This window comes from Nycticebus coucang, chromosome 6 (genome assembly GCF_027406575.1).
Source record: "Nycticebus coucang isolate mNycCou1 chromosome 6, mNycCou1.pri, whole genome shotgun sequence".
NCBI classification, from domain to species: domain Eukaryota; kingdom Metazoa; phylum Chordata; class Mammalia; order Primates; family Lorisidae; genus Nycticebus; species Nycticebus coucang.
In genome coordinates, this window is record NC_069785.1 from 3089265 (window position 1) to 3377622 (window position 288358).

Genomic DNA, 288358 nt, shown 5'->3' on the forward strand with positions numbered 1-288358 from the left:
AGCTCTATGGAATATGTGGTCAGTTGTTGACCAAAATGTCATTACGTGGTACACAGCTGCATGTTCGCACACACAACACGTTTGTGTGTGTACACGTGTGCATCATCTTTAAAGTTTTTAAAGTGCGATTACACTATTTTTCCCATTTAACATTTTCTCTTGTCATTAAATTACTCCCCATCCTCATTTTGTTTCCTGTCAGTTGTAATATGAACCCATCCTAGTTTGCCTAACCAACCCTTTGTTACACTCAGACTTGTAGGTTAACCCCATTCTTTTTGTCATTATAACCATTGCTGTCATGAACAGCCTGAGGTTTCTTCTTTACATTAACATTTTTTGAAGTACATTTTTAAAGGCTTTGATTGATTTTGGTAAATTATCCTCCTGAAAGGTTGCACATATCTCTAACCAGCTGTGTATGAATTTCTTGTATTGTGATTTAAAATGTATTTGTCAGTTTGACAGGTGAAAAATGGGCATCTCGTTAATTTTAATGTCCTTGATTGCATGAGGTTAGCTGTTCTCCTTGGAGGACTGGAGGATGGGGCGGGCAGGGGGGCCTCTTGCTTCCCGCTTCCCTAGCTTCTGCCCAGTGGCTGTCGGTCAGCACTTAGGACGATGAAGCTGGCACTGCAGCCAGGCACCCAGGGCTGCTGAGGCAGCAAGTGTGGCCCTCAGATCGTACAGCCAACCTTCCTCAGTGCTCGTTTGCGGTCATCCTTAGAGGGTCTCCTACCTCAGGGAGGAGACATCAGGGGCCAGAGTGGGGCCCACTACCTCAGGGTTGATTCTCTACACCTCCAGGCTGTCACTCTCGTCCTTCCCCACATTCACACGACTGCACGATGCCCTGTGCTTGGTGGCGTCTGCCCCTTCTGTGACAGAGTGATGCCAGCACTGGGGTCTTGGCTTTTTTTTTCCGAGAGTCTCACTCTGTCACCCTGGGTAGAGTGGAGGGAATGGCATCACAGCTCACAGCAACCTCAAACTCTTGGGCTCAAGTGATCCTCCTGCCTCAGCCTCCTGAGTAGCTGGGACTACAGGTGCCCGCCACAACGCCCGGCTAGTTTTTCTATTTTTAGTAGAGATGGGGTCTCATTCTTGCTCAGGCTGGTCTCAAACTCCTGAGCTCAGGGGATCCTCCTGCCTCAGCATCCCAGAGTGCTGGGATTACAAGGTAAGCCACCACACCTGGTGCACTGGGATTTTGAATCTGAGGTTGGTGGCTCACCTGTCAGGTGACAGGCTTAGGCTGCGGACCTGCCAGGTTTGTCTTGGTTTTAGATCCACGGCCCTGGGTGGGCAGAGGCGTCCCAGTGGGAGCCATTGAAGGCCCAGGGTTTGCTCTGAATCAGGCCTATGGATGTTTGCCAAGAGGGGAGGACTCACCTGGCTGTCATGGGAGGACAAGGGGATGTCTGCCTGCCATTCACAATACAAAGATGATTTGGGGGTGCCTCATTCCGGTGAGAAGGTCCAGAGCTGGTTACAGGAATACAACATCTGCCAGTTTCAGTAGGCATGCCAGAGACGTGGGGAAGGCCCTGGGGGCAGTGTGGCCCTGCCCAGGCCAGGCTGGAGCAGCCTCTCAGTCATCCCCACCTGGTAGGTGCTCCCAGCAGAGCTGCTGAGGTGAGGGAAGCCACACTGCCCCCTGGATGTGGGCACCAGAGCGGGTTTTAGGCATCATTTCTGACACAGAGAGGCAGGAGGTGGGAGAAGCGTCCATGAACTCCTGTCCTGGCCGATGTGCTGGAACTAACAGGGTTCCAACTGCATCTTTCAGTCTGGGTTTTGACTCTGAAGTAACGTGGCCAAAGCTAACTATTACCAGTTGATGGAAAGGCCCTAGAAGGTAACTCAATGCCACGGGACAAAGATTTTCCCCCTAGAGAAGTGGGTTTGGCACCGAATATTGCAGCTAAGATTACCTGAGCCTCGGGTGGGGCTCAGCCGCCTTGCTGCAAAGGGCCTTGGGCCTTGGTGATGAGCTCACAGGGGGTCAGAGGAGAGGACTGGCAGTGGGGTGGTGGCCCTTGCAGGTGCTGCCACGGAGGGGACAACTGCCTTTTGGGAGACGTGGAGGCATCTGGTTGAACTTGGCAGCAGGCTGGTTTATGCCTTTAGTGGCACGTCTGTGAAGATCTCACTGAGTCTCTGACCCCCACGGCTTTATTGAGTTCTAACACTTTTCAGTTTGTCTCTGAGCTGCTCAGTGCCCTGGGAGGAGGAGCTTTAGACTGGCATGTAGAGGAAGGTGAGTGCGTCCAGCAGTCAGGGGAGCAGTTGAGGGGCTGGGCATGGGCTGCCCAGGTCCTGATGTGGCCACGTGGTGCTCTGTGTCAGACCACACCGAGGCCACGTGGATGCTCAGCTTGTGCCCCACCTCACAGTCACTCACCTCACGTCCCACCTTGTGGGTATCAGGCTTTGTTTGCTGTGCCAGGATCTGTGTCCAGAAAGAGCGGGAGACGCTTTTACCTGAGAGCCATTGTCTTTGCTACGTGATCTTGGGCAGGTTATTTCAACTCTCCAGGCTTCTTCTCTTGTTTATAAAGTGAGATATTACTAGTATCCACCTGAAGGAATGTGTGAAGGTTGAGTTAGTACATTAAAGAGAGAGAGAGAGAGTGCAAGAGCCATCAACAGGTATTGACTATTATGAAGACAGTGATGATGATGATTGCAGTAAAGACGGTGAACATTGACCTTCACAGATGGAGGCAGCCCTCCTATCTCCCAGCAAGGTTCCAAGGAATGCCACTGCGCACCTGTTGTCTGACTGAGGAGCCCGTCCACCTGTCATCCCAGTCAGTCAGCAGGGGATTGGATGAGAGAGGAACAATTCCACTTTAATTTACAGAGAAGCCAGCAACTCTGGAGAACAGTGAGGAAATCTCCTCAAAGAGCTGCTGTGCCCTTCTGCTTCCCTTCGTCACTTTTATCCTCACAGTAAAGCAGCATCGGCAATGTTATTACTTCATCATAGTGTATGTTTTTTTTTTTTTTTTTTTTTTAAATTTTGGAAGTTATAGTTCTTTTTTTTTTTTTTTTTATTGTTGGGGATTCATTGAGGGTACAATAAGCCAGGTTACACTGATTGCAATTGTTAGGTAAAGTCCCTCTTGCAATCATGTCTTGCCCCCATAAAGTGTGACACACACCAAGGCCCCACCCACCTCCCTCCATCCCTCTTTCTGTCCCCCCCCCATAAACTTAATTGTCATTAATTGTCCTCATATCAAGATTGAGTACATAGGATTCATGCTTCTCCATTTTTGTGATGCTTTACTAAGAATAATGTCTTCCACGTCCATCCAGGTTAATACGAAGGATGTAAAGTCTCCATTTTTTTAATGGCTGAATAGTATTCCATGGTATACATATACCACAGCTTGTTAATCCATTCCTGGGTTGGTGGGCATTTAGGCTGTTTCCACATTTTGGCGATTGTAAATTGAGCTGCAATAAACAGTCTAGTACAAGTGTCCTTATGATAAAAGGATTTTTTTCCTTCTGGGTAGATGCCCAGTAATGGGATTGCAGGATCGAATGGGAGGTCTAGGTTGAGTGCTTTGAGGTTTCTCCATACTTCCTTCCAGAAAGGTTGTACTAGTTTGCAGTCCCACCAGCAGTGTAAAAGTGTTCCCTTCTCTCCACATCCATGCCAGCATCTGCAGTTTTGAGATTTTGTGATGTGGGACATTCTCACTGGGGTTAGATGATATCTCAGGGTTGTTTTGATTTGCATTTCTCTAATATATAGAGATGATGAACATTTTTTCATGTGTTTGTTAGCCATTCGTCTGTCATCTTTAGAGAAAGTTCTATTCATGTCTCTTGCCCATTGATATAAGGGATTGTTGGCGTTTTTCATGTGGATTAATTTGAGTTCTCTATAGATCCTGATTATCAAGCTTTTGTCTGATTGAAAATATGCAAATATCCTTTCCCATTGTGTAGGTTGTCTCTTTGCTTTGGTTATTGTCTCCTTAGCTGTACAGAAGCTTTTCAGTTTAATGAAGTCCCATTTGTTTATTTTTGTTGTTGTTGCAATTGCCATGGCAGTCTTCTTCATGAAGTCTTCCCCCAGGCCAATATCTTCCAGTGTTTTTCCTATGCTTTCTTGGAGGATTTTTATTGTTTCATGCCTTAAATTTAAGTCCTTTATCCATCTTGAATCAATTTTTGTGAGTGGGGAAAGGTGTGGGTCCAGTTTCAGTCTTTTACATGTAGACATCCAGTTCTCCCAACACCATTTAGTGAATAGGGAGTCTTTCCCCCAAGGTAAGTTCTTGTTTGGTTTATCGAAGATTAGGTGGTTGTAAGATGTTAGTTTGATTTCTTGGTGTTCAATTCGATTCCAAGTGTCTATGTCTCTGTTTTTGTGCCAGTACCATGCTGTCTTGACCACTATGGCTTTGTAGTACAGACTAAAATCTGGTATGCTGATGCCCCCAGCTTTATTTTTGTTACTAAGAACTGCCTTAGCTATACAGGGTTTTTTCCGGTTCCATACAAAACACAGAATCATTTTTTCCAAATCTTGAAAGTACGATGTAGGTACTTTGATAGGAATGGCATTGAATAGGTAGATAGCTTTGGGAAGTATAGACATTTTAACAATGTTGATTCTTCCCGTCCATGAGCATGGTATGTTCTTCCATTTGTTAATATCCTCTGCTATTTCCTTTCTGAGGATTTCATAGTTTTCTTTATCATCATAGTGTATGTTAAACAGATTCCCAGGGTGCAAGGTCACATAGTGCCCCCGTCTTGCAGTGGCCGTGTCTTCAAAGCATTCCTACTGTAGGCTGATTTACAGTCCGTCACTACTTCACTGAGTGCTCTTTGTGCTCAGGGCCCCTCACTGGCACCGTGTTTTGGAGTGTCCAATTTCCTAGCATCTAACAGAGGCTTCTATGTGAATAAACAGCTCCAGATGGCAGCACCTGGGCTCCCCGGGCCCTGCCAGGGCCCATCCAGCAGCGCCCTCTGTGTCATGGTTATTTGGGACAACAGTGGCTACCATCCTTCCTTCGAGGCTGGGCCAGGGACATGGTGACAATGTGAGGTAGCAGAGCTGTCCTCCCTGCTTTGGGAAGGTGTTGATGGCAGAAGAACCAGGCCTGTGATTTTAGGAAATAAAACTTGACCTGGAGAATTTAACCTCTTCAACTACATCGAGGCAGCAGTGCAGCAGCTTCTCCCATGGGACTCCATGAACTGGAAGAGTGGCTGCCGTCCTCCAGCTGTGTGACTGGAGCCAGGCAGTTACCCTTGGAGCCCCGAGCCCCAGTTTCCTCCTCTGTGAATGGGAACGGTGCTTGGCAGGGCTGTGATCACTAGGTCAGGTGATCTCTGGGGAATGCTCAGCAAGTTCAGTTGTTGGAACAGTGCTCAGGAAAGCCTGTTGTTCTGCCTGTCACTGTGTTTACTGGAAGTGTTTTCACTGTCACAAGCTGCCTTACCGCGTACAGCTTACCGCTCGGGGAGCAAGTTGCTTTTATGGCTGGACTTGATCTGTGGTGTCCCTTCCCCACCTCGGCTGGCCCTGACCCCCGACCTCTTTGGCTTTGCTCTGCTCTGCACACTACCTGTTCCGCCCCAGCGGCTGTTCTGGGTTGGCACCACCCAGACTTTCCTTTAGGGCGGGTGCGTCAGGAGCGCGCTGGGCTGTGAATGATTACAAAGCTGCTGCCGGGGGCATTTCACTCACTGCACCCTGGTCTGAAGGGGCGGCTGTCACTGCTGGCTGGTGGCTCCAGGCATCACATCTGTAAGGCCAGAGCAAGGAAACACGATTTGCGTTTGTCTTTTTTTTTTTTTTAATTAGAAAAACCAAAGTTTTCCAGGTTGTCCCAGCTTACTTCTGTTTATATCTCATCAGCTGGAATTGGGATGGGGCTGGGCAAGGCTAGCATTTTCTAGTCTACAAAATGGAGACAGGAAACAGAACTTATAGTTTTGGGTGGTGTGTCTGTATCTGTGCAGAGAAGTCCTCCCTTGCTCCCAGCACATGTGGAAGAGTTGACCCCATCCCAGGCAGGTGGCAGGTGACCGACCTGAGTGTGGCCTCACTGTGGCCACAGTGTTGAGAAGAGGGCATGTGACCTCATCTGGAGAATTAGAGATGCTAAGACTCAGTTCTGGGAACCAGTTGACGATATTGGGAAAGAGAAAACCTTCCACTTGGGTTAAGTATGACGTGAGCTGCTGGGACCATCTACCAATCCCACAGGATGGCTCAACCCGAGGTGGTCCTGGAAGAGGATAGCTTGACCTGAGGTGATTCCAGCTCTGAAGAAGCACTACCGAGGACAGAGATGGGCTTCTCGGATGCGGCTGTACCGAGGACAGAGATGGGCTTCTCGGATGCGGCTGTACTGGGGACAGAGATGGGCACCTCGGATACGGCGGTGCCGGGGACAGAGATGGGAGCCTTGGATGCGGCCGTGCCAGGGACAGAGACAGGTGCTTTGGATGCAGCTGTGTTGAGGACAGAGATGGGTACCTTGGATGCAGCCATGCCGGGGACAGAGACAGGTGCCTTGGAGGTGGCTGTGCCTGAAGCTCTCACCAACTTTCATGGACATGAACCAGTCAGTTTTCCTTTTTCTTAAGCTGATTGGACTTGGCCATCTGTCACTTCAGGTAAGAGAATCTGGGCTAGTACGTGCCCTTAGAGTGCTGCCTGAAACATCATGGTGTCTATGAGTTTATTCATATATTTAGTTATATTATTATCATTTTTTTTTGAGACAGAGTCTCAAGCTGTCCCCATGGGTAGAGTGCCGTGTCACCACAGCAACCTCCAACTCTTGGGCTTAAGCGATTCTCTTGCCTCAGCCTCCCAAGGAGCTGGGGCTACAGGTGCCCGCCACAACGCCTGGCTACTTTTGTTGTTGTTGTAGCTGTCATTGTTGTTTTTTAGCTGGCCCTAGCCAGGTTCGAACCTGTCAGCCTCAGTGTATGTGGCTGGCACCCTACCCACTGAGCTACGGGCACCATCTACTTATATTATTTTTATAATAATAAAATATTATAATACACTGTTGCCCAGGCTAGACTGCCATGGTGTCACAGCTCACAGCAACCTCAAACTCCTGGGCTCAAGTGATCCTCTTGCTTCAGCCTCCTGAGAAACTGGGACTATAGGCGCCTGCCACATGCCCGGCTAGTTTTTCTATTTTTAGTAGAGACAGGGTCTTGCTCTTGTTCAGGCTGGTCTCAAACTCCTGAGCTTAGGCAGTCCACTTGCCTCAGCCACCACGCCTGGCCGTGTCTATGAGTTTACACGCCGGGACCTCTCACCAGGCCGGTGTCCTGTGGCAGGAGCCACTTCTTGGCTGTCTTTATTTCACAGTGCCCAGCTTTGGACACGACATACGCCAGGTTCTTAGCTCATGAGTGAGCCGGGTTTTCCCTCTGCTCCCCGATGCCTGCACATAAATCCAGGCTTTGTTCATCACCCGGCCTCAGTCTCCTCCCACGCTGCCCCCCCCCCCCAATGAAAACTGCTGCTGGCAGACATGCTCCTCTGTCACTTCGTTCCCAGCGGCCCCCTCCTCCTGTGTTTTCCTGCACGCTGGGCCCTCCACCTCTTGCCCCATCATCTTTCAGGCTCCGCCATATTCAGTAAGGAGCTCAATATCACTGCTTCCAGGGAGCCTTCTGCCATCATATCACACTGTAAGTCCTGCAGCTCTCGGTTACATGCCACACTGTCACAGCGCCCTGTGGTGGCTGGTGTGTCCCTAATCTTCCCCGCTGACTTGGTAGCTCTGCACCACTGCTAGCATTACCAGGTGTTGTTGAAGTCACAGGGCTCAGGAGACACAGGTGTCCTTTTGCACACTTACTCTGGGAAGAATTTTCTCAGAGGTTTTCCTTTCCTGACCACATTTTGTTACAACCATTTTTTCTTTGGTAAAGTTCCCCCTCCGAAAAATTTGCCGAGGTATAATTAATGCAAACTGCATATGCTTAAGGAGCACCACGGAGTGACTTTTGACATATGTGTGTACCTGTGACGCCATCCCCACAACCCGGACTGTGAGCTCACCCTCCACGCTTCACACTGGACCTATGTCCCTTTCTAGTTCCTTCCTCTTTTTCCCTCCAAAGAATCTCTGAAACTGGTCCACCTCTGTCAATGTGAGTGGGTTTTCCGGGACTATCTGTGCACAGAACCAGGCAGGATGTGCTCGCTCTTGCCCGGCCGCTTCCACTCTGTGGAATTATTTTGAGACTCATCCCTGTGTTTTTCCATCTTATTTCTGAGCAGTGCTCCACTGCACAGACGCACGACTATCTGTTCAGCTGCAGATGGAGGTTTCGGTTATGTGGGTCCAGTTTGGGGTTTTACTAATGGAACGGCTACGAGCATCCATGCACAAGTCTTTATAGGAGCATACGCTTTCATTTCCCTCGGACAAATATCTAGAAGCCCTATGACTACATAGGAGGGTCGGCATTTGGGTAACTTTTGGCATTTGGGTTTTGCATGGTTGCCCCATTTCACATTCCCACCAGTTCCAGTTGTATAAATACGTCCCCCCAGCCACATTTTCTACTCTTCACCATTCTTAAAAATCAGTGCTTTTCAAACTTCAAAACAATTTTTTTTAAAAGAAGCAAGGAAACCTTAAAACATAAAAAAGTCAATAAAAAAAGCAGAGAAGGTGACAGAGCTTTGGTTGAAGGGTTGGGGATATGTGGAGCCTGAGGCCCTGGGCCACCTCTGCCATCTCTGGGGCCCTGGGGACACCTGGAAGACCTTGGTCTGGGTGGCAAGCATGGGTCAGCCTTAGTCAGATGTCACTGTCACCTGCAGGTGTGGCAGCACACTGTCCAGGCCTAGACCGCCCACCTCACTGCAGCTGCTGCAGTGGCTGCCGGCCGTGTTGGGAGCCTCCCTGGGCCGTCTGGACTGGGGAGCCCCGAGGCAGCCCCTGCCTGGGCTGGGGTCTCGCTTGCTGGATGGAGCAGGGTCTGGGTATGTGGACGCCACTTCCACCAACCCGGCATGTCAGTCACACGTACTTGATTGCCAAGACAAATATCAGAAACTGTGCGACTCCAGATACTAAAAGCAAAGAAACAAATTGGGAACATCGTGCCCAAGGAAGATTTTAATAAAGATCGAGCAGGCTCCGTGCAGGTTCTGTCACTCTGCTTATTGTGATCTTGACAGTGACATGGGCTGGGAATGAGCAGACGCAGTGGAGGTAGCTCACGCCGGGCTTTGACGGGCCGGGTGCTGCCTGCATGGTGGCTGACAGCGGACAGGGACCCTTCACAGGGACGTGCAACCTCTCTGCCTCTACAGGCTCGGGCCCTTGTGGCTGAGGCGGGAGGCTGAGGAAAGCAGATTCCAGGCCCTGGACCTTCACTCCGCGCCCCTGGGCTGGGGGCCTGGGAGCTGTGTTCCTGCTGAGCCCTCTGTATCCTCCCCTCCTCCCGCTTTGTATTATGGGAAACATTTAAACACACACGAGAGTAGACAGAACAGTGGAGCAGACGTCCACTCCGGACGGTCACAGAACTGCAGAACTGTTATAACAACCCTGGGGATGGGGTGTGGGGTGCACAGGCAGGTGGGGGAAAAGGGGTGCACATGTCCATGTCCCACGGCCCGGCTCCCACAGCTGCCAGTGTCATCTCCCTGCCACCACGTGATTTGGGATCAGACCCCCGACACCGTGTTGTTTCATCCACAGATAAGTCAGCGGAGATGTCTAAGAGATCAGGGGAGTTTTGAAACACATAACGCAGCATCACTGCCCCACCTGGAGCCTGAGCGGTGGTTTCCTTCTGTTCAGCCAGGTGTGAGGCCAATGGCCCTGAGCACTGTCGTCCGCGGGAGCTGGCTTCCTGACGGTGCTGAATGAGGGGTGCGTCCTTAAAGGAAGCGGGCAAGAGCTTCACTGTGGACAAACACACCCCAGTAGGACTGACCACTTGCATGGCAGAAGAGCCTGGGTCTCAGGGCCGTATCTGGAATCTTGCTCTTAGACCTTCTACTTATTTAGGAAACCAACTTTGTGCTTTAACCTAAGGGGTGTCAGGAAGCCTGTCGACTTTCCTGTCAAGCTGTCCCCAAGAGAGCTACCAGGACCTGGGTTTGCGGTGCTGGGTTAGAAGGATGACACTTGCTGGGGTCATCTTGCAGGGTGTTTGTGCAGGATGTTGTGCCTGTAAACGGGCTGCATGCTGGGAGCGTGTGGTGACACAGGTCACAAGCTTCCCCCCCACCTGTGTTCACAGCCTGTCCAGGAGCCATCCAGGTGGCTGTCTAGGTCCCACCTTCTTTTTTTTTTTGTAGAGACAGAGTCTCACTGTACCGCCCTTGGTAGAGTGCCGTGGCGTCACACGGCTCACAGCAACCTCTAACTCTTGGGCTTCTCCCCGATTCTCCCGCCTCAGCCTCCCAAGCAGCTGGGACTACAGGCGCCCACCACAACGCCCGGCTATTTTTTTGTTGCAGTTTGGCTGGGGCTGGGTTTGAACCCGCCACCCTCGGCATATGAGGCCGGCTCCCTACTCACTGAGCCACAGGTGCTGCCCTAGGTCCCACCTTCTTTCTGAGACCCTTCATTCTGTACAGGGCAGAGTGGGAAGCCAGGGTCTCCCATGCTGTCTCTCCTCAGAGGCGGCTGCTGCTCCAGAGTCAAGAGCCAGGACGGTGGGGTCAGCGGGGTTGCACCCAGTGCAGTGGGGCCTGAACCTTTTTTCCTTGGTGGAGGCCAGAGTATGTGTGGATTGCTGGATGCTGGACTAAAGATGGGCTTTAGTGGCTTTAAAGGCCTGGGGTCAGAAGCCAGGGAGGCCGAGTGGTGTCCTCCTAAAGCCCAGTCTGTCCAGAAGCTGCTGCTTACTCCCCAGATGGACGTTCTACCCTGGGGCCCAGGAAGACTCCCCTTTTGCACCAAACCTGGTGCTCCAGAAGGGATTTACCAGAGGTGTCTAAAAATGGTGTCTGGCCCCTGCCTGGTGAAATCTTAGTCATGATTCTGGGGGTCTGGTGGAAGGAGGGGTGGGTCCTTGGAGCCAGGAGGTCTCGGGTTCCGCTACTTGCCAAAGGGGGATCAGTTGGTACAACCATAAAAGAGGGAAGTTTGACATCTCCTAAAATCCCACACATATGTGGGTATCTTTGACCCAACCATTGCCCCTGTGTGAAAGGACATGTGTACAGGGAGGTTTGTTGTGGTGTCTGGGTAGTAGCAGAAGATCAGCCACCTTTAACCGCCCATCCACAGTGGGCTCCACAGGAGTGAGCAGCTCTGGGCACCCTCTGCAGAATGATTGTCACTGGTGTCACTGAGTGAAAAGTCGAGAACTGTGTATAGAACTCAGTGCTTTTGCTTTTAAAAAAAGACTCCCTCAGCTGGGTATGGTGGTGGTGGGCACCTTTAGCTACAGCTATTCGGGAGGCTGAGGCAGGAGGATCATTTGAGCCCAGGAGTTTGAGGTTGCTTTGAGCTAGGGTGATGCCCTGGCATTCCAGCCTGGATGACAGAACAAGACCTGACTGGACGCAGGAGGATTGACTATGGGTCATGTTTAAGGCATTAGCATCCTGATACTGGGCTGGAAAACATCCCGGGCTGGGAGAGGCCGTGTGTGGCCCGGTAGCATCCTGGTCATCCTGGTTCTCCGCTGTGCCCGAGCAGCCTCCCCAGAGCCAGCGCTGAGGACACTGTCCACCAGAGGGCGCCAGCTGCCACATGACTTGGGTTGTACGATGGTGACGGATTTGCCAATGACAGCGTTTAAGGTGACCTTTTCCTGCCTTGCTAAGTGGTTGTTAAATACATCACTTAGCTGGTCCCTACTGGGCCCAGAGGGATTTATGGTCTAGGATGGTGCCGCAGAACTGGCATAACAACCCTGGGGATGGAGTGTGGGGTGCACAGGCCAGTGTGTGCACACGGGTGCACATGTGTGTGCGTGTGTGCAGGACCCAGGGCTGCAGGTTCCATCTGAGTTTGCCTCTGCCTGGAAGGTGACTCTGCCCCAAGCCACCAGGGGCAGGGCCCAGGGCTTACATCTGCAGAAGAGTGTACCTTCCCAGATCATTCCATCCTGCCTAGACCACTGCCTGTCACTGAGACTGGTCATCCATCATTTCTTACCTCTCTGTGACTTGATTGACAACCTCTCCCCCAGAGGACTCCCCAAGAGAGTTCCATGTCCTGGGTCCATGTTCTCAAAATGCTCTTCTCTGTGGGATGATGTCCCCCAGCTTCTGCCGGCTCAGACACCTTATTGGCTGCGTCCGAGTCAGCTGCCTCTGCCTCCCCACTCACAGTGGACACAGAGGGGCTAGGGGACATTTTCTCTTAGCAGCCTCTGAGTCACTCATGGCTCCAGAGTCTTGTACCCAGCCTGTGCTGGACATCATAGCAAGGGCTGTGGAATCCAAACGGAGTGGAGTGAGGGTCTGTTCACTGGATGCCTGGCGTCTGCCGTACTTTTCAGCTGGGGGACTGCTAGGGTAGCCCAGAGTTCTGACTTTGTAGCTCATGACTCTTGCTGTTGGCTGACAAGGTGTGGACTAGATGGCACTCAGCAATTGTGATGACAATATTAGCCACTAACCAAGTTGGGTAGATTGTCTGAGTTTGGCAGTTCAAGACCAGCTGAGCAAGACTGAGACCCCATCTCTAAAATTAGCTGGGCGTTGTGGTGGGCACCTGTAGTCCCAGCTACTTGGGAGGCTGAGACAAGAGAATTGCTTGTGCCCAAGAGTTTGAGGTTGCTGTAAGCTATGATGTCACAGCACTCTACTGAGGGCAATAAAGTGCGACTGTCTCCAACCCCCTCCCCCATAACGATATTAGCTACTAGCACCCAAGGGCACAGCCTATCGGTTAGGAGCTGTTATAAAGCTTTGCGCACAGCAAGTCTAATCCTCCTGAACACCTGCTAGGCAGGACTCCTATTTCACAGATGGGAAAACTGAGGAACAGGGTGGCTAAATAATTCAGTCTAGGACAACTGATAAGTGGCAGAGCTGGGAGCTGAGGGCTGCAGAGCCCTGGGATTTGAAGCCAGTGCATTCAGGCTGGCAGCACATTTCAAGCCACCGAGCTGGGAGAAATGCCCATTTTAAGGTGGAGGGAGCTAGATTCCAAAAGGGCCCATGCTTCTGGTTCCTGAGGTTCTTCTCCAAGCTCTGGGCAGGGAATGCTCCATTCAGTATAAAAGTAAAACCGTACCTGTGTTGGGGGCACAATTGGGGAGGAAAAGGGCCCAGTGAGCTGTTTCCCTAAATGTGCACGTGGCCTGTGGGCGCAGTGCCAGGAGAGGGGAATCGCTTGGGCTGCCCTGCTGTTGGGGTGGAGCGGGGCTGCTTTGCTGCTGGCACATCCAGTGGACACATGAGAAGCTGCTGAGGGCACTGGGCTGCTCCATCACCTGCTCCTTTTAACTTCTGCGTTTTTGAGTCAGACCCTCAAATGATCATGTTTGCTGGCATCCTGCTGGCTCCCCACTGAACTCCACCTTTGAATAGGAGACCGAGTCACAGCAGCCTCAAACGTCCCCTGAAGGGAGAGTCACTGGCATGAAAGCCTCCCCCGGCACTGGAGTCACTGGCATGAAAGCGCCTCCCCCAGCACAGCAGTGCCACTTCTGAGGCTCTGAACCTGCAGGGAGCCACAGACCAGAGAGGGGATGAAAGGACTCAGTCAGGTGGGAGCCAGCGGAGAAGAACAGGGCTGACAATGGGAGGTGGGGCCTGCACGGGGCCTGCGTGGGACAGGTCACCAGCCAGACGGGACACTCCCTCTCTGATGGTGCCTTTTCAAGCTCCTCTGGCACCGAGCCCAGATAGAGTGATCAGAGTTTATAATGGGCCCACGCCCTTCAACAGTGGGGGGTGAACATAGGCCAGAAAGGGTGCCAGGACCTTAGGTGTCTGGAGCCGTTCCTTTGCTCTCTGCTGGGAGGCAGCACGTGGTGGCAGGCAGGGCCATTTGCTGTGGGTGTGCCCCTCTGCGGGCATCTCCTGCTGGGCAGGCGGGACTGAGCTTCCCAGCGCCCCTGAGGTGAGATGTGGCCGTGTGACTTGCTTTGGCAGACTAAGCGTGAGAAGGAGTGACAAGTTTCCCTTCTGGTGGGAAGCCACATCCTTCCTTTCCTCTGCTGTGGCAAGTATCAATGCCAAGTTGGTGGCGGCTGCGGCAGCCTGGGTTCTGGAGAGGTCATCAGAGGCTCCAGATGACCGTGACAGACATATGGCCTGGTCTTTGAGGTTTGGGGGTGGGGCTTGAGCGACAGACTTTTGGGTACGGGGTTGACACATTCTGGCGGACGCATGGCACAGATTGAACAGAGGGCGTCCCAGGGAACACAGCTCACTACGTCGACTGAAGTCTCTGTGGAGGGCACAAGGAGCATCACTGCACCCAGCCCAACCCCGTCCTGCTCAGACGTGCCCCGGGGCAGGACATCTGGGGAGGTGACAGTCCAGTGCATGTCCCAGTGCTCTGACGAGTCCTTGGAAATAGCTGCCCTTTTTACCCTTGTCTGCTGAAGCTGCAGAAGCCCGTCCGGTCACCTCAGTGGAGGAGGAGCAGGGGTTACCCCCAGTGTGCACCGCCGCAGCTGTGTGTCAGATCCCACCCCCACCCCCACCGCCCCAGCCATGTCCCTGAACCACTAGATCGAGGCTCTGGGGACGGGGCCTGGGCGGCAGTGCTTGGTAGAGCTCCCCAGGTGACTCCAACGAGCAGCCAGGCTGAGAACCACAGCCTTGTAGGTGCCTCTGCTGCAATTCAGGGCCACATTTGAACAAGTCTCTTGTGATGGTCATTTTGCAGAATTCTGCTGCCTACACGTACCCGTGTCTCAGACTGCACGGATGTTAGAAAGGAAAGGCCTGGAGACTCATCACAGTCTCCTGATCCTGGGTGCTTTCTGGGGTCCCTGGAGCCTGAGGCAGCCAGCTATTGTCTCTCCTAGCAAGACTGGTGGTGGACAGACCTGGACATGAGCCTTTGCCTTGCCTCATAACAGTTCTGTGACCTTGGATGAGTTGCTTAACCTCTCTGAAGCTCAATTTCTCCACCTGCAAAGTGGAGATCTAGTGGCAATCTCACGGCTTATCACGGTGTTCTCTTGACTGGTAGATGAGATGTGTCATGTCACATAACAGATTCCACCTGCTACCCTTACCCTAGCCCATTCCTTCCCTGGCAAGTGGGATGACAACTCCCCAGCTGCGGAAGCCACATGCTGTGGGAGGCACTCTGGACTCTGCAGTCTCTCTCTTAAGGCCCACACGTGACACACTGTCCCTCATAATACAGCCACAACTTAAGACATCCGTGCAGGTCCCCGTCCCTACCTCTGTACCCCTGGGTTTGTGAACAGTTTGGATTGTCTTCTAGTCCCTGGTGAGTCTCCACCCTTCCACCCAAGCTCTCCTTCAATCCATTCTTCACATGGAGGCAGGGTGATCATTCTAACATATAAGCTCCATATTAGGTATTAAACCAAAATTTAAGATTACAACAATTAAAGCCGTGAAAGTTATTTGTGCAATGAATAGACAGACATTGATGGGAAGAAGAATAGGGAGCCGAGAAATAGACTTAAAGAGGTATGTGTAGAGGAGGTTCCTAAGTTCTGGAGGTGTACATCTAGCAGGGTAGGAAAGAAGCTTTTCAATACACAGCGTAGGCTCAGCTGAGCAGCCACCTCTGGATAGAAATGCGATTGGATCCATGCCTTATAATTCACACCAAAAATCGTTCAGATCTATATAAATGTAGAAAAGTGAGTCCATGGAAGCCCTGGAGGAAAGTCTGGTCTATCTCAGAGTAGAAAGGGCCTTTGAAAATATGACCAGAATCCAGAAGCTATAAAAGTAAAGATTAAGAAACTTGACCGCATAAATATAAAAATAAATTCCTTATGTCAAAAATCACCATATACAAAATCAAAAGACAAACTGGGGGCAAATATTTATAACTCATATCATAGACCAAAGGTTAATTCCCGTGATACACAAAGAGCTCCTACAAATTAATAAGAACAAGACCAATAACCCAAATGGCAAAATGGGCAAACATGTGGAAAAATCAGTTTGAAGGAAGACACCAAAGACCATGAAGCGTATAAAAAGATGCTCAACCACAACCTCACCTAAGTGAAATGCAAACAAAGAGAGTGCTGGTAATATTTTACACTTAATAGAGTGGAGAACATAAAAATGTTCAGTGACATACGAATTGCCCAGAGCGTAGAAAGTCACTTTGTCCTTTGCTGGAGAAGTGTGACGCCGTGGAGGAGAATGTGTCAGGAGCTGGCAAGATAACAAATGATACCGGTGGTGGTTAGTTTCAGCGTCGGCTCCGCCAGGCGGGAACACCCCGTTATTTACTCAAACACTAATCTGTGTGTGTCATTAACACCACAATCATTTGACGTTAGGGAGATTACCATGATGATGTGGGTGGGCCTCATCCAATTAGAGGTTTAGAAGCAAAAACCTGTTTCTGGGAGAAGGTCCCTTGAGACTGAAACATTGACTCCTGCCCAAGTTTCCAGCGGCTGGTCTGTTGGACAAATTTCAGACTTGCTAGCCCCCACGATGGAGTAATCCCTTAGAGTAAGTATCACTTTCCCTCCCTCCCCACTATCTCTGTCTCCAGTGAGAACCCTCACTGGTACAATCCCCTTCAATCGGGAAACCTTGCTTTCTCACTCTGGGAAAGCTCACACACCCATGAAATGACATTTGTACAATTTATGCATGGGAGTGTTGTGTGTACTAACCCTGAGTGGTCGTCCATAGGTGGCTTGTTAAAGAATTTGTGCTGATCCACAGATAGGGAGGGCGCTGTCTACCCATCAAGGGCATGAGGTAGTAACGTGGAACGGGCCCCAAAATTGATTTGGTTTTACATTTGATTTTGTTGGTATTTTTTTCCAAAATATTAATTAAGGGGGTACGAGTGTTTTTGTTACACATGTATTTTGCATGATACCTAAGTCGGGGCTTTCACTGTGCCCATCAACAGAATAAGTGTTCAGTGTACCCAAAAGGCAAGTTTTTAACCCCACACCCGCCCTCCTGCCCTTCCCCGCCCCTTGGTCTCTCATGTCCTTTACGTGGCTTTGTGCCTATATGTGCCCATCTGTTACTTATTAGTGAGAACAAGCACTTAGGGTAATGGTCTCCATTCTCTCAATATTGTGGCAAACGACATTATTGTCCTTCCTTTTGATGGCTGAGTAGTACTCCATAATATGTGGGTTTGCGTGCATATGTGAATTCTAATTTTTTAAAAAATTTGCTGAGTTTTGTTTTGAAGCCTAAGATATGATCAGTCTTGGAAAATGTCCCATGTGCTGATGAGAAAAATATATATTCAGTAGTTTGGTGGGTAGAGTGTTCTATAAAGGTCCATTTGTTCTCAAGTCCTGTTTCAGCCCACTGTTTCTTTATTCATTTTATTCCTTATTCCTTATTCACGCTTTGATGATCTGCCCAATACTGTCAGTGGAATGTTGAAATCCCCAACTATTAAGACGTTACTGTTTATTTCTTTGCTTAGATCTGGGATAATTTGCTGTCTGAAATGGGAGTTTCTTTATTAGGTACATATATGTTTAGGATTTTTATGTCTTCTCACTAGATTCCTCCCTTTTACCTATTGTTAATTTAAAGTCTGTTTTATCTCATATGGAATGCTACACTTTCTTGCTTTTGGTTTCCGTGTGCATGGAATATTTTTTCCCATCCCATTACCGTGATTGTGTGTGAACCCTTGTGTTGGAGATGCGTTTCTTTGTGACAGCAAATTTGTGTTTTTTCCATCCATTCAGCGAGTCTGTGTCTTTTAGGTGGGGCATGTTGAGTGTTAATATTGATACCTGTGGGGTGCCGTTCTTCTACTGGTGGATACTTGGTTTTGTTTTCCATCTTGTGCTATTGCTTTGTAAGAGCTGGGAGCTGTGACTTTCAGGTGCTTTTATACTTGTTGGAATCTATTGTGTGGTTGTGTGTACAACGGAGGCACTTTGAGCATTCCTCTAGGGCAGATCTAGTAATGGCAAAATTCCTTTAGTGTTTACTTGCCCAGGAAAGACATTATGTCTCCTTTATTTATAAAACTTAGTTTAGCAGGATACGAAATTCTTGGCTAGCAGTTATTCTGTTTCAGGAGACTCCATTTCTTTCTGGCTGGAAGGTTTATCTTGGGAATTCTGCTGTTAGTCTGATGAGTTTTTCTTTGTAAGTTGCTTGATGTTTTCACCTTAGCTCATAACAGCTCCTTCTTTGTGTTGATTTTGGCCCGTCTAATGACTATATTCACCTTGATGATTCCTTTTTGCAATGATTCTCCCAGATGCTTCTTGAGCTTCTTGTATCTGGATGTCTAAACTTCTAGCAAGATCAGGTAAGTTTTCCTCAATTATTTCCTCAGATAGGGGCAGTGCCTATAGCTCAGTGGGGAGGGCGCTGGCCCCATATACTGAGGGTGGTGGGTTTGAACCTGGCCCTGGCCAAATGGCAACAAAAAATAGCTGGGCGTTGTGGCGGGTGCCTGTAGTCCCAGCTACTCGGGAGTCTGAGGCAAGAGAATCGCCTAAGCCCAGAAGTTGGAGGTGGCTGTGAGCTGTGACGCCATGGCAATCTACCAAGGGCAATAAAGTGAGACTCTGTCTCCAAAAAAAAAAAATTATTTCCTCAGATAGGTTTTCCAAGCCTTGTGCCTTTTCTTCTTGCCCTTAGGGATGCGTATGATTCTTATATTTGGCTATTTCATATAATTCTACATATCTTGCACCCTTTGCTCATTCTTTATTCTTTATTTTTGACTGAGTTAATTTGAAAGAGTTGTCTTCAAGCTCTGAAATTATTTCTTCTGCTTGGTCTAGTCTATTCTTAAAACCTTCCTTTGGGTTTTGTATTTTCCTAAATGAATTTTTTCTTTTTCTTTGAGACAGAGTCTCAAGCTGTTGCCCTGGGTAGAGTGCTGTGGCGTCACAGCTCACAGCAACCTCAACTCTTGGGGTAAGCGATTCTTACCCCAAGAGTTGCCTCAGCTTCCCAAGTAGCTGGGACTACAGGCACCCACCACAATGTCTGGCTATTTTTTAGTTGTAGTTGTCCTTGTTGTTTGGCAGGTCCGGGCTGGATTCAAACCCAGCCAGCTCCAGTGTACGTGGCTGGTGCCCTAGCTGCTCAGCTACAGGTGCCGAGCCCGTAAATGAATTTTTCATTTCCAGAAGTTTGATTTAGTTTTTTCTTTAAACTATCTCTTTAATACATTTTTCATTCATTTCCTGAATGGTTTTTCTGGTTTTTTTGAGTTGGTTTTCATTTTTTTTTTTCTGGGATTTCATTGAGCTTCCTTAACAATGGATGTTTAGAATTCTTTTTTTTTTCCTTTCCTTATGATGTTTCCTTTTTTTTTTTTTTATTGTTGGGGATTCATTGAGGGTACAATAAGCCAGTTACACTGATTACAATTGTTAGGTAAAGTCCCTCTTGCAATCATGTCTTGCCCCCATAAAGTGTGACACACACTAAGGCCCCACCCCCCTCCCTCCATCCCTCTTTCTGCTCCCCCCCCCCCATAACCTTAATTGTCATTAAATGTCCTCATATCAAGATTGAGTACATAGGATTCATGCTTCTCCATTCTTGTGATGCTTTACTAAGAATAATGTCTTCCACTTCCATCCAGGTTAATACGAAGGATGTAAAGTCTCCATTTTTTTTAATGGCTGAATAGTATTCCATGGCATACATATACCACAGCTTGTTAATCCATTCCTGGGTTGGTGGGCATTTAGGCTGTTTCCACATTTTGGCGATTGTAAATTGAGCTGCAATAAACAGTCTAGTACAAGTGTCCTTATGATAAAAGGGTTTTTTTCCTTCTGGGTAGATGCCCAGTAATGGGATTGCAGGATCGAACGGGAGGTCTAGGTTGAGTGCTTTGAGGTTTCTCCATACTTCCTTCCAGAAAGGTTGTACTAGTTTGCAGTCCCACCAGCAGTGTAAAAGTGTTCCCTTCTCTCCACATCCACGCCAGCATCTGCAGTTTTGAGATTTTGTGATGTGGGCCATTCTCACTGGGGTTAGATGATATCTCAGGGTTGTTTTGATTTGCATTTCTCTAATATATAGAGATGATGAACATTTTTTCATGTGTTTGTTAGCCATTCGTCTGTCATCTTTAGAGAAAGTTCTATTCATGTCTCTTGCCCATTGATATAAGGGATTGTTGGCTTTTTTCATGTGGATTAATTTGAGTTCTCTATAGATCCTGGTTATCAAGCTTTTGTCTGATTGAAAATATGCAAATATCCTTTCCCATTGTGTGGGTTGCCTCTTTGCTTTGGTTATTGTCTCCTTAGCTGTACAGAAGCTTTTCAGTTTAATGAAGTCCCATTTGTTTATTTTTGTTGTTGTTGCAATTGCCATGACAGTCTTCTTCATGAAGTCTTCCCCCAGGCCAATATCTTCCAGTGTTTTGCCTATGCTTTCTTTGAGGATTTTTATTGTTTCATGCCTTAAATTTAAGTCCTTTATCCATCTTGAATCAATTTTTGTGAGTGGGGAAAGGTGTGGGTCCAGTTTCAGTCTTTTACATGTAGACATCCAGTTCTCCCAACACCATTTAGTGAATAGGGAGTCTTTCCCCCAAGGTAAGTTCTTGTTTGGTTTATCGAAGATTAGGTGGTTGTAAGATGTTAGTTTCATTTCTTGGTGTTCAATTCGATTCCAAGTGTCTATGTCTCTGTTTTTGTGCCAGTACCATGCTGTCTTGACCACTATGGCTTTGTAGTACAGACTAAAATCTGGTATGCTGATGCCCCCAGCTTTATTTTTGTTACTAAGAACTGCCTTAGCTATACGGGTTTTTTTCCGGTTCCATACAAAACACAGAATCATTTTTTCCAAATCTTGAAAGTACGATGTAGGTACTTTGATAGGAATGGCATTGAATAGGTAGATTGCTTTGGGAAGTATAGACATTTTAACAATGTTGATTCTTCCCATCCATGAGCATGGTATGTTCTTCCATTTGTTAATATCCTCTGCTATTTCCTTTCTGAGGAGTTCATAGTTTTCTTTATAGAGGTCCTTCACCTCCTTCGTTAGGTATATTCCTAGGTATTTCATTTTCTTTGAAACTATGGTGAAGGGAGTTGTGCTACTGACTTGTGGACATTGATTTTATATCCTGAAACATTACTGTATTTTTTGATGACTTCTAGGAGTCTTGTGGTTGAGTCTTTGGGATTCTCTAAGTATAAGATCATGTCGTCAGCAAAGAGGGAGAGTTTGACCTCCTCTGCTCCCATTTGGATTCCCTTTATTTCCTTGTCTTGCCTAATTGTATTGGCTAGAACTTCCAGCACTATGTTGAATAGTAAAGGTGACAGAGGACAACCTTGTCTGGTTCCAGTTCTAAGAGGAAAAGCTTTCAGTTTTACTCCATTCAGTAAAATATTGGCTGTGGGTTTGTCATAGAAAGCTTCAATCAGTTTTAGAAATGTGCCACCTATGCCTATACTCTTCAGTGTTCTAATTAGAAAAGGATGCTGGATTTTATCAAATGCTTTTTCTGCATCTATTGAGAGGATCATGTGATCTTTATTTTTGCCTCTGTTAATATGGTGGATAACGTTTATGGACTTGCGTATGTTAAACCAGCCTTGCATCCCTGGGATGAAGCCTACTTGATCATGATGAATGACTTTTTTGATGATAAGCTGTAATCTATTGGCTAGGATTTTGTTGAGAATTTTTGCATCTATATTCATGAGTGAGATTGGTCTGAAATTCTCCTTTTTGTTTGGGTCTTTTCCTGGTTTTGGTATCAGGGTGATGTTTGCTTCATAGAATGTGTTGGGGAAGATTCCTTCTTCCTCAGTTTTTTGGAATAATTTCTGCAGTACAGGAATAAGCTCTTCCTTGAAGGTTTGATAGAATTCTGGAGTGAAGCCATCTGGACCAAGGCATTTTTTAGTTGGAAGCTTTTTTATTGTTTCTTTGATCTCAGTGCTTGAAATTGGTCTGTTCAGGAGCTCTATTTCTTCCTGGCTAAGTCTAGGGAGAGGGTGTGATTCCAAATATTGATCCATTTCCTTCACATTGTCAAATTTCTGGGCATAGAGTTTCTGGTAGTATTCAGAGATGATCTCTTGTATCTCTGTGGGATCAGTTGTTATTTCCCCTTTATCGTTTCTGATTGAGGTTACTAGAGATTTTACTTTTCTATTCCTCGTTAGTCTGGCCAATGGTTTATCTATTTTATTTATTTTTTCAAAAAACCAACTCCTTGTTTCATTAATTTTCGGAATGATTCTTTTGTTTTCAATTTCATTGATCTCTGATTTGATTTTGGATATTTCTTTTCTTCTACTGAGTTTAGGCTTAGATTGTTCTTCTTTTTCCAATTCCATAAGATCTCTTGTGAGATTGTTGATGTGCTCTCTTTCTGTTTTTTGAATGTAGGCATCTAAAGTGATGAATTTTCCTCTCAAAACCGCTTTTGCAGTATCCCACAGGTTTTGGTAGCTTGTGTCTTCATTGTTGTTATGCTCAAGGAAGTTAATGATTTCCTGTTTTATTTCTTCCTTCACCCATCTGTTGTTCAACAGAAGATTGTTTAATTTCCGTGCCTTTGGGTGGGGTTGAGCATTTTTTTTAGAGTTGAGTTCCACCTTTAGTGCCTTATGGTCTGAAAAGATACAAGGTAAAATTTCAATTCTTTTGATTCTGTTGATATTTGTTTTGTGTCCCAGGATATGATCAATTTTGGAGAATGTTCCATGGGGTGATGAGAAGAATGTATATTGTTTATCTTTGGGGTGGAGTGTTCTATATGCTTCTATCAAGCATAGTTGTTCTAGGGTCTCATTTAAATCTCTTATATCTTTGTTTAATTTCTGTTTAGAGGATCTGTCCAGCTCTGTAAGAGGTGTGTTAAAGTCCCCTGTTATGATGGTATTATCAGATATCATATTGCTCAGACTGAGTAAGGTCTGCTTCAAGAATCTGGGAGCATTTAAATTGGGTGCATAAATATTTAGAATTGAAATGTCTTCTTGTTGTAGTTTTCCCTTGACCAATATAAAGTGACCATCTTTGTCTTTTTTGACTTTAGTTGCTTTAAATCCACATGTATCTGAAAATAAGATTGCAACTCCTCTTTTCTTCTGAATTCCATTTGCCTGAAAAATTGTCTTCCAACCCTTGACTCGGAGCTTTAATTTGTCTTTTGAAGCCAGGTGTGTTTCTTGCAGACAGCAAATGGATGGCTTGTGTTTTTTAATTCAGTCAGCCAATCTATGTCTCTTCAGTGGGGAATTCAAGCCACTAACATTTATGGAGATAATTGATAAGTGTGGTAGTATTCTATTCGTCTTATTTGGTGAGAGTCCATTGCTTAGTTTTATCTTTTGCATCAGTGTGGAGGTTAGGTTCTGTCCTTTAATTTCTGAGTTCTTACTTTGCTGCTGATCCATTGTGGTGGTCAGTGTGCAGAACAGGTTGAATTATTTCCTGTAGAGCTGGTCTTGTTGTGGCGAATTTCCTCAATGTTTGTATATCCGTAAATGATTTGATTTCTCCATCAATTTTGAAGCTTAGCTAGCAGGGTACAGAATTCTGGGCTGAAAATTGTTCTGTTTAAGTAGATTAAAGGTAGATGACCATTGTCTTCTTGCTTGGAAAGTTTCATTAGAGAAGTCTGCGGTCACTCTGATGGATTTGCCCCTGTAGGTCAACTGGCGCTTACTCCTGGCAGCTTGCAGAATCTTTTCTTTTGTCTTGACTTTGGACAGGTTCATCACAATGTGTCTTGGAGAAGCTCGGTTAGAGTTGAGGCGACCTGGGGTCCAATATCCCTCTGAAAGCAGTGTGTCAGAATCTTTGGTGATGTTTGGGAAATTTTCTTTTATAATATTCTCTAGTATGGCTTCCATTCCTCTGGGGCATTCTTCTTCCCCTTCTGGAATTCCTATAACTCGTATGTTGGAATGCTTCATAAAGTCTCATAATTCTGACAGGGAACGTTCTGCTTTCTCTCTCTTCTTTTCTGCCTCTTTTACTATCTGAGTTATCTCAAAAACTTTGTCTTCTACCTCTGAAATTCTTTCTTCTGCATGGTCTAACCTGTTGCTGATACTTTCCATTGCATCTTTAAGTTCCCTGATTGACTGTTTCATTTCCTTCAGCTCTGCTATATCCTTTTTATATTCTTCATATCGTTCATCTCTGATTTGATTCTGTTTTTGGATTTCCTTTTGGTTATTTTCCACTTTATTAGCAGTTTCCTTCATTGTTTCCATCATTTCTTTCATTGTTTTCAACATGTGTATTCTAAATTCCCTTTCTGTCATTCCTAACATTTCTGTATAAGTGGAATCCTCTGCAGTAGCTACCTCATGGTCCCTTGGCGGGGTTGTTCTGGACTGGTTCTTCATGTTGCCTGGAGTTTTCTGCTGATTCTTCCTCATGAGTGATTTCTTTTATCTGTTTCCTTGCCCTAATTTTCCTTTCACTTCCTCTTGCTCTTTAAGTTCTTGTGCCTGTGGACTAAGGGTTACAGGACCAGAAGGGTGAGAAGGTTGAAGAGCAAAAAAGGGATGAAAGAAAGGAGGACCGAGTGATAAGAAAAAAAAGAAAGATAGAGAAAGGAGAGGGGGTGGTGATAAGGAATATTGACAAAAAGAATGAGGGACAGAAAGAGGGAGACAGGGTAATATAGGTGTACAGTAGGATACTTTGACACAACCTTAAAAAACTCCACCTTCTGGGGGTGCCCAGTTGGGTGGTTCCCTTGAGGTCAGCAGCTCTTTGCTAACCTGGTCAGACACAGTACCCCACCTCCACCAAGTAGAGAGGAAAGACAAAAATGCTATAAATCAAACCAAAACAAGCAAACAGAAAACTTTATGGGTATACAATTGGGTGAAAAACCAAATGATAGCGGTAGAAACACTAGCAAAAATGAAGTTGTAGTTATTAAAGAAAGGCAGCAATGGGAAATTATAATGAAACTAGAAAAATTGAGAAAGAAAAAGGGATCTGTATGGAAAAGATTGAAATTAAAAAACAAAAGAACATCAACAACGTCAAAATAAACAACAACAACAAAAAAAAAACAAGAAAAACAACCAAACAAAAAAAAAAGAAAAAAATACACAACCAAAAACAAAGCAGTTTGTATATGTTATTGAATATTGTCTGGGCAACACGTGGTCTTCTGGGGTATGAGATGTTAGTTCTGATACGACTGGAGGCTGCTGATTTCTCAAACCCCAGCAGGTAGACACCCTAAATCTCTCTTCAGCCCACTTAAAAGGCACTTTGAACTTGTAAACTTGCTGAGCAGAAGCTTTCCCAGCTTTCTCGCAGGAATCACTGCTGAAGTGGCTATCCACTTACCCAGTGTGCCAAAACCGGTCTCACTCTGCCCCTGAGGGTTAGGGCTGCAAGGCGGCTCAGACCCCACCCTTAGGCTACCTGGTTGCTGGGTTACCAGCTCCCACCCGTTTCTAGCTCTGCGACCCTGAGGGCAGAGCTTGCCGGGGCAGATCACTGGCAATGGTTCCGTGTGACCCACCGCCAAACACTATTAGCTCCGTCTGACTCAGCGGCTCAGACTGGGGCCCTAGACAACGGCCAAAGTTCTCCGCACTCCCGCTCAGGCCTTCCCCAAGGCAGTTCAACTCAGTGCCAAGTCCAAGGACATCAAAACAGTTCACAGGTAAGGCCTTTCTGGTTTGCAGTCTCGCTGCTACTGAACTTACAGTTGTGGGCGGGTTTAGATGGATTGAACACATGCGACCACTTGCCGGTTTTCCACTGTTTTAGTCCTCCTCTTGGGGTCCAGAAGTCTCTCGCTGACTCCCTGTATCCTCTCAGGGGTGATGATAGGCAGATCCCACCAGCCAGAGATGCCTGGAGTCCTATCTCCCCCGACTCACGGTGCCCAGATGCAAGGAAGCTGTTACTCGGCTGCCATCTTGCTCCGCCTCCGATGTTTAGAATTCTTTATGTGTAATTGCAATACTTTCATTCTGGTTGGAATCCATTGCTCCAGAGCTAGTATGCTCCTTGGGGGGTGTCCTTTCACTGCGATTTTTCATACTTCCCGAGTTCTTGCACTGATTCCTTCTCCTCTGAAGCAGCTGTTACTTCTTGTTTTTTGCATTTTGTTTCATTTAGATGAGATGTATCCCCCACTCTTAAGGATGTCTGTGCCATATGTGGGGTAAGTACCTTTGGCTTTGCTTGTGGGCACTGTGAGGGTCTGGGCTCTGGATAGATGATTTGCTTGTATCTCCTTATTGTGGTGGTTTTCTCAGTTGTAGTCGTTTGTAAGCTGTAGTGGTGTGAGCTCTGGTTGTGGGCAGATTCTCTGTCTCTTGTTGATGAGGGAGGATGGAAGTCTTTGAAATTTTTTCTCTTTCCCCAGCCCTGTGGTCTTCTTAGCAGCGTGAATTATATTGGAACACGCAAGTTAATCTCTAAGCCAGCAGGTGGTGCCTGCAGGTAGGAGTCAGCCACGCTCTGTGTGATTGAGTCAGTGGTCACTTTAAAGAGCTGTGCAAGTTGTCCTCCTTGCCAGCAGGTGGTGCTTGCAAGAAAGAGCTTAGCCCCTTGGGAGAAACACTGAGATGCCCAGGTGGCCAGGGTCCTGGAGCTCCTGGAGGGCCTTGTCCTCTGCCACAGCCAGGAGCATAGGATGGGGTGTCTGGGGTGAGCCTGTCCTCAGGCTTCACAAAGGCAGGCGCGAGTGCCACCTCGAGGGTGAACTCCCAGCCCCTGGGGAAGCTTCCAGGGAGCTTGGCCCACCAAGCCAGAAAGTGGGTGTGGGAGGTGCTGGGATTCACACCTGCTGCAGGGTGGGCTTCTCTCCCCTTCCTCCCTGTCTGCGGGCCTCCTTCTGGTGTCTGGCCTTGACTGGCTGGAACTTGCTGGGCCCCCAGCAGTGGCGGCACAGGCTGGGGCCCATCCAGGTCCTGCCCTGGCAACAGGGGCCTTCCTGGGGGGCTCACACTCCTGTCTTTTTCAGTCCTACCCTGCATCTGAGATTAGTTCAGAAATCCCACCTCTGTGCCCTCAGCAACACCACCTGTCCTGTGGGCCTTTCCCCAGATCCCTCAAGTTCGGAAGCACTGGTCCCCAGTGGCCCTTGGGGTGCTCAGGTGGCTTGATGTCCCTCCCTCCCCATGGGGTATGCCTGGCACTGCTGAATCCTCTAGGTACTGGGGGAGCTGCAGGCAGGAAGCTCAAAGTCTGCACCCCTGGGTCTGCTGCAGGCCAGAGAGGAAAAGTGGGGCTCCTTGCTGCTGAAGCCTGGTCCTAGTGGACACCAACAGAGGGGAAGCCACTGCTTCTGAGAGCCCCGCTCAGTTGTCCCCTGGGGCGCCTGTGCGACCTGGCAGCAGTGGGCGGGGGATGAACAGGGCTGCTGAGGCATCTTCTGTTTTTTCAGGTGGGCACAGGGAGGTGTCACTCTGGAGTGCTCCTGCCGATTCCAGAAGGAACGTGATGCTTGTGTCCTGCAAGCTGTCCTCTGCCTTTAGACATCCAACCCATTAGCAGCCAGCCTTCAGAACGTCCTCGGTACAAGGCAGCCAGCAAACCAGGGCCTGTCCCCTTAAATCTTTGTGCTTGAGGGGCAGGGCGGATATGCACACTTTAGAAGCAGACCTGATAAAGCAGTGGACTGACAGTGATGAGGGCTCGGGTTCTGTGAGCAGAGGAGCAGGAGGAAGTTTGGAAAAGCTATATAATTTTAAATTATATAATTTTAGTTTTTTTTTGTAGTTTTTGGCCGGGTCTCCGTTAATATATATATATGTATTATTTATATATATATAATATAATTATATATATATAAATAATATAATTATATATATATAAATAATATAATTATTATATTATATTATTTGGGACTAGGCTGGTACTCCTGGCCATGGTTGGGGGAAAGGATTTGCTTGCCATACATACATTTTGTTTTTTCTTGTCCACTATTTGCTGTCTTTGTGTGTGTTCCATTATGCATGAGCAACAGAGGCATAGACCAATGTTCAAAGAGACACAGGTACGGGAAGTTGATGTTTAGCATCTTCCCAGTGAACAGATCTGGAATAAATAGTGAAGTTTGGACGTCCAAGTGGATGGGTTTGGTTTGGGGGGTTGTATGTTCATCTGATCTCACGTAACTGAGCCTGTTTAGAATTTTCTGGCATGGAAAGCTGGACACATGAACCAAGGCACATTGGAACAATCAGGGGACACCCAGTCCCAGCTGCGGTTCTCACACGAGGATTTGGCTGCAGCCCGTCGGCTACCTCAGATTCCCGCAGCCCTAGTGCGGTCATGTCATTCACCAAAGCCCCAATTATGTTTCTCCTGGATTGGACTTAAAAAACAAACCATCAAAAAAACTGAGCAAACGCCATTTAAAAACACACATGCTGAGTCAAGCATAAACACAGAGCAGTGTTTTATAAAGTATGAGCTTTATAAGGTTGCCAGAGGGTTTCTCCATTAGTTTTAAAAACTGAAGTAGAAACCACTTAAGAGTGGAGGGAGTTCACAGACATGAATTTCTGGTCTCACATCACAGACAGCCCATGTCTGTGGAAAAGACCCATGTGGCTGAGGCTGGTTGGAAGGAGCCGCTGGGCTGGGAGGGAGCCTGGGAAGATGCCGTGCACTGGGGAAGGTTGTTTGCTCCAGAAGAGCAAACACTGTTGACTGTGAGAGGAGTCACCACTGTGGAATGTGAAAGGAGTCACCCGTGTGGACTGTGAGAGTCACCACCTTGGACTACAGAGAGTCACCAGTGTGCTGTGAGAGGATCACCAGTGTGGACTGTGAGAGGAGTCACCAGTGTGGACTGTGAGAGGAGTCACCAGTGTGGACTGTGAGAGGATCACCAGTGTGGACTGTGAGAGGAGTCACCAGTGTGGACTGTGAGAGGATCACCAGTGTGGACTGTGAGAGGATCACCAGTGTGGACTGTGAGAGGATCACCAGTGTGGACTGTGAGAGGAGTCACCAGTGTGGACTGTGAGAGGATCACCAGTGTGGACTGTGAGAGGAGTCACCAGTGTGGACTGTGAGAGGATCACCAGTGTGGACTGTGAGAGGAGTCACCAGTGTGAACTGTGAGAGGAGTCACCAGTGTGGACTGTGAGAGGAGTCAGCAGTGTGAACTGTGAGAGGAGTCACCAGTGTGGACTGTGAGAGGAGTCACCAGTGTGGACTGTGAGAAGATCACCAGTGTGGACTGTGAGAGGATCACCAGTGTGAACTGTGAGAGGAGTCACCAGTGTGGACTATGAGAAGATCACCAGTGTGGACTGTGAGAGGATCACCAGTGTGAACTGTGAGAGGAGTCACCAGTGTGGACTGTGAGAGGAGTCACCAGTGTGGACTGTGAGAGGAGTCACCAGTGTGGACTCTGAGAGGAGTCAGCAGTGTGGACTGTGAGAGGATCACCAGTGTGGACTGTGAGAGGAGTCACCAGTGTGGACTGTGAGAGGATCACCAGTGTGGACTGTGAGAGGAGTCACCAGTGTGGACTGTGAGAGGATCACCAGTGTGGACTGTGAGAGGATCACCAGTGTGGACTGTGAGAGGATCACCAGTGTGGACTGTGAGAGGATCACCAGTGTGGACTGTGAGAGGAGTCACCAGTGTGGACTGTGAGAGGATCACCAGTGTGGACTGTGAGAGGAGTCACCAGTGTGGACTGTGAGAGGATCACCAGTGTGGACTGTGAGAGGAGTCACCAGTGTGAACTGTGAGAGGAGTCACCAGTGTGGACTGTGAGAGGAGTCAGCAGTGTGAACTGTGAGAGGAGTCACCAGTGTGGACTGTGAGAGGAGTCACCAGTGTGGACTGTGAGAAGATCACCAGTGTGGACTGTGAGAGGATCACCAGTGTGAACTGTGAGAGGAGTCACCAGTGTGGACTATGAGAAGATCACCAGTGTGGACTGTGAGAGGATCACCAGTGTGAACTGTGAGAGGAGTCACCAGTGTGGACTGTGAGAGGAGTCACCAGTGTGGACTGTGAGAGGAGTCACCAGTGCGGACTGTGAGAGGATCACCAGTGTGGACTGTGAGAGGAGTCAGCAGTGTGGACTGTGAGAGGAGTCACCAGTGTGGACTGTGAGAGGAGTCACCAGTGTGGACTGTGAGAGGATCACCAGTGTGAACTGTGAGAGGAGTCACCATGGTGGACTGCAGAGGAGCCAGCATGTGAATCTTTGCCAGAGTTTCCCATATCTCAGTTACCCACATTTCTATCTTCACATGGTATCCCAATCATGTCAGTACTCAGGTACTACTCTGTACCCTTCACCCACAGTGCCCCAAAGCAGAGTGGGGATGTGAAGACCACAGTTTAAGGCTGATATAAAGCAGTGGTCTAGTATCGACCCATTTCTAGGGACTTCTGGCTCAGGGTCCCACCTCACTTCACCACTCCTGTTACTTACTGCCCCTAACCCTCCTTCCCATGTTCCCTTTATCACGTATTTTTTATTTTTTACCGTGGGCCAGGCTCTTACCCACCACCCCCGATGTATCGGGCTGGCACCCTACTCCTTGAGCCACAGGTGCCGTCCCTCTCACCTATTTTGATTTTAGCTCTTAGAGATGAGTAAGGGAACAAATCATTCTCCACTCTTGGGCCAACTTCCAAGCCCCCTCAGACTTCCCTAGCAGGTGCTATGTTCAACCAGGTTTGGGAATTTGTTTTTATCAGGATGTCACTTCAACCTGAGAGCATCTCTCACACTGGGTTTTGCAGGCTGACCCCAGAGCTCAGGGAAGCAGAACAGGGCTATTTATAGCAATTGGGTAAAATAGTTTTTTGGTTGTTCTTTAGCAGGCCTGGGCCGGGTTCAAACCCACCAGCCCTGGTGCACGTGGCCCTCACCCTAACCATTGAGCTAGGGCACTGAGCTGGGAACAATAATTTTGTCTGTTGATTCTAACGAAATATCGGAGAGGTGTAAATTTTCTTTTTCTTGAGTTATATGAAAGAATTGGAAATTGGTGGTTTTCCAGTGTGGACATATGGGGTGCAAAATAGAAAATGTAGGCATGCTTGTGGGAGTCTGTGCAGTGTCTGTGACATGGTGGCTGGAGTGCAGTGAGTTAGCCTTGCCCCTGGGAAAGGGGACACAGCAAACTGGGGGCTGTCACGACTGAGCTTCTTGGGGGGAGGCAGGTTCCCCCGTGTGCCTAGAGGAGGTGGTCCTGGTTACGGATGAGACTGTTACTGATAAAAGCGCTGCCTGCTCAATCTTCCCCTAAACCTCTGAGGACCACAGGGTTTGGGCTGACTAGGAGTCAAGGCCGGTGAGGGCTATAGTGACTGTCCAAGGGAGCAAAGCAAGGCATCTTCCCAAGAGTTTGCACTCGGCCCTGGTACTGCCCCGGGCTCCTCTCTCCATTACCATGTGGGGAATGAGTGGAGCAGATACCCATGACTCAAGGGGATCAAACCCCTTTGGAATGGGGGTGTTAGGAGGGTCCTTGGCACTTTACGGTGTGGGTAACATGTAACCTTCTCCCTAGCACTGAACATTCCATTACAGAGATTGCCAGCAAAGAGCTATAGCTTTGCAGACATCATGTAAAATCCACTCCCTGGCCATGCTGCATGCACACCCTTCCCCCTCACGTCACCCTGGTGCCACGCGTTTCAGTGGGACTCGAGTTTTGACCGGTGCCCTTTTCTTCTCCCTTAGCAGTGCTGCCATCGGGCCCTGAGAAGCAGCTCATGTAGGTTACAAGAATCCAACCTTATGAGGAATTTCATTCTATGCCTTGGCCTATGAGAAATTTCTGTTTCTAGGGAACCGTGTGGCTCTTGCATGGTCTCCTGAGCAGCTGAGCCTGGTGGGGAGGGAGTCACCAGGTGGTCACTGCCATAATATCAAGTGGTGGCTTCTGCAGGGAGTTAACGATGGCAGGGACCTCTATACCTTATGTTTTCTTGTTTTACTCTTTTTTTGTGTGAAGGAGAGGGGTTACAAGTTTAATACATGAACTTAGAACATCATAGGCCAAAACCTAAAGCAAACCCAAGATGCAGAGAGGTTAATTCGTCTAAGATGACACAGCTAGAGGGTGCTGGCACCAGAATCCAGACCCAGGTGTGTCTCTGCAGCCAGAATGTGCTTATCTGACACAACGTTTAAATTTGTATTAGTATACATCATACCAGAATTGGAAATATGAAGATGCGATTCAAGCTATGTGTAGGTAAAAAGCTCCAAGGAGGCTACTGTTCGTGCTATGGTTAAGGTGTGAAGCATTTCAAAGGCAGTGAGGGTGGAAAGCCTGCAGGGTTAGAGTTTGTGTTCCCTGACTCAGAGACATGTTTCTAAATACATTTATTGGCTATTCCAGGCACAGATCAAACTGCATAAATTTCTACACCCTCCCCGCCGCCCGTTTTTGTTTAAGAGCAGCTCACAGTTGAAGATGTTTTTTGTGTAGAAGGCCGCCTGGGGACAGTGAACAGGGATTGCATGCCTGCTCTTGCTTGTGGGCTTTTAAGACCCAGTTCTTACTTTCCAATCGATCATGTTGACAAAAAGAAAAAAAGACACACACCAGTGTTACAAAACCTTGTATTAATCATTTCCCTTCACTTTCAGTATAACGTTGATATGAAATATAGCCATGATTCTTCGTTACATGGGAGGAAATGAGTAATAAATACATTGTAGCAAGTTTAAACCACAAGGGTGTTTCACTGTAACAACATCTGAAAACTGTACACTTGCAAAGAACAGCATCTTCAAACATTAGTATATCTGTATATCAGTAAAGCTTTTACATGTAACAAACATGCTCTTTCCATATATGACAAATTTAAAAAATATGCATTGCTTGGCAACATAAACTAGGCAAAAATATTTCTTTGTTCACTAACTTTATACAGGAAAACAGGACGAAACGCATGCACGCACAACACAACGGTGCCTGCACGGGGCATGCAACGAGAAAGCTTTGTCAAACTCAGCTACGTTAGGCATGGACACAGGAGGTCAGAGGGCACTAGGGAGGAATCTTCTGCTCCACATCACTAGCATCCCTGTTTTCTTCCTATTCCTCCCAGAGGAATACACATTCACCTTTAAGTAAAGATAAAGGAGTTACAAAAAAATAAAACACGCTTTGCAAACATCTCTGATGACTTGTAAAAAAAAAAAAAAGGAAAAAGAAAAAAGTCAACCTTAGTGTTATCACAGCCCCATGTGCAAATGTAGGTTCTTCCTGTGACAGGCAGCCCTGAGTGCCTTGGTCAGGCTGCCTCCCCGTGCCCAGGCTGGAGCCGCCTGCTGCGGACGTGTCCAGAGGGCCGAGGACACGGGGGCCTGCTCCGCATCCCCTCGCTGTCCTCCTGGCCGCGTGCTGGTGTGCTCAGCCCCTCCCAGCCCCCCAGCCTGGACCCGGGGAGATATATCCACAAACTCTGCACCAGCAGTAGCTACTGGAGGACAGCGACTGAAGGACAGCCGAGGACACCTCCAAAGAAAGCCCGGCTTCCCTCCATGTCTCTTCAATGAATGGGAGAGACAGGGCCGGGCTGTAGCTCAAATCCTGGGGACCAAAAAGGGAACCATCCACACCTAGGATCGGGAGGCGTGGTGCAAACAGCCGCCCTCAGCAGGCAGACCAACGTGTCTATCCTGCTGGCTGGCTCTTGTTTAAAAAGTGAAACTCAAAAGCATGTGGGAAAAACAGCAGCAGCAGTGTGTCATGTCTTGTACACAGTTTACGAGTTTCTTCCTACTGTTTCTGGTAAGAAACCACTATGAATAAAAGCACCAGTAAAACATCGTACGTGACAACAACTCTACAGGATGCCACCGTCCGTGGGACAGTGTGGAGATGGCGAGAACACACAGCTTAAATCAGAACACGGGGGGAACATGTAGTGAAATAGATTTTACTCTGGGATTTTAAATCATTTACTATTAATATAAAACAGTTGCATCTGGGGTCAGTGGGTAAATACAAAAAAAGGCACTGCCGCTACAGTACTAAATATTTGACTTCACAGCCTTGTGCATGCAACTGTTTGATTCTTTTATAAATAAAATTCTTTTGCTTTAGGATTTGTAAATTGCGCTGTATACCTGCAGGCAGCACAGGACTCAGCACAAGGGGGGAACAGGCTCCTCGAATTCATCAGAACACACAACTTAAAAAACAAATTAAAACACTAATAGCAAAACATAACTAAGTAGATAAATCTATACATAGTCAATGAAAAATAAGCTTTTCTTTCTTTTTAAAAAAAGAATTATGTTGTTGTTAATAACAGACTTTATCATGGTTACCAGCCATAGCAAGTTAATAAGTAACATATCCAAAATAATATCTCTAATAATCAGATAACCATTGTTTCTCTATTCAGTGAAGGAATAAATAGAAATTCAGATTTGCAAATACTTTAAGTTCTCTTCTTCCTTTTAAAGGATTCATGCTGATGCGACTGTGTTCACAGTCTGTTTTCTGAACGACACCAGTCTTCTGCGTTCTGCAGAGATCCAAACGCATTCCTCTTTCTCAACAAAGTGTGCGATACATGGTTTCTTCTCCTCTTTAACAACTTTCTCGGCATCCAAAAAACACATTCCCAAACCCTCTGGTCTTACCTTTGGCCTTCAACATTTGACCTAGTCCTCCTGCCTTAGCTGTGGTCATCCATCCTAACACATTCCCCAAATAACACTAAGCTCGTTTAGAAAAGGGATGTGGAAGATGAATGTTAATGGCACTTGGTTAAAAATGATCAACTAAGAAACACTGTCTCTTTCTGTGCGTGGACTTGCACCTTCAGAGGTCAGTTACCCAAGGAGAGGTCTGCACCTTTCATAAGCAATGCATGTTGACTGTGGGTCCAGGAACCTCCACTGTGGTTCGCTGCTGTCACCTTTTTAGACCGTACAGGACTTTACAACCCTGTTGCAGTGTCTGAGACTGGGGCGGGTCTACATTTTTAATCTCCAAGGTAAAAGAAAGTTGTTTGGATTTCATTAAGGCCTTTAAAATCTGTATATACTTCATTAGTTTAAAAAAAAAAAGCCCCATCAGCGAGTGCAGTGTTTTTCATGGTCTGATGTTAATTGTGACTCTGATTTCACTTAAAAAACACAACCCCAGACTTATCCATTTAATAAACCAGCCTTACACCACTCCACCCCCCAATCTCGCCGCTGGCTGGGTGTCCTCCCGACATTTACACAACCTGATTTTCCAGCGCTGAGCGCGACTGCTCTCATTTCTGCTAATACCCTCCCCCACATCAAATTCTGAAACACAGCCTTTCTTGCCCTTAAGAAATAGAGCTATTACTCTGCGGCGCACAGTTCGTTAAGCTCTCACTGTGTAATGAGTGTCTTTCTCTCCCCTCTGTGTGGATGGGTCAATCAGCCAACTACACAGGAAACCCACAACTCTGTCTCCATCGTGACACTAACCTTCCCTGAGCCTTCTTCCACTGCCCGCCCGCACCTGAGGGCCGGACACTGTGTGCTCTCTGGCACTTGCTGCTGACCTTTATACACTGTTGCTGGGCCTTCCCCTTCCGCTCTTCCTCAGCAGTGACTGAGTGGAGGAGACGCAGCCCTGGGCTCTGGGGCCTGCCAGCGACCCCACCATCTGGCTATCAGACCTCTCACGAGGGAAGAGTCCATCCTCGCCTTTCCTCCTCCAAGGGAACCTGCACTCACCGGCGTGGGTGTGGAGCAAGGCTGGGAGGGACAGGATGGAGCCCCCCCGTGCAGGGACCTGGGGCAGGGGAGAAGCAGACCCAGCATGGAAGGAGGCCGCGGGCTCTCTCGGACTCTCAGTGACCACGTGGTGGCATCACCCTTGAGCCCTCACCCAGTGCCACACTCATTCTGGCCACATCTGTGTCCTTCACCTCCACACACACGTCCCTCCCACCTCTCTGGCCCACATGACACAGGGACCCACGGCACCCCCTTCCCGAGAAGCAGAGCTTGACGGCCGTTTTAAAACACAACCCTGTTGCTATTATAAAAACAGAGGGAAAAAATGAACCCATAACAACACATCCTTTACAAAGACCATCGTCTGTAGAGAAGTTCTGCCCAAACTCTTTACACAGTCTGTACCCTTTAAAGTTGTCATGTAAACAATACACAAATCAAAGTTTATCTGGAGTTTTGTTGGAGAGAATTTCTTCCTCCTCACCCCCGTTGCCACAGGGCCCTCGTCTGCAGCTCTTCTAAGCAAGGCCCCGGGGTGATGTAGGCAGGACTGTCTCCCTGGGACGCACGTGCCCTGCGTGGTGGGCTGTGTGCCAGGCTTTCCCAGAGGCCTCCTCCCTCCCGCGTCCCTCGCGTCCCTCTCAGGCCAGGACTCTGACTTCCCCTTCGCTTCCGGGAAGCTCCCTGTATCCCCTCCACCCCTCCCAGGCCTAGAGACCCCTCCCCACCCCACACACCAAAACATCCCATGACAGAAACAAATGACAAAATGACCAATCCCAGGTCTACTGATACGTTTACAAGGATGACCTACGCTCTCACAAATCAAAACGGGAGAGGGACCAGGGGGAAAGAGGCTGCAACGTATCTTGGAGGATTCTGCGCAACCCTGAAGACGGCTGACACTGGACCCGCAGCAGTCGGTTTCACGGCCAGCGCGGTCACGCTCATCTTCGGCTTCTAGATTGTGGAGGTCCGGTCCACCCCATCTGGGGAGAAAGCAGCACACGACAGGCTGGGCTGAGCAAGACGATCCTGTTCGTGCCACACACAGCAGCACCCTGCAGGCCGGGTCTCCCAGGCGCTGGGGGCAGATAAGAGCTGCGTTCCTGCTCGCCCGCCTCTGTCCACGTACCCGGCCACTCAGCATCGGAGCCATCAGCTATTTTTGCCAAGAGCCATATCGAGGCTAAGAACCAAGATGAAAAGGCCCAATTCTTGCTTTCCCAGTATCTGTGTTCTGGACTGGATGCAGCTGCATGAACCCTAGGGCTGCTGTGAGTGGAGATTGTTATGATGGAGACGTACCCAGGCCTCAGTGGGAACAGAGGGGGTAAGGGTCAGTGGCCTCAGAAGCCGAGAGCACTTTCATAGGGTTTCAACGTGACTTTTGCAGGTGGTGCTAGCAGGAGAAGAATGTGCCAGCAAGGAAGGGGTGGGGGAATGAAGGAGGGAAAGGCTGGGAGGAACAAGGAGGGAAGGGATGGGGGGCCGGGCTGCGGGGCCGGTTGGGAGCTCCCCTGGGTATGCAGGTGGACCTGTCCCGCAGCTTCCCCAAGTGCCAGGGACAAGGTGGCTGTGACCTCATCTCGTGAAAGGTCTCAAGGGAGGGAGTGATTGCTGAGGCCACCCAGGATGTGCCACACCTACACTTTGGAGGATCAGAGAACCCAGGACACAGCGGGAGCAGGGACACACGTCAAAGATGAGAGGCTATGAGTGAGACAGATAGGTGGGAGCGGCTGTCCAACCCAGCACACTGCTCTAGCAGAGCCCCCCAGAGCAGACTGTGAGGTTTTAGATGCCAGGAACATGAGCTTGGATGAGGGCAATTGGGAAATTGTGACAGAGTAACCAGATCTGATTTTAGGATGAGTCTTCTGGCCGCTGTGTCAATAACCTGCAGGGCAAGGCTGGTGGCGGGAGGACCAATGAGAAGGCCCCTTCGGTGGCCTGTGCTGGGGCTGACACAGGGCTGTGTTTTGGGCAGAAGGGCATGGATGAGCTGTTACAGGATGCAGATGTGACTGTTCAGCGACCAGTGAGTGTGGGCCAGGGAGGGATGCAGGCCCACGTCCTAGTCTCAGCCCCATTATGGCACAGCGGTCTACTGGATGGAGCGTCTGTATGCAGGAGGCAGAACTCAGGAGTGGGGAGGGAGCAGCCCTCACTCCGTGGGAAGCTGGGGGAGCCAGGAGCTGCGAGGAGCACTGAGCCCCGGGCCTCCTCAGGGTGGCTCCAGGCTGCCAACTCTCCCAGCAGGGCCTCAGGGGAAATGCCTCTTGATTTGTAGGTTCAGAGAACCCGTGATACAGCGGGAGCAGGAACTTCACTGCACAGAGAGGAACTGCATGGTGCCCCCTCTGTGAAGGGCGTGTGGCCTTCCTGCTACTGACCACGACGATGCCAGCTCTGAGCAGTGTGACGGGAGCGTCCGGGCCATGCGTGGTGCTCACACCTACAACCCCAGCTCTCTGGGAGGCCGAGCCAGGTGGATCCCTTGAGCTCAGGAGTTCGAGGCCAGCCTGAGCAAGACCAAGATTCTGTCTCTACTAAAAATAGAAAAACTAGCCAGTGTTGTGGCAGGTGCCTATAGTCCCAGCTACCCGGGAGGCAGAGGCAAGAGGATTGCTTCAGCCCAGGAGTTTGAGGTTGCTGTGAGCTATGATGCCATAGCACACCACCCAGGGTGACAGTGTTGAGACTCTGTCCCAACAAACAAACAAAAAAAGCTTCTAAAATGCTTATTATCTGAGATACATCAACTTTTCAGGTTCCCCCCAATGGTAACATTTCGCAAAGCTACAGCACAATATCACACTGACAGATACAGACGTTGATATAGTCCACTGATCTATTTTCCCAGTTTTAGCTGTATTTGTGTGTTATGTGTAATTTGGGGGGAGATTTTAAAGAAAGGAAGCAGTGGCCCTGAGTGTGTGTGGTGTTAGGTCACCAATCCTGGAGGCCCCGGGTGTGAGCTTCTCCCCCAAACCTCCTTGGTGTCAGCTGGGCCTCTGAGCAGTGGCTGCACAGTGGTGGTGGAGGGCGGGGTGCTGCGTGCACGCCTGTGTCCTCGTGGTGCAGGCAGCAGTGCACGCACACTTGCTGGGGCTCACTGGCTGCTCGTTAATGCCAAACCTTGACAGCTACAGAGCTGGGGGAGCCGGAGACACGAACATCTTGGCTAACCCAGCCCTGAGATGCATTTTCTCTGAATCCCAACCCTGCACCTCATCCTCTGCAGGGAAATGTCCAGTAGGCAAGTCCAGAGCTGACACTGGCCGGTGTGCGGGCCATGCACCGGGCACCTTTGGGGGCACCACTCACATGCAACTGTCACAGGTTTTAAGGTTGTTATGACAAATTTTCAGTACATGTCAGCACAGCCTCCTGAGAAGGTATAACCTCTTTGCACTTTGCATAAAGCCTCTGTCGGCTATAGCAATGGGGCTGGCAAGTCCCAAGAAAGGGGTGAGGAGCGTGAGAGCAAAGGGATAGTGGGGCACGGTCTGCAGACTGTGCTCCCCTCCCTGTGGGAGTTTGCTGCAGGAAGGAGAGAGCAGCCTACCATCTTCCTGAACATGTGGGGTCACTGCACAGGAGCAAGCCCCCCAGAGCCTGACAGAAGCCTCAGACAGGACCTGCGGAGCCAGATGCAGAAGGGAAGGAAGAGATGGAAGGAAGGCCAAGAGGCAGATGGTTCAGTCGGCACCAGGAGGGCAGCAGTTATGGAAGCAGAGATAGCAGAGGCATCGTCACTGAAGGATGGGCCCCCAGGGACCAGCCACAAGCCAGGAACTGGGACAGCCACCTCCTCCATTCCTGAGTTACAAGTGGGGAACTTCTTCCACTGTGCCCTCGTCTCCTCCCTGGTCTTTTGTCTTTTGGTAAAATGACTTAATTCGCTGGCACCCTGTCTCTACCAAGGTCATCTTCCTTCCTGGCACTTGGAAGGGGTCGGCCACAAGAGAGGTGCTGTCACTGTGGGAGGGCACAATGCCACCGTGTCCAGCCAGGCCACCCTGAACTTAATCTGCATTCTCTGCTCAGGAAACTGCTCACAAGGCTTCCCACCAGAGGGGATTACTGAGAAAAAAAACACAGCAATAAAAAGGCTTAGGAGATTAACAAGATGAAAACATTAGCAACAAAACCATCAGTTCAGAGAGGTTTTCTGTAAAAATAGAACGAACTAAAAAAGAAGTCTTTTCAATGAAAATGCTCCTTGAATAAAGAGCATTTGGCATTCTTGTTATTAATGATGACAGCGCTAGTACTGAGCAGTCTGATAAGGTTTCTGAAATGCCTGTTATCTGAGATATATAGAGCCCCGGGGCAAAGGTGAGTTCTCCCTGCCTCTTGAGGAGCCCAACTTCCACCCAGCCAGCCTTGAGGCAGGCAGGCACCCAGCTCCCTGCGGTGGGCTGAGTTGGCCGCAGTGCAGGACCAGGGCCTCCCTTGCAGTGTCAGGGCTCTGGTGGGTGTCCACCTGGGGACTCACTGGTTGCCATCCTAACTCTGGCCCCATGAAGACCTTCGGTGGTATTTCTTGAAAATTAAAAAAACAAAAAGAACAACATAGGATGTTTGCATATCATAAATCCTACCCTTTGAAAGGCTATAATTCAGTGGTTTTTATTATATTCACAAAGTTCTGCAACCATCACCACCATCTAATTCCAGAACACTTCATCATCCCCCAAAGATGTGGCCCCCATCAGCAGTCACTTGGATCCCCCTGCCTGCAGGCCCCACCGATGCGCTGCCCGAGCTGCAGGCAAGCCCCTTCCTGCCACTTCCTACGGTGGAGTCCTGCCCTGTGTGGTCTCTTACTTAGTGTGTCGCTGTCAAGGCCCCTTCACCCTGGCATATCCCAGCAATATGGGCTGAACGTATTCCTGAACATATTCCTGCTTTTTGGCTACACCACATTTGGGAATTCCCACGCATCTGCTGATGGACGTGGGGATCCATTATTATTATTATTATTATTCATTATTCATCGGGGCTGCTGACCCAATCTCCTCTGTCAAGTGGAAGAGAGGATTTGGGGCCACATCCTGCCACAGGCAGCAGGGATGGTGATGATGCTGAGAAGCTTCTAGGGTCTGAATGGCCAAGGAGGGAAGCCAGAGGAGCCCGATGCATGGCCTGCACACCGGCCAGTGTCACCTACTGGGCGTTTCCCTGCAGAGGAACAGCCTGCCTGCAGAGGACCAGGTGCAGGGTGGGGATTCAGAGGAAATGCAAACAGGGCTCTCCTGTGCCCTGCAGGATGCCGGAAGGGGCTGTGCCTCCTGCCGTCTGTTTGGTCTGAAGCCCTGATGTCACAGAGGCTCTAGGAGGCTGGGCCCTCCTAGCACTGGGGGCGAGTGGCTGCCCCAGCCCCCCTCCTCTTGGTGCAGCCTTTGTCTGTCTCATGTTTGGTTTCAGAATGAGATCGTGTTTGCAGAGACAAAAAATCTAAATCCACCCCCCCCCCCGCCCCAGTCTGGGGGACAAAGCTGATGGCCACTTTCTCCCCACCACTGCCGAAGTGACCATCTGGCCCTTGATGTGAGGATGGGGCCCTCTCCAGGGCGGGGGGTAAGTGCATCTAGACTGGGGAGGACACTGGGAAGGCTCACGGAGGCCTCTCTGGGTCCCACCACTCGGAGCCTCCAGGAATGGCAGGAAGGGGTGGGCATCGACCCTCCTCTCCTCTGCCTGCCATGTCCCTGCAAACATCCAGGCCTGGGGAAAGGTGCCCATCTGGTCCCCGGAGGGAGCTGACAGACTCCTAGGGCTGCTGACTATGCAGTGGGGAGCGCTGGTGCTCGCAGGCCCCTGTCCTTGGCTTGGGCTGCACATCCAACTTGACCCATCCCTGTCACATGGCAAAACACACCTCCACCTGCTTGGGGCTCCAGGCACCATGGAAGCCGTTTGCAACAGGGAGACAGAAAAATAAGTAGGGGGTTTTGTTTCAAAATTCTATTTTTAGAGCAAGTTGGGATGTGCTTGGACCAGGCTGGGGGAGCAGTGCCGAGAAGGAAAGTGTCCAGTGCTGGGTGGGATATTCCCACTGAGAGCCCGACTCCCCCAGCCTCTGGCATGAGTCTGGGACAACTGCAGTGGTGTGACCCCAACACGCACTGTGGGCTGGAGCTCCCCGGGCCGGGGCACAGCTATGGTCTCCAGGTGCCTGATTCCCCTCCTGGAAAGGAGCTGGGCACGGGGGCTGCTCCCCGGGGTGCAGCTGGATGAGGGCCCAACAGCACCGCAAAGCCACTCCTGTCCCCCTCCCATTCTCCTGAGCTGCTGCCAGAGTGCAGAGGGCAGATGGCCAGCAGTCCCCCGGTGCACTGGTGACGAAAATGTAACGGCAGGACACTCACCTCCCAGGGCGTGCTCGGTCATACTGAGGCACAAGGACTCCAGTCTGTTGTTGATGTCGGGTTCAGTCACAGGAAGCTGGAATTCTGCAGGGGACACAGGGTTATATTGGTGACAGGGACTCTAATGACAAGGAGAAAGTGTGCCTGGTGCCACGAGGCTCTACCGCCAGCGTGAAGGTCCAGAGCACCTCCCTCACTGGCAGGGTCAGCCAGACCCCGAGGTCTGTTTGACACACAGAGTTGGCTGTGAACATGGGCAGCTGGACAAGCCCGTGACTATAGAAATAGCGGGTCAGAGTCTCTCCCTCCCTGCCCGTAGCCCTCCAACAGTTTCTTGTCAGAGGGGAGGCCAACCTCCTGCCGCAGCCCCAGTCACCTACCTGCCCGCATACAGCTCTCCCCTGCCTCGCTCCCCCCACCGCCCTCTGCCCCAGGCTTTGCCAGTCACCTCCCTGCCCGCACACAGCTCTCCCCTGCCTCGCTCCCACCCCCCTCTGACCCAGGCTTTGCCAGTCACCTCCCTGCCCGCACGCAGCTCTCCCCTGCCTCGCTCCCCGCACCGCCCTCTGCCCCAGGCTTTGCCAGTCACCTCCCTGCCCGCACGCAGCTCTCCCCTGCCTTGCTCCCCACACCGCCCTCACCCAGTCTTTGCGCTGCTGTCCCTCCTGGCCTGGAGTTGGGTTCTCAGAGTGGTCCTTTCGGCTCACTCTCTCCCTGCACCTCAGATGGGACTTTGTTCTCGAGTGTCAACAGCACCTCGCCCCACCACCCTCTCCCCCACTTTATTTCTCTGTAGAGGCTTCCCCAGCATCTGACACACTGCCCCCGCCCTGCTGAGTGTTCACTGCACTAGGGAGAATGTAGCTCTGCCCGAGGTGCCGGGACCTTACAGGGCTGAGGGAGGAACCGCACCCACGGTGGGCACCTTTCGTGACACCGGCCTTGGCCTTCGGCACACCCCACATGCATCTCCATGGCGAGAAGGCAGAGGAAACGCTGATGCAGTTGGGGAAGCAGGCTGGCGGTGGGGGGGGGGTAACTCCTGGGGGACAGGGAGTCTCAAGATTGCCTCCGTCTCAGGCTTGGTGCCTGTAGCTCAGTGCTTAGGGCTCAGCCACATACACTGGGGCTGGTGGGGTTTGAACCCAGGTTTGAACCCGGCTGGGCCAGCTCAACATCAACGACAACTATTACAACAACAAAAATAGCCGGGCGTTGTGGTGGGCACCTGTAGTCCCAGCTACTTGGGAGGCTGAGTCAAGAGAATCGCTTAAGCTCAAGAGTTGGAGGTTGCTCTGAGCTGTGATGCCACAGCACTCTACTGAGGGCGACACAGTGAGACTCTGTCTAAAAAAGAAAAAAAGCCTCCTCTTCCACGTGGCTCTGGGAGGGGACGCTGTTCTCTGCTTCAGGTTTCAGCTCTTCTACTTGTCAGGTGGGAAGAGCCTCCTTTGACCCAAACCTCAGCCTGGTTCCCTTCTCCTTCACATCTGCACATGGGGTGGGGCATGTGGGGCCAGAAAGAGAAGGAGGGAAGAAGGGGGAAAGAGGGAGGAGAGGAAGGGGGGAAGAGGAGGAGAGAGGAAGGGGAAGCCCTGGGGAGAGAGGTGAAGGAAGGGGGGATGAGGGTGGTGGTTTGGTAGGATAGGAAGTTGAAACCATGGCTAAACCAAAGCGTGTGTTTGTCTTGATTAGCTGTCCTGAAGATCTTCTTTGCAATCTAAATTTCCCATTACCAGGTAGTTCTGAGGCAGATGTTACTTCTGTTATTTAAAAGTTTCAATGAGAAGGCTGGTGAATGGGTCACTGTGGAAAGCACGGGGAGCAGGCGGGGCCTTCCTGACAATCTGCCGGTTCACGTGTGGGGACAACGGAGCTCCCAGGGAAGCAGGCGGTGGAGTCTCCCTCCTGTCCCTGCTAGCTGCTCTTAGAGTAGGGTCGGGGCAATCAGAAAATCCCAGAGGGAAGAGATTTTAGTATTTTCACCCATTCATGTGAAAATCGTATGCATGCAAAAATTAGCAGTCTTTAGGGTGTGAAATCTATAAAATAGAAACACAATTTTATATATAGCGAGTTAGCAAATACGAAAAAAAAAAACAAACCTCAGCAATTATAGCCATCCATATGCTCATTGTGAGACTTAGTTTACTCTCCAGCACTCCCCTTTAAACAAACACTGTGGAGAGATTTGGATAAATAAAGATGCTCGACATTTGGAGAGAAGTTTCAGCTGCAGGATTTCTTGCCAACATGCAGCAAAATGCCATTTTCCGAGACTGGGATTGCGTGTTCCAAAGAAGGGGCTGAGAGACGCAGGGCTCTGCGCTCCAGATCCCCACCCTGGCAGATGCTCTTTTAGGTGGGAAGTGGGGTGCCTGCTCCCCTCCCTGCCCGCCCACCCAGAGTGTGGCAGCCAGGACCCACTCGGCGCTCAGAGTGGCTCTGGGAAACCCAAAGTCTTAGGAGAAGCCCATCTGTTCCACCTCAGAGTTTCCCAATAGTGTGACTTCTTAATTGTGTGTTTGATAAAAACAGATCCATGAAACCTTGCCACACGCGTGAGACAGAGGGAGGCCAGTGAGGCAGAGAACAGCTCCCGTCTCAGGCCGAAACCCTCAGCTGAAGATGGGTGGGCAGAGCTTTCCCCAGAACTCCTCAGAGGCACTTTCACCTCCAGGCCAAGGCTTGCTGGGTCTCCTGCTAAGCCTGAGAGCTCACGTCATTTGTCCTAAGCCCCCAGCTGTCACAGGTGGGCTGGCACCGTGGGGAGAAAGACCTCTCTTAAACGGACTTATTTATGCAGCTTAGATGATGTCTTCAGGAATTCTTTTCCAGGATTTAGGGAGGATCCCAACCTCTGGGATCCCCAGGATCTAGGCCAGCGGTTCTCAACCTGTGGGTCACGACCCACAGGAATTGTATTAAACGGCTACAGCATTAGGAAGGTTGAAGACCACTGATCTAGGTGGACTTGAGACTTTGTAACTGTATCTTTTCAGAAGTCCCATGCGGACCAGTGGTGCAGTGTCCTGGGGTCTGGAAGCCCCCGAAGGGAGCTGCCTCCCTGATGAGCGGCCACACGGCTTGTGACACAGTGGCCGTCCCCCTGCGGAGGCCTCACATTGTGTGGCACCTGTGGTGTGATTCTGGGGCTCTTTCGCCACAGTGTTGAGGGTAAGGCGCTGGCTTTAGAATAAGAGCCGGGTAGGACGTTCTAGGGAAAGTCTTTAGAATCCTACTTTGACAACGAAAGCTGAGGCTTCTGTGCTGAATAGCTAGAAGACCTTCAGAAAGGTCTGTGTCTGGTTGAATATGGAGGGGGGCTGTGGGAAGGAGAGCAGGGAAGATGGGGTGCCCAGGAAGGGGCACGGAGACATAGAAGTGAGAGACAGATGGCTGAGAGAGACGAGGAACACGGGGGCCAACAAGAGAGGGAGAGAGAGGTTGGAGCAGAACTGGCACGCCAAGGAGACAGAGCCGCCTTCCTGGTGAGTGTCACCCCTTGTCCCCTGCACTCTGGGAGGACCGGCTTACTGCTTCTCACTCATCCCAGAGGCCAGTGAAACATCTGAAGATGGTTTGTTCAGGAGAAGAGCAGAAAACTGCCCGAGAGGGCCTCCAAGGAGCCTGCATAGCACATAGATCCGGGAAGGAGGGCAGCGTCCTGTGAGTCTGAGCAGGGCGGCACGCGGTGGGGCTGGCTCCGGCCCGGGCCTTCTCGATCTTCTCTGAGGATGTTTAAAGTCGTCCATCCTCTTACTGGAGTGAAAGCATCCTTTAGACACACCGTAGTTCTCAAGGTTTGTCCATGCCGTTTAAAGTGGATTCTTTGAAGATGTCTAATGGCCAGGAGGAAAACCGCACCTTGCTGGTGATGCTGTCTTCTGCGTACTCACCTTCATTTTGTGCTGTCACTCCCGTGTGTGTGAAGGAGAAACCCCTCCTGTCTTGCTGACTTTGCTGTCCTGATGTGCTGGCTTTAGTCCAGTCCCAGTGCCTGGCCCCCGATCCCCAGTCCCCTCAGCTGACCACGTGGTGCTGCTCCGTGTAGAAAGGCCCCCTGTGGGGGGTACGCTGCCTCTCCAGGACAAGCCTCCAGCTGCACCTGGCTTGGGGTCAGAGAAGCTGCCTCTTCGAAAAGCTGGGAAAGTTCTCAGTGACATGTGGTGTTGACACCCAGCGTGTGCTCAGAGCAGCAGGGGGGCACTTGCAGCCCTGAGCCAGGCTGAGGAGCTGTGGCCTGTGACCCAGCAGGGGTTCTCTGTGCAGGGCGGGACTCAGGACTTGTGCCAAATGCTCCCTGGTTCGTGTGCAGTCAGGAAACCTGGAGTGGCCTCCTCCCCAGGCTTCGGCTGTTCTTAGGAACGCTGGAGCTTGTCATGGCCTTGCTGGAGGTGGGTCTGTACCGCTTGGGCAAGAGATTAATTTAAAAAATAAAACAGAACCCTAGGGGTTCCTGAGTCTAGTAGGCAAAGCATGTCGTTTGTAGACTTGCAGGTAACTACCTTGCAGGAAAACTGAAAACTGTTGTGCTATTAAATGGTTACCCCTGGAACATGGGGATGTGGGCAAGGAAGGGCAGGGGAGAGGGACAGTCACTTTTCCTTCGAGCTCTTCTGTATTGTTCAATTCTTTAACTGTGGCAACAAGAGGCTTCATAGGAAGGAAGTGAAAACGATCGAAGGTTCATAGCTGCCCTGAACATGAGCCAGGCTCGTGGCACTGCTGGGAACCAGTGGATGGAAACCAAGGGTCGATTCAACAGCTCCAAAGCAATTGGGGCTGGCCCTGCTCTTAGAAAGTGGACTCGCTGAGCCTGGACTTTCCAACTAAGATGGGGAAAACTCAGGGAAAGTACAGCAAGAGAAAAAGGGAAGGACTAAGAACTGGGCAAAGGGCTGCAGAAAGGAAAACACGAAGAAGGCTCCGTGTTCTAGGATTGAGGCGAGCAGTCCTTCCGCTGGGGCCCCTGTGGCCACGAGATGCAGGGCTGCCCTCCAAGGACTGGGGTCAGGGGCAGGATTACGGCATGAAAACAGGATGGGAGGAGAAGGCCCAGGGAAAAGGCCTTCCCAAGTCCCAGGTTTTATAGCAGTCCTTCCAGGAAGGAAAACAGCTCCAGCTATCTGAGTGGAGAAAGGAACTTTGAAATGAACGTGAGCAAGTTGGAGACTTAGGGACCTGGACCACAAGGCAGGTGCTTCCTCTCCCGGCATCCCTTCCCTTGGCGGGTCCTCTTCCTCCCAGATTCTCCTCTCTCTCCTCCCGGCACCCCTTGCCCTGCTCCCAGTCTCCCCACCGAGTGTGGCCAGAGTCCTGGCTCCTCGGCTCCTCAGCCCCCACTATGTGCTGCAATCTTTTACGCCTCCCATGGTCTCCTCTCTAACCCTTTGGCCAGACCCTTCAGCCTGGCCACAGCCTCTAGGACACAGCGCGGCACCCTGTGGCTTTGCAGGCTTGCCCTTGCCTCCGCACCCTTCCCCTTGAAGCTCGGCTCCACTTCTAAGAAGCTTCCTTGCCCACCTCGGCCACAGTGGTGCGTTCCTCCCTCGAATTCCTACAAGGCTCACCGTATGGACTGTGCATCTAGGGTGGGGACCTGCCCACAGGCGCACGCGTCTCTGGCTTGCCTGCCTGGGGTGGATACCTTGCTGTGTGGCTGCGCAAACTATCAGGGTCTGACAGGTCACTCCTGCACACAGAGGGCTCAGGCATCAGCTGTACACCTTCTGGCCACTCTGCTTTAGTGTCCAGCAGGAATGGACTTAAGTGTGCCAAGCTGCCCCTTAACCGAGTCAAAGAAAGATGTCTGGCTGATCTAACCGTCATGCCTTTGCAAGACAAGCCCAAACTGGGGGCACTCTCAGTCCCAGCAAGGCCGAATTTTCTCCCTGTCTCATTCTTTCTTTCCACACCCACACACACACAGAGCACACGAACCCCCCATCTCCCCAAAAGCCTTCTGGTGCTATCTGTTTTAATCAATCCAGAAATACAACTAGTATGAAAAATATCCCATCAGATTGCAACTGGCTCGCAGCCAAGCCGCTGTCCATGCTGGCAGGGCACGGTTTAAAATGGAAAGGCTCCTCCTATAAGCTCAAAAGAAAGCGCTATGACAGCCAAGGTTAAGCTCCTTCCGGCTGGGTTCATGGGCCGTTTTGATGTCCCAGCCTCCCTCCCCATCAAGGAGAAGGCGCATGCCTACCTGGCTGCTGGAACATGAGGGCGCTCTGTGGGGACGTGTGCACCGGCAGTGAGCGGGTCCTCTGCACGGAGCTGTGGCTGCGGCTGGGCATGCTGTTGCTGCCGCCAGGGTTGGCAAACCAGAGGTTCTAGTGAGAGAAGCCAAAAGAAGGACCTTGTTAGTCCGCAGACCTGGGACAGAAGCGGAGCTGCCCCAGAACTCAGGAGGCAACTGTCCCTCCAGAACTCTCTGCTAGTGTCTCGAAAAGGGCTTGCAGGCTGGTGTCCCAGGTGCACATTTATAGAGAAAGGGTTTCTTTAGTTTCATTTTTTATTCTTTTGAGACAGAGTCTCACTTTGTTGCCCTCAGTAGAGTGCTGTGGCGTCATAGCTTACAGCAACCTCCAACTCCTGGGCTCAAGATCCTCCTCCCTCAGCCTCCCGAGTAGCTGGGACTGCTGACATCCAGCTAATTTTTCTATTTTTTTTTTTTTTTTAGTAGTAGAGATGGGGTCTTGCTCTTGCTCAGGCTGGTTTCAAACTCCTGAGCTCTGGGGATCCTCCTGCCTCAGCCTTCCGGAGTGCGGGGATGACAGGAGGGAGCTGCCAGGCCATCTTGGCCCCACCCCTTGGCCTCACCCCAAGTCGCGGCTTTATCTGGACACCTCTCTCCCTCAGCGTCTCAGACACTTTTTAGCCATTTGTTGTTTTTGCTTTTTCCTGTCACCTTTCTAGGAAATAGGGGAGTTCTGATAATGCTTCCCGGGAACAGCACAGACTATTTCAGGGCTCTCATTTGATTTTCTTTTTGAGATTCTTATAAATTTACCCCAAAGTAAGGGGGACAAAAAGCAGCAGCTCTCAGCCGGCAGTGAGTGGTGCAGCTCAGCCGCTGTGGCCTGGCAGAGCCGTTCCTTGGGTCTTCCGTGCCTGGGGCCATGGTCAGAACTCAGGGCTTTTTGATCCTGCGCTATATACCCAGGGAGTGAATTTGCCTTCTTGCACAGAGATGTCCTCCTATTTTTAAGCCCATCTGTCATCCTTAAGTTTCTCAGACCTGTTATGTCCCTCTGTGCCTAGCCCGACCCCCTAGAGGGGCTCATGGGCAGGCAGGACCCCTGGGCAGGGCAGGCTCAGGGCCTGGCACCAGGGGTGGAGAGTGGCGGGGCAGGGAAGCCAACTCCCTGAACTGAGTGTTGGTTCTCCCTCTGCCAGCCTCTCATAACTCTATCCCAGGGATTCTCTGCCATGGCTGGGCCATGACAAGGGAGCCATTTGCCATGGATCAAAAGACAAAGGAAGTTTCTAAATGCTTGGGCTCCTCCAGACCCCAGATCTAGGAGGTGGTGAGTCCTGCTGGGCAGGCTGTGATCAGGGCAAAGAAGAAACAGGGTTTGCGTTTCTTTGAAAGGCCCTCTCCTGCAGGGCCCCCAGGCTTAGGTGGTCCTCAGAACAGGGTAACTTTGGGGTAGTTTGACTACCACAGAAACAGCACAAAAGATGCCAGTTATCCCTGAGGCCTGGTAACAGTTGCCCTGAATTTAGGTCCCCGGGCCTCCCTCCCACCTTGGGGTCACCTGGTGGTGGCCCCCCTCCTTCCTCTCCCTGGGCAGCAGCCCTGAATTTAGTCCCCCAGCCTCCCTCCCACCTTGGGGTCACCTGGCGGCCCCCACCCTACCTCCCCCTGGGGCAGCACAAACCTGTCTCCCCTGCTTCATGATGGTGGGGTTGGCTGCGGGGCTGCGCTGGTTGGAGCTGACGAATCCAGTGGTGCCCAGGAGGCCCAGGCGGGCAGAAGGGACACTTCGGGAGGGAATCTGGTACTGACGCGGGTTCCGTCTGCCCATGCTGCTGCCCACAGAGCCCGCCGTGGGGAGGGAGTTGGACTGCCCAAAACCGCGACTGTGAAGCCAAGAGAGAGAACGGGAGGGTCAGTCCCACTCAGCCTCCCTGGCTGCTGCCCGTGGGTGCTGCCTGGGGCTTGCTCACATGTTAACTGCTGGGTGGCCTTTAGGGAGCTCTGTGCCAGCCAAAGGCTGTGATGGAGACAGCGGTGCCTGTGACGGGCACCGTCCTGGCCTCTATATCACTCTTCAATCTTTGCAACAGCCCTGTGAGGTGATGCTGGCCCCTAACAGCCCGAGGAGGCGGTGGAGGAGGAGGAGGAGGACGGAGGCTTGGCAACGTCACCAAGGTGGCAGGGCCAGGCGCGTGCCCAGGCGCTCCTCTGCTCTCCTGATGCAGCCGCCTTCCCTGAGTGCTGCTATGCCTTTTAGGCAGCCGCACGGCAAGAAAGCACAGAGCCAGGATTGGAATGGGGCCTGACTCTGTCCCCAAGTCCCGTGCTCCTTCCTTTCTGCTGGAGTCTGTTTCTGGTCCCTCTACCTGTGAGGCAGACATGGAGAGGCCCGAAGCCCACGCATATCCCCAGGCCTGTCCTCTCAGTCCTGGGGTCCCCAGCCGGAGCCAGCTCCAGGCACAGTCAATGCAGGTTGGATGAGTAAGTAGGTGAGAAGAATTAGTCTCTGCTGGGGCCAGGGACAGGAGGACAGAGATGGTGACGCTGGCAAGTGCTCCGGCCCTGGGACAGGCCTCCCTGAAGCCCAGACATGTGGCGGGGAGGCCGAGGTCCCATCCTGCTCTGATGTGCTGTCACATGCAGGCTGGACCATTCCATCAGGGCGGGTGACCTCAGCGTGGAAGAACTCTCTTCTCCAACTAACTGCGCAGGTCTGGGAGGCTGTGCAGCAGCCAGCAGGGTTCCAGGGACCAGCACATTCTTTCCAAGAGGAGTCAGCTTCAGCTGGTTACAGTTTGAGTTGAGCTGCTCTACCTCCAATGGCCACAAGATGGAACAGACTTGCTTTTCCAGCCACACGGGAGGGAGGTTTGTTCCAAACCAGCCAGGAGACTCCGGCAAGCAGGGCTGACGTAGTTTAAGCAGTTGAGGGTGACCAGGGGCCTGCAGAACGGTCATTTCCTGCAATGAAGGGAGAGCCGGGCAGGGCTCAGAGCAGTCCCTCTTCTGCCCGGGATTCCCATGGTTCCTGGGGAGGGAAGGAGAGGCCGGAGGATGCTGCCTGCTTCTTTCTACTCCCAGGCTCTGGTGAACACCAAGAGTGTTTGGGATTCTGGTCAGAAGACCCTAAAAATGTGGTGAAGAGGAAGATGTGGGCTCTTGGTCTCTTTATTTTTCTCATCCTTTCTTCACCCCCTTATTTCTTTTTTATTGAGGTTTAAGATTTTTGGTTTATAAGAAGAAACTGAGGCCAGGGAGGTAGAACTGATTCTGGGTGGTCAGAGAGACCTCCTTGGAAGGACTGTCTGAGAGCAGTGACCGGCAGAGACAAGGGTTCGAGTTATTTTTTTTGAACTATGAAACTAGTCCTTTTGTCTCTGAATTTGGAATTTTGGCCACCTGGTAGATGATTCGGTATTCTGCTAAGATTTTTCCTTATTTAGTGTGGATGGCGATTTCTCACTTTCCTTTTTGGTTGGAGTTTTAAGAAGTTATTTCATATGCAAAATACAGAGTCAATGAGCTGAAATGATTTGTGCTTCCAGGAAGCCGTGACTGTTCTTAAGCAATGTGATGTGGGCAGGGGATTCTCCTATGGGCCACTTTGAGGGGAGCAGGGGCTCCCAGAGTGAGGACTTGGATGCAGATTAGGGGGTGCAGAGCTGAGAACATTTTGGGACAGGACATGATGGGGGAGGCTATGTCATCTTTCTGCTGACAGTGGGACCCTTGCTGCCCTGTCCTTTGTTGGTTTTTAAAAGCCAGATTTGCTGAGGGTTGCCAGAGCGCCTGCTTCGGTCACTTAGACTGCTGAGCTTAGTGAAATCATCCTGCATTCTGGGCAGAGAGCAAAGTGCCCAAAGTAACTTCCTTTCTCACCCTCCTTCTCTGCCTTTCTAAGTATGATTTCATCACATTGAAATGCATGAAAAGTCCTTGCTGAAATAACATTAATCAGAACCAATCACTCGGGGATTTGTGATAATTCAAGCAGGGGCTGGGCTACATACAGCTACCTTTGTGTTATCTGAGAAGTGGATCTTTAAAGCATATTAATAGCACGAAAAGACCCCAGAGAAAACCCTTTTGAGCACAAAATATCGTCTAGCATTTCAGCAACATCCTGTTGAACATCCGTGATTGACGACTGAATTCATTCTTATCTAATCAATGGAGACACCACCAGGACTCCAACCCGGCTGCCCAATCCAAGCGTTAGTTAGTAACACCCCAGAGAGCTGGGGCGACGGCCCGCGCTTCACCCTGAGCAGGGTTCTCCAGTGTGGAATGGTGACAAAGCAGGGCTCACAAAGCAGGGAACTTTCCGAAGAGGGGCAAAGAGCTTAGAAGCCGTCTGCATCGTCAGCCCCTGATGGTCTCCTCTGGGAACCCGTGTTCTGAGAGGCACCTGGAGCCTCCTCCTTCTGCTTGGGAGAAGAACTGCCCTCTCAGAAATGTGAGGATGGAGATGGTATTTGCAGGTGCTCTGGACCTGAGGCACACACTGCCCCTGCTCCCAGGCCTTCCCTGCAGCACAGGCCACACAAAGGCCAGTGATGCCTGCTTCTCCTGGGCCCACACGGGGAGGCCACTGGGGTCACAGGCAGGTGCCAGAGCTTCCAGCAGGTCTGGCATCCTCAGCCCAGAAAATGCCCGTCTTTTCCAACACACCCGTGGTCTGGGAGGCTGCACGGCAGCCAGCAGTGGTGCAGCGGTCAGCACATTCTGAGGATTTCTGCCTCAGAAGGGAGATGCCTGAGCTGGGAGCAGACCTTACCTTTCATCTGGGCCACCAGAAATCCTCAGGGCGCAGAGGTGGGCCAGCCCAACCTGCCAGGGGCTGGTGACTCCAGAGGGCTCAGGGCCAGGGAACCAGCAGTGCAGAGTGGGGCTCTGCCTGACCAGTCTCCTCTGCACTTCAACCTGAGCCCATGAGAGAAGCCTGACTTCTGTGGGGGTCAAGAGCACAGAGCCTGAGCCAGCCTGCCTGGATGCCACTGCCCACCAACTCATCTGTAAACTGGCGTCATGGCTGTTGCAAGGATTGGATGTCGCGATATTTTTAAAGTGTCTGGATACCAGTTGGCATGTAGTAAGGGCTAAATAAATGTTTAATAACTAAGTGTTATATATACCAGAATGTGATCACTCTCCAATTTTAAAATTAATATTTTATGACTTTTTATAAACTCCAATTGGCCTTATCTCCCTTCAAGATAAGACAGTGATGTTTTAAGACACACTTATGCAAATACATGCCCCAAATGTTAGTGACACAGGCAGAGAGATTCTACACGGACACTGAGAAATGAAATGAATTCAGAATCCTTTATGTGCAAGTATAGAAATTATCATTTATCTGCTCGTGGGTTGATGTGTCAGGCTCTTTGCACTGACACTCCCTGGCTTTCCAACGATTCCTAAGTCAACCCTCCCCCGCACTTAATTTCTCCTGCAAATTTTCACTGCAGTTCACTTTTGATATGCAATTGGATTCTTCAATTTAAAACCATATTAAAGTAATGGGCTCCAAAGCACACCCAGGCTTATTTTTAACTGCCTCCAAGAAGCTGAAGTACTATGAAAAATCAAGAATGGTGTTTCTGCTCCACCACGAGGCTGCGGCTCAGACCAAAATAGCCCAGCACTGGGCTCCTCACCCTGCCACCGACTATTATTAGTTAATCCGCAGCTCAAAGGGAGAAGAGAAATTACACCACCACTTAAGGTGCGGGTGGAACAACCATTTTTGTCTCTTCGGTTCCCCTCATCATGGTAAGCTACCAAGCGTTTTGCTGCCATTCATATGACAGCCGCCCTCCCCTCCTGTGTCCCTGGGACTCCTCTCATCATTCGACAGTGTAAATTGAGTCACACACACTCATTCAGATCTGCCTCCGGGAATCCTGCCTCTAGCAGCCTTCTCCCAACCCCACCTGTTCAAGGAAAGTGATGTGGAGCTGCTACCTGGCATTTTCACGAAGGAGGGATGGTGCCTGCCCACATTCCTGCCCGGGGACCCCAGGAGGCACCGGGGCACCAGGGGAACCACCATGTGCTACAAAGAATGAACCCCCAACATACTTTCTTTGCTGTCGATATCCTGATATGTCTAGGAGGGTTTTCCGAGGGAAAGACCGAAAGAGCTTCTGCACCTGCTGTTTCCATGACAACAGTCTTTTTTTCTGTGTCTCTGTAAATGCCTGCAAAAACAAACAGGACTTTTAAATGGGTGCCGCAGCCTGGAACGAGGGGGAGGAGCACGCGTCTGATGGGGAAACATCGGCGTCCCTGCAGCTGCTGTTTCTTTACCTGTTTCCCACCTGGTCCAAACGGACTGGTGCGTGGGGGGTCAGTTTCATTTGGAAGCTGCCTGTCCTGAAAAGTCAAGTCATCTGACACTGGAGGAGCCCCCCTGGCCCAGGTGCACGTGCTCAGCTGGGCTGCATTTCTGGCAGACCCATGCCCACTCTCCTTTCCTCTCACCTACAAGGTAGACTCTATTTATCAACCAACAGTGACTTGCAGAGACACTGACTGCCACGCTGGCTCTCGTGGGCTGCCGTATTTTTTTTTATAATCAATGGATATTCTGAACCAATCCAAAGATCAATCTGTTTCATGCTGTGTATTCCCCTGCAGAGGAGTGCAGAGCATTGCAGAATGGCGTGTTCTCTGTGATCTGGGACCTGACTGAGAATCTCCAATAAAGAGGGGGCGTGCCCTAAATCACCCCAGTGCACCAGTCCTACAGCTTGGGGCAGTGGGAGACCTGACACCTTCTCAAGTCTTCCCAGTGCAGCTGCTCAGTGGGGACGCTTTGCTGCCTCCCTCGTGCTCTGTGGCACACAGCCTTTGCACCCACCTTGGCCTAGGGAAGGACTTTACATGGGTTCTGAGTGCCCAAAGCAGGGAACTTCAAATTTGCTATGTGAGGAGACAGCAGAGATCCATGTCATCCCACATGCCCAGACTGATTGAATGGCTCTGGAGGGCTGTCTGGGGAGTCTTTGTCTGCAGCAAGTGGCCTGGTAATTCTGCTTCAGGTGGGGCTGACATGGTAGTCTTCATGCTGAGGGTCCCACATGATATACGCTCCCCAACCCCGCCCCGTTGAAAGCCCAGAACTGTGGCCTAGACCATGTGGCCGTGGGAACCCTTCAGGTCTGACTGATCAGCGGCAATGGAGATACGATTCCCAAGAAGTTTTGTCAATAGGCATGAAATCCTTTAAGTAGTAATAAAATATTACTTAGAGTAACAGGCTAAATGACTTGTTCTCATAAATGAAACAGGTTCCTTAAATGGAGAAAAAAGCGGACAGCTTAATTTTCTCCTGATGATGCTTAATCTTTAAGACCTAAACGCAGGCTCTCTCTGTGTACAAAAGCAAAGGGTGTTAATCATACTGAGGAAACATCTCTGATGACTCGTAAACCCCTTCCTCCTCGGCGGCCGTAAGAGCAGTCAGCAAGGAGGGCCGCCAGCTGGAGGAAGCAGCACAGCCCCATGGGTGGACAGGGCCCAGCGCTGCAAGGCTGCTCAGTTATCGGTGATGCTCACTGAACCTCCAGCTCCACACTAACATCCCTGCAAACATGGCCAGGGGCAAACATTCCTGCCAGCCTAATAAGAGTAGAGGATAGATCCTGCTTGCACTGGCATAGCAGCCAGATGCTGAGTGGGGGCACAGACACAGCCACTGGTCAGCAGACGGCAGGAGGACAGTCTGGCCCATGGGTTCAAGGAAGGATCTGGATGCAGACGGGCAGGGCTTGAACCCCTGTGTGGCCTCATGCCAGTTCCTCTACCTAAGACTTGGTTCCTTCCAGAATCGAGGATAGCAGTGTCTCCCACAGAGGGGCGTTGTTAGTGAAATGACACGTGAGAAGTGCTCAGAGGCTCGGCGCCCATAGTTCAGTGAGTAGGGCACCAGCCACGTACACCAAAGCTGGGGTTCGAGTCCGGCCCGGGCCTGCTAAACAACAATGACTACAACCAAAAATAGCCGGGCATCGTGGTGGGCGCCTGTGGTCTCAGCTCCTTGGGAGGCTGAGGCAAGAGAATCGCTTAAACCCAAAAGTTTGAGGTTGCTGTGAGCTGTGATGCCATGATACGCTACTGAGGGTGACGTAGTGAGACTCTGTCTCAAAAAACAAAACAAAAAAAATGTGCTCAGAGCTCTCAGAACGCGCCTCGCTCTTGCTGACAGCTCCTTACGTGCCACATGTGTGCTCCAACCAGGTCTCTCCGGCTGCATGGACCAGCCTTTTGCTGGTGACCTCCAGGTGCTCCTCACATTTGGTATTTAACCATGACCTTTAGCTCCAACCAGGGCACAATGCAACTGACTTCAAGGTCTGAAACTTGCAGCATGAGTTTGAAGGACAGCTGGCCTGAGCGAATGGCTCACTCCGCAGATGTGCTTCCCAAGACGTCACTGCGCCCAGGACGGCACAGGGTGCCCACGGTGGACGTGCCTCCACCTCTGCAGAGCTCCCAGCCTGTTCTCCATCACTTGGGCACCAGGCTGCAGAGGGGACCAAGGCCTCCACAGTGTTGACTCCGGGGTGGCCAGTTCTTCTGAGTGGGAGGTGCTGAGCCACTGCACTGGGGCTTGGTTACAGTTGATTTTGGGGATTTCTGAAAACTGCCTCCTGTGCTGTAGAGGACACTTCTCTATGGCTCACGACACCTGATACCCCACCACAGCCCCACGGGTGGGCTGGGGAGCAACTTCCTCAGGGCCCTGGTGGGCAGGGGAGCTGCATGCCTAGACACTGCCCAGATCCCCCCAGTACCACTTCAGAGTCCTCTGCCTCACCAGGGCTGCATCAGGAAGTCTGCCTGGAGGAAGGCAGCCATGGTGCACCCCAAGTTTAAGTAGGGGTGTGGGACGTGGGGTGGCAAGAAGGCTCCAGGGCAAGAGCCTGTCTTTCTAGAACCTCCTTAAGACACGGTGAAATGGCAAGAGGCCCCGGGTTGTAATCCAGGACTCAAAGAGACTGGTCTTAGACGTGAAATTGAGAACTTTCCTGACCTCCCTTTCATTACTCTAGAGCAGTGATCTCCAACTGGTATGCCATGAAAAATTTTAAAAAATTAAAAAAAATTCTTTAAAATTAAAAAAAATTTAATTCTTGAAAGAAGTTCAAAGAAAAGTAAGTATATTCACTTTTTACTCTTTTTTTGATCAACAATTTAAGTGTGCTGTGGAAGTTTAACCATAGGTTCAAGTGTGCCATGAGATTAAAAAAGGTTGAAAATCACTGGTCTAGGGAATTGGTCACTTCGTCCCTGGGGAGGAAGGGAGGTGTGCTGGCTTCATCAACAACTTCCCCGATTCTGGCCAGCTGACCTTCCTCCTGGACAGAGACTGTGTCTCCGAGGTGGGCCTCCCAGGTTGGATGTGTTCTCACCTGAGGCTGAGGAAAATCATTCAGATGCTTCTCCTTTCTCTTGAACTAAACTAATAGTGAAAAGCCTGACATTTTCCCTTCCACAGCAGCATGCAGGCCTCTGCTCCTGAGAGTTGCTCAGGTGAGCACCTCCCTGCCTGTGATTCCACCTGTGAGGGCCCCTGACTAAAGCCACCTGAGCTCCAAATCACTTGGGGCCACCAAGAAGGAAAAAGGGAAAGAGGTGAGAGCTGGAGTGCCCTGGGGGACGAGGTATCCTGCAGAGAGCTGGGGTGCCCAGAGGGATGAGGTGTCCAGAAGAGAGCTGGGGTGCCCAGGGGTGAGGCATCAGGCAGAGTGTGGTGCCGGCCAGTGAGGCGTCCCGTGTGCTGCTGGGCAAAGGCAGCTGGAGGGCGGTCATCTCACAGGCTGGGAAACTTGAGGCGAGTTGGAAGAAACTTGTCCGCCAGCATTGGGAAGCCTCAACGTGGGTGTGGAAGAGGAAGCAGAGCTCCTGTTTGCTTTTTCAGAAGCTCAGCTCTCCCCTGCTCCATCCTCCCTGCAAGTGTCCCCTCCCCAGATGCCTCCACCTCCTTACTGGTTGCGTCTTCCCGCCACTTGCCCAGTCGAGTTGTGACTCAGGGTGGGCTCCTCCGAGGCAGGGCCCTGGCCCTGCTCTGGGTGGTGCCTGCCGCTCTGCTATGCTCCAGGGCACACAGGGGTGACCTTCCCAGAGGCTCTTTCGTCATGTGTGTGAGACGGGCTGTTTTCTCTGTCTTGTCGCTGTCCTTCACCATGAGCCATTGAGTGAGGGACGGGGTGCTGGGCAAGTGCCCATGGTGAATGCGCTGGACACCCCTCCACAAGCGCTCGCCTTCCCTGCTTTTTGGGGCTTCTGGGCAGCCAGTGCATACCCAGTGTCAGGATTGGCAACAGACAAGGGCCAGGGCAAGCCTGGGAGAGGCGGCCTGCTCCTTCCTGGGACAGACACACGGCGGACCCTCAGCAGGTGCTGCCGTCATCAGGCACTACCCGGCTGCTCCAGGAGAACCATTAAATTGAAAAAAATATAACTTTCTTTTTTCAGTGAAAAATCCAGTACTTTGGAACAGCTGAATATTTCAGAAGATGGCACATCTGGGCTCCCAACACAGGCAGCTGGCCACTATGACCACGCTGGAGAGAGCTTTGGTGCAGCCTGCAGGGCGCGCAGGAAGTCCTGTGGCTGAAGGAAGAAACCGTAAACAGGGACCAAGGTGGGGGGGAAAGGCACTGCTCACCTGGACATGGAAACGTGCAGGGCCCCTAGAACCAGATGACACTGCCAACAGTGCTGGGGCAGCTGGGAGGGTAGGGGCTGTGGGAGAGGGCGGGGAAGGGACAGAGCCCATCAGACTCCCGGGCTCTGCCTGCCAACACAGCAAAGGGGAGGGGCTTGGGACCCTCATCACCTTATTCTCACTTCAAAATCCTACAAACAGACCTCACTACCCTAGGTTTATTGGCCCCAAGTTTCTCCAGCCCAGACATTGTCACTGTAACTCTTTGGGGCATGCCTTCAAGGAGCCACCAGAACCCTGGACCTGAAGTTTGACCCCGCACCAGGCCTGCCTCAGTCTGAGTGTGAAGCCATGCACACTGTGAGGAGCCTGCCTCGCGCCTTCTTCACAAGGACAGATGGCAAACACAACTCCTCCAGAAACCACCCACCGAACACAGCAGCAGAACAGCCAGCACCCCCCGCCCCGTGCTGCTCTCTCCCTCCCGATTCCCTGAGCTGAAGGTTCAATACAAACTTTCAAGAAGACCTGGGAACACCCAGAGCTGGGGTGCAGAGCTCTGTGTCAGCCTCCTGCACCCTTCCGGTGCCAGAGCCTCTCCTGGGCCTCCGCCTCACATCAGAGCTCTGGGCCTGGTGAGGCATCAGACACCGTAACACACAAGCCACGTTTTAGGTCTGAAGCCGTCACAGCCTCGTTCTGCCCAGACTGTTCCTAGTGACTGTGCATCCCTCAAAAACAAGTTGTTGGAGACCCAACTGATCAGGTCACAGAGACTCTGAGCATTTCTAGCAATGAGAAAGACATTTGGTAAACCCCACCGCTACTCACCTCGTGAATCAGACACTTGTCTATGAGCTGTAAGTAGGAACTTATATTTTCCTCGTCAGGTCTGGACACCAAGAGCTGTGTGCACACTGCAGATGGGAAGATGCAGATGGGTCAGAAGGGCGCGTTCTAACACCTGCCTGCTCTGCCTCAGGACTGACACCCTGACAGGCGAGACCTGCCACTGTAAGGTCTGCAGAAGAGGCCTGGAAGCCGCCCTTCTGCTGAAGGCACAGGGCTGGCCCCGCACGGTCCTGCCCAGAGCAAACTCCAGGCTGACCGGGGCAGAGGCCGTGGCGCTAGTGCTTACAGCTGTGGACAAGCTGGCCCTGGGGGAGGCGTGAGTGTGTGCGTGAGCAGGATACACCACATGCTCAGAGCCATGAATGTGTGGCACATGGCTCGCCTGTACCCACATGAAGTGCAAAAGAGGACGTCAGTGAGGCCTGTGTGTATTCCTGGGCCTGAACCTGACAATGACATTTTTGAACAGATATCCTGAGATTAATAGCAACCACCCCTGGGGAGGGAGATGGCAGGGGTTGAGGGGAGGGGAGGTTTGTTTTTCATTTTCTACCATTTTGTTTAATTTAAATTGTGTATATGGAGCAGGAATTGTGTTTATAATTTCTTTTCAAGGGGTTAACATATAAAGAAGTAGGGCCAGAGGGATGTGGGTCTCCCCGGGCGTGGCAGGGCTGTGGCTTCACCCCTCGGGACATCTGTGCTGACCTGTCACAGTGAAAGGGTGGGCAGGGAGGTGGGGAGGTGGGTGAGGGAGAACAAACCCGCCACCACCAGAGAGCTGCAAGGGAAGCCAGGCATCAGCTCCTCAACCGGATTTTTCTGCATTTAAGGTTTCTGCGGCATCTACATCAAGGGTTATTCTTACTCAACCATGAGGCTCAGGTGGCCATTCCCACTGGTGGAAACTTGGTTTCTTAAAATGGTCTGAGATACTGGACAATAAAGGAGGGAAAACTGTTTTCCCCTCCCACAGGAGCAGTGCTGACATTTGCCCCATGTTTTCAATAATCGAGGTTTCCTGTGACACCTCTCATCAAACACAGATTATCCTAACAGTGGACATTTAAGGGTGTGGACATCAGAGTCAGGCCCAGGGAAGGCAGAGTGCAGCCCGGGGAGATACTCTCACTGGAAGGGCCACGCCACAAACCCTGTCCCACCCTGCACACGTGCACACAGCACTTTTGTGGATGCCCTGACAGTCCTCAGGGAAGCCTGGCTTGCAATGCTGCTGTCCTCCCTAAGACTAGTCACCAAACACTTGTCAGGCATCTACCACGCACTGTGTGACATGTGGGGTATTCAGGGGCTACTAAATGCAGTCTGACGGTGCTGCAGACTGATGGAGATACATTCAATTACAGACAGTGACAATCCAATGTGAACTTGGCCAGGACAAGGAAAGCAGAGGGGCAGTGAGGCACGTGAGGGGGTGGGTCAGACAGCCTTCCTGGCTCATGGGAGGACTCAGATGAGACTTGGAGCATGAGGGGGCATGGCACATATGAAGAGAGAGGGGTGAGAGAAACAGTGTGCCAGGCAAGGCTACCACATACGACATGTGGGCTGTGCACTGCACAAGTCCGCACCAGGGCAAGTAGCTGCCACATACAGATGCACAGGCTGTGCACTGCACAAGTCCGCACCAGGGCAAGTAGCTGCCACATACAGATGCACAGGCTGTGCACTGCACAAGTCTGCACCAGGGCAAGTAGCTGCCACACACAGATGCACAGGCTGTGCACTGCACAAGTCCGCACCAGGGCAAGTAGCTGCCACATACAGATGCACAGGCTGTGCACTGCACAAGTCTGCACCAGGGTGAGCACCTGCTGGGCCATGTCCACCCAGGACAGTGCCACATAAGATGTGCAGGCTGTGCACTGCCCAAGTCCACATCAGGGTGAGCACCTGCTGGGCCACGTCCACCCAGGAGGGTACCATTTGTGATTCACAGGTAGGCTTTGTATAATCTAGTAGGTGCCAGGCAGAGAGGGAGTGTGTGTAAAGGCTCAGAGGTCCATCTGCATAGGACGGGTGGAGGCAGCAAGGGGAGGCCAGATGACAAATGACTCTTCAGGTTTGGGTATTATTACCTAAGAGCAAATGGGACGCCATCCCATGGCACTTGACCTGTTCTGTCGAGAGCTTTTAAGAAGGCACGGCGGTAACTGTGCAGATGCTAGAAAGGCCAACGGTTCAAATCCCAGCTCTCCCTTCAACTGTGAAAACTTGGATGGGCTAATTAGCCTCTGGGCCTCAGTTTTCCCCTGGTAAAATGGGACAGTTTGCAGAGTAAGCTGCACAGGTGATGTACAGAGTGGGGCCTGGCGCTCAGTCCTTGCTCTTAGTGACTGTGTTCACTCAGAGCGAGGACCAGCCCTGAAGGGAGAGGATGCATGCTGCTCGGAAGCCTGCGAAATTCAGCTCTGTGCCAAGAATTCTCCACGTCACAACCACGTCTGAAAATGCTCCCAGTGGCGAGGCGTGAGGCTCCTGTAGGCCTGGCATCCTTGAGCACAGGGAGCTCTGTGGGATGTGGCTGAAGGGATCTGAGCCAGCCTGTCAGTCACTCGTTTCCTGCCATTTTTGCTTCAGGGAGCAGATCAGACACTGAGCCATTTGTTCCTGAAACCATTTTCTCCCACCTCCCAGGCTCAGATTAGCAGTATCAAGGAGAAGAAAAGGGGTACAGGGGTGAATCGGGCTCTACCTTTCCCCATGACGCGTGTAAACTGCCCAGGGAGGTCCCCCTCGGGCAGCGGGGTGACCGCCAGCTCCCCGTCACAGCTGCTCATCTGGTGCAGCTGCAGCCCGCCACTGGCCCCAGCTGTGGGGGTGGCTGTGGCACCGGTGGCGGCAGCACCATCCTTGCAGTCGGGGCTCTGGGTCCCTGGGCCCAGCAGCGAGGGCTGGTGTGGGGCCTGTGGCTCTCGGTGGCGGGCCTCAGGGGTGGCGGTAGGGGAGCTGTAGGCCTTGATGGGGGTCAGGATCATCTGGTGCAGCTCCTGGAGTGGGACACGCAGGCTGCCCCCCTCGATGATGTCCTGGACGGGTGGGAGAGAAAAGACCTTGGTCAGTCAGCACCTGGAATGGTTCAGGGAAGGGTCCACGGCTGCTGCCCCTGCAGTGGGATGTTCCTGGGACCATTTAACAGTCGCAAACCAATGGGGGAGTGGAGTGAGGTATATACAAAAAGCCCCATCCCTGAGCCCCCAACCCCACTGGTAGCCACTGTTATATCATTCTGGTGGGCGTAGTGGCTCCCGCCTGTAATCCCAGAACTCTGGGAGGCTGAGGCCTCCCAAGGATCCCTTGAACTTAGGAGGTCAAGATCAGCCAGAGCAAGAGTGAGACCCTGTCTCTACTAAAAATAGAAAACCTAGCCGAGTGTTATGGCTGGTGCCTGCAGCCCCAGCTACTCAGGAGGCTGAGGGAGGAAGATTGCTTGAGCCCAGGAGTTTGAGGTTGCTGTGAGCAATGCCCGGTGTATCAAATGGCAAATGATCCCATCTTGTTATACAAGTAAAGACATGTACGTTTGTGTTATCTGTACTCCTCTCCAGAAGGATCTCTGGGTACTCTACCCAGGGTGACAGAGTGAGACTCTGTCTCAAAAAAAAAAAAAAGGTATAATTCTAACTTTGGGTCAGGCAGAATGCTTGGAAAACACAGGTCACCTGAGAACCACTGTCCAGGGAGGACCACCGTCCTGGAAGGATAACCGTCCAGGGAGGATCACCATCTAGGGAGGGCGGACCACCGTCTGGTGAGGACAACTGTCACCGTCCGGGGAGGACCAGTGTCCAGGGAGGATCACCATCTAGGGAGGCCCACTGTCCAGGGAGGGAGGACCCCTGTCCAGGGAGGGAGGATGACTGGGGAGGACCACTGTGGCTACTGAAACACTTTGGCACACTTTCTTTTCTGGCTTCTTCAGCACACTCTAGAAAATGCATCTAACATTTGACATTTGCATGTATTAGAAGGCGTGTAGCAGCTGGGCCGCACAGTGGCTTCGTGTCCTGTGCATGATTCCAGATGCAGGAGCTCATTCTCACACCTTCATGATACATGCCACGAGCAGCCAAGCAGACTCGGCCAGTTGTGTGACCATTTGAATCCTGGTGCTGCTGTGTGACCTTGGGTAAATGACCCAACCTCTCTGTGCCTCAGTTTCCCTGAGGACAACAATGGCAGCTGCTTGTTGGGTGGTTGTGATGATGTCAATATTTGCAGAGCCACAGGGCAGTGTCTGTCACCCTTCGTGTGCTTCTCTGTGAAATTACCAAGTATGAGCTGAGTGCTCCTAGGTGCCAGGCATTGTGCTGGACAGGGGATAGCAGGCTGCCCAATGCAATGGGAATGGCCTGCAGGCCTCCCCTGGAGAGTCTACACGGCCATAGGATGGACATTCCATGCTTAGGCGGGGGAGGCTGTGGGATGCGCAGGGCTGCTTCAAGGGAAGACTTGGGGAGATGCAGAGAGGACGCCCCATGTGGAGGGCACTTGCGGGCACAGGAGGTGCGGTCGTGGGAGGAGCAGGGGGCCTGTGCGTGGGCAGGGTGGGTGAGGGCGGAGGGTGGGGAATGGCTTCTGGGAACCATGTGGACCTGACACGGGCAGCAGTGCCGGAGTTGGTCTGGATGAGGTGGGAGGCCAGGTTGGTGTGGAGCAGACGTGTTTTAGAAGGATCCTTCTGGAGAGAAGTACAGATAACGCAAACGTACAACATGTCTTTGCTTGTATAATAAGATGGAATCATTTTGCTGTTCGATACACCAGGCATTGCCCATCAGAAAAAGGGGTGAAACTGACCCCTCAGACACTTATCTCTGGACCAGATGCTCACAGGGGCACAGATGCTGTGGCTGAGTGCAGGGGCGGGGGGCACGGCCGGCCTTCCCTGGCATGCTGGGTGGGCCGGGCCCTCTGCCCCGAAGCTCTCCCTGGGACCCAGGAAAGACACTGACAATTGGGGCCCTGATTACTAATGAAGTATTTAATCTTCTGAGAGCCCAGAATAGCAAGGACATAATTTAAAAAGCCTGACACGTGAGTGCCTGATCCGTTCCTGGGGCCCACTCGTGGAGAGCACGAGCTTGCTGACGTCAGGGCCCGCGGACATATGGAATGCCACTGTTTCTGCCCCCAAATCTTCCCATCGATCAGAAAGAGGAAACTCGAGGACAGCAGCCGTGGACACGCGAGTTTCTATTCTGGGCAGCAAAGGACACCAATAGCCACACCCTGCCTGTTGCTTTTTTTTGGTGGTGGGAGGGTTTGGAAGCAGAGGCTGAACTATGCCTCAGCCTAGTCGGCTGGCTGGGTTTACAAAGGAAGTGAAATTTCAGTTAGCCACCAGAATGTCTCAAACCCAGGGTCACCATCCAGACTATTTTAGGGGAGAGAGTCCATTTTCCTTCCAGAGAAGAGGGCTTCAGAGGACCTCCACCTTTGTCTCCACAGGGCGTGTCTGTGCAGGGGCGGGTGTGCCCTGCTCTGCCCCACTCTCTGTGCCCCAAGGGGGACCAGCCCTTCCCCATGGCCCAGACACCATCATTGACTTGGGACCATTGAGCGCTCCTTTACTTGGGACCTGGTGATTGGGCCAGAGCAGGCTGCAGGTAGGTGAGCCAAATGGCCCATGGCAGGAGGGCACATCACCTTTCCTGACTCAAGTAAGTGCCAACTAAGGGACCCTGGACTCTCCTCTGAGTTCCTGCCAACTGCCCAACCAGCACCCGGGCTGTGGAAGGTCCTGACCCCCTTGTCTTGCCCACCAGTCCGTGACTGAGGAGCAGAGGAAAAAAGAAAAAACAAGGATGAGGCTTCCCCTGAAGGGCCTGGGCAGCTGAGCTGAGTGGCCACATGGCTGCTGTCCCTGAGGTGAGCAAATGCAGGCCTGTGACACTGTCAACTGCCACCAAACCCTCACCTGCTCTTGTCACATGGCAAAAAGGCTTCTGCAGTTAGTGGAGAGAAAAGGTTTTGGTTATGGAAAGAGCTGAGCTCCTTCAGACAGGAAACATATGCGTGCCCTAAATTCAAATCTTATTCTTCTATTGAAGGCAACACCACCAAAAAAAGAAACCAGAGACATCATGAATAATGTTGGACACGTTCTGTGAAATATAACTTCTCAAGAATCTTGTAGAGTTTTGTTTTTTCTTCCCATAAACTTCAAGCTGTTGGCTCAAATGCCTCTTGGCTGATGGCTGGTTAGCCGACCCCCTGCTGCACCTGTGACACCTTCACCCTCAGTCACGGTTCTGACTCTTAAAAGCAACCCCTGAGCCCAGCACAGAGCGCCCACACTGAGGAGGAAGCAGGGAAGCGGCCTGCAGGGAGCTCTGTCCAGCGCCCCCCCCACCAGCTGTGGGATTAATTCTCCATGTTGACAAATAGCAGGAATCTGCCCAAGGGTCTACTGATCCTTCAAGCCAAAAATATAACCCTACGAATAAACACGAAGACGCAAATCGAAGCTGCCCATTAACCAGAGTGCTGAGGATGCCTCTGAAGGCGGGCAGTGGGAAGTCCAGTCCTCTGTGGGCCACCACTCAGTGGACATGTGGGAAGGAACTACTTTCTCACCACGCCAGGCCTGGCTGGTACTTAGCTCCCACAGGAACGCTGGCGCAGTGCCTATCCCCAGTGTGTGACATCAAAAAGGAGCCAACTATTTGGGAAAGAGACATCTGGGCAGCCAAGGTGTTCCCAGCACCTACAGTGTGTCTTGGGCCCCGTCCGTCCCTTTGTGAAGGGAGGGCAGGGGCTCCTCACGTACTAGGTAGGGCCCTGCATCTACCTAAACCCTCTTCCTCTCCATTCATCCACCTCAGCGCTGAGCTTGGTGGCAGGTGCTATGATGCACTGGGCATAAAAACAAACCCGAAATAATCCTCGGCCCAGAGCCTTGAGGCCCGCACAGCACAAGGGCTTGAGGACAGGAACACAGCACAGGAATGCTTGACCCACCACTATGTGTGTGGGGAGGGTTCAAGAGAAGTGGGACAGCCTGAGGGACCTGTCTGATTACCCTGGGAGATTTGCTGGGAGGCCAAACATGCTGACAGGTGGGAAACGTTTTGTAAAGTATAAAATGCACCTTCCTAGCCCATCACCGCTCTGGAGCTGGTGAGCATTTGACACCACCAGACAGGACTGCTGCTTCTTGGCAGCAGCTGATGGAATCAGGGTCTCAGATCTGAGTCCCAAGGACAAATCTGGCCCCTCTGGAGGAAAGGTGGGGCTCACAGAGATGCATTCCTGTCCCTCTGAGCAGAGGCACGTGGACCCAGGTGACACCGTGTGAGGGCGTGTGTGCCTCCCTTCTCCATGCCAGGATCCCAAGCCCAGAAAACGTTTCAGCTGTACAGTCTAGGAGCGGAAAGGGGAAGTGGTGAACAAAATCACATGGAAACACTTTTGTGGTTAAAGATAAATGTTGAAAAATCTGCCCCAGTGAGTATCCTAATCTTCCTTTTCCACAAAATATCCTAAGAAGTCTGCGATTCCACACCTCATGCCTTATCACAGCTTCACAGCCCTGGTTCACAGGCCCCCGCTTCTGTTCCCACCCACTCTCCTGAAGCCCATCTTGACATGGCTACACGTGCTCTGCAGAGGGCCAGCCCCAGGGGACAGTGGCCGGTGGCACTGGGTGGGAGCCAGGCCATGCCCTTTCTGGCCCCGGGTGGGGCTCAGCCTCTGCTATCTCTCAGCCCCTCCTCATGTCATGGTGCTGTCAGGTCTGTCCTCAGCTCCTGCCACGTGACGCACACGTGAGCACCAACTCCCAGTTACACACAGATGACCCACAGCCAGGTCTTTCAAGCCCTGTGGGGCTCATGGGCTGTCCTGGCCACTGACTGGCCATTTCCCATGGGTGTCCCACAGGTACCCAGCTGGACCCCATGTCCCACTTCCCTGTACTTTCTGTCCCCAAATGCCATGATACTCTGGCCCAAACCTCCTGATAAAGACCAGATTCCCCCTAAACCAGTGGTTCTCAACCTTCCTAATGCCGCAATGTATTTTCATTGTTACAAAGGGGTCGCGACCCACAGGTTGAGAACCGCTGCAGCAATCTCTATCATTTCTCTCCTCCTCACAGCCTCTGTTTGGCTCAAGGTCCCTTCCAGTCCCGCTAAGTCTCCCAACGAGGGTCCCAGCCAGCAACCTGGCACCTGTGAAGGCTTCTGTCCTCCACTGTGGGGACATCTCACCCCAGAAGAGTCCCCGTTGTGGTGATGACAGTGACCACACTGCACTGTGAGACTGCCCGGCACCACATCCTCCTGTTCCCTTGCACGTCCCATGCTCCCCATCAGGAATGGGGCGCTACTCACGGTAGCCTTCAGCAGACGCGGACCAAGTCCCAGGCGGCTGCTCAGTTCAGTCTCAGGCGCTGAACGGAAGAGCTCCGGGCACAGCTGTCCGCAGCTACTACTGATTGTGAACTAGCTGCGGGCGGGGCCATCTCCTTAGAAATCTCTGGGTTCTATGTGAGGTAAGAATGCCCGTGGCAGACACGGCAGGCCGGCAGGCCGATGGCCTTCCCAACAGGTTACGACAAACCCTCCCTGCAGGAGAAGAGCTAGGCGTTCAAGAGGAGACGGCCAGGGGTGGGGGAAGATCCCAGGGATCTCCAATCCCCAGGCCCTCAGCTCCTGCAGGAGATGAACATTCAGGAGGTCCAGAGCAAGCTTGACAGACACACACTCTCCCCCTTCAAAGTCAAACTGAATCAACGCCCTCTCGTTCTCCGATTGGACATTAGCTGCATCATACTTTGTACTACCTTTGCCTTCTTTTTTATATTTTATCATGTCCCAAAATGATTTTTTTTGGGGGGGGCTATTTTGGAGACAAGGTCTGACTTTGTTCCCCAGGCTAGAGTGCAGTGTTATCATCATAGCTCAGAGCAACCTCAACCTCTTGGGCTCAAGCAATCCCCCTGTCTCAGCCTCCCCAGTAGCTGGGACTACAGGCACCTGCCACAAGCCCGGCTAGTTTTTTTATTTTTAGTAGAGATGGAGTCTTGCTTTTACTCAGGCTGGTCTCAAACTCCTGAGCTCAAGGGATCCTCCTGCCTTGGCCTCCCGGAGTGCTGGGATTATAGGCCTGAGCCACTGCACCTGACCTACCTTTGGCTTCTTTTTAACATTCCCGTTTTAGTGAACCAGGGAGAAAGCATTTCTTGTGGAGGTGACAATATTCTAGACATGAAATCTAGGACTCAGAAAACATCTTATCAAAGGCTAGAAGGGAAGTCAACGGCATGCCAGGGCCACCCGTGCCACTTGGCTGCCCAGCGCTTCCCACGCTAACCTCAGCCCAGGGCGGCAGGGAATGAAGCTAACAGTATTCCACTCTCGGCCCCTCAGGGGGTGCATTTCCTCGGGGATGGAGGATATGAATGAATGCCCTAAGGATGCTCCAGGAATAAGGGAGGACACTCATTCACTAACGCTTACCAACTGAATCTTCATGAAAAATGTTTTCTTTACTTTCTAACAGACATGAAGTAAATTGGCCCTTTGAATATTCCTCTCAAAGAGACAGGTTTTTTAATATAAAAATGGCAATAATCAATCAGTGGACAAGTTGCTATAAAGCAGTTACCATAAAGTTAAAAATGACAACAGTGATTTCATGTTCGGGGGAACAGCTCACTTGCGATTTGGAATAATGCTCTTTAAAGAAGAGGCCTTTAATCCTGGTGGGTATGAGCGGCCTCTCCCTGTCTATCTGGCCAGAGGTTTTAAAAGAAACTTTCCCTATAAAGTTATATATGCATATTTCACAAATATACATAACATATAATATGTGATACACATGAAGTACAACTTATGTAATGAATATAAAATTATACTCACTGACAACTTTATAAATTTTTTTAAAAATTCCCACTCCATTTAAATGCTTACATGCTCACAAAACTCACTTTAGACCCACCTCCCCGGATACTCTGTCCCCTTCCAAAGGCTCCCCAGGGTTACTAGGTCACCACTCAAGCTCGGCAGGCTGCAAACACCCACAGACTTCCCACCTGCTACTCCCAATGCCCAATCCACCGGAGTCCAGGGCAGAGGGAACACGGGTTCACTTGTGTCTGACACAGGCCTGCACTCCTTCAAACCTCACATGAAATCATATGGTGACTAAGTCCTAAAAATGACACTGTTACCAAGGAGGCGTCCAGACACAGAGATAAGAAGAGATCTGTGTGAGCAGCAAAGGCCAGGCAGGCGGCCCATCTCTGCTTCTAACGCTGGAGTAAACTCTTTCCATCATTTCGCATTTTTGAGATGGTTCCTGTCAGAGTCATGGGGACCCATTCTGCTAAGTTAAAGTCTGAAATTATTCTCCTGGGACCCAACTATGGCCATCTCTCAGAGGCTTTTGACCCCCCTACTGAGCCCTGAAGCATCCCTGTGGGTGTTCCTCACTCTGGGGAGGCTCTTCCCAAAACCAGACCTGGGGGACAGCAGCCAAGCTCTACTCCTCCCACACTGTCGAGGCTTCAGCCTTTGAGGGTGGGTGAGCACTGATCTCTACACATGCAATGAGGCGGGGGCAGGTGCAGGTCAAAGGGCACCCCTCACAGCACGGCCTCAGTCAGGATGGGCTGGACCCAGCACTACGGTGCTGAGGAAACACATCCAGCCCTAACCCCCGCGTCCCATGGCTCCACCTCTCTGTCTGGTGACGAAGCCCCTGTGATATGCTCTGAAACTCTCTTGATTTCCAAATGAGGATTTTCCTTGGCCAGTTTTCCCATAACCAAGGTGGAAATGTTCCCTAGGCTGGTCAGAACTTACCCTTTCCAAAGACTTCAGGAGATTCTGTCTTTCTTTGAGCTTCTGAATGCTGATGACAATTTTGTGTCTTGCACCTTTGGTAACATTCTGTAATTGAATATGTTTTATTAAAAATATGTTTAAAAACACATTTTTAAGTATCTGCTCAGAGCTACCTAGTGCTGTGCTGCCACCTCTGTCCCTCCACAGTCACAGGCTGGCCACCCCCTCAGCTCTCCCACTGACGTACATTGCGGTGCCTTCCAAGGCCATCTGGCCACACACGAGGCCTGTCTTCTGGCCGTGCCCCGTATTTGCCTCTCTCTTTCTGTTCCTTACAGAGACAGAACAGCCAGGATCCCACCAGTATGGAATTTCTCAACAGTCTTAAAAGAATTTTTAAGTCTAATGAACGTTCCTCCTCTTCCCCAGGCGTTTTAACTCCAGGGTTTCCTGGAGGTCTCTCGCGGCCTTCCACACCTCTCTGTAGCTTCCCGCGTCTTGAGGAGACACGTGGCCACAGGTAGTGGGGAAGTCCACGGCAGTGTCAGAAAAACCTGGGGAACTTTTTGTTAGTTGCAGCCTTTCTGTTGTTTCTCTAAGGAAAACTACAACAGAACACAGTCCACAATTCAGTCGTGCTCAGAACTTCAGGTGTATGATTAGAACTCATAGTAAAAGCTAAGGATTTTATCTTCTTAACTGGTGGCAATGGGGAGCCCACCTGTTGATATGGACATGGCAGATTTCCTAATAGTCTTTTCTCAAATAAGATCTTTAATACAAACATTTGGTGAATTCTTGCAACTATTCCATAGAATTCCCCCGGAAGAAGGAAAACACAGGAATGCCAGCAACATCTCCCTTACTTAAAAAAACTTACGATTCAGGGTGGCGCCTGTGGCTCAGTCGGTAAGGCGCCGGCCCCATATACCGAGGGTGGCGGGTTCAAACCCAGCCCCGGCCAAACTGCAACCAAAAAAATAGCCGGGCATTGTGGCGGGCGCCTGTAGTCCCAGCTGCTCGGGAGGCTGAGGCAAGAGAATAGCTTAATCCCAGGAGTTGGAGGTTGCTGTGAGCTGTGTGAGGCCACGGCACTCTACCGAGGGCCATAAAGTGAGACTCTTGTCTCTAAAAAAAAAAAAACAACTTACGATTCAAACTAGAGAATGCAGCCTCTAAGATGGAACCCTAGGGGTGTATTCCTGCTTACTTTGAGCTCTGGTGAATTGAATGACTCTGAAAGTCATCCTGGCCTCTGGCTCTGTCCCCATATCATTTATTTCTTGTTTTTTGTCTCAAGTTGAACTGATGACTTACGATTTTTTTTCTCGACTCTGATTCACACACAAAAATGCTCTTAGAAATAGTTCTCAACCATCCTTGGGATCTGAAGGAGCAGTCAAGATCCACAAAGTGGTGGGAGAAATCAGTGCCTTTCATCCTTGGAGCACGTGCAGTGACTTTGGGCTTCGTTTTGTGTCTCAACGCTGGGATTCGGCCAGGCCCGTGGAGGTTAACCGAGGGTACGAATAATCACGGGAGGCAGGGCTCAGACCCACTGTGCCTGAGTGCTACAATCTTCTATTCCCGCAGGGAAAATGTTATTAGTGTGTTCAGACCACCAATGCTTTTAAGTCATTGCTCAAAGGAAACTGAGGCCAATGTGAGACTTGCGAATAGCATTTAAAACAAGGGAAACAAAGACATTGGCTAGATTTACTGGGGCCCAGCATGGTAGGAAACACGCTCAGTTTCCAGGGCTCTGCAGACTGGCCTTTGCCATTCACTCTGGGTAAAGATGGCTTGGAAGGAAGGAACGTCTTTGTCCTGTTATGGTACAGAGAAAGGAAGTGAAATCTGAGACCTGGGGAATGTCATTCTCAATGACCGGTCCACATTAGGCAAGGTGGTCAGCAGAAAAGGTATTTTGTATAATTTATTCCAATCTCAACTAAAACCAGCCTGAAAACGATTTTTTAACAGTGTCAGGCAGGTCCAAGGCTTGGTGCCCGCACTCACCAGTCCAGTTAGAAGTTAGCTGATTTGTCACCAGACTGGACAACAATAACGGATCTGCCCCTCCCCAAACAGGCTCTGGTTGGCGGAAGGAGAACATGAGAGAAGCAACAGCAAGGCCAGATTCTTGAGGCCATGGTCAAATGTCACTCTTAGGAGACTCCACAGATTTCTCCCCAGTCCTGGGAACTTTCAGGGCACACGTGGCTCCTGCCTTTTCATACTGTGCTGTCTTGTCCTCCTTACCCAGTGGTCGTTGCTTGTCTTCCATCTCCTACTGGACCCCAAAGGCAAGACCCCAGCCTCACCGTGGAATGCTGGCTGGCACCTGGCCATCCCCAGGACAAGGCATGCTGCCGTGTGGACAGGGCTGTCCACGACCTGACCTCCAGGCCCTCCAGGGTACCCTCTCAGCCAGCGGTCACCTTGAGCACATACCTGAGCCTCCAGCTGGCACTCGGTGAGGGCCATCATCTCCTCGTAGGTCATCTGGGAGAAAAGTGCAGCGTATTTGTGCAGGCGGAGACTTTTCAACCAGGCTGGAACATCTGGAGTGCAGGTGTATGAGAGATGGAAAGAGGAATGAGGGGGGACAAGGAGAGATGACCAGAGACGGGCGGGGGGTAGGGTGGGGTGGTGAGTACAGAAAGGAAGAGAAGGTGATGGTCAGAGGAGAAAGAGAAAAAGACACTTTATGTCACAGTTATTCAATTTTAGCTGAGACACAGGCGTCTGGGGCTGCCCCGGGACATTCCTACTGAGGTGGGCTCTTCTGTTCTGCTTAGACCAGGGGCTGCTAACTTGGGGCCCACAGGCTTCGGGACACAGACTACCCTCCGAGTTATATCCTAGTTTGTGACTCTATGTGAAGTGGTCTGGGCAGAGGGTCACTTACAGCTTCCATGAGATTCTTTTTTTTTTTTTTTTAGAGACAGAGTCTCACTTTATGGCCCTCGGTAGAGTGCCGTGGCATCACACAGCTCACAGCAACCTCCAACTCCTGGGCTTAAGCGATTCTCTTGCCTCAGCCTCCCGAGTAGCTGGGACTACAGGCGCCTGCCACAATGCCCGGCTATTTTTTGGTTGCAGTTTGGCCGGGGCCGGGTTTGAACCCGCCACCCTCGGTATATGGGGCCGGCGCCTTACTGACTGAGCCACAGGCGCCGCCCCCGAGATTCTTAAATGATTTTATGATCCAAACGAAAAAAAAAAAAATGGCCAGGAACGACGGCTTTCCTGGACGGCCCATTCTCATTGCAGGTCTGGCAAGATTTAACACTGCACCTCGGGAGGCTATGTTGTTGAGTTACCCTCAGAGCAGATTCGCACATGTTTCAGCCAGTCCCACAATGATAGAAACCAGGTGATGGCCGTACCCCATCATGGTGGAGTCAGTGAATTTCCAGCCAGGCCTCTCGCTGTGAGGCAACAACCTCCCGGTACCCCAGGGAGACACAGGCACCGCATCCCCAAAGCTCCCTCAGAGGCTCTGTCATCTGACCATTTCTCCGAGCTACAGAATAGATCTGGGTGCATCTATTTCCTTGAATGTCAAGGCTTGAAAAGGGCCAAAGACTGGCTGGGCCCAGCACACAGGGCACACAGGACAGTGTAAGTGTCAAAGTGTGTCTCCAGTGACCCCAAAGTCTGGGATTCGAGAGTTAAGAAAAGAAAATGGAGGTCGTACTGGAAATCCACAGGAGAATCACCACCTTGCTGAGTACAACCGAGTGAAGCATGTGCCGGTGTTTTCAAATCAAGAGTTTTTGAACTAATAGGACCTTTGAAAAGCTTCCAGGATATCTTCCCGCCACCCCTGCTCATAGAAAGATAGTAAAATCAAAGGATGAAGCCCAGATCTCAGAGCAAGTAGGTGGGGCGACGGGAGCTGGAGTGCAGGTGTCCTGGTTCTCAGGTTTCTCCCACCTTGCGCCCATTCTTATAAAATAAGGCCTAAAGGTAGCCCATTTGCGGCAGGTCTAAAAGTGAGCGCAAAGTGCTTTGAAACACCAAGGCACTGGGTAAATGTTACTTGTGTTTCTATGAAGCATTACACATCACTAACCATGTTAGTTGCGAGACCCCGTCGACTGCCACCTGCTTTATTCTGAGGAATTGACAAACACATACATTCCAAAATAAGTAGGCACATTCTGAAGGTTCTATGGTTAGAGCAGAAAGCGGGGATGGATGAAAGAGGCCTGACCTGTTCTGAAGTCAGGCCCTGCTTTCTGGTGGGTGCAGGATGATCTCCTGAACCCAAAGACACAGGTGGGGACGGCGTATCTGGTGACCTTACTGCTCGATCAGCACCAATGTGAATGGGGATTTCTGGAGAATTACAGTTGGACACCCCATGGCATTTTAAGAACAGACTCAGTTATCTCAGGCTAGAAATCATATCATGCTGTCCTTGGAAGCCGTTATCCCACTGTGACAAGCCAGAGTCCCTGTATGACCACTAGTAATCAGACGGACAAGGTTCCCAGCACAGAGGGCATCCTCCTCCACCCAGAGTCCAGGACACGTCAGCTCAGGAGTGCCACGCTTTCTCTCCTGTGACACCCCAGAGCTATTCTCTCAGACTTCACTCCCAGCCTGTCACCTCTGCTGAGACAGTGTGAGTGCAGCTGCAGAGGGAGCAGCAGTGATGTCACCACTCGGTCACCAGGTTTCAAGTTTGCCATTTACATTTTTGAAAGTCCCATGTCACTGCTCAGAAAACCCAACGATCACGATTTAGAGGCATTGGGGTAACCCAGTGCCAACGTGGGCACAGTTCATCACAGCAGAGAAAGGAGCCCTCTCACCGCCCAAGCTCTCACCACTGCAGCTCAATCCTGCAAATCCACCAAGGACACAGCAGACGGCGCCCCACACTCCTGACCTGTGCTGTGAACTGTGCAGAAGCCACGGTGACAACACAGGGTCAGGAGGTGTGAGGTGCAAGTCTTGGGTCAGTCGGGTTCTTGCCTTTTCTTTTCTTTTTTTTTTTTTTTGAGACAGATTTTCACTATGTTGCTCTTGGTAGAGTACCGTGGCATCACAGCTCACAGCAACCTCAAAGTCTTGGCTTAAGTGATTCTCTTGCCTCAGCCTCCCAAGTAGCTGGGGCTATAGGTGCCCACCACAACACCTGGCCATTTTTTGTTGTTGTCATCGTTGTTTAGCAGGCCAGGGACGGGTTTGAACCCACCAGCCCTGGTGCATGTGGCTGGTGCCCTAACCACTGAGATATGGGCACTGAACCTCTCTCCTTTTCTAAAAACCATTTTCACAACTAGAATTTTTCTAGTGGGAAGAGGAGAAGAACCTGCCTCATTCATTAAGCAAAATGTGGGTCTGCAGGGAGTGAGTTCCCTGGGATAAGGCTGCCAGGCAGCTGTAGGACATGGTGAGCTGGGCCTTTCTGAGACCAGTCCCAGAGGCATTCCTGGACCGCTGTCCCTTAGACCAGTCTTGGAGGCACTCCTGGACCCCTGTTCCTGAGACCAGCCCCAGAGGCACTCCTGGACCCCATGTCCCTGAGACCAGTCCCAGAGGCACTCCTGGACCCCTGTCCCTGAGACCAGTCCCAGAGACACTTCTGGATCCCTGTCCCTGAGGCCAGTCCCAGAGACACTTCTGGACCCCATGTCCCTGAGACCAGTCCCAGAGACACTTCTGGACCCCATGTCCCTGAGACCAGTCCCAGAGGCACTCCTGGACCCCATGTCCCTGAGACCAGTCCCAGAGGCACTCCTGGACCCCTGTTCCTGAGACCAGTCCCAGAGGCACTCCTGGACCCCTGTCCCTGAGACCAGCCCCAGAGACACTCCTGGACCCTAGTCCCTGAGACCGTCCCAGAGGCACTCCTGGACCCCAGGTCCCTGAAACCAGTCCCAGAGGCACTCTTGGACCCCAGGTCCCTGAGACCAGTCCCAGAGGCACTCCTGGACCCAATGTCCCTGAGACCGTCCCAGAGGCACTCCTGGACCCCTCCTGTCCCCTGGGGCAGTGACATGTCAATGCTGTTCTGAGAGTGGGACCTCAGTGCCCAGCTCAGTGCCAGGTGCCCAAAGAGCTCTTCATTTTGCAAGGAGGCCTGACGATCAGTGAAGAGGAGGTCAGAACATGCTGCTAACCTTTCACCCCTGGGTGGGTGGCAAGCCACTTTCCCTTGTAGGGATTAAAACAAAGCTCCATTGAAAGGGAAGCACATCAGAGAGCCTAAATCCTTGACCATGTCATTCCCCCCAAGCCAGGGACAGCGATGACTGCATGGTGGATTCTGCAGGTGCTGGCCAGGGGTGACCTTAACTGAGAGCTCAGGTCCTGCCCGGGGTCCCGATGCCACAGTGCTGGATGCCACGCTAAGCTCCATCTAAGATTTTCTTTTTTCATTCTCTGAAGCTGTGGCTATGGCTGGAAGGCACAGATAACGCAAGCAGGGGAGAAGCAGAGTGGTTTCTGGAGGAGGGACGTGCGCCTGAGGCCTCACAGGTCTGGCTGGCACGCAGTTATCATCTCATGTCTTACCTGTGCTGCTAACGCGGGTCTCAAACAAGCAAGTCCCTCTCTTGGGCAATGTGAGAAAGATAGTGATGCCTTTGCTATGTGCTGCGCTGACTTCCTTGTCGAGTGTGGATTCCTGGTATTTGCTTGTTCAACCTATGAATGATGGGGGCCAGGCACTGGCCCATCCCTGCCACCAGGGAACTTTTAATCCAGACAGAATGGCTGGCTCACCCACAGAAACCATGACAGCAGTGGGACAGGGCTAAGCACAGCCACAGTTCTTAGGGAGTACAGAATGGGGAGCGTTTTGATTTGCCTCCCATGTGGGGCTGGGGAACCTGTGGCTTTCTGATTTTAAGACTGTTCTTTTTTAAGCACCAAAGGAGGCAAGAGAAGCACCAGCTTTCTCTGCGTCACAGAGCAGGATTTGTTCTGTATCATTTGGATTCAGGGGAGAGGCTATTCTTAAAGACCTAGAAGGCTGTGCTCTCGGCTCCTGTGAGGGCAGCTTCAGAAGAGCAGCAGTGGACTGGCTGGCCTGATGATCAGGGAAGAGGAAGTCCCAGTGCCCAGAAGCCTGTTTGGGAACTGAACACAGGAGTGATGGTAGGGAACGGCTGGAGATGAGGTGGATGTCAGATGCCTGGGGGGTGAGGTGGAAGCGAGGAACACAGACGTCACCTTGCAGGTGGTGACAAGCTGCTGACATCTGGGCAGCATGCTGGAAAGATGGTGGCTTCCAATGTAAAGGCTGGGCTAGAGACATGAACTCAAGAAGACTGTGAAGACGGTGTGGCAGGTGTGGCAGAGGGAAAGGAAAGGAGCAAAGTGACAGCACTGGGACAGCAGGGACAGGAGGGAGCTGGGGGCCCCACTGACGTAGAAGGCACAGGAAACACGGGGAGCAGCTAGTCTGGGGTGACGAGGGAGAGACGACGCCCTGCGGTGAGGTCAGGTGAGGTCGCTGCCCTTGGCTTGTACAGGGGCAAGAGTCAACTGTCCAAGATGTTGGCAGACAGGCCTCCTGTCCGTAGCTCACGGCAGCTGCTTTAGCCACAGAGGCAGATGAGGTGGTTCAGGCAGAGAGCATGAGACCAGGGGGCCCTGGTGGAGGCCCAGGAGCAGTGGGACTTTAGAGAGGTGTAGGGGAGAAGCCCGGGCAGGAGGTCTTGGGAGAAAGCACCGCCATGTGTGTGCACAGCAGTGGGCCCACAGCACACCGTCCTCCTTGGGCTCCTTCCAGAGCCGCTCAGTCCACACCGGTTTATCTTTTTCATGGCCATTTCTCATAGCAGCACTTGTTTATGTTCTGTGTTTACCTGCTGGTCTCCACTAATGGAATCCAGTTTTAAATGTCGCTGCTTTCTATTTCCCTTCTAGAGTGAGCTCTGGAGTGTATAACAGCTCGCAGAGAGGCCGGGCTCCCAGGAGAACTTGGGCTACTTTTCACCAAGGCCTGCTGTGAAATGCTGTCAGCACATGTCAACCAACAGGCTGCACCGCACCCATCACAGTGAGGAGCCCCTGAGAGAGCTGGGAGGAAGCCCCGGGAAGGGCAGGGAGGACGGTGTCCCCGGGAGAGGGAAACACAGCCGGCCTCAGTCCCATGAAGGGCTCACAGGGGGTAGAAGCTCCCCTCCACGGTGTGACGGCGTCCCTGAGGTCTGAGGGTAAGGCGGGAGCAATACAGACATGAGAAGCGGCCAGCTCCTCAGGGCTGACTTGAGGAGAACGTTCCTTTCAAAAATGAAGATTATGGAAGCCCATCTTTATTTCCAGCCATGGAGGAATAAGCAGCTCTATTCTGTCCCAGCCACTGAGCAAAAGAAAGGAGCCCTGGTCTCTGGTTCTCCTGAGCGTGCTCCCCGACCCCAAGGACTGTCCGCAGAGGCCACGTGGGGGCTCCAGGCTCATGGTGGTAAGAGACGCCAGGTATGGAGGACACCCACTTCTGGGGAGAGAGGCAGGGGGCTCCCTGGCCGTGCTGAGATAGCAGCAGGGTCTGGATCACAAGCTGCCCTCGTGTGCAGGGACCGTCCTTGAGGCACCTCCGTGGAAGATGCGTTGGGTGAGGAATGGAGACTGAGAGTCTCACAACCTTGAGAATTTGGGGGAATCCTGGGGTTTTTCTTTTCAAAGACCACAGGGCTCTCAGCCTCTCTGGGAAGAGTCAGCACAATTCCTAGCCCAGGAGGGCCCACTGCTCAGGTCATGCATGATATATGGGAATACAAAAAAATAAAGCAAATTTATTAAATCCTGGCCATTAAGTTAAAAGAATCCAAGCAGGCAGGTTGAAAGTCAACATTCCGAAAACAAAGACTAGCTCCAATCACAGCCACGCTGGACGTCCCAGCCACTCCGGGGCCGCGTCACTCCCGCTTGTCACCTGGACCTTCATGAGCCTCAGGGCTGTATTCACAACCTTTCTTCCAAAGATTTCTGACAGGTTCCTTTCCCTTAAAAGATCTTGCCTCTCAATTTTTCTAGTCTCATTCTGACATGGGCAGAGGTTCAAAGATCCACATTTCAGAAACAACTCAAAATCCCAAACCAGCTGTTTCAGAGTAGAAAATTTATCTCCTTTGCTCTAGAGAGAAAAAGTTTCCCTAAGTTTCATCTACGACAGACTCCTTAGAAAAGGCAAAATGAACACGTTTCCCAGTCATGGCCTTCCGCCGTACCTGCTGTGTGTCCATCAGGGTCAGTGGAGCCAGGATTTCTTTCTCATCTTTGTTAAGTCTATATACAAATAACACATGGGTGTCAACAAGCTGTTTCTGCCCTAACACAGGCCCCACGCACCACGCACACCCTGTCAGTGCTGACCTGTGACGGTGAGCGGCAGAGCAGGAAGAGACGGATGGCCCATGTGAGCCCTGCACGGCCACTCCCGAGAGACACCGAGCCCCACATCGGGGATAGAGCCCCCCAGACGAACTTCAGTGCAGGTCCACACCATGTTGGGACTGCGCAGGCAAGGACGGGAGGCAGGGCTGCCCCCTGGGGCCAGGCAAGACAGGTGCACTACAGGGACCCCCACTGGAAGGTTCCACAGGCCCAATATTCTCCAGGTCCCCTCTGTCCCTCCAATCTATTCCTCCTCCTGTACATCCTGGGCTGCAGATGACACCTTGGGTTGTCCACATGTCCCAGCCAGAGCCCTGGGCACGTCCTGAATTCCTCTGCCAGAGCTACCTATGTTCTGTTAGTTATAGCTCTCAGTTCTAACACTTAGAAGTCTTGCGGACACTCCTCTGCCTCCTGCCTCCATCACAGAAGTATCCTGCACCTCTCCACTGTCTCCACGTCCAGGATGCCCGGCCCCTCCTCCCTTTGCTGCACCTCCCACACTGCTCTGGGAGTCCTGCTTCTAACAAACACATCTCAGCGGGTCGCGCTGTTGCAGAAATTCCTTCAACAACTTCAGGATAAAAGACGACATCCTCGCAAGGCCGAGGGTCTGCTCTCCCCTGTGCTGACCCTCCCCACGTGCCCCTAAGGCTCAACCACGGGACCTGCTTGGCCATGCTCCCTCTCCACGACTCCATGCATGCCACTGTCTGCGGGCACAACCCCCTGTCCTCACCTTGCCTGTGGGCTGACTTGTCACTCTCTGAGCCTCAGCCCCCGGTCTCTCCTTTTCCAGCAACTTTCCTTGTCTTCCCTCCACAGTGTGCCTTCCCCAACCCAGGGCAAGCCCTTCAGACCACTTTTATTTATTTTTTTTTTTGAGACAGAGTCTCGCCCTGTGTCCTGGGTAGAGTGCCGTGATGTCATAGCTCACAGCAATCTCAAACTCCTGGGCTCAAGTGATCCTCAGCCTCCTGAGCAGTTGGGACTACAGGCACCTGCCACAATGATGGCTAGATTTTCTATTTTCAGTAGAGACAAGTCTCCTTCTTGCTTGGGCTGGTCTTGAACTCCTGATCTCAAAGGATCCACCTGCCTCGGCATTCCAGAGTGCTGGGGTTACCTGCGTGAGCCTCATGCCGGGGAAGACCAGGTATCTCCACAGCCCAGCACTGCAGTGGGGGCTTGTCTGCTGCAGCCATGACAGTGAGTCCTGCCTCGACTCCCCAGAGGCTGAGCCCACAGCCTCTCTCAGCAGGTGCTCAAAAAAGTCAACTGATTTGAATGAAGACAAAAGTAACCTGTCAATCAATCATTCTGTCCTTCTTGTTGCTTCCGTGCAGTGGCCACGCCACCCACCAACAGCCCTGGCGCATGTCCAATCTTAGGTGCTAGGGTTTATGCAGCGCCTCTGAGGACGCGATGCTGGTGTGAGCGGCGTGTGCGTCCCCACCAGGTGTGTGTCCCCACCACAGACTCCTTGCTGGACTTTCTTCTCTTCCTAGCGAATTACTGGAACCTTTTTTCCTCTCTTGGCTACCGGAGGGCTATGGGGTGAGGGGTGAGGGCACCTCATGAGCTGCCAGGGAAAAAGCCTCGTAAGTGAGCACCAACTCGGATGGAATCGAGAATCTTCCCTCTGGGCTGAGTCACAGTGAAGTTTTTGAGAAGAACAAGGACGGCCGAATGCAGGAGCCACAGCCAGCGCTTTTAGTCCAAACTCGGGTAACCGGCAGCCTCCGCAGGGAACAGTAAAGGGAATAAATTTCATGTTCCCATTCAGCTTCCTGCTTCTCCTCGGTTAGTTTCAAGTTGAGTAGCCAGTTCCATTTTTTCTTTAGCTTCTAATAGTCACCCGAGACTCCCTCACCCCAAGGCACATTCGATCTTTGCCTCAGAGAGCCAACTATAGCCATGAGGATGGGCCTTTACTATAAAGGGGAGAGAGAGGCAAGCTGATGCCGTGAGCCCTTTGAGAGTAGGAATCGGTCCCCTTGGGAGGGAAGTTAGTGACAATCTCTGGCAAAGGGTGCTGACACCAGACAGAAGGAAGGGCAAGAAATAAAAAGAACAGGAATGCTGGGCCCTGACATTGGATTCCTCACTCTTGACCTAAGAGGCACATTTCTAAGGGCTGATTTGTACCCAGACCTGGCTAGTCTACCTGGGGGACAAGGAAGGACAGATGAGCCACACAGTGTCTGAGCAAGGTGCACGGACCGCTGGCCAGAAAATGGCTTCACAGAGGAGCACGTTCCATCACTGTGACTTCTCACTCTTCCCCCAGGCGCAGGGTGAGGGTGAGATAATCCATGCAGGTTAGGGAGCTCCTCCTACTTTACCACAGGTTCCTGTGTTTCTTGTAAAATGGGGGGGACTTTTCCTTTAAAAGTCAGGAAAATAGCCATTAGATGTGGCAGCCTGAGGGGAACCAGCAAGTGGTTTCAACAGCTGAGGTTCCTGCCAAAGGCCTGGGTCAAAAGAACATGGGTCCAGGAGGCAGAGCTGGCTCTTCCCACTTCACTTGATATTGTATTTTCCCGGGCCGACTTGGGGCTCCTTCGTGGCCCCGGCCCAGGGCTGGGGAGGGATGTTTGTGTTTCACAGACACCGGCCCATGACACTTGGGAAGGCTCCTGTTCTGGGGCGTGGACTCTTCTGTCAGCTGAGCTGCAAACATATTTTTCCCACGAATAGAAACCTTCACCCTCTATCCTGTTTCTTCCTTCAAATATCTTTTGCGATTTAATTTTCTAACGACTTTATATATGTGAAGTCCCAATCCAATTCTTGGGAGAAGAAAAATTCAACAGGGTGGGAATATACACAAGAGGGGCCCTCTGCTTACCCAGCCACCCACAAATAACCTGCTTTCTGACTGGGGCCCCACAGATAACCTGCTTTCTGACTGGGGCCCCACAAATAACCTGCTTTCTGACTGGGGCCCCACAAATAACCTGCTTTCTGACTGAGGCCCCACAAATAACCTGCTTTCTGACTGGGGCCCCATAAATAACCTGCTTTCTGACTGAGGCCCCACAAATAACCTGCTTTCTGACTGGGGCCCCACAAATAACCTGCTTTCTGACTGAGGCCCCACAAATAACCTGCTTTCTGACTGGGGCCCCATAAATAACCTGCTTTCTGACTGAGGCCCCACAAATAACCTGCTTTCTGACTGGGGCCCCACAAATAACCTGCTTTCTGACTGGGGCCCCACAAATAACCTGCTTTCTGACTGAGGCCCCACAAATAACCTGCTTTCTGACTGGGGCCCCATAAATAACCTGCTTTCTGACTGGGGCCCCACAAATAACCTGCTTTCTGACTGGGGCCCCACAAATAACCTGCTTTCTGACTGGCCCCGGGACTGTGAGGAGCGTTTTGGAGGTGAGGTCTTGTCTGTGTCACTTCCTGACTGAATGTTCTCTCGGGGGACAATTCTCACCAATTCTGAAGAAAGGAAATGGAATAAGCGTGGATATGAGCATTCTTTAACCTTCGGAATATTTTGGCTTTTATCCTAAAATGAGGATAGGTAGGACATTGATTCACTTTTTCTCTTATCCATTCTCCTTAAAAACCTGTTATCTTTATTTTTGGCAGCACACAGTGAACACATCTGCACCTACTTTGGGGGAGTGTCTAAAGTGTGCATTAAGACCACACCTTAAAAAAAAAAAGGAAAGAAAGAAATGAAAGTGAAAAGAAGGATGAAAGAAAACAAGCACCCTAAACCAGACAGTGGAGTGAGTTCTTCTCTGGAGATGTGTACTCAGTGAGTGGCCTCCCTGCCCCGTAGCACAAAGGCCGTCATCCCCTCCCCACAGGGCTCAGGGTGAGTGCTCAGGATAAACTGTGCAGATGCTGTTCACCTGGAAAGAAGCCGCTCAGAAGCCATGGCGGCAGCAGCCCTCGGCCCCTCAGGTGCTCTGATGTCTGGTGACAGCCGCCACACAGGGCTGACCTAGCGCAGGACTCAGCCCTACCCGATGCCATCACCCGGGCTCGGCTGCCCAAACACATAACCACACAGCATAAGCTCAGAAGTGGGTTTGCAGCTCCCCCAAACCGTGACACAGCCCCCAGCAACTGAGGAGAAAGAGGACACAGTCCCTTCACGCCGAAACGGCTGTGGCACGGTTTCTGCTGCCTATTAAAGATGTCTAAAGACCCAGTTGTATCACCAAAGGGAACCATCAAGGACTGGGGACAGAGCAGGGACAGGCCAGGCAGCTGACAGAAGATTCACGGAATATGCCTGGGATGTGGCTTCGGGCCAGTCTCGCCCCCAGGTTGACAAACACCTTCATCACCCTGATGTGATCTCACAAGTGGCACCTGGGCGTGCTCTCTGTGCCAGGCCTCTGCAAAGGGCGGGGACTTGGTCCAGGGCCTCTACGTCAACATGGATAGTTTACAAGCAACGTCAGGAAGAGCAGGACCTCAGGACGTCAGCGCCAGCAGAGAGGCCTCCCTGAGTCCCCCTCAGTGCACAGCCCTGGGAGCCAGCTGGCTGGTCTTCACCATCTAACATGGTTCCTACTGCGTCTCTGATGAGTGTCTCTGCCTACGGGCTGTCCAGCCCCTGGACAGCTGCAGCACGTTACTTCCGTGCCTGTAGGGGGGATCTGAAAAACTCCATCTCCCAGTGGGTGTCATAGGCGAGGCCAGATTGGCAGGGTCAGGCAGGAACAGTTACTCATGCTACACAAAAGGCCTTTGTCACTTGTATGCAAATCTGCTATGGGGATTACAACACTGTCAGAGATTCTCAGAGGTATTCTCATGTCCCTTAAACAGATGCAGAGAGAAGGGTTTACAGGTTTGTTTGGATATCAAAGAAAAAAAAAAGGAGAAGGAAAGGAAGCACCAGCACAACCCTGCATTATGAGGGAATAAAAACGGAAGGGAAAAAACAGATGCAGGTTTGTTTTTCTGAATTACGGACAGGTTCCCGGCCATGGCAACACGGTGGGAGGCTATGCAAACAGAAGGCCCTGTCACTCTGAGCGGCTGTCTGCGAGTCAGCACCCTAGGGAGGGGGAGGTGACCTTCTTGCTCTGGGTCCTGTGTCCCAGGTTTCAGCAAGAAGCACTGGGAGGGGGATCTGAGCCCTCTCTGCCTTGGGGGGTGGGGGGTGGGAGCAGGAGCCTGGGAGGGGATCTGAGCCCTCTCTGCCTTGGGGGGTGGGGGGTGGGAGCAGGAGCCTGGGAGGGGATCTGAGCCCTCTCTGTATCGGTGGCCCTGGAGCTCTGGAAGGGACAGGAGCCTGGGAGGGGAGGGTATCTGAACCCTCTCTGCTTCCGTGGCCCTGGAGCTCTGGAAGGGACAGGAGCCTGGGAGGGGAGGGGATCTGAGCCCTCTCTGCCTCGGTGGCCCTGGAGCTCTGAAAGGGACAGGAGCCTGGGAGGGGAGGGGATCTGAGCCCTCTCTGCCTCAGTGGCCCTGGAGCTCTGGAAGGGACAGGAGCCTGGGAGGGGAAGGGATCCGAGCCTTCTCTGCCTCGGTGGCCCTGGAGCTCTGGAAGGGACAGGAGCCTGGGAGGGGAGGGGATCTGAACCCTCTCTGCCTCGGTGGCCCTGGAGCTCTGGAAGGGACAGGAGCCTGGGAGGGTGACGCCTTCTCTCCTGCCGGCTGCCTCCGGCACAGGGGACTGCCCCAGCGGTTTCTTGTGTCACTCACCTCTCATACCACTACCTTCTTCCTGGAATGTGTTACGAGCAGTGGTCTGGTCTTCTAAGTGCTCACTGCCACCACTTCCTGAAGAGGCTACACTGCTTTGTGGAGACAGGGGGGCATGATCGGGTGGGAGGCACTGAGGTCCTCTAGCTCGCAAGTCCTCATGAGACATCCATCCATGTCCTAGAGGCTGGCTTGGCACATTCATGGGTGGGGTAAGGGACACAGATCGTTTCAAAGGGCTGTGGTGTGCCTGGCCTGAGAGAACTGGAAAAAAAAAATAAAATGAAATAGGTTATTCCCCCCCCTTAAGGTTGGGATGCAGAACCCACAATACCTCTTAGCCCTGAGGCACACACTGGCTGCCCCACAGCTCCACCCGTGGGCACAGCGGGCTGCATAAAGGCCTGGCATGGTCTTCCCTGCAGGTGGTTGAAAAGGACGCTGTCAGGATCTCTCAGTGTGGTGGGTTTCTTCAAGGTATCCAAACCTGCAGGGCCTGCACTCATGGCCTTGGCCTTTGTGGTCTGCATCTGGTTTTGGTTCTAACTCTAGAAATCAGGGTTCATAGTCATGGGCCCACAAGTCAGGCAAGACTTGAGAGCCTGGCAGAGGGGCCGTTGGCCAGACATGGAAAGAGCACATGCTGGACAATTAGTTTTTTTAAAAACACAAATTCTGACATTACCCATGTTGTTAGGGAAGACCTCTTGAAGGGTGGGCAGATTGCTCAGGGGGATCCTTGCAGGGGTGAAGTGGAAGGTGGCGGACTAGGAACCGGGGAATCATCACCTCCAAAGGGCAGCAGAGGCTCAGTGAGGGGCCCCAGAACTGACCCGGACTCAGGGTCTGGGACATGGGCAGCTGTGAATGAAAGAGTTGATTCTTCCAGGCCTGGCTCCTTCCCTTGGCCTCACCGGTTAATGCCAAACTTTATATTCCAGACACTTCCAGGTAACAAGGCTTCCATTCAGAAGCCAGTGGGACTCTCAGAAGGCTGGGAATGGTTTCTACCAGCATGCTCAGCCCTCTGTACAGAGGGCAACATCTGTATAGCCCACATTTTAATTTCTTTTCCAGAAAACTAGGAAAAAGCAACAGAACCCATATAACTAGCCAAATTAAATTGAAGTCATTCAAAGCAGGGATTTAACCAAAATCAATGCCCAGGGAGCCGACGTTACCCTGGGTTGGTTTTTCTGGGTGTGTAAAGTGACAACTTTACAAAGTAAGCCTATTCATAACATGCCCTCAGCACCAGTGCCTGACAGGTCCCGTTTATTTTGACTGCTGCTGGATTAACATGGAATCGAGCCATATGCATTTTTAAACATTTTTCAGGGAAGCCATTAAGTTCCTTCTGAGGCTGTCCCCTCCGATGGGGCGCTTGCTCTCCCAAGTTGGGCTCATACTCTCCCCTTTGTTTTCCAGTAAGCAGACCAGACACCCACAGGTGAGAGGGCCTGCTTTCTGCGAAACTGCATTTCTGCCGGGGCAGCACCCACCTATACTCCCACTTAAAAAGGTAAAGACCAGAGTCAAAAGGTTGGACGTTTCCTAAAAGTGTGTTTGGGCAGGGCAGGAGTGGGGGGGCCGCTGACCGACAGGGGTGGCCACCAAGCCTGAGAGCCCGTGGTCAGTATCCGTGGTCAGTACCCGTGGTCAGTGTTCTCGCTTGGCCTCGTACGGCCAAAGGGCAGCCCGTGTATGAAGCAGGAACACTGAGAGGGGCTAGAACTTCTTCGTTAACAAGAAAAGAGGACAAAAGGGGGCCGCTCAGTTTATTATTTGTAACATGAGGAATTTTTAATTTTTAATTTTTAATTCTATTAAAGGCAAGGAACGGGCACCTGACTTACAAATACACAAAGGGGACATCATGTTAAGAATGCCGACCCCACCAGGTCGGAACAGCTTGCATTTCCACTAAATAGACTGGGTGAAAAGCTATTTATAAAGGCTCCCTGGAAAATGCATTGCTACCTGGTTGGATCAGAATTAGCAAGAGAAAAAGAAAAAAAAAAAGCAGAGAAAGAAAAAATAGAAAGAAAGCAGCAGCAGAAATGAAGAGAGAAACTGATGGGGAGGAAAGCCAGACGTCCAGAAACCCGTCTCATGCCTGCCCAGGTATTTATGTCAAGTCTGGCAGACTTGCTCAGGGCTGCCCTGAGTCCAGGACAGTCCAGCCCAGACAGCTTTGCTTTCTGGCACTTCTGCAACCACTTTGGAACTATCTGGTGCATGCTTTGACTGGTGTGCTTTGACTGACTCTCAACAAAACCAGGATGAGAGCGAACCTGGAACCACAGACACAGGCCTTGCCCAACAGGGATACAGCTCAGAGGTGCTGGGGCCCTTGGCACCCGGGCTGGTCAGGGGCTGTAACTGCAGAGACGGCTGGTTGCTTCGGGGACAGCCCCGTTTTGTTAGGGTGCCGAGAACAAACAATACACATGTTTGTAGCTGGATTCCATTACTGGATGGGGCAATTCACTTCCTTCCTTAGATTAAAAAAGAATAATCCATGCTGCCTCTCTCACTGAAGAGCATTCCGGGACTCCACCAGCTACCGACAGGGAACTAAATGTTTACCTAACTAAATGGCTTATCTGTGCAGCAACCCACTCATTTCTTCACATTGTTCGTGCTTACCTGAAGTCACAGGGGAGGTAATGGGAACTTGGCATCAGCCCTTATCTAAGGAAAAAACTGATTATATATGAGGTGCCAAGACCTTTTCCCAGCGACTTTCTACTAAAGGTCTCACCCCCCTCTATAGCAAGAGGGCGAGACCCTTGATACCCTCAGCTGCCACCAAACTCAGGATTGTCTCCCTAGAGCCAAATTGCTATGGAAACCAAGCACCATGGTGATGCTGAGCTCCTGATTTGCAGAGAGGGCCACAGGCTGAGGGCTGGGCCCCCACACCTAAACCAGCAAACACCTCATTGCTCCAGAAGGAACTGAGTCCTGTGGGGAGTTCAGGCTTGTTTTCCCGCGGGGAGGAAGCTAAGGCAGGTGACAGGTGACCTGCCAACAGTGCCACTTACAGTACAGACAGAGCATCAGGTTTAGGCAGTGGTGACCACAAAGCCAATTTTGGTGTCACCTCTTGTAGGGGAGTACTTTGTGTGGTATAAAGTGGCAGAGGAAATTACCAATGTCACAAGTGGAGAGTCTACAGGAAAACAGGTCACACACTTGTTGAGCTAACGCGTGGCCTGTGACAGAGGTCAGTGGTCACAGCCCCCCACCCTCCCCACCCTCATGAACTGAAAGAATTCATCTGAAATGACAAAGGGAGATGTGAATGTGCAAAAACAACATTCCTCTTCCTCTTGGTGAGGAGAGGAGGGCAGTAAAGACAGACTCCAAGCAGCTGTGAGTGTGGTGAGCATTGTGTGGGCTGCTCCAGAAAGCCCCTGGCCAGTGGACGATGGCTAAGGATGCCCCCAGATTTCAGGCCACCTAGCAGTGACATTCACACGCTGCAGAATTAAGTCTTTCTAAAAATCTCAACCCAGACTAGAAATTGGCAGGTTCTGGCAGAAAAGAGGTCCTCACTCACACTGCGTCCCTGACCTTCAAAATAGTAGGGGCAGAGGGACAGCACATTTCAACACGGACTCGTCACATTGAAGATCAACTAAAAACTACCCGGGGGAGTGAAACTGTGCCTGTTTTGCTCTTGAAACACCGAACCTAAAATTTAAAAATTTGTAGAGTAGAGATTCAATGGTATTTATATTTTGAAAAATCTCTACAGGAAATTTTAGGCCTATAGGCATGTATAACATCATTAGGACACTCTAATTTGGGAGACATTTATAAATTCAAGTGATCCAAAAGTAAATACTGAGGAGTAAATCTAGTTGAACTACAGAAACAGCAGCTGAAATGATCTTGCTGCAGCAGTCAGGCAATGCGATGGGAGCACGGAGGGCCTTGGGGCTGGTGGTGAACCTGGTGGCAGCATCAGGACCACCCACTTCTCGAATCTCACCTGACGATCCCTTTTCCATCTCCTAGCATCTTTAATAAGACTTGTTAGGGGAAAATACAACACCTGGACTTGGATTCTCTTCTACGTATTTCCTTTAAAGCCTGGAGTATAGATTTCTCTCCCATTTCCTTTGACCAAACTTGACTTCATCTTGATTTTTTATTTATTGTAATCAGATTCAGGAAAAGATTTTTCAAAATATTTAGTACTCTTTAAGAAAAATTAAGTATAACTACATTTATTTATTTATTTATTTTAGCCTTCTAATAGAAGAAATAACAGGGTTTGTGGAGAGAGGAAGGTCTGCCATGGCACAGGATCTTAGGTGTGCCGTGAACATTTTTAAAGATCATTAATTAATTTTTTTGTTGTTGTTGAGACAGAGTCCCACCCTATGCCCTGAGCAGAGTGCAATGGCGTCATAGCTCATTGCAACATCAGGCTCGGGCTGTGGGCATCCTGCTTCCTCAGCCTCCGGAAGCCACTGGGATTACAGGTGCTCACCGCAGTGTCTGGCTGGGTTTTTCATTTTTTTTTTTTAGGAATCGGGGTCTCACTCTTGCTCAGGAAAGTCACAAACTCCTGAGATCAAGCAATTCTCCCTCCTCAGCCTCCCACAGCGCTGGGATTACAGGCGTGAGCTACCACACCTGGGGAATTAAATTATTTTTGAAAGATGTTCAAAGCATAGTAAGTATATTCTCTTTTTTACTTTCTCTCTGTTTTTATTGTTGGGGATTCATTGAGGGTGCACAGAACCAGGTTACACTGATTACTTTTGTTAGATAAGGACCCTCTTATAATTGTGAACTGCCCCCAAAAGGTGTACCACACCCCTTTTTTGATGAACATAATTTAAGTGTGCTGCCAAAGTTTAATTATAGGGTCAAGATTGAAAAACTCTGATGTAGAGGCTCTTGGAATCAATACAATTTACCATAAATTAAGAAGGTCTATATTGAGTGCATAGATCTTTTACCCTTTTTTGATCAGTGGCTTTGGAATACAATTATTGTTTTTATAGGGACTCCAGTGTTTTAATATTAGTTATTAGCTCACGCAGCCCGTAAGTTCTGCTGGTGAAGTGTGGGCTCATTTGACAGGGACGTGTGTCTCTCTGAGTGAGCTTCCCATGGGCGGCTCAGGCAGCCTCAGGAACTCAAGTGCTGGACACTGTTCACTCTGTCTCCTCAAAGTCAAGTCAACAGTTACTGCCCTTTGTTACCACCACGTGTTTCCACTCACTCCCAGCCTTAGAGTCTGGAATTTAGACTGCTCAAGCTGTCAGGAATTTGACTTCCTTTTGAACAAAGGCATTCAATATTTCCAACATTCCCCAAATCGTCCTCTTTCACCAAATATTCTGTGTTCTCAACCCAAGGTTGAGTACTGTGCCCTCATCACTCCCTATGAGTCAGCCACATGGAGATGATTTGCAACTTTAATCTTTTTTCTTCCTAAGCTAATTTCTTCATTTTTAATTCAAGAAGCTGCCCTTTTCACAGAAAAACATAAGCTTTGTTAAATTTTCCGATTTCTAGATGTCTGCTTGATGGAATTCAATACACTAACTAGCAACTGCTAAGCCTTACAAAAATAGACCATTCTAATGTAGGAATTTTAAAAGTTAGAGTGACCAAATAGTTACACATTAATTTAATTTAAAATATTAGCCACAAACTGTCTTCCTCAGTTAAAAGGTCTTGGCCAGTCCCCTCTGACTCGGAGGACACAGCTGTGTGTCCCTATATTCATGACATGCAGGCCGGAACTCTGATCCTGTGCTGTTCACAGTGGAATTTAAAGTGTTTGTCCCTTTAAAATTTTTAAATTTCTTTCTCCCAAAAGAAATGCAGAAGTTACCAGTGGAACTTCTGGTGGAAACACCATTTTGAAGGTTTACAACATGTAATTCTGAAGTTTTGCTCAGGAGATGGTTTGGTAACTTGTCAAATTGAAAGAGGAGAAGGCTCTTCCCACTACCACCTGTAAAAAGGCTGTTGTTTCGGGGAACTGGGAGGGGCTGGGGTGTTTCTGTCCATTCCTTTTAGGTCAGTCCTGTTTATCAGGCACACCAGGTTCCAGCCCACCAATTTTTTCTGAGCACACTGGCCTCAGAGCATCTAAGAATTACTACTAAACGTGCTCCATTTTTCAAAAAACAGAGTTCTGCTAACACCACTTGTATGAATACTTCCAGAAAAGTGCTTAAAAAGGCTCAGTGGCGGAATGACATTAGACCCCGGATTCTCTTCTTCAGCTGGTTTTGTGGTGCCATAACCAGTAACCTGAGGCCCTGTGGTAGGAATCTTTGGGGAAGAAAAGATTAATAGTGCTGCAAGAACACATTTTGAAAAAAACACAAACCCAAAGTATTTGATCAGTGACATCATGCAAACAAAACAAAACCACCAGTTGCATTTATGGCTATGAACAGATTTGAGTAAGTCGGGAGAGGGGAGAGTTAATTACCAAGGTTAACATTAACATGCTCTGTCACCACTGCCAACCGGGAAGGTTAAAAGCCTCAACTCTGCGTGCTTGCTCTCTGCTTCCTGTCCAGAGGTTTGGAAAACCAGAGCTTAGAACATCTGGACACCAGGAGATGAGTCCCCCAAACAGGCTTCAGACTCCGCCTCATTCTGGGAGAAGGGAGAGAACAGGCTACCAAGATGCTGGTGGATGGGCTGGGAGGGAGACGCACACACTCTGTGGAGAGAGAGGAACCTGCCTTTTCAAACCAAACCAGACCACAGCAGACTCTGAGGAAGCTGCAAGGAAAATCAGGCTGAGGTCGACAGGTGCACACGGCTGTATCCCTCCCCGCACCCTGTTAACAAGCACTGAGATGTGACATTCTGATGTGGGAAGAAGCACCCGGACAGGCTTCCCCCAGCATCGCGAGTCCTCCTCATCAGTGTCAGCTCTTGTCACCCTGCAGACAGCTCAGCCTTGGGGCAGAGCAAAGATATATGTTTCTGCCTTCACGTTACCACTTAAGCATTCGAGCTTTTAAGAAACAAATTAGAAATTTCCAGCAGACTTTTATGATTGCATTAATCTTCGGCACATTCATTTGTCCTCTTGTGTCAGTTTCTACAATGGAAGAACTGGGTGTCACCCAGCAGGGAATCTATGTGAGATGATGGCTATTTGACTTTATATGGTCTTTATTGATGAGATAAGTTAGACAGGAAGCCAATACGTATAGACGTTTTTACAGGAATCAGTAGACTCTCACCCACAACTTTTACTTCGAATCAAGCAGTCCTGAAAGGCGACCATCCCAGTCCTCTCATTCCATTCCATCAAAATCAATGACATCAATTCTGAAGACAATTAGACACCATTGAATCAGATGTTTAGGCCAATCCAGGAAACCGTGGGCTCATCTAGCTATTTCTAAATCTCCTACATACTGGGGAACTCCTACTTTTCTGCCTTCTTTTCTACGGTTGTATCTTTCTGTACTTAGCTCTTCAGCTTTGCTGATGAATTTCCATCCACTCGGAGAGGGAAGGGATATCCAGAAGTCAGTGTAGACAGACGTGCAGGGAATGATTCGTTTTATGACACCAAATAAAGAAAATAACGGAGTGAAGCAAGTGGCCAGGAGGGGATTTAAGCAGACATGTCCTTGTTAAGTTTTCCAGTGTATCTGTAAAAATGCTCCAGGCACTGAGTGTAGGGAAGACAGATAGTAGAGAAACTCAGAAAACTACGTATTTGATGACAAACCCTCTCTTCTGCTCTTTTCTCAAAAGATAACTCTCAAATTGTAAATGCTGTTCCATCCACTCCCTCGCCTACCCAGAAGTGTTCCTTCTGTCTATGCTACGTCCGTCCCATGCTTAACAGCTTCCAAGTGGCTGGGTGTGGGAGCACCACGGCCACTCAAGTTGGGAACCGCACATAGCCAGGATTTCATGACTGAGCCGCCACAACCCTCCCAGAGCATCAGTCCCGAGGCGATGGGCAGAAGTCGCTGAACCAGTCAAGGGGCATCCTTTTACCCCTCATCAACACCAGCAACACTTGGCAAGCGGAGGAGCAGGTCAAGGGCTTGAACAGAGCTAACAAAGGATACTTCAACACCTGGCCTACGGGCTCCTGTCGCAAGCTGAACCACAGGCAGGGTCTTGCCACTTACAGGCTCCCAGATGGCGGGGAACAGCGGCTCTCACAGATGAGGCAAGGATGGGCATCATTTGGGGACGCCTCCTTCCTACAGCTGAACACATGACCAGGGCCAGGACTTCTCTGAGCACAAATCCCTAAACATTGCCTTGATCAAACAACAACCTTTTCTCTTTTCTTTCTGGTGTCAGAAGAAGGGTTATACATAATTAGAAGTGAATTATGCAGTCCTGACTAATTCCTAACTTAGCCCCTCAGTAAAAGAAGAGAGCAGGGATTCTCACCGTGGTGGCCAGCAGGGCAACCCACTGATTGGGGGCTGGCTCTTGTTTTCATTAAAGCATTCAATCTACGTGTCAAATGTAACAATACACATGAACGAACATTCAAACACCGCAATTTGAGCTTATACTGCTAATTAGATGAGTTTTTTTGTTGCTAATTAGGAGAAATTGAATGGCTCAGGCTCTCCTGGCTTCTTAATTACCTTCGATTGAATCACCCGTGGTTAACTCCGAGGCTGCGCACAGCCCGGCTCTCGCTGGCACTTCACCCCCAGCCTCTCCCTGAGTTCAGAGCCATTGCAGCCTCGCCCCGTGGGTGCTGGGACACAGTGAGATGGGCTGTGTTGTACATTGATTCGCTGTGGCCTATAATTGCACACGATGATCTGAATCTTTAACTTGGCACTGCATTTCCACTTATGCTGTACTGTTCTCAGTTTCCCCAAAACACAGCGTCCCTGTCACGGCCCTCCACATGCCTGCTGGCAGCTGTCAGTCAGCCCTGCAAGGAGGGGTGTCCAGGGACCCACAGCTCCAGGCTCCCAGGGTAAGTCAGAGCCCAGGACAGCTCCAGTTTGAAGACAGGAACTGGACAACTTTCATTTCTTATGGGATGGAAAATGGGAGGGGCTGTGTGCGCCATGGAGCCTGGCCGGGAAGACAAGAGGCCCGGAGGCCCAGGCCACCTTCTGTGTGGTCTGTGGTCCCCTCTCCTTGGGTGGCACAAACCATGGGCACGTTTCATCTGCACATCACGTGCTTCGCCGTCAGCATCACTCACGGTTTCCATACCTGTGAATTTACCTACTTGCCCCTGCCTCAATTCTTGTGGTCACTTTCACACAGGTGGCAGACACTCTCATAGGGACCTAGACCCTGAGCTGCCCTATGCACTTGCTCGGGGCTGGGTTCAAACAAAGCCACGTCCTGCCTTGTTCCTGCTCTCGAGTTGTAGACACATGTTCCTGGTGTGGTCTATTTAGTGCTGGAGTTTTCACATTTCTGTGCTGTTGGGGGGATGATTTCATGGTTTAAAATGGCCCCTACGCAGAGTGCTGGAGTGTGATCTTGTGTTCAAAGGGCAGAAAGGCTGCAATATGCTAGGAAGCCCTGTCAGGTGCACGCAGTGCTCTCGGCTGTGAGTTCCGTGTTAACAAACCAACAATAAACATTAAACAAAATGTCTTAGAACAGAAACATGCATGGAACACCACTCTGCACCGAGCAGCTGGCAGCAATGTTGTGATCAGAGGCTCACAGGGACCTAGCCCCGTATTTCCTGGGGAGTGGCCACTTAGTGTCCAGTAACTGGGTGCCCAGCAACCTGACAGATGGTGCTACACAGTGTGAGAATGGGTTACACACGTGTGGCACAAACTCTCTCAGGCCAGGGGCTCCCAGCCTCCTGGGGGTTCTGATGGCCGTCCAGGGATGGAGCCACCACGGTCCATCCTGTGACCTTTGCCCACATCCTGGACACTTCAGATCTCTTCAGATGGGCTTCTGCTTCCGCCTGGTCTCGCTTAGAAAGATTCCTTAAAAGGAGGGGCATCTTGTTTGTGTCTCAAGAGACTTTTAAAAGACAATATTCAAATCATCACTTCTCCCCAACTGCTATCTTGTTTACTTGGGGTTCACACGCAAACTATTGCTTAGGTTCTTTAGCCCGGGGTTTTATCCTTTCTTCCCTGCTCTCCAGATAAATGGTATTTAGGTACCAGAGTGCCAACCCAAGTGGCACCTGGACAGAGGTGTCCAGAGTACCATTTTGATTCCTGGAAGAAGGCACCTGCCTCGTGTTGTGGCCATTTGCCCTCTCATCAGCAGGAAGGGAGAGGGTCTGCCTCAGGAAGGGACAGGGTCAGCCTTGGGAAGGGACAGGGTCAGCCTCAGGGCCCCTCTAATCACGAGTCATCTGTAGAAGGCCTCAGGCACATTTTCTCTGAGTCTGGAAATTCAGCTGATAGGAGTATAACTGATTCACAGGTGCCAAAAAGTCCTGTCCTGTATCCATGGACCAGTAGCATTGGCATCACCTGAGACCGTGGTGGAAAGGCTGACCCTTGGGCCGCGCCCCAGACCGACTGAACCAAGCTCTGCATTAACAGCCCCTGGAGCTCTGTGAGCTCACTCGCGGCTAAGACACAGGGAACGCGCACCCAGCCCTCTTGGGCTCAAGCTTGTTCTGTTGAACAACCCAAACAAAAGCAACCCACTGAAGCAGGAAGAATTTGGGATTAGAGTAGGAATTCACACGAGTCTTCTGTGCCTCAGTTTTCCCATTAGTTGAGATCCAAAGCTGCATTATGGGATTTGGGGGGGATCTAATCACTTAATGTACGTTACAGTGTTTTGCAAAACTTTTAAGTGCTAAGAAATATGGGTTGTTAGATGTCAGAGAACAGCCTGGTGTAACCTGACAGTGCTAGTTGATCTGAGACACTCAGGCTGCACTTCCAGCTTGTTACACACAACGTGGAGAAACCTGATTACCTGAGAGTGTTTCACAGCTTTACAAGAGGTGAGTTTCCAGCATGACCTGTCAAACCCAGGAGAAAGAGACCCTTGTTCTTGCAGAAGTCTTACCTACCCCAACACGTTTCTCCCCTGCCCTGGCCAGAATCTTTTCCCTGTAATTCAGATTCAACGTGGTTTTTCCTTTTCTCCTACACAAGTCAAGAGTTCACATTTCATGTCTATTTTCTAGAGGCTCCGGGCATGGGAATTACCTCCTTTTCACCTGAATGTCAGTGTCCAGAGCTGATGGGAGCTTCTCTTTGTCCAACATTTGTAAGTGACACTGATGGAAGGTTCTAGGCTCCATTAGATTACGGATGTGAGGCTGAGCACCCATCAGATGGGTGGGTGACCGTGGGCTCCTCACATGCAAAACCAGAGGCTGGAGAGAATGAGTTCCTTCCCGCACCTGCCGTTTGTGGCGTGCCCACCAGGTGACATGCTCTGAAAGCTGAGGACACGATATTGGAGAGACTGTTACGGCCCAACAGATGATACTCTGAACCCCCGGCAGTCTGTGTGGCGCTGTTAGCGTCTTTACGCAGTGTGGATTTTTCTCGCACCCCAGTTCATGTGGACAAGATGTTATTGTGCTCATGTTATTTGTTTCTCCGTAGTTTGAAACGTCTGCCTTGCAATACCAATAGAATAGCCAGCCAGGGTGTCAGGGTAAGGAGCTGCCCGCCGCTCGCCAGGGGCTGGATTCTGGAGGAGGGACCACACTGCCACTTGTCACTCCTGACCGTTCCCGCTATCCCTGCCCTCACCCTCCCTGTAGCTGTGTGGGAGGGACTGAGAGCCTCATGTTCTGTCATTGTTGTGCTTCCTTATTCCCTGCTGTGTCATTTCCCCAAGAGCAACCAAAAGACCTTCTTTGAGGACCAGCTTTCCTAGTCCTTTGTCCTCAGAAGAAGAGGCCACCTGGGACTGGACATCACAGCAGGGCCGGCTGCCATCTGCCAACGCCGACTCCACGGCAGGTCCTCAGTGTACGCACGCCGTGTCATCAGATCCTTAATGCCTGATGAGGCCGGCTGCAGGACTCTCCCCTCACCTCCTCTTTGCAGATGGGAAACTGAGGTGCAGAGATGAGAAGGGACTTGTCAAAGGCCAGGCAGCCAGGGCAGTGGCAAGAGTGGGGTTCGAAGCCCAAGGTTGTCCGACTGGCCAGGCTGTATTCTTAAACCCAACATGGCAGAAAGGACTCTGGGCAGAGACTATTAACCCTGACACTGAATAATCAATATCCAAAGTCCTGAGCGAGCCCTCTAGCTCCCTGGGGCCTTAGTGTCACCTGGAGAAAGTGATTACAACGTAACAGCTATTCTACGCACCTGCCAGGATTGCTGCGGGGACCACGTGAATGGACGCTCACAGTGTGATCCACCCTCCCTCCTCTGTCCATCGGTCCATCCATTATCTGCTGAGCATCTGAATTGTGCTGGGCGTATGGTCAGCCCTAGAAGGCTGATGATGAAGGCCCGTGAAGATGATGTACAGGAAGATGCTTTTTGAAATGAAAATATGAATGGGTATCTTCCTAGAGAAGGAACTTAAGCTAATCTTATATATTCACTCATCCATTAACAGTAAGCGTCTCTGTGCACAGGGCACTGTTCTAGTCACTAGAGCTGCAGGTGCCAAGGAGCATACAGAGAAGGGGCTGCAGACATGTGACAGTATTTCTCATCAATTGTCTAGAAACGTGGGCAGCTCACAGACACGGGGCGGTGTTAATATTCCAAGTAACACTTTCCATGAAGGTGAAGAGTTGCTGAAGGAAGGAAAAATTTTAGGTGATTTCAATTTCAATTAATTTGCCATAGCATCTCAAGGACTGATGGGAACTTCTGAGGTGGGGGTGCTGCACCAGAACCAAATGCTGCTCTCAGTCTTCTGTTTCAGAGGCCAGTACCAGCGGACTGCGTGAGAGCCAGGCAAGCTTCCTCCCTGGCTGCTGTGGCAAACCTAATGCGTTGTTTCTGTGGATGCAAATTGGCTATTCCGTGCAATCATTTAAAATCCATGGCTCTGAGAAGCATAAGGATTCCCTGCAGCTGAGTTGGAGATCACCTGCTTCACCTATGCGGACAGTGCCTCTTTTCCATTTGGGCTGTCTCCATATGGCTGACAAAGCTATGGTTTCGGTGGTGTGTGGGCATTCTAAGGGCGGAGTCAGGCAAGCTTCTACGTTAAGAAAACTGCCAAACGAGGATATTTTTTTTGTTGTTGCAGTTATTTTTTGGCAGGGGCCGGGTTTGAACCCACCACCTCTGGTATATGGGGCCGGTGCCCTACTCCTTGAGCCATAGGCACCACCCAAACCATGATCTTTTTATTTCAAACTAAATGCCGAAGGAGCAGCAGACTTAAGAGAAACAACCTAGATTTTTTTTTCCCCTTAAAAAATATAAATGAAAAGCTGTACTTTAAAAATGATTCCCCCTGAAATGAACAGTGACCCACCAGGTGCCAGCTGGGGGGCACACAGAGCTTTCCTTTCCTGAGTATAGCCCTTGAGAAAACTGGTGGGGAGCAGTGCCAACATGTGACTGAAAAGTGGACGTGGCTGCTATTGTTCAGGCCCAAGGGAGTTGGACCTTGTGGAATTTTAATGATGTCACACTTCTTGGGCGATTCCTCCGACTGGAAGGGTCAGTAACACTGCAATTTGTCCCCCATTTGCTTACTCCTGAATTATCTCAAAATTCCAGAACTTGAACGAGGAAAGGGACATTAAAAACATGATGAGATGGATGTGTAAGCCACCCCCCTTGCACTTTGTCCGTTACGGACTCAAAGCCCTGGAGGTGCACAGGTATGGCCCTAGGCTGCTCGGCAGAATGAGGTGTAAGCCTCACCTGCGGTTGCCATCATTTTGGTCTTGTCATTCATACCCCACTGGTCACTGGTTTTGTATCAGTGTCATTGATAGAGAGGGTAGAAACAGATGATCACTCACTTAACCCCAGAGCTATCCACTGTGGGCCCCATCAAGGCCGGCAATGTGTACAACCCCTTGCAAGGAGAGCTCTCGACACAGCGGAAGCTGGAGCCTCCCCAGAGCAGCCTCTGAGTCAGGGCTCTTTCATCTAGAACCAGAGCTGTCACACCTGCATGCTGGGCTGCGATTTCCAGGCCTCGGCACTCTGTGCTGATCCTCCTTGTATTGGCCACCCACCATTCAAGACACATATATGGGCCCCTCTTGTTTTTTGCTTAACTGGCCAGAAGCAAAACTTGACCACCCATGTGAAGTTAAGAATAGTGTGTAGATTGGAAAAAGCAACACTTTCTTCAGCCAAAGTGTGAAACTTATTTCTCCACTCTAGTTAACCAGTGTATTAATCAATTAGGGTTGTGTTTACTTAATTCTATGATTTTTATTACAAAAATACTTTAATGCAGAGGCCAACAAGGGGATGTCTATGTGCAGACGGCTAGAAGCCGTCATTTATCTACCAAATTCTATATTTTAAGAATGGACCAATTTGTCATTTGAAAAGACTGGATATTTTCATAGGGATGTCGCTATTTCTAAAACTTGGGCCTTAGAGATGGTTATTTACTATCATTGGCATTTTAAAACTAAACAGATCTGTTATTTTATAGGCGGGGGGAAAAACCCTTCAGGGATAATCCAATCAATCTTTCTGTCCTCCCCTGCCCACTTCCCGGAGAAGACAGTGGAGACCGAGGGAAGGAAGGTGATGGGCTGATGGGCTCTGGAGGTGCTGAGCTCGGGTGGTCTGCTTCCTGGGTACAGGTGCCGACCTTACCTCAACTGTCAGAAATAGGCAGAGTCTAGTTAATAACAAGAGTTACAGTGGGAGCTCACCATCAGGGAAAGCGAGCACTTGAAGAGGAAGCTCTGGGAGGTAAAGATGTTTCTGATCCTCCCCCTAAAAGACTTTTATTTAGGAAAGACAGATTTATTCACATCTAAACTCAGTGGCTCTGAGTAGCGTGAAGTTTGGTTTCATGACAGGACTCCGAGGGGCAAGAGGAGACGGCGGGACCCCGAGGGGCGGGGGGCGGGGAGACGGCGGGACCCTGAGGGGCGGAGGGGAGGAGATGGCGGGACCCTGAGGGCATAGAGATCAGGTATTTCTAATGGGGGCGGGGAGAGGGGCTTCAGAAAACAAAGTCTGAGGAAGTTGCTGCTGAACTCTTTGTAGACAACCTGTTTTGGGGCTGGGGTTTCATGTGTAGGGAAAAAAAAGAAGATAGGAGGTTTGCTAGAAAACACGTCGGCCCTCTCCCGACCCACAGCCACGTGGCTGTCATCCCAGCACCTCACTCCTTACAGCCCCAGAGCCTTGGCAGCCAGGCCTCCATCTCCCAGGAGGAGGCTGGAGGGTTCTTCTAGGGGCAACTTCCTTCCTACAAGGCAGGAATTGCAGATGGTGTATGACTGAGGCCCTAAAAATAGCCAGGGCAGGTTCCTGGTCTCCCCGTGGTGAAATCTATATACACAAAATTCTTTTCCCTTTTTTTGAGACAGGGTCTTACTCTATTGCTAGAATGCAATGGCATCATCATACTCGAACTCCTGGGTTCACTGGATCCTCCTGCTCAGCCTCCTTTGCAGCTGGGATTAGAGGCAGGCAACCCCATGACTGGGTAACTTTTCTCTATTTTGTAGAGATGGAGTCTTGCTATGTTGCCCAGCCTGATCTCAAACTCCTGGCCTCCCAGGGTGTTAGAATTATAGGTGTGAGCCGCTGCATGTGGCCCCTACTGCTGCCTCTTAAATAAAAGGAAAGGCAAGACTCAGCAGGTAACTGAGGAACGCCTCCTGCTTGAAGGAGCCCAAAGCAAAAAGATACTCCAAGGAAGCACAGAAAATGCTGGGAGATGAAACACCAGATCGAAAATAGTATCTTCAGAGACATTAGAAAAGACCTTGCATCCACGAAACAAGAAAAGAATGTGATACAAAAGGAATGTTTGAAGGATGAGAAAGAACACTTAGAGTTTGAAAACATAATAGCGGAGATTTAAAATTCAGAAGATAAAGTTCTAGGGATCACCCAGAGAGTAGAACAGACAGATTGAAGGTAGAATCCCCTCCCCACCCCCAAAAAAGAGAAAAGAAAGGGAAGAAAAAGGAAAACCGCTGAGGAAATGGAGGAAAAGCTATGAAAATTAAAGGATCAAGGGAGAGGAGCCACGATCTGATTTAAAGGAGTTTTTAAAAGAGAGAAGACAGAGAATGAATGAGAGGAAAGTATTTTCAAGGTTTGAGAAAGTTTTCTAGAAATAAAGAAGCCCAGGTTTTTTCACTGGGAGGGCAGAACTGGGAGTAACTGGCCCAGACGGGGAGCAGGTGGGTGGGGGACCCCAGGAAGAGTGTCTTCAGGAAGACTGCCCTAGGACCCAGAGGGCACTTCCTCAACCACTTATGGTTCACATTCACTACGGTTGGTTTTTAATTTGGGGAAATCCAAGGCATTTCTTTAAGGTCCCATGGCTAGTACTCAGCAGACCTGGGACTCCACCCCAGGTCGTCTGAGTCCAGGGCACATGCTCTGAGCTGTGACTGGGTACTGTGAGATCGTCCTGGACTCTGGTCCTGCCACCAGCAGAATAGTGGCCCTGCCAGGTCTGTGCTGCGAGCACATTCTCCGTGAACCCAGCATGACCGAGAAGGGAATGCTGAGAACATGGGCTTACTTACTCCAGTTCTCCCTTCACCCCGAGAAACAAGGTCGCTTCCATTGTAAGATCCAGATGTGTGGGTCACGTGGGGCCATTTGAAATGTCTGACTCAACTTTGAGCTTTGGGACTTGAGGAAAGCAAATGTCTTCAGCACCAAAGGAAGACCTCAACTCCACCCTGCCATCGGCTCAGGGACACCATCCCTGAGGGGACCCGCATGGACTGTTTGAGGCAGGAATTTTACCGGAGCTCCAACTGGACAGACTTGGCATTGGGTTCTTTAGATCCTTCAGTTGAAGATAAATCCGGGTACCAAGCAAGTTTCTTCTAGAGTTCCAGCAGCTCAGCCAAAGGCCCATTCAAGGCCTTGACAATCTGGAGAGGCTGAGTGTAAAGGAGGAGGGAAGGAGGGTGATCCTTACACCATTCTTTCTCACACGCAGGGCTGGTGAGTGAGTGAGGGAGGAAGGGAGGGAGCCGCCACAGCAATGCTCCTCCCCTCCCAGTCTCAGCACCGAGGGTGGCCTCACAGGGGGTAAGATGGAGGTAACACCTGTGGAGGTGAGATGTTAACCAACATGTATTCAACCTGATGCAGGGAAGCTAAAAGGAAAAAAAAAAATTAACCTGCAGGCAAAAGCATCTCCTGGGTGAAGGAGTTTCAGCAGCCTTTTTGCTTAGAGTCATGCCAGTTGGAGAATTCAACCCCTAAGTGTATAAAACTTCTTGCTCCTAAACCAGGGGCAACCCAAAAGGCAAAGCCTTGGTTAATTTCTCTTGGCCCACTTGGTGGCTATTTTTCCAGTAGCAAAGTCCCAAGAAGAAAATATGAAATCCTTTCCTTGCTTTGTTCTTTAAGAAAAAGTATTTATTCCTTGTGTTAAGTATTTATTTATGCAGAGAGTGAGGGGTGGCTCCCAGCTGATGCTGACACAGGACAGGGAGGCCATGGTCATGACCCCAGCCTGCGCTCTGCTCACCCAGCTCTTCCCGGGCTCTTCACCCCACAGTTAGCCCGTCTGCAGGGCACACAGATGAGGGCTGGGGGAGGAGGAGCAGGGGACTAACTCTAGAAACAAATGAAAATCATGCAGCTGTCTCTAGCTGGGGGTTGGGGGGATGTTACTAACAGAAAATTGGGGAGAGAACTTGACCATACAAAGCTTTAAGTTCTTTTTCACAAATGTCATAGATTGAAAAAAAAAAAAAAATCCTTCAAGCAGCACGCTGTTTGCTTTAAGATACCTGCTTCTTCTGAGTACTGACCACACTCCCTCCTGAACATCAGCATGAAGACACTGCTGGAATTCAGGGTCCCCAGCTCAGGTCCACTTGCAGGGACTGGCTGGCTCGGTCACACTGCCAATCTCATCCCAAAGCAGAGACACTCTTGGCAATGAGGAACTCAGACTTTGAAGTTTATTTAGCACATGGTGTTTCGAAATTCCAGGTGAATTTAGAGCTACATCGCCAAAGTAAATAAGTGCACAAATGTGGTCTTTTTTACCCAAAGATGCCATTCTTGTACTTGCAGCGAGCTCTGACTTCTACATTAATATCTGTATATGACATTCAATTCTGGTGGTAAAATTATGCCACTAAACCGAGCAGAGTTAATGACAATATCACAGGCACAAAATCATTTCCTGAATAATGGTGAACAGGTGTGAACAATAATAGCCTTTCTCGCAAATTAGCTCCCTGAGGCCTAATGACTACACCCAAATTCTTCCAACTTTACAAGCAGGCTGCCGCCTTGAGTACCCCTGCCCAGTACACCCACTGGACACAGACCCAGGCAGTGTTCAGGCCAACCCTTCATGTCAACAACTCTCATCAGCCAGCTCTCCCCCATCTCCTGCTGCTCTGTATTTAGAAAGCTGGCCTGGGCCGGGGCAGGTCCAAGCCATCACCTGCCCTGCCCACCCAACTTCACATAAATGTGACATTTAAAAAACCTGAATCATCTTAGCATACAGAGAACAATCAGAGAAGGGGACTGTTATGCACATTGTGAAAAAAAGGAAAAATCACCTGTACAAATCCTTTCACTATTTGTTATTTTAATTTGATAGAGAATCGCAGCAATTAAGCACCTTAACTTAACCTCAGATTTTAAGAGCTCCAGCCAAGGAAGATTAATCAGCAACTAAGAAACTCCATACCTTGAATAACATTTTTAGTCAATGGGAAAATAACTTGAATTTTTTTTTAAAAAAGTGAAAAGAAAAGGGGTAATATCAAACTAAAAAGCTTCTGTACAACAAAGGAATCGACAGAATAAACTAACAACCCACAGGATGGGAAAAAACGTTTGCAAAGTATTCATCTGCAGAGGGTTAACATCTAGACTATACCAGGAACATAAACATCTCAACAGCAACCCCCCCCAAATCCAATTTAAAAATGGGAAAATGATCTGAACAGACATGTTTCCAAAGAAGACATACAAATGGCCAACAAATATATGATAAAATGTTCAACATCACTAATCATCAGGAAAAAGTAATAAAAACACAAGGAGTGTCATCTCATCCTAGTTGGGATGGCTGTTAACAGAAAGACAGAAAATAAATGCTGGCGAGGATGCAGAAAACAGGCGATTCTCTGCTGGTGGGAACGCAAACTATGGTAACCAACACGCAAGTTCCTCCAAGAGCTACAGACAGAACCACGCGTGATCCAACAATATTGCTCCTGGGTGTTTATCCCAAGGAAAGGGGTTCAGGGCCTTGAGGAGCCTCTGCACCCATGTTTACGGCTGCATTATTGGCAACAACCAAGAAAAGGCAACGCAGGTGTCCAAAGCCAGATGAATGGATGAAGAAAATGTGGTGTACACACACCATAGGACTGTCCAGCCACAGAAAGAATGGAGTCCTGTCCGCCACTGGGCAGGCGGGGTGGAGCCGGAGGACACTGTGAACTAAGCCAGCGCCTCATGCTCTCACTCGTATGTGGAAGCTAAAAAATGTTGAAATAAAAAGCAGAGCAGAGAGCATTAGAGACTGGAAAGGCAGGGAGCCGGGGCAGGGATGGCTTGGCGATGCGGAGTCACAGGGGACACAGTTGCAGCGCTCTGCACCTGTCGGATGACCACCGTGGGCAGTGGTGTGTTACCTCGTTTCAAACAGCCAGAAGAAGGCCACTGAACACTCCCAACACGAAGAAACCACAAATGTTTGACGTGATGGCTACGCCGATCACCCTGATCTGGTCACCACACACCACATGCTGCATAAGTAGGTACAGTGACTGTGCGTCAAGTAAACAAACTTAATTTCTAAAAGCCATTTCTGCCAAGATTTTAGAAATACACCCATCGTGTAAAATGAGCCATCTCTACAGCTCATCTTCTACATGCTTCCCCTTTGTGCAGAAAGGGATGAGGAGAACACCCCTGGCCGGCTGCCACCTGCCCTCGGCTGCCTGTCTCCCACCAGGTTTCACTTCCAGGTCTGTGGGGTGGTGCTGGGCCCTTCTCCATCGGCCCTCACACAGGCGCCCTCTCAGGAAGCTAGAACTGTGTAACACCCAACTCATTGTGTCTCTGGTCCTACTAAAGGGATGTCTGACTTGGTGGCATACAAACGGGACAGTAATGTGCCAAACACCTGTCAGAAACCCTCACAAAGACCCCGCACACAGTCCCCCTTCTCTCCCAAGCGATCCCATCACAGTGAAGCCATAAACCAGAGGCAGAATGGTCTCCAGGGCCTGAGCTCCAGGCGCCACTCAACGGGCCTTGCTGCTCCTTATTTATTTTATTTTTTTTTTAAGATAAGAAAGGATAGAGAATCCACATTAGTGACTGTGGCATGCTCTGGAATTTCATCATTGTCAAGACCTTAACCAGTTTCTGGGGTCAATGTTCTCTTTCTTTTCTAAGGCAGTGCTGAGGAGGGCACTCGTGTGCCCCCTGCTGTTCATTCACTTTATTTCTAAACTGTCCCATCACTCCCGATTTGTCAGTGTTATTCCAAGCTAAATCACCCTGTCTTTTCTTTTAGGAAATCTCCTTTTCCCTTCTCTCTTGACTAACATCTCATATCTCATAACTTTTCACATTCTTTTTATATGAAGGGGCTAAACCACATCAGATTTCCAGCAAGTATGTAGTGAATGCTGAGGCCGTTGTCTTCCCGGCTGGAAATATCTCCTCCTCCAAGACAGCCGCCTGCCCCCCACACTGCACGCTGAGCAGGGCTGCGCTGCCCACTGGCCAGCACCCTGCCACAACTGGGAGTTGCAAAGTCTCCTACCTCGGACGGACGCACAAAAGGACCCTTAGGGGTCATCCAACCCTGCAGCTTCTGTAAATAAGTGGGAGTTCCCAGGAGTTGAAAACCACGTGTGCGTTGTTAGAAGTGGATTCACCTGACACACTGCTTTTCAAATACTCAGTACTCCTGGGACTGGTCACATTCCCTGGGCTGTACCTGTTTGCCCAGCCTCATTTATTCCTATTAAATCCTATTCTGTTACTTAAATACCTTTTTAAAAAAGTGTCAATAGGGCGGCGCCTGTGGCTCAGTGAGTAAGGCGTCGGCCCCATATGCCGAGGGTGGCGGGTTCCAACCTCAGCCCCGGCCAAACTGCAACAACAACAACAAAAAAAATAGCCAGGTGTTGTGGCAGGCGCCTGTAGTCCCAGCTGCTCGGGAGGCTGAGGCAAGAGAATCACGTAAGCCCAAGAGTTAGAGGTTGCTGTGAGCCGTGTGACGCCACGGCACTCTACCTGAGGGCGGTACAGTGAGACTCTGTCTCTACAAAGAAAAAAAAAAAAGTGTCAATAATATCCCTAAGCTTCCTACTAATTAAATTTTTCATGTTAGTAATGGATCCCAACAGAGCAACATCAACAAGTTTATATCTTTCTCTTTATTCTTTCTTTCAAAAACTGGTCCATCTTAAGGCAGGTGGAAGATCTATTACTGGAATGATCCTTAAGGGGACACTGGCATTTGTGGAGGTTGGCTCTTTGCACAGCTGATTTGAAGTATCTTGATTTCGATTGAGCACGTGGGAATGGCTCTGTCATGGGGCTTCCCCGGGGATCCTGTCCCACCACAGTCTGTAGCAGGAGCTGGGCTCGGCCGCCCCTCATGATTATCAACACCAATGACAAGTGCAGCGATGACAATGACCATGAGGCTCGCCCGCTGTACTTCAATCCTCACAGCCGCCCCAAGCCCTCTCTTAAGTCATCTGCACCCAACCAACCTGCTGGACCAAGCGGTCCTCTCCTTCCCTTGCGACCACCGAGTGACGTTCACAGACCACGGACACCGCACTATAACTCAGATGTGCCCTCCTGCCCCCACCAGCTGACTTGCAGGTGCATCAAGGGTCAGTTAATTTGTTCCCAAACCTGTTTATGCCAGTTGTAATCACCACAAATATATCATTTTACAAAGTACTAGAGAAATTATGATATACGGATTACCAAAAAGTTAATTGTGTGAACACTTAAGCGCTTTTGCTTAAAAAGCTACTGTAGAATTCAGTGTGAGTGAGAAAGCTATAAGCTAAATTACAAAAAAAATATATATATATATATAATATATAAAACAGAGTCTAGAAAAATTCTGGGCCCCTGTTGTTTTTGCAAATGCCTTCCAATTCCTGCTCCATTTTAAGAAAATCAAAGATAATAATGCATTAAGGTGCCAATTGTGCAGGAAAGAGAAAAAGACAACCTGTCAGGGACACTGTCCCCAAAGGAAGGGCTGACGAGCTACACAGGACTGCAGACAGATGGGCACAGTCACGTTTTAAGTTTAAATCACACGTCCAAGGTCTTGTTCCTTATGACACCCAGGTTAAAACACGTTATGAACACATCAATGACTCAGGCTGATCAAGTCGATGGAGAGGTTTTCTAGTGAAATGTATTCCCATCTTATACAAGATGAGGAAGGCAGGCTTAGAGGTCAAGTGACTTGCACGTGAGCACACACCTGGTCACTGGTGGAGCTGGGGATAGAACAAGGTTGTCTGACTCCAAAGCCACCGTCTTGATCTTGATCAAGCCTCCCCGTTCTGCCCCAGCTAACACCAAGTGCCACTCAGAGCCTTATAATTCATTCCCTTTGTATAGGGACATCTTCCTGGGCAAAGACGGGGACTGGAGCATAATAATCCCTTATAAATCATTCAGCTCCATACGGGTTTCCTGGGCTTTTCCGAAAGAATGCCCCCCAGAGAGGCTGTCGGAAGACGACCACAAAGCAAACCTTGTGTTCTAACCGGCTCCGCCGTCCAGTTCTCATCACAGAATTAGTTTATGGAAATGGTTCAAAATTACGTCGAGGAACAATCACCTAGAATATGTCAGGAGTTTAAACCTTTCTCCAGCCCATGAAAACTCTCAGAGCTCTTTCCAGATTCTGGAACCCTCTGCCCATCTCGCTGCCCCTTCTTCATACCCTTTTCTCTCTTAACTGAGATTTTACTCTCTCTCACCTAACAGGATGCTGAGGGCCCAGGTGGGGACAGGTGATGGCAGGAATGGTATTTAGTGTTTCAGAGTCAGAAAGTATACCCAAAGCTGACCGTAGTTGCCGCTATTACGATATACCCTCACCCTGGTGCCCGAGGCCATGAAACTCAGGGATTGAAAATGCTTGACGTTAAAGACATCAAATACACATACGAGCTGCAGTCAAGACACATCTTCCTTTAGCACAGCCCGAGTTTACCCAGAAATCTCAAAAGTGAGAAAAGAAAAGAAAATAAGTAAACGCAAGTTGGAAGTTTTCTTATACACTTGTTTGTGGAGAAGCCATTGTTGGAATAGAAATCCGAGGACTCCAGGTCTCAGAGAGGGACCTACGGACACCACCTTGTCCATGCCCTGCCTCTTCCTCCCTTTTAGGCTGGTCCAACTCCAGCCCTTGACCCCAGCCGGAATCCGTCCTACTATTAAAGTATGGTGGAGAATGAGAACACAGGGTCTCACTCTCTGGCCTGTCTGGTGTTTATTAACATGCACTGTCACTAAAGCCCCCCAGTAGCCCTCGGGGCTGGGGTATGGCAGCCCAGCCTCAGGAGTCCCAGGTTCTCGCAGCCGTGGGGGTCTCTGCCTTTTCCAAGGTAGTGGGGGCTGCACTGCAGAGACGGCCAGCAGGCTTCTCGCTCCCTATGGACTTTTACTGAGTGTTTTTTCCTATGCCCTGGACAGCAGACACAAGGCAGGGTGAGGAAAAACGCAGTCCTATGAAACCTCAGCCTCTCAGAAAGGGAGAAGGATCAGCCCGCAGCAACATCGGGCTCTCTGAGATATCCCTTAGCCCTAGTTGTATTAGCAAGGCCAGCGCCACACTAAAAAAAGTTTCCCCCAAAAGGAAAGGAAGCTAACGCTAAAAATATATCACGCCAGCTGTTACGAATGCTTCTGGAAGGAGGCAAACCAACTCTCCCATAAGTCACCTCTTAGAAGAGCAAATGAGGGGTTAAGGAAATAACGGAATTTTTCAGTTATGTGCCAGGTCGGCTAGATTTGGGGGAGGAAGAAATTTTCCACCAAGAAAGAAAGTCTGTTGGCAAAAGACAAAATAATTCCATGAACATTTTAAAGGAACGTTCATGGCTCCAGAGGCTGAGGGGAGACGGCAGAACAGGGGTCTCCAGGCCCTGCTCTTCCTTTTTAGCTTCCAAGAGGCCACCAGCCAAGGCTCCCCTCTGGCCAGGCCTGCCCGGGGCCGCCCTGCCTCCCTCCTTCTCACCTCTCAGTCTTGATGCTCTTAGGGCTGGTTGGAAGACACTTGAAGGAGCTGGTGGGCTGCCAGGAAGAGGTGAAGGAAGGCAGAGGGACAAGGAAGGAACAAAGCAAATCTCTCCCAAAAGCCGAGGGAGATAAAGGGATTTTTCCAGTTGCTCATCAGGGGCCCCCCATAAGAGCCACTTGCCCTGAGATTCACTCCCACCCCCCCCACACCTGCTGAGGCTCTCTGGTTTCAGATAGTGGCTCGGGGGGGGGTGGGGGCCCAGCAGCCGTCCTTTCTATGAACGGAAGGACCCTCTACAACCCAAAAGGCTGAGCACAAGGACCACCACCCAAGTCCAGACACTGGATACCTCGATACCCCAAGTGATTTTTGATATGTTTTTTAACTTTTAATTTTGAAATTATTATAGATCTATAAGAAACTGCAAAGGTACTACACAACATCCAGCTTCCCCCATGGTGACACCTTCCGTGACGTAGCTTATTATCAAAACCAGGACTTCACATGAACTTAGCACCACCAACCACACCACAGGCCTCACGCAGATCCAAGCAGCTTTCATGTGCACTAATTTTTTTTTTTTTTTGGTATATAGCTATGGGATTTCACCACATGCATAAATTAATATAACTATCTCCATGATCAAGATCACAAGACGTTTTAAAAAGTCTGTTGGTGTTAAAACCAGTTTGGTCAATTAAGTTACAAAAGGAGGACTGACAATAAATGTGACTGTGATGATTGTGATGGAGGCTGGATAATCAGTTTTATCACCATGATGATTGTGATGGAGGCTGGATAAGCAGTGTTATCACCAAGCACTTAGTGAATTCCTGAACACCTGCCTTGTGAACCAGGAATTTAAGTCCCTACCATTCAGCAAACACTGATGGCGGGTCAGGCAGGCAGCCCCAGCCGGCATGCCACTGTATACTGAACTGCAGTGGCTGTTGTGGGGCAGGCAGGCAGCCCCAGCCGGCATGCCACTGTATACTGAACTGCAGTGGCTGTTGTGGGGCAGGCAGGCAGCCCCAGCCGGCATGCCACTGTATACTGAACTGCAGTGGCTGTTGTGGGGCAGGCAGGCAGCCCCAGCCGGCATGCCACTGTATACTGAACTGCAGTGGCTGTAGTGGGGCAGGCAGGCAGCCCCAGCCGGCATGCCACTGTATACTGAACTGCAGTGGCTGTTGTGGGGCAGGCAGGCAGCCCTAGCCCACGTGCCACCTTGCACTGAACTATAGTGGTTGCCTACAGGGGCATGTTAAGGGGGATTCAGCAACTGGGCTTGGCGAGAAATAGCCCTCATCTAACAGAATACGTGCCAGGAATTTGCCATTTCCAAAATTTCTGTGAGCCACACACTGTTCTAGCTGCTGGAGGATAGAGGTAAAGAAGACACATCCCTTTCTTCAAAAAGTGCCTCCCTCTCCTCTGCTTACTGCCATGTCACTTATCAGCCTCCAACAACCCACACAGTGCACTTGCACAGCACCACATATGTGCACTGGATTGCTGGGTGCACTTTCACAGCACCACATGTGTGCACTGGATCGCTGTGTGCACTGGATTGCTGGGTGCACTTACACAGCACCACATGTGTGCACTGGATTGCTGGGTGCACTTGCACAGCACCACATGTGTGCACTAGACTGCCAGGTGCACTTACACAGCACCACACGTGTGCACTGGACTGCCAGGTGCACTTGCACAGCACTACATGTGTGTACTGGATTGCAGCCAGGTGCATTTACACAGCACCACACGTATGCACTGGACTGCCAGGTGCACTTACACAGCACCACATGTGTGCACCGGACTGCCAGAGCTGTGCAGGAAGCCAGCTCCATCTCACCCACTGAAGTGTCTCAAGTGCCTCTCACAGCCTCAGCATACAGCGGGCACTCAGTAAACACGTCTAAGTGAATGAGGTATGTCCACGTTGACACAGAATCCTGACCCCACCTGGAACGGCAATATCCTTTCCCTCTGCTCTGAATCTGTTCCCAGCCCTAACTGTACCTTGATGACCCCACAATTGAGGTTTAGAAACTTGCTGACTCTGCGCTAGTCACTTGCTGTCCATCTGCTCTGCCCAAGATGACCTGTGCCTGTGGTGTGACCCCATGGCCTCTTCAGGGTGCTCAGATCCTTGGTCACTTGCCAGCTCCCTTTGCTACTCTTCCCTCAGGGAGCTTCTCTCTTCTCTGTCCTCCTGCCCTGTCTGTGCACTGTCACCCCTCCCCACTGTCCCCCATGCATGGTCCCACCCTGCGTGCCCCTCCCCCAGGCCCTCCTTCCTGTCCCTCCCAGCCCATGTCCCACCTCCTCATAGGACAGACCCCATCCAACTGATACGTAGTCCCAAATGCCTCATGGCAGCACTTAGAGTATTATTTTACTGCACTTTCGCATAAATTATGATTTGTTAGGTAAAATTTCTGTGTATAAGTAAGTCTGGCAAATAACAGGAATATTTCATTTTTTGTAGCGACACTGGCTAATGCACTTTCTCGCTCCAACTATATCACAGGATCAGGTCTCACCAAGTTAGCAAATGGAAATAGTTTCTTAAGTCTCCTGGTATTTCCTATGGACTCACAATGCTGGGCACACAGGAAGTGGACAGATGTGTTTCCGGGCAGTTGAGTGATGGGAACCCACACGGGGAGGAAGCCACAAATGCTGAGGTGCTTTGTTGAAGATACAATGATCAGAGGAACAAAATATCAGTGAAACAAATCAAGGCAAAAATAAGGACTTCGTGGGGGGGTGGGGAGCGTTCTAATTCCCCTTCATTAACTGTCCCTGATGTGCAATGTGTGGCACTAATTGACTTCAGTTATAGTCACGTTGTTCTGTGCAGTTTAGAAAGAGGTGAGAAATAGAGCCGTTCTGTGCAGCACAAGCCTTGTTTTCCATGCATTGGAACAGCCAGAGGTCCCTGCACGCTCAAGGCTCCCGGCTACTCTGCACGGTCTGGGCTCAGGGAAAGGCGCCACATCAGGTGACCACCGGAACCGAGACTGATGGCCCAGGCCACAGGTATCAGGGTTGTCACTCTGCTCCTGGCACTTTTCTCAGGTTCTCCCATTGATTCCTCTAGTAGACACTAACTGCATGCTAGCTGCAGCTGCTCTGGCCGGGGTGGGGTGTTCACATAACCTTCTTCAGCCTCCCCACCATCCTGGAAGGTAGATATCACCAATGTTCCCATTTTACAAGTGGGGACCTTGATCAGAGAGGGAAATAGCTGGGCCGTATTGTAGTTAACAAATTTCAGGTCTGGGATTTGGAGCTAGGAGGAGTCGTTGCTCCCTCCACTGTCAGGCTGCCTCCCAGATGCTAGGGACTTGTTTCATAGAGTTACGAGGGAATGCGTGACCCAAAGCTCTGCAGTTTTGACAAACCCAGCTGAACCACCACAGGGGAGTAGACCAACAGCATTAGCGTGTTGTTAAAGAGATATTCAGAAAGACGGGAGTTGGTGGCATAGGCACTGAGATGCAACTTCCTGGAGGGGTCTGAGCTCTTTTGTCTTCTCTGCTGATGCTCTGAAAGGGTCTGCAATGCCTTTCTTCCTCCAGAGGGATGTCCCCTGGTCATCTGGTTAAGCCCCCACGTCCTTTTCAGCTCAAGTATTAGACAAAGGTTCAAAGGCCAGGAAGGCCGTGACCTTCACCTCCTTTCTGCCAGGCTGTGGGTGGCCATGGCCCAAAGTAAGTGTGTGATTATTGTAAGCCGATGACTATTTTAAATGTGCTAATTAACTTGGTGAGACCCGATCCTGAATGTATAAATCAGTAGATAGAAATGTACGAAGACTCAAGACTAATTTCAAAATAAATGACATAAAATTTAACCCCTTAAATCTAAAAGACCAAGTTTTGAGAGGGCAGGTGGCTCAGAGCTATTAAACAGTTTTGTTACAGTTACTAGATTCCGTTGGTGACCCAGGAAAGTCAGGCCAGGTGACTCCCTCATCTGCCTTCATGTGTCTGCTTTGAAAGTCCCAGCCATCACTGTGCGTCACAGAGGCTGGTGAGACTCTTCTTGCTGGAACACATTGACTGCCATCAGAACCTCTCACATAGTGAATTCACGATGCAAACTCACCAAGTTCCCTGAACGTGCAAGTTACCCACACACAGCAACACCGCTGCCGGCCCTCTACAAAGGAACTGCTTTAGCTAATGTGGTTATGTTCCACAAGCCACACCCTTGAGAACACGTCTAACCCATAACCAAGACATCCATGTGGAAGTGGAGGCCAAGGCAGAGTCACTGCCAACTTCTAATCCTCTTCCAAACTCCTCTAATCCTCTCCCAACTCCGGCATGCTGACAGTCACACCAAGGGTTTACTCACAAAAGCTTTCCTCTGAGAAAGTTATCTCAGCTCTGGTGCTGTACTCAGGGTCACGGGCACGTGTGACCGAGTATCAAGGAATACTGTTTGATGACAGCGTGGCCACTCCTCACACTGCCCCCGTGGTATGTGTCACTTTGCGTGGCCTCGTGGGGAGCCACGGAGTGGACTCCCAGCCCTGGTGCCTGGCTGTGGGCACAGTTCTCTCCTGTAGCAGTCAGAAGTGCAAAGGGCTGTCCTCTGCCCTCTGCGCCCACACAACAGTTCCTCACCTGCCTGTCCTAAGGGCTGGACGAGCAACAGGCAGTCCACAGGCTCACACCAGGCCACAGCACAGAGCAGCATTCTCAGCAAACCTGCTCACCAGAAGCAAAACTGCTCCTGACAACAGGGCTGAAAACCAAGAAATGCAGGGGGAACATTCCAGGGTGAAATTAAAGAAAAGGAAGAAAAAGAAAGAAAGGAAAAGAAAAGAAAAAGAGAAAACACACAAGCCCATGGGCTGGCTGGTTAACCCTGGGTTAGATCAGGTTTAGAGAATCACACGGCCTGTCAGTGTCTCAGCAAACCCAAACCTGGTGAAAGGCCTGTGGGTGGGCGAAGGCACCTCAGTCTGTGGAGACAGGAAGTTCCCTGCTTTCACCAGGTGCTCACTCTGGAATTTCTTTATTTTTGGTCTGTTTGTTACCCAAATTTGGACCACCAGTGGCTTTTTTTTTTTTTTATTAAATCATAGCTGTGTACATTGATATGATCATGGGGCATCATTCACTAGCTTCACAGACCGTTTACCAAGTTTCACATCCACCAGTGGCTTTTACCTGCCAGCATTTTCATCTTTCCAGAGCGAAAGAACAGCAGACATGGGCCCCAGAGAACCCTTCCCACAGCCAAGGCCAGTCAGCCCCTCTCTCCCTGGCGTCAGGTGCGCGGAGCAGACACTGACAGTGAGGCATGCCACACACACGGAGGGTTGCCCACCAGACCCGCTCAGGCTTCCAGGACACTTACTTGTACTTGTGCTGGTTCCAATCGTGTTGATTGTGGTGGGGACAGACGAGGAGGAGTAGAGGGGCACGTGGCCGTTCTCACACCCCAGGCTTTTGTCCTGCCAGCTGGAGGCACTGACGCAAACCCCAGAATCCCGAGAGTTCTGCCACCCGTTGAGCTTGTCATCGGAGTTCTGTCTCTGGTGATAGTAGTGTGTCTGCCCGTAATCCACGGAGTCTGCGCGGCTGCGGCTCTGGCCACTGAAGCTGGTTGCAGTGCGGTCCTCCAGGTGATTCAGCCACATGGCTAAAGCGCTGCGGTCTTCCAGCGAGGTGGCCGGGTGTATCAGAGCATAGGACAGCAGCTGCCTGCTTTCCTCAATGTGCCGGCTGTGCTCGATGGAGTGCGCCAGGATCTGGGGCAGCAGTTTCATATACTCAGCTTTTGCGTCCAGGTTTCCTGGCTTCAGCAGAGGCAGGTGAGTTAACAGGAGGGAAATCACTTTATCCTTGGACTCCTGTTGCCATTGGTTAATGATTCCTGAAAAGGAAAATATACAGGGCAAATGAGCAAATACACCCACAGTGACACTCCACAGCGCACTGTAAAGAGAGTTCTTGTGGGTTAGAGTCCTCATCTGTGTACCCTGGACACATTCTCTCAAAACAGCCTATGCATCAGTTTTGGGGGGCAGGGATTTCAGCGAGACACAGATCAGACATTCCTACACGTTTTGACCCTTGATCTAATTCCCATCCATGCCTCTAAGGAAGCTCTGAGTACTGTGGGTACACCAACAGAATCTGCAGCCCGGCTCCCTTTCTCAGGCACGTCCAGCCCTACTCCCAGCAGACGGGATGGAGAAAATCCCTGTAACCAAAGGTCCACACAACAGTCCCTCGGATGAACCCCCGCCCCCCTTGCAGACAAGAAAAGTGCTTTAAATCCTGGCAAAGGCATTTGTGTGATGTTGACGAGGCGTCCTAGGTGGAGAACTACGCAGGTGACAAAGGACTCTGTCATCTCAGGGCAACAAACCTGCCCCTTTCTGGCAACAGCTGCCTGAGAAGAGCGACCGAGGGCCCAAAGCTGGAAGGAGCAACGATCCAAGACACAGCTGCAGGGGCACCCCCGACTCACAGGCCAAGAAGGCGACTTTTCTCTATATGAAGATGTGTGTTCTGACTGGTGAAATATGCCCATCGCTGATTATTTTAACCATTGTTAAGTGTACAGTTCCACAGTATTAGGGACATTCATGATGTGTGACCACCGCCACTGTCCACCTGGAGAACCTTTTCATCTTCCCAAACTGAAACTTGGCCCCCATTAAGCAACATCTCCCCATCCCGCCTCTCCCTGGGCCGTGGCAATGACCATTCTATACTACTTTCTGCCTCTATGAGTCTGACAACTCCAGGTTACTCTGAGAAATGTGACAACACAGGACTTGTCCTGCGGTGACAGCCTTGATTCACCGAGCGCAATGTCCTCAAGGTTCCCCACATGGGGATCTGTTTTTAACAAACTCCCAGACACCCTCGTGGGCCCCTCCCTCTCAGAACACAAACGGCGTGCTGGGCTTGATGAGCCTTTGAGAAATAGCTCGCTCTGAGGTTGGTAGGTACTCAGAGACTCTGGGGCCATCAGGAAGAAAGCTCCCTTCTAGGTAAGTCACCCCTGACACCTGGATACCACAATTCTGGCCTCCTGATGAGCCCACAAGGGCCAGGGCTGGGCAGTCTTGCCAGCTCGGGTTTCTGGAATTTAGCAGATGGACGTCACGATTCCAGCCAGGCACAAACATGACAGAATAAGCCTACAGGTCCCTGGTGACCATAAGTTACAAAAGCTTCAGCCTGAACTGCAAGACTGCTCAAGATTCCAGGAGAGAATATGCTTTCAAAGAGAAATACCAGTGAGGGAGGCAGGCACGGAGAATAATGGAAGAGTGTGAGCTCTGGAGTGAGGCAAACCTTGGCACAAATCCCAGATAGGCCACTTAATTTGTGCTGGAACTTTGGAAATTACTTCTCTGAGCCTCAAGTGCCCCACCTATCAAGATGAGATAGCGGTCATCGGGCCCTGTGCTGCTGGGTTAGACGAGGTAGGCCAGGAGAAGCCCCATCAAGATGAGACAGCAGCCGTCGGGCCCCGTGCTGCTGGGTTAGACGAAGTAGGCCAGGAGAAGCCCCATCAAGATGAGACAGCAGTCATCGGAGCCTGTGCTGCTGGGTTAGACGAGGTAGGCCAGGAGAAGCCCCATCAAGATAAGACAGCAGCCGTCGGGCCCCGTGCTGCTGGGTTAGACGAGGTAGGCCAGGAGAAGCCCCATCAAGATGAGACAGCAGCCGTCGGGCCCCGTACTGCTGGGCTAGACGAGGTAGGCCAGGAGAAGCCCCATCAAGATGAGACAGCAGCCGTCGGGCCCCGTACTGCTGGGCTAGACGAAGTAGGCCAGGAGAAGCACCAGGCAAGTCCGTGACCAAAGAAACAATTCCTTCCACGTGTCCCTAGCATCGGTCAGACCCATGTGAGAGCAAGGTGGTGGCTTTGGATACCACGTTTTAAAAATAATATAGAGAAACCAGAGATGACCCAGGAGAAGTTATTAAAAGTTATCAAAGAGGTAGGAAGTCAAAAGGTGAAAGAAAATGGGTTTATTGTGCTCACAGCACCATGAAGAGCTACTTGATGACAATCCCTCGCTCACAAGTGGGGATTTCACAAGGAGATGACCAAGAGCCGACTATTGGAGTGAAAGTCTCCAGACCGAGGCAGGAGAGATTAAGACAGGACGTGGGCAAGAACTGAACCAACAGAATAAAACAAGGCTCAGTGATACCAAGGAAGGCTCTAGAACCTCTGTCCTCATGGCTTGACCAGGAGAGTGTGATGGTCTAGGGCAGCACCATCCAGCAGGGATAGAATGTAGCCAAGGATGGCAAAGGATGAGGTGAAATTAATTTTAATACTATATGTTATTTAACGTAATACATCAGAATGTTATCATTTCAACATGTAATGAATCAAAATTCATTAATGAGCCATTTTCTCTTCTGTTTTTGGTGTTACATCCTTAAAATCCAGGGTGTTTTTACTTGCTGACCACACATCTCAACGTGGACTGGATGCAGTTGCAGCGGCTTCTTGCTGAAGTGCTCAGACTGCAGGGGGATGGTGCCTACTGAATAGGCCAGCCGGACACGTTTGGAAGGAGATGGCTAGCGGGAGGGCACGGATGACCGCAGCAGGTCCCTCCCAGCCTCTGGACTCTATACTTAGCCAACAGCCACTGGCTACAAGACAACACATTCCACTGGGTACAGCCTCCCTTTTAAAGGAGCTCTAGGAGCCAAGGCAACACCAGTCTCACTTTCTTATCAACACACTTTTAGCAGACCCTGGGCATGTTTCAGATGATGTGTGTGCTGAGGATGAAGATGAAATCTGTTCACTAAGCCCAGCACCCATGGGGAAGAAGCCAAAGAGGCCAAGAGGAAGAGAAACCCATGTCATACACCAGCACTGATCACAGGAAGCTGGGCGCACCCTGGAAAATGTGCACTTAAAAATAAAACCTTGGAACAACCTTTCCCAAAAATGCACAAGGCGGAGGAGCTCCCTGGTTTTCTGCTTGAACATTCCCAGGTCTGGATGTTCTACTTTTTTTCAAAAGGTCAATTTAAAGTAAATAAATAAATAAAATGAATCAGAAACGAAAATAGGACTGGGAGTGCAAACTAAATGTGTTATCTCCACATGACAGCTCCCTGCCAGGGAACAACCTGGGAGTCAGGGCCGGACCAGCACTGCAAAGAGGGAAAAAATGAGACACCGGCCGGGCCTGGTACACGCCAGGGCTGACCTGGTCCTCTACCCCGGGACAGGGCTTGGGTGGCGTGGGGCGGAGGTGTGGCCAGGACCATGCCACGGCTCTTGTTCACTGCCACTGGGGGCGTGGAAGGTAGGCCAGGAGAAGCACCAGGCAAGCACCAGAGCCCCTCTCTGCAGCCACGCCTGTCGGATCAAGTCCTCTCTGCCGCTGCTCCAGCCTCACCCGTTCTTCTGTGCCAGGCGCTCTTCTGAGCCTCGTGCCCTTAATTACTCCTCTAATCCTCCAAGAAGAGTGACAAGGTAGGTCCTATTACCAGCCTATCTTACAGAGGACACAGAGACATAGGTGGGGCCTGTCACTTGCCCCAGGTCGTGGGGTCGGGGAAGAATGACAGCAGGTGATCAGCTTAAAGAGACACAGTGGCCGTCACACGACGATGGCTTAGCCATAGCCAAATACTCTTTAGGCTGTCATGTTATATACTACAATGATATGTAAAATGCACATAAATATGTAATAAATAATATACAAATAGAGCACGTGCATCAGTAGAGGTGCTGCTTAGCAACGGAAATGTAAAGAAAGTTATAGAGACAACATAGATCAGTGACTTATAACCGGTGTGCCATGGGAGGAGCTCAGGTGTGCCTCAGAAACTTTTAAAGATCATTAATTAAATTATTTTCAAAAGAAGTTCAAAGCCCAGTACGTACACTCCTTTTTTACTTTGTTTTGAACACAAATTAAGTGTGTGCAGAAGTTTAACGATAGGTTCAAGTGTGCCGAGAGACAAAAGCGGATGAAAACATCGACGTGACAGCTCTTGAGGTCTAAAACATGTCACCATTTCCTTGATGTCACAGACTGGCTATAAAGGCCTTGCAGCGTTCACCTGGCCCTCTCTGACTGCTCGCTTGCTCAGGGGCAGGGGTGTCCGACCTGTGGCCACGGCCCGCATGAAGATTGAGGACTGTTCTTCTTATCTGCATAGCCCGATATGAAAAGTACACACCAACCTTTTTTGTGCTCATCAGGTTTTGTTAGTATTTGTGTATTGTTATTCTTCCAGTGTGCAGCAGAAAAGAAAAAGGCTATACCCCAGGGGCCTGGGTGAAGCCAGCTGCCAAGCTGTGAGGTGATTCAAGCGACCTCGCAGGCAGGAGGGCGGGGAAGTCCTTACTGGGAGGAATTGAGGTCTCCTGCCGAGAGCAGGCACCAACCTGCCAGCCTCGTGCAGGAACTACCCCCAGCAGAGCTCCCAGCAGGGGCAATGACTGCAGCCCCTGGTGACATCCCAAGAGGCCCCGAGCCAGGATCACTCACGTCCCTGACGCACAGGCACTGTGTATAACATGTTTATTGTTTGAAGCTGCTAAGACTCAAACAATTTGTAATTTGTTATGTGGCCCAAGATCACTGCTACTTGCTCACTGTCCACGCGCCCCTCCAGCAAAGAGGAAGTTTCAGCCATTTGGCTGTGAGTAGCTCAGCCCTCTGGCAAAGTCCTTCCCACTCTGAGAGGGAGCCGCAGAGCCAGCCCGCTGCCGCTTCCCTCGTTCCAATGAGCTCCTCAGGGAAACAGCCTTCGGACAGAGGTGCAGCTTCCTGGGTGCCTTCAGGGAGAGAATGACAAAGACCACACACATTTCCAGATTCTGTGGTGACGATTCTTCAGGGCAACGTAATGCAATGCAGGGTTCTGATCATGAGCTGGAAGCCTCTGGACAGGAGACTGTGAGTACATCGGGGCTCTGACCACACACCTCACGGCACGTCAGCAGGCAGTAAACGTGGGTCAGTCTCTCAGGGTCCCCGGGGCACTGACAAGGGCGGACATCACCGCCGCCTCCTTCAAACAGAAGCCTGTCCCATGTGTGGGAGATGGTCACACAGCAGGTCCTGGCCAGGTGCCCACTGGCCTTCTGTGTGGGTCACACCATCTTCCAGAGATCACGCAATCTTTGCTGAGCTTTGTACTGAATGGATTCTCCTCCCTGAGGGAAGACCCAGGAATCCTCATGATTTTCAATTAATTGATCACTTCTGAGGTGCAGTCGCAGCCATTACGCATGATCCCTACATTGCCTGACTCAGGAAACAGACTAGAAAACTGAGAGGTTCGATGGCACCAGCTCACCTCTACCACGGGCTCTGGATATTTTCACTGTTCCTTCTCCGAAGGAGGAGGAAAGATGTAACATTTTGCCAGATGTTTTATGTAAAAATAAAATGATTTGTAAAAGTTAATGATTTGTAATTTATAAACCAGTGACATAGGAGTAGTAAAACAAACGTATTAAAAGAGCTATAATTAAAGACCACAAGGAGTAGGAAACTGTCCCAACGATTCTAGGAATGACAGAGTATGTCTAAATACCAAGTCTGGTATTGTTACCACACAACGGCATGTCAATGTTTAAGAGCTCTAGTTGTTAGTAAATTAACCATAAATTGATATTTTATTATACCCTTATTTTCAGTTTAATAACATTAACCATAATGTTATTATGTGAAAATAATTGTGAAAAGGGCTTTTCACAAGTGGATTTAGGCAATTTGCTCATACAAGAAATGGCTGGGAATTAGCACGCGCATGTGGACACACACACACATAAAGTGCAGGTGAAATAAGTGTGCTACAGGCAGAGGTCTGGTGGGCCTGACACGGTCAAATGATCCTGGGGAGAATTTACATCATAGATGAAATCCTAGAAACGCCATGAACTGAAGCTTCTAAATTTAGCACAACTCTGCACAACTCAAAACCGGGTGACAGTACCACATTCCATGCCTTTGGGAGGGGTGAGAGCTGACCCAGGACATCTGAACAATCAGGGGGAAAGGTGGGGTTTTGTCTTGGCCCCTGCACTTGACTTTTGTCTCCTGAGGTGCCGCTCAGGAGCTAGAGGTGCCTAGAGAAGAATCCCTGTAGTCTGGAGGAGCCCTGCGCGGGATGTGGATTAGACCAGCTGTGTCTGGGAACACAGACATTCTGGGGTTACTGAGCCCCACAGCTGCAGGCAGTGCTGTGAACAGATAGGAAGGATTGAGGAGACAGAAACCCTCCCCGGGTGTTTGGGATGTGGCTGCCCCCTCCATACTCACCACCTGGTATTGACGACCTGTGCCCCCCTCCCCATAGCAGAGCAGGTGCATGGGACTAGCAGCATGGTGGAGGCTCATACTAAGGTCCCTGACCTGGGGGGAGCCAGCCACACCCATTATGAAGGGCTTAGGCTTCCCAGGGAGGGTGCTAGGGTGGGGCACTCTGGCCTGCTAACAGCCAGATCCCTCCTGCCAGCCATGAAAGGGAGCCACCTTGGAAGCAGCTTCTCCAGCGCTAGGCGAGTCTTGACAGCCAGAACTGTCCAGCTAGAGGCTCCAAATTCCTAACCCTCAGGAAACTGGGAGATGAATGTTGTTTATCATTCAAAGCCATTGCATTTTGAGGCGTTTTGTTACACAGCAACTGTTAACTAATACAAAGGACCTCACGGTGCTTGGCAGATTCTCTCCCCCAGTTTAGCTGCTGTAGCGTATGAGAGCAGAACCAGTGGGGCTAGTCATTCAAAGGTACCTCACATCCTCAAAGGGCGAGAGCCAAGTACATCTGCCCTAGCAGATGGGGGACCCAGGTACCTCCCCCGCGTCTGTCATCTCTCTAACAGAGAAGTTCCATCCGCAGTCACTTTTCCCCTGGGTGTGGCTTTGCTCCTGAAGGACCCAGACCAGCTGGGAATTAGTCCTGAGACTCCGCAAGGGCCCGAGTCAGGCTGGGGCTCACCTCCATGCTTCTGATCTCCGCCTGGCTGAGACTGCCCACTCCCAGAGGGCATGCAAACGGGCTGCCCCTGCTGCCTGCCTCAGCTCCAACCTCTGGCTCCACATTTGTGCCCAGCCGGGCCTCTCCCTGAGCTCCAGGCTCTTGCATCCAGCCGTGTCCTCCACACATCCACTCAGACGACCCAAGTCCTCACTCTCAGCACAATCTGCTCCTTCATCCTTCTCTATCTCAGCAAACAGTTGCTCCAGCTTTCCAACCACCCAGATCAAAACCCCGGGCTTGTCCTTGAGCCCTCTCTCTCCCACCACATCTCACTGGCAGCAGGGCCAGAATCGGCTACCTCTGGCAGTGCTGTCCCACCTCCAGCCCCCACTAAGACTCAGTTATCAGCCACAACAACCATTCTCAAAAGAGCCTTCTTGTTTCTCTTTTTCCCCTATCCCTTAGAAAGGATTCGAAGAAATGATCTTTTCAAAGCAAAAGATAGGTCCTTTCATTCTCCTGCTTTCTCATCCACTCTGAGGAAGAGCCAAAGTCCTCACGACGGCCCTCAGCCCTTCTGTGATCCAGTCGCCACCCATCTCCTGCAGTCCATTCTGGCTTCCTTCAGCTCCTTCAACCAGCCAGATGTGCACCTGCCCCAGGGCCTTCGCACTTGTTCATTCCTCTGCCTGCGCCTTCTAGACTCTCTCAGCTCCTTCCCTGCTCAGTGTCATTTTCCTGGAGAGATCTTCTCTGCCTGCCTTATTTTAATTGTCTCTCCTCCTCACCTTACATCCTTCACCCCCACGTCCTGCCTTCTTTTCTCTGTAGCTTTTAGCACCAAATGAGTGGCTGTGCAAGATACTCATTTCCTGCCTTCCTCCCCAAGAAGGTAGGGATGGAGTCTCCATCCCCCCGCAGTAATGTGTCCTTATTAATCACGTTTTTAGTGGCTATTTAAAATTGTCCCCTGAGGGCTGGGTGCAGTGGCTCACACCTGTAAGCCTAGCACTATGGGAAGCCAAGGCAAGTGGATTGCCTGAGCTCATAGGTACAAGACCAGCTTTAGCAAGAGCCAGACCCTGTAAATGCCCTCTAAAAATAGCCGAGCATTGTGGCAGGCGCCTGTAGTCCCAGCTACTGGGGAGGTTGAGGCAAGAGAATCACTTAAGCCCAAGAGTTTGAGGTTGCTGTGAGCTGTGACACCATGGCACTTTACCCAGGGTGACATAGTTAGACTCTCTCAAATAAAATAGTCCCCTGATCCTTTATTTGAGAGTGTCTTCTTAGACATTTAGATTTCTTCAAAATGTTAATTATTTCCTAGAAATTTCCTCTAAGTGAAAATAGACTAGATGACTTACCGATGACAGTAGGTACCAACTGCCACATAAAAACCATCCAGTCCTCTCTTTCTCATTAGACTCTGCAGTATACTGATCACCTTTAGCTTTAAAGTCACATAAAAATGAGAACACACAAAGAAGGAAAATGGAAGAATTAGCTCAGTTATCAAAACCTTCACTACATCTTCCTTATCCATATTCTGTTTAAGATGGAAAATCCCCCCACGTACTAGAAAACAAAAGCATAACGGGGCTTTTCCCAATTGTAACTGACACCAATTAAAACAATCTTTAGGAAAAGGATTTGAGAGGCTGAGGCAGCAGGATGAAAGGTAGTTAATACGACTCTCACATCTGTTGAAGGAAAGAAAAACCAAGGCCAACAGGGTTGTGTTAAGACTATTATATGTGTGAAGTTTTTGGGGGGCTAAGTGATTATGTTTTAATGAGACCTCATAGGAATGGGTCTCCTAAGAGTCATAAATTAGTGATGACAAAATATTACCTTCTGTTGACAAGCACAAGACACATTCTTGTAAACCACGCTCGGCTAGTTTTTATATCAGAATCCCCACAGAGGAAGAGGCTGCAAAAGTTCTCAGAGCAAGAAGCTGTCCCCTCATACTTCCAGACCACCACTGCCCAAACCCCACACAGCACCATGTGACTCCGCAATAGTATCTTTAAAGGACTTGGCGATCCGCACGCAGATGAGGAGCATTAGAAATGAAAGCATCGCAGCGGCACACCACAGGCCACAGGGCCTAATTGCAATATTATTTGCTAACAAAGAATTTCAAGGCTAAAATCTTTAGCAACATCCAGATAAAGTCATCAGAGGAGTATCTGGGGAGGATCAAAAACAGGTCAAATCAAAAGCAATAGCTCATGCCCCACCTCACGGACCAAAGCGAATGACAGCCACTTCATACAACATCTTTATGAACCTCGAGATGTCTGGGAAGGGCTGGAGCGAACACGCCAGATGTGGAATGGCGCCACTCCAACACCAGGGTGCCATTCCACATCTTTCAATGATTGAACTGCTAAGTCACTGGGTCCCATGCTTTCTAGAAAAATGAGAAAGTTGCTCAACAATTTATAGACATAATCTCCCATCTTGAGAGATGGGAATTCAAAGTGTAAGTGTGAGTGGGAGAGCCCTGTGGTGTGGCGTGACACTGCAAATACTGCCACCAAGAACCAGCACATATATACTCCCAGAAGACCCATGTGCAAATGCGGACGGTACAACCTACGCATTTCTCCTTTAGGTATGAAATCTGAAATACTAACCTGTACAAGCCATTCTATGGAGAACACTTGAACACAGGGTCACCAATTGACTGGTACTGTTTTGAACAAAAAGGCCTGGATGACTACAGAAGGACAGAGTTGGGTGGCCCAGGGACACTCAGCCCCACTGTCCTGGCCTCCAGGGCTTGGCCCTGCAGAGGGAGCTCGAGGTGCACTTCCCTTCCTGCTTCCCGCCTGCCAGCCGCCTCTGAGCATTTGTGCAAAGCTGAGCAGTAAAAGGAAGCTTATTTCTACCTGTTACTTGTACACCAAACTTGCTTTTGGGTTAGTAGGTCTACTGATGCAATTAGACCAGATTTTCCCCCCAGATGTTAAAGAAAGGGAGCTACTTTCTAATTGCTGAAGTCCTCAGGGCCGTGGGTAAGGAGGAGAGGTGGGAAGGATGGTGAAGAATGTGGCTCTCGAGTCAGAATGACAAAGGCCAATGCCGGTTCCCTCTCTCTGGGCATCCCACTGTGAAATTAAGTAGACCCAGAGGTAAGTGGCTGGACTAGAACCTGGAGGACGGACCCGATGAGGGCGCTTGGCTTTAGCTGACTCGGTGGAGACTGGAGACCCTATCGGAGGAGAGGACAGCTTGGAGCCCCAAGGCCTCCGCATGCCACCTAAGGACAGAGCCAGGCAAGGGGAGGAGGAAGGCTGGAGCTTGGAGAGGATGGAGAGCAGCACATGGAGGGACAGAGGGGTGACTGGTTGGGGCCTTGCCGCCTTCTTGCTCTGTCATGAGGAGCTGGAGAGAGAACAGACCTGGCAGCAAGGAGCTCCCTCCTAGAAGCAAACCTTACCTCTACAGAGGAGGAGATGGGGAACAGGCCCCTATGCCCAGGGGATTTGGGGCCTGACCACTTGCCTGCCCTCTCTCACAGGGTCCAGGGCACACAGCCCCATGAAGAGAAGGACAAAGCTGACCTCTAGCCACACTGGTCCTGAGCCGAGCTGACCGCTGTGGCTGATTATTCTATACTAATCTAGCTCTATGCCACACCTTTGAAGGTGGGTGTATTTATCAATTCATCAGATATTTATCTTTGTTTCTTATCAATGTTATGGCCTGTGCCAGAATCCATCCTCTTCAGAGTGGATGTCCACGGGGAGAGCTTCGTACCCGCAGAAATGTCTCCAACACAAGAGATTGGGGGAGAGTCCGACCAGAGGAGCAGAGAAATACTCCGAGAAGCCTCCATTTCTAGAACTGACAGGCCTCTCTGGAACGAGGGCAACCCATGCTCCAAAGCACCACAGGCCCCAGTTGGCATCCAACACATTACTTAGCAGAAAACCCACAGAGAGCTTAATCTGTAATCGCTATTCCAGTAGAGGCTCTAACTCCTGCACGAGGTCATTATCTTTCTGTCATCAAATACTGTCTGCTGTGGGAATGTCTGTGCAAATCTGACCCTGTCCCACCCACTCCTGCCACCCACAACATGTCTGAGAACCCACCTGCTCCTCTAAACCCTGCCCATCTGCTCTGGGCCTCGTTACCTCCTCTCGGCACAACTGAGCTCAGCGGTGTATAGGCCTGTGTGACGCTCTGCCCTGGGATGGGGCCACCAGCTCCTGGAGGGCAGGCACAGTGGCTCCCACCCCCTTGCCTAGCTCGGTGCCATCACACAGGCTTACTGGCCACAAACACGCTCTCCTGTCACAGCTGGAGACACAGCAGACCTATTCCTCTCACTGCATCTGTCTCCCTGATTGGACGCCGAGTGTCCACTGCAGGAAGTTCTGGACCAGGCAGAATGGTGAGGGGATTCCAAGGCCGGCAGAAAGGATCAGCCAGCCTCTCTTCACAGATGCCCCCGCCAGCCTTCATGAGGCTGCATGCCCAGTTTTATCTTCCTGCACCAAGCATGTGTCTGACCCAGCTGAGCCCCTCCCCAGCCCCTGCTCACACAGACACACGGACACTCAGACCCCACGATGCAGCCAGGGCCGTAAGTTTTAAGGTCACTTGTCTTGGGGGCACCTTCCTGGGGTATTCACCTTCCCAGCACTGGACGATCATCAGGATTCTGAGTGACTTGGGGGCAGAGGAAGAGGAATGGCAGAGCAGTGGCCGCCGTCTGGGTCTGCAGCCCAGGTCTTGCCCCAAGTCGGCCATGAACTGGGGCAATTCACTTAAACACTCTACTTCGGTTTTCTCACCTGGTAAGATTGTTCTGCTGTTTGAATTATTTAACCTTTGCAAAATCAGGCACTGTCATCAGCACGATGCCATTGCTGGCTACGGTCACCATCATCTGAGGGACAAGGAAGGTGCCTGTGGGGCTCCCTCCTGTGGGGAGGGAGCGGAAAGGACCCCCAGGAGGCCTGCAGCACTGGACCCCGTGTGTGGAGCCGTGGCACACATGGGGATTGTTAGGACCACACGTTCCGGGACCCTCCCGAGACCTACTGACCCAAAAACTATTTGGCAAGCCCTCCAGTTGATGATTCTGATCCAACTCAGGTCTGGGAACCCTGGAGAAGTCTGGTCTCCAGATCCCAGTTTAGTTCAGCAGGGAAGGTTGATGTGAACCCAGGTGGGAAAGTGAGGCATCAACAGAAACAGTGATGCGGGCCTGTTGTTAAGAGAACATTGTTGGGTTAAAACAAACAAACAACAATAAATAAGCAAGAAATATGTCCTAGTATTTCTAGCAGAGGGCTGATCTCTTCAGCTTTCTATAAGAACCCAGACAATTAAAAGGGGTGATCGACAGATAGACAGATCTGATAGACAGATCACGATTGGGCCCATGTGGGTCTTAAGGACGTCATGGACAGGCCTGAGTGGCTGGACAGGCCTGGAGGGCTCCTGAGTAACACAACGGTGACGAGTCCAGGGTTAAAGCAGCTTCACCACAGACTCACAGCCACCCCCACTGGGCCCCCAGAGCCCTAGCTGCTTGGGAAGGAGGGGTGGGGTCAAGTCTCAGCTGGACGTTACCTCTCGGGAGCTGGCTGGTGAAGACGTGCCAACTCACGGGCCCGACGATGATCCACGGGACGTGTAGCAGCAGGAGAAACTTCTCGCGATCAGAGGACCAGAATATTGTTTTGAGTTTGGGGGGAGGGCCCAGCTGCTGTACAGGCTGCGTGGAGCTGAACACGTTACAGGTGAACCAGATGTTAGGTGAGAAGTGTGTGTGTGGTGGAATTATCACATAAGGGACTGCTCCATCTCCTCCCACTCCACTTTGGCCTCCTCCTTTTCTTCCCTCAGCTGGTGTCCACTGGGTACAGCGTGTCATTGTTGGGCATCTGGCCAGTATTGTGATGTCAGAGGCACTGTCCACAGAGGCCATGCCTGGGAAGGTGCCACACCCGGCCCTGCGGCCCTGGTGTGAGCTCCCCCACTTGCTGATAACATCTTACATCTCAGACTCCTCCCCAAGTTGAAATGCTACTTAGGGGACAATGAAGTGGGGAGAACCTTGCCCCAGACCACCTTGGCCCTGCCCTCAAGGTGCCAGTGCCCCTGACCCCTTGACTTCTAGAAAGTCTCTGCACCCCATGGCCCGTCCCTAGCCTCAGAGACAAGTGCCACTGCCCAGATGCCTGGCAGCACCCACGGCCTCTGTGTCACCGCCTTAGTAATGTGCCCCACTGAGGACCATGAGCACAGCTTGTTTGCACTGGAGGTAGAATTAACTGAAGTCTAGATATTTTCTTGGCTGCTTTTCTGCTATTATTTCAAACACAGCTCACTAACTAGGGGGCTTTGGACATGGAGGAAGCCAACTCTGAGTCTTGGAGAAAGCCCGCAGCTCCCCCCAACATGCCAAGAATATCACCAGTGTGCAGTGCGGGGAGGGAGAATCCCCTGCTCAGCAGCACCCGTGCCGGGGCCGGCCCCCACTGCTCCTTGTCTGTATCTGGAGAGCTGACATTCCCAGCGCCAAGCCAGGGAGCGGATGGCTGTTCACAACACAAACCCGGAGCTCGCCACAGCTCTGCACCCACAGAGGTGCCATAAACGAAGGCACTCTCTAAGAAAGTCAAAACTGGCATTAAAAGGGTAATACTCAATAAGCACTGGTAACATCTGTTATCTTGTATGTTGCATCTTATATCTCTTGTAACTGCAGAAGTCAAACCTGACTTGAGTATTGTAATTATTTTTTTTATTTTTATTTTTTTTCAGTTTTTGGCCGGGGCTGGGTTTGAACCCACCACCTCCGGCATATGGGGCCAGCGTCTTACCGCTCTGAAGCCACAGGCACCACCCGTAATTTTAATAAGAGTTTCTTCCTTTCTTAGAATGATACTTAGGAGGCACTGAGGTATATACATTTTTTGGTACCCTCTGTAAATATATGTTTTAATGATTATCTGAATGTCTTGACCTTGGGGTCTACACGGGTAGAGCTTTTGGAGGAACAGGAAGCCCCTGACAATCAGATATGCAGGTGAAGGATAGACACATGGTCCGTGTCACGTGGCCTGTCCCACTAACCCCAGAACAGATTCCAGCCTAAATAAAGCCCCGGAAAGCACGTTTACTAGAAGAACTGGCTCATTTATAAAACAACGGATGGGCCAGAACAGGGAGCAATTACCAGACAATAAGGCGACCTGGTTTCTCAGCATGATATAAGTGTATTTCAGCCACGTAGTAAATAAAATAAAATTTCATCGTAAAGGAGCCGCCACCATCCACCATGTGACCAGCCTCTGCTGCGTCCTCATGTGACTGGCCTCCCGATTTAGCGAGTAACCAACTCCCAGTGACCTGTAATAACACTATTCCCAAATTAGAGCTCTCAATTTGACTTGGCTTCGGTCCCTCCCTCAAAGCAAAATAAAGCATCCCTTTTCCTCTTTTCACATTCATAATACTCTCCTTTTGAGTTGCCAACTCAAACCCTGCTCCGGTAAGATTGAGCCCTTCCTCTCTCTCTCTCTCTTTTCTGGTTAGCCAAAGAGCCTGATGGAAAAACACCAAGAGACAAAAACAAAAACAAAATCAGACAAAAATTCCAAGTAAGTGACATTCAGCTGGAAAAGCTATGATTCACATGCAAATAAAAATCTCCCTGAATTCACTGTCAAATGACGCAAGCCCCCGGCTTCGACATGAAAAGGGCAGAATGAAATCACCCACAATTAAGCTCTCTCTGGAATACTGGAATTCTTTGGCGAGGCCTTCCTGACTAATGATAAGAAAACTCCCAACTGCAGCAGAATTAGGCTGACTGTGCAGGGCATTCCCATCCCAGCCGACATTCACCCCGGGGGCCCCAGTCCAGCTCTTTACCTCGGCCTCCCCACCCACACTCAGTGTAACTCTCTGCGGTGGCGGGGGTGAGGGGTGTCAAGGGTCACGCTCTTTTCAGGCAGACTCTTGCTGAGGAAGCCCGACTCACCACCCTCCCTCTGAGATGCTAGAAGGCAAGAAAGCTTCCTGGGGAGCTCTGAGAAGACCTCCCAGGACCACACAGGACCTGTTCCAGCCTCACAGAGCAGGGGCTTCTGATGTCCAGGCTGCAGACAGTTTAGCAAAGTCACCTCTCTGACTGGTAGACAATTCATATCCCATTCCCCTCTTTACTCTCTCAGGAAGCTGCCAGAGACCGACACCACTCTCTCCACGTGGAGATGGGAGGGCCACAGAGATGTGCTTGTCCCTGCTGCACTGTGTGAGCGTCTGCAGGTGACCGACACCACTCTTTCCATGTGGAGATGGAAGGGCCACAGAGATGTGCTGGTCCCCCCTGCACCGTGTGAGCATCACCACTCCCCAATTCCTGCCGCTCACCCAGGCTGAGACACTCCCAGGCACGGGAACCCTTCCACCAGCAGAAAGAGCTGGGCTTGCTAGAGCCATACTCAGAGTCTCTGCTGCTCCATCCATTCAACCAAGGTCAGTTGTTCTGAAACCATGAAAACTAAACCTACAGAGGAGTGTTGCCACCCACACCGTGGTGCGCAGCCGCCGTGCTCACAGTGGCCACAGCCACTGGCAGAGGAGACGACGAACAAGCCCTGTCCTTCCACATGATGGACCATTCCCAGCCTCACAAGACGGGACTTCTGATACCTGCTACCACATGGGTGGACCTTGAGGACAGGATGCTGAGTGAGCCAGACACAAAGGACAAAAGCCACATAACTGCACTTGAGTCAGGGACCCAGGCAGAGGGAGAGCGTGGCTACGGGAGGGACCCAGGCAGAGGGAGAGCGTGGCTACGGAGGGCTGCCTGTGCAGGTGGCTGATAGGGCCTACGGGGGCTGCGGGGCTGTGGGGCTGTGGGGCTGTGGGGGGAGGAGTAAGGGGCTGCAGGGCTGCAAGGGGCTGTGGGGTTGTGGGGCTGTGAGGACTGCAGGGGCTGCAGAAGCTGCAGGTGGCTGGGGGGCTGGGGGGGGAATGAGCTGGTGTTTAAGGAGCACAGAGTTTCTGTCTGGGATGATAACCAAGTTCCAGAAATGGACAGCAGTGATGGTCAGGAACACTGTGAATATAATTAACGTCGCACAAGTGCACACTGAAAAACGGTTACGATGATGACAGCTTTGTTTTTCTGTGTCTCTTCCTTGTGGTAAAACCTATTCACTCTCTCATTCACAAGACAGCCACCCCCCTCGATATCTTTCAGGCTAAACATCTTCAGCTTGTTGCCCCTAAAAATCTGTCCCCCACAGCAGCCTCCTGGCCAGCCCCCCTCTGGGCATACTTGGTACCCAGATCCAAACTGGGGCCTGTGCTCAGCGGCCTCCACCCAGGGCCCAGCTCTGAAGCACTTGTCTTAACGCCCAAGTCCAAGGCTGCCCAGACCAGGACTGATGCCTGCCCACACTGGCACCAGGGCAAAGGTCCAGGTCCGGAAGAATAAAAAGCATGGCAACGCCTCACCCCCGCCTCTGTTCCCTCACTGGCCCAGCTCCTCCTCCCAGACAGCTGTGGACAGCTTTGGCGGAGAAGAGCAACGAGGGGCTGGGCACGCCTGGCCTTTCCCGAGATGTTCCCTGCTCCCCGGGGAGTCCAGTGCTCAGAAGAGAGGGAGACGCTCCTGCCGCCTCTTCTCAGCAGCCTGCCGAGAGTCAGCAACAGTGCGCCTGATTAAGCCCCACTGTGTGCCTGGGTGTGTGCAGCCCCCTAGATTGAGCCCCAGTGTGCACCACAGGCGCTCACCCGACTAGTCCATCTGGAAAAAATTTGAAGGTTTGAGGCAGGGAAGTTCCTTTGTGCATTTTAAAGTGTGTTGAAACCGAGTAGCCTGGGTGTTGGTCTCACTCCACAAGTGAGTAATCCATTTCCTGAAAGTGAACTGCTCACCCTCTGGAGGCCTGCCAGCGATTTGGGGGGCCATATGAACTGTCACTAACTTGGTAAATATTTACTGGTGTGAGCATGGAGCTTTTCTAGGAATGTCAAGTTAATTTGCTAAATTAATGGCCGTAAGGTGTCACCCTTAAAAAAAAGTTAACTCCTCCTTGATAGGTGAGGAATTTATGCTTGGGACAGGACTTGGGAGGGGGACTCTTCTACTAGTTAGAAGAGCCACAAGTAAATTAAAGCCAGGCCTGGCTCTAAAACTCTGCCTTCTTCCTTTCCTTGACTCTTGATTTTCTATTAATATCTGAGCCAATCATTGGCTGTTTCTGTAAAACTCTTTTCTTTGCCATATTGTGCTGGGAATTTGAAATGATGGGTTTGAAAGCTCCCTTTCCTATGAGTCTTATGGTGTCCAGGATCCTGTACAGATGACCTTGTATATCCACTGCTCTCTGGAGGATTGAGCCCACCTGGGTCCACTTGGCGCTCTGCCTCCCCGGTTCCGGCAGAGAAGAGAAGAGGCTTCAACAGCCAGCCTGAGAAGGCCGTGTGCCATGAAGAATGGGGACTGGCTTCTTTACGGCTCAGGAGATCACTTCATCCTTTCAAAAAGAGATTCCCACACCACCTTCTCCTCTTCCTTCATGAAACAGGCAGGCTCCACGACGGAATGATGGGAAGGACACAGGTCATGTGTGGTGGACTGCGGCAGGGCAGACCAGGCTAAGAAGCGGTTCTCCAGGAAGAGTCACACGGGGTTATAACTCAGTGGAGAACAGGGCGCTGAGGATTCCCTGGTTCACAATCTGCACCTTCCTCAAGCTTTCGTGGAACTAGATCTTTTAGTGAAGAGCTGATGGGCCCATGTGACCATCAGGCCTCTGGTGTCACCGCCATGCACTCGGGTCCTCAGAAGCAGAGATGGGGGTTGCAAGAGTCCCCCTGGCCGGGTCCTGTCCTCAGGCTCCACCTCACAGGGAGTGTGCCTGTTTACAGCCGTCCCGCTCAGGATCACCCTGGGATCAGATGCCATCTACCTGCCATTCCACCCCCAAGGTCCCAGGAAAGGATGTGACTGACTCTGAGAGAGCAGAGTGCACCCCTGGCGTCCTGCCAACTTGCAGGTAATGAAACCCAAGCCAGTGTGCACTCCGTCCCTGGAGAGTGTCGTCAGGACTGGCCACGTTGTCAGGCCTGGCCCAAGTTGGCTTTGTCAGGACGGGCCATGAGAGGCACAGCTTTGCAGGGACAGCCCACCTCTGACGGTGTTGGCCTGGTGCCACTGCACGGCAGCTAGCAATGGGAGAGAACATGGGCTGGTTACCCAGGGGCCAGCAGCACTGAAGCCGGCGTCTGCCCCACTCACGCATTCCCTTTCTCTCCAGCAGGGCTGCCGCACATGGCGCTGCGTGAACATAGGGCACTGGACACAAGAGGCGCAGGGCTCCTCATTGTCAGGACTGGCCACGCTGTCAGGACGGGTGAATGTAGGGCGCTGGACACGAAAGGTACAGGGCTGCCCACGTCCTCAGGGCTGTCCCACGTCCTCAGGGCTGCCCGTGTTGTCAGTACAGGATCTGGTCCCACTTTGTTCCCTTCTAGGGCTCGGTTTGGTTGGTGTTTGTTCCCACTTCATTCTTTAACTTTCTTTAAGAATGCCGCCATAGTCAGAGTGCAGATCCAGCGCAGAACATCACGGAGACTTGGCTACGTGCTCAGAAACTCCCTCTTAAATACTTCTTGGAACAGGCTGGGATACCATAGCTACATGCTTAAAACACAGCACACCAATGATCGGTGAGCACAACCACCAGCTGGTGTTGGGGACTGGGAAGGTCAGAGAGTCACGAGATGAGCCCCCATTGGACGTGTACAGGGAGGGGTACGGCTGAGCACGGGACCCAGCGGGTGGCACGCCTGTCACACAGCTGCTGTTGGCACTGGCACTTTACAGTCTCAGGGAAACCACGTTACGACTTTGTTGTTATTTTTCTGTGATTCCCTCCTACCCAGGCATGGGTCGGGCACCTAGAAAGGCCCAGAGGAGAGAGACTGGAGTGAACAGCAGACACAGGAGGCCCACACGGCGTGGAGCAAGCCCAGCTCTTCTGCTGCTTTCTGAGCTGTGGGAACAAATCTGACTTACAGACTCTCCCTCCAGATTCCTATGTCGGGAATTCTCCCATGCACGGAGCAGACTCCCCGCCACTCTGATCATCAAAGCTCACTGTGTGGGGTGGGAACAAGGCCCCTTCTCCATCCAGAGATTCCTGAGCCACTCACCCCTTTAAGGAAAGACTCGCCTCAGATGAATGTTCATCCCCTCTGTCCTCATGCTGGCAGGCCAGTCCCACACTGACACAAGTGTCACACCAGCACGGTCCTCCTGTGCTCTCTCCCCCGAGGGGAGTGGGTATCATGGCAGCTGTGTACCCTCTGTCCTCTGCAGCTATGGGAGAATTCCATTTCCCACTCTGTTTAAACTTAAACTCTGGCCGAGCACAGGGGCTCATGCCTGTAATCCCAGCACTCTGGGAGGCTGAGCCAGGGGAATCCCTTGAGCTCAGGAGTTCAATACCAGCCTGAACAAGAGTGAGATCCCGACTCTACTGAAAATAGAAACACCAGTCAGGTATGGTACCAGGCGCCTGTAGTCCCAGCTACTCAAGAGGCTGAGGCAAGAGGATCACCTGAGCCCAAGAGTTTGAGGTTGCTGTGAGCTATGATGCCACAGCACTCTACCCAGGGCAACGGAGTGAGACCTGTCTCAAAACAAAACAACAACAACAAAAAACTTAAACTCTGCTAAACTTATCTCCCTGTCTATTTTTCATTTTTGATTAAAAATTAAAACTTTTCCGAAATGATGAGTGTCCCCTAAACATAAACATATCGAGCAACACACACCTACACACACCTTCACCTGCCCAGGCTCTGGTTCAATCTCTGGCTAATGCCCATCATCTGTGGAGTACCTTTTTTTTTTTCTTTAAGCCTGCAAAATCTCTTTCCAGACATTTTCACATCTCAATTTCAAAACAAGCATGGCCAGCAAGCAGTGAGGAAACCGAGGCTGGTGGTGTTGAAGCAGCAGGCGAGGCCGACAGCTGGGGCCCACGGCCCTCTCTCTGCTGTAGCTGAGCTGACACTGTCTGGACAGCAGGTCTGCGTGGGGCAGCCCGGCAGTGTCACTCATGTTTGCTGGGTCTTCCTACAGAGGGATCTAAATCTTGATGGATGTTAGAAATTTAATAATAGTTTAAGAGCAAATCTCAGCATGTGTCCAGAGCAATATGGAATCCGATTCCGAAAGCGAGTAAGATGCGGCTTTCTTCTCTCTCTGGCTGCACTGGCGGGCGTGAGTGAGCTGGGTGTGCGGGGTGGGAAAGAGGCTACAGGACGTACCAACAGGATTCTCTGGCAGTGACAACACTCTCACTGGCAGTGTCCTCTGAAAAGATGAACAGCATGAGGCTTCTTTTACTTTACATGGAAACATGCTTCTGAAGCCAAAAAAAGAAAAGAAAAAATATCAACTGCTTCATTAACTACCAGTGATGCTGGTTGCTTTACATTTTCTTAAAACTCAAAACTTAAAACCAAAGGACGAATGAAACAGAAGCTCTGGATCCTGTTTCAACTAACAGTCATTTTTAAATTTTCTAGAAAAGGATACTTAACAAATGTGGCTAAATTTAAGTAACTTACATTTAGTTAAATGTCCCTTAAAATAACCATATCCAAAAGTAATCATACGGAGGGGAAAAACCCCAATAGTCACACAAGAGCTCTAAACATTATTTTTGCTCACCACCCAGAAACATAACACACTCAAGCCTGTCGGGCACAGGCCTGAAAATCGCCACAGGAGAAGAAGCTGCTCAAGGAGGGCACTTGGGGAGTGAGTGGCCATCAGGCCTAATTCACAGGCATTGTCACAGTAATTTTATTTTCTGAGAAGTCCCTCCCTTTCTCATTTCAAACAGAAAATCTGGCACTTGGATTAAAACCAATGCTATTACTTTTCACTTGGGTTGTACTTATTCTACAACCACATGGACCTCAGGAAGAGAAGGCCTGTGAGGTCTCCCCGCTGGCAACACGGGACTGAATGAGGCCGGGGCCCAGGCAGGAGCCACCCACACTCTCCAGATGAGGCACTGTGGCCCCACAGGGACTTTGAACATACACGTTTCATCTTCTCTGAACACACACACCTGCCCCACAATCACTGTGCCTCCACATCCTCCCACTGCTGTCCCATCATGTCCCATCTCAGGCCCAGACTGAGTCCTCTCTTCACATCGTGAAGACACTCACACAGAAGTCTTCCTCTTTACGCGACTTGAAACGGACTTGCTAAGGCTGGGCAGAGGGGAGGCTTACCGTGGAGAAACTGGGAACGTGGACGGGTTTGGCTCTGAGTTGTCTCCCTGCTGCAGAGGGGACCTCGGGGACGCAGCACTAGGGTGTAGGCCTCTTGTACCCCAGATTCCTCATGTGAGAAAGCACGAGTAGTGCTCGTCCCTCACCAGCCACTTTTAAGGGATGACACGGGCAACCGTGGTCTGTGCATCTAAAGACTCAGTGCTGGTGGGTCAACGGGCACTCGCCTTGTCTACTCCTCTAGGTCCCCACCCCCGGGCAGGTGTCAGGGCAGCCACTGAAGTCTGGTCTTTGCCTGGCATCCCGTATCATCTGAAAATGGAAGGACGTGCTTCAATGTTCTTGGTTGCAGATCAGTTATTTTCAGCGCTTTAGAAAAGATAACACTGTCTTCCTCAGAATTTGTCTCTCATGATATTAGCGCCTGTGTTTTAAGAGCACGCAGCAGAGAGCTGCTGTGAGAGGAGACGGGACCAGAGTAAAGGGGCCGAGTAACAGGAATAGTGCTCGAGCTCTTCTTTTGCTGAAAGTATTTTCTAAATGTCTACTTTTCAATGAGCAGCTCAAAAATATTCCTGGTCCAATTGATTTAGGACATGTAAAAATCAGCAAAACCAACTTTAAATATGTGACCTTTATCCCCAATTGCCAAATGCCACAAGACACCAGCTTATCTGCGGATGTGCCCAGAGTCCAGTGGGCCGTACGACAGCCACGCATGAGGACTAGCTGACCCCCTTGTCTTCCACTCTGTCTGCTACGTCTGGGCTATTTACTATTTTAAAATCTTACATAGCGCAAAGAAAGGGAAGTGACATTTGGATGAAATTTGGAAATAAAATTGGGTAAAGAAGAAGGTTACATAAAAGGTTGGGATCATCCAGGCTTTCAAGATGCTCCCCCAACAGACCACATATGAATATCCACCCCTCCTCATACACACACAATGAGAACTAGCTACTGCCCAAAATACGGCATGCTGGCAGACGCTGGAAAGCCACTGCATCCTCTCCTGGCCCCCCTTCCCTGAATCAGGTCGTAAAACCTTCCTTCCAGGGGTCCTTCCCTACACCCGAGGAAGGAGCATCCCTGCTCTCAAAGATGTCAAGAAGAATCCAAACAAGAGGCCTTGCCGTTCTCCCCCAACCCTGGGTTGTGATCACAGCCTTAGATCAGCCTCTTTTCTCCATGTGGCTGCCCACTCTTCATCCGACAGCATAAAACACAATGGTCTCCCTCTTTCTGTGTGTCTTCATTTCTGAAGTTTCTCATGTCATGAAAATTCAAACAAATTTGTACACTTTCTCTTGTTAAAATTTATCTTTCATTACAGGCGCCTCAGCCATAAACCTAGTGATGGAAAAGAAAGGTTATCTCTTGTCCCCTGTGATTGATCAATAGATAGATAGGCGGAATAAATGAGAATTGGCTACAGGATGTTAGAGACTACTTAAAAAGCATTCAGATACTAGTGTAAACCCGGGAGACTCATTCAGTAGACAAAAGTGCCCTTTTAACCAAACAATCCCAACATAGGAGAGAATTCCCTCCTTTCACCAAAGCTAAATATTTTACTTTGCTTTGTAAGACTAATTAAAACACTATCATGGTGTTCGGGCGTGCGTGGGTTACGGAGAGGAGCTTCCGCCCCGCCAAAAATCTTCATTTCCTCACGCAGACACCGGATCTGCACAGAGAGCTACGCAGGAGCCTCTGGACTTTGTTTCATTAATATTCCCATGTCCACTGGGTCAGAATGGAGTTGGAACTACGATTTCCATCACAAAGCCTGCGTAATGCCAGAATGAGTCACAGCTCTGAGCAGCAGCACCAATTGTCTCCATTAACCAGGCTAACCCACAACGTGCAGGAGGAAAGCTGACTGAGTCAGCTTCAGGAATAAACCACGCTGGGATACTACCTGAGTGGAGGAGCTGGGGCAGCAGGGACGGTTCTGATGTTGTTACTGTTTGCTTCTCTTTAAATAGAAGCATTCACAAAATTCATTTCTCTGAAGACAGCAAAATCACAGATCCACCCAATAATAAGGGCTCTAAACACGGCGACCAAATGCTGCAAAGTGTAGTGTAACTGACAGGATCAGAACAAGCTTTTCTGGGCAGTTCCAGGACACACCTCTGGACCCTTCCATACCCTTCTCCCGTCCTGAGTATCCCCCTGGTGCCTTCCACTGACTTTCACAGAGAAACGGGATGTCAGTAGCAACAAGTTAAACAGCGAGATGAGGGAAGTGCGTGGCCAGGACTCAGGGAGAGCGGGCGTCTGGGCAGGAGCAGCAGCCCTGCGTGGGCCTCTGGCTTCTGCAGGAAGAAAGGCACAGTGAGGCCCAGATGGTGGGGACCTCCTTCTTGACTGCCGTGGTCCCTCTCGCCACTTTAGCTCTGGAAATTGGAGTCTGAGCCTCTTTAGCCCGACACGTTCTTGAGAATTGTTTACTATGTGGAGGAGATGGGGGCCTAAGGCATGGTCATCCTGGCCCCCTATTAAAAAAATAAAGAAGTTAATGTGTTTGTGGAAGCCTAGCGGTTTCCTGGGGGGGGGGGGGGTGGAAATACTGAAAAAACTAAAAGCATCAAATGGTTAATGCCTTGTTAGAACTTCTTATTTTAAGTTTGAAACCAGAATCATAAGATAATCTAAAAACTCAGCACAACTATGAAACGTGGAGAAATCTGAATCTGTCAAAGGCACGTTCAAAGCCAGCACGAGAGGTTACGGATGGAGTCGGAGAACATTCTACTTAGCAAGGTATCACAAGAATGGAAAAGCACGCATTCAATGTACTCAATATTAATTAATATGAAACCAATAGATGAACAACTACATGCCCACTCGAGAGAAAAACTCAGACTGGGGGGGGGCTGGTGAGCTCCCATCTCACAGGCACAATGTTGGGGTATGAGGCACCCCTGCTGGGGGAGGGACACAGCTACAATTTGGACTCTACCTAACAAACCCAAACAATGTAACCTGATCGTCTGTACCCTCATATTAATCTGAAATTTAAAAAAAAAAAAAGAAATGAGTATAAATAAAAAAAGTGAGAGGTCAATTAATGAGGGTGATTATCAGCAGGCAGCCTGTCTCACTTCTCACCGGATGGGCTGTGGTGTCCGGTGACGCCTCTGTCCAGGACTAAACTCACTTCTTCCCCACCTTTCCTCGTGTGGAGCCCTAGGCTGGCTTTTCCTTTTTTTGGATTTGGCCTCTGATGTTTAGGCGCGAGTCAGCACACACAGATGAATAGATTAACTGAGCTAATTTAAGGGAGCCTCCCGTGGAAGGATTCTTTTTTAGCCTTCTATATTTAGGGTAAGGTTTGTGCCTGTGCAAGACACTTGCTGAAGAACTGAGTTTTCCAAACCTTGCAAGCAAGGCCTCTGCACCACGAGACCTCCCCAGCAGACAGCCACCGAGTGTTAAAACAGGCCAATCAAGGTGACACCATTACACGGCAGGGTGACTCTGCCTCCCTGTCACAAATGCAGGAAGCACATGCTGTGTTGGGATCCTGGCTGGTAAAATCCCTATCAGGCAAAACTTGATAAAACTTGATTTGATATGACAGCTCTACTGAACTACTACCAGAAGCAATCATTTTGATTAGGTCACAGATTTCCTAAATCTCACATTTAGTAACAAATTAGGGCCTTGGAGGCTGTCCACTGCTGAGACGTGGGATCTCAGATTCATCAGACCCGAGGCATGTGGAAGGATGAAGTTTAAAGCTTTGCCCTCAAGCAAAAATTTCAGAAAGGTTCCGGGACTTAGCCACACAATAAGGTTTTCTTCATGGTGGGGGATTCTTTGCCTTCTTTTAAAACCCCCCTTTCTGACATTTGAGTCTCTGGGGCATGGCTACCCCCACACTGAAGCATCTCCTGCATTGGTGTACTGGGAAGATGCCGATGGATTCACATCTTGTGTCTGTGACATTTAAAGACATCTGCAGAAAGGTGTGCTCCATCTGTGTTCTCCCGGCTGCAGAGACTGCGCACCTGTGCGGTAGAAACCAAGCTAGGATCTGTCAGCCTCAGAAGAGCCAGTGGAGGCAGAGATAATTATCCTTCTCTTTTGTTTCACTAATTTCCGGGCATGCTGAAGAGGTCAAGTTCTAAATAAGCTGCTTTTGCGGTCTTATTTTTTTAGAGAGTCTCACACAAAAATTTAAATGCAAAGAGCAACTTAAAGGAGCAGCAGAACTTCTGCCCTTCTCTCCCTAAAAATGGAATAAACTTACTTGGCAGTATCTTTGCTGTCACTGAATATATTTACTTCTCAAACGAGACCGACCTCTTGCCAGGATTCCTGCCGACTCTGCAGGGACCTAGGCCTGCTTTGCATAAACACTTCTTCCCATAGAAAAGAAGGAAAACACCACACTTTAATATTTTGGCATTTCTCATTGGATTGAAGTGGGATGCTGAAACGGATTTAGGTTTCAGAGAGCTGGAATGATGAATTTTCCCCACTCTCCCACTTAACTGTAGGTGCCCCAGCCCTGCATTTCCTGGCTCAGAGAGTGGGCTTCAGGCTCAGACAGGCGTCAGGTGCTTCAGGAAGTAGGGAGGGTGGCCTTCAGAGTTCTGAAAAGAGACCAGGTCTGAAAAGAGACCAGTCCAGATCCATGAGCTCAGGTCTGAAGGCTGAGACTAATGGCTGTCACTGTTTACACAGACAGAAGGCCGAAATTTGATCCCCCTTTAGCTGGGCCAATATTGAGGGGAGAAGCTTATGCTCTTTCCCCCTAGATTCAGCTGCAAGAAGGCCTGGGGAGGGGCTGCCGGGCTGGGCTGCTGCTTCCCCTAAGGGCTGCGACCCCCCTTCCCCCGCCCCAGGAGCCAGGGCCACCATGCCCGACTTCGCCCCAGTGAGACCTGGGCATGTGGTACCAGGTAAGGACTCAGCAGGCTTCCAGAGTGTTCCTTCTAAACAGCTGAGAGTTTACATGAAGCCAGTTCAAACTCCAGTGCTAAAGGCAGCAGGCAGCTGCTCTGAGGAAACCAGCACTGAGGACAAGGCGGCCACGCTTTCTGCGTGATCCTGAGAAGGGTTTTATTGCCTGTATTGTCCTCTAACTTTGGAAACACCAAATAAGGATGACTTCTGGTTCAAGGTAGAAGCCATGGCTGTTCGAATGACCTCACTCCTCCTTACATAATACACGGCACAGGCCCTTCTGGCGGGAGTGTAGGAGAGCCACACTCTGCCTCGGAACAAACCTGCCCTGCTGGCTTTGAAACCAGGGGACTCTGCTCCCAGACAGCTGGGGGCAAGCTCTACCCTCCAGCGAGGATGGGAGAATGAGACAGATCAGTGAGGGGATCCCAGCTTGGGATATGCTCTCAAAAGAGCCCCTGAAGAAGCATGAAAAAGGGTTGTAAAGCCCAAACCAGCAAATGCTTCCCATCACTCAGAAGGTGCCAGGTCATGGCCTATGCCTCCAAGACAACTTCACAAAAGGGTCCCAGTCACCTCTCGGAGATCATTCAAGATCACTCTAAGTGTAACGGGGTGGGGTTTCCCCTCAGTCACGTCCTGGGTTTCAGAGGGACAAATTATGGCTGCCCTTTATCACTTCACTGTCCCCGAGTTACAGACAGACATTGGTGGTGACTGATCTTGATCTGGAGGACACACAGACTTATTTACATGCTACCTTGTTCCAGAAAGAATTATTTTTTCTTTGAATGCTTGTTTTATTTTTATTTTTTAATTGTTTGGGGTTCATGGAGGGTACAAAGAATTAGGTTACACTAATTGCATTTGTTAGGTAAAGTCCCTCTTATAATTGTGTCCCACCTCCAAGAGGTGTGTCATCCACCATGTCCCCATCCTCCCCCTCCTCCCCTCTCCCTTCTTGCTCTTTCCCTCCTCCCTCACTATGAGTTGATTAGAGTTTTTCTCTATGAGGGTATGTATTAGATCATCTACTGGCTTCATATTAGAATTGAGTACATTAGAGTCTTGCTTCTCCATTCTTGTGATACTTTACTAAGAGGAATGTGTTCCAACTCCATCCAGGTTAATACAAAAGATGTAAATTCTGCAAATTTACATGTAAATTTTTAGTGGCTGAACAGTATTCCATGATGTACATAGACCACAGCTTGTTAATCCATTCCTGGGTGGTACCATTTAGGTATTTCTACGTTTTGGCGATTGTAAATTGAGCTGAGACCAGAAAGAATTTTAAATAATTTATATGTGGTTTAGGAATTGCCCCACATCCCCATAACCCTTAAAAAAATTGTACTATCCTCTCATGATAACTGGATGTTTGAAAAAAGTGAATGATAGCCTTCACATAGCCACAGTTAAAGGCAGATCAAATCCCAGATGACAGACTATCCTCTCAGGGTCCCTGTGAGATCTGGCCGGCCCGTTCTGAAGTCCTCCTGACCCCCGGCTCTCAGTGGCCAGTGGACGTGGAAGAGTCACAGATGCCACGTCACAACAGAACGCAGTGCCGGCAGACACTGAGAATCGTCTCTGAGGGCAGTTTCATCACCTGCCTCCTGCCACCCTGGTGCGTCCTCTGCTCTTGGTGGAGAGGCTGCATCTGGGTGGCTGACATGGAGCCGAGGCATGAAAACCTAAGATGTGAAACATAAAAACAGAGTACCTGGCTGTGCCTTGAGGAAAAGAACCTCTAACCCCAAAAGGAAGCAGTAGGTGGGGTAACCGGGGACACACCTAGTCCTCTCCTCCGCAGCCCCCACATTCACTTCCTGCGGGGCCCTGAGGCATCATCTGCGGCTGATGATCCATGCTCCATGCTTTGATTCGTGCCCACTGGTTGGTGGCCGAACATGGGCACTGAGGTGCAGAAACCTGCCCTGAGCCAGGTCAGATTCTGGCTTCACACACACGGACCACAGAATTCTAACAGTTCATTTCACATTTTCAGTAAAGTCCAAGATTCCAGGCCTGACATTCAAGACCCACCAAAATCTTGTCCCAAGTCACCCACTGGCACCTCTCAGCTTCCCCACCCTCAGCCTTGGCACAGACCCACCTCCCCTCACAGCTGTGTTGGGAAGAGCTGCGTGAAGGGTGGCCCCACACCTGTTCAGGGTGGCCCCCCACTGACTCCCTAGGTGCCAGGTGCTGTCCTAAGCACCTTCCACATCTTACTTAATTCCTACAACAAGCCCAGACGCTATTATTACCCTGTTTAAAGAAGCGGCCTTGCTCACTCACTGAGTCACAGCGCATAAGCAGCGCGGTCAGGTTCAAACCCAGAACCTGTGTTCTAGATGATGGTGACGCTGAGCCGCCTCTGCAGGACTCTGCACGTCCCCCACTCCCGCTGACACTAGTGCCTTACCCTCTAAGTCCCACGGCCCTTCACTGGCGTCTCCCTTGCCGTCCCACCATGTCCCACCTGACCGTTTAGGCACTTACGGGCAGCTCATCTTTCCTGGTAGGCGGGACGTCTCAGAGGACAGGACCCATGCCTGAGTCAACTCTGGTCCCTCGGCCCACTTGGAGCCATGCACTTGCTGGCGGGTGCCTGCCAGTATCTGTGATGAAGGGAGGAAACGAGGAAGGAAAAAGGAATCCACTCAGCAGCCAGAGTGAGGAACACTTCACTCTTTGTTTTCATCCCATCATCCTTGTTTTGCAGATGGGAACTGTGACTCAGAAAGGTGATGCCATGGGCCAAGGCTATCAGCTGGTAAAACATAGCACGCAGCTCCAACCTGGATTGGCCTCCCCGGGCAGGCCTGGCTCCATCCACCTCACAGCAAGGCCTTTCCCAGGCCGCAGGAGCTGGGGACGAGTCACCCACCCCTTCACCCTCTGCTCCCTGAACTCTTTCTGCAGTTTGGTCTTTGAAGTGAAAAGCTACCCTCACACACAAACGTTTCTTCCAAGAAACCAAATGACCAGTAACCTACTTTCACTCAGTTAGGAGAGCCCTTGATGACTAGGAACAGACTGGCGGTCACGAAAACGTACCAAGAGGTTTACAAGAGGGTGATGCCACTGGGGGTGGGGGTGAGGGAAGGGGCCTGCAGTCAGACAGGCAGAGAGAGAACAAACTGTTCTGTCCAGAAGAAAGAATGAAGCCCTTCCCATTCATCTATAAAGTTGTCTGAGTGGGCCACAATGAACGCCCGGTGTGTACAACACGGCCGCAGGGGCACTTGACTGGTTTGGGCATAAATGAGGCCTTTTCTCTAGAAGGGCAGGAAGGTGAGGCTTTCACGGGCGGAGGGGGTGGGGGGACAGAGGAAATCCCTCGAGATGCATGCACACACATACACAAGTCGGCATGATTCAGCTCTGACTCATCGGCTCTGGAATGTTCTTCCATTCACTTCAGCACGCCTGGTGCAGAGTGTTCCCCACACCAGCAAACAGCATCTTTCCGTGCTGCTGAGTGGGAGACCAGCATCCCTAACATGCTCTAAAGCTCACAAACCGTTTAAGGCAGAGTCTTCTGTGTGAGAGAGAGGTGCTAATTACAAGCAGAGACACCAGTGCCGTGGGGAAGGGGGTTACAATCCAACTCCAACAGGGAGGAGGGGAAGGAGGAGTGCTTCCCAGGACAGAGCCCTTCTTAAACGCCCCTCATCACACACAGTTCTGGCTGGGATTTCAAGCCTGTGACTTTTGTTTTTAGGTTAGAGTCCCCTGGAAACCACGTGTTCTGGAAGGGTCTCTCTTGAAGGCCAGCAACCTCCCCTTCTCTTGTGGACTCCAGGTGACAGTCCCTTAGCTAAGTCTCTGTAACGAAGAGAATGTAAGGGAGAAAAGGGGGAAAGGACACAGAGGCTGCAGTGGCCGTCCACTTCTAAGGTCACCCAGGCCGCAGCCACTGATCTGGCCTTGCTGCTGCCCATTCCTCCCCACAGGTGGCTTCCGCTGGTATTTTTCCTCAATTTAAATGAAAAGAGACCAAGCATGGCGGCCTAATCTAACTGTCCTCTGCTCGATGGCTTTGGGTGCCGATCAGAGGCTGAGCCTTCATTCTGCACATCCAAACTCCCTGTCTGTCCTTCTCGCCCAGGTGGAAGAGCCGGACTCCCTGGGGGATGCCCTGACTCTGCCGCTCACCTGCCTTCTCACCTACCTCTCTGGCCTCAGGCTGCCCACCTGTAACATAAGGGTGACAACAGTACTATCTGTCTCACAGGATGATAGAGGGAGGAGTCCAGAAGGGGGATTAAATCAAAACTGTAAGTGCCACAGACATGTTAGCTGTTATTACCTTTCCTTCCTGTCTTCCTTCTTTTCCTTTCGACCCACAGGTAGAACAAGCTAATGCCAACAAGCGCAGACAGGACGCTGCCCTGGGCCTCCGAGATAGACAGAGGTAAAAGCTACAGTAGGAAAAAAACCACTGGTCTGGGGTCTGGAGAAACTGGAGTCTGGCTGCTCCCGTACTGTCACTAACCCCTCCGTGGGTTTTTCACCTATAAAACCTGAGATCCTTTTAAGGGATCCTGACAGACAAAAAAATAAGCTCACTGGAGGGTCTCACAGACCATGCCACCTGCGTGATTACACGGTGAGCGTCCCCAAGGCGCAAGAGACACGAGGACACTCACTGTGTAACCGGGCAGGTGGCCCTGCGAAGGGCCAGTGTCAGAAGGGATCCCAGACGCAGAGTTTGTGCCTGGCTCTCAGGGAGGGCCTGGAGGGTGGGAGCGCAGGTGCAGGTGAAGAGAGGCTCCCTGAAGGGGACAGACACCACGCAGAGGCCCCAGGCATGTGTAGGAGCCAGCAACCCACACAGGCAGCTGCCTCTGGGAACTGGCTCGGGGCAGGAAGGAGGGGGACATCCCACACAGCCAACTCAGGAAGGGCTGGTGCTCAATAGAACAACTGGGCAGTGCTGAGGCAGAAATCCCATCAGAAGGGCAGTATGGGGAGACAAATCTGGTGGTGGCCTGGGCAGGGACAGGGTGGAGGGACAGTTGGAAGACAACTGCGCCAGCAAGGTCAAGAGCAGAGCGTGAGAGGCAGAGACCGCGGGCTGGGAGGCAGGCAGCCGCCACTGAGCAGCTGTCCAGGCCGGGCACTCCCACAGCCGCTTAGCCACAGTCCTCCCATTTAAGAGCAGAACGCAAGCAAAGTGTGAGTGCAGTGTGTGAGGGGTGGCAAGGACTCAGCAGACATGACCTAGAAAATAAAGTTGTGGATGTGAGAAAAGTTGTAACTACAGAATGACCATTCACTGAGACAAACCACATGTGACAAGAGAAGGCAGCCAAGTCACCAGCCCTGGGGGCAGGGAGAGGGCGACAGAGAGAGCCGGTGACAGCAGGGTGGAGGAGTGGCTGTCACCTCTCCACAGCACTCTGATCAGGTGGCCCAGAGTGAGCGGACACTTCGGCTGCCTGGTCACTGTGTCTCACAAAGGCACAGGCACGGGAGAGAACCAAGCCACGTCCTCCCTGGACCGGGAGCCCTGGCCTATAAACACGGAGTCTTCTGGGCCAGAGACGAGATCGTCCTCCCTCCGACCTTCAGTGCCGATCGGAGAGCCCCAGCAGGCACTGTGGTTGCTATTTTCAAGAGGAGGACACTGGGCTGAGGTCACTTGGCAAGTTGGTGACAGCTGAACCCAGGGCTGAGGACGCTGCCTCACACTTGAAAACCTGTCCGGTCCCAGCTGTCAGGCACTCCCCACCCCACAATGGCCCTCACAAGCGGATCTAAAACTGCTCCGCCAAACACAGATGCGTGGAGTTGAAGTAAAGCAGGCGCTTCCGTCTCCACTTAAATCCCACCTATTTTTAATGACTACAGAGGTTGGGCTTTGCATGAAAGGCGAGAAGTTGGTTTAAATCTTGATTTATCTCTGGGTTGGCTAGTAAAATGTCATTGTGCCCAGGTGAAGCAAAGGACCGTCGAGAAGGTGGCACTTATTTAATTATTCTTAAAACTGACAGTGTACCTGTGGCTGCCTCCTTCTAAGGCGGTGGTTCTCTACCTTCCTAATACAGTTCCTCATGTTGTGGTGACCCCCAACCATAAAATTATTTTTGTTGCTACTAGCGGCATTTAGGAAGGTTGAGAACCACTATTCTAGGGTCTCACACTCCAGGGACTTGCCACTGTATAGTCTGCCGGCATGTCCCCCTCCCCCAACATGTGGGGCATATACATGTCTGTAGGCCTACGGCAACGGAGGGGTAAATGTTCACCATCAATCACACACAAATTCTCATCTTAAGTGGGAATCATTTGTCTTCCCACTTAAGTGTCTCTGACAATGCATGCTGTTTATAAGCTGGCTCAGAATGCAGACTAACACAATTACAATAAAAACAGTAATAGGATGGCTCGGCGCCTGTGGCTCAAGCGGCTAAGGTGCCAGCCACATACACCTGAGCTGGCAGGTTCGAATCCAACCCAGGCCCACCAAACAACAATGATGGCTGCAACCAAACATAGTCGGGCGTTGTGGTGGGCGCCTGTAGTCCCAGCTTGGGAGGTAGAGGCAGGAGACTCGCTTGAGCCCAGGAGTTGGAGGTTGCCGTGAGCTGTGATACAACAGCACTCTACGCAGGGGTGCTTGAGGCGCTGTCTCAAAAAAACAAAACAAAACAAAGCGGTAATAGGAGTTGGTGAACAGAAGAGGGTCCAGTATGAGCCACCAAAAAAACATTAGGGTTGACCCTTGCACTATAAGGGTTGAGTTGTATGGGTCCACTTATATGCAGTTTTTTTCCAACCAGAGGATTGGCATTCATTGGATGTAAAACCCACATATACAGAGAGCCTGCTTTATATTCAGGACTTTTGGTATTCCTGGGATTCTGGGAGCGACCCCTCCCAGACACCGAGGGCTGGACGACTGCGTGTCACGTGACCTGTCCTTATGTGGAAGTCAGTGGGAGTATCAGCCACCCAAGAAGTTGTGCAGGAGTTAATAAACCCACACAGTGTCACCTAACCTAGCACTGCCCGCGGGCCCTGCCTGCAACCACCTTAGGGCTCCCCTTTTATGGCAGTGGTGCAGAACACCTACGGGGTTCTCTCACAATCACATGCGTCTGCCTGCGCCCCATCCCGTGGCTGGGATGACCCTTAACTGTCAGCCTGGCTTGGTCAGGGATTGTCCAGAGTCTCTCACCAGACAGTCTGAGCACCAGACAGTCTCTCTTTTTCTAGATTTTACTTGAACAGCAACAGAAGCAATTTCTCTGCCTGAGCTCTGGGCTTCCCATGCTGCCCATGTCCTCCTCATTACCAGGACAGAAAATCCACAATTGTATTACTAAACCTTAAGGAAAATAGGACGTCAGCTTGAGACAAGCCCCTTTCTTCCAAAAGCCTGAAACATGATATTTTTCTTTCAGTGTGTTCTGAATTTAGTCAGCACGTTTTTGGTTATTACAGACCCAGAAAACCCTCAGGAATCCGGCTCGCCGGGGAGGTTGAGAAGGTGGAGATGGATGACCACCAATCAGGAATTCATGAAGAGGGAAGAAATTCAACCAGCCTCACCCGGAGATCTCTGTGGCCATCCATCTTTGCTGCCATTGCTCCAAATTTGGACCTACACCCCCAAGAATCAAAAGACAAATCTATCCATTTTACACGTCCACTTCAAGAGAAACGCCATTAAATTGTGGTGCTGTCCAGGCCTGCAGAGGGGAACATTTCTAGTTAATCTGGCAGCCTCGGTGGTCCCCTCAACTTGAGAGCGGCTCTGGAATAAAGCCCCTCCCCGTCTGCCCACAGTGATCCCAAGCGCTGCCACTGAGCTAGAGGACACTCTATGCTTTTCCACAAAGCCACGATCCGGCAAACCTAACCTTGGTGATCTCTTGTTCCTTGGGTGACGAAGAACGTAATAATCATACCTGCCCTGTGATTTGAAGTGTTCCCTGTCAGCACGGATTACAGCATAGTCACATGGCTCTCACTGTTCAGACAACCACCACCTGGCTATAAATTCTCCCTGGGGCTTCTCTGATGATGTCAGCCAGGTCCAGGATGGACAGTGTCCTCACACCTCTGCACGCCTCTGTCCTCTAACACAGACGCACCCAGGAACAGAGACGATCTTTCCAAGATGTTGTCAGACCAAAGGGAACAGAACACAACCTAAACACACTGGATTTCAGGACACTCCGAGGGGGATCCTGCACGACATCCTGATCTCACTTCATGGGAAACAGGAATATGCCTGAACTACCTCACCAAAGCCACATTTTCAAAATTCAAAGCTTATTACCTTAAGGAATTCTGTGTCACACTGTGTGTTTTGGGTTCACATAATTAAACCTATATATTTAAAGTATTTTAAAGTCAAAGGTTGTGCCTTTCACAGAACCAATGTTTTGAAATACTGTATAATCTGTTCAAATGTTTTTCCCTCTTTCATCTCAGAGTCAGACCCGAGGAGCATTAAGTTCTCTGAACTTGACTATGCTGCTTCTGGAAAGAGAAGCAAAGGAAGGAAGGGGGGAGGAGAGAAGAGAGGGGAGGGGAAGGAGGGTGTTTGTGAGAGCAGGGAAGATGGTTCTGCCCACAGGTTCCATCACCACACTTCCCCCAGGAGCATGACAAGGGGACGGGTGCTGCCCCTCGGCCTGGCTCTTGTAACCTGTGCAGGGTAAGCTTTTTTTTTTTTTTTTAAGACAGAGTCTCACTTGGTTACCCAGGCTAGAGGGCCATGGTGTCACAGCTCACGGCAACCTCAAACTCGTGGGCTTAAGTCATTCTCTTGCTTCAGCTTCCCGAGTAGCTGGGACTACAGGCGCCCGCCACAAGCCCAGCTAGTGTTTTTTTCCCATTTTTAGTAGAGACAGGGTCTTGCTCAGGCTGGTCTCAAATGCCTGAGCTCGGGTGATCCACCTGCCTCAGCCTCCCAGAGTGCTGGGATGACAGGCATGAGCCACCAGAGCACATCACACAGCACAGCAGCCTCCACCTACAACCTGAGTGCCCTCGACTCAAACTTGTAACAGACCAACGCCTTGTTTTCAAAGACAGGTCCCCTGTCCATAATTGTTTTTCCTCTATCAACTAGGAAATTTTTGCTATGATTTTTTAGGTTCTGTGGTTTTTAAAGAGAGAAAAACCCCAAAGGCAGCTGAAAAGCAACCTAACATTTTTATGGTTTCCTCCTCAATCTTTTAGAGTTATCTTGCATGTTACGTGGCCTTATTTTTTTTCTTTTAGCAAAGTCATCATTAACAAGTCTTTCCAAAGCAATGATGCAATTTTCACAGAAACGGCTCACCTTTCCACTCCCGTTTGCATCTGAGGTGTTTGTGAAGTTACAACCGGCAGTCACAGGCTTGGGGCACACAGCTCCTCACAGGCTGCCACGAGCTGGTGGGGCGAGATGGAGGGCTCGCTGGGGCAGCTCGCTCAGACACCACCAAGGGTCCAGGTGGCTGTGACCCACCGGAGGCCACAGGCAGCGTGGGCTCGCTGGATCGGAGCCTCTGCGGTGCCTCAGCTGGGGCTCGGTCACAGAGGACCCGCTCCAATGCTGGATGAGGAAGCGCCAGGGCAGACCTCTAAACTGATGCCTTTCCAGGGAGTTGAAGAGTAGTTTTGTCTGCTGATTTTTATCTAGCAGACTATCGCGTGAATCCTCACAAGGATCAGGGACACTGCTGTCAACAGGGAAGGAAGAAAGTGTTGTGCTAGACAGAAGGGCCAGAGGCAGGGAGTGCATGAAGCACATGGTCTGCACCCCACGGAGGGCACGGGTCCATGTTGCGTCTGAAGGTCTTGACTAAAAACCTTTAGTCCCTAAAGTTCCAGCTGGGCTGAACAATCAGCCCTGTCCCTGGTTCCTGGTTCACACGTTAGACCCCAGTCTGTCACCTCACTCCCAGGGGTGGCGCTCTGGAGAGCATCCGGGGCTGGTCCAGTCCCAATGTCAAGTATGTGCTGGCTGCTTCCACCTTGAAACATCTGCAGCTGTGAAGGATGGTATGTTTAAAGGGCCTTTATTTAGCTTTTGAGTTTTGTTTATTTATGATTTATTATTGACATCCTGTCTACTTCCACCAGGATCTGAGGCAGCTCTGCAGCTAAGCCCAGTCCTAACCAGGCAGGCACTCCTCTGGCATCCTGCTACGTCCGGCTTCAGTGGAGCAGTTTTCCCCGTGTGATTAATTAACTGGGACCCCTGTGGCTGGGCCTGCCACTGCACAGCAGAGGCTGCAGAGGCCGTGACGTCTGGCGTGCTGCCTGCAGCTCGGGAAACCCAGTGGACTTTCCAGGCTTCCCCTTTGGTGGCCAAGACCCTCTGGGGGGTAGCGTGACGTGCGGAGACTACCCGGGAGTCATAGGGTGGCCAGCAGCCCCGCCCTGTAGTGAGGGAGCTGAGAGTGGTCCCAGTGGCATGCGGACGTCAGTTACTGTCCCTGCAGCCAGGATCTCCAACGGTCAGTTCAAAGCCATGCACACCCATCCACGGAAAACAGGAGGAAGGGCAGAGCCTCCCTCAGCTCCTTGTGGATCCCCGGCCCTGTCCAACTTGATGAACAGCGCATAATATCCATGGGTGCTTCTTCAATCTGCCACCGACCTCTGGGCTGAAAGGTCAGCTGGGGTTTTCATCTATAACTCAGCCATACAAACACCTGTGAGAGGCACGCGGAAGAACCTCAGGTAAGAGTTCTCACCTGTGGTGCAGCAAAAAGGCCCCAACTGTCCACGAGCCCAAGAGCCATTTCTGTCCCTAATCTGATGTCTTCTCTGGCTTCTGGCCTCTTGCTCTTGGTTCTTCTTGAGACTGGCAGCTGCCAGTCCCACTGCTTCTCAGCCCGTCTTTTCCCAGACAATGGCTAAAGCACTGTATTCAGTCATAAACCCCTGTCACCAGCTTGCTCAGCCATGATTTCTGCCTCCTGCAAGGACGGGGGTTCAGCATCTAGTGAAGAGCTGTTCCTGTAAAGGGCTGCTCTCAGAACAGAGATGCCGGGCGGCGCCTGTGGCTCAGTGAGCAGGGCGCCGGCCCCATATGCCGAGGGTGGTGGGTTCAAGCCCAGCCCCAGCCAGACTGCAACAAAAAAAATAGCCGGGCGTTGTGGCAGGCGCCTGTGGTCCCAGCTGCTCGGGAGGCTGAGGCAAGAGAATCGCGGAAGCCCAAGAGTTAGAGGTTGCTGTGAGCCGTGTGACGCCACGGTACTCTACCCGAGGGCGGCACAGTGAGACTCTGTCTCTACAAAAAAAAAAGAACAGAGATGCCTCTGGCCACCTGGAGGTTTGTCTCCTTATAGATTTGGAGTGAGTCATCCATGCTCTTTCCCCAACTTTCTGCAGCCAGTAGCGGACATCTGGGAGCAGCCGCTGAATCTCTGGGTGTGGTATGTGACCATGAAGTAGTTATGATGCCAACTTGCACGCACAAAGAATCTGTGATCCACGCTCAGAGACCCCAGAGACTGAAGTCAACTCAGAGACCCAAATGCTGCCACCAACTAGGCCGGGAGCTCCCTTCACAGAAGAGGGGACTTTGGGCCAGATTCCTCCAGGGTGACATGGAGGCCTGCTTTTATCTGCTAATGAGACGGCTCTAACCACCTGCCTCACTCATCACAGGGTTGAAAATATAGTAGGCACAGAAGAGAAGGGCTCTGAACTCCTCAGGAATAAAAAGGCAGCAAAGAGGTCTACAGGAGCCGCGTTATATAAATATAGGTATGAGAAAGAGTTTTCATTCTGTATTATGTTGATCTGTCAAGGCAAGTAAATTTATGTCCTTGTCCTAGATATAAAAATGCTTGTAGACCCAGAGGTAAGATTTGAATCACACCTTTCTGTTTATAAAGCACTTCCAAAAGTTTTAAAGCCACCCTTATCATTATGGGCTTGCTTGACAAAGGAGGCACGTTGGGCTCTGGAGAAGCAAGCAATTTGCCTGCGGTCTGTGAATCAGGCCCCTGGACTCACAGTACGTGGTGTCTCCTTGATCTGTTCACACCACCCAAGAGATGGACTCTGCAGAGCAACCCACGGGGGAAGCCCCTTCGGAGAACTGAAACAACTTCTGGACAGTGTATAACTCATTGGCTTCCCTGCACTCTTGATGTCTGCCCATTGAAATCCAGATTTTAATAGGTAAACAATTCTATGGCTGAGACCTGGATATCAGGTGTAATAGGAGCCCTTCAAAGCTGCTGGTAGAAAGTTGTGCATGGATCTCACTTTATAAAATGACCACATGAAGGTGTTCAGACCAAGGGACAGTCACGGCGAAGTGGAGCTGCACGTCAAACATCTTCTCCAACACAGACGGGAGGCTGTCCTTGGATCCCAGGTTGCGCCTGTCTCTTCCTTGCCGGCTCCTTCCTCGTGGTGTCAAGCCCCTCGAGTGTCCTGTGAACCAAGCATCCCTGATTTATGCAAACTGAGCTTCAGAGAAGCCAAGTGACCTGCCCAGGTCATCCTGTTCCAAGCACCAGCCGGGCCCCAAGTCCACTGCTGTCCTTAGGCCTCCTTCCTGCTCAGGGCACAGGGCCTGGCCAGAGCGGACTCGGCAGGGATTCGCTCAGAGAATTGAGCTGAAACTTTGGGTCTGGCTGAACCTGACACTGCACCGTGCGTCACGCGAGGGTTGCTGAGCCCAGTGAGGAGGTCCGAGCCTTCACACCCTTGCTTAACCTGTGCAATTATTTGGAAAGCCAAATAGTCACATTGTTGCTTTAAACTCCTCTCTCATCTACTTCATGGATTTCAGTTAAAGAATATTCTTGACTTCAAGGTCCTAAAATCTAAACACAAGCTGGGCTGTGCTGTTGAAGGTCTCCTCACACCTGCAGAGCCCCAGCCTCTGGAGTAAATGGGGTCTCACCATCAAGTCGCCTTTGGAGTATCTGGGTCCAGCCACTGCAAAGTAGAACCCAAAGAGGTCATTCTCACCTCCAGGGGATGAGTGCAACTGTGAAGGGCTCTTCACTGGCTGATGTGTGCAGCCCCTGTATGCCTGTATGAAGTTATTTCTTTTTTTTTTTTTTTTTTAAAGGCAGAGTCTTGCTACGTTGCCCAGGCTGGAATGCAGTGGCCTCATCATAGCTCACAGCAACTTCAAACTCCCAGGCTCAACTGATCCTCCTGCCTCAGCTCCCAAGTCGCTGAACTATAGGTGCCCACCACAACGCCTGGGTACTTTTTCTATTTGTAGTAGAGACAGGGTCTTGCTCAGGCTGGTTTTGAACTCCTGGGCTCCAGGGATCCTCCTGGGTCAGCCTCGTAGAGGGCTGGGATTACAGGCGTGAGCCACACACTTGGCCCAGACCCTCAAGTTCTTGAAACTCCCACTGGCTTGCCACGGCTGACCTGTGCTCCCAGCACAGTTGGCCCCTGGAAGGAGCCCGCTGCTCCTTTCACGTGGCCACAGGATGGCAGAGGACTGACAGGTGCCCACACCTGATGGAAACTGAGCACAGTCTTGGCATCAGGTCGCAACATTCTTCAGCAGGAAACCTCAACTACAAGGCTGGAAACTGTCTTCCAGCCTGCATCTCCCACCTCTACCCAGTCCCTTGGAAACCCTTGAAAAGTCTCTCCATCCCTCTACTGGCAATGAATTTAAAAAACAAGTAGATGGCCCAATCACACCGTTAAGTCTGGCTCCCCTGAGAAGTGCAGAAGGAGTGAAGGGAAACTGGCCCTTGAAGGGGTGGGAAGGCGACAGAGTCTGGGAAGAGAACCTTTCAGTGCAGGGCTGACAGTGTTACTCACAGAAGTAAAGTTCTGCTAATTGCCAGCCTAAACTTCTCATGACAGCACAGACAGGCAGCAGGTGGATTAATTTGCTTCAGTGGCCAAGTTACCTAGAACATTTTATAATACAATATTTTAATGGCCACTATTAACCATACTTTATCACGGTTAGGTTTAGTGAGGAAATTGAAAAACGATCATATTACATGTGTTAGACACAGCCGCAGATAAGAAGGAACGCACACATCACTGCACAGGCATCCTGCACGAGGCCAACGTGCCACTGGCTTCTACTATAAAGCAGTTAAGTTTCTGCAGGGAATGGAGAAATGGAAAAAAAATCAGGTCAGGTCAGTCGCCACTCTGCCCCAGGGGCTTGGCAAAAGAGGAGAAGCACACAGGACGCCAGTTGAAGAATCAGCCTTTCTATTATTCTTGCTGCTTATTATCTTAAAGAGCACCTGTGTTGTTGGTGTCCTGTGTATGTTGGTGTCTGGCACACGGGTTCGCACATGGTAGATCGAACATGCTGGGACTCCTCCTGCCACCACCCAACACGTCATGTCTAAACTCCAGGAGTAAAGGCCAAAAGGTGGTGACCCAGGACAGGGGCCTCACACCGCCAACAGGAGCCCCTCCGGAGGTGTGTCTTGCAGAGAGAAGCACATCTCTCCAGATCAACACATCTCTCCACCTGTCAGCAGGAATAGTCCCTGAAAACACAGTCAATGAAAAACAAGCTGGACGGTGACATCATTTGAAAGTCCATGGACACGAGGAGGGTAATGAATGGAAGCCAAGTTAGCAGAAAGCTGAATCTACAATAAGGAAATCAAAGGCTAAGAGCCTAACCAATTCTGCCTCATTCTTAATCATTTTCCCATGTAGATCACAAAACTCTACTAACACGAGTAATAATAATAGTAAATATTTATTGGTTATTTATTACAAGTCAAACACTCTTTAAAGCACTTTGCAGGTATTAACTCCCTTCCTCAACAAAACCAATCTGTAAGGCAAATATTATCATGCCCATTCTACAGAAGATGAAACTGAGGCCCAGAGTGGTCAAATAAATAAATATCGTAAATCAAATATCATAAAACTAGTAAGAGACATTCAGGCATCCGTATCCATCTTCCTCAGCCAAAGGCAGAGAAAGGACAATGGTCTTTCTTATTCTGCTGGAATAACTCAGCCAGCTGACTCCTACCAAGCTGACTGTGCTCCTCAAGGGAAGGGGACACCATAGGTGCCACCCGGCGCCCACCCCACCTGACAGCTGCGGCAGGACATGGGATTTGAGCAGACTGATCTACGGATACAGGCTCTGAAAAAATGCATCTTTTATCTGCACAATAATGAGCTGGTGTTTTTGTTCATGGATTAGCCTCTGAGCTTGGGACAGATAAGTCTTTCCAGGTTATTCATGAGATAGCTGATAAAATCCAGCTTTAGATTGGAAAAGGTGGAGCCCAGATCTTAAGTCTCTGATGAAAAAAAGGCCAAGGAAGAGCAGCGTCCCTTAAGAACCAACCTGAAACAGTCATCCGGCCTAATTTACTTCTCTGTTGTGTGGACTGTCCAAGAAAGGACACACATGGATGGCGGGTAGTAAGCCCTGGCCACGTAGGTGCCAGCAGCTGATGACTGCCATTGCACCCTCTGCCCCTGTCCCCTCTGCACTGTCCCTGGAGTGGAGGCTGCTGGTGCCCAAGTATCACAGATCAACACTTCTCCTGGCCTGTGGCTGACCATGAGCTCTCTGGACAACACAGTACAAGCGTCCCTAAGGCTATGTGTACAAGACCGAGGCCTGTCCCTCATTCTGAGAACATACTCTTCCTATTTCTGCTGTTAAAATGTCTTTTCCTTTACAAGGATTATAACATTATATAACAATTTTTAACATTGTTATTTTTAATGTCCTTACCTTAACACATTTTTAATTGTTAGATCATAAAATCCCAAAATGTGGGGTCCCTGGGCAAGAGGCTGACATCCTGAGTCTTGCGTGACCACACCCAGGCAAAGAATTTAGAAACCAAAAAGATAAGTCCGGCAGGCTGAAACGTGGCCTGTCCTCCCTGATCACATCTGACCTCCAGTGACTCCCAGGTCCCCCGTGGCTGCTGTTACAGGGAGGAATTCCCTGTCCTTCCTGGCCAAGCTGACATGCTGGGCTGGGTTCAGGACACAGCTTTAAATGTGGTTTCCTGATGAAAAAGGGAGACTCCAGCTAGACAGGAAGGAGCTCGAAGCTCGAGCTCAAATATCGTATGTCAGAGTCACCTGCCGGCTCCTAGGCATGGACATACCAACAGACACGGCCCGGAGCAGAACATCAGTCCTGAGGAAGCCCCCACCCCCAGCGAGGACCCTCTGCACCCCTGGAGCAGAACACCAGTCCTGAGAAAGCCCCCACCCCCAGCGAGGACCCTCTGCACCCCCAGAGCAGAACACCAGTCCTGAGGAAGCCCCCACCCCCAGCGAGGACCCTCTGCACCCCTGGAGCAGAACACCAGTCCTGAGGAAGCCCCCACCCCCAGCGAGGACCCTCTGCACCCCCGGAGCAGAACACCAGTCCTGAGGAAGCCCCCACCCCCAGATGAAACCCTCTGTACCAGGTTTCATCCTTGTGTCTTCCTTGGCAACAAAATGACATGCTTGAGACTCAGTTACTCTAAAACACTTTCAGACTGAACAGGATCTGAGGGGGCTGATGGTGACGGGAAGAAATGGGGTCTGAGAGGGGACAGAGGCAGCTTCCAGCGAAGACAGAAGTGGTGGGAAGAGAACTGTGACAGGAGTCAGGACACAAGGTGGTCGACTTGGCTCTGCCACTGAACCACCCGGGAATCAGCCTTCTGCTTCCTCGCCTGCAAGGTAAGACCAGTGAGGTCCCCAGACCTGTGCCTCTGCGGGCTGCCCAGAGAGCACCGTGCACGACTTCCATGTGTGGAGATGATTTTAAGGGGAAGCTGGAGGGGAAAGTGGGAAGTTCTTCAGGGTTCTCAAGGCCCCGACCAGACATTGGTGGAGGACGAGCTGATAGAACAGGTTCTGGGGACATCTCTGATGGGGTGCCCTGCAGAGTGAGCGCCCAGCCAGGGTGCAGATATGAAGGAAACAGGAGGGAAGGGGGCACAGAAAAGACAAAAGCCTAAAATAAGCAGGGTCTCAGGAACATCCGTGAGTGTGTGGGCAACAGCACGGGTGGACTTGAGGCAGGAGGGCGGGGAGAGGGAACGAGCAGGTGAGCAGAGAGAGAGCAAAGATGGGAAGGAAAAGAGAGGAAGAGAGAGACTCAGGACTGCCCCTCTCATTCTGAGTAGAAATAGGGCTTCTAAGCTCTTCTATCATCCATCCACCAAAAACAGTACCAGATGTGAGGTCCCGTCACAACCTGCCGACTGTGTCCCTGTGAAGCGCCAGAGAAGGCAGGGAAAACCCACACTTTTAAAGAGAATGACATAGCACCACCTCCTACCATCTGAACACAGATGTAGACCATCTGCACACAGATAGGAAAGGGAAAAAAAAAAAACGAGCAAAGGGTCCATAACCATTAAAAAAAAAGATTGTGGGCAAAACTATCTAGAAATAGAACATTTTGATTACAAAATAAAAACTCGGTCAATCAGATAATGGACATGATTTAAATGAAAATCACAGTATTTGTAATGGGCTAAAAATGGTATCAACGTTACTGCCGAGAAGGACTAAGATTAAATGTATTTTTAAACAGCAGCTCCCACCCGGCCAGGCCACCAGTATTCCTCCACCTCATCGGAGAGGAATGTGCTGGCAGGCCGCAGGCTGGTCTGAAGAATGTGGAGTTTCCGTACTACTTCAGAAGATCCCCAGCCGCACTGGCTAGCTGCATTCCTTCACGTGGAGATCACTGCTACTCATTTAGAAACCCAAGCCGTAGAAAGACCTGGGGAGCCGACCATGGGATTCTTTCACCACTTCCACGATGTGGCCAGGAAACGTACAAACGCAGATACAGCCACCAGGGCACCGTGGAGACGGGGGCTGCGGGATTCGGGAGGGGGTGTGAGCAGACGCGGATCCTGAGAAGTTGGGGCACAGGCCTAGAATTAAACGTTTAAAATTAAAATTGCACCCTAAAATTAAAGGGTGCAAGTGCAAACGTCTGGATTCCTTTCTATCACACAACGTGCAGATGGATCTCATGGGGTAACTCTCACCTTTGAGAGCGATTCATCACCTAAACCCTTCCTAAAGAGGCAAAGAGGAGCAAGGTGACTCAGACAGAAGGAAAGGGGTCCTGCGTGGTGAGTGGGCCACCGTGAGCCCCGCAGGTCTGGAGGTGGTGGAGGCACTTCCTCAGGTGTCTGTGTAGGACCCGTGGCCGAGGAGCCTGTTGTTCATGACGACACATCAGGGGCCCTTCCTAACTCGGGACACTTTTGGGGGGGCCAACTACAAATGAGTCAGCCATCCTCTGAGGTAACTATTCCCGGTCATACATACATATTATTCTGTTATTAAAGGAAACGGCATCAATATTTATGTCATGGAAATCTCAGAATAAAATATCAGCATGACTACACATAAATATTAATCCTTCAGAAAAGGTTATTTTCAAAATCTCTGGGTAGAGCGTGTTTACTAGTAAGTTCTTGAAAAGTATTAACTCTTCCTGTGTTCAACACCAACGCAGGAACCCTTCACTGCCAGGCACTCGTTCCCCCTTAGAAAGCAGGAGCCTACCTCCCGTGAAGAAAGTCTGTTCAGGGACAATGGAACTTGTCAAACAGAAGAGAAGCAGGGAAGATCTCACTCATGCACCAGCTGCGTAACACTGAGCTCCCAAGTGCAGTTAAGCGTGTCTGTGCCCTATCGTGGAGCAGTGCCCATACCACTTCCGCTTTCTCTGAGCGCGACAGTAAAAGGCTTGACCATAAACAGCAAGCTGAGAGACGCCGTGACCACAGACCCCTGTGAACAGCAAGCTGAGAGACGCCGTGAGCCCAGGCCACCGTGAACAGCAAGCTGAGAGACGCCGTGAGCCCAGACCCCCGTGAACAGCAAGCTGAGAGACGCCGTGAGCCCAGGCCCCCGTGAACAGCAAGCTGAGAGATGCCGTGACCACAGACCCCCGTGAACAGCAAGCTGAGAGATGCCGTGACCACAGACCCCCGTGAACAGCAAGCTGAGAGACGCCGTGAGCCCAGGCCCCCGTGAACAGCAAGCTGAGAGACGCCGTGAGCCCAGGCCCCCGTGAACAGCAAGCTGAGAGACGCCGTGAGCCCAGACCCCCGTGAACAGCAAGCTGAGAGACGCCGTGAGCCCAGACCCCCGTGAACAGCAAGCTGAGAGACGCCGTGAGCCCAGGCCCCCGTGAACAGCAAGCTGAGAGACGCCGTGAGCCCAGGCCCCCGTGAACAGCAAGCTGAGAGATGCCGTGACCACAGACCCCCGTGAACAGCAAGCTGAGAGATGCCGTGACCACAGACCCCCGTGAACAGCAAGCTGAGAGACGCCATGACCACAGACCCCCGTGAACAGCAAGCTGAGAGATGCCGTGACCACAGACCCCTGTGAACAGCAAGCTGAGAGACGCCATGACCACAGACCCCCGTGAACAGCAAGCTGAGAGACGCCGTGAGCCCAGGCCCCCGTGAACAGCAAGCTGAGAGACGCCGTGAGCCCAGGCCCCCGTGAACAGCAAGCTGAGAGACGCCGTGAGCCCAGGCCCCCGTGAACAGCAAGCTGAGAGACGCCGTGAGCCCAGGCCCCCGTGAACAGCAAGCTGAGAGACGCCGTGACCACAGACCCCCGTGAACAGCAAGCTGAGAGACGCCGTGAGCCCAGGCCCCCGTGAACAGCAAGCTGAGAGACGCCATGACCACAGACCCCCGTGAACAGCAAGCTGAGAGACGCCGTGAGCCCAGGCCCCCGTGAACAGCAAGCTGAGAGACGCCATGAGCGCAGGCCCCTGTGAACAGCAAGCTGAGAGACGCCGTGACCACAGACCCCTGTGAACAGCAAGCTGAGAGACGCCGTGAGCCCAGGCCCCCGTGAACAGCAAGCTGAGAGACGCCATGAGCGCAGGCCCCTGTGAACAGCAAGCTGAGAGACGCCGTGACCACAGACCCCTGTGAACAGCAAGCTGAGAGACGCCGTGAGCCCAGGCCCCCGTGAACAGCAAGCTGAGAGACACCGTGACTACAGACCCCCGTGAACAGCAAGCTGAGAGACGCCATGACCACAGACCCCCGTGAACAGCAAGCTGAGAGACGCCGTGACCACAGACCCCCGTGAACAGCAAGCTGAGAGACGCCGTGAGCGCAGGCCCCCGTGAACAGCAAGCTGAGAGACGCCGTGACCACAGACCCCCGTGAACAGCAAGCTGAGAGACGCCGTGAGCCCAGGCCCCCGTGAACAGCAAGCTGAGAGACACCGTGACTACAGACCCCCGTGAACAGCAAGCTGAGAGACGCCATGACCACAGACCCCCGTGAACAGCAAGCTGAGAGACGCCGTGACCACAGACCCCCGTGAACAGCAAGCTGAGAGACGCCGTGACCACAGACCCCCGTGAACAGCAAGCTGAGAGACGCCGTGACCACAGACCCCCGTGAACAGCAAGCTGAGAGACGCCGTGACCACAGACCCCCGTGAACAGCAAGCTGAGAGACGCCGTGACCACAGACCCCCGTGAACAGCAAGCTGAGAGACGCCGTGAGCCCAGGCCCCCGTGAACAGCAAGCTGAGAGACGCCGTGACCACAGACCCCCGTGAACAGCAAGCTGAAAGACGCCGTGAGCCCAGACACCTGTGAACAGCAAGCTGAGAGACGCCATGAGCGCAGGCCCCCGTGAACAGCAAGCTGAGAGACGCCATGAGCCCAGACACCTGTGAACAGCAAGCTGAGAGACGCCATGAGCGCAGGCCCCCGTGAACAGCAAGCTGAGAGACGCCATGAGCCCAGGCCCCCGTGAACAGCAAGCTGAGAGACGCCATGAGCGCAGGCCCCCGTGAACAGCAAGCTGAGAGACGCCATGAGCGCAGGCCCCCGTGAACAGCAAGCTGAGAGACACTGTGAGCGCGAGCGCCCATGCCCTGGGGTTCTGGGACAAGTTGGTCACTACCGTGCCTGGCAAGGGATTAAAGCCAGAGCAAGGGCCCCGAGGTTCAGGGCGACCTGAGCTGGCCCTCACACTCTCGGGCTGTGCTCATTTAGTTCCTCCCTGGCATGTGGCCAGGGTCCCCGCAGGCTGGGGAACTTCTGTGCCAGATTTTCTGAGGAAAAGAGCCCAGTCAATACATTTTTTTTAACTCTGACCTTTCATGACCTCAGTTTGGAGATCTTGATGGGGATGAAAGAAAAGAACCACAAGGTCAAACAAGTACAGAGCGTGGCAGGAAGGCTCCGTGCAGGCGTGCGGCAGGGAAGGGGGGCAAGATGCCTAAACAAGCTCTCGGCAGAAAGGATAAAAAGCTTATGCTGGGAGGCCTTGGTGGAGGGAAAAGGCCTGGGGCATTTGCTCTGCCCAGGATAAACTCTGTCTGGCAGTGACGGTGGTGGCACTTTGTGGCTTCTAAGCAGGGAAGAATCAGGTGCGGGCCGGGGAACTGGTGGTTGTGGAGGAAGAGAGACAGCTGCTCCAGCACGAGGAAGTTCCCTTCCCTAACACCAGCCCACGAGGCCACGGAGCTGCTCTGATGCCACCAGGGGGGCACACGAGCCACTCTCCGTTAACAGACGTCAGCAGCAGCGGAGCCATCCCAACAAACACAATGGAAAACTCACTAGCCCAGACAAGGGGGACCCTTCCATGCTCAGGACTGTGGAAGGAATTCTAATTTTACCTTCCGCACCCTTAGGGACGGGAGGGACTGGTGACTCAGCAGGTGACGGTCATATTTACTACGAGCATGTGACCCACTATTCCGAGGCTCTTGCTGAGTTTGTGCGTCTGATTTAATTCACTTTCACTCACTTTCTTCTGCTGCCTTTGTCAGTGAAGTAGAGAAGGTGAGTGGGGAGACACAGGACTCTCCCTGGAATGCTCATCCCCAGGTGAGAGCCCGTATCGTGCCCGTCGGTACCTTACAAGTCAGCAACGAGACCAGAAAATCTTGTTTTTCTGAAGTAAACATTCCAATGGCGAAATGTTTAGATAGACCAGGGAGGAATATCAAATCCACCACCCTGGTCATTGTTCTGGAACAACGTGAAACGTGACAAACAAATGGAAACCCTACACTTGCAAGAGCAGGAACGATGATTATGCCTGAGAAATGGTTATAGGCAAATGAGAAAAAAATAGAAAAAAGTCCCCCCTTCTAAAATAAACCAATCTCTTTTCAGCATATGATTCTCCTGAACTCTTGATATTTACGCTTGGTTGAAAAAACAATTGAAGTCAACATGGCCAACTCTGTTATTCAACCCCAAGGGACGCAAAGTTGATTAAGTGGCCCCCAAATACCTTCACGCACAAGGAGCAGGTACCAATCTACCCTGCAGCTTGATTTCTGCTGCCAGGGCCCCGTTCTGGGGAGACTGCACCAAAGTCTGCTGGTGTGGGCTCCTCCCCAGGGTCCCCCCACCACGCTGGTTTCTTCAGAAGACACTTAGCAGTTTCCTAAGCAGAAGAGGCCAAAACTTCCCCCCCACCGGGGGTCCCGGCCTCCCCTGCTCACACCTCGTCCTGCTCTTATCATTCATCTTTTTCTCTTCTGGTCTTTTCCTTCCCCTCAAGACCTTAAGAAGCCACAATTCACCAAATCGTGAGACATCTCCAGCATGGTGTCCAACTACTTCCTTGTACACTCCATTTGCCAAAGGCCCCTTTAACTTCACATGTCCCGGACGCGACCTGGTCCATCTCAACCAGGATACCACTCAAGTGCTCAGGGCCAAATCTCAGAATCACCCCAGCTCCCCTCTTTATCTCATGCGACACTTCTCATCCAACGAGAAATTCTGTTGGCTTTGCCTTCAAAATATATCTCCACGGTCATTATCATTCTGGTCCATGCCGCCCCATCTCCCAGCTGGCACACTGACTCCTTCGCTGAGCCCCCAGCCCGAGCTTACATTTCACTCTCTGGCCTGTGCTGGGAGTGGGTCTTTACCAAGTTCGACGAAACCCTTTCATTCTCCTCAGACCTTCCTACCACACTGAGAACATAGCCCAGAGTTCTGCATGCCCTGGACAGCTCCGGATCACCCGGAGCGAGCTGACCGTCCTGCCTCTCCCATTTCACCCCCGCCCTGCTGTGCCTTATCCCCTCCATCCCAGCCACACTGACTCCTGCTGTTTCTTTCTTTTTTTTTTTTTTTTTATGGAGACAGAGTCTCACTTTATGGCCCTCAGTAGAGTGCCATGGCATCACACAGCTCACAGCAACCTCCAACTCCTGGGCTTAAGCGATTCTCTTGCCTCAGCCTCCCGAGCAGCTGGGACTACAGGCACCCTCCACAACGCCCGGCTATTTTTTGGTTGCAGTTTGGCCGGGGCCGGGTTTGAACCCGCCACCCTCGGTATATGGGGCCGGCGCCTTACCGACTGAGCCACAGACGCCGCCCCCTCCTGCTGTTTCTTAAGTGCACCACTCTGAACATCATCTGCGCAGGTGAGTTAAATGCGACCTCTATGCAAATGTTAAATCAATCTGTCTAGCAACTTGTGTCTCTGACACAGCCTCAGGATACACATTCTGTCTGCAAGGTGTCTAGGCTGGATGTCCCCCTCGTCAGTGCAGATGAGACGGCAGAAGAAGTCGCTCTGCCGGTGCCAGGCTGCCAGCCTCGGAACAGCTGCCAGCCTCCCTGCACTTCAACCCAGACAGTTGGCTGCCAAATTCTACCACACCCCCAACCCACAAGTCTCAATCCACCTTTCCTCCTCCTGCTTCTCTTCAGGGTCTTGGGCCTGTTCTGGCCATCTCCTCACAAATCCCTTAGCTTTGCTGTATTGTTGGAGTAAGTGCCCTGACGGCGGTCTGACAAAGGATGCTATATCCAAGCCCAGGTCAGGCTGTGGGCCACCACCCCGGCTCCTGCTCATCCTCCGACCCTCATCTCTCGTCCCTTGCTGCTCAGTACTGTGGCCACTGGCCCCAGGTGGCCATTTCAGTTAATTAAGATGAAATAAAATTAAAAATGTAGTTCCTCAGTGGCTCTAAGCAAATGACCACATGTGGCTGGTGGCTACCCCACTGGACAGCACAGCTGGGGACACTCCTACCATCACAGAAAGTTCTACCGGACAGTGTCAACGCCTCTGCCCCTGGCAGATTTATTCACCTCCCACAACACAATCTCCTGTGAGAATAATCCCACATCTAACAAGCCCTCTGAACCTGGTTTTTACTAAGATATCATATCTCCATTGAAGGAGACCCAGGAACATTCTTCCCAAAGACCCACCCTGATTTTAAGGAAAAGGTAACTGGATTACACATCCTTTTCTGCCCCATTCCACATAAACACGACCTTGTCGTCGTAAAACTTTTCTGTGCAGAGTGAATGTTTACATATTAATATTTAATCTATATGCTTTTCAGTTCGTGCTCAGATGTTGTGCATGAGCACACAGTAAACATTATGAACAGGTCGACTTTTTGAGACTGAATGACCATGGGGGCAGAGCCAAAGTGTAACGGTGCCAAGTACAGAAATCTCTTTAAAAAGTGTGTTTTAGTAAGATTGATGATGTAGGAGAAGGAGTCAGGTCTTGGAGTTACCCAGGCCTAGACCTGTTTTGCCACTTACTAGCCAGGGATCTTGGCTCAATTACTTAATCCTACATCATCCTCGATTTAAGTATCTGTAAAAGAGAGAAAATGGTAACCGTTCCCTTATAGAGTGGTGACAACTAAACAAGATCCCACCTGTAACTCACCTAGCAATGGCTGATAAATGACCACACATTAGCATGAGCTGCTGCTGACACATTGATTACTTTAGGTAGTTACAGACAAGATAAAGTTACATAATACTCGCGGAAATTAAAAGATGAAAAGAAATTCCGACCGTAATCACTTGCCTTACAGAAAAATGAATGTCGTTGGGAACAGCATAATCAATAGTACTTAAATATTGAACCCTGGAAAATACGTATCAGAGTCACATAAATTTGAACGCTTCCATTCTGTTTCCTGTATGGGAGCTGTGTGAGTTTCCAGTCCTTTGGAAAATTTGTCTCAGGGACAATGGAACCTTACTCGGCAAATTGAGTAAGTTTCCATTAGTTAAATGCAAGAAGGATGATTTCATTTTAAAAGTGAAATGTGGAAAGTGGTTAAATGCGGAGGATACAACCAATCATATTACTCTTATTAAAAAAAAATCTGAAAAACAAAACAATAGGGAGAAGACGTATGATTCAAAGCACATGTGGATATTATTTTGTGGTGAGTTCTTAAAGGTCTCCCTCCCAGAGGACAAGTCAAAATGGCACACACATTCAGAGCATGAGACGCCACTCCTGTCTGCAGCAGCTGAAACGTGAATCCCGCCAAACCAGTGGCCATCCTCCCTTTGCTGTGGCTTCTCAGTGTGCCAGGTCAGTAGTTCCCAACATATGCACCTTGGACAGACAGCAGGCAATTGCCTGAGAACCCACGGATTCTTGGGGCTGCGGAATTACTGCACCAGAAACTGGGGGCTGGGCCCACCAGTGCACGTCTGAACAACCCTTCCAGGGGATTCCAGGGGGACACACACCTGGGGTGCACCGATGGGCTCCGTTTGAGGGGTGCACCAGCAGAGAAGCCAACAGGCCTCTTCTCAGATGGTGCCGAAAAAAGCTTCAGCTGGTTTTGACCTGTGTCGACATGTAAGATGGATTCAGCCTCCCCAAGACTTACTCCTTGATATGAAAATTAATGGAATCGTTTATGATGTTAAGCAGAGCCTCAGAAGTAAGACCCCTGTGACTCTGAGGCACCCGAAAGCGAGGCCATGTGGACAGAGCAGCCTGGACTCGCCCATTCCGCCCGCCACACAGGAGCCCAGCGTCACGGGGTCTGACGCCCTCGGCCTCTGTAGGCTCCCTGATCTATGGCACCCTGTACAGGATGGGGGTGCAGCTGATTTGGGAAAGTCCCTGACACTTTTTTTTTTTAATTCACTTCAGAAAACAAAAGAATCAAGGAATTACATAACAAAATCCCACTGACTACATGAAAAACAAACAGAAAGGGGAAACCTAGGAAGCCCTCCTCAGATGGTTTCCACACAACATTTCTGAACAGGCAGGACTCGGAGGGGACTAGAGAAGGAGATGGGACCTTGGAACTTGCATAGTCGCAGGAAGTGACTTTGTTGTCATTTTTAGAAATATCCCAATCAAAGTGAAAGCTTATTTTAATATTTTGATACTTCTATAACGTTGACAGTTATATTTTCACAATTTAAATATATTTTGCAGCCAAACGCCTCATTCGTATTTCAGTGAAAAGAAATAAAATTCAATATGCATAAATTTAAGGTATTATGCTCTTTTAAAAGCAGGCTTTGTCTGAAGTATTGTTTTTACAAGAATTATATAATCACATATGGTTTCTGTAATAAAGACAATTTAAAGAAACTAGTGGAGTCTTTCATAAATTCACAGACAAGACATGCAGCACAGAGAGGGGGAAACTCAGCAGTAGTTATATCTGGGCCTTGGGGGTCAGTGTTGCAGAGCAGACAGACGTTCACCTTTTCACTTTAAATCCTTAAGTCCTGAAACAAGCTAAATGCCCATCAACTCAGGAACAGATTCACAAGCTGTGGTACATGCACACCACAGAACACTATTCAGCCATAAAAAAGATGGTGATTTCATATCTTTGTAATGTCCTGGATGGAGTTGAAATACATTCTTCTTAATAAAGTATCACAAGAATGGAAAAGCAATTGTCCAATCTATTCAATACTAATAGGAAGCTACTAGATGATCCCAAGCATGCCCCAATAGGGGAAAAACTCATTTCAATTCAAGCTGGGGGGAAGGTTAACGGGGAGGGAGAGGGTTGGGGTGCTCTCACTGAATGAGCACAGGTTGGGGGAAAGGGGTAGGCCTACTTTTTGTGTGGGGGACAAAACCGCAAGATGAACTCTACCTAACAAAATCCAAATATTTTGACCTGGTTGCTTATAACCTCACATTAACCAGAAATAAATTTACTTAAAATTAAAAATAAATAACTAAAACATAGATCCTTGAGTCCTATTCAAATTTATTTTTATATATATTATGTATAATTTTTTTTAACTATACTAGTTAGAAATAAATTAACTTAAAAATAATACCCATAGTATTGGACCATGAACCTTTGGTATATATTATATCTCATTGAATATTGCTACATTGAATGTCACTTAGAAACTTTGGGCAGCAATTTCAGGTCACTTTTCTTACTCTGAGTTACTCTGTCTCCAGATAATAGTACTCTCCTCTGCTCCAACTGAGCCCCACTGCAGATGAAGACAGCGAGGCCCAGACACGGAACCTCCCCCGACACTACCCGATTTATAGGTGCTGACAGCTGGGCTCACCGTCCGGGCTCACCGTCTCAGCTCACACACTTTATTTTTTATCCTATCATGTTGCCTGTCACACGTCCTGCAACAGCACTCACGCGTTTAACCTTCTTATCTGAACTTACCGCAGTTTTACAAACACTTAATATGTTAGAACTAAACTGAACACGGTAGTCAGACCCTGCCGCCAGCTCTGGCTCACATGGACGGTCTGCATGGAGCAGAGGGAGGGAGGACTCAGGACTTGGAGGGGTCAGATTCAGAGAGAAAACCTGCCAGTTACTTAGTTTCCTTCAATACGGAAATTAAGAACGGCTATCTACTGAAGAAACAGCTATCGGCTAAGTGAAATAACTGATATCAGGTACACAGCCAGGTGCCTGGTACGTAGTAAGTGCCCGATAAAAGTTACGATTACCCATCAACATTTAAGTTAATGAACTAGGTACAATTTAGAAACTGCCTCACTCATTCTTGACTTTTAAAAATCTATTATACCTCTCGTAGTGCCTATCTTTGAGAAGATTCACATTGACCACCCTCGTAACTCGGGTCTCATTGTGCCCAGAACGGGGCTGAGACAGAGAGGACACTGAGGATGGCCATGTCTCCCAGACCAAAGACACACTTAGTTTCCAGCTTATCCCCAAATGGAACGGTGGCTCGTCAGGAGGCTTCCCGTGGTTTGCTCTTAAATTTCCAGATCACTCAAGTGTCCTTCACCTGTCTCCTGGCTGCCTCCAATGAGAATTTGTTTCAAAGGGTCCCTGCCAGCCCAGTGTGGTACCCCCTCCCTGCCGGCCCGCCCCAGAGACTTGCTTTCCCCCCTGCCCGGTGGGAAGGCTTCTCTTCTCCAAGCTGCAAGTGTAAAAACCCCGTAGTAATTTCTCTTCTAATATGAAAAAGGTAGTTTTCCACTACTCTCTTCTAAACGTAGATGTCGAGCCCCTGCGCCGTCTGCAGCAATCGCCTTCTCTGAGGCCGCGATGGACCGAGCTACCTGCTGGCAACCTGAACAGACCTGGGATTCTCTATCCACGCCTCCCCAGGGCCTTAGGACACCACAGACCCCCAGAGAGCATACCACCCCGCCTACCAACTTAAATGGAAATTAAAATTCCTGGCCTGTGGTTGAGGCATGTCTGGGATATCTGAAAATGCTACTAGAGCTGGTTAACGACCCCGCCCGAGCTCAGGGCCGCAGACCTGCGGCCCGGGACGCTTCCGAGCTTCAGGCTAATACATCCAAGGAACGGCTGACATTTGCCGATGTCTGGTTTAGCGACAAAATCGAAGAACAGCTTTGGATTTTAAAAACCAGACAACCCACTATGTGAGGCATAAGGAGAAGGTTCCCAGCCATTTGTTTATATTGAGTTGGACCAGCCCTGAGGTTACCCGGAGAGTTCCCTAAATCAGGGGAACCGTTCTGGAGGCTGTGTTCTTTTCTTTCTTTTTCCTAGAGTTCTTCTTTTTCAAAACCAGATCTGTGGAAGAGCAGAAGGAAAGTGAACATGTTACAGAAACACGAGGGCCTGAAGAAGAGAGAATCACCCCAACACCAAGGTGTGGAGGAAAGACCTTATTCCCGCCGGCGGAGCCACGGCAGCCTGAAGTCCAAAATGGCCGGGCTCCCCATCGGGCTCAGTCTTTTCCCTTTTATCTCCAGTCAAGGGCTCCTCATCCATGCTACCCTTCTCATTGGTCAGTTTGAATCAAGCTGGAGAAGGCGGGTTTGGGCTTTTACAGAAGTAGAAGCAAGTGTTGGTTTCCAGCTCCCAGGAAGTGAAGTTTCTACAAATTCCTAAGAGCCGAGTCCCCACAGGGAGGATCATGGAGGTGCGCCCTTGTGGTTTCCGGTGAGAAGACTTTTGCTCTCTCAGACCTGACTCTTCCTGGGTATCCTCTCTCAAGCACAGCAGGGAACACAGTTCTTGGTTGGGGCTGTATCCTAACTCTCCTGGCCCTGCCGGCTGTCCGAGTGCCATTGTCACTGCATCCCTTGCTGACCTGAAGCCTTGTTCCTATAGAATATCTGCTGTCACACCTGGGGTCAGTAAACTGCCTGGAGACCTCTGAGGACGGGGACAGAGTTTCCCCGCATGTTGGGCTCTCTGCTGAGCTCTTTGTCATTCAGGGGGTTCTGTGAACTGTGGCACAGTGCAGTGCATCCCGATTTCATCCCTGCTCCCAGGCTGGTGATGCAGGGGCACACAGGCAGGATGCAGGCTTGGCTGGAGCAGACTCAGACTCAGGACGCGCCTCTCTACAGCTGAGGCTCCCTTCCCCCCTTCTCCCACCCCCACGTTGACCCTGGGGAGCCAGCTGGGACACTCAGTAGGATCTTTAATCCCTGTTACCTCGGTGACTAGCACAGTGTCAGGATGGGGCCAGCACTGAGTAAATGTCTAACGAGTGAGTGAGTTCCATGTCCATCTCTGCCCTGTCCAGGGAAGGACATGGCTGGAGACCTGAGGACAGAGTCAGGGACGAGACTTACAGGGTCAGATGAAGTCACAGGGCTCTTCCGCGGGGTGATGCCAGACCAGGTTGAGGCCAGCAGTTCATGTCGGGCTTGAGACACCAGCTCCCAATTTTGTATCTCCTCTACCCACCTGTAGCTCCCAGAGTGTACCTGGTGACCCCTCACCGAGCAAGTCCCCTTGAACTGTGCACCGCCACAGCCACTTCCAGCCTAGGCAGAGCATCACCCAGATTATCCTGACAGTCCCAGGAAGGAAACCTGGAAAGCTGGGTCCAGACGTGACACTGGCTGCAGACATATGCTGTTAATGAGAGACTCAGAACTAACATCTCCTTCCAGGAGCTTAAATCTTGCTGACTTCTTGCTAAACACCCAGGCAGGCAATTACAAGTCAGTGGTCCTCCCCAGAAACGTGTCTTCACATAGAAAAAAGCTATACTGGACTTGGAGTCAGAAGACTTAGGTTTGAATATCAGGTCCACCTTCAACCGGCTGGTTATCTCAAATGAAACACGTAATTTCCCTGATCTGAAACACTGTTGAGTATAAAATAAAGGGCACGCTATCCCCATCTCACAGAGCAGCCACATGAATTGAATGCAAGGATGTTCCTAACACCGCTTTGCAAATCTAACCTAGTGAATGAACGAATTCTTCTAGAATCCAGAATGTGATATGGGCCATCAGGCCTGTCATCCCAGCACTCTGGGAGGCTGAGGCAGGTGGATGGCTTGAACTCAGGAGTTCTAGACCAGCCTGAGCAAGAGCCAAACCCTGTCTCTACTAAAAATAGGAAAATTAGCCGAGCATCATGGCAGGTGCCTGTAGTCCCAGCTCCTTGGAAGGGCTGAGGCAAGAGGATCACTTGAGCCCAAGAGGTTGAGGTTGCTGTGAGCTATGATGCTACGGCATTCTACCCAGGGTGAGACTGTCTCAAAAAAAAAAAAAAAAAATAGAATCTAGAATGTAAGCTGCAGGGGATACACTAAATGACCATCAAAGGAGATTTGGTCCACAGGGCCTCACATGTGATCATACTTTCAGAAGTCCAGGCTCCCTGCTTGCAGGCCTGGCACCTTCCTAGGGATGGTGAGGAGGGAAATACCTTCACTGAGTGACAGCCACACCCCTGACTATTCTGAGCAGCTTCTGGGCATTACCTTGTTCAACCTAACAATAACCCTACAAGGTGAGTCCTGCTAACACAGCCCCATTTTACAGATGAGAAAGCAAATCGAGGCCTGGAGAGTTCCATTTGTCATTGAGCGGAATTCCCCGGGAGCACGGTACCTTCCTTTTCAGCAGGCTGCAGACAGACAGCATGGAAAGAAAAGGAAAGGAGCCTTGTTCAACAGGACAGGAAGGGTGGACGGAGGGAGGAGAGGCCGAGGAGCAGGGGAGGAGGAAAGTTATCAGGGCTGAGAAGAAACCTGCAAGTGTCCTGGGGCAAAGACCAACAGGAAATTCTTCACGCTGGAAGGGACACAGGCTGGGGGGGAACGCAGCAGGAAGCAGGGGGAATGTAATTGTTGGGGTTGGTGGAGAGGCACCAGGCCATTGTCCCCAGGCCTGCCAGGGGCTCAGACGTTCTCATCCTCAGGGGCAGGACCTGCCACTAGGGCATTGTGGCCAGCAGGGGCAGGCTGATGAAGCCGCACTCCGCCCCTGAGTAGGCAGCACCACTCCTGTGAGCGATGACAGGAGGAGACGGCAAGAGCCGCTGTCACCACCAGACTGCTCATGAAAACCAGTCTGCAGACAAAACGCTGGCGACTCCACAATTAAACTGGAATAGCAGAAATTTGGGACAGAAGCCCACCAAGAACATTGTTCCTCAGTGTCGAGTCCCAATCAGAAATGTCCTCGAAACAACCACGAGCGAGACCCGTAAACCCAGGGAAGCCTCTGCAGCTCCATGCTGCTCTTCTCTCTATATTTTATTTCTAGCTTAGTCCCGAGACTGGAGGTCAATTTCTTCTTCTAAATCAATAATCAATATAATCAAATAAATTAACAGGGACCTGTTAGGATACATCCCGAACATAGGTACGAGGGTTCACATTTACAGATCCGGAGCAAAGCGTGGAAATCCTGTGGCCCCAAAGTCCAGGTGCCGCAGGGAGAGGAAGGCAGGAAAGGAGAGAGAACGCGTTCCGGAGCAAAGGGCAGGGCAGCGGTTACACGTTTTCTTTCGTTTTGTGAGGGGGGAGCCAGCAGAAGCCACAGTCCCTTGACAGGTTTGCAGATGGTGATGTGAGGGCACACTGCAAACAAAATCCTAAGGTTATGCATTTTTTATCAAACACAAATACTTTGCTTTATTTAGCCAATTCATATAGATTTTTCTGGCTAGACATAGCCTATTGAAAATAAGCAGAATTTCAAGGATTTGGCCTTATGTAAAGGGAGTAAGTAGTTTGTTAACAGCAGAAAGCTAGACCTCTCTTTTATATCCTTGTCATGGAGCCAGACAAGGAATGAGTGGCCAGTAGCAGGTTATTGTGTGGGTTTCAATCAGTGCTGCTGAGACAGGACACCCCCTTGAGGGAGGCAAGCAGCAGGTGCCACCGGCATCCAGGGAGGTGAAAGCCGAGTGCCTGTCTGAACTTCACAGCTCACTCAGCCTCCCACTCCCGGACTCACACGATCCGCCCTCCTCAGAGTAGGGAGGGACAACAGGCACCATCATCACCAGGTCCGGTTCATTTGGGGGAGTTTTGTCTGGTTAGAGACAGGGTATCAGTATGTTGCCCAGGCTGGTCTCAAACTCCTGGGCTCAAGTGATCCTCCTGCCTCAGCCTCCCAAAGTGCTGGGATTACAGAGGGGAGCCATCCTGACAGGAATCACTGCCTGTCCCAACAGGGCACCTCGGCTGTCACTGCACCATGGGGCTCAGCTGGTGGCCGTGAGGAGCGGCTCCCACGTTGGAGGCCTCCTGTGCTCTCTCACCCCACCCCGCCACATCCACTGAGATAAGGCTGGGTTAGGTAAGGAGGATGCTTTAGACCCGAGAAGCACAGAGGCTCCACTGAGGCTCAACTGCCATGGTTTCTACATATTCAGGGCCACAGGGGAGAAGAGGAAGAACCTGGTCTCAAGAGTAGCAGTAACGCTGCCATTCACCCCTGGCCCCTGCAACAGGCTCTGTGCTGAGAACTTCCCATGTAATATTCCATTTGATTCTCACCTAACTCCACATGCAGGTTCTTTTCCCCACAAAAGAGATAAAGAGATAGAAGCTTAGAGAGATTAAAGTAATTTGCTGAGGTCAATAAGCGCCACGTGGCAGGTCCCCAGATCTGCTAAATCGTGCCCCTCCCTGCAGCACGCCATCTCGCTCAGGCACCTGGCGAGACAAACGCGATTCTGTGTCTTGAGGTTAACTTAGATTTTTAAAATAGCAAACGCCAGAAATCAAAATCAACCCATTTAATTCAGGAAGGCACTTCTTTTCAACAACATCATTTAAAAGACAACTAGCCAGGTGTCGTGGCTCATATCTGTAAACCCAGTGACTCTGGAGGCTGAGGCAGGGGCCTCAATTGAGCTCAGGAGTTTGAGACCAGACTGGGCAACACGGTGAGATCCTGTCTCTAAAAAAGTTTTTGTAAAATTAGCCAGACATGGTGGTACCTGCCCGTAGTGCCCAATACGCTGGAGGCTGAGTGGGGGGATCACGGGAGCCCAGGAGTTGGAGGCTGCAGTGAGCTGTGGGTTGTCCTACTGCACTTCAGCCTGGATAACAGAGCGAATTAATAAAGTAAAACATAACTAACTTCCAAGTGTCAGTCTGGCACCAAGAGATACTTTTCAGTTTGTAAGCTCGCTAGAAATTACCGTAAATCACACTATAAGATAAATCCGTTCTGGGATTCTGACATAACCATCTACTCCAGGGGTCCTCAAACTGCGGCATGCAGGCCACATGAGGCAGTGTGATTGTATTTGTTCCCATTTTGTTTTTTTACTTCAAAATAAGATATGTGCAGTGTGCATAGGAATTTGTTCATAGTTTTTTTTACTATAGTCTGGCCCTCCAAAGGTCTGAGGGACAGTGAACTGGTCCCCTGTTTAAAAAGTTTGAGGACGCCTGGTCTACTCTGTCCTGAGGCAACACAGTACATGGCTTAATCTCCTGGAGACATGTCTCTTGTTGCTCAAAGAATGTAACAAAAGCTGTTTTACTTGTAGACAAATCTTGTTTTTAATCAAGGACTTACAAATGAGCATGCTTTTAAATCAGGGAACTTAACAGTTTGTTTGATAATTGATGGTGACTTCTCTTTTTCTTGTATTTTGTTTAAAACAGAGAATATCCAGAATGCTAAAAGTTTACAATATCCCTCACTAAATATTCACCCCAGAATGCCAATGTCCTAGAGTTCTGTGGCCCTCGTTTAAGGTGAAGTATCACAACACAGGGATCCACACAGCACTGACAGGGAGACTCAGCGTGACAAATGGCGAATCCCACACACCACACTTTTGGGAGCCTCAGGTCAGAGTGCTCCTGCGACCAGCTGCGGCCCCTGGGACAGTCCACGCAAGTCACCAGGACTCACAGTTGCCCTAAGCCTGTGGCATTCACCAAGTGAAAATGAGACTTTTCTTCTGCCCCCAGAGAGCCAGCACTCCATATGCCGGCCATAATCTCCTTGTGGCAAAAATAGCCTTGGGGATTTATGTCACTTCCAGGAAGGAAGGATGGACAGGATGGTGACCATGTGGAGAAAGCTGGCGAGGCTGGGACACTACAGTGTCTGCCACGTCTGGACGCTGAGGTCTTCCTGACGTGTCATAGTGAGGAGTTGGCAGCGAAGCTATGGAGTCTGTGCGGGCACAGTTTACTGGCAAGTGAGAAATTCTTAATAAAAATGTTAAGCATTCAGGTGATCCCAAGTGGCACTTGAAACAAAGGGGAGAGAAATTTCATCGGCTGGGCAGCCCCAAAGGCCATTTATTTAGAAGCAATTTAACGTAACTAGGTGGGGTCAGGGGTGCATCACTGCGTCACCTGCAAAGCCACCATCCACCCCTGTCCACTTCTCTCCACCTTGAGAGGCCAGAACTGATGAAGGAAGAAGCTTCCGCTTTCTTTTGAGGTTGCCACGGGCCAGCTGTGTCCAGGAGGCCTCCCCTCACAGCTCCCCGGGCAGACTCCTGTCCCTCCTCTCCAGGTGCAGGGGTCAGCCTGGCCCTGCTGGGCCTCCCGGGAGCTCCGGGTGCTGCGCATCACTTTCTCCTCCTGAGTCTGCTGCTGCCCGTGGCCTCCAGTGCCCGCCCGGCCTGGCTGTCTGCCTGCCTCCCTGGTGGCTCCGACTCACACTCTTCTGCTAATTCCTGCTGTTCTTCCTGCCTCTTCATGCTGAAGTGACTCAGCTCTCGGTGCTGTGTCTGCTCAGGCCACCCTCACTCCCCGGTGACCCCGCACAGTCTCAGGCCACACAGATGGTGCTTAAAGTGAGCACCCCCCAAATTCATGCCCCCACTCTCTCACTTACATGTTCTGCTGCTGCTCAGCTCTGGCCCTCCGCTACCACAGACACCTCAACCTCAGCATGTCCCCAACTAAACTCCTGAGCCTCCCCAGCCCCCTGCCCGCCCTGTCTCTGTGACAGCTTCTCCACCCTCCAGGTGCCCAGGCCAAAACCCAGGCGGTCGTTCCTGCCTCCGCTCCTATACTCGAACTGGCAAAAAATCCCGTGGTTCCGCCTTCAAGATATGTTCAAAACATGTCCACTCAGAGCACTGCCATCTCCCCAGGGACACTGCTCTCCGCCACCACGAGCCACCACCATCTCTCTTACTCCACCAGCCTCCAAATAGTTCTGTTTTTTAAACCTGCCCTCCTGAAGTTTACTCTCAACATATTATAGAAGAAGACTTTCAAAATGTTCCTTATAGCTAGGCATGACAGCTCACGCCTGTAACCTTGGCACTCTGGAAGGCTGAAGTGGGTGGATAGCTTGAGCTCCCGAGTTCAAGCCCAGACTGAGCAAGAGTAAGACCCTATCTCTAAAAAAACAAGCCAGGCATTGTGGTGGGCGCCTGTAGTCCCAGCTGCTTGGGAGGCTGAAGCAAGAGGATCACTTGAGCCCAGGAGTTGAGGTTGCCATGAGTTATGACACTACGGCACCCAACCCAGGGCGTCAGAGTGAGACTGTCTCAAAAATAAAAAAAAATTCTCCTTGTAAAGTGTAAGTCACATGATGTCACTCTGCCCCAAACCTGTAATATCTCCAGAATTCATTCCGAGTGGAAGCCAAAGGGTTCCCATCAGCCCACAGGGCTCTCTGTGACTCCTATGCCCAGCTCCCCCACCACCCAGCCCCCCCTCTTGAGCACTCCACCCTGGTCACACCTACCTCCTTGCACAGCCCAACCTAAGGGCTTTTGCGATAGTTGTTCCCCAAGCCTGGAACAATCTCCACATGCTCCTCAGTATCTCTGTCCAAACGCCACCCTTTCCCTGAAGCTCAGACCAACCACTGAAAGCCATAACCCTCTGCAAGGCCCAGGTTCCCTCAGCCTGCGGGGCACAGAGTTGAGCTCTGACACCCTCACCACTCACCCATCCCAGGGCAGGCTGGGTCTGGCTGGCTGTGGCCTGACTCACCCCCGTTTTCCCATTAGAGAATAAGCTCCATAAGGGTAAGGACCTTTGTCTTGCTATCTGATGTGTCCCAAGTGCCTGGGGCTGCACCTGGCACACAGCAGTTGCCTAGGAAGTATTTCTGGAATGAATAAATGAATCCTTGGCTGCTGTATTGCTAAAACAGGATCCTTGGAATTTCGGGGCCTGGTGGCTTAATTTGCAATGCTGAAGCTATTTTTCTCATTTGGTTGGATAATTCTTGAGATTGTTTTATGTCTTACAGGCATTGCTCTTAATTATAAAAGAGATTTGTGAACTATTAAGAAATGGGATTCATTTTTCTTGGCAAATGTTCTTGAATATCAAGTTCCTGGGATCAAAACTGACGTAGCCGATGTGCCCTGGACCCACGGCAGGACACAGGCAGCAAGAATTTCAAATCCCCAGACCTTGGTTCTGGGAACAGGCTCCATAGAAACATTATAACTTAAAAGTTCTGCTGACACTGCTAAGCATGTTACTGTGTCAGTAGATTTTTAAAATTAAACAATCTTTTAATTATATAAACAACGTGAGTACATTCACACTTTAAAATACGCACAGACTGTGGATGATGTGAAGCTGTCCTTGTCACTCACGTGGCCCTGCGCCCCTTCCCAGGCTCATTCCGTCTTCCAGCCCAACACTATCTAATGACCATCGCGTGCCCAATACTGTCCCGAATGCTAAGGGTGCAGGGATAAGACAGACGAGACAGTCTCCACCCAGTATTTGCCCAGCATCTGGACACAAGGATAGCTGACATTTATTAAGTACGTAGCAAGCACTTTACATACATTAAGTCATTTATTCATAGGCAGCATGAGAATGGTGAAATTATTCTGGTTTTATAGACAGAAGGCAGTGAAGCACAGTGAGGAGCGCATCACCCACGGCCGGGTGGCTAGTAAACGGCACAGCCGAGAGGCGGCCTGACCCTGAGTCCTCTCCCCTCGTCCCACTAGTTCTCACTATCCAGTCCACCTGCACGGCCAGCAGCCCCCACGGCACCCAAGCACCATACTCTCTTGTCCCCCTGGCTCACCCCACTTGCCCCAACTGTCTACCCTATGGCCCACAACCACAGTGACGTAAGTCAGGGGTCCTCAAACTATGGTCCGCGGAGGACACTGATCCACCCTCCGGGTGTTTTTGCCACCGCTGCCTGCCCTGCTACAGTGCGCATGTGTGGAATGTGTGCGGCACTCCCCGACTCCCCTCCTCTCTGTCTCTCACTCCTCCTCTCAGTCCCGAAACTAACTGGTGCACACTTGCATCACTTGTTACGACTAGCAGTGACAAATATGGAAACAGACATTGACCATCTCATTAGCCAAAAGCAGGCCTATAGTTCCCATTGAAATACTGGTAAGTTTGTTTATTTAACTTTAGTTGTTTTTCATTTTAAATATTGTATTTGTTCCCGTTTCTTTTTTTTTTTTAATTCAAAATAAGATGTGTGCAATGTGCATAGGAATTTGTTCATAGTTTTTTTATTTAAAAATTTTTTTTATTTTTAATTTCAGCTTGCTTGTTCATTTTCGTTTGAAGTACTCTTTTTTTTGATGTTGTTCATTTTCTTCTTCCTCTGGCGATGCTCTGTCCTGATGTTTTTGATGTTAGTAGAGATGGGGTCTTACTCTGGCTCACTGCTGCTCATACTGGTCTCAAACCTCTGAGCTCAGACAATCCACCCACCTTGGCCTCCCACAGCGCTGGGACTACAGGTGTGAGCCACCACGCCCGGCCCATAGTTGTTTTTTTTTTTAAACTATAGTCCAGCCCTCCAACAGTCTGAGGGACAGTGAACTGGCCCCCTGTTTAAAGAGTTTGAGGACCCCTGACGCAAGTTATAAAGTTATAAAATAGCTTGTAGACCCTCCAGTGGCTCCCACTGCACTTAGACACAATCTGAAGTAGGGGCTCCTTGGCATCAGCCCTCCTTCTGGCCCTACTCACAGCCTGGCACCACGTCCCCTACACCAGCCCCCTTCAGCCACCCTGGCCCGCTTTCTTGTTCTTGAACACAGCAGGACCATCTCTGCCTCAGAACACAGCCCCGGCCACTGGGTGTGAACTCAGGTCTCTCATGGATGGCTCTGTCTCAACATCCAGGATTCAGTGTCAACACCGTGTCCTTGACTCCTGCCTGGACCCCACAGGCCCAGCCTGACACTCTGTGGTCAGGACTGCAGATCAGCAGCACACATCCACCATCGAAACCTAAATATGACCCGACCTTTCCACCTGTAAAAACTGATCCTCAACGTGAACTGGTGCGTGAGAGAGACAATACACAGCCCGTCATGGTGGCTCATCACCGCGCTGCTTCCAACGGCAAAATGTAGGCAGCAAATGTCCATCAACAGGGCCTCTTTAAAGATTCACTGTACACAGTGGCAGAGAACACCCATCACGTGCCTTCCATGTGCCCCACAAACAAACTGATGAGCTAAGTACTGATACAAGCTTTATTCAGACAAGAAAGTTAAGACAGAGAGTAAGTAGTTTACCTGAGACACTAAGCTCATCAGTGGTAAGGCAAGAGTCCCCATCATCCCAGGCTCTCGGTGCCTGTGCAGTGACACCTCCAGGGGTGTGTCCTGAAATACAACTCCTGTGGGTCGCGACTCACAGGTTGAGAACTGCTGATCTACAGGAAAACGAGGACCTTGAGAACGTTCTTTATTTCCGACTAATTAGCAGAGACAGAGGAGGAAACCATCCCCCGCCAGTGCTCTGTGACAGCTGATTTTACATGTGGCTGGACTGGGCCTCAGGGGGCCCAGATACTGGCTCTAAATATTATTCTGGATGTTTCCACGAGGATACTTGTGGGTGAGATTAACATTTACGTGGGTGATGCCGTCCCTGATGTGGGTGGGCTTCTCCCGTCAGCTGAGGCCTGAGTACATGGAGGCCGATTTCCTCGGGTCCAGGACACTCCCTCCTGTCCCTCTGTCCTTGACCCAGGACACTGGCATTTCCCTGCCTTTGGACTTAAATGGGAACATCAGCTTTTCATGGGGCTCCAGCCTTTCAGCTTCTTGACTTGGATTACACCCCCAGCTCCCAGGGATCTCCAGCTATGGACAGCCCATGACAGCCCAAGGCTTCATAATTACAAATAGAGATTAAAAATCATAAATATGTAATTGGATTTACTATAACATATACACAAATACACAGAGATACATCCCCTGGGTTCTGTTTCTCTGGCGAACCCAAATACATGTTGCTTCCTCTGTTAGGAAACAGTTGAGACACCCCGTGGTCCAACCCACCACTAGAAGCCTGAGCCGGGGACACATGCCCTGCCCACTACCAACATTGACACCTTCTCAGCAGGTGGAGAGAGAATCAAAAGTTTGAAGACTTTGGCTGGGCACAGTAGCACACACCTGTAATCCCAGCACTCTGGGAGGCTGAGGCGGGACGATCCCTTGAACTCAAGAGTTCAGGACCAGCCTAAACAAGAGTGAGACCCCCGTGTTTACTTAAAAATAAAAAGACCAGTGGTGCCTGTAGTCTTACCTACTCAGAAGGCTGAGGCAAAAGGATCACTTAAGCCCAGGAGTTTGAGGTTGCTGTGAGCTGTGATGATGCTGTGACACTCAGGGGGGACAGAGTGAGACTCTGTCTCAAAAAGAAAAAAAGACAAGCTAAAGACCCAGACATGTCTCTGATAAGGATCAGTACCCAGAATATAAAAAGAGCTTCCACAAGGCAACAACAGAAGGCAACACAGGTTAAGAAACAGGTTGAGAAACTGCAAAGGACCTAATAAATGTTTCTCGGATGTGCCTGTGACTGATAAGCCCCCGAAAAGATGTTCACCTTGCTCATCGTTAGGGAAACGCAAATCAAAACCACATGCGGTATCACTCATATCCCTCAGGAGGGCTACTAGTAGCAATCCAAACAAACCAGTAAATAATAAGGGCTGGCAAGGGCGTGGAGCAACTGCTGCCCTCGTAATTTGCTGGTGGGAATGTAAAATGGCCCAGCTGCTGCAGAAAACAGTGTGGCAGTTCCTCAAAATATTAAAATAGAATCACCATATGATCCAGCACTTCCAGTTCTGGGTCCTACCCAAAAGAAACAAAAGCAGGTTCTCACAGGGGTCTTTCTTTCTTTCTTTCTTTTTTTTTTTTTTTTTGCAGTTTTGGCCTGGGCCGGGCTCGAACCCACCACCTCCAGTATATAGGACTGGCACCCTACTCCTTGAGCCGCAGGTGCTGCCCTCACAGAGGCATTTGTACACCCCTGCTCAGAGCAGCATTATTTACAAGGGCCAAAGGGTGGGAGCGGCCCAAGTGTCTGCTGATGGATAAATGAGTAAATAAAATGTGGTGTATACACTCAGTGAAATATTACTCAACCTCAAAAAGGAGGTTCTGATACATGCTACGATCTGGATCAAGCTTGAAGGCATTATGCCGAGTGAAATAAGCTAGGCATAAAGACAAATGAAGTCAGCTTCATTGAGAAGCTGGTCTCAATGAAGTCTTGCTCAGGCTGGTCTGGAACTCCTGAGCTCAAGTGATCCTCCCACCTCAGCCTCCCAGAGTGCTGGGATCACAGGCAGGAGGCACTGAGCCCGGCCTACGTCTTTAAACTTAGGTTCTGACTGAACCCACTACAGTAAGCTCATGTGTATCAGTTTCCTAGGGGCTGTAACAAAATACCACAAACTAGGTGACTTAGAACAACTGAAATTTATTGTCTGACAATTCTGGAAGCAAATCCAGTTGTCCGAATCCGGCGTCGGCAGGGCACACTCCCTCCGAGACACTGAGGAGAGTCCCGCCAGCCTCTTTCTCCACCCTGGTGGTGGATGGGGACCCCCTCTGTGGCTGGCAGGTGTGTGGCCGCAGCCTCTGCCTACCGTCTCGGCCATTCTCCCCACATGTCTCTCATCACGTGATGTTTCCTCTCACGAGGTCACTAGTCAGGCTGGGTTAGGCCCCACCCTAGGGACCTCATCTTAACTTGTTTACATCTGCCAAGACCACAGGGTCCTCCAAACAAGGTCACGTTCCTATCTCCCGGGGGTTAGGACTTTGACATTTTTCGGGGACACAATTCAGCCTACAATGAATGATATCTGCGTTTTATAAAAACCAAAAACTACACTTAGGTTTCCTTGAACACTGCTTACTGTGAGTATGAAGAGCCTGGGCTCAGGAGTCGCAATGCAGAGGTTCAAATCCCAGCTCTGCCACTCACAAAAGACGTTAATTCTGAGGAAGTTCATTAACTTCTCCGTGCCTCAGTTTCTTTATCTGTAAATAATAGCACCTAACTCAAAGGGTAGATAGGAGGTTAAGCAAGCTATAAAGTGGTTACAACGCCTGGTACACAGTCCTCAATCACTGTCCATCTGCAGAACTCTTTTCATCTTGCAGAAATGAAATGATTCTCACTGTCCGTCACTTCCCAGACTCCCCCGGGAAGCCTTCTTGGGGACAGAGCTCCGTTCATTTTGCAGCATCTGCTCAGTGCCTGTCCCCAAAGTTGCCTGTCCAGCAGAGTACCAGCAATTTTCACTGGATACAGGGTTACGCTGCTATGTGAAGATACATGAAATGTTCTTCATCCTGCACTCGGCCAGCCCCCGTCCTGGTGCAGCCTCGCGTGTAGGTGTGGCAGAGCTCGGGTGGTGGGCGCGGTTTCAGGACAGCACTCCCAGACCCCTAGGGCAGAGTGCCTGTCACTTCACAAGCAGCCCCAGTGGGGCAGTGAGCAGTTCTAGGCCTCGGTCCGCCCACTTTCTGTGATCAGGGCCCTATATTTGGATTTTGATCTGGGCCTGACTTGCTGCTAAATCTGTAACCAGCTACTCTTGCAGGGCTGTGGGGGAGGAGCCACGTTGCTATGGCAACTCAACAACTCTGGACAGAAAGGGAGCAGAGGAGCCGGCATTTCAGGGCCAGAGACCACCGAACGTCGGAGATGCCGATTTCTGCCTTTGTGCCCCAGAAATGAATCTTGATATGTGAAAATAAACAGACCTCTCTTGTCTTTTCCCCAAATTTCCAACCATTCACAAAAATAAAAGCCTGCTTATACAAGGCCTCTATTCACATGCCGTTTCCCAACAGGGCAGAAACTAACACTCACACTTCATTCAGCCAGTCAGGAAGTCAGCTGACTTCCTTTAAAACCCTCTCCCGGCATGAAGGAGCAATTGTCTTGTCTGAATTTTATACATAATGTTACTTCTGGGCCTGTAGTTTACAAATAAACTAACAGGCACAAGTGGAACGCAGGCTGTCCCATCTCCAGAGGTACAAAGGAGCCGGAGGGGACACCGTGCCCCAGAGACCTCGTCTTGGACAATGACTCCGCCCCGCCCAGGCAGTGACAGTGACAGTGACAGCCCTTAACACAGAGCGGAGCTGACGTGTTCGATTCTCCCATCATTGTTTCCCTCTGGGCACGGGCATCAGTGGCCTAAGAACGCCATCTGCAAGGTAACTCACAACCAAACAGACACACAGGCACAAACCAGGGATTAAGACTGGTCTGCGTGCACATCCGAGAGCTGGGCCGCGTGATGAATAAACCAGAGAAAGTTCTGCTAGGCTGGTCCAGGACAGGATCAGCCAGGGAGCCACAAATGTCACTGACCGGGCTGCATCTTTGAAAAACCACTCTGGGCTAAGCATAGCACCGGGATCTTAGGGGAGTAGGGAGACAGACTTTCTTTTAAAAAAAAAAAAAAGTCAGAAGCACCCCTTGACCTGATGCTCTTTACTTTCTGTCCTTTTTAAAAATCTTTTTCTAACACAGTGTTTCTGCCCTGGAGCTAGAAGAGAGAAAGTATAAATTTGTCACCTCCAGGTCTGGGAATGGGGAGGCTAAAAGGGGGTGCATTGAGTTCAGATTATATAATTTTTCTGAGTTTTTAAGGAAATAGCAATTGCTTAGCCTTAGATGATAAGATTATATGGATAAACAGATCAAAGGAATAGGATGTAACTGAGAGAAAGAACTCTGGGGCAGGGAGCAGGGCCTTTTATCGAAGGGACCAAATGCAGTCAGACAGGTAGAAGCCTTGGGCAACTATTTGGCGCCCACAGCGAATGAAGGGCCATTCTGCCAGAATTAGGAGTGCTGAGCAGAGACCAGGGTGCCCTGGCCTGTGCCTCCTTCGGCCTGCACAGGATGCCTCACAACCGCAGCTGGAGACAGTAAAGTGCTAACCAGATAAGCACACAGGTTTCCAGACCACTTTCCCAGAAGCGCTTTAAGAGACAGCAGCTCAACTTGGAAGGTGAAAGCCGCCGGCCACCAGGAGTGGTAAGTAGACAGACCCCCTAAAAGGTGCCTTCACAACGGGACCACTCGCTGCTGTGCGCAAGAGAAGTTTCCATTCATGAAATTCCCGTTCACGCCACACCGATTAGCTTCTTCCTCCATGCTCACAGCATTAACGCTAAATTAGAACTAATTGCTGTCTCAACTGACAATTTAGAGGCCATTAAAATATAGGTTAACCTGGAAGAAATATAGTATCCCGTGGAAAGCAAAATTCTGATGGAGAAGAGAAAAACCCCAACATCTAACTTTTGGTGTAGTAATGACCCTGTAACAGGTGCTAAATAGGACGTTAATTAGGGTAGAGCCACTGTCTTTCCTGATCTCCTGGAACCTGGGGGTTAAAAGGTAAGGATAACTCAGACACACACACTCCCAGCAGGAGGAGCTGCTGCCCGTGAGCATGGCCCACAGTTACTAAACCTTGCTCAGGCGCAAAACACAGATTTTGCTTAGCAGGCTTTGGAAACAACTAGACGTGTTTAGGCAGAGGTCAAAAGACAGTGAACTGGAGGGACAGTGTAGAGGCTGGACGCACAGGGAGGGCAGCAGGGAGGACAGTGAGCCAAGCGAGAGTGACCAGCAGAACACTCCCAATGAATAAAGCTGCCCAGGCGTGGGGGGGGGGGTTTAAAAAATTTAACTTTTATAAGGGGAGGTGGGGGATTGGTGTGCTATCACCTACAGGGCGCCTGGCCCACTCCCGGGCTCAACTAGGACTTGGACTTTACCTAACAAATGCAAACAATGTAAACTAATCATTTGCACCCTTGTATCAATCTGAAATTGAAAACATGGCGGTGGGTGGGTAGGGCACTGGTCACATACACCAAAGCTGGCGGGTTGGAGCCCCGCCTGGGCCAGCTGGAACAATGACAACTGCAACAAAAAAATGGCCAGGCGTTGTGGCGGGCACCTCTAGTCCCAGCTACTTGGGAGGCTGAGGCAAGAGAAGGGCTTGGGCCCAAGAGTTTGAGGTTGCTGTGAGCTGTGACGCCACGGCACTCTACCCCAGAGTAACAGCTTGAGACTGTCTCAAAAAAAAACAAACAAACAGAAATTTAACTTTTAAAAATGGTTTATGATAGAGCATGTTCCTTAGGAATCTGTGAGCACTTTACGTTTCAGCCTGGGAACTGCTCCCGTACTTAGCCCTTTCTCCAGGAAGACTTACACATTCAGGCAGGTTTAAAGAGCTGTGAAGGGATTAAACATTCCACTTTGCAAACATTGCCTGGTGAGCAGTCACTGTCAATAGACAAGTCCCACCTGGGCTGACAAAACAAAATGGCTTTTCCAGATTCTGGAAGGAAACTTACTCTCACTATTTTCCCTGCTGGACTTTGGGGCAGCTAATTTCAGAATGGCAATGTTTACATCACGTTCCCTACAACCTCATACCCAGGGGAGAAGACCAGTGACAGAATGGCCCAGAGCAGGGACATGGGCGGGACAGCCCCGCAGGTGAGAGAGCTTGGATCTGAATGTGCCCACCAGCAGGACAGCCGTGACTCCAACAGCTGACATGATGTTTCACACTGGGGTCGAGTTTACAGGAATATTTGTGGAATTAGCAAAACACTCATCATCAGTTTTTGCGGTTGCCTAATCTCCTGAAAACCTCTTTTGGGGCATAGAGGGTCTATGTGGCCAGCCCTGCAGGGACTTGTGTGTCCCACCTGCGTTTCCCAGGGACTGTCCTTGCTCTGTTCCCACGTCAGCCCCAGCTCCTTGTCTCCGGGTTAGGGTAACTCAGACACATACACACCCCCAGACAAAGGAAGCCGCCCATCAGAAACTGGAGGGTGTCAGTGAGCAGTGATGGGGCCCCCACCGCAGTGGGCAGCGAGTAGTTAAAGACAGCACGGCGGGGGTAGGGTTAGACCCTGGGGAGGCTCAGGAGTGACAGACACGTGCTCTGGAGATCTCTATCGGCTGACAAAATCCTGACACTTATAAAACACCCTGCCTTTATTTTTCTGATCGTTAAAAAAAAATTGCTGCACATCTTTATTGTACCCTCCACATTTTAGTTATTATGGTCACTTGAAAGAGAAATCTTTTTTCCCAGGCTCCCCTTTACATTATAAAGTCATTGGTGCTCCTAATTCAGTAATTGAGGACGGCTGTCAGCCAAGTGAGTCAAACTATTCACCTTCCCGGCAGTTCAGTTGGTTCTCAAAGCCTATTAACCCAACAGGAGACTCAGAGAGAACTACAGTCCAGGTCTCAACTGTAGCTTTTTACCAAACCTTAGGTAGCTGTGCTCAGTTCAACCCATTGTCTCTGAAATTCCTGGCTGGCCCCGAAACAGACATTGGAGCAAGTGGTTGCCGCCAGGTCATTGGCCCCACCACGTGGGCTCCTGGGCTCAGCCCAGCTTCTGTGATGAGGGTCCACAGAGGTGGCTCTGGAAGAGGACACTGGGGGTGTCTGACGCTCTTTCTTCCCACACCACACCAGAGCTGTCACGTGCCTGGAAATGGCAGAGTCGAAACTAAATAGGAGTGGCTGAAATCAACCTGGTCCCACTCAGATGCTGAGAACAGAAACATCCTTCTCGTTTTCTCCCTGGTTAACTTAGAGGAGAAGGGGCCCTGGGCAGCCACAGTCCACTTGCTTCTCATGTTTCCGAAAAGAATGGAAGGAATGAGAATGTTCCAGGTCCAGAGACTATAAATGAGGTTTTGCAGGAATAACCGGGCTTCCCGCTGGGCACAATGACTCACACCTACAATCCTAAAACTCTGGGAGGCCATGGAAGGCGGATTACCTGAGCTCCAGAGACCAGCCTGAGCAAAATCAAGACCCCATCTCTAAAAAATAGCCTGGCATTGTGGCAGGTGCCTGTAGTCCCAGCTACTCGGGAGGCTGAGGCAAGAGGATCACTTGAGCCCAAGAGTTTGAGGTTGCTCTGAGCTATGACGCCATGGCACTCTACCAAGGATGACAAAGCAAGATTGTCTTCAAAAAATAAAAATAAATAAAAATGAAAATAACTGAGGCTCCGTGTTGTTGCCCCCAGCTGTGTGTCCACATGATCCCCCCTTCTGTTAAATCCAGCAAGTCCAAACCAAGCTCAGCCTGTGCCCCCTCCTGACCCTTACCCTGGTTTATTTCCCCCCACAGAATTAACCATCACTTTTCCAGTGGCCAGGAATAAATACTTTGGAATCCTCTCATACTTTGCCTCCCTTTCCCTTAAGCTATTTCTTAACAGAGTTGTCATCAGTTATTGGTTATAGAGACAGATTCGCATCCCTACTATATCCCAATATTCACTGAGGGACCAAACTTAGCTGTGAACAGAAAGGCTCTCTGACCTGCTTAGGGCCTTTACAAACTGGAAGTGAACTTGAGACTAAAAACCATTTGGAAAGTTCATGAAGATTACCCAGAGGTCCTGTGGAGGAACTGGAAACGGGAGAAATAAGATGGCCCTCGGAGAGCCAAGACACAGAACCAACACCTGGAACAGGTGACCCGACCGTACTAAAGAGCAGTCTGGCGGGAGGACAAGGAGCTGGGCTGACCTGGGAACAGAGCAAGGGCAGTCCCCGGGGAAACGCAGGTGGGACACACAAGTCCCTGCAGGGCTGGTCACCATGGGAGCTGGAGATGGGCCACTAAGCAGAACGGAAGGTCCCTGCCCTCATGGGGCTGATGGCTGGCCGGGGCCACAGAAAACCACCAAACCTAGAACATGACTCTTTCCACTACCCCCACGCCCACCAGGCAGCCGTCTCTGCCCATTCACTCAGGTCTGCCCGTCCCCTGGGAGAGGAAGCGGGTGGCAGTCATGTTTCTCACTGTACGTCCTCTTTGGCTCATCTTCACACATCAGCCTTGTGAGCTGGGGCACTGAGTCCGTCCCTGAGATAAGGACCCGCTCAGGTGTGCTGACCAGTCGCACCAAGGCCGCTGGCAGGAGAACCAGCCGCCACGGCCACTGTCTCGCCATATCATCTCGCAGAGCACAGAGTCTACAGCAGACTTGTGGGGCTCCCGGGGTTCCCAACCATGCTCAGTAAACTCTGCCTTTATGGAAATGACCTCGGTGGCAGCAAGGTTTTTGTTTTTGAAACAGCAAAGACCTTTTCTAAACATTACCCAGTGGGTTCCAGCAGTCTCTGGATCAATTAGTTATTTAGCTACAGAATTAAATCACTTCCATTATCAGGTGACATTTGGAACTGTCACCAGGCTAACAGGGCTATGAGAAGTGCTTCTCAGGCTTCAACTGTACACCTAAGGGGTCTCGTCCAGCCTGCAGGTACCCAGCATTTGCTTGAAGGAGCAAAACTCCCAAAATTTAGCTGACAGGCCAGTTAAATCCGAACTTCAGGGGCTGAGACTTTGAGTCTCCTGGATGACTCCTGGGGCAGCCACAGCGGTGACCCACAGCCCAGATGCTCTCCTCGGGCAGGGCTCTTCTCTTAGCCCAAGTCTCGGCTCTCTGCACTCACCTGCAAACTCACCCGCAAACCCATAGAGCTCCGGCTGAATAGACCTGGGCTACTTCAGTTTTTTAAAGTTTCTCAATGGCAAAGCAGAATTATCCAAACTGTGGCATATTTTAAGTGTTCACATGTGTTCAGACTATGCCTTCAACACCAAGTGCTTTCTGCATAAGCTCGTTTGCAAATAACATCACAAACCTCATCTAAGGATAGACATCACCATCATCCCGCCTCCCTGGATAGACCCTGAACGGGCTAGCCCCTCCATTAGCTGCCAGGTAATTTGAGACGATTTTCCTCTAATAAGAACTACATAATACGAACATCAAATGGAAGGGACATTATAACTACTGCTTTCTCAGTAAAACATCAAGATTGACGTAACAAAATAGCAAACCCTGGGCAGCGCCTGTGGCTCAGTCAGTAAGGCGCCGGCCCCATATACCGAGGGTGGCGGGTTCAAACCCAGCCCCGGCCGAACTGCAACCAAAAAATAGCTGGGCGTTGTGGCGGGCGCCTGTAGTCCCAGCTACTTGGGAGGCTGAGGCAAGAGAATTGCTTAAGCCCAGGAGTTGAAGGTTGCTGTGAGCTGCGTGAGGCCACGGCACTCTACCGAAGGCCATAAAAAGTGAGACTCTGACTCTAGAAAAAAAAAATAAATAAATAAATAAAATAAAATAGCAAACCCTAAATGATTGATTTCCGATTTAAACAGAAACAGCGTAACATTAACATAAAGAAAAAATGCCTTTTTTCTCCCATTAACAGGTTTACCCTAATGTCACTACACAAAACTATTCCCATTCAAGAAAATTCATTTCTTGAGTCAAAAATTACAGAGATTATGCATGGGGAGCACATTTTTATACATGAAAAATCAGCAAAACAATGTCTTTTCCTCACAGAAAAGTTCTTGCAGAAGAAGCATTCATATTTTGTTCCTAATATGTTATGAGTAACACAAAAAATGCACAATGAATAAAGATTACTTTTGAAGGATGAAACGCTCCTCTCCGGCTTTGCTAGCATGACAGAAACAAGTTTAGTTATACTTGGATGTGGTCTGAGAAATCTTCAAAATCCCCCCTTGTTTTGTCTCGGATGATGCATTAGAAGATACCAAGGGGCTGTAAATGTTAGGGGGTACATTTATTTGGGGTTGTAGAGGAGACGACAAGAATGGCTCTGGTCTAGAATCTGGGAGTGCTATGCCCTTCAAACACAGGTTCTGAGAGGCACTCAGGAGCCTGCAGGCATTTATAACCCCAAGGGTCTTGCTCCAGTACAGCCTCTTGGGCTGTCTACAGCCAGGGTCTGAGTACAAAGGCTGCTCTGTGACTGTCCTGTTTGAATTCAAGAGTTTCAAACAGGAAATCTGGGAGGTGAAATGCATCAGCCCTTTGCCTAGAGGTCGCGCCTACAGAACAGCCCCCGGGCGCCTGCCTGGCCTTGCTCCTTTTGCCCCCATGGCAAACTTCAGTGGCTCACAAGGAAAAATAAACAGAACAGCGATTTTCTTTTCTAGGTTCCATTTTAAACTACAGACAAGTTTGCCCAGAGAATACCATAGCTTCCAGCTTATAGTCCTTCAGACTTTTGTCCTTCCTCATTTAATTTCATGTTTTTTTTTGTTTTTGTTTTTGTTTTTGAGACAGAGCCTCAAGCTGTTGCCTTGGGTAGAGTGCTGTGGCATCACAGCTCACAGCAACCTCCAACTCCTGGGCTCAAGTGATTCTCCTGCCTTTGCCTCCCAAGTAGCTGGGACTACAGGTGCCCACCACAACGCCTGGCTATTTTTTTTTTTTTTTTGGTTGCAGCCCTCATTGTTGTTTGGCAGGCCCTGTTTGGATTCAAATCCGCCAGCTCAAGTGTATGTAGCTGGCACCTTAACCGCGTGAGCCATAGCGCCGAGCCAAATTTCACGTTTTAAAAGAGATCTCAGACCTTAGAATGGTCCCCGCTAACCATACTCTGCCTCCTACCTGGAGAAGCTGTTTCTACACTGGTAAGGCAGGGCCCGCGTCACAAAAATCTGCTCCATTTATTACCATTTGCTTACCAGGGCTCAGCAGCCCCACTCGAGGATCAGAACGACCTGGTTTCAATGAAGATGATGCTGCTGCTGCTGATGGCTCAGACACGGTGCCTATTTCTGTTACAGGAGCTGTTTTGGGAAGTTTCCATTTGATTATTTTTTTAATCCCCCAAGCACCGGTGAGACGGTCCTGATACTGGGCCCCTCCGCAGCTGCTAACTCCGAGACCCAAACTCACAAACCCTTGATGCCAACATCTGAAAAATGAGCATTATAATAACGGCAACCTCGTGAGACAAGCATGTGTACCCAGGACTCACACAGGCCTGGCATTTATGGAATCTCCACCTAAGGGCAGCCACCAGCCATCGGTATTAGCTGAACATCTGGAGGAAGAAATGCTGACTTTAATGTCATCTAGATGACAGAGGTTTTCCAGAGATCAATGAAAAAAGAAAAAATCTTCCAGTTCTAAAGGATAAAAGTATTTTAAAAAATTAATTGACCTGGCTGACTCTGTTATGTCTTTTAGTGAGTTAAAACAAAAAAAGTCATTCCTACCCAAAGCAGGAGCCCCACCTGTTTCTCCAGTGCTCCATTCTATGAAGTGTGTTCCCATGATTTGCTCCATAGCTGCGTAGCTCAGGGAAACCAGCTAAGTAAAAGGACTGAGTGCTAAGGTACAATCCATAGACACAGCCAGAAAAAAAAATGTAGACGAGACAGCAGCTCATGGTTCCCCTCCGGCCTCTAACCAATTAAAGAATTTTAAATATAGGCTCGGCGCCTGTGGCTAAAGTGGCTAAGGCACCAGCCACATACACCTGAGCTGGCAGGTTCGAATCCAGCCAGGGCCTGCCAAACAACAATGACGGCTGCAACCAAAAAATAGCTGGGCATTGTGGAGGGCGCCTGTAGTCCCAGCCACTTGGGAGGCTGAGGCAGAAGAATCGCTTGAGCCCAGGAGTTGGAGGTTGCTGTGAGCTGTGAGGCCACAGCACTCTACCTAGGGCGACAGCTTGAGGCTCTGTCTCAAAAAAAAAAAAACATTAAGAATTTTAACTATAATTTAGGATCAGATGGAAAGAAAGGTACTATTCACCGAGTCTTGATAACAACTATATTTGCATACCAGAAATACTGATTTTTACTAATTAATACTTTGACTTAAAATAATATATATAATGTGCTTATTAATACATATATTGATAAGTAGATTATCATTCTTAGAAATTTTCTTATTTACGATTCATTCTGTTTTAAATCACAGTTAAGAACATACTTGATGGCAGTTGCTCGCACAGTGGAAGTGACTCTAGAAATCTACTCTCGAAGTATATTTAAAGTGACATATATTTGATCAGTAAAGAGGCTCTTATCTTTCTACAAGAAAAATAGATTTTCCAGCATTTTTTAAGACATGACTTTTCATTATGGTGCTAGCTGTGTTCTGCAGTTACCCTTAGGAAAAATCCTTTGTGGAGAGTCAATAAATGGGGAAGTAAAATGTTTTTCTTCCCAGCCCCAGACATCTTTGAGCGAGGAATTTTCCAAAGGACAAGTGTTAGCTTAAAAATAAAACAAGCAGAAAAGGAGAAAAGGGAAGCATCTTAGTGACTGACCAACTTCTCTGGGTACCAGGCAAAAAAGCAGCAGGAATAAATGCACCTTAGTAAATTAGTAACAATCCTTCCAGGTACAGTTGAGAAAGAAATGTGGTAACTCTCCACACTGAAGAAAGACCTGCTCCAGGAGGATCTGTTAAATAAAACAAGCATTCAAAAATACACTCAAAGACATGTTCATCTATTCTAACCGTGGCGTCAACTCTCCTGTTTGCTTTCAAGTTTGAAGGGAAGATGAGTTTGATAAATGCTTGGGTGGAGGCAGTTTGTTTAAACCTGTGATTTCTCAAAGTCAAAGGCCTTGCTTGGTGTTTCCTTTATCATCAATCCTTAGTAGAACCCACTTAAAACATCAAAACTCCAAATGTATTATTTCTTGGTTCATAAGCAGTAGTGTGCTAGGAAATGTCTTAACCCCTGGTTCTTGGGGGGCAAAGGGATGGATCTGTAGCACATACCAATTTCCCTGGTGTAAATACTCCTAACGTGGCTGATGTCCGACTGCCAAGGTGACATCTTTGGAAATAGCTGTGCGTGACCAGCTAGTGGGAGCTGGGGCGAGTCGGTGCCAGCACAGCACCAGAAATAAAGTGCATCAGCGAGGCCACAGCTAAGCCGATTCCAATCTGACTTGCACCAGAGGCACCTTACCCCAGGTGAAAGTATTTAATTTTTATTTCTATAATGTTTGTCATCCAAAGATTGATAATGTTTGGGCACAATCAATTGCAAACCCCTTGTGGGGGGAAAACGCGGCACTAAACAGAAGGACATCTTTTTTTTTTTTTTTTTTTTTTTGTAGAGACAGAGTCTCAATTTATGGCCCTCGGGTAGAGTGCTGTGGCCTCACACGGCTCACAGCAACCTCCAACTCCTGGGCTTAAGCGATTCTCTTGCCTCAGCCTCCCGAGTAGCTGGGACTACAGGCGCCCACCACAACGCCCGGCTATTTTTTGGTTGCAGTTTGGCCGGGGCCGGGTTTGAACCCGCCACCCTCGGTATATGGGGCCGCCCTACCGACTGAGCCACAGGCGCCGCCCAACAGAAGGACTTCTTAAAGGACAAGCAGTGTCACCCTGAGCTCCTCCCGTGACTCAGGGCCAAGCTCAGCAGGTGTTGTCTGTCTTGATGTCACGAGGTTTTGCGTCTCCCACACAGTATAGTCACATCATAGCTAAAGTCAGGCACCCAATTTTCAAGAAATTTACAAGCTAGGCATGGTTCTGAGTGGCAGAGAAATGAACCATCAGGGAAACACTGGTTAAATGGTGTTAAAATCGTCATCAGCGGGGCCTGGCCACTGCAGGTGGCAGGTGAACAGCAGCAGTCTTTTTCCTCAGAGGAAAAAGAGGTTGAGAACGCCGTGAAATCAATCACGAACTCTGACAACTCCCCAGAATAATTGCACCAAGTGTCAGTGCACAGAACACAGGCTACTCACTCATGTTCTCAACTTAAAAGAGGGCAAAAATGTGAAGCCATGAGGGAACTGGCCAACCTAACATGTCTCACTATACCACTTTCCTCTGGGGAAAAAAAAAACTTTTCCTTCCTTCCTTACAGGTTCTCCTGTACGTAATTCTAACAAACCAAGCCTAAACTCATGTTTCTCATTGAAGAAAGTGGTTTAGTTACTTCGATTCACTTGTAATATAACCGTTGATATTTGTGTATTTTAGTGCACAGTTAAACTTATTTTTTGTTGCAATAACCCAGTGTATTTGGGGAGCCACAATCCTTCCACATAGAGTTGAGAAAGAAATACCCTATATGTGCTCTGGAATATATTCTCTCAAGAAAGTGAGTGGCCCTTCACCTCCCTCCTTCCTTCTCATAGAATTGCAAAGAAAGTGACTATGGTTAAACATTTCCACACTAATGAAATTTTTTTTTTTTTTGTGATTTTTGGCCGGGGCTGGGTTTGAACCCACCACCTGCGGCATATGGGACCGGCGCCCTACTCCTTGAACCACAGGCGCTGCCCTTTTTTTTTACATATTTTTTTTTCCACGCTAATGAAATATTTAATTTCAAAACCTTCAAAAATCCCTTGGCTTACAAATATATATTTGTTATTCATCAGGCTTTTGAACAAACTGTTTGACCCAAAAGTAAAACAAGGATAAATTTTACCCTCCAAGGTAAATTGGCTGGAAACCACTGCAGCCCTGGCCTCCTCAGCTTCTACCAGCTCGTGTTAAAAATCCTCTCCTGCAGCTAAAGAACAGTGTTTCTCACCATAACCTGGTAAGACAGAATTTTACTTTCTTTCTGAAAATTCAGAATCCCTGTAATGCGCATCGTTACTTTAGAAACTTAGAGTAAAAATAAACAAGGCTGGTGACAGGATACGGATTAAAAGGCTCTGAATTCTCGAAACAAAATAATCACATTACTACATCAACAATAGTATGTTAATTCTGTAAAAACACAACTTAACCAAAGGAAGTTACAACTGTTGGGTTTCCATATTATTAAGTAACGGAATGAGCCAGTAAGGGTGACTATGTTCACTGGGCCTGGTTATCTAAAGACAGAACAGTTTGTCCTGGATGATCTGGGATGTCTACACCTTGCCGGGAGCCGGAGGTGTCAGCCCTGCCAGCTCAGAGCCTGTGTTTTAGGCAATGGTCACCAAGCGTTTGGCACCAGGGACTGATTCAAGGAAGACAGTGTTTCACAGGTGGGGAGGGGAGGTGGTTTCGGGATAATTCAGGCCCATTCCATTTATTGTGCACTTTATTTCTATTACTATTACATTGTCATATATCATGAAATAATTATACAACTCGCTGTAAGGCAGGATCAGTGGAGCCCTGAACTTGTTTTCTTGTAACTAGATGGTCCCATCTGGGGGTAATGGGAGACAGTGACCCCCCAAACTGTGCTGTTGCTATAACGCCTGCCACCAGATGCAGCTTAACGGTCACCCACTGATAGGCTTTGATATGAGTCTGCCTGCAATTGATCTATCACGGTCTCTGTGCATTCGAACCTCTCTGCTAATGATCATCTGTGTCGGCAGCCCCTCCCAGCACTAGCACCACCTCGGCTCCACCCCAGATCGTCAGGTTTAGATTCTCAGAAGAAAGTGCAACCTAGATCCCTCCTATGCACCGTTTACAGTAGAGTTCGGCTCCTGTGAGAGTCTAATGCACAGATCTGACAGGAGGCGGAGCTCAGGGCACGATGCAGGTGATGGGGAGAGGCTGTGAATACCGATGAAGCTTTGCTCACTGGCCCGCTGCTCACCTCCTGCTGGGCTGCCCAGTTCCTCACAGGCCACAGACCGGGACCATTTCACAACCTGGTGCCAGGGGACCACAGCTTTAGAGCATGGATACAACTGCTGAGACACACAGCTCCGTTCAATAACATGAAGTCCTCCCTGCCAGAACAGGCTTCTCATGTAAGGAAACGCAGAAATGAGGGTCAGAGAGCAGCACGTGGTCTCTTTTGCAGGCGCACCTGTTCACAGAACTTCTGAAGAATCAAAAGGAAAAAATAGGCATTGTCACAAAACTCAACCGTTGTGCAAAGATTTTCTCCCTCAGAATATAATTAAGAGTGGAGAAGCGCTCTGCATAGTGTTAAAGAGAACGGTAAAGACAGATAAAAATGTGCACGAGCAGAGGAGACAGCAATTTATGCACTTTCCTGTGGGCAGCTTTATGTTTTCATTCTTGAGATGAAACTTAAACAGAGGCAGTGTCTCGAGTTATCTTCCCTAGAAATACAGAGTGATTTTATACAGTCACACGGGATATGCCATACGCTGCATGGCCACTCATAAATGCAAGCAAATTTCACTTAAAAGGGGATGAAATATAACGAAATTTTGTTTTCATGTAGGAAATTTTTGATAGGAGAATTGTTCACACTTGCTCCTATGTTATAATTAAATCTGCCTTCTATGGGGGAAGGGGAAGGCTCACTATAGGCAATAATAGGGTTAAGCATTTCAAAGTAATATATTTTTAAGACTTTTATTTATTTACTTTTTGTTGTTGTTGTTGCAGTTTGGCCGGGGCCGGGTTCGAACCCACCACCCTCGGTATATGGGTGGGGCCAGCACCCCACTCACTGAGCCACAGGTGCTGCCTAAAGTAGTATATTTTTAAAGCCATCACTCCCACTTTAAATAATATTTTAATACTTAAAATATTGGTAATACAGTCTATTTCAAGGAGGTCACAAAATAAAAACAATAAGCATCACACACAGCGCAGACAGGGCCCCACTACGAGATGATTTGTGTTCTGAAAGTTCATTTATGAACAGGTTGTGCTTAACTGGAAACACCTTTTTTGAGAAACGATGGAATCTAAGAAGTAGTCACAAACTTAGCCCATGAACAATATTCCTACATGAAATAATTCAGAGTTTCAGCTCCAAGGCTCAAACACTCAGCCCCTGTGCTCTGAACATGCATTTCTCACGGGCAAAGAGACGGCGGTTCATGTAAACACAGGCAGAGGGGTTGTTAGGAGAAGTAACGGAATTAAGTGTCACGTCAATGCAGGTATTTCTTCAAATACAAGGTGGAATTAATGACACCCATTCTAGTTATTTCAAGGGTTTGCTGTGAGAATTATTTAAATGAGAGGAAGCATGAAAAAAGTCACACTGTCAACAATGAAGGTGCCCCCCCACTCTCCAGGTGGGAGCGTCCTCACTGACAGATGCCCCAAGGCACCAGGGAAGGTGGGTGACATGTCCAAGCTCCAGTGACCAGCCCAGGAAGGGAGCCAGGACTCACCCTGTGTGCTACCTCCCCTGTACTAGACACAGGACATCTAACGAATCCCATAGCTGATCTCACTGGGCACACCTCCAAGGGGACGGGACACAGGAGGAACAGTGCCTTCTGAGATGACCGAGCTGACCTCAGGAGAACCAGGTCGCACCCCTGGCCTCACCTCTGACTAGAGGACTTTATCAGACAATCACAGAGCCACTTTCCAAGTCACAGCCTCGCTCTATGTTGGGAGAGCCACTTTCTAAGTCACAGCCTCTCTCTCTATGTTGGGAGACATAATAGGGCTTTTCCAGTCTTCCTCGTAGGAGGTCGATCCTCGGGCTTTTATTTTAATGGATAGATAACTGAGAATCAATGAAATTTCAGAGTAAAGCTTTGTGTCCCTAAGGCAAGAAGGGAACAACACTTGCTTTTATTAAAGTATTATTGGCAACTTGAAACATTTTATAAAAAGAAAATAAACAGCGATTAAACGTTTCTCACATGTTTACATCAGGTATTAGTGTTCCAGGATTCAATTGGGATGTAAGGGGCAAAAAGAGGAGAGAAACACACCAGTTACTGAGGAGAAAGGTGCTTTAAAAGTCACTTCTTGGCTTGGTGCCTGTAGGTCAGCGGCTAAGGCGCCAGCCACATATACCAGGGCTGGCGCGTTTGAATCCAGCCCAAGCCTACAAAACAACAATGACAACCATACCAAAAAATAGCCAGGCATTGTGGAGGGCGCCTGTAGTCCCAGCTACTTGGGAGGCTGAGGCAAGAGAATCGCTTAAGCCCAAGAGTTTGAGGTTGCTGTGAGCTGTGACGCCACAGCACTCTACTGAGGGTGACATAGTGAGACTCTATCTCAAAAAAATAAATAAATAAAATTCACTTCTTTATAACCATCTGAATTTAAAGTATGCTTTTATGTCATAAAACAAAATGAATTTTTGCATTATCAAAACACATGCTTAAAGCTGTGGGCCTCAAACTTTTTAGTCTCTAGATCCATTTACACTCTTAAAAATTACTGCTAGGCTGGGCATGGTGGCTCATGCCTGTAATCCCAGCACTTTGGGAAGATCATTTGAGGTCAGGAGTTCGAGACCAGCCTGGGCAACATAGCAAGACCCCATCTTTACAAAATGTATATATCTATAAAAAATTCCTCATAACCCCAAAGTGCTTTTGTTTATGTGGATTATATCCATCCAGATAAACTATACCATAAACTAAAATGAAGAAACTATAAAAATATTTATTCATTAATTTACTTAAAAATAAAAATAGCCCCATTATATGTTAGTATAAATTAGGTTATTTTGTGAGAAATAATTATATTCTCTCTCCCCCCAAAAAAACAACTGTAGTGGGAAAGCCACGGTTTCTGAACGTCTGTGGGACTCTCGTCTCTCCTCCGCACTGACCGCTGTGAATGTGCGTCTGGCTACAGGATACGAAGGAGATCTGGATGCAGAAACATAGTTGGAAAGGAAGGGGTTTTCAGGAGCCTCTTCAGAGAACTGTCGATATTGTTTGTTTGACACTAAAACTCAATACTTCTCTGTCTTACAGGTTACTTGCGGCATGGAATCTGAAACCTTATAGGTGAACTTGTACTCTGGGATAATGTGAGATAATGTGAGCCACAAAGAGCAAACAATGTCTCAGAGTTATTGTGAGAATTGGTTTGACACTGCAGGGCGTCCGAAAGGGCCTGGGACCTCTGGGTTCCCAGCTCCCCACGTGGAGAACGTGTACTTTCAAGATACACATTGTCTTATGACCCGTAATCGCTGGAGTAAAAGGGACACCACCGATTACAGATCATAAAACGTAAGGAACCAGGTGAGACAATCATACAAAGAGATAACCTGGGAGAAAGATCAAGTGTGCACAAAATCATTCATCCCCAGCCTCCCTTCCTCTCCCCTGGGACTGTAAGTCAGGAGAGCTGAGAAGTAGCCTGAGGCAGAGCCGGGGGGGGGCCCTGTATCCTAACGGCTCCAACACCTCACAGAAGACAATTTTTTCAACACCATGTGAGCACCCTTGGGTGCATTGCAAAGAAATTTCCATTGCATCACAACTGTGCACAGCCAGCCTGGCACATCACACATCCAAATCTACTTACCAACTACATAAACCGGGGGCACCCAGGGCCTGCTGCGGTGATGCCTACCTCCATCCGTGTGCTCTTAACCTGCTCCTCTGCCCTCTGCTCAGCCTGTAGTCCCGGCCCTCCTCCTCTAGCGCGAGTGTCCCAGTTCGCGTCAGCATCTGTGAACATTTGTGCTTCCCTGGGCTTTCCTTTCTGTGAGGACCGTGGCTCTGTCTGCTCCTCAGCAGTCTCCCCGTCTCATCCCCTGCGGCCCAAGCCCCGACGCCCAGCTAAGTACAGGTGGGTGCAACTCCTTTGAAAGTGTCACTCAAAAGAACTCGGTTCTTGGTCTTCCGTAAAAATTCTTCTTTTGCCCATTTCTTAGTATCATACAACAGAAAACATGGAAATAAGTCATTTTCATGCTATTAGCACATTTAGGAAGCAGGCTTCTGCGGTAATTAAACTAATGAAAATGACCCTAGATTGAAGAAACAGCAATTAGAGCTGACTCAATAGGCATTAGGGGAAATGAAGATGTTCACATTCAAAGAAAGATGAGAGTTTTAAATAAGAGATCAAATTAATAACAGTCCAAACTGTATCAAGCAGGAAGGAGCCTCTAATGAGTGCAAGATTTGGACACACACAGATTAGTCCCTCGTGTCCAAGTGAATTAGAAAATGATGGTGTCCTACCACGAAATGGGAAGACACTGGCTAACTATATAACATCTACAGCAAGATGGAAGGGCTACTCCTTGAAAACAAGTTTTTGCAATACAAATTTTTAGTTGTTATTTTCCAAATATCAACAACCACTTTTTTAAATAACAGTCTGAACTCTGTGCTGGTCACACACAAGGTTCAGAAAACAGTAGAAAGTCCAGGCCAGCCCGGCCACCTCCGCCCTCAGCAAGGGGTTGTACAGCTCTGAGGTCAGGGATGGCGGCGGCCTGGTCAGGGGGTTTCTGCCCCTGCTGACCAGTTGAGGCAGAAACAACAGCAATGACTGATTCCTGCCCGGCAGGCTCAGTGCTGGCACACACAGTCTGGCACGCTGACTCCTTCTCACCTCACAAGAATCCAGAGGCCAAGCTCAGAAAGGAGCAGGGGAGCCCCGGGAAGAGCTTCATTGTGTGCCTTGTGTAGGCCATGATTGGTTAAGTGGTTTGCTGGGTCCTGGTGCACCCAGAACATACTTCCCACATGGGAGCCTCTGGTGCTCTGAGCACTGTTGGCTGACAAGAATGGAGAGCTCGTGAGGCCTGGACGACTACACCAGACAGAGAAGGGTTGTGCTCACCACTGTTGCTGCTGTGAGTAAATGGGGTTTATGAATAAAAAGAGAGGAGAGTTAGGACATTTTTCTTTTTGAGACAGAGTCTCACTCTGTCACCTGGGTAGAGTGCTGTGGCATCATAGCTCTCAGCAACCTCAAGCTCTTGGGCTCAAGTGATCCTCCTGCCTCAGCCTCCCCAGTAGCTGGGACTACAGGTGCCCACGAATCCCGGCTAGTTTTTCCATTTTTAGTAGAGATGAGCTCTCACTCTTGCTCAGGCTAATCTTGAACTCCTGAGCTCAGGCAATCACCTGCTTCAGCCTCCCAGAGTGCTGGCTGGGATTACAGGTATGAGCCACCACACCCAGCAGAGTTATGACATAATTAACATTAATGATTCTTCTTTAATTCATCTTGGAAATTTTTTGGTTTTTTCTTCAAGACACATACACCCAGCCAAGATTCAAAGGTTTCTTTTTATAAACTAAGGTACAGTATTTCTGTGCCATTATATAGCCTCGAGTAATCACAAGTAATGTGATTTTTTAATGCACAAATTAAATGTGCTATAAACTCTTTAATTACCATCCTGCTGGATTTTGATTATTATTATTAGGCAAGAGCTGAGAAAAAAAAAATCTAAATCTAACATAGGTCCTAACAGCTTTTTATTTTAATTCTACGGAGTTAGAGTTCTGTTTTAATGCTACAGAGTTTGAGAGAGTTCTCCCTGTTCAGAGAGAGAACTGAAACCTTCTCTTTTTCCATCTGGCTACAAGTGCTTTTCGGGGCTGATTTTTTTCCACACTCATCCCTAAAAAGTGCACTGGAGCTGAGCTACTGTAAGACCGTGTCAGATTCAAACTGTTATATCACTGACTATCTGCTATTTTACAGGAGAACTGAACTATCCTTTTTCTTTAAATCTGAATGGACTTTTATTTTTTTTAAAATATGGAACGCTTCACAAGTTTGTGTGTCATCCTTGCGCAGGGGCCACGCTACTCTTCTCTGTATCGTTCCCCAATTTTAGTATACGTGCTGCCGAAGCGAGCACATCAGAATGAACTTGTTAGAGTAGCAAGACTCTATACCAAAGGACTTCGTGTTATATGCAAATTACTCCAAAAAAATTGCAAGTTCAGAAATTAGCTTTATCACAGAAAACATTTAGTTGTAAGCAACATCCAGCTATAGGCATGGAACCACAGATCAGAGAAATGTGCCAAAAAAAGAAATACTTTTCAGGCCCCGAGCAGACAGAACAGTGAGAGGTGACATCAGCCCATTGCGGTGCCAGGCCGAGCTGGCTGGCAAATTCTCTGCTAAAGACGCACTTTTCTGAGATAACTATAATGGGTGCTCTGTGAGCTCCGGGGCCTGGAGCCACTTTCAACCAATGACTTTGTTCTTTCTTTACATTGGAAAGTTCAGTTTATATTTCTGCAGAAATACATTCTTGTCATTTGCAGTGAAGATGCTGATCTGGTCACATTTCTGTATCATTCTAATTTGAAGAAATAAGGCCTAGCTTGTTTGGGAAATGCTACAGAAACTCTTGTTGATTTTTGGAAACTTCTATTAAATATTCAGAACAGAATTAAGCACTCTAGATCTGGGAGAGAGGGGTCGTGTTTATTATTAAAAACAAAAACCAGGGGCAGCACCTGTAGCTCAGTCGGTGGGGCGCCAGCCCCATATACCGAGGGTGGCGGGTTCGAACCCGGCCCTGGCCAAACTGCAACCAAAAAATAGCCAGGCGCTGTGGCGGGCGCCTGTAGTTCCAGCTACTTGGGAGGCTGAGGCAAGAGAATCGCTTAAGCCCAGGAGTTGGAGGTTGCTGTGAGCTGTGTGATACCACGGCACTCTACCGAGGGTGATAAAGTTAGACTCTGTCTCTACAAAAAAAAAAAAAGAAAGAAAAAAAAAAAAAACAAAAACCAGGTTGCAGAGAGAGCAGAAGATAAAAGGAATTCACTAAGGAGCTGAGTGTGGTTAGCACGGTGGTTAGCACGGCGCACACGACTCCCCACCTGAGCCGGCTAGATCGTGTCAGCAGCGCTGGTAAAAGGAGAAATCACAGGGGGCTCCTGTCTCCCAGACAGCAAGTGAATGCCTTGGGAAACCACAAAGAGGTGGTGATTTTACATTTATTTCAAAGGCTAAATAAAATCTTAGATCCTGTAAGCACATTTAAACACTCTAGTAAGAATGATTTTAGTAACTTTTGCTGTCAGTCTGAGTCACAAGTGACTTAACTACTTTCCTTGACAGTTGAGAAGGGTCCACTCAGAATAACCGCCTGGCAGAGGACACAGGGCAGGTGGTCACGAGGAGCTTGTGACAGCAAGCGAGGCAATGGCAGCCATTTATTTCTGACCAGTGTCCCGTTCAATTCACCTTCCTCCGTAGACTCATAAATCAGCCCCCCGTTCAAGCACCTAGATGCCAAAAATGACACCAGAGGTGGCCACATCGGACCTGTGCTCCTTTCCGGTGGGCTCCTGTGGCACATTACCGCAAACATGGTGGCTTCAAGTGACACATGTGTACTGTCTTCCAGAGGTCAGAAGTCAGAAACAGATCTCACTGGGCTAAGGTGAAAGTGTCACCAGTGTTTTGTTCCTTCTGGAGTCTGGGGGACTCGTGTCCTTGCCTTTTCCAGCGGGAGGGGCTGCCTGCACGCCTCGGCTCACGGCGCTGCCTCTGCCCGGTCAGCACTGGCTGCCTCAGTGTCCCTCACACGACCTCTCCAAAGCTGACGCACCTTCCTCCTGCTTCCACTGCTGAGGACACTTGTGATCACGCGGAGCCTACCAGGGTAATCTAAGATGATCTTCCTATTTTAAGCTCAACTAGGAACTATAATTCCATCTGTGACTAAGATTCCCCGTTCTCTAAGGAACATGCCATTTTCCCAAATTCTGGGGATTAGAACATAGACACCTTTGAGGTTCGTTCCTCCACCTGCCACAATAGGGACCAAGAATAAAGCAAACCTTTTACCTTTATTAATTTTCAACAAGGGCATCTGACTCGTGAAAAGTAAAACTTTTTTTTAGAAACAAGGTCTCACTATGTCACCCTGGCTGGAGCGCAATGACACAATCAGTTCGCGGCAGAGTCCGACTCCTGGTCCTGGGCTCGAGTTATCTGCCGGCCTCAGCCTCCTGAGAAGCTCAGACTCCAGCGGCACACCACGCTGCCAGTTGTTCTAGTTTCTGTAGAAATGAGTTCTCACTACGTGGGCCAGGTTGGTCTCCAACTCCCAGCATCAAGGGACCCTCCCGCCTTGGCCTCCCAAAGTGGTGGGACACGAGCCCTGTGCCCAGCCAGCTTATTCTTACTGAGAGACTTTACCCTCATTTTGAAAGGTCTAGATTCACACCTCTCTTCTGACGCTAACTGTGCAGCCACAGTTTCTCCACACCCTTGGGTGCAGGCACCCCAGCTTTGAAATGGGATTAACAGGAGACCAGCCCATGGCTCCTCCTGCTGTCTCCCTCCCACCTCTTTATCTATGATTCTTTCTGTGTTTGCTAAGAAGGTCACAGCCGGCTTCTCCCACCGAAAATACACATTCGTGTTACTCTGAGTGCAATTCCCTTCCCCAGCTAGTGTAAATGCAAGAGACATTGCTCAAGGAATTTGCTGAGACATTCGTTCAACAGATACTAACTCACACCTACTCTGTGCTGGCACGGCAGGCCCAGCACTGAACAAAAGTGGCATGGGCCCTTGCCCTTCCGAGTGGAGCACAGCATTTCCCAATGTTTCCTGGGGGATACAGGGCCAAGCTGTTTTCTACTGTTTCTGCCCCACTTCCTTTCAACACATGTTTGAGAGCACATGGTTAAAACGTGTGCAATGGGAATCTTTAAAAGTTACATGTTACAAAAATAGTTATCATGACAGGTGAAGACCTGGATTGAGGCACAGACTGAAAGCAGATTTTCTACATTTTATAAGGACACCCCAGTGTACTAAGTGTTTTCCAATACGTTATCTCTGTGGTGCGCACTGCGCCGGGGTCAGGCATGGGAAGGACTGTGATTATCCCAAAGTGCAGATGAGAAATTCACGTGAAGGCTTCAGGACTGTGGCTAAGGTCACACAGGGTTTGCTCTCCCACTTCTGTCCTCTGACACTGGCGACTGAGGTCCTCCTCTCCCGACTTGCAGGGTGACATCTACTTGCCCTCTCTCTGGGGCACTCTTTCTTCTGCAGGCTTCCTACTATCTCCTGACCACAGACTCTGCCCAATACTCTCTCCCACGGCCCGACCCAGCCCCTCCTCTTACCCGGAGACCGAATCTCCCTGCCATGATCACACATGAGGACCTCCACTCCCCACAGAGCTCTGCCGGCATCTGTCTCCATCAGTGGTCAGGAATGTCCACCTGGAGGATGTAGCCTATGCTCCACTCTCTGACCTCAGCTTGAGTCTCTTTCCCTCACCAGCAGTGCTCTCTAACCTGATAACCCAGAAGTCACTGGACTCCAGCATCTCCTTCATGCCATGTCCTGTCCAGGCCTGGAGGCTAGTATAACCCCTGCCCTGTGAAGAGACACTCCCTCAGACCTGGGGACTCTCTGCTCACAGGCTCCAGCCTGTTCTCCAAACCCCACCTCCACCTCCCCACCAGGCAGGGGAGTCTGGAGAGGAGTTTCCCTCCAAAGTAGATACAGACCCTTTCTGTTCTTGGGACACATCAGAGACGGTGCTGGTGAATAACTGATGAGCTGACCCCGTGTGCATTCCACAGATGCCCCGAGAGCCTCTGGAGCCCCTAGACTGAAGGAGGAGGGTATCAAAGACCAGAGACCGACAGCCAAACTCAGAACTCTGAGTCACTGGATCTCACTGGACTTTGAAAATGAAATTCGTGACACAGACATTATGAAAAGACACTGGAGATGAAAACGCAAAGGAAGGGTGTAGGATAATAGTTAGAAATAAATGTCTCCGGTCACGCAACAAAGGTGCTGAATGAGTGCTGAGAATCTGGCCGTGCTGTGCAGAGCACATAGACCAGTGGGGCCTGTGCCCGTCTTCCCGAGTGACCGTGGCCGCTCAGAGAAGCGGCCTACAGCTCCAGCCTGGCCTGCTCAATCTCGGCTCTGCCTCCCACAAGGGACACGTCGTAGGAAGCAGGCGGATGCCACAGAGCAAGCAGTGCTAAGCAACACTTCACAAACAGCTTGTAAACATTAATGCCATATGAACCACTGACGGCCGGTTGGGATGGCAGCGCGCTCTGCAACCTGGAGCGCTTGCTGTGGGGGACCAGACGGGGTGGCAGCACTACGAGGCACACGCACCCCAAGTTAACAGAGTCACATTCCTTTCCCTGCAACAGAAAGGGCCTGTTTCATGTCTCCTACAAGGTGGGACGAGTCCTTCAGCTTCTCTCTACTAATTCTCAGTCTCTGGTGCTCAGAACAGTCCGAAGGTGAAAATGGGCACAGAAAGAGCACCTGTTAAAGTGGGTTCGTTACCGTTTCATTCTAGGCTCGGCTGGCCTCTGTCTCCGCCACTGCAGTCACAGGAATGAGGACAACTTGTTTTTAACTATTTAACAAAGATGTTATCAATCATGAGCTCCTTAGAGAGTCTGCAGTGGAAAGTAACAGTTCTGCAAAATAATTTTTTTAAGTTATATAAAGTTCATGTGCAATTTAAAATAGTTGTAACTTTAAATTGCACACAAACTTTATATCTACCCTGTATATAATACATATACTTAATATACCAATCTATTTTAAGAAAATAGTTTTACACACAAAGATGTTTGAGGCAATGTTAATTATAACCGTCAAATATCAACGTGTGGTACAATATAGAAATTATCAGAGGCATTAAAAATAACATTTATGTCCCAGCACTTTGGAAGGATCACTTGAGGTATTCAAGACCAGCTTGGGCATCATAGCAAGACCCCATATTGACAGACTGTGGTTGGCAGACACTTGTATTCCCAGCGACTAGGGAGGCTGCAGCGGGAGGATCCCTTGAGCCCAGGAGCCAGAGGCTGCAGTGGACTGTGATCACACCACCACACTCCAGCCCAGGTGACAGAGCAAGACCCTGCCTCTCAAAAAAAAAAAAAAAAATTACATTTATAAACAACCAGTGCCTGTCGCTGAGTCCAAACCCCCGCAGGACCCTGAGACCTCACATACATGTGCGAAGTTTCCACATCCCTGGTTTCCCCGCTCCTGTTAAAAAAAATGCGATTTGATGGCCACTGGCCACTGGATGTCCTTCACTGTCTTTGGAACTGATTTTCATGAAGGCACATATTTTTAAAATATGCACATCCAATCTTGGCTCTTTGACAAATATGCCACATCAGAAATGATGGAGCAAAACTTCAGTGCCCCAGTCGCGCTCAGGAGTCATGGCCACCGTACCCAGACTGACGGCCGATGACTAAAGACAGTTTCCACCCGTTGTGCTCTAATGTACGGGTTTACGCTCTCTCCAGGGGCTGGTGGGCTTTTCCAGCAGACAGGCAGCTCGCCTTTCCTGCAGTCCTCGTCCTGTGTCCAGGGAAGCTGCCACCGCTGTAATTGTCAAGTGAAACAGGGAAACTGAAATTATGAACATTATTATTTTTAAGCAGGAAAATCTGCTTGTTAAAGATTGGCTTCTAAAGTAGTAAAATTTGGCTGGGAGCAGTGGTAGCACAGGCCGAGGTGGGTGGGTTGCTTTAGCACATGGTTTCGAGACCAGCCTGAGAAGAAAGTGAGACCCTATCGCTACTAAAAATAGAAAAACTAAGGCAAGAGAATCACCTAAGCCCAAGAGTTGAAGGTTGCTGTGAGCTGAGACGCCACAGCACTCTACCCAGGGTGACAGCTTGAGACTCTGCCTCAAAAATAATAAATAAATTAAATAAAGTGGTAAAATTTGACTATTCATAAGTCCAATATCTGACAGACTGGAAATGTGGAGAGTTTGGGCACAAAGTAAAAGTGGCTGAGTCTCCCCCACTTGGGATTCACTGACGCAGGTGTGCACAGAGAAAAGACTGCCGTGTGCAAGTCCAGGACACCAGAGCAGTCTAAAAACGTACGTATTCAGAGACGGCTTCAAAGACACAGGTATGCTCTGCCTTTCAGGTCAGGTGACAGGCTGGCACCTTTGAATCCTTAATAGTAAATAAATGTTACATCCTCTCTTATATACGTGATAGGTTTCATAATTTTCAAAAGATAAGTAGTACAATAGAAGCTTAAACTCTAAAAGAACATATTAGAACATAAATTTAAGGCAGGGAGGCCTTTTTCAGGTTCATTCAGGATTTATAAACAATGTTTATAAGAATTTATAAAATTTCAGCCAGGTGTTGTGGTGGGTGCCTATAGTTCCAGCTACTTAGGAGGCTGAAGCAAGAGGATCTCTTGAGCCCAAGAGTTTGAGGTTGCTGTGAGCTGTGGCATCATCGCACTCTACAGAAGGCAAAAAAAAAGTGCAAAATGTCAGCACTCCAAAGACTGAAGACCGTCTACTCTAATGGTTTTCCAGTGACGTCCCAAAAATGAAATTCCGTTCTGCACAGACATGCCATCGGCTCCCCGTTCAGAGCTGTGGGTCTTCTTAGAACCAGAAGCTGATTTTGTATCACAGAGGCAGGGTCTTAAATCCCCCTACACCTCTGGCTCCCTCTAGTCTTCTTTTCTTTCTTGATCCAAGAGCCTTTTCCCCATCACCTGAATGCCTCAATAAAGTTACAAATTTAATTTGCATTTCTTCAATAAATTCAGAGGGAAAGTTACAATATGGGACATACTCTAGCTAAGGCAGTGGGGAAATCTGTCATTCCTGGGAGAACAGCGCCTTAAAACAACAAACACTGGAACCACCAACAAGGGACAAATGACTAATTGTCCTATAAACAGCCATGATCAGCAAGGTCAAGCCAAGGGCATAGAAGCATCAAAATAAAACAATGAAAGTTAAAACAACAACACCACCACCACCTTCCGGGATGCTGATGTGGGAGAAGGCATTCCTGGGAGCGAGCACCCCGCACCCCCCACAGCCTCAGGGAATCTGACTCTTAATTCCCAGAGCAGCACTACCATCAGGACACTGGCTCCATCATTCCCCAGCTATAGGCCAAGTGCCTGTGCCACTGGGGGAGAAATCAATCTCCTACACTGGCGGGCGCTGCGGGAGCCAGAGCCCTACACGGCTCCCAGTAGCACTGGGCCGGGTGCTGTGAACGCTGCACTGATCCTCTTCATCTGGCCTGAAGCAAGAGGCAGCCACTGTGAAATCACCAGAGAGCTCATTTATGTCAGAGTCAAAAATCTGTATCCCTAAAACTGCCAACATTATACATATTCTACAGTGTTTAATTATCTTTGGGCTAACAAAAAGTAAGATATAAATAAAATGGTGCCTTTTAAAAGTAATGGGACTACGACTCATTTTGTTTTTAAATAAATCACTAGATTTCGCTATGAGATTTATCTTAGCAATTGGGGCCCGCTGATGCCCCAACAGGGATGCCGCAAGTTAAAGGAAAACTCGGCCAATCTTAGGCTCTGGGCAAGGTGCACCTGTCCATGGCCCCAGCTGTGTCTGCGCGGTGTCAAATGACGCTGCACCCCTCGCCCACCAGGGGAGGGGCCCTTGAGTAAGGGAAACAACTGTGTAGTAGCAGGGGACCTGCAGCTGTGTTCCCTGAACTGTAATGTGAAACAAACTTCCAGGGGGTCTTGTTAAAGGGCAGGTATGATGTGGGGGCTGAGAATATGCATTTCTAGCAAGATCTCCAGCAGTTGGCACCCAGTCTGCACAAGAAGTAACCAGGTCCAGATCTTTAGCCTGATAAACAAAAAGAGCTGAGAGAGAAAGTGGAAAGGTGGCTGTCTTGAGTCCCTGGTGCTTCCCAATTCCCTGAGGCAGGGAAGGTTTCTGACCAGAGTCTCCTGTCATCCCCACACTGTACTCTTGCCATAACTCCTGTCTGGGTAAGTTTGCTCGGGCTGGTTTCTGTTCCATGCAACGGGAAGAGGCTTGACTAAGACAGACACCAAGGCAAACATCTCCTGAAAACCACTGCGTGAGCCGCACTGGATCTGGTGGTGTAAACAAAGGGGCAGCCCGGGGACATGCTCCCACACAGACCGTGTCCTAAGTAAAGGGGCAACAATCCCTGGGTCACCTAATCTACAGGCCTCCAGTTCACACCCCTCTGAACCAGGAGCCCTCCCTGGCGCTGGCTGATGACCAAGCGGGAGACGAGGCCAGAAAGCCTCTGGCAGGACTCCGCGTCCCTGCCTCACCTTCCCCTTTGCTCCTGCGCTGTGTCCGTGTTTTCACTCCACCGTTGTCACCAGGTGCTTGTGCAGTTTTCTTTGTTCTCAAATGACCTGGCACCGTCATGTTATCCCAAGGTCTGTAAGTCACCCTGGCCAGACTGTTGTTTCACAACCTCAGGACCCACATTAGTTCTTAGGGCAGTGACATCAGAGCATCAGAGGGGTCAGAGTCTTCTCTTCAAGTCATCAAGTTCCTGCATCATATAGCAACACCCCCCCCCAGACCCAAGGTGCACTAAACACGCTTCCAAAACCCTCACGCTGGCGCCTCCAGGGCAGCCCTTGGCTATGGAGTCCACTAACCTCAACAATGCACACTAACAAATCACTCTCATGCTTATACCGCACCTAGGTCAAGCGATGGCACTTTGATTTACATGAAAATTAAAATATTTGTATGACAGGCATCAGAAATTTATACTTTAAAATGTTGCCAGGTATCTGTTGAGGCTCATATTCCTGTCTCTTCCTCATCCCCACCCAAATATGAATGAATCAAAGAGGATAAACAGGTCAGGAGGGAAGCAGGGGACGCCACCAAGGACACCACCAAGGTCACCACCAAGGTCACCACCAAGGACACCGCCGAGGTTGAACCAGTCTCGCGGCTGCAACGGGGACACGACTGACACCGTCTCGTTTATAGTCAGACTCTACCCACTTCCACAATGGATTTAAATGGCTTAAAATAAACACAGATAGAGGATAGTTAAAATAAAGAAAAAAGGAGCTAATCCACGTGGAAGAAAGGAGGGATAACCACCAGGAAACAGAGACGAGAGCTGTTGTAATGAAGCACTAATTTTGGCTTCAAGCTTTAGGAAACTGAAGCTGAAAAGGAAACATGATAGGTTACGAATTCTCGATTTCATAAATGTGGCAGCAGATGGATCTGTTGGGAGGGACCGTCCGTTTTCTCCTGCTGCGCTCCAAGAGGAATTTATGGCACAGTCCTCACGAGGCTCTCAGAGATAGAGTGGCCATGTCACCTGAGCCAGGTGGGCGTTCCTCTCTGAACTGCTGCCAGAAGGCAAAGCCCAGACGGAGGTACAGCTCATCGAAGGCCCATCTCCCCGCAGCTGAGCTCCCCTGGTCTAACAGTGCTGTTTCCCGGGGCTAATATGATAAAACCACAGCTCTTAAGGACTCTGGAATAACCACTGACTAACCTGCCCTGCAGACCACCTTCCTCCAGGAGGGATTAAGGCTGCTGGTGAGCATGTCAAGGGCAGCATGCAGGAACCATTCCCTGGTGCTCTGCTAGGAAAACAAAAGACCCAGCATTGACCCGTCACAGGTAAAGGGGCTCCCACCTCCAACAACGGTCCCTACAGACAAGACCCATGTTGTTTTTCAACAGCAACCTCTTAATATGCTTTACCAGCCTACACTTGAAGGATTCCAACCCAAAGTTCTGGAACAAAAAAATATAATTTTAGTCTAGAAAATTAAGGGCAGAGGTTATCTGGCGGCTCACTCAATCATGAAGGCACAGCAGTGTGGAATAACAAATTTGGAAAGAAACTATATCCTGCTGCCAATTCACTGCCTTCCCAGCAGCTGGGTCAGTGGAAGTACTGGGTGAATTTAATAAAAGAAAGCCAGTAACAGAGACAAAACCCTGGAAAATACCTTCCAAAGACGCCAGTTTCAGGTGCGGGACAGTTAAGGTCGACGTATTATTACTCCTCCAGACTGCCTGGGTTTACGGCGACCTCAGGAGGAGGGTCTGGTTTCCCTTTGCTCTGCCTGAAACCTAACTTGCCCCTAGACAGAAAGGGACATTTAATACAATTTTAAAAGACGAAAGAAAGGCCACAACAGAGTTTTGCTTCCTGAATTCTAAAACTGAAATTCCATCTGCCAAAAGGTTGTCATTACTCACAGCAGCCTGGCAGGGGGGAAGCGTTGAGGTAAGAGGTTTGGAGTAGAATTAAAAGTGGGACTAGTGGTCTGGGTGTGTGCAGGGACACACAGTCCCTCCGGATCCAAGACTACAAGTTGACAGACTCTCCCCGAATTTCTAGTTAGGAAGAAGAAATCCTGGTGTTTTAAGAAAACAGAGAAGCAGAGAGGCTAAGAGAATGTCCACCCAGCTAGATCCCCTGCAGCAAGAGGAATGAGCAGCGTGAGTCACACAGACACTCAGACACGGCTCGTCAGCGGTGACGTCAGCACATTTGTCCACTGCCCTGGAGCTTCCAGAGAGCGCTTGTGTTTTCAGCTGTGTAGCCTCTCTCGTGACGAGAGAGACTCCCTCTTGTGAGCAGTGGTCCTGTCCCCACCCTGGAGATGAGACAATTAAGACAAACGCAGGGACCAGCCCAAGACCACGTCACCAGAGAAACAGTCACGGCAAAATTGAAACTCACCTCTTCCCACTGCAAATTCTTTCTCACAGACATGAGGCCCCATTTCTGTTAACGCAATTCAAGCAGTATGGTTATCTTTTAAAATCTCACTAGTGCAGAGAAAAAAAATCTTTTTCGTGAAAAATTTGTGGGCCTTATCTATCCTTTAAAAATAAAACAAAAGGTCCCCAGATTATTTATAATCACCATGACGCCAAAAGATAAAAATGTGGCCTGTTTCTGTCATGAGCATCTAATGAGCTGCCTTTCTGTTGAGTTTTTATGTCCGTTGTATATATAATACACACACAGTATGTCTGCTCTTGTGTGAGTATTCTCTTTCTTTGAATCACAGTTATTGCTAGGCAAACGTAAGGCAATTTGACAATAGGAATTAAAGGTCTTAAAAAGAGGTATATTATTTGGGAGTGTCTAAGAAAATTTAAATGTGCATCGCCCCAATAATTTCTCTTTTTGGAATTTGTGCTAAAAAAATAAAGACAAGTGCATACAAATAAAAGTAGCAGGCTCTTCCTAGCTTTTGTTCCTACTGATAAATCACACACTCCACATTTCCTTTGCCACTTTGTCTTTATTTTCTGACTTTTTCTTTCTTTCTTTTTTTTTTTTTTTGCTGTGAGCCTGTGTTTCCTTTAAGATGAGAAAACAAAGCAATTTTTTTTTAAAGGGATGAGAGACTGTAAGAGTAACCTAACACAGCAAACCTACTTTTCCCTAAAGACTCAGGTGAGTGTATTTAAACACGTATAAGGGCTGGCCGCGATGCTCACACCTGCCATCCTAGCACTCTGGGAGGCCGAGGCGGGTGGACTGCCTGAGCTCAGGAGTCTGAGACCAGCCTGAGCAAGAGTAAGCTGCTGCCTCTACCAAACAAACCATAAAAACAAATAAAATATGTATATGAAAGAGATACATCACAAAACTAAGCTTCTATCCTAACAGTAGCTACCAATAATGACACTCCTTAGGGTCAGCCATTACAGTGTTATTGAAAATGTCGATGCTTGCTTTCACTACTGAGATAAAGAAACCCCGTCATAAAACAGGCTGTGCACCTGCCTGTGTATACACAGGTAACTGCACGTAGGCACCTGCAGAGGAAGAAGACTTGGGCTCCTGGCGACACAGGACTGGCCTCAGTGGACAGCAAGACACCACAGCCACCTTGGGCAGGGACTGGGATCCAAGCCGAGGGTGAGTACTGGCCGTGCCGTGGTCAGGACATGTGTCCTCAGCATGTCTTCAGTGCTCCCACTTATAAGGACAGCCATGCTGGCCTCGGTGCTATCACGGGGAACAAACGTCTGAAGCAGGCACTTAGCAGAGCGCCGGGCTGGTGAGCACCACTCAGCGCTGGCAGCATCGTGGCTTTGTTGTTCTACCTTCTAAGTTTCCTAGACCTTGTGTTTTAGTTTTCCGAGGGTTACTTGTGTAGGACAGCAAGGACTCACACTGGTGTGTTCACAGCAGCCAAGTGGAGGGAACAGCCCAACACCCATAGAGCAGACGCACGGATGAGCAAAATGTGGGAAACACTGATGTGCCGGTGGAATATCCTTTAGCTTTCAAAAGGGACGACGTTCTCACAGAGGCTACAAGGTGGACGAACCTTCTGCGAAATGGAATAGGCCAAACCCAGAAGGCAAACGCTCCTGGACCCCACCTCTACAAGGCTCCCCGTGCTCACACTCATTCAGGCCGTAGAACGGAGGTGAGGCGACTGGGAGGCGCAGAGCAGGGACTGTGCGGCAGACACAGCTTCAGTCTGAGATGTATAAGTTCTAGAGGTGGGTGGTGGTGACGGCTGCACAGCCACGTGACTGTCCTTAATACCACTGCAGTGCAAACTTAAAGATGCTTACAATTTCACATTACACATGTTTTGCCACCATTTAAAAAAATAACTTATAACCCCTCAACCTTTAGGCTTATGACCATCACGTGGACCTCAGAAGACACTCAGCTCTCCTGAGGGGGCAGAGGAGCCATGTGGAGGCTGCTGCCTTGTAAAGGAGAGAGGGGACTAAAGAGCATCACCTGTCGACTTCTGGAGCCTCCTGACTCTCTCTGGGCCCAAGTTCCCTCTGCCCTCTTCCAGTCCTCCTCCGTCCCAGCACACCCTGTGCTGAAACAGGGATAAGCTTAAAAAGTGTTCTAATTAACAATCTTTGCCCTATGGATAAGAATTTAAGGTTTAAAGGTAAACTTTGAGATCAACATAAAAGGGTCAAATTGAACATCATTTATCTTGACCAAACCCTGCTCTGACGGACACTCAGGCCCCATGCCTCACACCGGTGATCTCCCTGCTGGCTCCTTCCCTGGGCATCGCCCAGGACAGAGCTTATTCTCCTTCCAGTAGAGAGACGGAACATGGCTCACCTGTCCTTCCTTCTCTAAAGAACCTTATTGAGACCAGACACCACAACTTGAATGTCTACAGAGATCAGGCAAGAGCGATATGGGTTTAAGGACCACAACAGGGAGTGGCGGGGATTGCGGGAAAGTGAGCAGCCCTTGTCTAACGGGTCAGCTCTTACTACGGCAGCAGGTTGTTCCCAAGTAGAAAGGCATGTTCATTTAGTGCTGACAAATCTTCCATTTTCCTAAAGAATTATGAAACCCCAGGGCGGCGCCTGTGGCTCAGTGAGTAGGGCGCCGGCCCCATATGCCGAGGGTGGCGGGTTCAAACCCAGCCCCGGCCAAACTGCAACAAAAAAATAGCTGGGCCTTGTGGCGGGCGCCTGTAGTCCCAGCTGCTCGGGAGGCTGAGGCAAGAGAATTGTTGAAGCCCAAGAGTTGGAGGTTGCTGTGAGCCGTGTGACGCCACGGCACTCTACCGAGGGCCATAAAGTGAGACTCTGTCTCTACAAAAAAAAAAAAAAAAAAAGAATTATGAAACTCCAATTTTGGTGTATGGCCCCCCAAAGCCAATATATATATATAGTTTTGTTTCTGTTGTGTAATTTTTCAAGAAAATGCTATGTGAGCCAATAAAACACTTCTGCATGGGCTCCCTTTTAGGACATCTGATTTGGAGATCTGTCAACAGCCAACAGCATCCTAACAAATGAGGCACACCCATCACGACTTCAGATGGACGCAGGAAACACCACCAACACAGAAGGCTACTTTCCAAAAGCTGAAGCTCATCTCTCCTGGCTGGATATTCTTAACCCGCTCCTCCAGATGCCGTCCCCACCCTCCTCTTCCTGCTCTGTGCCCTGGGAGGCTCCCCCAACCCCTGGTAGGGCTTGTGCTCACTATTCCCTGAGGTCCGTCTGGGTCACCCCAGGGGGTGGCAGCAGGGACCCAGAGGGAGGAGGAGAAAAGGCTGGAGTGTTACCCCTGGGGCTCCCTCCCTGCCAGCTGCTTCAGAGGTGGTGGGATCTGCTGCCTGAGGCCTCAGCCTCTGGGAAAGCTGGTCTCCTGGCAGCTGAGCCTCTTACAAAGTTGCAATAGACTCTTCAATTCCTTGTTTCTTTAGGACTGGCCTGGTAGCAGCATTGTGTCACTCACTAACTCCAGGATCTCCTTCTCAGGTCTCCTGAGTCCTGTTTACATCTTTGTTAGCAGACCTTTTATTTAAGTCTTCACAGTCACATGAGTGACACGTTTACTCGTGCCACAAATGTGATCTAATTACCAAAGACGCATGTATGGCCAAGGCCTCGCACTTCCAGACCTGAGAGTCTCACTCCCGAGAGGAAAAGATCCACCTGTTACGTTATCATGACTCCGTTTTAGTTCTTGGTTGAAAACATATTGTTTCTTGAATTTTTCATGACCTCTAATTTCTATATCACAGTTCTGAATCACTAAGATACTTAGACTAGCAGTCCCACCTTTGAACAGTTAAAACCAAAGGTAAAAAACAGTATCTTCCTGTGAAAAATACAACTTGGAAATCATGTATGCTCCGTGAGACAAAGACCCTTTTCTTACATTTTCCTAAAATGCCCACGTAAGAACAGTAATAATAATTGTACGCAATTTTGAACAAGTACCATGAAGACATGTTATAGTGAAGATTTGCCTGTTAGTTAAACCCACTGAAAACTTTCAGTGCCCTGATTAATCCAAGGATCTCAATACCCAAATATCACACAGTAAACATTAAGAGGGACGCTACTGAATGACTCTCTTCCCTTCTTAAGACCACTCCTTGGTTCCTTATATTTCAGTTAGGAACTCAAAGATTCAGTCAGCTTTACTAGATTTTTTAGTTCATTTAATCATTTGTTCAACAAATACATATTAAGCACCAGTCCGGCACCCAATTTGACTCTGGGGCTATGAAGATAAAGAGCAGGCTGACCTGGAGGAATCCAGTGTCCTCGTGATTGCATACTCGTAGGACCAAGAGATAAGGCTTTGGTGGAGACGTGCTCCATGCGAGAAGGAAATCAAGGGATTTGCTAAGGCCGTCGGCCAGGCTCAGTGGCTACTCTTTGGAGTGACCTTTGTCTGGGGCATGGACAATGAGAGGGACACTGTGGGCAGAGGAGAGGACGGGGTCCCAGGGGGATGAAAAACCATTTGCAAAACACCGAAGAATGACGGCGCAAGTTTTACAAGCTCCTACTCCCAACACTCCTGGCACAGAGTAGGTATTTTTGAATGAATGGATACAGTGGATTCCACAAGCAAGCACTGCCCTGTCTTCGTTATGTAAAGTCCTATTATGGTAGCGATATAATTATCGTCTGTGGTTGGCCCTCAACTGGAAATGGGCCTTACAAGCTGCATTATTTTCACTGTTCCCAAAATTAAAAGCAAGAAAACTCAATGTTAGCAGCGCACATTCCTGCCCCTTAAATTCCAATGCAAAAAAATAAGCTCCAACAAGTCGCTGATATGTTACTGTGGCTGAGACTAGTTTAATATTTTAAATTCATTCATGATTTAGTAATCTTGTCACAGTGACTATTTTAATGTGTTTCCCAGGGGAACAGTACAACCACCAATTAAATCTGATTCGATGATAAAACATTAACCTCCGAATAATGATAAAAACTGGGGTTTTACTCCTTCCTTTTTTTAAGCTTTCCCTCCTGCCTGAGTTCCTCATTCCTGACAAGTTCTGTCCTGCCATGGTCTCACCTCTAACCAGGAGAAACTGCACGTGGCTGTGTGCCTCCAGGTCTGAACACCCACCAATTATCTAACTAACACCAATTATCTAGCAACTTAAAAAGTACACTTGGGGGCCTGGCGGCTGTGGCTCAGTGGTTAAGGTACCGGCCACATACACTGAGGTTGGTGTGTTCGAACCCGGCCCGGGCCTGCTAAACAATGACAATTCTAACAAAAAATAGCTGGGTGTTGTGGCAAATGCCTGTAGGTCCAGCTACTTGGGAGGCTGAGGCAAGAGAATCGCTTAAGCCCAAGAGTTTGAGGTTGCTGTGAGCTATGATGCCACGGTACTCTACCAAGGGGGACAGCTTGAGACTCTGTCTCGAAAAATATTCGCATTTTGGGTCTGTGCCTTCTGTAGGTAACAACATGTGTTTTAATGGGCAGAGAGAAAGCCGTGGTGAGCATAACGTCACTATTAACAGTGGCAGTTTAGCAGCAGGGCTGTGGGGTGGGAGGCTGCTGCTCCCTCTGTTATCTGTCTCTATTATAAATCTCTGAAAATCTACTTTTTATAGCACCATATGTGACTTGTGTCATAGAAGAAACAAAGGCATTTTCCTAGAGTAGGTAGGCACATGAGTCATCTTGCTGTACATGATCTGGTCTGGAAGCTTCTGCAGATATGGCAGGAGAAATCCCACCAGAACGGGGATGACAGTAACCCTTCCATCCCGTTCACAAGCTGCCGTCATCTCAGCACCACTCTGATCCCCCTGCTGCCACTCACACTGGGCCACATCTGAGAAAGCCACCTCTCTCTACTACTGATAAAGCACCTCCTTATACGAAAAGCAAGGCCTCCCCCTCTGAAGAGGCCGGGGTATGTTCAACACCAAGTATACTTCTTTAAAAATAAATTCCAATCAGCCAGAGAAAAACACCTGTACAGACTGGTTTCCAATGCACATTAGTTTAAGTGGTAACTATTCCAGTCTTTAAAAAGGGAGCATTTTTCAATCAAAATTAAGCATTTGTAAAATGATCTTCCAGAAGGCAAAGATTATAATTTACCAGATACCACTTCTCCTGAAATACTTCTCTCTTTTCTTCTTCTTCATACCTCTTAAATTACCTAGAATGTAAATACCACCTTCTTACATTGATAGTTTTCAATTTTATCTTTTCTAAAAAAATGAACTGAAAAACCTAACTGTTATGGTAATTCAGTTGAGACCCATTCCGGCTAATACAAAGAAATTCTTGATGGATACAGAAAATGAAATGACAAAGAAACCAGCCAAAGATACAAAATACAATTAAAAAACCCAGAATACAAAATTTCATAATAATCAAGAATTACTTAATCATAAAGAAATTAATTACGTTCTCCAGGAAGCAAGAATAATAATTATGACCGGAAGGACAAAAACATGAGCCTCCATAATCACAGAAAACCAGAAATCATGTAAATTTTCAGTAGTGGAGAAATGGGTAAATAAATTATGTATCATCCAAGCAACAGAAGGGCTGGTCCACCTCCATCAGAGACCGCATGTTCACAATGGCAGAATGTGGACAATTCCTGATGTTGGGCATTCAGGGTGGATTACATCACTCAATTCTTTGATTGTCTATGTCCAAAATGGTCCACAAAACATGTTCTATGACTATCTAATAACAGGAAAATGCTCATGACATAACATGAAGTGAAATGTGCAGGGAGGGAGGGCAAAATGCAAACCATGTGAAGTATGTGATTCCTACGTTGTCACGAACACTCGTCAACACAGAGGACACAGGCTGGCAGCAGGGGCTCTGGGTGGCGAAACTGATGATGATGACGATCGATTTCTTCTTTTACTTCTCAGTATTTGAAAATGTGTGAACAAGGAAAAGTTTCCCATAGGTAATTAGCAAAATGACACACAGCTAAGGATGCTTACTGGGGAAGGGAAGGAGGAGGAGGGCTTGGACCTTGAGCGGGAGCTCACGGCATACAGAGTGTGGGATGAGAAGAAGCCGGGCGAGCTGACATCTGAAGGCGTTCACAGGAGGAGGTGACCTAAACCTAGGAGGACACTTCTGCTACCGGGCTGCAGGTAAGCGTTTCTCCAGAAGTTCTCCCGGTGACAGGGGAGTTGGAGCAAACAGAAGGTCACAGAGCTGTGGTCATTGTGGAGGGGGAGGTGAACGACCGACTCACAGATGATGCCCCCTCCGTGGGGCCACAGGTCACGGGGCTCAGAAGGTGGGAGGGGTGTGCAGAGGGAGGCAGGGGAGCTGAGGGGGTCAGTTTGAGCTCAGGGCACACAAAGCAAGTCACTGTAGCTGAGCAGGTTCACAGAGAAGGGCGCTGAGATCAGGCTGCAAAGGCAGGTTACAGCAGAGGCTTGTGGCCCCACCGCCTCCCTGCCCACTTCACAATCCTGCTTGGAAAACCACAGACACTAGAACACATTCTGCACAGGGTTCTAATAAACCAGTGCTCCGCGCTAGCTGCACTGTGAAGGGGAGCCACACCATGGAAATGTCCAGACACGGGCAGCCCCGGCCCACAGCCAGGAGCCCGTGAACGTGACCGCTGTGAGCGCTGACCCACAGGCCAGCTCCAGTGTCACAAGCAATGATGCTGGCGTGGGGCATCCTTCCTTTTAAACTGTACGGAACACGTCTTCGCTTATGGAGTTGGTTTAGGCTCCATGACGACCAACAGGTTTTTCGTTTCCCTGACGCCTGGTGGACATCAGAAAGTGATGAGGGATTTGGGGCCTCCCAAATCTGAGTGCCACCAGCCCCCCCCTTCACATGGGGGAATCTTGGCCGTGAAGTGGCCCCGGCGGCTGGTACCGCCCTTGCTGAGGATGCTGGCACCTCTCCCCATACCCCAGCACTCCGGCCGCACACCTTGTGCCCGAGCATCTCTTGTACTGCAGGATCCTGGCTGTCCCTACCATCCAGTGCTGAAAGCCGCCCCCAGTGACAGCCAGGCAGCCCCTCACCCACCTTCTTTGGAAAGACCCTGACCTTGGGCAGCACCTGTGGCTCAAAGGGGTAGGGCGCCGGCCCCATATGTCGGAGGTGGCGGGTTCAAACACAGCCCCAGCCAAAAAAAAAAGGAAAAAAGGAAAGACCCTGACCAAGACCCCAGAAGGTTCGAAGGACAAGCCACCATGGACTGAGGGAAAGAGAAACCTGAAACAAGCAACTCAGGTTTTCAAACCCTTTAAACTCCTCTGTGACATCCCAGAGGAATTCCTCAGGGACCTAATTCACAATCACGTGGTTATTAAAGCAGAAAAGGAAACAGTAATAAAAGCACCTCCCAACATTTGCTAACGTTTAATTTTTTCTCAAACCCTACGCGCCCTTGGCTACCTCTGGAAGGAGCATGTTGCCTGGTGGTCTGGGACGTACAAAGCTCATGAGGAGACACCCCACCCCCACCCCCGCGCGGGTTTTCGTGCCACTCACGGAAAGGCCATAAAAAGAATGTAATGTCACTAGTTGGAAGGGTTCAGTGCTCTGAGAGCGTGGCCACCACCAGCTAGGAAGAACGGACAGGGGAGGACGGAGAACGGGAAGGGAAGTGAGAACCAGGGTCTCACCAACTCTCGCGCCCCAGGCCCTTCTTACACAGACATTTTAAAGGACTCTCTATCCCTTTTCCTTGCTTTATTTTTCTTATTGCACTTACCACCATCTACAGTGCCAGGCATGTCATAAGTACACAGACGCTCCGTGGATTAGTTCATTCAGCAAATATTTACCGTGTGCCTGCCACGTTCCACAGACTCGCTCGAATGCTGGGGGAGCAGTTAGCGGAACTGACAACGCCCTCCTTCATGGACCTCACACACTAGAGGATGGGTTGGATGGTAAACAGATGTTTCATGTAAAATGTCACGTGCTGATGAATGCTACAAATAAAATAATTCAGGGCAAGAGGTTTAAAGAGAATGTTGGGAAGGCCTTTCTGAGAAGGAGATGCAGGAGCAGAGACCAGAACACTGAGCCACCTGGACATTTAGGTCAGGGGCAGTAGATCAGAGAGAACTCCTGCCCCAGGTGCAAATTAAATTTAAGATTATCACGATTAACAAATCATGCAAAACAGATCAGAGCAATGGGCCTTGCTTTCACATTGGAGGAGGGCCATGTCTGTACACAGCTGGACCCTCAACTGTGGCACCATATACAGTTTTTTGTTTTTGTTTTTTACCAGGTTTTAACCTGCCACCTCTGGTATATGGGACCAGCACGCTACTCCTTTGACCCACAGATGCCACCTGTGGCACCGTATGGTATGTCGTCTTCTTCTTTTTTTTTTTTTTTTTACAAAAAACCACAGTCTGAATAGGCACAGGAGTGCGTGGATAATGCCAGCTACCTTCCTCCCTCCAGAAGCACATAGATACTTCCCCAACAGAACCACTTGCTCCAACTGATGAATATTGCTTGGCTGATGAAATAATTTTGCTTACTAGTTGAGTCTTGCTACTTATATTCTTAACATAAACTTGAGGCAGAATGTACCAAAAAAAAAAAAAAAATCAACTTGGAAAATCCAAGCAAAGTATCCACACCACACACAACTGTAAACTTCAGACACCCTGGAGTCAACACTGGGGGCTTCTGACCCCGGGGCTGTGTGACTCCGGAGCCTCCAGCTCTGAGTGACCCACACCAGCATCTGTTTCCAGCCTGCCTACAGGCATTCCTGACAGATGAGTATGTAAATTATTCCATCTTTAAAACATTCCACCCACAGTGAATCGTTTGCCCATTTTAACTCTTGTCCCATCTCTACTGTGTCTTACATTGGTATAAAATAGACCAAAATCCAAAAATGAGAACTTTCTAGGATAAAAGTACTAATTTTAGCTCCTTGACATACTGTTTGAACAGACAATGCAAACGTAGAAATGTTATAATTGTTAATATATTAAGTTGTATACACTTTAATACCTTCAAACTCTTCTGAGAGGACTAAACTAAACTAAAATAAACTAAAGGACTAAACTAAAATTAAGCAGCTCCTTTTCCTTCTTTTTGGAAAACCAAACAATACCACAGGGGTAGAAAATAAACTTTTGATAAAAACACCACTTGCTTTTAAAAATACTTTTCTGCCAGGCACAGTGGCTCATGTCTGTAATCCCAACACTTTGGGAAGCTAAGGCCGGAGGACCACTTGGCCCAGGAGTTCAAGACCAGCCTGGGCAATCTAGCAAGACTTCATTTCTACTTTTTTTTTTTTTAATTAGCCACTGGAGCCCAGGAGTTGGAGGCTGCAATGAGCTATGATCATACCATTGCACTCAAGCCTGGGTGACAGAGTAAGAGCCCATCTCCAAAAAAAAAAAAAAAAAATTTTTTTTTTAAATCCTTTTCACACCAAAAGACTGCGTAAAAATGTAAAACTTCCAGACATCAAATCATAATATACAAAAATGAGGCGGATGGAATCCATATATATGTATATATAAAACAAAGAGTGCTAATAAATTAATAAGAAAAAAAACAACTGTTCTAATGGAAAAGGAGATATAAGGAAAAAATAAAAACTACAACTAAGCCATAAATCAATGAGAAAGTATCATCAAAGAAAAGCACCTGAAAATAGCAAGAACTTCTCCAGTCAACTAAGGTTTCCTTTGTGTGTTTTTAACAATATCCACTGTAGAAAAGAGTGTACGAGAAGTGAAACCCGTCAACCTTCACAAGGGCAGCTTCACTGGCCCACCTCTCAAAGGACGCTATGGTTAACCTCCGCATATGCAAAATGTTCAAGATGTATGATCCAGAAATTGCACTAACAGGCATACCTTGTGAGCCCTGAGGGAATAACCATGCTTAATGCTGTTTATCTCAGCATTGTAAAAAACTGGAAATAACCTAAATGTCCAAGTATAAAGGTTTAGTTTAACAGATGATGGCATGGCTATACTATGGACTGCTCCTGTCAGTAAAATACTGTTGTAAAAGAATTTATCGTGGTGCATTAAAATATTAATGACAAATTAAGTTTAAAAAGACAGTTTAGGGTGGCGCCTGTGGCTCAAAGGGGTAGGGCACTGGTTCCATATGCCGGAGGTGGCGGGTTCAAACCCAGCCCCGGCCAAATAAAAAAAAAAAAAAAAAGACAGTTTAGATAAGTTTTCACCAAACAACATATACACACACATATACCACTGTACAATGTGTTCATATGGTCCTAATTTTGTATACTGGGGTAAAAATGGTAGAAAAGAAGACACTAAATATATTCAATAATAGGAAAAAATAGCACAGTGGGAGAATCAGTTGAGGCCAGAAGTTCAAGACCAGCCTGGGCAACATAGCATGACCCATCTCTAAAAAAAAAAAAAAAAAAGAAAAGAAAAGAAAGAAAGAAAGAAAAATCAGGCAAGCTCTATGGCAAGTGCCTACCATTTGCAGGTACTCAGGAGGCTGAGGGGGGAGAACTATATGAGCCCAGCAGTGCAAGGTTGCAGTGAGCTATTACTGGGCCGCTGCACTCCAGCCTGGGTGACAAAGTGAGATGATGTTTCCAATGGAAAAAAATGGGATTACAGGTGTTAGTTATGTGATTTTCTCATTTTTCTGCCTTTCTATAATAAAAATGAAATTCTTATAAGAACAGTATCTTTTTAGGAACTCTTCAACGCAATTTGCTAAAACTTAGATCAGAACATTTATTTTAATAAGAAAACATGTTAGCGATTGTGTTGCCAAGCAATTGGGTAAAGGGCAGTAACTGAACCATCTTCTATTTCAAGTAATTAAACCGTATTGAAAGTTAAATAATAACCCAATCATAATTATCTAGTTCAATCCACTGAACAAGCTTTGCTCTGTCTACTCCGTGTTAAACACCATACTGATAATTAATTTGATAGGGGTCCTCTTCAACTCATTGGACCTGAGATCAAAGAAAATGCAAGTCTAAAGGGGTAATCTGAACAGCTGCCCCTGAACACGAAGGCCAGCCGAAGACCCTGCTCCTCCATCCGCTCTGCTCTGCTGCAGGGAGGCGGCCCTGGGTGTTTCACACCTCAGCTGCTGTGTCTCATCTGCCAAGCGGTCCTGCTCCCCCAACAGGCAACATGCCTAAACCCACACCTCAGCACTGAAATGCATTTACCAAAAACGAGGTCAGTCTAGCCCATAATCACAATTCCAATGGTAAAATAATGCAATGTTTTATTTCAGTCAAATTTCAGGGAAAGCAAGCCCCTTGAAGCCACCTGTTATGCACGTGGAACCCTCGTTTGGAAGGCCAACGGCAGGACGCTATAAATATTCATTCCTTATGAAACCCCTCGTAGGTCACTTTTAAAGGGAAGGTTATCGCCGGGACAGCTGGTAATGGACTAGCTGTATTTAAAGACCAAACACCTGCATTTGAGAAGGCGCCAGTAATTGAGAATATTGTAATGTACTATCACTGCGTTGCCAGGGAAAATTAATGGAAAATATTATAGGCCTATACTTCTTAAGAGCATTACATTTGATAATTTAACGGTGAAAACCACCATCATTTAAATTCTATAAAATACTCTTTGCCTGCACAGTCTGCACACCTTTTCAAAAGGTTCGTTGAATAATACCCGTGTTACAAATAACCTCTTTCACCTCCTGTAACAACAGACGAGATTTTCAACAGCTGTCAAAATAGATTCCAGTATCCGTTCCACTCGAGGGTGTTAGAAGACGATCTTCACATTGTCAAGGAGTGTCAGGATGTGGGCACCTTGGTATAAAATGTGACGGAGCTAATTCCAACAGCTACAGAGAAAAGGAGAAAGCTCGAATTAGCTCAAAGGAAAAAGATCAATCTGGGGAAGAAGGAGAGCAAGTCCCAGCTCCGAGCTCAGACACGGTGGGTTTTCTCTAACAGGAGGCCGCAGCGCAGGGTTCTGGACAGGCACCATTCAGTCCAGGTAACAGATAAACCCTCCAACATGTCTCTCTCTCTGCTGCACAGGGCTACAGATTCGGCAGACAAAACTCCAGGATCCCAGTGACATTTTAGTTGCAAATACACCAGGAATAATTTTTCTAGCGTAAGTGGTATGAGTATACCCCATTACCTGTGTTGTATCTCAGTTCGAGTTTAACGAGTGCCTTGTGACGTCTCTGGCAGCCCTACACTGGGGGTAAGTACAGGCCCTTCCCGCCTGGATCTCAGGGAAACATTTTGCCTTTTTATTTTAAAAAATCTGTTAAACTATACAAAAGTTAAGTTACCAGCACAATTTACTCTCCTATACATTTCACCAAGATTCCTCAATGCTTCATTTTTGTCCCCTTGTGTGCGACGTTTTAGAGTAAGTTGCAGACACCAAGTCCCTTCATTGCTAAAGGCTTCAGCCTACATCCCCTAGTAAGGACACTTCCTGAAGTAACCCTGCTATGATTATAACATAAGGTGGTTTATAATCGATTTAATATTGTCCCCTATTATAGGAACCACATTACGTTTCACCCACTGTCCCGATACCGTCCTGTGGCAATGATTCTCCCCGATCCAGGATCCAGAACCCCATGTTGTTGGGGTTACTGTGGTTTCCTGCACGCTGGGCACATCTTTGATGAACATGGTAGTTTCTTTCTTTCTTTCTTTCTTTCTTTTTTTTTTTTTTTGAGACACAGTGTCACTTTGTCATCCTGGGTAGAGTACCATGGCATCATAGCTCACGGCAACCTCAAACTCTTGAGCTCAAGCCATTCTCTTGCCTCAGCCCCTGGGACTGCAGGTGTGCACCATCACACCTGGCCAATGTTTCTATTTTTAGTAGAGTCTGGGTCTCAATCTCGCTCAGGCTGGTCTCAAATTCCTGAGCGCAGGCAATCCACCTGCTTCCGCCTCCCAGAGGGCTGGAATTATAGGTGTGGCCACCACACGCGGCCTAACATGATAGCTTCAATCCAGAGTGTCCAATGCTGAGCTGGGGATTTGCAGAGGCAGAGCTCAGAGGACCACGAGACTCCCCCTCTGCCTTCACACAAATGTACCTACTCTATTCAAGGACTAAATAAGAGCTGATGAACACCACTCACCACTTTAACTCCCGCAAAGTTCAACAAAATACTAAGCAATTCCTGTTCAACTCCAGGGGATGTTCACTAAGACAGGAGAATCATCGAAAACAACAAAAACTAGCAATGGCAATTCTTGTCCAAATTTTTCCTATATATATAATACATATATATATGCACACACGCATATATATTCACACATATATACGCCATAATAATTTCCATATAACCCACCATCGTTTGACCTTCTACCCAGAATTTCGGTATTTTAACTGTGCTTAGATCATCTACAAATACCATAATAATCTGGAAAATGTGCTAACACAGCTCATTCTGCCACAAAGACAAAATGCAAAAGCAGGGAGGTTTTGTTAAAACAATAACACAGAACAATGACAAGAAACCTTTCTCGTTTCCCGACCAACACTTGTTCAATGAAAGGTAAACGAAGAAATTACATTAAGGAATAAAAAGCACAGCATAATTATTTTCCTTTTTAGCTGAGGCATACAAAAACACTCGGAGGTTTTGCATTGAATGGTTTTAAGCTAAATAATGACTTTTATTAAAGGTTACCTCTATAAAAATAAAAACTTTTAAAAATTATTGCAGATTTTTAAAGAATCCAGACCACTGATTTATGTATAGAATCCCTGAAATATGCTTCAAATGCCCCCTGACCACTCATCGTGGGATCCTGCAGGCGAGGGTGCAGTGGTCACAGCACAGCATTTTATGTAACTTCCCCGAAGACATCATTCAGCACAGACATCTGAGGCCTTTAGACTTGAAAGGCATGCACGCAATGATCTAACCAATTAAAAAGACGAAAGTGGACACCAACTTAACGTTTGACAAGTTACAGACAGGCCACCCTGGGGGACTCTGGGCCACACAACTTAAAGGCCCACCGGAGTCATCAGATCCAGACCTGCTCCAGCCCAGACTCAGCCGCTGTTCATTGAGAGCCTGAGCCCTGCTAACAGAGTGGAGGCTTTAAGAAAGAAACCAGGCTTATCTTCCCTGGACCTCTTAAGTGGCCACATTCCTGGGTGTTTAAACTTTATCCAATTGTTCAGTTGGTCCTTGGAGAACAGATAATGTCACCCTGCTTTTGTATAACATGGTACAAAGTACACAGTACTTTACACATACATAGCGATTCCAGAGCCCTGACCATCCTCTCTGCACTGGCCACATCCTGACTGGTCATGTCCCTCAAAGTGTGTATCCAGAATTCCCCCAGACTCTAGGGATTATCTGGCTGGTAGCACAGATTTGTTCTGAAAACAGTCACTGTGGCTTTGGGGCCACCAACCCACAAATCCACCAGAAGCCCAGAGTCCTTTCCCCACGCGCCATCGTGCACTGTACCTCCTCCAGGTCAAGGTCAAGGGATGGCAACACAGGGTGTACCATGGTGCTTCCCATACCATCTCGTTGTATTCAAATATTTCAATCATGAGCTGTCATCAGGCCATCAGTTATCCCCCAGGGTCCTCCACGGTCTGACACACACAGCTCCTCAGTCCCAATCACACTGCAGCCCTTAATGCGGCCACCAACTCCCACAGGTGCAACCTGATAGCACCTGCCTCGGCTGTGCCGCTTCTCTCTGGCATTCTGCCTCAGCTTCTCGACACCACAGAATGAGACACCTGCAGGGATGGGTCAGGACTCGCAGGGACCTTGGCACCCTGGGCAGCCCTTGAGTAAGACCAAGGGAAGCAGGAACCAGTTGAAATACGCCCACAACCACTTCCCGGGCCACTTCCAAGGTACATTCCATGGCCCCGACAGGATCCCTGTGGGACTAAGCCCCAGCCGCTCCCGCAGAGACCCTGATAACGCTGCCCTACAGTGGCCCTTCCTTTCCGCTGTTCCACTCCTCCCACGCCCTTTGCTGCTGCCTGGGATCAATGCCCAAAGCCCGTGCCTCAGGCTCTGCTTCTTGGGGACCTGGAGCTAAGTCTCACTCCATCAATACCCTGATACCGTGGACCGTGTGCCCCTGGGCTCAGCACCAGAGGCCTCCCTCCCTCCCTTCAGGCTGATGGTAACAGTGGCATGAGCCAGGCCCATCACTCCAGCCACGCACACCTCACAGCTGGGTTCTCACCACCCCGCACCCTGTTTCTCTATTTGATTCATCAGGAAATGAGGGGCTTTGCCAAAAGCCATGCTGAAAGCTAGACCCAAGATGCCGCCACGATTCCTGTGACCTACAGAATACAGAATTCTCAGGAGATGCGGCCTCCCTTCCTCCCCCGTTCTCCCACCAGGAGGAAGTGGCATTAGTGCTCCAGGGCCTGTTCTTCCCAACCTTAGGAGACCATGCGGCTCTGATTCCCTCCTCACGTAGCATTTACTTGGACCCTGCAGAGGTCCCTCCCCACCCTCACACATCCCTGCAACTTGCTCCTTCCTCTTTTCTTTCTCAAACTGAGACAATGTGATTTATCTTGATGTTTCCCCTAATAATTTACAGCTCTTCAAAAATTCCAAAGTGGTTCTGCATTGCCCTTTCAGTCACAGATTTTAACTGTGTTTAAGTCCTGTCCCCGGGTCATGTGCTCACACTGACAGAAAGATGCACACCAAGGTCAATGTCACATGCGTCTCCATGCTGCAGGCACAGACACCTGGATTCTGTGACCAGATCGCAACAAGTAGCTTCAGAAATTCCAATGACTGCACTGCACGAGACGGCTCTGGGGAAGTGGGACGAGAGCTCTCCCACTCGGTCTCTGGAATTAACCTTCCTGCTCTTTCTAACTCAACTCCACCCTCCACAGCATCAGGAAAAAAGAATGGCTCCTTCCTGGAACCTCAGTTTCCATGGGACACTGATCATTAGCATGCCTGGAAATTCTAGCAAGGACACATCCAGAAAGCTCAGGGAATGGTGTGGCACAGCCCAGCTTTGCCCTCCTCAAACCCAGACTCGGAGTTGACCTGGGAGAAAGCTCAAAGCCCCAGAGAGAGACTCAGTGCTGACAGCAGCGTGCAGGATTAGCCAACACCGTAATGAGCGATCACACTACATAATAAAAACATATATGCATTTCTGCGCTTATATGTGTAAGTAAAACCTGAGAAGCCTTCCAGGCAATGATTCTGCATAAGGTAATAGTTCACATGAGACACCCTTGTAACCCTGGGATGCTCTTTGAGTAAAACCCTCCGGGGGGACTTCCCAGGGCACCTGCAGGCGCTCTACTGTGCGTTCTGCTCATTACTAGTTGGATTCATCAGAGCATCTGCCAGGACACCACTGTCCTGCCCCTGTCCTCCCCCTGCCTTCCAAAGAGCTGCCATCAGCTAAGAAAGATCCGTTTTGCTTTGATTGTGACACCCCCACAAAACCATGAAGAGACTCAAAACCTTCCTTTCTCACTGCAGCAAGTTCAGGAGGGCAAAAGAGAAGAGATCCCCCTGCTAACACTGGAGCCACTGAGCCCAGTGGAAACCCAGCCCCAAAGACGGGCTCCCAGGTTGGGACAGCGGTGGAAGAGCGCTGGACTGAGAGTCATCCTGGCCACAGTCTCCCCAGCCAGCGCATTGTCTCGGAGCCCGGCAAGACCACTGTGGGCCACAGCTTTTCAACCTGCTCTTCTTGGACACTTAGGGTGAGAGAGTGGGGGTTACGGGGTGTCCACTTCCCGTATGCTTTTATGTGAGTTTCCATGTGTGAACAAAAATCTTCGTATCCATAAAACTTGAAAGCCACTGCACCAAATCACCTTCCATGCCAGTTGTCTATGTCCCCAGCGCGGTCCACAGACGCAGCAGCCACGTCACCTGGGAGCTCAGCAAGACTGCAGGGTGCAGACCACGTGCCAGAGCCCCTCACGCAGAGGTTCCAGTAACAAGGTCCCCACGTGGTCGGTATGCATGTTAAATTTTGAGAAGGACTGGTCTGGGGCATTTTTATCTTTTCCTGTAAGTGTTCTCAATGGTGTCTCTTAACTCCAGTTCTAATCAAAGTGCCCTACCAAAAAATATAAAATAAAAGTGCCCCACTGAAAGGAGCCCTGAGAACTGTCACTAAGTCTCAGGATGCTATGGACACTTGAGGGATCAAGAACAATAGGTGACCAGATGTTTTACTTTCCCAACTTTAACTATGTGGGAACTCACAAGCAGGTCTGGATCAGCTCACGGTGCCCCTTCCTCATTCCACCCGAAATCATTCCTGACGGAGCACAGCACACATGCGTCCAGCTGCCCTCTCTCTAACCTACTTGTATTCACCCTTACACAGCCTGGGAAGCCTGCCCCTCACCCAGCACATGCACCAAGTTCCTCTCTCAGTGTGGTTTCCTTAATGAAACTGGTATTAGTGGCCTTAAAAAGGCAAGAGTCTTGTAAGCCCTAAAGCTCTTGTTTCAGAAGACACGATCAAGTTTGCTTCTTCCATTCAGCTTCTTGGGCCGCCCAAACCAACTATTCCCTCCTTCCCCTCAACTCCAGTTTGGTCCTCTAATAAGAACTACAAAGCACCCTGAGATGTCATCTAACCCCAGCGAGAATGGCCCACATCACAAAGCCTCAAAGCTGCAGATGCCGGCGTGGATGTGGAGAGAAGGAACACTTGTATCCTGCTGGTGGGACTGCAAACTAGTACAACCTTTTTGGAAGGAAGTACGGAGAATCCTCAGAGAACTCAAATTAGACCTCCCGTTTCATCCTGCAATCCCATTACTGGGCATCTACCCCGAAGGAAAGAAAAATCATTTTATCATAAGGACACTTGCACTAGACTGTCTATTGCAGTTCAATTTACAATCATCGAAATGTGGAAACAGTCTAAATGGCCACCAACCCAGGAATGGATTAACAAGCCGTGGTATATGTACACCATGGAATACTATTCAGCCACTAAAAAGACAGAGACTTTACATCTTTTGTATTAATCTGGATGGAAGTGGCAAACGTTATTCTTAGTAAAGCCTCACAAGAATGGAGAAGCCAGAATCCAATGTACTCAATACTGATATGAAGGCAGCAGATGAGCTAATACAAGGCGGGGTAGGGGAGTGAGGGAGCGGGGAGGAGGGAGAGGGATGGGGGGGTCACGGTGGACGGCACACCTCTTGGGGGCAGGATACACTTATAAGAGGGACTTTACCTGACATACGCAATCAGTGATCTAATTCTCTGTACCCTCAATGAATCCCAAACAATAATAATTTTAAAAAAAGAACTACAGTGTCCAGCAACTGATTACAGTCTAATTATTGCCTACATGTTTATTTCCACAACTCAAGTGTAAGCTCCTTGTGCAGAGTTCTTGCAACTAGTTCAGTTTTGACAGAGTACCCAGCTCTCTGCCGGGGTGTCCAGTGAAGGCCTTATGTGCAGAGGTGCTTGGGCCCACAGCTTCTACCGGACACTTTTTGCCAGGGACCATCAGTATAATGGTACTGTATTAGCCACAGTGTAGAGGAAACTACTGAATCATTTGATTTTTTTTCCTAGTAAATTAAGGAAAGAATATTGTTGATATGTAGAGTGGGGACAAAACCCTATAATTATCCTCTGAGTCTCGAGGAGACACATGTTCCCACACAGAGCAGGCCAGTTCCTGGGGACTCCATGCTGGACCTGAGGTGCAGGCTGCAGAGGAAGGTGCAGGTCTAACCAGCTAAGGGTGGGGGTTGGCAATGGAGGAGGAGCAGGGAAGGAGAGAGAGAGGCTCCTCTTCTGAAAGTTCTGCTTTCTTTGTGAAAATCCTGCCTTAGGCGGCTTCCATGGAAGCGAAAAATAGTGTAATAGCTCTGGGAAGATGTCTGATTCTGCGTCTGTGTGACCTGGATAACCTCAAAGAGGTCTTAGAGAGATTAGGAGAAATGAAAAGGAAGAAACAATAAAAACTCAAAGTAGTAAGTGTTTATATATATGTATACACACACATCAAATACACACACACAAACACACACACATACACACATATATAAAGGATTTCTGTGGACGCCACACCTTTCCTAACTAATGAGTTATACAAGGCACTCCATCCACACAGGACAACCTCTGAATTGTCCGAATTGTCCCCTCAGGTCAAGATGAAGCCCTATTTCCCGGTTCTCTGGTGGTGTCACCCTCTTCGGGATTCCACTTCTGCGGCCTGGACTCTGGAGTTGTCAATTACTTCCCAGTATTCCCAACCCTCACTTTGCCTTTCTTAGTTTGTTTAAACATAAACAAACCAGTCTGACTGCTGTGCCTTGCGCCTGCCTTTCACTGGCATTGATGAAGCCTGTGTGTGACACATCCTCAGGTGGTGAGCCCTTGAGCAGCCACGCTACACAACCAAATCCAAGTCACAGCACAGTGAGAATGAGTCTGTCCTGCTGCTGCAATTCACAGCCTGCAGAGGCCCAATCTTCCCAGCTCTACCCAAAGAACAGGACAAAACTCCCAGGGGAAAGTGTTTTGTGTAGGAAGCCCCTACATATTCCATTCAACAAAATGATCCTCTTTATAATTGAATAAAAAAAATCCTTTCTTTTCACATTCACCAACCAAAGGGAAAAAGCGTGGACAAGTTATTTGAGAAATCTGGGTCAGGGTTGCGTGTTCTTAGGAGAGAAACAGAAAAACAGAACTAAATAAAGAAGGTGGAGCCTCATAAACTGACATCTTTTAGGGTTCCAACTCATCCCCCATCTCTGCTTGATGATCCTTTATTTATCTATTTACTTATTTATTAATTCATTTATTCATTGCCCTAGGTAGAGTGCTGTGGTGTCATCATCACGGCAACCTCAAACTCTCGTCCTTAAGCGATCTTCCTGCCTCAGCCTCCCCAGTAGCTGCGACTACAGGCTCCTGCCACCACACCTGGTGAGTTTTTCTATTTTTAGTAGAGACAGGGTTCCTTGCTTAGGCTGGTCTCAAACCCCTGAGCTCAAGTGATCCGCCTGCCTCGGCCTCCCAAAGTGCTGGTATTACAGGCCTGAGCCACTTCGCCCAGCCTTGATAATCCTTTAAATGAATAGATTTACAGTCATTTAGGAAAATGTATTTATATTAATTAGAAGCAATTCCATGTTAATTAGAGGCAAATTCAAGCCTGAGGAATAGAAGAGATCTTCACTGAATCATTTACAAGCAACTTCTAGCTAATAACAGGTTTTACCACCACCATTTTACAGATAAGAAAACAGAAGGTTCAGGACCTAATGACTGGGCCAATCTGAAGGATTTCAAAATCTGCAGTCTGAGCATCCCCACAACACGTGCCCGGACACAGCCAGCCAGCCACTGGCTCAATACCTTCTCTTCCTCTCTCTCTCAATCCTTCTCCCCCAGACACCGATGCTGTCAGCACCCAAGCTGCCCTCCGGTGGTAGCGTCCTCAGAAGGGGCCAAATGGGGAACCGTCCTGCCTCATTTCTCTCTCTTTCGCCCCTGAGGATTCTGCATATACCAGATTAACTCTTTCCCCAAAGCACACAGAGTGCATACACACTCACACTCACACACACACTCACACATTCATAGTCACACTCACACACCTCACTCTCACACTCACATTCACACACACACACTCACACATGCACATACTCTCACACACACTCACACTAACGCATACATATTCACACACTCACATTCATACTCACACACACCTCACTCTCACACACATTCACACTCACACATTCATATAAACACTCTCACACATTCACATATGCACACACTCACTCCCTCATACTCACATATTCACACACTCACACACATTCACACACACATTCATACACTCACATACCTCACTCTCACACTCACACACTCACTCATACTCACATATTCACACTCACATTCATACTCACACTCACCTCACTCACACACATTCACACTCACACATTCACACTTTCACACACTCACACATACTCACATATTCACACACTCACATTCACACACCTCACATTTGCACACACTCACACTCACATTCACACTCACACTCTCACTCAGACTCACACACCTCACACACATTCACTCATAGTCACACACACACTCACACATGCACATACTCTCACATACACTCACTCATACTCACATATTCACACATTCACATTCACACACACATTCATACTCACACTCACTTCACTCTCACACACATTCACACTCACATTCACACACTCTCACACACTTACACTCACTCATACTCACACACTCACTCATACATTCACACGCTCTCACACACACATACCCTCACACACACTCTTGCACACTCACACACAACCCCCTTTTTCATATTGCAGTGCCTCTTTCCTTCCCTCCTCATTCTCAGCATGCTCCTGTCTGAAAGTCCACCCGGGTCTCCATCGTGTCCCTGCAGAAGGAACTCCAAGCTGTCAAAGTCCTGCACACCCACCGTCATTTCTACTCCTGATTTCTGCCTCCCAGAGCTCAGCACTCTATATTCCCCCAGCTGATGGCGAGCTCACCCGCCCTGCTGGGAGACGCCTTCCTGTCTGCTCTCCACAACCCTTTCCACACATCTCATCAGCTCCTAGTGCCTCCACATCTCCACTCCACACCTCTCCTCCCACAGGCAATCAGCTGCCGGGTTCTCTGTGTTCCTGGTACCTCCCACCGCCCAGTACCTTTGGGCCACCTGGTGACATCACCAGGGCGCATGTCACGTTAGTCACTGACTCCACACTGCGAGTACCATGTGCCACGTGCTGGAGTAGAGTGAGTTACCTTCCCACTCCACGGCATTATCCCTGGCCCAGGAAATGTTCAGAATGTGTTTTGAGTGAATAAATGAACAAAAGATCTTATCTATATCATCAGGAAAACTGGGGCTGCTTCCTTGAAACTCCATTTGTGATCTAAAACAGTAACTCAGGGTAGGGGATGGCATCCCTGTACCACAGCAACCCAAACCATATTAACAGCAGGACCAACATCTCCACACTCTGATGACAGCTGCAAGCCCTCTTCAGTCTCTGCAATTATTTTTGCCTCAAGCACCACCAGTTCAGATAATCTTTTCTCTCATATTCAATTATAAGAATAGCAATACTTTTTTGCCATATATGTACTATAGACACACAGTTTCCCCACAAAATATACAACTTTGTACGTTAAAAGTCTTTATGGATTAAGTTGCAAATCTCCCTTTATTACACTCTTTCCACTGAAAAATATATTTCAAGTCCAAATGACAAAAGTCATAAATAAATGCCACACAACCTATTTTTCTCTGGGAATTGCAGTCAGTGGATCATTCGCAGATATCAAATGATCTTCTGGTCTCAGAAATGGTCACCTGCAAACTGAGTCTGGCCAGAAACACCAGTGGCTTCTGGGTGGGCAGTGGAAGGGCCTTACCCAGGGTATGAGGGCTCCGGAAATGAGCCTTCACTTGGGATTGATGAAGGCCAATACCCTGACCAAATCTGGAATGAAAAAGAAACACACACAAGTAAACCCACAAGGACTAATTCAGCCATTGTCCTTGGCTCTACGAACCTGAGCCACAGGATGAATCTATGAATCTCTAGATTCTATTAGCATCAACGCCCCTGCATGGAACTCAAATAAGTCACGTTGGATGTGCAGCATCTCTCGCTATTTAAAACTGGCCCTGCGGTAAACGGAACAAGCTCATACTCTTACTAAAGGCCCAGGTATGAATTTAGTTCCCATCCACCAAATTCTAAAATCTCTAAACACTAGAAGGAATGTGTGTGTGTGTGTTTTAAACTGATGATTACAAAGTAAAGCCAGTGGCACAGGATGACTCTGGTGCAGGGAATCTTAGCCACCCAGTGAATGAGTCATTCTGCACAGCCTAGTTTTCCAAATTGGTGAAAGCTTTACACACCAACACAGCTTCAGAGGTGAATTATGTTGGGTGTAAATGTTTCCAAAGTACATTGACTATTTCTCCCTCTCTCTCTTTTTCCTTTTTGAAGCAGAGTCTCACTTTGTGGCCTGAGCTAGAGTGCAGTGGCATCATCACAGGTCACTGTAACCTTATGCTCCTGGTCCAAGGGATCCTCCTGCCCCAGCCTCCTGAGAAGCTGGGACTACAGGCATCTGCCTCAACCTCCACACCAGGCTAATTTTTTGTCCTCTTTAACCAGTGTATCTAAAATGTATCCTTTTGATGGTTTACTGTTACTAACACTAAACAGCAATTATCAGTTCATGTTATTATAGAATGATGCCTTCCCTTCCAGGTTAATTGAGAGTTCCTACGCTAATATTCCCCATCCTTCAAGATTTTTGCCCCAATTCTTATGTGTAGAGTTATACTTCCTCTGTCTCTTTCTTAGTTGCCAGGCTGTCAGGGTTCACTTTTCACTGCTGTTTACAACAGCCACTCACCCCATTCTCAGTGTGCTCCCCCTAACACACCTTGGATTCTTTTCCAAGTTGGAAAAACATGTTAGGATTGTGTCTGGAATAAGAGTAAGTATGTTGTGAGAGAGGAACTGACAAGAGTATTCTTCTGGGATTTTTATGCCATCTACTCTGGTTGCTAAGTGGACATTTTTGCCCCCTTCCTGGTTTTGGCTAGCTTCCAGATATGCAGAGCCACACTGCGACTCAGGTGTGCTGTGACAAATCTCAATGCTCCTCCTGATCCCATGCTCCAAAAGTAAACCAAGTAAACCATGACCTTCCTAATAAATTTCTGCCCTTACCACACAACAAAACAAGTGCCAAGGTTTCCATGTAGGCTAAAGGTCTACGCTGAGACATTAATGCAGACACTGGAAAAATGGTCCCTATCTTACATAATGGTTCTATATTTTGTGCACCTACACCATTGGACAGCACAAACAGGTGGGTATCTTAACAATGAAGTATGGAAACACTTTCCAAGGGAAAAAATTACAAGCGATTTCTAAAACTCATAGAAGTTAAATCTCTTTGTTTATTGAATTCCAAGATTTTTAAACGAGGCCACTTCTTTGTAATACCATATATCCAACTGTTTCACTCACTAACCCACCTGAGCTGCCACGCTGGGAAACACCCTTCCATTTACTCAAAGGGAAAAATGTTCCTCCAACATCTGAGCCACCTAAAGACGAATTATCCTGAAACAGTCCCTAAAAGCACTGAAGTCATGCACTCAACAAAAATGACTGTATTTAAATCCTCTGCCTTCTATATAATGCAGAAGTTTATATAACTGTGTTTGTCAAACCTGGGAAAGCAAAACCAGGCACTGTTGACACGGTGACCCCAGTTGTTCCTCCATGCCCTCATGAGGGAGGCCAGGCCTCCAGCTATGTGTAAACTGGAGCTAAACCATGGGGGGCCTGGCCACTGCCACCCCAGTGAGTCAGGATATGGGCATCTGGGCTGGGGCTAAGTGGAATCTCCCTGTATGGCCCTGCACATTGACCACGCAGGGGCTTTCAGGTGCAGTCCTGTCTGGTCAGGAAAAGGCTGGCAAGGATTTCCTCCGTCATTTCCACCCTATGATTCTATATATGGAAACACCCCATTCCAGTGTTTTCAGGCATCATGAGGACCACAGCAGGGAGAAGGCCAGCTCCCTTCTGCTACTCTGAAGGCACACTCAGAGCAGGCCCCTACTGCCCAACTGGACTTTGTCATCAAACCTAGCCCAGACCTCTGCTGGGTTTCCCAGGCTCACAGCTCTGACCTGCACCAGCCAAAAGAGGACCCTGCATTCTTTTCTCTGCACAGACACTGGGGCTGCCTTCACCCTTCCCCAGCAGCGCTCTAATCCCAGATCACATCCCATCCCAGATCACAGCCTTCGGGCCTTTGCCAGCCCCTGGTCCCCACCCCCTTTCCCCCAGGACATAATTTCAGTGTGTCACCACCAAGCTGACAAACAGCACAGTGCTGGCCCCTTCCAGCTCAGTCACTTTCTCCACCAGCTGAGGTGTCTGTGAGTACGAGCGGGGGAATAGGGAGCAGTTCTGTTCCATTCAGTAAAGTTTCCCAACAGAAAGCACCACGGAGCCCGATTCCTGCCAGCCCTTTCTCCTGGACCCGTCATCAATCCGGACAACGTGATGAGCGCGCTAACCACACCATAGACGCGCGCTGCAAATGTCATTTTAATAGTCTGCAGCATCACCTCGGTATTATTCTGAGGACAAGACACTAAAACCCGAATATCCATGGGGGAAAACGAGTAATAAAATTGGATTTTCACGTATTCCCATACAGCCTTATCCAAGCTTGGCTTCTGAAGGGCAGTCCGGGGCTTGTTCACATGTAGCTAAAATCCAGCGAGCCACGTTGCCCAAAAGAAAAAGGAGGAAAAAAAAAAAAAAGCCCAGAAAATCCAGACTCTACGTGACCTGACTTACTTATTTCCCAGGAAACTGCATGAGAGAAAAATCACTCATGCTACCGTGGCTACCGCGGATGGACTGACCAGCGCGCGACGGGGAGGACCCCAAGGCGGCGGCGGAGGTGGGCGGCGGTGGGGACGGAGACCCGGACCTGGCGCGTGCCCAGGGCCCCGGGGCCACCCTGACCGTCCGGGCGGAGCTGTCGGGGCGCACCCGGCCGCAGGTGCCGCAGCAGGGGGCGAGGGGCCGGCGGCCGCGCACTTACCCGGGCTGTTGGCCTCTCCTTCCAAGACGTGCAGCTCGGCGCAGTCAGCCAGGGAGTGCTCCAGGCAGAGCTGCAGGAAGCGGGCCTGGGTCTGGCTCACGCGCCTGAGCAGCGACAGCAGCGCAACAGTCTGCTCGCACTCGTTCCAGCCCTTGAACCAGCCCGCCAGCACCCCGACCTGGTCGCGAAACATCATGGTCAGGGGGCCGCGCTCGGTCTACAGAGCCCCCGGGCAACGCCGCGCGCCGCAAAGTTTGGCGGAGCCGCAGCCCCACGGCCGCCGGGGACGCGCTCGGGTTCCAAGGTGTCTCCGGTTCCCGGACGCTGCAGATACTGCCTGGACTCCCGCCTCTCTCGTCTGGTTTCGGTTACGTTCGGGTGGCTCGGGCTGATTTTCCCCGAAGACGATGACAGACAGGAGCACGGAAATGTTGCTTTAAAAAAATAACGACTTTTTAAAAATCCCCCGCAAGGCACACAGCTGGATGGAGAAGGCTCCCTCTCTGCCCCCGCCTGCAGCTTCGGGGTGGTGATCTCCGACGTCCCGGGGTCTCCTCCCCGCTGGGCGGCCGCTCGGACCCTCACGCCGGCATGTCCGAGCTGCGATCACCACTGGAAGGAAAGAAAGAGCCGCAGTGAGACCTCGGCCCACCGCGGAGCGCGCCGGGGGGACGGGCGCCCGGGAGGGGCCGGGGGCCGGGGGCGTCCCGCGGAAGGTTGGGTTCCCCCGAATTCCGGCCGCGCCCCCCACACCCCCGGAAGCGGGAGATGGGCTCCTCTCGTCCGGGGAAGAGCGAGAAGCCTCCGGGTTCCCAGGTGCGGGACCAGACCCCGCAGCTTCCTGTTGCTGCTGCTGCCAGCGGCGGGTGCTCCCCGCGCGCCCCGCCCGGGGTGGCCTCGGGCGCTGCGCCTGCGGACGCCGGAGCCAGCAGCAGCCCTTCCCCGCGCCGAAAACTTGCACTGCGGCTGCGAGGGGGCGCGGGGGTGGGGTGGGGGCTAACGCGAGGCGGAGGCTGAGGCAGCGGCCCCAGTTCCTTCCTCCTCCCGGAGAAGCCGCCGAGCGGCTGCAGCTCCATCTACAGCCACAGCCGGCATCTCCGCCGCCAGGCGCCCCTCTGGATTTAGGCCGTGAGCAGCCGCGGCTGCAGCTCCAGACAAAAATAAACTCTCCCCACCCCGAGCTCTGCGCCCCGCGGGCGGCGGCGCAGCTCAGGGCCCCGGCTCCCCGCGCCGCGCCGCCGCAGCCCACCCGGGCGGTCTCCCGGGGCCTGCTCCGCCCGGAGCCACCAGGCGTGTGCGCGCGTGAGCCTGTGTGCGCGCGTGTGTGTTTTAGGCATTTTGCCGCCGCCTACGGGCGGGTCTGTCCGGCCCAGCGCCCAGCAGCGCGTCCCAGGCCGAAGGCGGCACGGCCCTGACGCATGCCGCGCGGGGACAGCCCAGGTCCGCGGGGCCACTTCCCTGGGCGGACAGGGCGGCCCCGTGGGGGTGCGGATAGGCGCCGGGGCACACGCCCCCCACGACCGTAAAGAAGAAAGTTCTGTTGCGGGGTTCCCCCAGTCCCATCCCGGTTGGGGTGGCCGCCGGCTGCAGCGAGGATACCCCAGCGGCTCAGCCTTGAGGGTGGCTTGCTCCCAGCGTCTGCTCCCGGGGCTCTGAGGGCCTGGGGAAGCTCCCGGGTGGGGACCCCTGGCGACCGTCGGGCCTCCGTCGGGGGCGGAAGGGAAGGGGCGCTCACCTCGGCGCGGCTCATCCCGGCAGCGCAGGGCCCCCCGCACGGGTCCCGGGCCGCGGCGGCTCTCAGCGGGGTTGGGGGCGCCCGGAGCTCGGGACGCGGGCCATGCCGTCGGGGCGGGCGGCGCGGGGAGACTGTGGCGCTGAGAGCCAGGGCCACCTCCGCCGCGGCTGCTGCCGTCTCCAGGGTCGGCTCGCGGAGGACTGAGCCGGCGGAGCCGGAGTTCCCCACATGCTCCTCATTAACATACACCATTACATCATGGGCTTGGCAGGGAGCGCCCGCGCGGGGGGAGGGACACGGCCGGCGGCGGGGGGGGGCAGGGGAGGATCCCGGGACCCCGCGGGCGGCTGCGGGGGGGAGCGGATTCCTAAGTGGGGGCCGGAGGCGGAGGGAGCGGACGGGGAGGAGCCGGGTGGAGCTGCCGGGTCGAGTCGAGAGAAGTTCGGAGGGAAGGGGGAGTGGGTCCGGTGAATTCCCCTCTCGCTGCAGGAGAGATCTGGAAAGGCTGGGGCGGTCCAGCCACCAGAGCCGGGGCGAGAAGGACCTCGGAGGGCGCTCGAGCAGGGGCTGTGCTGCCACCGGCTGCTAGTCCTCGGGAATGTGGTTCGTCGTCTCGAGTGACCCCTCGGCCCTCCCGGAGCCAGAGGGTGGCAGAGAGGCGTGGCCTGTAGGCGGCGGAGACCGGGATGAGTCCCCCGGGTGGCGACGGGCGGTGCGCCAGAGCTGGACGCGCCAACGCGCGGGACTGCGGGCGGCCCCTACCGAGGGCCCGGGCAGATCATCCCTTCGCTCTGGCGGGGGCCTCGTGGCGGGCTCTGCACCCCTTCTGGGCCCCGCTGTGCCCTGGGAAGGCGGCGGGGCTTGGGGGCGCGGGCCTGGAGCGGAGGCTGGCACCTTCCTCCAGACCGGGAGGCGTGGCGAGACCACCTGTCGGCCCCTGCGCCTCCGGGTCCCGCATGCTTCATCCTCGCCTGGAGAGCTCGCGGGTCCCGCATGCTTCATCCTCACCTGGAAAGCTCGCAGAGCGGAGGAGAAAAGGCTTCAGAGGCGCTGATGGCGCAGGAGAGATCGGACGGCTGCGGGGCCGAGGCCACACGGGTGGGCTGGGCAAGTGCCCCGGCTGGTCTCCAAAGTAGAAACCTCCTTTTCTCTGAGGTTTAGGGCCTAAAACCTAAAACTTGCTGTGCTTCTGATGAGTGGAACATTCAGCAGGAGAACCGGATGACCAAACGGGGCTGTCTGTGTTTGCAGAAGAAACACCCAGCCCTCTAGCATTTTGTTTATAAGGACTCGAGGACAGGTGTCAGACCCAGCCTGCGCTACTCTGGCTAATCCGGGAGTTTGAAGATAAAATATCCAAGGTGGTACTCCGTCATGGGCACGTCTGTCTTTCCACTGCGGTATAAGGCCCAGAATTTCAACGCTTGCTTCCTTCCTCCCCAAATTTAGTTTCTGGAGCGCACAAGTCAAGTCAGCCGCGTGACAGCACCTGTCTTTTAATTGAAAGGTCTTGTGGAGCTGCTAAAATTAAGTGTTACCTTAAAATTAGGGTGTGTGGATTTTTTTTAAGTCCATTATTAACTTGGAAAGGCATCTGCATGATTTAATGTGTATGTTGCCCTATTTAGAAAACAAGAATTCTGAACTTAATGCCTTGTTTTTACTTTATTTTTTATGGCTGTGGCGGCAGAGAGGGACAATAGATGGTTTTCTCCGAGACGTTACTAGCAACCACCTAGTCCTCAGTGACCGCGTTATCCGGGGCTGGGAAGGCGCGTTGGCGGGAGCCGGTGGGTGCCGCTGCGCTGCGCTATGAACCGCGGCCAGAGCTGACGCCCCCCGTTGGGGGCCTTTGGAAGCCCCCAACAGTGAATTTTTTTTAATAAAAGTGAAACATAAGTTTCACTAACATACTTATTGTGACCTGAGGTTTACTAAACGAACAGTAAACTAAAAACAAGACCCAAAAGAAAAAAACCTTCCTCTTGAGGCAAAGGTTCAAGAACGCGCGTTTAAGGAGATGAAAGAAAATACTGACACCTACTGGAAGAGTGTGGTTCCTACAACGGCCTTCAAACCAGGAAAAGATCGCGATGTAGCTGATTTTTGAGTTCTTACGGTTCAGGACATTCTTGCAAAGATAAGCATGGCGTGAGTTACCAGCCCCCTTGTATTTGTGGGTTAGCAATTTCCGTGATTTCTCCTTGCTTCTAGGCAAAAGAAAGAGTGGAGAAAAACTCAGGTATAAGACCCCCCTATACCCCAGAGTAAAGATACGACTCTGAAGAAAGACAAGTAATACCATCGGCCAAATAGAAGGTTTTGTATTTAATGTGGACTTTTCCTGTATGAACTTGTACCCGGTTATCATGCATAAGTAGCAAGTGTCTAACGAGAAATACATAAATATCCATATCACTTGGGAAAGGAATGAAGATATCCTTTCTTTAAAGGATGGAGACATTACTGTCTATGAAGATATCCTTTAAAGGGTGGAGATATTACTGTCTGTGTTCCTGTCTTCCTGTTTACTCATCTGGAACATACTTACTGTAAGAGGACTTTGTGCCAGGCACTGAGCTGGGCAGTAAGTACGCAGAGCCCTGACCACGCCAGGCCAGGCCTGCCAGCCAGACTCCCCTGGAGAAACCAGGCTCTGTGTGAATGTGAACAAATGAACTCACATTCTCCAAACCATTTCGCTTTTCTCCCCCCCTGCAACCTAGGAACAGAAAACATTGGTTTTTGCTTAATGAATAATACTTTTGTTGGCCGAATAACGATAACGTGCAGATGTTTCAAGGATTACTAATTCCAGATAAATTGGTGATATATTTATAAATCACTGTCTAAGAGGATATGTAGGTATTCTTTGCATCAATGAGACATATATTTTAAATCCATATATCTTCCTGCAGTAATAAGATAAAACAAAGAGAAGAAATACATTGCCTATGGAGGTATTAGAATCGTTATCTTTAATGATTTGCTTTATGAATTAGCAAAAAATGTCTGCACAGAGGTAACTGACAGTATGTGAACACTTACTCTGCACCAGGTTCTCAAGTTAAAAAAAATTTTTTTTTTTTGCAGTTTTTGGTCAGGGCTGGGTTTGAACCTGCCACCTCCAGCCTATGGGGCCTCTCTCTACTCCTTTGAGCCACAGGCGCCCCCCCTATTTTTTTTTTAAATGTTGAAGACAGATGGTATCTTTTATCTAACAGAAAAATCCTACATGACAAATATATAGAAAAGTGTTTAATATATAAAATTTCATATATCCATTGCATATTTTATAAATACAGTACACATATAGATGTAGGAGAAGATATGAAAATATTTATAACCAAATACTAACTACTAGTGATTTTCTTTGTATGGTAGGATTTCTGAGGATTATCATCTTGTTTCTCTATATTTTCTAATTTTTCTACTATTGGTGAAAAAAAACTAAAGTAAAACAGAACACTGCATGAATTCAGGTCTAACTTAAATTTAAAAAGTCTCCCAAAGAAACTCCTGTAACACTCAGGTCTTCACTGTACCGTAACACTTAGGCCTTCGACTCCCAAGAATTGTTGATAAGCCTATTTTGCCTCTTACCTAGCTCTTGTCCTAGACTCCTGATTACTCAGCCCACACCCCCCAACCCTCCATCTTTCTACTCTCCAGCTCAGACATTCTCTCTGGCTTCGGAATAGACACTGAATATGCTCCAGCTTCTTCACGCTGCATACAGGATCCCGCCACTGTCTGCTCCTCTGGACCTCGCCCCTGCGTTTCATTCATGATTCACTCAACAAGAAGTTTTACTCAGTACAAATCACTGTGCTATGCAAATGGAGGGTACAAAGGCAGGAGAAATATAGGGTCTTCAGGCTTCAGGGCTAGACCAAAGTATGCTCCAGTGTGCGTGTGCACACACATGTGAACACAGGACAGGCACTTCACTGAACAGTTCATAGGAGGTGGGTCTAGGGAGAGGCATGGCAGGTTCGAAAGAGTCGGAAGAGGCAATGATTCTGCTGGGAGGTTAAGGAGAACACTATCGATCTTTTGCCTTTTGAGCTGGTGTCACTGGATGAGTAGTTTCAGCAGAGATAGGTACAATTTTAAACACTGGTGATACCCAGTGGGAACAGGATGTCTAGATATTGTCTGAATCTATAAAGCGTCCTGAGAACTCCATGCTTGTGTGTTTTGAGTTCATATTTCTCCCAGCAGTAATAAGACAATACAAGAGAAGAAATACCAGCTTTCCGTGACTTCATTAGCACAGTTAAATTGAGTCTATCTCTTATTTTTTTCTTATTACCTGGTAATCCAACTTTTAGGAATCTACCCTACTAAAGTAAGAGTACCATTACTAAAAGATAAAAATGGAAAAGTATTTCAGAAAGATGTTAAATACTACCACTTTGTGACAACAAAACACTGGACTACCTATCAGGGAATAAGCAAATAAGTTATCAAACCTCCATACTATGGATTTTATGAACCTATTTTTGTGTGTGTGTGTGTGTGCTTTTTGGCCAAGGCTGGGTTTGAACCTGCCACCTCCGGCATATGGGACCGGCGCCCTACTCCTTGAGCCACAGGCGCCACCCATTATGAACCTATTTTTAAAAATGAGTTATACTTAAGAAAAATGCATCAAAAATCTATGGATGGACAAAGCACAGTGGCTCATGACTATAATCCTAGTACTCAGGGAGGCTGAGGCAGGTGGATTGCTTGAGCTCAGGAGTTCAAGACCAGCCTGAGCAAGAGTGAGACCCTGTCTCTACCAAAAGTAGAAGAACTATCCGGGTGTTGTGGCAGGTGCCTGTAGTCCCAGCTACTGGGAAGGCTGAGGGAGGAGGATCGCTTAAGCCCAGGAGTCTGAGATTGCTGTGAGCTATGACCCTATGGCACTCTAGCCTGGGGCAACTCTGTCTCAAAAATAAAATAAAATAAAATAAAATAAAATAAATAAATAAATATATAAAATCAATGGATGGATAGAGGAATAAATAGATAAATTAACATGTGATCAAACAAGTATAAGCAAATGTTAACTATACCACATAGATGGTGAGAATATAGATATTCACCCCTATATTTCTTACGGATTTTCTGGGTGTTTTTTGAAATGTGTGATAAATCACTGGGGATAAAAATGAACAAGCCAAGTTATATGTATTGGCCTAGAAAGCTAAGTTTAAAACATGTCTATGGTGTGATTCTATTTTTGTGGTTAAGAAAGCTGGCTCTGGAGCAAGAATCCTGAGGCCAGAAGACAGCCCTGTCATTTACCTCCCTGTGACCTTTTGCAAATCATTCCCCAGTTTTATTGGTAACAACCCTAAGTCATTGTTATTATGAGGAATAAATGTTAATATGCTTAATTTCTTAAAACAGTGCTAGGCGTATAATAAGTGTTCAATTAATGTTTGGGATTATGATGGTCTGAGAGGGCTGAGGAAGGTGCAACCATTTCTCCAAACATGACATGAACGCTTAGCTGATGTGCATCTAGGACTATATCTGCATGGAATGTGGAAAGGACACAGTACAGGGCACTGGGGGGTTTTGTTTGTGTTAATGTTTAATGTAATCCCGTCAGGAAACAATCAGACAAATCTAGAAAAAGTATTTCTCCAAGATGACTGACCCCCCAAAAATGGCGAAGGACTATTCCATACGGAAAGAGACAAAAGGTACTTAACAGTCATCCTCAACTGTGACTGCATCGGGTGTGAGAAAATAGATTATAAAAGACATTTTGAGGACTACTGGGGAAATTTTGAATAGAGGATGAGAATTAGCTGATTGATATTAGGGAGTTACTATTAGTTTTGTTAGATGTTACCATGGTACTGTGGTTATAAAGTAGAATACCTTTTTTTCCCCTGGACAGAGTCCCACTCTGCCACCTGGGCTAGAGTGCCATGGTGTCAGCCTAGCTCACAGCAACCTCAAACTCCTGGGCTCAAGCAATCCTCCTGCTTCAGCCTCCCAGAGTGCTAGGATTACAGACGCGAGCCACTGCACCCAGCCTAGAATACCTGTTCATTTTTTAAAAAGGATCTTCACGCTGAGGTGTTTGGATAGGGGGTCAAGATGTTTGCAACTCACTGAAATAATTCAGCTAAAAAACTTACATATTATAAATATACAGATAAAGCAAATGTGGCAAATTTTGAACCAGTTGGTGAGTATAATGTGTGTTGAGTTACTCTTTCTAATTTTCTGTATGTTTGAGATTTTCTTACTGAAAAGTTTGAAAAGTTAACAAGAAAAGTTTTAAAACACAGAGTCTGTAGACCCAATTGCACAGGCAAGGACATGTCAGTCTGTTAGTGCTGTGGCATTCAGAACAAAGACGCGGATGGTGATACCGTCAGAGTTTAAAGGAGTGACTCTCACAGTGAGAGTCACAATTCTCGTATTCAGAATGCAGATTCCCTAAGTTCCTCTGAGATGGTAGTGACTCAGCCAGTCAGTCAGTCCTGGTTGAGTCCCAGTTACAGGGTTTACTAAGTATAATCCATGATGCACAGATTCTCAGGCCCCTTGCCTGGTGATTCTGCCTCATTTGCACTGGGACCTGAGGCTCCGCATATGTGGCAGGCATGTTTTACAGTTGGGATTGCTTAGAGGACACTGGGCTTAATGCAGAGTTTACTCTACACACTCGATAAGCATGACTAGGCTGCTGAATTCCTATCAGTCCCTGAAGGACGGCTCAGTTTGTTTTTTTGTTTGCTTGCTTGTTTTGGCCTGGTGTACTTGCTAAGGTAAGTGTGTCCCCATGGAGGTTTCCAGGGAAACACCCGGACGCCCCTCTCTACAAGTGACTTCACACTCAACTTCTTGATTTCTGCAGCCAAGGAGAAGTGTGTGCCACTGAAGTGAGGCTTCCAGAGCGGCCGGCTGGACCAGTCGCACTGTGGGGCTCCCGTCACCCTGGCCTGTGCTCAGCTCCCCGACCCCTGTGGTCCCAACTCCAGGCCTTTCCACTTGCTCCTCCTGGAGAACCATGTCTTTCCTGCTGCTCACTGGCACTTCAGAAGGCCAAGTCCTCCAGGTCCCAGCTCATATGTCACCTGCGTAGAGGGCCTTTCTAGGCTGCACTGTCTAAAGTAGACACCAATTGCTCCCCCTTTCTTGGTGGAACTCACCGCAGAAAAATTGTCCTGCTCATTCACCTGTTCACTTTTTCTTTTTCTTTTTTTTTTTTTTTTTTGAGACAGTCTCACTCTGTCATCTGGATAGAGTGCTGTGGCATCATAGCTCACAGCAACCTTCAACTCCTGGGTTCAAGTGATCCTCTGAGTCAGCCTACTGAGTAGCTGGGACTACAGATGTCTGCCACAACGTCCAGCTAGTTTTTTCTGTTTTCACTATGTTAGACTGGTCTCCAATGCCAGAGTGCTAGGATTACAGGTGTGAAACCCTCGTTAACTTCTTCGCTATCTCTCTCCCCTCAGCAGATTTGAAGCCCCACAGGTGACTTACTCATGTCTCTAGAGGACCTCTGCCCCCAAACGTACACAGTAAGTATCTGGGAGTGGAGAGAATGAGTCTCAGGGTGGGAAATATCTTAAGACAATCAGTTTTAGTGCCTTGCTATGTACTTAAATGCCCCCTGAGAATCAGAGCCCCAGTCCCCAGTCTGTGTACAGCCTGAGGCTATCTTATCCTAAACTGCAGCAAAACAGGGCTAAATGCACACGACTTACAAGGCTTTACCCTGAGAGTGTGCTCTTCCTGGTTTGGGGACAGTAAAGTCTATTCTATTGAACTGTGGTGGCAGTGAGTGATAGTTAGCTGTTAAATGTCCTTACTTGTAAAATAAAGATGTAGTGACTTCAGTTGGTCTCCGGTTTTTCCAGCCTGTGGCATTCAGAAATCTGGAGCCTGCAGGTCCACAGCCATCCCTCCTTGTGGCTATTTAGATGATGCTGAAGTGGCTGTCACATCCCCAGGTGGCTCTGATTATTAAAGTATGCTTTCTTTACTTCTTTGCTCTCCGAGACTTGCACCCACGGCGACTTGCACCCACAGTGGCCATGGCAGGGCTGCTCAGCCCCTGCTGGACAGTCTGTTCTGGGCTGGGCGCCACCTCCAGCTGCCGTCTCTCGGGGTTCCCTTCAGTGAGCGTGCCAAGGCCAGGCTTCCCGGGCTGTCCTCAGCGCAGGTGGGCACACTGGAGCCTGGCCACTCCTGACCAGCCTGGGATTCCTCCAAAGGCAGCCTTTGCTCAGGGACCATGTACTTGGCAGAGACTTCCCCAGACAGGGGGGAAGGGCTTCCTGCTGTAGCCCTGCCCAACCGTCATTGCCCGGCTCCTTTCTCCCACCTATCACCTGCCTCTGTCTGCAGTGGATGTGCCTGCACTTTCGGCCTCACTGTTAACTTCAGGCTGTGGGTCTCACGGCTTCCCAGCATCCACCTCCTCGAGGACCCTCCTGAACTCACAAGTTTGTCCACTGGCTTATAGCAACTCTGGGGATTGGACAAAGTATTTCAGATGTGATCTGACAGGCTGCTCGAAAATCGACAGGCCACCTAATCTGTGTGTCTGTAAGATGAGGGCTACTACTGAAATGCCGGACAGTGCCGGACATTCACTCAATGGCCAAGGCCGGTCCCCGCCAGACCCCCACTCGGGCTACTAAGGGAAAACTGCATTGTCCATTCAAAAGCCCTTCTGATCTACAAAAGGGCATTTCAGACATTTGAGTAAAAAGTGAGCAAAAGCATAGATTTTTTTTCTGAAAGTCCCATATTTTAAAGGACTTGAGGATTCCTATGGTTATCAGTACATGATGTGAAACAATCTAATCCAAAATGAGTTTTAGTGCAGAGCCGGCCTTCCAAAGAGCAGGTGGCCAGGCAGTTGTCCCGGAGGAATGGGGCTACCTGAGCTGGAAACACGGCCAGCAGGCAGACAGACTGATTCTTGGGAGGAAGGAGGGGCATACGGGTGATTCTCTGGACTCTGCACTCAGGAAGGCACAGAATCACTGGTGTGTAAACAGGCAAGAACAGGTTAATGGGGTCTAGATGCAGAGAAGTAACGGGTAGTTAAAGATGGAGCTCAGGTAACCAACAGACGCACTTGGGATTGAGGAAACACGAAACTGTTTTGAAGAGGGCCAAGGTGGCATCTGCACCAGACACAACTCTGACTCTAGTTGCCACTGAGATCCAGTGTGTCTTGAAGAGCAGGTGTGGCTGCGGGAGGGTGGGGCCTGTGCTGAAGGAATCCCTGCAAAAGATTCCTACTCCACGATGCCTACTCCCACAAGCTTGTCAGCCGACCTGCAAATAACTGGTGCATTACTCGGCACGTAGAAGATACTTGAGAAATATTAATTTTCCCTCTTGATGGGGCACAAGATTTGGTGGATGTGCAGCTTGGGTCTGCCTCATGAAGAAGGGCTATATCCACTCTTCAAAGACGCGATCTCTCAGGACCACACAGAAAGGCCTAGGACAGGACTGCCAGGGCTCAAATCAGGATTCGCGGGGATGAAGACAGAGACGGGGAGGAAGAAACTGTGCATGTGACAGATGGAACGTGGGGAGGCTAAGTCAGGAGTCAGGCCTGCTAAGACAGCAGCAGTGCAAGGCGGTGGGGAGCCCTGCAGCCGTGGCTGACGGAGACTGAACTTGAGTCCAGATCTCATGATGAGGAACTCAGAAATATCTCAGGGTTGGCAGGGGCAACATTCAGACAGAAAGCCAGTGTTCTGCTAGCCCAGGGCACAGTGGCAACTGCCTTCACCAGTTTCCTTACACTGACAGGGTCATGGCCCAAACTACAGCTGCTGGCTGGCACAGGACAAACCCGGCCAGGGCGAGCCTCAGGTGCAGCACTGGGACTCTTGGGGATTCTGTTCTTATTTTTTACCAAAGCTCTTACTATTCTGAGGATAGTTCTCAATTTGTTTTTCAGTATTTGAATTTAGAATTCTTCCAGAGGAAAGACTCCTTAAACACGGTCTTTAGTAAACAGAACACCAGTACCCAAAGTCCATGACAACAGTGATTAATGGACAAGCATGTTGAATCCATGAAGAAAAACTATTTTTATTGTGATAAAACATACCGAACATAAATTTTACCCCTTTAACCATTGTTTTGTTTTCCCGGCTGGTCTTGAATTCCTGGCCTCAAGCAATCCTCTCACCTCCGCTCTCTGAGTACATGGGGCTACAGGTGCATGCCAAGTCACCTGACTTAACCGTTCTTAAGTGTGCATTTTAGTGACATAAAGTATGTCCACAATATTGTGCACTCATCACCACTATGCCTTTCCAGAACATCTTCGTCATCCCTGCCCTCCTCTCAGCCTCTGGCAGCCACCATTCTTCTTCCCATCCTTGGGACTCTGACTACTTGGGAACTCACATACATGGAATCAGGTGGTATTTGCTCTTTTGTGGTTGGTCTATTTCAGATAGTATATCGGCTTCAAGATTCACCACGTTGTGACGTTTCAGTGTTTCGCTCCTTTTTTTTTTTCAAGTCTTAGGCATCTGGCCCAGTTCACAGCACATAGCAAGCACTCAATAAAGTTGAGTAAATAAATAAATACAGCAGAACCTTGGCAAACTGACCACCCAAGGGACTGCAGCAAACTGGTCAATGTACAGAGGTGGTTAACACAAGGAACTTCCATCGAGTATGTGTGGTACATGTCCAGTCTATGAAAATCTGTTCAACTTAAGGTCAGTGTAGGCAGGGGAGGGGTCGGCTGTGGAGGTTCCACTGTACATGCTCACCCCAGCAGTGGTGAGCCGTGTCTGTCTACCATGAGTGCTTCATCCCTTTTTAAGACTGAATAATACTCCATCAAGAAAACTTTTGAGTCAGCTTTCTCTATAATGGAGTTAGATGAGAAGGGCTAACTCTGATTTTTTAAACACATTTGGATACTATCTTTAACTGGTATAGTTATTAAAACAAAATATAAGGAAATGAACCACAGTTTCAAACAAAAGCAGATGGGTTCACACTTCTTAAAAATAAACAAATGCGTGAAGTATTCATTACAGTTTTTTTTTTTTTGTAGAGACAGAGTCTCACTTTATGGCCCTCGGTAGAGTGCCGTGGCCTCACACAGCTCACAGCAACCTCCAACTCCTGGGCTTAAGCGATTCTCTTGCCTCAGCCTCCCGAGTAGCTGGGACTACAGGCGCCCCACCACAACGCCCGGCTATTTTTGGTTGCAGTTTGGCCGGGGCCGGGTTTGAACCCACCACCCTTGGTATATGGGGCCGGCGCCTTACCAACTGAGCCACAGGCGCCGCCCCAGTTTTTTTTTTTTTTTTGCAGTAAAACATCTCATAAGGTGCTATAGATAAACTTTCCAGTAAATTCAGTCAGAGAGTTAAATGTAAGCATTGCGACACCACTCATATTTATAGGACTTTGAGAGGACAGGATTATGAACGTGGGATGTCAGAGCTTGTGAAGGGATAACTGGCTCCCAGATTGGCATGAGAAAAAGTAAAAGTTACTTATACTGGAAGTCATAAAATACTTATTCCGACCTCAATTTGATCCAAGAATTGTCTATATATTTTTCAACTGAAAGTGCAAAGTGTAAATAGTTAAAATGCAAAAATAAATAAATAAATAATATATATATATATACACAAATCTAAGGGCATGGTTTAGATGGCCTGACTATTAAGTTCACAAACTTGCCACTGTGCACTTGTTGGCAGCACTGTGCAAACAACTTGGTGAGGGTTCATAACCTTGGCATATCTGTGTCCCACAGCTTCATTCATATTGACATGCACTGGTGTCCTTCTGAGAGGTGTTCATTTATTCTTGTGTGTTTTGTGCTATCATGGGAATGTCAGTGCTTGAATTTGAGCATACATTTCTTTTTTTTTTTGTAGAGACAGAGTCTCACTCTACCGCCCTTGGGTAGAGTGCCGTGGCGTCACACGGCTCACAGCAACCTCTAACTCTTGGGCTTACGCGATTCTCTTGCCTCAGCCTCCCGAGTAGCTGGGACTACAGGCGCCCGCCACAAAGCCCGGCTATTTTTTTTTTTTGTTGCAGTTTGGCCGGGGCCGGGTTTGAACCCACCACCCTCGGCATATGGGGCCGGCGCCCTACTCACTGAGCCACAGGCGCTGCCCCGAGCATGCATTTCTTGTTAAACTTGGCAAGAGAAGAACTGAAATCAGGGACATATTGGTCCAAGTTTATAGAAATAATGCCAGGAGGAAAACAGCAGTGTACAAATAGATTACATGTTTTTCTGAGGGGAGAGAAAGTGTCACTGCTGAAGAGAGGTCAGGGCAGCCAGTAATGAATAGAACTGACAAAAACATTGCAAAAATTTGTCAACTTGTGCATCAAAATCATTGGCTGACTGTGAGAAGCATAGCAGACCACATAAATATTGACAGAGAAACAGAAAAATCTTCACTGAAAATCTTGGACAACAACTCATGGCTCTTGCATCATGACAATGCACCAGCTCACACAGCACTGTCTGTGAAGGAGTTTCTAACCAATAAAACAAATAATTGTATTGGAAAACCCTACCTACTCACCCAATCTGACTCCCAATGACTTTCTTCTTTACCCAAAGATCAAGGAAATATGGAAAGGAAGACATTTTTATGACATTTAGGACATCAAGAGTTATACTACAACAGCTTTAATGGCCATTCAAAAAACAGAGTTCTAAGATTGCTTTGAAGGGTGAGTGGGCACTGGCATGGGTGCATAGCTTCTGAATGAAAGTGTGCTGGAGCTTTAAACAGCGGGTTCTTGGGTGGTCAAACGATTGAAAGATGCACACCACTAATGAACACAGAGTCACAGAAACAAACTAGATGGGAGACTGTCCTTTGGGAAAAGGAAGCCAGAAAAAAGAAAACCTGCTTTCCACCCTCACCGGCAATCTGTCAACCTGCCTTCCAGGGAGGCACTTCAGGCCACACCAGGAGAGGACCCTGGCTGGAGGCGTTCAGTTGACACACCCCTTCTGAGTGGGCAGGACAACCGGGATGGAATAAAGAGTACACACCATGTTAGAACATTCAGAGTTTATTGATGGACATAAAAAAGCTCTACAAAGTTAAGACACGGCTTAACAGTAGAGGTATGGTGGAAATGGCTCACCAATCCTTACTCAAATTTTTACTTCTTACACACTCAAAGCTGCCTTTTTCCAGTGTGGCATTCTCTCTTAATTTGCCTAGTTCCCAGCAAAGATCACATGAACCCTTAGCATAACTCAGTGACCTATTACAACATTCCACTTCAAAAGTTAATCTCCTAAAATCAATCCACCTAAACTACTCAGGATACCTATCTTTAGGATGGGAGCTAAATTTACAAAACAGTGAGAATAGGAGACAGGAAGGTCAGGCAGGACCTACACCGACCAGACCAGCTGTGTCCCGTCCCCCTTAGCCTGACGGACTCCATCTTATTCTCATCCCGTCTGCTTTCACAGGTGCCCCTCGGCCCTGTTGTTCCCTCTGCCTTTGAAAAGTTCATTCTTACATCCATCTTCTCCGGCCCCCTGAGATCAGGCACAAGACAAGGATGTCCACTCCGCCTACATTTTGTCAATTTAAACTACTTCCCTCAGGGTCAGTCTTGCTGCTTTTTGCTTTTCAGAGACCCTTTCACCAAGGTGACTTGCTTTGCAGCCACCCATAGTGGCTATTCAGCAACGAGGCATGTAGCACATTTTCTAGGACAAGTTTGTGAATTTAATTGTCAGACTGTGTATAACCTGAACAAAGATAATAATCCCTTTCCTGATTTTTAAAAAGTGACCTACGTTGAGAATTTTCTCCTAACTACCCAGGCGACATTAGAATAAATACTGGTTAAACTCACATTTTCCATGTCCTCGGGATGTTCCCAGTCAGAAAATTTCTGAGCAACTTCCTGGTTACATATTTCAATTTCGTTGCAAGAATTCCCAGAGCCTTTATTATGCTAATGTTCACCTCAACTCTTGCAGAGCATGCCCACTTGCGCTCTTTGGGATATATTTGGGAATGCTGGGTCTCATAATAGTTGTAGAAAGTCTATAAACGTGATGAATGAATTTGGGAACTGCCCCTAGAGGTCAGTGTCAAACGTGTTTTTCAGGCAATGTTGGGAGGTGACTAAGCTTAAGCTACAAGCTTCAGACAAAACAGAACCGGGTTCAAAGCAGGACTTGACCACTCCGCGGCTACGTGATGTGGACTAATTATTTAACCTCACTTAGTGTCCACGCTCTGTCTACCTAGGCAAATTGTGCCAGATTGGATGAGATAATAAATAATGGCATTGATTGAAATCCAGCCAGGATAGCCGGGCGTTGTGGCGGGCGCCTGTAGTCCCAGCTACTCGGGAGGCTGAGGCAAGAGAATCGCGTAAACCCAGGAGTTGGAGGTTGCTGTGAGCTGTGTGAGGCCACGGCACTCTACCGAGGGCCATAAAGTGAGACTCTGTCGCTACAAAAAAAAAAAGAAAGAAAGAAAGAAAGAAATCCAGCCAGGAGACAGAAAACACACTAATTATTTTATCAGAGATTAAACCTAAAGATTGCCAACTGAGAAGCAGGAAGGGGTCGCGAAGGAATAACAGAAGCAGAAGCGCAGCAAGCAGGTGCCACCCACAGAGCTGGGACACACAGCTGGGGACACTAGGACACAGAGGTCGATCTGGCGAGAACTGTGATCTGGGTTCAACAGTTGCTCCCATAATCCACGCCACTGCCGAGGTGAAGACCGAGGCCCGGGTGAAGCGCCCAGGAACCGGACGCGTCCGGGAGGAGCAGGCCCCTTCCTCTCTGCTCTTCCCTCCACCTCCTTGCTCCGCCTACAAAGCCTGGTCGGGAGCCGGCGGGGCAGAGACCCGGGCGCAGAGTCCCCGCGGCTTCACCCCACGGCCGCAGGGCTGAACCGGGGCGGAGAGAACGTCCACCCCCGCCCCGCGCAGTCCCACGCCGGGTACGAATTTGCACAATTTCCACGGGCCCAGCCACGGTAAAGGCAGAAGGTACCCGCCTGTAGGTTCAACTCATTAAACGAAACAAACTAGGCAGGCTCTGATGCCTCAAGCTCAAAATGCCTGAACCTGAGCTGACCCACCCCTCGCCGGTCGCCAGATACCCTTCTCCCCCAGTCTCCGAAAGCGCAGCCCCGGGCAGGTCGCTCCCTGCTAACAGTCTGCTGTTCCCCCCATCCCAGCACGGGGCCGTGCCAGCGCCGGACAGGGCCGCCCGGCGCGTCCTCTCCCCTGGCATCCACGCCGCTCTCCGCCTGCGCTCACACAGGCCTCTTTTCTGCGCGGCTGAAATCCTGAGCTTTTCTCTCTGCTCCTTCCTCCCAGCCCGCGCCGGTTCCCGCGGGCTCCCGGGCGGCCTCCCAGCCCCACGGCGTCCGCCGTCCCCGCGGCCTCCTCGCTCCCTTCGCGGCGCGAGCCGTGCGGTCGTCCTGTTTCCTGTTAATAGCTCGCCTCCCCTCCACTAGGGCAGGAACTCCAGGGCCTCGTTCACCTGTCTCCGGCGCGGAGGAGAGCAGCCGGCTCACAGCAGGCTAAGGATTTGCTGAATGAACGAATGGGTGCTAATGAATGAACGGTGTTCTGGGGAGGGGCCGACTTGAATCAGACCGTCGGGCCTCCGGGGAGCAACAGTCTAACCGACTCGCGGTGTCTAAGCTCGGTCTGCAGTTCTGGTAAGTGTGGTAAGTGTCAGCTCTGGGAACCATCCGTGTGCACCACCTTTTCAAACTGCTAAGAAATGAGGGAAAGAGTAACAGGCTGGAAGCTGACTAGGAGCCACAGGGGTGAATGGGAAACAGCGTGGGGGGACGGGTTTGAGGCCGGAGGAAGCGAGTTGGGCCGCAGCCGCGGGAGGGCGCAGGCGCGTTGGGCCGCAGCCGCGGGAGGGCGCAGGCGCGTTGGGCCGCAGCCGCGGGAGGGCGCAGGCGCGCCAGTCCTTCCTGTCTCCCGGCAAGTTGCTCCAGCCCTGGTTTCTGTTATCTTCCGCACCGCCAATCTCTCTACAGGGTCTTTCCACCGGCATTCCAACGTGAAGCTCTTTTCTTAGAATTAAACACCGGAACACCCACAGCCCCTACAGTTGTCACACCATTTCTCTGAGGATTGATCCTTAGATTTAGCACTGTAGCCATCATCTGTGGCCTGGGTTAGACCAGTTTTGGTGACGTGTGCGGTGAAAACCGGTTCGGAACGGATTTCTGTTTATAATGAAATCCTCAAAAGACTTGTCTCCATTCGCTGCCTCTAATGCCTTTCCGCCTATACTCTTACTTCGTTCCGAACCGGTTTTCACCGCACACGTCACCAAAACTGGTCTAACCCAGGCCACAGATGATGGCTACAGTGCTAAATCTAAGGATCAACCCTCAGACCGCACATAACTTGTTAATATCATTTGCACAGATCAGCCCCTCCTTCTTGAAATACAGTCTTGTCTTGGTGTCTAGCAAACTAAATGAGGTAGCTTTAAAATATGGCTGAAAATTGTTTATACTTCTTCCATCAAGAGTGGAGCCCGTATCTACTCACCTGGAGGCTGGATGGGCTTATACCTGCTTTGACCAGTAGGGCACAATGGCTATGAAGCTATGTGACTTTGAAGGTAAGCAGAATAGGACAAGCCCCCTGAGATCAGGCAAAAGATACAGATGTCCACTCTGCCTGCATCTATTCAACATTATACTAGAAGTTCCAGCAAGGAAAATAAATAAAAGGCATCTAAATCAGGAAAAAGTAAATTACCTCTGTTTGCATATCACATGATCTTGTATATAGGAAAGTAAAAGGAATTCACTAAAAACTATTAGCACAAATAAATAAGTTTTGTAAGTTTGTAGGGGACAATTTTTGTAGAGCACAATAGCAACATCAAAAATAAATTGTATTTGTGGTTCCGTGCCTGTAGCTCAGCAGCTTGGGGGCCAGCCACATACACTGGAGCTGGAAGGTTCGAATCCAGCCCTGGCCTGCCAAACAACAATGACAACTACAACCAAAAGAAGTAGCCAGGCGTTGTGGCAGGTGCATGTAGTCCCAGCTACTTAGGCTGAGGCAAGAGAATTGCTTAACCCAAGAGCTGGAGGTTGCTGTGATCAGTGATGCTACGGCACCGTACCCAGGGTGACTCTGTCTCCAAAAAAAAAAAAAAAAAAAAATTAATTGTATTTTTATATACTAGCAGTGAATAATTTTAAAGTGAAATTAAGAAAACAAGTCCATTTACAAAAGCATCAAAAAGAATAAAATACTTTGAAATAAATATAATAAAACAAGTATAAAACTTATACTCTGAAAAGTATCAAATACTGTGGAAAGTAATTAAAGACCTAAGTAAATCAAAAGTCCATAGATTGGAAGACTTAATACTGGTTTTTTTTTTTTTTTTTTGTTATTGTTGGGGATTCATTGAGGGTACAATAAGCCAGGTTACACTGATTACAATTGTTAGGTAAAGTCCCTCTTGCAATCATGTCTTGCCCCCATAAAGTGTGACACACACCAAGGCCCCACCCACCTCCCTCCTTCCCTCTTTCTGCTTCCCCCCCATAACCATAATTGTCATTAATTGTCCTCATATCAAAATTGAGTACATAGGATTCATGCTTCTCCATTCTTGTGATGCTTTACTAAGAATAATGTCTTCCACGTCCATCCAGGTTAATACGAAGGATGTAAAGTCTCCATTTTTTTTAATGGCTGAATAGTATTCCATGGTATACATATACCACAGCTTGTTAATCCATTCCTGGGTTGGTGGGCATTTAGGCTGTTTCCACATTTTGGCGATTGTAAATTGAGCTGCAATAAACAGTCTAGTACAAGTGTCCTTATGATAAAAGGATTTCTTTCCTTCTGGGTAGATGCCCAGTAATGGGATTGCAGGATCGAACGGGAGGTCTAGCTTGAGTGCTTTGAGGTTTCTCCATACTTCCTTCCAGAAAGGTTGTACTAGTTTGCAGTCCCACCAGCAGTGTAAAAGTGTTCCCTTCTCTCCACATCCACGCCAGCATCTGCAGTTTTGAGATTTTGTGATGTGGGCCATTCTCACTGGGGTTAGATGAAATCTCAGGGTTGTTTTGATTTGCATTTCTCTAATATACAGAGATGATGAACATTTTTTCATGTGTTTGTTAGCCATTCGTCTGTCGTCTTTAGAGAAAGTTCTGTTCATGTCTCTTGCCCATTGATATAAGGGATTGTTGGCTTTTTTCATGTGGATTAATTTGAGTTCTCTATAGATCCTGGTTATCAAGCTTTTGTCTGATTGAAAATATGCAAATATCCTTTCCCATTGTGTAGGTTGTCTCTTTGCTTTGGTTATTGTCTCCTTAGCTGTACAGAAGCTTTTCAGTTTAATGAAGTCCCATTTGTTTATTTTTGTTGTTGTTGCAATTGCCATGGCAGTCTTCTTCATGAAGTCTTTCCCCAGGCCAATATCTTCCAGTGTTTTTCCTATGCTTTCTTGGAGGATTTTTATTGTTTCATGCCTTAAATTTAAGTCCTTTATCCATCTTGAATCAATTTTTGTGAGTGGGGAAAGGTGTGGGTCCAGTTTCAGTCTTTTACATGTAGACATCCAGTTCTCCCAACACCATTTATTGAATAGGGAGTCTTTCCCCCAAGATATGTTCTTGTTTGGTTTATCGAAGATTAGGTGGCTGTAAAATGTTAGTTTCATTTCTTGGTTTTCAATTCGATTCCAAGTGTCTATGTCTCTGTTTTTGTGCCAGTACCATGCTGTCTTGAGCACTATGGCTTTGTAGTACAGACTAAAATCTGGTATGCTGATGCCCTCAGCTTTATTTTTGTTACAGAGAACTGCCTTAGCTATATGGTTTTTTTTTCTGGTTCCATACAAAACGCAGAATCATTTTTTCCTAATCTTGAAAGTACGATGTTGGTATTTTGATAGGAATGGCATTGAATAGGTAGATTGCTTTGGGAAGTATAGACATTTTAACAATGTTGATTCTTCCCATCCATGAGCATGGTATGTTCTTCCATTTGTTAATATCCTCTGCTATTTCCTTTCTGAGGATTTCATAGTTTTCTTTATAGAGGTCCTTCACCTCCTTCGTTAGGTATACTCCTAGGTATTTCATTTTCTTTGAAACTATGATGAAGGGAGTTGTGTCCTTAATTAGCGTCTCATCTTGACTGTTATTGGTGTACACAAAGGCTACTGACTTGTGGACATTGATTTTATATCCTGAAACATTACTGTATTTTTTGATGACTTCTAGGAGTCTTGTGGTTGAGTCTTTGGGGTTCTCTAAGTATAAGATCATGTCGTCACCAAAGAGGGAGAGTTTGACCTCCTCTGCTCCCATTTGGATTCCCTTTATTTCCTTGTCTTGCCTAATTGTATTGGCTAGAACTTCCAGCACTACGTTGAATAGTAAAGGTGACAGAGGACAACCTTGTCTGGTTCCAGTTCTAAGAGGAAAAGCTTTCAGTTTTACTCCATTCAGCAAAATGTTGGCTGTGGGTTTGTCATAGATAGCTTCAATCAGTTTTAGAAATGTGCCACCTATGCCTATACTCTTCAGTGTTCTAATTAGAAAAGGATGCTGGATTTTATCAAATGCTTTTTCTGCATCTATTGAGAGGATCATGTGATCTTTATTTTTGCCTCTGTTAATATGGTGGATAACGTTTATAGACTTGCGTATGTTAAACCAGCCTTGCATCCCTGGGATGAAGCCTACTTGATCATGATGAATGACTTTTCTGATGATAAGCTGTAATCTATTGGCTAGGATTTTGTTGAGAATTTTTGCGTCTATATTCATGAGTGAGATTGGTCTGAAATTCTCCTTTTTGTTTGGGTCTTTTCCTGGTTTTGGTATCAGGGTGATGTTTGCTTCATAGAATGTGTTGGGGAAGATTCCTTCTTCCTCAATTTTTTGGAATAATTTCTGCAGTACAGGAATAAGCTCTTCCTTGAAGGTTTGATAGAATTCTGGAGTGAAGCCATCTGGACCAGGGCATTTTTTGGTTGGAAGATTTTTTATTGTTTCTTTGATCTCAGTGCTTGAAATTGGTCTGTTCAGGAGCTCTATTTCTTCCTGGCTGAGTCTAGGGAGAGGGTGTGATTCCAAATATTGATCCATTTCTTTCACATTGTCAAATTTCTGGGCATAGAGTTTCTGGTAGTATTCAGAGATGATCTCTTGTATCTCTGTGGGATCAGTTGTTATTTCCCCTTTATCATTTCTGATTGAGGTTACTAGAGATTTTACTTTTCTATTCCTCGTTAGTCTGGCCAATGGTTTATCTATTTTATTTATTTTTTCAAAAAACCAACTCCTTGTTTCATTAATTTTCTGAATGATTCTTTTGTTTTCAATTTCATTGATCTCTGATTTGATTTTGGATATTTCTTTTCTTCTACTGAGTTTAGGCTTAGATTGTTCTTCTTTTTCCAATTCCATAAGATCTCTTGTGAGATTGTTGATGTGCTCTCTTTCTGTTTTTCGAATGTAGGCATCTAAAGCGATGAATTTTCCTCTTAAAACTGCTTTTGCAGTATCCCACAGGTTTTGGTAGCTTGTGTCTTCATTGTTGTTATGCTCAAGGAAGTTAATGATTTCCTGTTTTATTTCTTCCTGCACCCATCTGTTATTCAACAGAAGATTGTTTAATTTCCATGCCTTTGGGTGGGGTTGAGCATTTTTGTTAGAGTTGAGTTCCACCTTTAGTGCCTTATGGTCTGAGAACATACAAGGTAAAATTTCAATTCTTTTGATTCTGTTGATATTTGTTTTGTGTCCCAGGATATGATCAATTTTGGAGAATGTTCCATGGGGTGATGAGAAGAATGTATATTCTTTATCTTTGGGATGGAGTGTTCTATATGCGTCTATCAAACACAGTTGTTCTAGGGTCTCATTTAAATCTCTTATATCCTTGTTTAATTTCTGTTTAGAGGATCTGTCCAGCTCTGGAAGAGGAGTGTTAAGGTCCCCTGTTACTATGGTGTTGTCAGATATCATATTGCTCAGACTGAGTAAGGTCTGTTTCAAGAATCTGGGAGCATTTAAATTGGGTGCATAGATATTTAGAATTGAAATGTCTTCTTGTTGTATTTTTCCCTTGACCAATATAAAGTGACCATCTTTGTCTTTTTGACTTTAAATCCACATGTATCTGAAAATAAGATTGCAACTCCTCTTTTCTTCTGAATTTCATTTGTCTGAAAAATTGTCTTCCAACCCTTGACTCGGAGCTTTAATTTGTCTTTTGAAGCCAGGTGTGTTTCTTGCAGACAGCAAATGGATGGCTTGTGTTTTTTAATCCAGTCAACCAATCTATGTCTCTTCAGTGGGGAATTCAAGCCATTAACATTTATGGAGATAATTGATAAGTGTGGTAGTATTCTATTCGTCTTATTTGGTGAGAGTCCATTGCTTAGTTTTATCTTTTGCATCAGTGTGGAGGTTAGGTTCTGTCCTTTAATTTCTGAGTTCTTACTTTGCTGCTGATCCATTGTGGTGGTCAGTGTGCAGAACAGGGTGAAGTATTTCCTGCAGAGCTGGTCTTGTTGTGGCGAATTTCCTCAATGTTTGTATATCCGTAAATGATTTGATTTCTCCGTCAATTTTGAAGCTTAGCTTAGCAGGGTACAGAATTCTGGGCTGGAAATTGTTCTGTTTAAGTAGATTAAAGGTAGATGACCATTGTCTTCTTGCTTGGAAAGTTTCATTAGAGAAGTCTGCAGTCACTCTGACGGATTTGCCCCTGTAGGTCAACTGGCGCTTACTCCTGGCAGCTTGCAGAATCTTTTCTTTTGTCTTGACTTTGGACAGGTTCATCACAATGTGTCTTGGAGAAGCACGGTTAGAGTTGAGGTGACCTGGGGTCCGATATCCCTCTGAAAGCAGTGTGTCAGAATCTTTGGTGATATTTGGGAAATTTTCTTTTATAATATTCTCTAGTATGGCTTCCATTCCTCTGGGGCATTCTTCTTCCCCTTCTGGAATTCCTATAACTCGTATGTTGGAACGTTTCATAAAGTCCCATAATTCTGACAGTGAACGTTCTGCTTTCCCTCTCTTCTTTTCTGCCTCTTTTACTATCTGAGTTATCTCAAAAACTTTGTCTTCTACTTCTGAAATTCTTTCTTCTGCATGGTCTAACCTGTTGCTGATACTTTTCATTGCATCTTTAAGTTCCCTGATTGACTGTTTCATTTCCTTCAGCTCTGCTATATCCTTTTTATATTCTTCATATCGTTCATCTCTGATTTGATTCTGTTTTTGAATTTCCTTTTGGTTATTTTCCACTTTATTAGCAGTTTCCTTCATTGTTTCCATCATTTCTTTCATTGTTTTCAACATGTGTATTCTAAATTCCCTTTCTGTCATTCCTAACATTTCTGTATAGGTGGAATCCTCTGCATTAGCTACCTCATGGTCCCTTGGCGGGGTTGTTCTGGACTGGTTCTTCATGTTGCCTGGAGTTTTCTGCTGATTCTTCCTCATGGGTGATTTCTTTTATCTGTTTCCTTGCCCTAATTTTCCTTTCACTTACTCTTGCTCTTTAAGTTCTCGTGCCTGTGGAAGTTGCGGGCGGGTTTAGACAGATTGAACACACGCGACCACTTGCCGGTTTTCCACTGTTTTAGTCCTCCTCTTGGGGTCCAGAAGTCTCTCGCTGACTCCCTGTATCCTCTCAGGGGTGATGATAGGCAGATCCCACCAGCCAGAGATGCCTGGAGTCCTATCTCCCCAGACTCACGGTGCCCAGATGCAAGGAAGCTGTTACTCGGCTGCCATCTTGCTCCTCCTCCAAGACTTAATATTGTTAAGATGGCAATACTCTCCAAATCAATGTAAAGATTCAGTGCAATTGCTACCAAAATCCCAGCTGGCTTTATTTCTGCAGAAATTGACAAGCTGATCCTAAAAGTTGTACTAAAATTCAGAATAGCCAAAACAATCTTGAAAACAAACAAAGTTGAAGGACTTTTGCTTGTCAATTTCAAAACTTATTACAAAGCTCCTAAAGCAAGACAGTGTATTATTAGCATAAATGTACACATAGTTAGATCCATGGAATAGAATTGAGTCTAGAAACAAACCTTCAAATTTATAGACAATTGATTAGTCAACAAAGAGGCCAAGACAATTCAATAAGGAAGCCATAGTCTTTTCAACAGATGGTACTGGGACTACTAGATATCCACATGCAAAAGAATGAAACAGAATTACCTTTCATACTCCAGGTTCAAAAATTAGAAAACCCTTAGGACAAAAAGTAGGTATAAATCTTTGTGACCTTGAGCTAGGCAAAGCCTTCTTAGATATGACACTCAAAGTACAGGTGACAAAAGATACAATAAATAAATGGGGCTTCATCAAAATTAAAAACTTTTGTGCTTCAAAGGACACCATCAAGAAAGTAAAAAGGCATCCCACAGGATAAAATATTTATAAATCATATATTTAAAAGGGACTTGTATCTATAAAATATAAAGAACTCTTACAACTCAATAAGTTGAATAACTCAATTTAAAAATGGGAGCCAGAGGCGGCGCTTGTGGCTCAAGGAGTAGGCACGGGGTTCAAGCCCGGCCCCAGCCAAAACTGCAAAAAAATAAATAAAATTAAAAAAAAAATGGGAGCCAGGCATGGTTGCACACACTTGCAGTCCCAGCTACTCAGGAACCTGGGGCCAGAAGAACACTTGAGCCCAGAAATTTAGTCCCAGCCTGGGCTACATAGAGAAACTACTAAAATTGAAAAAGGCAAAAGATCTAAATATGGCTAATAAATATGCAAAAAGATGTTCAATATCATTAACCAATAAGAAAATACAAGTCAAAATAACAATTATATCATAAAATGGTATTTGCAGGGGCTGAGGGGAGGGAGAAATGGGGAATTTAATTGGTAAAGAATTTCAATTGATATAGAATTTTACAAGATGAAAACATTCTACATACCTGTTGCATAAGAATGTGAATATACTTAACACAACTGAACTGTGCACTTAAAAATGGCCAAGATGGTAAATCTTGTCTTGTTTTTTTTTTTTTTTTTAACAATTTTTTAAAAAAAAACATACCACAGGGCGGCGCCTGTGGCTCAGTCGGTAAGGCGCTGGCCCCATATACTGAGGGTGGCGGGTTCAAACCCGGCCCCGGCCAAACTGCAACAAAAAAAAAATAGCCGGGCGTTGTGGCGGGCGCCTATAGTCCCAGCTGCTCGGGAGGCTGAGGCAAGAGAATCGCTTAAGCCCAGGAGTTGGAGGTTGCTGTGAGCTGTGTGAGGCCACGGCACTCTACCGAGGGACATAAAGTGAGACTCTGTCTCTACAAAAAAAAAAAAAAAAAACATACCACAGTTATACCACTTTGCACCCACTCGGGTGACCATAACAAAAAAGATAACAGCAAGTGTTGGTGAGGATGTGGAGAGACTGGAACCCTCGCGTGTTGCTGATAATACTGTAAGACAGTGCAGCTGCTTTGGAAAACAGGTGGGAAGTTCTTCAAAAGGTTCAGTGGAGCGTTGCCACATGACCCAGCAATTTCAGCTGTAGGTATTGAAGGGATCCAGAATAAGCCAGTGTGGCATAAAAATTGTTTTGAGCAGAAGGCATTTGAGTCCCTGAAATGCCTTACCTGCCTATAATCAGGGTCTCCCGAAAGAACTCATGTGTGACTTGTGCCTATAATCCCAGCAATTTGGGGGAGGGGGGCAGAAGCAGTAGGATTACGGGAGGCCAGAGGTAGAGAGCAGCCTCAGCAACAGAGGGAGATCCCCGTCTCTACAAAAACTAGAAAATTTCCTGGGCACCTGCAGTCGCAGCTACTCCCAAGGCTCAGGCTGGAGGATCAGTCGAGCCCAGGAGTTCAAGGTTACAGTGAGCTGTGACCATGTCACTGCAGCCCAGCCTGGGTGACTAAGTGGAACCCTGCCTTAAAAAAAAAAATGAGTGAACTCAATTGTCATAAACCCCATCCCCAGGAACAAGCAGGGAAAATTAATATCACTGGAATGAGAAGTCTCCACACTATACTTAGACATTTGTTACAAAACCACATCTAGGGTGGTGCCTGTGGCTCAGTGAGTAAGGCGCCAGCCCCATATACCGAGGGTGGTGGGTTCAAACCCAGCCCCGGCTGAACTGCAACCAAAAAATAGCCGGGCGTTGTGGCGGGCGCCTGTAATCCCAGCTGCTTGGGAGGCTGAGGCAGGAGAATCGCGGAAGCCCAAGAGCTAGAGGTTGCTGTGAGTCCTGTGTACATCATGGCACTCTACTGAAGGCGGTAAGGTGAGACTCTGTCTCTACAAAAAAAAAAAAAATTAAAAAAAAAAAACCACATCTATCCATCTCCCATGTAGTCTCCTAAGAGCCCATTTATCTTTCCTGAAAGTTGCTGCTTCCCAGAAGGCCTCGCCCACTGCCTCCCTGGCTGAGACAGCTTACATATAGAGTCCCACGTCCTAGCCACTCCTTGAGTCACACTTCTTCGTGATCTACAGGCGTGATTAAAACCTGTCTTTTCTCTTACTATCTGTCAGTTGTCAGTTTAATTTGCAGCCCTCTAATGACTGAACATGAAAGAGTTGGGCGGCGCCTGTGGTTCAGTGAGTAGGGCGCCGGCCCCATATGCCGAGGGTGGCAGGTTCAAACCCGGCCCCAGCCAAACTGCAACAAAAAAATAACCAGGCGTTGTGGCGGGCGCCTGTGGTCCCAGCTGCTCGGGAGGCTGAGCAAGAGAATCGTGTAAGCCCAAAGAGTTAGAGGTTGCTGTGACCCGTGTGACGCCATGGCACTCTACCCGAGGGCGGTACAGTGAGACTGTCTCTACAAAAAAAAAAAAAGAGTAAAGTTTTTCCTCTCAATAGTATATACCCAATGGAAATAAGAATGGGTGTCGTCACCAAAAACTTGTTCCTGAATGTTCACAGCAGTGTTATTCACAATAACCAAAAAGTGGAAAAACTCAAATGCCCATCAATTACTGAACAGATAAACACAGTGTGGCATATATTATTCACCAGGAGAAGGAATGCCATGGATGGACCTTGAAAACATAGTAAGAGAAAGAAACCAGTCACAACACCACAGACTGTGATTCCGTGAAATGTCCAGAACAGGCAAATTATAGAGACACAAAGTAGGTTAGGGCTGGAGGATGAGAGGAAGAATGTGGGGGTGACTGCTAATAGGCACAGGGTTTCTTTTTGGAGTAATGAAATTGTTCTAAAATCTATTGCAACAATGGTTGTAAAGCCGTGAGCACAAAGCTGTGTGGCACACTTCAGATGGGGGATTGTACAGTGTAAATTATATCTGCCTAGAGCTGTTCATAAAAAAGGCAAACTGGGCTGGGGCAGTAGCTCGTGCCTGTAATCCCAGCACTCTGGGAGGCCCAGGCAGGAGGAACTCTTGAACCCGGGAGATGGAGAAGGCAGCGAGCTGTGATGATGCCCTACACTCCAGCTCGGCAGCCGAGGGAGGCACATGCAGAGGCCACCTGTTGTCCCAGCTCAGCTCAGCTTTTGCATCATCACAACCCAGGCACCAAGTACCTGAGTAAAGAAGCTGTCAGATGACTCTGGCCTTCAGGCTTTTGAGTCACCCCCACCATTCAAGACTTCCCAGCTAAGCTCCCAGGCACCACCCCTCCAACATCTGACCCCAGAACCCGTGAGCCCTATAAAATGGTGTCACAGCTCCAGGCCTCCCAGCTCACTTTCTCCTTGGTGTGTTGGTTCCTCCCTAGCCTCCCTGAATGTCAGGGTGTCCCCAGTGTCTGTCCATGGCCCTTCTATTCCTAAGCTCACTCCTGGTGACCTCATGCAGTCTTTTGGCTTTAAACATCATCCTGAAGGCCCCAAAGTTTGTGCCTTCAGCCTGCGCCCCGCCCTGAACTCCAGGTTAGTGCGTTCACCTGCTACGCAACACTCTACCTGGATTTCTAACTCACATCTACACTAACGAAACCAAAATTGCTCTTTTCCTCCAAACATACTCTTTTCCCAATCATCTCCGTCCTAATAAATTGCAACTCCAGCCTTGCGGCCATGAAGGCCTCTTTGCCCAGACACTCACACGGCTCCCTTCCTGGCTTCCTTTACATCTCTGGAGAGACTTTCAGACACCGCAGATTTGAACTAGTAACCTACCCTCCATCTTCCACATTCCCTGCCCACTTCTCCTGGCTTTGATTTCCCCACAGCTCTTAGCTCCAGTAGGAGAGGGAGCGTTTCATCTCTGCCTGCTGGATGTCCGCTCCGGTGAGAGCTCTTGCCTGTTTTGTTCACTCCTGTGTCCACAATAATGAAATGACGTATATCTTTGACACTCAGTAAGTACTTGTTTAGCTATTGAATGAATAACCAAATGAGTTCAAGGAGCAGAGATAAGATCAGGGAGCCAGCCTCGAGGGGATATAATACACTTCCCTTGGGGAAGAGAGAAAACATTCACTGCCTTGACCATCTAAGCAAAGTAGCACCACCAAAGCCCCCGCACGGGCCCTTTGCACTTCCTACCTGGTGTGATCCTCCCTCTAAGGTGGCTTCTGTTACAGGTGCACCATGTTACGGAGGAGAAGCACAGTGAGTGACGAGCTGTCCAGTGGCAGAGCTGGAGCAGACCCCGCGGTCCATCATCACAGCCTCCACACCAAAATGCATCTTTTTTTTCCTTTTTAAAAAACTTTACATGATAGATTTAGGGGTGCAGGTTGAATTCCATTCCATGTGTACGTCACATAGTGGTGGAGTCTGGGCTGGTGGTGTACCCATAGGTAATTTTTCACCACTCCCCTGCCCACTGTCCCCCCCTTCTGAGTCTCTGGTGTGTCTGGGCAGCCACAGTTGAGCTCCCGTGTGTGAGAACAGGGGGCACTTATTTTGCTGTTCCCACGTTCCTTTGACATTCGTTCTCATCACTGAGCAGGGCTCCACGGTGTGTATACACACACTGCGCTTTCTCAATACAGCCATCAGGTGCTGCACTCGGTTAGGGTCTTTGCTGGGAGTGACAAAACAGCAGGGGGATACAGGACATGAGGAAAGTGGACGAGGTTGGGAATAGCTGCTGGGAGTCAGCAGGGAGTCTGTTAGGAAGAAAGGTTAAGGGTTAATGAGTGGTACCGAGGGCTGGATGCAACCAAACCACATGTCTCTAGTGGATTTGACGCTGGGAAGAGGGTCACTGACGGGAGGACCCAGAGCATGCGGTCACCTGGCGGGGCCACTTAGATGTGGCCCTGGCTCTAAAAGTTGCTCCTTTTGCAAATGAATGAAGCAACGAATCTGTACATATAGCAGAGTTTTTCCTAATAATCCACTGACCTCACCGAATGTCCCTACTCACACGTACTGGGACATCCTGACACAAGGCCCTCGTGGTCAGAACACTTGTTTGGACTTGATGACCTGCCAAACTCTTCCCGTCACCACTGAGAGCAGAAAAAACATTAAGGCACAGATAATTTGAGGTCAGGAAACGTGGGATTCTTACCACCTAGACCCTCAGAAAGGACACAGGCCTCTAGAAAGTGTTTCCTACAGAGCAAGGGAATATGGATGAGTTTAGTTGGGTAGAAAACGAAGACTAACGTGTTCTTGAGAGCGCTGTGTCTGAGCGGAAGGAAGGCACTACATAAAAACACTAATACAAAGGTTAGGCGCTATCCCCAGTACAATAGGACAGAAAAGGCTTGAAACCTCCCTGAAGGTCATGGTTTATTTGGCATGATCTGCTTTCTTGGGGAGTTGAAGGTCATTTCCACTGTCAACCTGAAAGGCTCTGATTTGCTGTTTACTTTCCAGTGATCTTGGAAAGGGTGGGGGTTGGGCCTTTTTGCCTATTAAGTTCCTCAGTTCTTGCATGTATATAACAATGGTTGAACAAAGCAATTCATTATTCAGAAGGATACTAGGTTTATTTGGAATAAAAATACACTAGAAAAAAATAGTTATTTCTTTTAGTGATTTTTCTAGCTCCAGTTTTAGACAGATCAACTGTGCAGGAGGAAATCTAAGGTAAGGCATTAAGAGCTCCGCAGATCTGGCGATCTGCTAGATCACACCCTGCTAGTCCCACCACATCTGACGACTGATGAATTATTAAACATGTTATTGTTCAAGTTTTATATACTTGCCTCCATAGATGAGTATTTTAATTTATGATGCACCAAGAACAGTCAAGAATGTGCCTTGTATTTATGACTTAAGAAGCTATATTTAAAATTAAGACTTGTATTTATGTAACTATGATGATACAGGAAACTGGAAACCAAACAGATGGCCATTTATAAAAACTGGTATTTCAGGAAAGGACTTTAAAGACACCCTTTCCAATTCTTTTGTACACTGGGAAACATAAAATTACTTTAAGAAGAATTAAGTTTTTTCCTAGCTGCACTCCCGATTACACCAAAGGGAAAATATTTCATCATCTTTTACCTCCTCGAGTTTAGATGGACTGCCTTTCAGAATGATTTTTCTAAGTCAACATTATAAGAAATCTTCTAGCTGATAAAAGGCCAAACATTTACATTCTTCTCCAGAGTGGAGTAAATCTTTATGTATTAACACAGACGGTGTTCCAGTACTTGCCATACTAAGCAGAAAGGAATAATTAATTTTCATCATCCATGCACCATACAAACATCAATTTGAAGTAGAATTTCTGCTGATGGTCAAGATTGTAGATTCCATGTTATAATTAATCCTAAGAATATAAACTTCCGCATCTTTAGTAGAAAGTGTATGTCGCAGTTGTAACAATGTCTTCATGGAGTTTTCAGTTTGTCTGTGTCTTGCTCTTTTTGACTGCAAAGTGCAAAAGATTCCCGAACAAACTGCCTGCACATGGGACACTGCTGGAAGCAGCCGGCGCAGCCGTCACACAGGCAGGCGTGTCTGCACGGCAGGAACACCCAGTTCACCGCCCCGTTCTGGCAGACAACACAGTCCCTGCCATTCTCTTCAGGAGGCTCCACTTCACCTTCAGACAGTCCTGCCTTTTCCAACAAATTTCTGTCTGTGTTATTTTCTTCTGGAGAAGAATTGTTGGAGGGAGTGGAATTGTTATTTGCAGACATGAAAAGCTGCTGAAAACGAAAGAAACAAGTTTAAAGGTTATTATATTACCAAATAACAATTACTCCTTAAAGCTAGGGATCATAAGAGTTTCTCAAAATTTATGAATTAGCAAACTGAATTGCAAACTATAATTACTAACTGAAAAATTTAATTATCTCCCCATAAATGGCCGTTCTTTGAAATTCTGTAAACAAAAGAGACAAAGATGAGACTACAGAGAACAACTTACCTTGAGATCATGAAATTGACCTTGAGCTAAGAGCAAATATTGATACAATATTCTGCAGGGAAGTTTATAAGTCTTATCAGGAATATGAATTACAGACACCATGGAAATCTAAAACAAAAAATTGAACATTGGTCAATATACTTCACAGACATGCAAAAAAATCCTTCTCAAAAATAAGAGGGTGACAAATTACAAAATACACAGTAATCTGTATAAACCACAGTCACCGTAGAGGAATCAATTACTGACATATTTTTGGCAGTTATTTTAATTGTACTCAAATTTATAAATCTAACGTGATGCACGTGAAAATGCCAGTGAGCTTTTTCATAGAGCTATTTGCATTGACTCTAAAATTCTCATATAGCAAAATAAACACCTAAGAATAGCTAGGCAAACACTGGAAAAAACAGACCTGTGGGGGGACGAGGTAAGTCAGATTTTAAAACATACTACAAAGCCTCTAAAAACAAAACTATGTGCGGGAGACATGGAGCAGGACACAGTCCAGCCCCATCACGTGTGAAAATACACTGAGGCATCATCTCAGGTCACTGGGCAAAGGAAGTCTTTTTCAAAAAATTTTTTTTTTGTACAGACAGAGTCTCACTGTACCGCCCTCAGGTAGAGTGCTGTGGCATCACACAGCTCACAGCAACCTCCCAACTCCTGGGCTTAAGCGATTCTCTTGCCTCAGCCTCCGGAGCAGCTGGGGCTACAGGCGCCCGCCACAGCCCAGCTATTTTTTGGTTGCAGTTTGGCTGGGGCTGGGTTTGAACCTGCCACCCTCAGCATATGGGGCAGGCGCCCTACTCACTGAGCCACAGGTGATGCAAGGAAGTCTTTTTAATAAACAGTACTGGGACATCTTGATAACTATTTTGGAAAAATATATAAAATTGCATGCATTCCTCATGCCACGTACAGGAACAACCCCCGGAAGCACGAGAGATGTAAATGTAGAAGCAAAACTGCAGACACTGAGAGAAAACTGGCAAGTTCCTCCTCAGCATCAGTGTCGGGAAAGAAGGGCTTGACCTGTGACTCAACACACAGGCAGATACATTCCATACGTATAATGATACAAAAATTAAAAACCCGCATGTCAAAAAAGCACCATAAATTAAGTCAAAGCACATAACAGATTGGAACCAAATACTTACAATGTCTATCACAGGTCAAGGGTTAATATTCTTTATTCATGAAGAACTTTTTATCTCTCTTTTTAATTAAAAATTTAATAGACACACACTATACAGTTAATAAAGTATAAAGTAACATGCCATCAAATGATTCCCTTCTCAGTGCTGGCTTCCCCGCCTCAAAGGCAGTAATTCTCATCAATTTGTTCTGCATCCTTCATAAAAAGTAAAAAAATGACCAAAATACTATAGAAAAATGGGTGAAAGACATGAACAGACATTTCCCAAGAACATATAAATACGTCCCTTAACCAAGAGATGTTTAATTAAAATTAAAACTGCAGAGTTTCTCACTCACTGGACTGATAAAAATTCAGAAGTGTGTCAGTACATTCTATGGAGATACACTCCACATATTGCTGGTAGAGATTTTTTTTAAAGGTACAATTCCAGTGCAGGGAATTTGGCATTATCCAATGAAACAGCATGCATCTCCCCTTGGACATCCAGGCACAGGCTCTCAGGGCACAGGCGGCTGTCACTGTGGAGCACCAGAAACCCCCAGTGTCCAGGCAGAGAGGCCGGCCCTGTCGCTGTGGTAGTGCATGCTGTGCACAGAGGTGTGCTGCGCAACTGTGGAGATGAGATGTCAGCGTAGTCTCTGGAAACTGATCTAACTTCCAGGAGATACATGAGTCATTATGAAAATTTTGAGATACACAAAAAATTAAGTGTAAAATCCCTGTGGAAGAAAACAAATGAAACCCTCCCAGCAACACTGATAAGCCGGGCAAGCTGAACCAGGCCTAGGGGAGTCAGAAAGCTCGCCATGGACCGCTGCTCAGGTGTGAACGCACAGGGGGTCAGAAAGCTCGCCGTGGACCGCTGCCCAGGTGTGAACGCAAAGGGAGTCAGAAAGCTCGCGGTGGACTGCTGCCCAGGTGTGAACGCACAGGGGGTCAGAAAGCTCACCGTGGACCGCTGCCCAGGTGTGAACGCAAAGGGAGTCAGAAAGCTCGCCGTGGACTGCTGCCCAGGTGTGAACGCACAGGGGGTCAGAAAGCTCGCCTGGACCGCTGCCCAGGTGTGAACGCAAAGGGAGTCAGAAAGCTCGCTGTGGACCGCTGCCCAGATGGGAACGCAAAGGGGGTCAGAAAGCTCCCCGTGGACCGCTGCCCAGATGGGAACGCAAAGGGAGCCAGAAAACTCGCTGTGGACCGCTGCCCAGATGTGAACGCACAGGGGGTCAGAAAGCACCCCGTGGACCGCTGTCCAGGTGTGAACACACAGGGAGTCAGAAAGCTCGCCATGGACCACTGCCCAGGTGTGAACGCACAGGGAGTCAGAAAGCTCGCCGTGGACTGCTGCCCAGGTGTGAACGCAAAGGGAGTCAGAAAGCTCACCGTGGACCGCTGCCCAGGTGTGAACGCACAGGGAGTCAGAAAGCTCGCCGTGGACCGCTGCCCAGGTGTGAACGCACAGGGAGTCAGAAAGCTCGCCGTGGACCGCTGCCCAGGTGTGAACGCAAAGGGAGTCAGAAAGCTTGCGGTGGACCGCTGCCCAGAAGTGAACGCACGGGGAGTCAGAAAGCTCACTGTGGACCGCTGCCCAGATGGGAACGCTGCCCAGATGGGAACGCAAAGGGAGTCAGAAAGCTCGCCGTGGATCGCTGCCCAGAAGTGAATGCACAGGGGGTCAGAAAGCTCCCTGTGGACCGCTGCCCAGCTGTGAACGCACAGGAAGTCAGAAAGCTCACCGTTCACTGCTGCTCAGATGTGAAATAAACCATAACACCACCTGTCTCAAAACTTTCATACTGACCCACATACTGTGAAGTGGAAAAGAACAAAGCGCGAGAGAGCATGTACCGCACAGACAGGGTACTACCTTCATGTGAGAAAGCAAAGAGAAAGAGAAATGCAGGGAGGATAAGCCAGCAGCCAGGGGTTTGGTTAATCTGCGGGATCTGTAAGGACTGAGTCAGTGGGAACGGAGCGGACGGAATTCCGGAGGTAACACCTGAGTATATCTCTTTAAATGGTTTTCTGACCTTTGAGAGAACCAATCTAAGTAATTTATGGACACAATTTGGCTATAAGCCCTCAGTCTAGGCGGGAAGCAGGGAGAAGGCCGTTTAAGGTCCAAAATAATTATATTCGATAATGAATTATAAGCCACTATGGTGAAAAAAATTCACGAAGCCACGGAGATGACAGACAAACAGATGAAAGGGGGAGAAGGAATTCTGAGGCCCAACGGTGGGGAGGGCTGGGGCTGGGAAACAAGCACCTTGCAACCATCGTGGTAAAAATAAAATCTGGCAAGAATCACCAAAGGGTATCAAATCCAGGGAAATTTGTTCATAAAAAGCAGGATATTTACATGGTCTTAAAGTGCCTCCCCCGCAGACCAAGGGAGAGAAAAACTAGAACAGTGAAAAAATTAGATAACACCTTAGCTGAGGGCTCAAAATCAACATTCCCGCTGAGAAAAGAACACGGCATGTTCCAGGCACTGCTGGGGACACGCGTCACCACCCGTGCAGCCCCCGGGCTGCAAACACCTCACTTCCATCTGATCACGAGAAACACCAGACAAGCAAAATGAGAATGTTCTACTTTACCACAAGGCTGTGTGACTATATTCTTCAAAAATGCTAACGTCATAAAAGACAAAGAAAGGCTGTGGAAATGTTCCAGATTTAAGGAGGGTAAGGGTACGTGACAAATACGAAATCCTACTCCAGCCTAGACCCTGCACTGGAGAGGAAAGCGCGTGTGAAGGGCGCTGTTAGAGCAGCCGGCAGACGGCACACAGGCAACAGACTGGTTAACACGCGTCAGGGTTAAATTTGTAAGACTGGTCACTGCGCTCCTTCATTAGGAGACACGCACAGTATCTAGGGGTAAAGAATCAGCGTGTATACAATTTACGCTCAAATCATTCGTCTATTACATGATAATACATGTTTATGTGTATGTGGATAATTAATAATGCAGACGGCAGGAGCGTTGACAACAGGTGACCTGGGGAAGGATATACGGACGGGTGCTCTTTTACTTTTTTATTTTTGCAACTTTTAAAATTATGTACAAATAAAGAGTTTGAGCTACTGTGACTGTAAAAACACAATGTTCTTCATATGTTTATAAAGATTTATTAAGTCAGTAAGGGCTTTTTAGATTACATCGAAACGACAGGATTGGCAGAATTGGTAATGTCATCACCTCATACTAACAATCCTGTGACTTGACTGAATGTTAAAAGCCTCTGAAGCTATTCTCATGTTAGTTATAAATATATATGTAGCTGTAGGTACACATTTGATATGGAAAAAATGTTCAGGGGGAGGTGGGTAGAGGGAGGGGCATTGAAAGGATCACATATGTGGTGCATCTTACAAAGGTACATGTGAGCCTTGGCAAATGTGGAATGTAAATGTCTTGACAAAGTAACTAGGATAATGCCAGGAGGGCTATGTCAACTAATGAAATGAAAATGTGTCAAATATTCTATGAAACAAGTGTATGGTGCCCCATGATCATATTGATGTACACAGCTATGATTTAATAAAGAAAAAAAAAAAGAAAAAATGTTCGAATATACTACTGAATAAAAGAAGGGTACAGGTGGGGCACCAGGGCTCACACCTGCAATCCCAGCACTCTGGGAAGCCGAGATGGGAAGATCCTTTGAACTCGAAAGTTCAAGACCAGCCTGAGCAAGAGTGAGAAGCCATCTCTACTAAAAATAGAAAAACTAGCCGGGTGTCGTGGTGGGTGACTGAGGTTACAGGTTCTTGGGAGGCTGAGGCACAAGGATCACTTGAGCCCAAGAGTTTGAAGTTGCTTTAAACTAGGCTGATAGCATGGCCCTCTAGTCTGGGTGACAAAGCAAGACTGTGTGTGGGGGGGGGGAATTACAAAATAGTATACAATTTTATCCTTTTTAAAAAAAATTAACACACATACAAATCTTCCCAATGGTTACAGGACGGCAGGTGTACACTCTTCTCCTTTTGGCTTATCTAGATTTTCTAATTGCTTTCCTGCCATAAAAGTGTGTCATTTGAATAAAGCAGAAAAAACCACACTCACATAATTAAAATGAAAAAAGTTCAAGATCAAAATCTCATAGTAACAATTCTTACTTTATTTTTTCTATCTAAAACAACACATTGGCTCCTGACTACACGAAGTATAAGTTTTGCTGTTACAATAGGAAGTTTGATTTTTTTCTTAGAGTTCCTGACCCCCAGATAGAAAAACCACCACTGAAAAAAGAAATATGAAATATTCTGTTTGCTTTTAAAATTATAAACAGGGAACTTTTTTTTTTTTTTTTGAGACAGAGTCTTACTTTGTCGCCCTCAATAGAGTGCTATGGTGTCACAGCTCACAGCAACCTCCAGCTCTTGGCTTAGGCAATTCTCTTGCCTCAGTCTCCAGAGAAGCTGGGACTACAGGCGCCCACTACGATGACCAGCTATTTTTTTGTTGGAGTTTGGCCGGGGCCGGGTTTGAACCTGCCACCCTCGGTATACGGGGCTGGCGCCTTACCCACTGAGCCACAGGCGCCGCCCCAAAACAGAGAATATTGACACAAATATACTTTAGTTTCAATATTAGTCCCAATTTGAGAGGTAAGAACAAGGGAAGCAAGGATTAACAGGGAGGAAGGGAGGGAGCCTGTGGGTAGGGATGAAAGACACAGGAAAAGATCCAGGGGGTGGGGGGGAGAGAGAGAGAGAGAGAGAGAGAGAGAGACACACACACAAAGAAAAAGCGCTGCCAGCCCAAGGGAGCCAGACACCCAGCTCCCCGCTGGGATGAGCCCACCCACTACCACACCTGGCCACAGTCTTCACCCGGCTCTGATCAGGGACCTCACAGTACATCTAATTCTGTTTGCCAGGCCACTTAAAAAGAATGGTGAAAATGGAAAGTTTTGTGTGACACATAATTCACCACACACAAAAAAAACCCTTCCCCGTGTTGGTGGAGGAAGAAAGTTAGAAAACCAAGACAACCCCAAGCGCCAGCAGCCGACACAGAACACCACCAGTGAAAGAGGAGTCACTGGGAAGCCAGAAGGACCATAATCTGATCCTGTGTGTTGAATGAAATGAAAAGGCTAGGAGACCAGAACCTAGGGAATGACAAGAGATGGAAGCACGGAGAAGGGCCTCCGGACCAGGGGGGCACCCTCGGGGACAAGGCCAGTGGGAATGGTAAAAGCAGCGGGAGGTCTTACTCAGCTCACACTGAGAGGGGAAGGAGGAGAGGGACATCAGGTCCCTACAAGGCCCACTGACGCTGACACCTACCGCGTTCCAGGTCCCTACAAGGCCCACTGACGCTGACACCTACCGCGTTCCAGGTCCCTACAAGGCCCACTGACGCTGACACCTACCGCGTTCCAGGTCCCTACAAGGCCCACTGACGCTGACACCTACCGCGTTCCAGGTCCCTACAAGGCCCACTGACGCTGACACCTACCGCGTTCCAGGTCCCTACAAGGCCCACTGACGCTGACACCTACCGCGTTCCAGGTCCCTACAAGGCCCACTGACGCTGACACCTACCGCGTTCCAGGTCCCTACAAGGCCCACTCACTAAAGCATCCCTACAAGCACGCTCACTAAAATCCCGTACTGTGTTATCTTTGTGGGACTGTATGTCCTGAAGCTGACACGTCCTCTATCTGGTACACTGCTTCACGGAGGGATGACTCCTGCTTACTGTGTACAAAGACTGAAACTGTGGAATACGGTAATACAAAAGACGCCCAATTTTATAAAGTCTGTCTTTATTACATGCAGCTTGTGAATTATCACTGAGATAAAAAGATAAAAGGATTTGCTCGAATCTCATTCTGGTCATACTGCGAAGAAATACTGGTGTTTCAAGCAAAGGGTCTGTTGACCAGCAATCTCTCCAATGCGAATTTTTTGTTTGTCCCATCAATATCAATAAACCCAGAAACTGCTTTATATCACTAGTGGTAATTTCATACATGGTAAAGTTTTAGCAGAGTTTTTATAGAATTGTTCCATTTGGCAGTGGTATAAACTGGTCTGAGAAGCAACTAAATTAAAAAAGTCATTATCAAAAAGTAAATCCATCACTTTGCTGATCCTCGGTGCACCACTAAGCTCAACAGTTACACCAAAATATTTCCGCAATCCTCTAGGTCAGTATCTATCATTGTCAATCCACGCCTCTTCAACATCACCCGCACTAGCAGACTTTACTACGTTGCCTTTTTGCCATTTTGACGGTCCAATGTCAGATTCTCAACTATCATTGTTCAGATCACTACACAAAGCATTTCAAAATCACTCAAGCAGATAAAGCATCTACACATAATTCAATGAAAAATTCTTTACCATTATGATCCATCATGGTTGAAATGTGTACAATCCTAGAATTGTGCTAAAAACCTGAATATCTAGAAAAAATAATTCTTTAAATGAACACAACTGAATACAATCAAGAAAGCTTTTACAATAACCCTACGTTACCCGTGTTTGAAAAGTTGCAATAGCTGATGCGAGTGCAGACTCGAGTTAACTCGGGATTGGTCGACAATGTTTGGGCGTGAAAACTCAGAGGAATTTGTGACCAGCCAAACCGCGTGAAGGCAGCGCTTCAAAACGTTCAGTTACTTACAATATCATATGTTTCTCGGTCATCCTCATCGGCTAAGGTCAATAGCACCACCAGGGGATAGCGAGATCTGGGCACTGTACCAAAATCTTCAATCTTGGTGTCTCTTGGTAATTGGCAATATATTTCTTCTTTGCTATTTTTCTTAATACTTTTTGAAAATGTAAAGGTAAATTGCCAGGAGAACCAAAAGAACAAAATATTCCAAAAATGATCGATAATAACATAGCGACACTCTATTTTCCCCATGCCCAGTCTAATCTCCACATGCTGACGGGCTCGTCAGACAAAAGGATACAAGTGCTGCTCTTGGTGCAGGTACTCCCTGTACAGAGCGTCCTCCAGTGCGCGGGGACTGCCTATCCTGAAGCAGCGAGCGTGCTTCTGCAGGGCCTCGTACAGCTTCTGAACACCGCAGCCCCAGTAGCAGGTAAGGAGGCTGTCTTCAAGGCAGTCTGTGGCCAAGGTTACGCCAGCTGAAGAGACGAAGGAGAAAGAATAAAGATCGCCTGCTGACACTTCACATGAGCTGAATGACACACGGTTCCTCCGGCTGCTGGCCAGGCTGGGAGTGAGCAAAGAACTTGCTCAAGGGCACAGCTGCAAAGGGGAACATTGCCTGTCATAAGAGATGCAGAGACCTCAGTGTCTACACAGGTTTTTGAGTGCTGTCTATAAACTCCTTATTATTTATACATTTAAGCTTGAAAATCATCAATTTAAAGGCGTGTAATCCCAGCACTCTGGGTGGCTGAGGCCGGTGGACGGCTTGAGCTCAGAAGTTCGAGACCGGCCTGAGCAAGAGTGAGACCCCTTCTCTACTAAAAGTAGAAAAAAAACTAGCCAGGTGTTGTGGCAGGCACCTGTGGTCCCAGCTACTTGGGAGGCTGAGGAGGAGGATCATTTGAACCCAAGAGTTTGAGGTTGCTGTGAGCTATGATGCCACGGTACCCTACCCAGGGAGACAGAGTGAGACTGTCTCAAAAAAAAAAAAAAATGCTTTTTAAAATTTTATTTTTTGGTAATTTCAAGAGTATTCTCTCATGAATTTTACAACCTGAAATGGAGTTCACTCTCCATAACCTAGCACTCTCACAGTGTGGATAAAGCTAACTCCAAGAGATAGTCCAGCTGAACAGAACTGTCTCCAAAAGTGGATGCACACGTCCCACGGGCTCCACAAGATGATCGCTGGAGTAAGAAAAATACTAAAAAGAAATTGAGCTTTACTAATACCAATATATACATTGACAACATTAATATACAGCTGTCACAGAGTTAATGTCCCACGTAACATGCAAAATATCCTGAGGAAAGAATAGGGATTCCGAACATGAAGCGTTCAATAATAACATCTTCATTCACTCCTTTGCTTTCAACATACTACAATTTGAATAGATCTGATTAAATGGATAGACAAATTATGAGTAGCCATAAAAATTACATAGTCATTTTTGTTTTCTTTTGCTTTTTTTAAGACTGGCATCAGCTTAGCTCATGGCAACCTCAAACTCCTGGGTTCAAATGATCCTCCTGCCTCAGCCTCCCAAGTAGCTGCAACTACAGGTGCCCTGTAATTTTTCCTACAAGACCCAGCTAATTTTTCTATTTTCAGTAGAGATGGGATCTTGCTCTTGCTCAAGCTGGTCTCAAAATTCCAAGCTAAGAAAAATCTGCCTGCCTTGACCTCCCAGAGTGCTGAGACTATAGGTATGAGACCCTGTACCCAGCTCCTTAAAAATTATATAGTTTTATTTATGTATTTAACACTCACATAGGATTTACTGTGTGCCACCTATGTGAATTTTTCCTTCATAGCGGGATTTATAGCAGGATCACGTTCAGGATGTCGACATCCAGCCTCACAGGGCTGCAACGCAAGCTGTGGCATTCAGCACTCCTCAGCACTGCCCCACTGAGCAGACCAGAGGGCATGCTTGGGTCACCGGCTGCACAGGTTTGCTCTCTGACTCCGGCTTTCCAAACCTACCAGCAAATCTGTAACCTACCCAATATCCTTTCATTGAAGTTGCTTCTGCTGTTTGCTAATAAGAATTTTGATTAAAGGCTGGGTGGGGTAGCTCCCACCTATAATCCCAGCACCCTGGGAGGCTGAGGTAGATGGATTGCCTGAGCTCACAGGTTCGAGACCAACCTGAGCTAGAGCAAGACCTCATCTCTAAAAAAAGAAAAACAGCCAGGCATTGTGGCAGGTGCCTGTAGTCTCAGCTACTTGGGAGGCTGAGACAAGAGGATCACTTGAGCCCAAGAGTTGGAGGTTGCTGGGAGCTATGATGTCACGGCTCTCTACCAAGTGTGACAAAGTGAGTCTCTGTCTCAAAAAAAATAATTTTTTAAACTGTGGTCAAGAGTACGTGTTGGAAGGAGACGTATACATACAAATAGAAGCAGATGTTCCGCAAGGGCCCAAAAATCTGTTGAGTTTTGGTTTTCTTCTCAGAGTCTCAGATTCTGAGCAGTGACACAGGGCAATTTCTAATCATACATAATAAAAAGTTTTAATGATAGGAACTTTGCACAGGTAATCAGAGCAAAATCTGATTTCAATTTTTTTTTTATTGTTGCAGTTTGGCTGGGGTTGGGTTTGAACTCACCACCCTCAGTATATGGGGCCAGCACCCCACTCACTGAGTCACAGGCACCACCCTGATTTCAAATTTTTATGATTCCAAACATCAGTTATTAATTTAAGGATGGAAAGTTCTATTAGCTATTAAATAGCTGAAGAAAAACACGCCGTTAATACACATACACACACATACATGAAGTCACATCTTTCTCTCCATGTTACTTATAGACCCATACAACAGGAGGCAGGAAAAAAAAGTTCAAGGTAGATAGGAAAGGAAAAAATAGAAAAAGCATATTTTAAAAGTAGAAAAAGAAAAAAAGAAAGCTGCCTTTTCCCCCAAACCTGCTGTTTCTCCTGCACTCCTTGGTGTGGTGACAGGATGTGTCCAGCGAGGACCCACACAGGACCTGCGTCCTCCCAGAGCTTCGCTCTTACCTGCCCCACCTGTGTCTTCTCCATAAAAAACCACTTACTATTTCTCTAATCTTTGATTCTGTTGCTCACCTACTCCAGTGCTTCTCTCCTGAGTTAGAATTTTCCCCAAATCCAAGAGGTAAACAGATACGTATAAGACTCTACTCACAAAAAAGAAAAGAAAAAAATTAGAGAGTCTCATGGTATTCTTTCATATAAAGTCTGTCCTGAATATGCCTCTTTACCTAAATGAATTTAATTTATAATCTATCTTTATAATTTACTCAAATGGTTGCTAAATAGTTCAGCAGACAATTTACTTTTCTAAGAAAGTACAGAAACAAACAGCTGCCGCTTAGTATTACATCTAAGAAAATACCATTTTATATCAAAATAATTTATACCAAAATACTGTAATTTCAGATTAAAAGACAGTTGTTCTTCCAAAGACTAGCGACCCTACACTAACTGTATGCGGACGTAACTCATCATTTCCTCCATCACTGAAGCCCAGTGAGTAGGGTACAACCCTCCCAGACGTCTCACATTAACACCTGCAGGCCTCCACTCTGCCCTGTACACTAGAAGATGAGCTCCTCGGGGGCAAAGTTTGTAAATTCTTAACATTTGTGTGAGCAGTATACAGTCAAATGCTGGAACAAAAAAAATGCTCAATAAATGTTGGTTAGAAGTCTAATGACGGTAAGATACTAGAGAAAGAAAACCAAAGGGCTAAAAGAGAGAGTATACAATGAGAGAAAAATTTTGGGAAAGAGTCACCAACCTGTGATTGAAGCTGAGGATGGATTGGCGATCTCTAAGCCAAAAGGATTCTTGACTTGTCTCATTTGCTTTTTGAAAACTCTTGCGCTGAACTGGGTCTCTTCTGAATTTCTCAGAATTACTGGAACATCCCAACCAAACCTAAAAAAAAGTAGAAATAAAATAAAACATTTTAACAAATGTTGAAACGTTATATGTAAAGTATGTCGTGCTTGGTTAGCTATTCTTTTTAACAAAAATGTCAGAAAAAGAGGTTAAGTTATTCGATTTACATTATTTTACAGAATTAATCTAGAATGAAGGGAGATGAGTGATCCCACAGGATTGCAATACAGCTGGCCCCTGTGTCTGTAGGTGTCACGTCTACAGCTTTCTCCAACTGTGGATGGAAATAGTAGGGGGCTGGGCACGGTGGCTCACACCTATAATCCCAGCACTCTGGAAGGCCAAGGTGAGACAATCCCTTGAAGTGAGGAGCTCAAGACCACCCTGAGCAAGAGCGAGACCCCGTCTCTGCAAAAAATAGAAAAATTACTTGGATGTGGTAGTGGGCACCTGTAGTCCCAGTTACTCAGGAGGCTAAGGCTGGAGGATCGCTTGAGCCCTGGAGTTTGAGGTTGCTGTGAGCTCTGATGACAAAGTGAGACTCTGACTCAGAAGAGAAAGAAAGACAGGGAGCGGAGAGAGGGAAGAAGATTAGGAAAAAAAAAAACATTCAGAAAAACAATACAAATGAAAAATATAACAACTATTTACCCAGCATTTACCCTGTATTAGGCGTAAATAATCTAGAGAGGATTTAAATAAAGTACGCAGAAAGATGTGTAGGTTACATGCAGATACCACATCATTCTATATCCAGACTTGAGTATCTTCAGATCTGGGTGGAGTTGAGGGTCCGGGAATCGATCCCCCACAAACACCGAGAAAGGACTATATATTTTTCAGCTGGCTGAATCAACATACTCCTGAAAACAAAGACCTCTATTGTTAGTAGTGTGTACAACAAAGGAGTATAATGATTATAGATAAATTATACTGAATACAACAGCAAAAACGTGAATTATTACTTTTTTAAAATGTGAAAAACAATAAACATATATTCCATATGCAGACTGATACAATTTATGGGACAAGAGAACTTTTAATACATCAAATACAACCCCTCATTTACATAATATAATTTCTACTTCTGAATTTCACGTAAAAATGTAAACTCTGACAATGCCCATTCAACAGATTTAATAGAAAGATGAAAGGGACTAAACTCACTTCCTAACACAATTAAAAACCAGCTTTTGGGACAAACAGCTAAGGTTACGTAGTTTTAATAAATAACCTAAAATTACTACACCCAGTTAAATGAGGGGCTCCCGTTTAAGACGCACAGGGGCCATGCTTCAGTCACCGCCGGGCTGTTCTCCCTTGCTAGTTCCGCCCTCATCTGCGGAACTAGCAAGGGAGAACACATAATTAGGGAGAACACATAATTAGCTTATGTGATCCATTTTTTGTTGTTGTTGTTGACTCATTAGTAGTAGCTTTGTTTTAGTGGTTGTCTTAAGGATATGCCTCTCATTTATCACTGTCTACCTTCATCTCATATTTTAAAGAGACGTAAGAAAAGGAGTGGATTCTCCTGAATAGTCACCATTTCGCTGCTATCCATTTCTTGGTCAGTACCTATTCCTGTTCGTTATAATTTCCTTCCTCCCAAAAGGCTTCCTTTAGTATCTGTTGCTCTGCAGACCTGTGGTGAGGAATTCTTTTCGATTTTGTTACATTTCAAAATGTCTTTATTTAGCTTTTGAAAAACATAGGTATAGAATTATAGATTTTTAAATGATTTTTGTTTTCTAGCTGGGGGCGGTGGCTCACACCTGTCATCCCAGCACTCTGGCAGGTGGATCGCCTGAGCTCACGAATTCGAAACCAGCCTGAGCCAGAGGAGACCCCGTCTCTAAAAATGGCCAGGCGTTGTGGCAGGCGCCTGTAGTCCCAGCTGCTCAGGAGGGACTGAGCCCAAGAGCTGAAGGGTGCTGTGAGCTGTGACGCCACAGCACTCTACCCAGGGTGACAACGTGAGACTCTCTCAAAAAAAAATGTGTTTCCTTTTAGTTTCTTGAAGATGTTCTGGCTTTCATTATTTATAATAACAAAGTTACTGTCACTTTCATCTTCTTTCCTCTGTAAGTACTGTATCTTTTTTCTTTGGGCAATCTTAGGGTTTTTTTCTTTATTACTCGTTTTAAGCAATTTGATTATTACGTGCCTCAGTGTAATTGTCTTTGTTTCCTGTGCTTGGTGTTCACTGAGCTTCTAGGATCTGCAGGTGTATAGTTCTCAACATTTGGGGGAAGTTTTGGGCGCCCCATAGTCCCAGCTACTTGGTAGGCTGAGGCAGGACGACCACTTCGGCCCAGGAGTTAGCAGTTGCTGTGAGCTGTGATGACACCACTGCACTCTAGTTCAAGCAATAGAGCAAGACCGTGTCTCTAAAAGAAAGAATAGGTTACACATAAAAGGATGGAAAAAGATATGCCTGTTAACACTAATCAAAAGAAAGCTGGACAGCTATATTAACACCAGACAGAACAGATCTCAGAGCAAAGACCGTTAGAGGGAGTAAGGAAGACCATTTCATAGTGATATAGAGGCCACTTCCTCACGCAGACAAAACAGCCCTAAATGTTTACGTACCATTAACATAACTTCAAAATGTAAAGCAAAATCTGATACAACTGCAAAGAAAACTAAATAAATCAAGAATTAAGAGTTAGAAATTCTAATACTCCCCATCACCTCAATAATTGGTGGCAACAACAGACAGAAGCACTGAAGGCCTGAGACACAATGTGGCCCACCTGACTTAACCGCACCCGCAGAGCCTCACCCAGCAACAGCAGGGGGTAAGGAGGGGACGCAGGGCACAGTCCTGTTAAGTGCTTTAGGACATGTCCCCCAAACAGACCACATTCTGGGCTATAAAACAAGCCTTAATATATTTACAAGAAGTCAAATCATTAAAAAGTATATTCTCTGACCATCTTAGAATCAAATTATAAACCAATTAACAGAGACATCTTAAAAATTCCCAAGTATTTGTAAACAAAGTAACTTCTAAATAATGCAGAGATCGGGAAGAAATCAAAAAGGAAATTTTAAAAAATTATGAACTGAATAAAAGAGACGACATCTATCAAAATGTGTGGGATGCTGAGAAAGCAGCACCTACAGGGAAAAAGCAAGAAACATCTGGTCACCACTGAGCAGACAACCACAAGTTAACGCTATGGATCCAGAATTTCCTAAGACACACCCAGATCAAGGAATTTGGACTGATCTAGTGTTACATTATATCTTTTGGCTTAATAAACGTAAAATCCATTCTTACAGAAATTCCCTAGGATTCCACAGATATGGGCAGCAAAACTTGGCAGTTCTTTTAGAGGACAGGCTATTTCCATCAGGTTTTTGTCCCTTTACTGTGGAGCTGGCTGAGATCTGGGCGTCTTGACAAAAAGGTAGCAGAAGTACCTCTGAAATGTGGGTATCCCTCAGCAAGGCAGCTGCCCCAGGTGAGGTTATTACAGGATCTTCGAGCAAGGGGAGACTAGTTTTCTCACATGTGAAAGAAAGGACATGGCTTCTATCAACAAGCCAGGCTCAGAGCAACTGGGCTTTCAAGCTTTGTCCATGACTACCCCCAGTTCAAGTCTCGGGGTTCCACTTCTTTCTAATCAATATTCAAAACGAGACACTGATAAGACTTTGTAATTCTGTTACCAGCACAATTAAAACTGCATCCAATTTTCAGCAAGGCTGGCTCTGTGGCTACACAAATAAAGCACTTCGGAAACTTTCTGACTCTCTAACACCTGACTGACCCAGAGTTTAAAGACCTGAGTTTGTCATTTTCTTAGGGCTAGTGCTCCTAGTGCTCCGGTGAACTGTGAAGCAACCATCTCACCCCTCCCTTAGTCCTGTCCGGTATTTATCGCTGCCGCCAGAGTTAGTCCACTGCTTTTCAGCCAGGTGGTCTCCCA

At 49.0% G+C, this 288358-nt stretch overlaps 2 protein-coding genes and 1 non-coding gene across 5 annotated transcripts in view; all 3 read right to left on the reverse strand.

Moving 5' to 3' along the window:
• Positions 1–32646: 32646 nt before the first annotated feature.
• Positions 32647–242613, reverse strand: SAMD4A (sterile alpha motif domain containing 4A). 2 transcript variants are annotated; one of them, XM_053593942.1, is made up of 13 exons: positions 242374–242612; positions 240639–241250; positions 115470–115988; positions 85761–86024; positions 73164–73273; positions 70728–70814; positions 62612–62945; positions 59875–59960; positions 54450–54568; positions 50047–50248; positions 48369–48495; positions 42158–42241; positions 32647–36766 (listed from the first exon to the last, which is right to left on the reverse strand). In XM_053593942.1, exons 2-13 carry the CDS (start codon positions 240832–240834, stop codon positions 36738–36740), a joined length of 2157 nt encoding a protein of 718 aa, XP_053449917.1. In that variant the 5' UTR covers positions 240835–241250; positions 242374–242612; the 3' UTR covers positions 32647–36737. The 2 variants fall into 2 exon arrangements, with proteins under 2 accessions (XP_053449917.1, XP_053449918.1); XM_053593943.1 differs by lacking the exon at positions 85761–86024 and having other exon boundaries at positions 242374–242613.
• Positions 203194–203302, reverse strand: LOC128589375 (U6 spliceosomal RNA). The gene has a single exon (XR_008380967.1). It is a non-coding gene; the product is annotated as a U6 spliceosomal RNA (small nuclear RNA).
• A 29331-nt stretch (positions 242614–271944) lies between the features above and the next one.
• Positions 271945–288358, reverse strand: part of CGRRF1 (cell growth regulator with ring finger domain 1) — a 19987-nt gene continuing 3573 nt past the window's right edge. The window contains exons 2-6 of one of the 2 annotated variants that reach the window (XM_053595315.1): positions 284314–284453; positions 280821–280998; positions 280526–280673; positions 272713–272820; positions 271945–272491 (exon numbers count right to left, since the gene is read on the reverse strand). In XM_053595315.1, coding sequence (XP_053451290.1) covers positions 272171–272491; positions 272713–272820; positions 280526–280673; positions 280821–280998; positions 284314–284453 — 895 coding nt within the window. In that variant the 3' untranslated portion in view covers positions 271945–272170. The remainder of the gene's footprint in view (positions 272492–272712; positions 272821–280525; positions 280674–280820; positions 280999–284313; positions 284454–288358) is intronic. The other variant, XM_053595316.1, reaches the window with a different exon arrangement.

Bases quoted from the DNA above. Each gene is read 5' to 3' on its own strand.
- SAMD4A (XM_053593942.1), bottom strand. From the start codon at position 240,834: ATGATGTTTCGCGACCAGGTCGGGGTGCTGGCGGGCTGGTTCAAGGGC. The intron at 42,242-48,368 runs GTAGGCATGCGC...TGTCCCCTGCAG, and splicing joins CCTCATGTTCCAGCAGCCAG to AATTCCAGCTTCCTGTGACT. The intron at 36,767-42,157 runs GTGAGTGTCCTG...CTTTCTCCCCAG, and splicing joins GACCGAGCACGCCCTGGGAG to ATGGGGTGGACCGGACCTCC.